This window comes from Notolepis coatsorum (genome assembly GCF_963971535.1).
Source record: "Notolepis coatsorum genome assembly, chromosome: 11".
In the NCBI taxonomy this organism is placed as follows: Eukaryota; Metazoa; Chordata; class Actinopteri; order Aulopiformes; family Paralepididae; genus Notolepis; species Notolepis coatsorum.
This window is the reverse complement of record NC_140175.1, coordinates 21278138-21535220: the sequence shown is the minus strand read 5'-3', so window position 1 is coordinate 21535220 and position 257083 is coordinate 21278138. Positions and strand designations below refer to the sequence as shown.

The 257083-nt window shown below is 42.5% G+C and overlaps 15 protein-coding genes and 1 pseudogene across 22 annotated transcripts; 10 read left to right on the top strand and 6 right to left on the bottom strand.

Annotated features, from left to right (window-relative positions):
• Window positions 1-1302: 1302 nt before the first annotated feature.
• On the bottom strand, window positions 1303-5486 carry ptges (prostaglandin E synthase). The gene is made up of 3 exons (XM_084324752.1): window positions 5371-5486; window positions 5151-5233; window positions 1303-1683 (listed from the first exon to the last, which is right to left on the bottom strand). Exons 1-3 carry the CDS (start codon window positions 5476-5478, stop codon window positions 1434-1436), a joined length of 441 nt encoding a protein of 146 aa, XP_084180878.1. The 5' UTR covers window positions 5479-5486; the 3' UTR covers window positions 1303-1433.
• A 9610-nt stretch (window positions 5487-15096) lies between these two features.
• Window positions 15097-71287, bottom strand: usp20 (ubiquitin specific peptidase 20). Its single transcript, XM_084324297.1, has 26 exons — window positions 71175-71287; window positions 70782-70888; window positions 70068-70121; window positions 69186-69248; window positions 68850-69020; window positions 67373-67475; window positions 66155-66224; window positions 65461-65574; window positions 65198-65276; window positions 59405-59966; window positions 58504-58653; window positions 55734-55846; window positions 55108-55197; window positions 52764-52936; window positions 48151-48245; window positions 47995-48028; window positions 45091-45136; window positions 44771-44951; window positions 41633-41759; window positions 40979-41148; window positions 38762-38843; window positions 37575-37683; window positions 34094-34196; window positions 33922-33990; window positions 23385-23556; window positions 15097-18088 (listed from the first exon to the last, which is right to left on the bottom strand). The coding sequence occupies exons 2-25, from the start codon at window positions 70857-70859 to the stop codon at window positions 23399-23401; spliced, it is 2994 nt and encodes a 997-aa protein (XP_084180423.1). The 5' UTR covers window positions 70860-70888; window positions 71175-71287; the 3' UTR covers window positions 15097-18088; window positions 23385-23398.
• A 3428-nt stretch (window positions 71288-74715) lies between these two features.
• On the top strand, window positions 74716-84057 carry cUnh9orf78 (chromosome Un C9orf78 homolog). The gene is made up of 9 exons (XM_084324627.1): window positions 74716-74887; window positions 75014-75073; window positions 75176-75227; window positions 75430-75500; window positions 75639-75719; window positions 77164-77361; window positions 80652-80788; window positions 80985-81095; window positions 82213-84057. The coding sequence occupies exons 1-9, from the start codon at window positions 74805-74807 to the stop codon at window positions 82308-82310; spliced, it is 891 nt and encodes a 296-aa protein (XP_084180753.1). The 5' UTR covers window positions 74716-74804; the 3' UTR covers window positions 82311-84057.
• A 116-nt stretch (window positions 84058-84173) lies between these two features.
• On the bottom strand, window positions 84174-91329 carry med22 (mediator complex subunit 22). 3 transcript variants are annotated; one of them, XM_084324640.1, is made up of 5 exons: window positions 91252-91329; window positions 90866-91018; window positions 90692-90772; window positions 89116-89324; window positions 84174-85644 (listed from the first exon to the last, which is right to left on the bottom strand). In XM_084324640.1, exons 2-5 carry the CDS (start codon window positions 90986-90988, stop codon window positions 85437-85439), a joined length of 621 nt encoding a protein of 206 aa, XP_084180766.1. In that variant the 5' UTR covers window positions 90989-91018; window positions 91252-91329; the 3' UTR covers window positions 84174-85436. The 3 variants fall into 3 exon arrangements, with proteins under 3 accessions (XP_084180766.1, XP_084180767.1, XP_084180768.1); XM_084324641.1 differs by having other exon boundaries at window positions 90866-90992; window positions 91252-91327; XM_084324642.1 differs by lacking the exon at window positions 84174-85644 and having other exon boundaries at window positions 88848-89324.
• A 181-nt stretch (window positions 91330-91510) lies between these two features.
• Window positions 91511-97066, top strand: LOC311236530 (large ribosomal subunit protein eL8). The gene is made up of 8 exons (XM_084324209.1): window positions 91511-91534; window positions 92354-92474; window positions 92667-92816; window positions 93273-93413; window positions 94977-95056; window positions 95401-95531; window positions 96446-96515; window positions 96930-97066. Exons 1-8 carry the CDS (start codon window positions 91532-91534, stop codon window positions 97032-97034), a joined length of 801 nt encoding a protein of 266 aa, XP_084180335.1. The 5' UTR covers window positions 91511-91531; the 3' UTR covers window positions 97035-97066.
• Window positions 97067-100218: 3152 nt separating this feature from the next.
• LOC311237007 (large ribosomal subunit protein eL8-like) lies at window positions 100219-102495 on the top strand (annotated as a pseudogene). Its single transcript, XR_014621082.1, has 5 exons — window positions 100219-100231; window positions 100752-100871; window positions 101061-101210; window positions 101704-101833; window positions 102476-102495. The product of XR_014621082.1 is annotated as a large ribosomal subunit protein eL8-like (transcript).
• Window positions 102496-102701: 206 nt separating this feature from the next.
• LOC311237005 (uncharacterized protein) lies at window positions 102702-108796 on the top strand (the record flags this gene model as incomplete). Its single annotated transcript, XM_084324813.1, has 12 exons — window positions 102702-102714; window positions 102778-103070; window positions 103708-103828; window positions 104020-104104; window positions 104142-104169; window positions 104586-104713; window positions 105134-105257; window positions 105672-105747; window positions 105934-106083; window positions 107162-107300; window positions 108278-108346; window positions 108757-108796. The coding sequence occupies 11 exons, from the start codon at window positions 102702-102704 to the stop codon at window positions 108339-108341; spliced, it is 1221 nt and encodes a 406-aa protein (XP_084180939.1). The 3' UTR covers window positions 108342-108346; window positions 108757-108796.
• A 3333-nt stretch (window positions 108797-112129) lies between these two features.
• Window positions 112130-119676, bottom strand: surf1 (SURF1 cytochrome c oxidase assembly factor). Its single transcript, XM_084325166.1, has 9 exons — window positions 119545-119676; window positions 117792-117858; window positions 117572-117699; window positions 117351-117433; window positions 116525-116716; window positions 115909-115981; window positions 115269-115431; window positions 112621-112702; window positions 112130-112420 (listed from the first exon to the last, which is right to left on the bottom strand). Exons 1-9 carry the CDS (start codon window positions 119605-119607, stop codon window positions 112354-112356), a joined length of 918 nt encoding a protein of 305 aa, XP_084181292.1. The 5' UTR covers window positions 119608-119676; the 3' UTR covers window positions 112130-112353.
• Window positions 119677-119756: 80 nt separating this feature from the next.
• Window positions 119757-128702, top strand: surf6 (surfeit 6). Of its 3 annotated transcripts, none has more exons than XM_084324678.1 (4): window positions 119757-120048; window positions 120711-120950; window positions 125856-125938; window positions 127163-128702. In XM_084324678.1, exons 1-4 carry the CDS (start codon window positions 119955-119957, stop codon window positions 127862-127864), a joined length of 1119 nt encoding a protein of 372 aa, XP_084180804.1. In that variant the 5' UTR covers window positions 119757-119954; the 3' UTR covers window positions 127865-128702. The 3 variants fall into 3 exon arrangements, with proteins under 3 accessions (XP_084180804.1, XP_084180803.1, XP_084180802.1); XM_084324677.1 differs by lacking the exons at window positions 119757-120048; window positions 120711-120950 and adding exons at window positions 124479-124733; window positions 125403-125654 and having other exon boundaries at window positions 127166-128702; XM_084324676.1 differs by lacking the exons at window positions 119757-120048; window positions 120711-120950 and adding exons at window positions 124479-124733; window positions 125403-125654.
• A 705-nt stretch (window positions 128703-129407) lies between these two features.
• Window positions 129408-140292, top strand: kyat1 (kynurenine aminotransferase 1). Of its 2 annotated transcripts, XM_084324419.1 has the most exons (14): window positions 129408-129424; window positions 129634-129738; window positions 129837-129895; window positions 130291-130438; window positions 130536-130685; window positions 132124-132210; window positions 133029-133154; window positions 133971-134091; window positions 135952-136028; window positions 136128-136217; window positions 137679-137865; window positions 138513-138589; window positions 138769-138855; window positions 139115-140292. In XM_084324419.1, exons 3-14 carry the CDS (start codon window positions 129843-129845, stop codon window positions 139172-139174), a joined length of 1263 nt encoding a protein of 420 aa, XP_084180545.1. In that variant the 5' UTR covers window positions 129408-129424; window positions 129634-129738; window positions 129837-129842; the 3' UTR covers window positions 139175-140292. The 2 variants fall into 2 exon arrangements, with proteins under 2 accessions (XP_084180545.1, XP_084180544.1); XM_084324418.1 differs by lacking the exon at window positions 129408-129424 and having other exon boundaries at window positions 129491-129738.
• A 1650-nt stretch (window positions 140293-141942) lies between these two features.
• spout1 (SPOUT domain containing methyltransferase 1) lies at window positions 141943-152666 on the top strand. The gene is made up of 12 exons (XM_084324420.1): window positions 141943-142001; window positions 142100-142139; window positions 144190-144327; window positions 144432-144591; window positions 144789-144878; window positions 144965-145014; window positions 145581-145711; window positions 147009-147081; window positions 147999-148097; window positions 148528-148630; window positions 150201-150348; window positions 151769-152666. The coding sequence occupies exons 1-12, from the start codon at window positions 141963-141965 to the stop codon at window positions 151844-151846; spliced, it is 1149 nt and encodes a 382-aa protein (XP_084180546.1). The 5' UTR covers window positions 141943-141962; the 3' UTR covers window positions 151847-152666.
• Window positions 152667-153786: 1120 nt separating this feature from the next.
• st6galnac6 (ST6 (alpha-N-acetyl-neuraminyl-2,3-beta-galactosyl-1,3)-N-acetylgalactosaminide alpha-2,6-sialyltransferase 6) lies at window positions 153787-167899 on the bottom strand. Of its 2 annotated transcripts, none has more exons than XM_084324277.1 (5): window positions 167834-167899; window positions 163184-163381; window positions 160240-160658; window positions 158274-158381; window positions 153787-155510 (listed from the first exon to the last, which is right to left on the bottom strand). In XM_084324277.1, exons 1-5 carry the CDS (start codon window positions 167834-167836, stop codon window positions 155327-155329), a joined length of 912 nt encoding a protein of 303 aa, XP_084180403.1. In that variant the 5' UTR covers window positions 167837-167899; the 3' UTR covers window positions 153787-155326. The 2 variants fall into 2 exon arrangements, with proteins under 2 accessions (XP_084180403.1, XP_084180404.1); XM_084324278.1 differs by having other exon boundaries at window positions 155302-155506.
• Window positions 167900-174126: 6227 nt separating this feature from the next.
• On the top strand, window positions 174127-175815 carry LOC311237004 (tripartite motif-containing protein 16-like; the record flags this gene model as incomplete). The annotated part of the gene is made up of 1 exon (XM_084324812.1): window positions 174127-175815. The coding sequence occupies one exon, from the start codon at window positions 174127-174129 to the stop codon at window positions 175813-175815; it is 1689 nt and encodes a 562-aa protein (XP_084180938.1).
• An 8477-nt stretch (window positions 175816-184292) lies between these two features.
• Window positions 184293-203797, bottom strand: st6galnac4 (ST6 (alpha-N-acetyl-neuraminyl-2,3-beta-galactosyl-1,3)-N-acetylgalactosaminide alpha-2,6-sialyltransferase 4). The gene is made up of 5 exons (XM_084324701.1): window positions 203586-203797; window positions 203299-203448; window positions 196539-196948; window positions 190533-190640; window positions 184293-185860 (listed from the first exon to the last, which is right to left on the bottom strand). The coding sequence occupies exons 1-5, from the start codon at window positions 203595-203597 to the stop codon at window positions 185665-185667; spliced, it is 876 nt and encodes a 291-aa protein (XP_084180827.1). The 5' UTR covers window positions 203598-203797; the 3' UTR covers window positions 184293-185664.
• Window positions 203798-204331: 534 nt separating this feature from the next.
• Window positions 204332-226137, top strand: miga2 (mitoguardin 2). Its single transcript, XM_084324545.1, has 16 exons — window positions 204332-204394; window positions 206450-206847; window positions 207241-207451; window positions 208685-208788; window positions 209247-209367; window positions 212761-212891; window positions 213101-213218; window positions 215072-215187; window positions 216096-216208; window positions 217967-218039; window positions 219359-219445; window positions 220136-220234; window positions 221328-221462; window positions 221604-221657; window positions 222810-222926; window positions 223284-226137. Exons 2-16 carry the CDS (start codon window positions 206752-206754, stop codon window positions 223482-223484), a joined length of 1776 nt encoding a protein of 591 aa, XP_084180671.1. The 5' UTR covers window positions 204332-204394; window positions 206450-206751; the 3' UTR covers window positions 223485-226137.
• Window positions 226138-234103: 7966 nt separating this feature from the next.
• On the top strand, window positions 234104-243806 carry dolpp1 (dolichyldiphosphatase 1). Its single transcript, XM_084324689.1, has 8 exons — window positions 234104-234196; window positions 234954-235054; window positions 235295-235379; window positions 236841-236940; window positions 239036-239134; window positions 239613-239741; window positions 240384-240473; window positions 242366-243806. The coding sequence occupies exons 1-8, from the start codon at window positions 234118-234120 to the stop codon at window positions 242400-242402; spliced, it is 720 nt and encodes a 239-aa protein (XP_084180815.1). The 5' UTR covers window positions 234104-234117; the 3' UTR covers window positions 242403-243806.
• The last annotated feature ends 13277 nt before the right edge of the window (window positions 243807-257083 follow it).

Genomic DNA, 257083 nt, shown 5'->3' with positions numbered 1-257083 from the left:
CGAATAAGGTCCGTCTGGAGCGCCATGGTCGGCTGAGTCACGTCAAGCTCCTTTGTAAAGAACACTTCTCAGCGCATCAACAAGTGTGCAGGCGGTCATCCATTATGCCTTTGTTGAATGTAGCCGACACAGATGTTAACACTGCATTAGAACTGTACACATGGTGTAGGGGGCAGCTAACACTTCCAAGAACGGAATATCTGGTCAATGTGGTCACAAACAACGTGGCGGAGACATCCAGTGTCGGGGAAAACTACTTTAAAAACTGTAGTTTACCAAACTACTAGCTACTTCACAATGAAAAGTAGGTAAACAACATCTTAACTACTTTAAGCTAGCTTGTCAAGCTAAAGCTACTTTCAAGAGGTAGTTCAACTACATCCAAAGTACATCACTGGGGAATGATCACAATCTTGAGTCTGGAATCTCATATTGTTACACGGAGGTATAAGGCTTCAAGCGAACCGCGTAGGGTAAAGTGTGGGTGCGTTTGATTTAGGGACTAGGTCGGGAGGATGTAAGGAGAGGATAGGGAGCCATTGTTGAGGTGGAATCAGGAAAATGCTAAATTTCTAGGGAAATATATAGTTTGTATACTATTTTGTGTACAATACATTGAGATTTGAATGTAGTTAAACTACCACCCAGCTACTGCAAATTGTAGTTAAACTAGTAGTAATTGTAATACATAGTTTAACTACTGCCCAACACTGGAGACCTCTATGAAATTCACTTGGTAGCCTATGCTTTGTAAACATGGAGGGGAGGTCCCCACCATAAAGCACTGGAAAAACATGGCTCGTTCCTCTGGTCATCCTCCCAGTCCAGGCAGAACCGGTTCAAACCGGTAACTAACTTCATCTCTCGTTTCAGTTTTGGATGCTGTCGGGTCATTTGATTTCATTGAGACCAATTAAGATAAAAAGACAAACGGCAACCTTCATTTTGCGTATAAATATACAGTACGGGTTAACTTTTACAATCTTCAAAGAACTTCCCCCAGGCAGAGAGGAAATAAATGCTCACATTCTAACAGTAGGTATAAAATAACAAAATACTGACAACATTTTCACAAAACCCATAATTGGCGTCAGTGCACGGCACGCCACTGACCACATTCACACGGTGGCCATTTTGCTCTTACGTCACGCTCAGGTTGGGTTCCTTCCTTTCCACCCAGTTCCTACCTTGGAAACCCGTCCTGAGCGTGACATACGAGCAAAAAACGGCCGCCACGCGAATAATGATCAATGTACTACGACTCTGATGATGGTAGTGTCCTTTGGATTCTGCCTCGTAACTGAGACACGTGTGTCTCCTAAGAATCCACATCCTCCATCTACTGGGGTAGGTCACAGATCCTAACTGCCGCCTTTAAACGAGCCATGAGGACGTCCTCTCCGTCCGGTCCTTACTTCAGGGGGGGGGGGGTGTCAGGCGTACGACACCACCGCCATGAGGACCTGTATGGCCATGGAGACGCACGGCACCTGCCCGACGACGTAGGCCAGAGAGCGCGTCGGCGGCCGCAGGGCCATCAGGTAGGCCAGACTGTGCAGGACGCGAGCCAGGAAGAAGACCAGGAAGTGAAGACGGGCCACGGCCAGCGAGGCGCCCGTGAAGGAGTAGACGGCACCCAGGAACAGGAAGGGGAGGATGTTCTCCATGTCGTTCAGGTGGGCCCTGCGGGGGAGACGAAATACAATTCACTCACGATCAATACATTTACCTTTTAGTCATTTGGCTAAACGCTTTTACCCAAAGCGACTGTAGGTTCTGTACAACAAGTCAGCAGGAAGGGTCAGTAACATTGTTCGTCAAACAGTGTCAAACTTGAGTGCTACAGTCTTAGAGTGCATAGTAGTATAGACATATTAGCATAGTAGGTAATAATATAGGCACGGTAGATTCCTTAGTAGCAGAGTGCATTCTAGTAAAAGACAGTACGAAAACGAAACAGTTTTATCTTCATTTCAGATATTGATTGAAGAAGTTTGTTTTTAGTCGATGGTGGAATATTGGGCAGGTTTCAGCTGTCTGACAGCCAATACCACTGTTATCTATGGAATGATGACCAGAGGCAGCTTAAAGGGGAAGTACGGCATTCTTCCTACTGTATGGTCGGCTTGTAACGGGTGTTAGCACCAAGAGTCTCAATGTGAGACGATCAAGTGAAATGTCCTGATAACTTAAAGGATAACTCCACTATTTTGGGAAATTAGCTTATTTAACATCTTCCCTGGAGTTAGACAAGAAGATGCATACCTTTTTTGTCTCTGTGCGTGCATTTTAGCTTTGGGAATAGATGCTCCGTTAGCATAGCTTAGCTTCATCACTGGAAGTGAGGCAGGACAGTAGCCTTACAGTGCCTTACAGTGTATTGCAAGGTCTGACATTGACCAAACTTGATATGCATGACCTTGGTGGGCTCTAGGTCAACTCCTGAAAAGGGGGTCAATGTCAGACCTTGCAATCAAAAGTTAGGGGCACACTGAAATTATGGCAAGGGTTATTAGCCCCCTAACTTTTGATTGCAAAGTCTGACATTGACGCTGCCCCCGACACTTCCTGATTCTACTGCGCAGGTGCACCAACCGACCTGTAGGAGTCGCTGTCCACAACGCCCGATCCCCACCCATCAGTTTCCCACCCCCTAATACGGCCAATGTGTATTAGTACGGATGACCAGCTAAACTGAAAGCAAATGTGGAGCGCTGGGCTCGAACAGGCGAGCCCAGCGTCTCCAGATTTTGTGGCGAGCGCCTTGCCCACTACGCCACGTAGCCGCCCCTAATTAACCCTAACCTTAACCCTCCTCCTTTGTGAGTGTGAAATTGTCATTTTCAAGAATTCACATACACAAGGTACACACACACACACACACACACACCTACACACACACACCTACACACACACACACACACACACACACACACACACACACACACATCTGTTTTCCATTAGGTCTCTGGACTGGTGCTCTCAGTTTCCTGAATCTGTGCAACACATGGAACAGAATTTCCTGGAACTCACTCCTGCTAACTGCAGCTGAAGTCATCTTTCAATTAACTAAGTCCCTGAAGATTTCCTAAGTATTTTAAGAATAATTTTGAATCAACTAAATGTTATCTAGTGTGTCACTTCCTGTAACCTCTCCTGTAATGAGCAGTGAGAACCCACTATTACCTAAAGCTAATTCAGTCAATAAGTAGGTGATTCATTAAATTGTATCTGAATTCCTGTAGATCATCTGCAGTTGTAGAGTAACATGAGCAGAACGCAGACCTCTGCTGTTTGATTGATTGATTGAAAACTTTATTAACAGATTGCAGAATGGGTACAATAATACAGTACGGCTCAATACAAACAACTGCTAAGAGGATGCAGACCAGAAAAAGACTTTCGTCTTGTTTACATAAGGGTCCTCCATTTTCAATTCATCAAGACATTTATGACATACAATACAGTACTACTGTAACCGTGTTTGTTTTGGCAGACCTGAATGCATTGTGACTAGATCCAGAGTCTGTGAAATTAACAAAACATCCTAACTGCCCCCCCAGGACCCTGCTTCCTCTCCCACCTCAAAGCAAATAGTATTCTTGCACATGAACCTGATAAGAATTAAACTTATCTAGCACAAAAGCTGCACAAAAAGATGGTTCAAAATGGCATGTAGTTACAAACACTACCAACCCCCAATACTTGGAAGCCCATAACGCTGTATTATATAATTAACAAATTGCACGTAGTCATTAGGGGGTACGGTTGGGGGAATGGTCTATCCTTTAAGTAATAAATCTATCTTTAAGACCTAATCGTTGCATGTGTTTCCTGTCATAAATGCCTGCATGTTTCTTTCCAGGGGGCTTTGGAGGGCAGGAAAATAAAATGTTCACAGTAAAAAAAAGAAAAGAAAAACAGCTGCTTTGCTTGGCTTCCAAGATATAGTTTCCCAACAGGTTAAAACAAAACAGCCGACCATAACCAGAGGCTGCCAACACTAGGTGAACTTTCACGGAAGAAAAACAAATGATCCAAATCAGCAGCAATATCCAACAGATTGCTGAACCCTTACGCAACATCATCATCATATCACATATCATGATGTACACTGAAGTACACTCAGATTTAGACTGTACCATCGGGTTTAAATTGGATTATACAATGGTATAGTCTGTTATTTAAGAACAAACGTGGTACAATATAGCATGGTAAATGATGTATACCGTGGGCAGTAGTAAAGTGCCATGTACCATGGTAGAACAATTGGCCTATATAGTGGAAGTAATAAGCAAGGCAGTGGGGAATGTTGGAACCTTCAACAAAATACTTAAACAAAAACACCAATCGCACCACATTTGCTTTAAAACCCATATGTACCTCAAATATAAATTACATAATCTGGTTTGTGGTTGTATGGTGTAAGATGCACCTCTTACAACTACAGTAAATTTCGCAGAGTAAAGTACATTTTACTCAGTTTGAGTAAAATGTAATCAGTTTGAGTAAAATTTACTCTGCGAAATTTACTGTAAAAGCAGTTACTCTGCTTGGCAGCATGCAGGCTAATGACAGACTATCCAAAACAAAAGACAGCTCAGTCATTTAAACCTATTATTCAATCTCAAATATTTCGTACAAAATTGTTATGTGATCCTCAAGAATAGTAGAATATCTGATCCCATGCATGATTTAATAATGCTATGTAGTACCTAAATTGTACCTCATCCCATTTCTGCTTTGCACTAGATAGTACTGTACATTAGTACACTGCACAGTATTGTATATTATATGGTAACTCAGAACATTGTACATATGTCTATACCGAACACTGTGACCTCATTTTCTTCTTCTAAATTACATGCTATACTATGTTATTTGATACTATCTTGTCTAGCACAGTCTCTGGAGCGTAACAGTAAGAAGCATTTTGTATGAAAGTATTCTGTACTTCTGTATGACAACTATTAAAGAAACTTGAAACTTGAACTAGTTATATCAAGTTTCCTTTAAACCTTTTCAATAACAGCTTAGGCTATATTGTTTTTTTGTATAGGTATACATAACGGGTGAATAAAAGCCATTCTAGGGTTTTTAATATTATTATTTAGTAGTAGTAGTAGTAGTATTATTATAATGGGTCTTACCTCCGACATCGTTCCACGTCTGGGTCCTCTCTGAAGAACTCCACGCCCCCGTGTCTCAGTGCGTCCTCAGGGTTGGCAAAAGCCTTCAGGTAAGAATGAAAATAATCACAAATCTTTCTAAATGTACACTACCTGGCTACTTGCGGTGCTTTGCGTTTATTTTTTCTTATCAGAAATAATTATGCGCGGTTGGTTTAACTAATAATGGATAGAAACTCACCTTTTTCCGGAGCCTCACTTGTCCCGTGATCACCGCTATAGTGTACATCTTCAACACGAGAAGTGTGCCATAGAAAACAAAACAGGAGAACACCTCGTTCCTTATCATAGTCGATTTGTTTTATACAAAAATAAATAAATAAATAAAAACTCTTGATATAGTGTCTAGCAGGTCAGACTCGTCCGTGGGTCAGACTTGATGTAGTGCGCTCTGCGGCGGCGCCGGAGAAAGTGAAGAATGCGACTTCAGCCAAGCCTCCAAACACTTTCACCGTTCACGGTTTTTTTCATACAGTGACGCGCTGTGTGTGTGTGTGTGTGTGTGTGTGTGTGTGTGTGTGTGTGTGTGTGTGTGTGTGTGTGTGTGTGTGTGTGTGTGTGTGTGTGTGTGTGTGCGTGTGTGTGTGTGTGTGTGTGCGTGTGTGTGACTGTGTGTAGGTGTGTGTGCGTGTGTGTGACTGTGTGTGTGTGTGTGTGACTGTGTGTGTGTGTGACTGTGTGTGTGTGTGTGTGTGTAGGTGTGTGTGTGTGTGTGTGTGTGTGTGTGACTGTGTGTAGGTGTGTGTGCGTGTGTGTGTGTGACTGTGTGTGTGTGTGTGTGTGTGTGCGTGTGTGTGTGTGTGTGTGTGTGTGTGTGTGCGTGTGTGTGTGTGTGTGTGTGAAAGTATCCCCCCCCCCCCCCCCCCCCTGTCTCTTTTTTTGACAGGTCGATGCATTTTTTCATTCCATTAATATGTCAACACACATGCCTGCACGGCACGCTCGGGTGTGTCTCTGATGTGCCAATAATTAAGTGTGTGTCCTCCGGTCACGGAATTTACAAAGCGGCAGGTCATAGCCTGAGCCCTGAGGTGTTGGTCTCATGTAGGTTTGTATAGGAGCTGGAGGACGGGTTGGGTGGAGTGTGTGTCATATTGGGTCTACTACACATGGCATACGAATGTGTTAGAACCACGACCTGCGATGATGATGATGTTTCATGTGAAATTTCACATGAAAATGTGTCTACATCTTAAATGTAAGCACATGTGAGGGGAGCGGCTCCCACCTACCTCCAGTCAATGGTCTCCAACTACACACCCTCAGTCAAGACCCCTGAGCTCTGCATCTTCTGGCCCCCTCAGACCCACTCCTATCTGAGCTCCTGGGTTGGTCATCAAAGAGAAGCATGCTATTCTCTGTCCTCGCTCCACACACATTGATTGATTGAAAACGTTATTAACAGATTGCAGAATGGGTACAATACACAGTATACGGCTCAATACACACAATTGTTATGGGGATGCAGACCAGAGAAAGACTTTCGTCTTGTTCACATCAGGGTCCCCCATTTTCAATTCATCGATGACATTTATGACATACAGAGATATACAGTACTGTTACATCCAGACATTTATGACATACAAGATATACAAATATATACAGTACTGTTTAAGAGACAGAGATCCTAAAAGAAAATATATACATTCGAGGGGGAAGAAACTGCACATCGGAGGGTGGGGCGGGTTGGACATTTACCAGGGCCAGTTACAAATTGCAGCCATCGACTAAAAACACACCTCTTCAAACGATAACCTTTTTGACTGTCTTTTACTATTATGTACATTACTACTATGCGATGTGATTCCTTGGAGAATACTAACCTTTGTACTGTATTTTACTATTTTGGGGGGCGACAGTGGCTCAGGAGGTAGAGCAGTCGTCTGGGAATCCAGAGGTTCCCGGTTCGATTCCCGCTCCCCCTTCCTGCTCTGCTGACATGTTCACAATTTGTAAGCCACTTTGGATGAAAGTGTCAGCTAAATGTAAAAAAATAAATAACGCACATCCTCCGTTTGTTGGTGCTGAGCCAAACTGTAAAAACAGTAATACATAAGAACAAAGCGGGGCTCGCAACTCACTTGTAGTTCCAAGGTGTTTTAATAGACAAAAAAAGGCAGTAGATGCGACGTTTCGAGGAAGACCGGTAGTCGAAACGTCGCATCTACTGCCTTTTTTTGTCTATTAAAACACCTTGGAACTATACAAGTGAGTTGCGAGCCCCGCTTTGCTCTTAGCTAAATGTAACTGTACATGGAACCGCGTAAAACACACTGGAAACCTGTGATTATGCAAAGAATAAATAGGTAACAATGTAATTATTATGAATAAATGTAATTTTTCACACAAAATCCACCTGACTTTTCTGCAAAGGTTGCCACAAAGGTATAGTTTTTGCACCAGCGTTACTGATCATAACTATTTATTAACTTTTTATCCTTTGATCAAAAGCGTGGTCGTCGTGTGTTCAAATGGACGTCATTCTGTCAAGATCATTCCTACAGAGCGAAGGGATGTGGTTGTGTGGTGCACGACGTCGATGACTCTGCAGAGAGGGGCCGCTCAGTAGATTTCCGCTAAGCGCCCACACCCCGATTTCAAGTTCTGGGGATCTTAACACAATCATGTTATCATAGTACAGCCGTGTGATGGAGCACTTTGTCGGATGACAGGATGTCAGAGCAGTGAATCAGTAAGCTGAATAAATATACAGCCAGTCCCCCCACACACACACATTTAAACAAGTTGTACTTAAACAGAAGAAAAAAACAGTGAATAATATAACTTCCTCCTCCCCCGCAACAGAGTTTATTCATATTCACCACTTACACTTGTGTAGTGTTGCCAGCACAGATGTGTGTATCTAATGTGTATTTATAATGCATCACACAGTTGTATCACAACCGAATTTAGACATCTTTCAGCTGTTCGGTTTCGGGGCGGAGTCGGTCGCTCGGTCGCTCGGTCAGTCGTCGCTCCCCTGCGCGCCTCCCTGCCAGTCTGTGGTGTGCGAGTGCGAGCTCCCGGTGGTGCTCATGCTGTCGTCACAGCAGTCCTCCGCGTCCGAGAAGGACGACATCATGTAGTGGAGTCCCGTCACCCGGTGGTAGCCTCCCTGCTGCAGCGCCTCCGGGTAGGCGGTGGTGAGCTCCATGGCCCTGTGGGCGGAGCGGCTGACCGACACGGTCCACATGTCCACCAGCTGCAAACACATGGCGCAGCCCATGGCGGCGGTGGTTTTTTTGGGGTGGGTTTTTTAGACACAGGTTAGGAGGAGACAGACGCATCAATCATACGCGTGCACGGAAGAATAAGCTCTCCGATGCACACGTGAGGACACACGGTGAAGTCATACACTCTATATACTAGCGATAGGTGTTACTCAGAGAGAAAGACGGACAGACATGACGGCCACTAGTGTAGGTGACACAGAGAGGACAGACATGATCAGCGCGCTGACTCTCACTGACTCTCGCCCGCCGAACAATGTCGCTCCTCTGACTCAGGCCTTCGCTGAGTTTAGCATAATGTCTCTGAGCACATGTACTGTAATTGTGTGTGCGTGAGTTATAGTCTTTCCCCAGAATGTGTTTATGCGAGTTTCCCTCCTGTCAGAGCCCTCTGCCCGCGGCGAAGCGAGAGAGAGAGGGAGAGTGAGAGAGAGAGAGAGTGAAAAGCCAGAGTTGGCGAGCGAGACGGGGGCGGAGAAGAAAGAGTGTGACTTCTTGGTTGTGTTTCCTCCTGTCTCCTCCAGAGACCGCAGACCACAGCGGCCTGACATTCAACCCTGCCCGCGGAGCTTCACAAGGGGCCACCGCGAGTTGAAAGGTCACGCAGAGTCATAACTGGGCTGCCGAGACACACACACACACACCCTGTCTTTCCTTCCCGCCACCCTCGCCGCCTCTTTTTCCTCACGCGTTGGTGTGTCCCCCTCTTCTGGACTTCCACTCCTTTCTCTCCCTCTCTCCCCCTCCCTCTCTCTCTCTCTCTCTCTGTGTGTGTGTGTGTGTGTTTCTCGGAGCAAACAGACGCACACTATAAATATTTACCGCGCCGAGCTTAGCCTTTGAAAATGCACGGGTTCACAGAGAGACGAAGGGGTTGGTTCTGTTTGCCTTCGGTGCCGGAGAGGAGTCGCCTGGAGGGAGAGAGTCGTTCCTCGCGGCAGCAGACCGTCACCCACAACGCACAGCGTCTTCCGTGGGGGTCAAAGCTTCACTTTGACAAACAACACAAGGCCTTTCTGAGTCACATGCTGCAGGCCTCTGTCCAGCCGAGGAGGTCTTCCGATCACCGCCGTCGTGTTTGCGTCGTGACGTCGTCTTCCGCTGACGGGTTACCTGCCAAGACACGCGCTGTCACTCAGGATGACGGACTGAAGTGGAGCCTGGGGGTGGAAGCGGGAGAAGAAGAAGCCAATTAAAGGTTGGCCTCTGTGAAGATGACAATCGAGATAGGTGAGCTGCCTCTCTCTCGGTGAGCTACCTCTCAGTTACCACCAGTACCCACAGGAAACGTCTAATCTTGGTGCCGCAGGGTGGTCATACCACTCAGAAAAGGATGACAGACGCACACATCCCCATACCCGAATAGGATTTAAAAATATACTTATGTAACCGGTGTCGTATTGCTCTGCGTTGTGTTTCTATTCGACCCCTGTTAAGGGATCGCCCTGAGTGGGAGTTGAACCCCGGTCTCCCACGCCGCGGGCGGCATCACAGACCACTAGACCAAGAGGTGAATTCACTTCTTGGTAATGTGTCTGGACGCATCTGGGGAGTGAGTTTACTTGCAGTACCGCTTAACGTCCACAGCCACTTCACAACACTGTCCATCGTGACTGTGGATAGAAACGCGGTACCTCCGTTACACCTAGATCCAATCTTTAATGGTCATACCGCACACCTTTTCACAGCGTATACTGGCATGGGGGCGTAGCTTTGGTTTCAACTTTGCGGGGGACACTTTAAGTGGGGGGCCTGGCTGGGGGTCCTCCCCCTGGACATTTTGAGCATCAAACACTTAACTTCCTGCATTCTGCTGTACTTTTCTGCACCAATTTGTGCCTTTTCTGCATCAATTTAAGGTGGAAATGTCTTTATTTATGTGAAAGACAACATGCAGGTACTCGCTGACACAAAATATAATGGAATATAATGCAGTAAGGCTCTCAGCATCCATCAAATCATGGCGGTCTCCTTTGGTAGTTCTCCAAGAGACAGTTTACGAGTGACCGTCGCAGGTTTTTCATCACTGCACTGGTAAACATCTCTCTTTTTCAGCCCTGCGGAGGGAGACACCATACAGGTGACCCACTGATCCCAGAAGGGAGGGGTGACCAGCGGACACTCCCCGGATACAACTGGGGAAATCACTCTCAAGTGTCGGTCATCTGGAACATGACACATTCATGACTAAAGCCGGCGGAATCCAATCTGCTTGTTTGTGGATCGCTTCTACTACGGGCTGAGACACGTCACACAGGTGTCCCGTCGGCCGCTGACATGACATTAGGGCTGACCCCTATTAGTCGAGTAATCGGTCGAAAGGAGCCGTAGTCGACTGCCAACCTCTTAGTCGAATATATATAAAAAAATATATATATATTTATAATATTTTTTTTATTTATATTTTTTTTATCATTCTTTCCAAAAGAAAAGAGGCCTAGAAGCGTGGCTAACGCTAATGGCACGCATACCAGAGGCTAACTGCCTACGAAAACAGGCACAGAGGCACTGAAAGAGGATTTCACCCATCTAATGAACACACTAGACTAGACAAATATCAAGATGTGTCCATCAGTGGACCAATTCCATGCTTTTGCAGAGGACAAGAAGCCTTCAGTCGACTCCTTCAGACATTAAGCACCCCCCACAGCCCAAATGGAATGATAAAACATTTAAAAAATTTAAAAAATCTTTTTTTTTTAAATATTATACTTTTTTTTAGTCGACCAATAGTCGACTAACGGCAAATTTTGGCCAATCATAGTCGACCATCCAAATCCTTAGTCGGGGACAGCCCTACAGGACACACACATGTTCCAGTGCACCCACGGGACTGAATCTATGAATCCTAACGTGCCACTGGATCGAGCCAGACACCTTGTTTTTCGTTGCAGGAGGTTGTCTACGATGGAATTTCCCTACCAGCACCGACGCAGACATTTCCATGTATAATTGGTCATTATCCCGGCTCATTAGAACAGATTAGAACATGTCCTCCTCCCCGAGGTAGACTGTCTGACCTTCCTTCCGTGTGGATGATGGTGATGATGACATCACACGAAGCTGCCTTTAGTTTGAATACAGAGTGTGTGATCACTACACTACGAGCGCCGGTAATGTTAATTAATCACAGGGGCGGGAACGATGATGGGTCTGTTTTGCTATCTGCCACACCCATCCTATCACACTGGAGAGGACACAGCAAGGGGGGGGGGGGGGCGGGCATCTCGGTCAAAGCCAGACTCCAGATTCATTATTATGATAAATGTGCCTCCCTGGCTCCTATGTGGAGCACACTGTAATAATCAGAGTCCTCGAATTATTCTATAGAAAAAAAAGAAGATTTATTCACTAATACCCACATATTTACAGTTCATTTCAGGTACCGAACAGCAGAGTATGGTGCTCTAATGATGACAGTTCACTTACATCTTTCCAATAAGTATTTCAGTTCTATTTATACCTGTGCCGGTGAATATAATAAAGCAGCCCATGATCATGCAGTGGTTACAGGGTACACTTGTGCACACGGACACACACACACACACACATGTAGTAGAACACATGCTAGTGTTTTGATATGGTGGACCGATGCAGAAGCTGCAGCTGTGTGTGTGTGTGTGTTTGTGCGTGTGAGAGAGAGAAATGTACCCATAAGCTGATCCCTCTTTAAACAGAGCAAGATAGAAGTATGACCCTCTCTCTTACCTGCCTCATATACAGTGTGCCACTGCTGCTGTCTTACAGAGGATGATCAATGAATATCCTCTCGCCGGCAGGGTCGTGTTCTTCTCCCTCCTGCTGTTTCTCTCCTCCTCCTCCTCTCCCTGTCTGCCTCCTCTCTCTGTCTGGGTGGCTGGATACAGCATTGGCAGGGGGCTTCAGATGACATCATAGCTGCCCACTTGCTCTCGCACTCGGTCCCTTTTCTGTGTATATTGAAGTAACGGATAAACATCTCTCTCTCTCTCTCTCTCTCTCTGTGTAACACAACCCCACCCTACACACTCTCCACACTCTCCACACTCTGCACACACACACACACATACACATGGGTCCAATTAGATCATTTTTGCCCAGCATGCAATGCAATAGGTGCCGGTACCCCGAATCAATGAGTAGCGTCTGGTCTGGTCCACAGAATTTACTCGTATTACTCCCAATAGAGATGAGGCTGCTGCTGCTGAGATATTGTGATGTTCTGAATAATATCGACCTCGTTTATCATAAACACCCGAGGCGAACTAATTACATTTAGTATTTTTCCCTCCCACTGCGTTTTGAAAACAGATCCACTGCCAACAGTGGGTGAGAGAGTCTGTATCTCTGACCTACTTCAGTAACAGAAGTATGTATATATTTTCTGTTAGGATCTATGGGTAACAGTACTGTATATTTGCATATCGTATATGTCACAAATGTAACAGTACTATATACCTGTATGTCATGCATGTCCCTATGCCATAAATGTCATGTCATGTATGATGTGTATGTCATAAATGTCACTATGAATTGAAAATGGGGGACCCTGATGTAAACAAGACAAACGTCTTTCGCTTTCTTTTTTGGATCTACTTTTTCTCCCCATTTTCTATTTTTTCTCCCATCCCAATTTCGTATTGTCCAATTCTACCCTCCCCAATCTCGAACGTTGCTAGACTATGCCTCCCACTGGTCGGCTGCAGTGAGGACGAAGCCTTGCATCACGTGTCCCCTCCGGTACACGAGGAGGCAGCCGTCGCATCTTTTCACCTGCACAGCGCGATCTCTCAGTGGCGAGGAGTAACGCGTGGGAGGCTCACGCTGCCCCCGTTGCTTCCTGATTCTGCTGTACAGGCGCACCAACCGACCTGTAGGAGTCGCCGTCCACAACGTCCGATCCCCACCCACCGGCTTTCCCACCCCCTAATACTGCCAATTGTATTAGTATGAACGACCAGCCAAGCCGGAAGCAACACAGAGAGCTGGGCTCGAACCCAGCATCTCCTGCGTTAGTGGCGAGCGCCTTGCCCACTGCGCCACTTAGCCGCCCTGATAAACGTCTTTCTCTGGTCTGCATCCCCTTAACAATTGTGTGTATATTGAGCCGTACTGTATTGTACCCATTCTGCAATCTGTTAAATAAAGTTTTCATTGATTCATTCACTGTGTTACACTATTCGTTCTAGACTCTCTCACAGCACAGTCAGTTTATGGACTTTTTCTTCCAACTTATACCCCAAAATCAGTAACCTCTCGCACAGCTGCTCGGTTACAACATACCTCACATACTACGCTGCGATATCCGGCAGTATGAGAGAGAGAGAGAGAGAGAGAGAGAGGCCACCACGATGTGAGAACGACACCAATGAGGTCAGCTAAGATCGTGTTGTCTGATTGATCTCGTGCATAGATCTCACACACACATCCGAATTTGCACCACATGCATTTAGTTTGACAGTTATCGAGGAGTAGGGCGGCTAGGTGGTGTAGTGGTCTAAGGCACTCGCCACCAGTGTGGAGACGCTAGGATTCGCGTGTTCGAATCCAGCTCTCCACATTGTTTTTCAGTTTGGCTGGTCGTCCGCAGTAATACACATTGGCCGTATTACGGGGAGGGAAAACTGAAGGGTGGGGATCGAACGTTGTGAACAAGCGACTCCTACAAGTCGGTTGGTGCGCCTGCGCAGTAGAATCAGGAAGTGTCGGGGGCAGCGTGAGCCTCCCACGCGTTACTCCTCGACACTGAGAGATCGAGCTGCGCAGGTGAAAAGATGCGACTGCTGTTACCTCAAGTACCGGAGGGGACTTGTGCTATGTATGACTTAGTCCACATTGCAGCCGGCTTGTGGGAGGCAAGAAACAGCGTTCGTGACAGGGGAGGGTTGAATTGGATGATACGAAATTGGGATGGGAGAAAATATAGAAAAATGGGAGAAAAAGTGGATCAAAAAAAAAAAAGACAGTTATCGAGGAGTGAATGATGTGGCCACCAGTGATGTCATCGGGGACGGGACGTTGAACCCTTGTGACAATTACAGCTCTGTGAAAAGATGCAGATGAGAAAATAGCAACGCCTCGTCTTATAGGGACTGCTACCTTATCGTTTCATGGAGCTGTAATTAACACGACACAAGGCTTCGGTGTCCTCGATGACATCACTGGTGGCCATATTCAAACTCATGTAGGCCTACTTCCGTCTAAACTGAGTGAATGTGTGCAAAACCGCTTAGTCTTTGGATGTGTGAGATGATGTGCAAAATCAATCCGTATTGTTTTTTGTTTTTTTATGAAGTGCCCCTTTAAGAGGATGACCTAGTGCCTCATCCGTAGCTTAACACTGTATTGCACTATCGCAGGACCTCAACATGTCTTTTACCATGCTTTTTTTTTTAAACGTATGTACATTATACCTGTTATGTCTTATTCTATTTTGTATTATTGCACAATCGCTGCGGGCATGACCCCCCGCATTTCACTGTATGCCTTGTATGCCGTGACAAATAAAAACTCTTGACTTGACTCTTGACCACATGGCGCCGTAGGCTAATGTGTTTTAGAGGCAGATTGACACACAGTTGTTGTTTCCGTTTCCTTGCCACGCTCTCTCATCCAATTAAATCATTTGGAAAAATGAAAAACCCACCAAACGGAACATGCAAATGAAAGAGCCGGCTTTTCTTTTTTTAATCATGTAACCAGTCACAAGTAAGTACACCAGTTTTACAGACATTAGACATCCCTCTGAGTTTTAGGAGATCGACCACTGGAGTCTCGAGTCGACACCATCATTATCACGACCACAACAGCCACACACACTGTTGGGGGGGGGGGGGGGGGGGGGACAGCATAAATTCAGAGATGGGGACAGTTGAGACGTACTTATTACTGAGCATTTCTACACATTGCAATATAATATAATATACTGCACAGCTGCACCAGTCTCTGCTAGGAGCCGTGCAAACTCCTCCTCGTGACAGCTGCCTGATAATAAGTATGGTGGTGCTGAGATTGCACAGCCAAACACGGTTCCATTGCACATATACCCAAGAAGAACAAAACAAACAAAAACAAAACTTAAAAACACTCCATCCAAAAACGTTTAACGGATTTGTCGTCCTTTTGGTTTGATGGTTACACAGTTACAGTTAAAGTCACGTATTCCAAAGAAACTATAAAAGGAAGGAAGGGTCGTCACGTCGAAAGATACCAGCTATCTGAGGAGATATTACATCGACCAATATATCAAACGTTAGCTAGTTAACAATGCAACAAATTGCTGATGATTCTGACACCCGAGGTAATAACCTGTTTAAATGACATATAAACGAGTAGATGGCTGATCCCATTCAACTCGATGTCGGCCGCACTGAAAGTTCCCACACACACCAATGTGCGTTCACGTGCTACACAGTGACTTAATGACCCTTCCTTCTTTTATAGTTTCCTTGACATATTCCAGGAAGTATTAAATACATCTAAGTGAAATAATAAAAATGGAAAAAAAAAGAAAAAGAGACCTTAGCAAGTGATTAACAGATGCTGTAAGGGATATGCTGATATTCTCTTTCATCTTCATGATTTCACTGAGCTGTAATATTATCGACACTTCCTAGCATATGTGACATCAAAATGACATCACACATCTCTCAAGCCAATTGCGTTTGTACAAGATAGCTTACGTATGGTTTTGGGGGATATGTGTGGGGATGGAGAGCATAGTATCAGCGTTATTTTTTTGGGTGGAGTGTTCCTTTAACACAAACATCCTCACAGAGGTTTGACTTCTGGATACAGACTGAAAAGAACAACAACAAATAGTACAAAAGCAGCATTTCTTTTCTATTTTCTTAACAAAATGGAGAAATCAATATGTTCTCATATTAAAACAGGAATTCATCTTTGGACATGATTGACAAACAAACACCTGGATTAAAAAGTATTTCAGGTACTTTTTGGGTGTGGTTTGATGCTTGATGCTGTGTGTGTGGGAGGGTTGCCTAATACTACCAAACCATATACCCTATTGTCCTGTGCACTTGTGAATGTCTGTGCAGATTTGACAAGATTTAAGCAGTATCGTTAAAAACCTAGTCTCAGGCTGGAATAATAATCCAAGCGGATTTTCCACTATTTTGTCTTATCCTATAAATAACCCTCTTGGATATTCACAAGCACAAACGTAGATTTTGTGCTAGTGAATTGGCGCAACTGGGTTTCACAATCACACGGGTTGCACTGCACCGAGTATAAAATCCAAACCCAACCCGTGACAAGAGGATCGGCGCTGGCGGATTTCACTCGGAACGATACATCTTTCGTTTGAGTTCACAGAGCGAGAGATAGCATTGTCTCGAGCCATGACAGAACAATTACATCCCTCATTTCAGTTCACAAAGCAAGAGATAACATCGTCTCGAGCCATGACAGAAAATCAACTCTAGTCGAATTCCATCGGAACAACACAACCTCTCGTTTGAGATAACGTATCGAGGGGCGATTAGCGAGAATTCACCATCTTCCTCTGCGAGTGGAGCTCTGTGGTATTTGAACAGGATCTAACACGTGTCTTCTCACACCCTTTTATAATAACATCCTTGCAGAATAGTCCTCTGAGCTCAAAGGTAGTAGTGCGTTATCAGATCACCCACTTCCGCTCGCGGAAATCATATACCACAGATCTACAACAGAAAAATTAATACAAGCTCTCTAACGCGTGTGTCCTTACAGTCCTTACATGCTCAATGCTCTACTCTGCAGAACCGCATGTATCTGAACCAGTCCTTACATGCTCAATGCTCTACTCTGCAGAACCCCCATGTATCTGAACCAGTCCTTACATGCTCAATGCTTTACTGCAGAACCCCATGTATCTGAACCTCGGAGGGATAGGGAACACCATGCAGGGATGCAAACAAATCAAATCGAATTAATTGTGCACACTTTTGGGGGGAGTTTTCTTGTAGTTGCATGCTTTATATGGGTAAATGAGATTAACAGGGCCTTGTTGGAATGTGTGTGCATGCATGCTTCATATTATTAAGGAATAGGAATTTTCAAACATTTTACTGGTTCAAACGACCTCTGTTCCCAGAGAGGTTCAGATCGGCGAGTTTCTACTATAAAAAAGGTGCACGTCTCTCTCGCTGTACCGATGCCTACGCTGAGTAGCATGAGTGTTGAGCGTTGATGTGTGGATACAAATGTATTGCAAATAATGGCAACCGTTCTGTCCCCAATGTCCGTCGGTTGGTTGGAGCCTCCTGACGAAGACGAATGAACTGAAGTAAAGTCAGCGAGCAAAGTCGAACACTTCTCTCCTTCCTCGCCGGCATAATAGTCTGTCACAGCGCACCTCCTCTTCTCGCCGCCTGTTAATATCATGACACCTAGCTACTATAGCAGCCACAGGAACGCCACAGGAACGCCACAGCTACCGCCGCCGACGCGGCTCCAGAAATGGGGGCGCGTGACGTGTTATTTTCCACTGTGACACCCAAACAGATCAGAATTGTTCAATAAATAAATACCTTTTTCCTACTACGATATATGATAGTTTAGGACCGCTATGTCTTCTGGCGACAGAATGACGCGTTGCTACGGTTACAAAGTGCTTCTTCACCGAGGTGCAAATTCTTCTGTTTCCTGTGAGGGCGGCGGGAGCGACAGAGCCAGGGAATGTCGGGCAACCTGAGGAAGAAGACAGGCCGAGATGAGAAACAAGCAGAGGACAAATCTATCCTTTTTCTTAATTTTTCAAACACAATATTTGATTGAATTTTCAAGAACATAATGTAAAAGAAAACTCACACATGGACAGAAATTATAAGCAAATCACATACCCCGAGGAAAAGAAACATGCATGGTATGTAGACATACACTTTGCATGGAAAAACAACTAATTTACTGCCTCAACATGAATCCTCAGCTCCCAGTCTGCCGGAGCCAACATTATTTTTTTTTTAATCCACTTTTTCCCCCATTTTTTATTTTTCTCCCATCCTAATTTTCATATCATCCAATTCAACCCTCCCCTGTCTTTGAACGCTGTTTCTTGCCTCCCACAAGCCGGCTGCAATGTGGACTAAGTCATACATAGCACAAGTCCCCTCCGATACTCGAGATAACAGCAGTCGCATCTTTCCACCTGCGCAGCTCGATCTTTCAGCGTCAGGGGTCTGGGCTTTGGAGGGGCGCCGCCCCCATCGCTTCCTGATTCTACTGCGCAGGCGCACCAACCGACCTGTAGGAGTCGCTGTCCACAACGCCCGATCCCCACCCATCAGTTTCCCTCCCCCTAATACTGTCAATGTGTATTAGTGCGGACGACCAGCTAAACTGAAAGCAATGTGGAGCGCTGGACTCGAACAGGGAGGCGAACCTGTTCGAGCCCAGTCTCCAGTATTCGTGGTGAGCGCCTTGCCCACTGCACCACGTAGCCGCCCCCGGAGCCAACATTCTAAATGAGTTGGCTTTGAAAAACCTTGTCACTTTTACAATAAATCCTATATTTCTAAGGTTTTAAGACTCATAATTGACCAAATAAATTATTGAAGCTTATTTCCAACATTTAGATCATTCCTTTTATATAGTATTTTCTAGGGGTCAATTTGACAAACTATCGGTATCGGCCGTTTATGTTACAGATTTATTTACTTTATTAGCCGTCTTTTAAAAAGGCCTCTAGTTTAGTGGCTCATTTTCTAAGCTAGCGCACAACTATTGATCTTGAGGAATCCAAAAGGTACCAGCCATGTCATGCTAGCTTACTGGCAAATGGGGTAAATCTTGCCCCAAAGTTAAAGCTATTTTAACCCTTTCGCTACCACACTACAGACGGTTAACCTTTCACTACCACACTACAGAAGGTTAACCTTTCACTACCGTCTGTAGTGTGGTAGTGAAAGGGTTAACCTTCTGTAGTGTGGCAGTGAAAGGGCTAAGCTAGTTTAAATCTGATGGGGGGGAATTCCCATGGGTACGGCCATTTTCAAAGGGGCCCCTTGACGTCTCAAATCAAGAATTCTGAATAAAGATGAATAGAACCACAGAAGACTCGGGTAATCTATGCTAATTTCTTTATTTTTTTTTATTGTTATTTGGATTTACAAACATACATTGTGGAATAAAATAAGTTAATCTGGGGGCGGCTAGGTGGTGTAGTGGGCAAGGCACTCGCCACCAATGTGGAGACGCTGGGTTCGCGTGTTCGAATCCAGCTCTCCACATTGTTTTCAGTTTAGCTGGTCGTCCGTACTAATACACATTGGCCGTATTACGGGGAGGGAAACTGAAGGGTGGGGATTGGGCGTTGTGGACAGCGACTCCTACAGGTCGGTTGGTGCGCCTGCGCAGTAGAATCAGGAAGTGTCGGGGGCAGCGTGAGCCTCCCACGCGTTACTCCTCGCCACTGAGAGATCGAGCTGCGCAGGTGAAAAGATGCGACTGCTGTTACCTCAAGTACCGGAGGGGACTTGTGCTATGTATGACTTAGTCCACATTGCAGCCGGCTTGTGGGAGGCAAGAAACAGCGTTCATGACAGGGGAGGGTTGAATTGGATGATACGAAATTGGGATGGGAGAAAAACATAGAAAAATGGGAGAAAAAGTGGATCAAAAAAAAAAAATTAATCTATGCTAAATCTATCTAATCTATGCTAATCTATGTCCCATGCAGAATTAGGCCCAAACCAGGTAGTGTTGAAATTTGTTTTGGATTGGTTTCTATTGGTCAACAACAACAAAAAACAACATGGCAACTTGTATCTGGTTATAACAACTTAAATTCATAAAATGCTGTTTAGGTGACAGATAAATCCCAGGGCAGGCTGGTGTACGTAGAACTCATCAACTCATCAACTATCACCTCAAGGAGGTTAGAGGTTCAGAATCCTGGTGACGGTCGGAGCCAGGGGCAGTTAATGAGTTAAACAGAGATGGCCGAGCCTGGATACACTATACGCATCAGGGAGCACACTTCTAATGCAGAGCAGTCAAGTACCCAGGAGAGAGAGAGACATTCCTGGGGGCACTGGAAGGATGCCAGGTCACTGTGCTGCTCTCCCCTGTGTACTGGGTTGTGGAAAGTTATTATAGTTTTGTATTTTTTATTCATATTTACTTTGTTTAAAAGTTGTTTTAAAAAGTTAGTTTCAGTATTAGTTTTCGTTTTTTTGCGTTATGTCCGCGGCATGAATTCGGTAGCATCGGTGTGTGTGTGTGTGTGTGTGTGTGTGTGTGTGTGTGTGTGTGTGTGTGTGTGTGTGTGTGAGATATATAGAGAGAGAGGGGGGGGCTTTGGTAGACTATTGCATTGGTCCATTCATTGAAGATGAACGCAATGTGACATCCTTTACTAGGCTCACCCACCAACAGTGCAGGTGCTGAACTGCTGATCCGAATGTATAGGTAAAAACCATATTATGCGTTATCATCAATAAAAAAATGGCACAAAAAAATTCCGCTTACGCGCGCTAGCATTCACTGGGGGCCTACAAATACATTCTTTCAGGGGGCCCAGAATCTGGAGCTACACCCCTGTGTGTACATGCCATATGTCCTTCATTCATTGAGGGGACATGTTTATTACCAGCTACAGCATGCCACGGACATAATGTGCTCCGACAAGCACCCATTCTTCTTTTTTTTTTTTTATTGGTCTTTTTCCCCCTCCATTTTTCCTCCGATTTTCTCCCATCCCAATGTTAGTCGTATGCTAATTCCCAGTCCCTTCCTGGTCGCTGCGCACTTACCCCCCACAGTCAGATCATCTGGGAGAGTGGAGGCTACCACGTGCTTCCTCCGACACACGTCCAGCCAATCACCGCTTCTTTTCACCTGGCAGCGCGGATTCTCATCGAGAGGGCGTAGCGTGTGGGAGGACCACACTATCCTACTCAGGTCCTATCCGCGCTTAGCAGGCGCCCCGACCGAACTGTAGGAGTCGCTGTTTACAACGACCCGGACCCACCCCGCCAGCTTCTCCCACCCTCTAATACAGCCAATTGTATTAGTGCAGACGGCCAGCCAAGATGGTGACAACCCCGGAGCTGTGAGCTGGATTCGAACAGGCGAATCCAGCTCACAGCTCCGGGGTTGGTGACGAACGCAATCTCCGCTCGGCCACCTAACCGCCCTGACAAGCACCCATTCTAGTTTATTATAACATGGGGGGTATTTGTCAGGGGCAAGATTTGAGAAGTTCAAAATAGGTATTGTGTAAAACAAGCACATGCAGGCATTTGACTCACAGTCGTGCAGATATCCCGTTCTCAATGAACATATGCACCAGTGACTGCTCATGCTTGCTGTGTTGACAAATTTGACCAAATTGGCAAAGACTAAAACTACAGTCATTTTCTGTAGATTTTGTGCAGTAAGCAAATGTGGCTTGGCAAGATGTGGGAAGGGATACCAGAACATTTATTTTCCGCTTACTGCAGAGTGGAGGGACTGGGAGACCCATGTTACTGACCAAACACTCTATATCAGTGATGGCTGTCGGAATGTAGAACTATTTAACACACATTTTAACAAAAAGAATACCACTTACAGCACCTTTTAAGACGCTTTTCAGAAACACCCCATTCCGACATAATATGCCATCTAATGCATCCTGACGGGTGTAATTCGCACAATACTGTGTGCATTTTGACTAATCAATACAATCTGTGTTTCACAATGTTTACTTTAAATATCAGATTTCTAAGCTTATGTATTAACTTCATATGGTCATATTCATCTCGCCCTGGCCTCCTTCCCACTCCGCCGCGCTAGAGGAATGTGAGATGAGATCATAAGACTGACGTCAGCAGCGTGGCGGGAAATTACGTGTGTTTTGAGATTAAACCATTGTGGGGGCCCGGGGTTCCAGGAGACGTGCCGGGAAGAATGACAAGCGCTCATTATTACCCAGAAGTCCAGCGTTAAGTGATTGCATGCAAGCTACCATAACGAAAAGTGCTTCTATGTCAATCTCGTGTTCGTTCGCACGAGTTAATTCAGTCCTCGCACGAGTTCATACTACGAGAACTAACAGCAGCAGAACTCCAGAACTAACAGCAGCAGAACTCCAGAACTAACGGCAGCAGAACTCCAGAACTAACAGCAGCAGAACTCCAGAACTAACAGCAGCAGAACTCCAGAACTAACAGCAACAGAACTCCAGAACTAACAGCAGCAGAACTCCAGAACTAACAGCAACAGAACTCCAGAACTAACAGCAGCAGAACTCCAGAACTAACAGCAGCAGAACTCCAGAACTAAGTGTGTCTGACTCTTAACCACCAAAACCTGCACGGACTACAACATATGACGTATATAATGCCAGTTAGGGTACCTTGAGTATACAGCACCTTGTGTATACCGTTTACTTTTACTCATAGTTTATATATTCAGATCCTAATTCTTTATTGCCTATATTTATTGTAACGTATAATATAACCAATACGCATACAGACTCACATCCGCACCTTTGATTACACCGTTTACTTTATATTCAGAGTTAATTATATTGTTTACACTGTTTTTTCCCCCTCATCTTTTTTATATTCAGATCCAATTATATTGCCTATATATTTATGTCTTTCTACTATTACCCTGCCCATACCTGTACCTCCGCTCCCCCCTCCTCCATGCTTACTGTATGTTATGGCACCCGAATTTCCCCAAGGGGATCAATAAACGATTATCTTATCTTATCTTGTACTCGGTCCTCCTTAACCCTTTCACTGCCACACGACAGAAGGTTAACCCTTTACTATCACACAACCGACGGCGATGCTCCATCGTTAGCATCATTAGCTCCGCGACGGATCATCGCCGTCGGTTGTGTGATAGTAAAGGGCTAACCTGTATTGTCACAGTGAAAGGGTTAACCGGCGGTCGTGTGGCAGTGAAAGGGTTAAATGTGTGCGTGTGCTTTTGATTATGGATGTACACACGTGCATTAGTTGTGTTTCGTCAACAAGGGAGCTAAGATTCCCACCTCTCGCTCTCTCCTCAGAGTGCTCTGGTCTCTGCCTCGATCTTCCTCTCTCCGTGCAGACTGTCCGTGTCGGCCGGGGCCACGGTCTGCCGCACTGCGATCTCAGGCCCTCCGCTGTAGATACCCAGCAGATACTGCCACGTCCCCTCCGAGATCTGACCGTAGTCCGCCCCTAATGACAGACATGTGCACACACACACACACACACAAACACAAACACACAAGCACATGCAGACACTATTGAATCTATTATAAAACAGGTAGCACACAATATGCCCATATATGGACCATCGCTCTCAACAAAAAGGCCCGGAAGAGGATGTTCTTCCTACGTCAGCTGAGGAAGTTTAGGCTGCCGAGGACTATGATGGTCCAGTTCTACACTGCCATCATCCAGTCCATCCTCACCCTCTCCATCATCACCTGGTTCCCTGCAGCCACGGTCAGGGACAAGGCCAAGCTGCAGCGGGTGATATGATCAGCAGAGAGGATGATCGGCTGCCCCCTTCCCTCCCTCGAGTCCCTACATTCCACCAGGGCCTTGAGGAGGGCGAGGTAGATCATGGCAGACCCCGCCCACCCGGGTCACGGCCTCTTCATCATGCTCCCCCACGGCAGGCGACTACGGCTGCCCAAGACATTAAAGTCCCGCCATAGACTCAGTTTCTTCCCCTCAGCAGCTCGCCTGGTAAACGAGTCAGGTGTCCCCCCCCTCCCCCCCTCTATGGCGAGCTGCTAGGGCTGGACCTCTGGACTTGAACTGTGCTGCACTGTATCCATGTCCCCTACCACTGCACTTTACTGTCTTATTGTTGTCTCACTGTTCTGTCCTGTTTTGCACTTATTTATTTATTATTATGTTTATTCGTTTATATGTGAAAAAAAATCATGCACTGTAATGTCGAATCACGTTCCATTTGTATATACAATATGGTGAATAAAGTAATCTGAATCTGAGGCTCAAAATGGAATAAAGCAATGATTTTATCCAGATTATTGAATTATTGTCACTTCCAGGGGGCGGAGCTGAGCGATCATGGAGTAGACGTGTTTCACATGAGCTCCCTTCTACCGTGCTGAATATACGTTTCTCCCCATTAGTCTTTATTTTATTTTTATTTGTTTTTTATCTGTTTGCTAGGTCGTCGTGTTTAGTATACATTCATCGACTTTTTTCGACTTTCTACGATGACGACGGGGGTGGAAACCAGAGCCATGAAACCATGCGCCACAACCAGCAAGCTATCACCGCCGGGCCTGCCCGCGCCGTCGCCCGTTGTCGGGGAATTAAGCGAAGCTGTGCTCTTGGTCATGACCAAGCTACACGCAGACTCTGAGACACGCATCGCTGAAGCACAGAAGAAAGTGTTGACGGATTTTTGTGTCAGCCTCCGTCGTGAGATATCAGAAGAAATACGGCTGGCGGTAGCACCGCTGACAGACAAGATGGAGACGATGCACGCTGTCTCCTCTGCTAATGCTAACGAACTAGCCATGCTAACGACGGAGGTATCATCACAGTGCGAGAAGATGGCGGGTCTCGAATCAGCCCTGCTGGCTAGGCAGGCTGAAGTCAACAAACTACAGTCGGCAATGGAGGAGATGCAGTCCCGGGATAGACGCCACAACGTCAGGATTGTTGGAGTACCGGAGACCAGCGGTGAAGGCCGTCTCTCTGAGACCGTGTCCGAACTGCTGCAGAAAATACTAGGGACGGACGTCCTCCCTTCTCCCCCTGTCTGTGAATCGGCCTACAGAGCGGGCAGGTTTTCTCCCGGCGTGAACAAAGAGCCGAGGCCTATCATAGTCAAGCTGAACAGACTCCAGCAGAGAGAACTCATCATGCGGTCGGCTCGTGCCAGAAGGGGTAGTCTGAGGCTTGGCGATCACAGAGTGGCCATTTTCGAGGACTTTACACCGGAGGTTCAAGCACAGAGAGGCGAATACAAGGTGGTCCTGACTAAGCTATGGAAACTAGGCCTGAGGCCCACGTTATTCGCTCCCGCGAGGTTGTCTGTGTTGGAGAAGGTCGGTGGTCAGCGTTTGTTTTGGTCGTTGGCTAAAGCGAAGGAATATCTCGCGGAGTTACCCGAGTCTGTTGCTTGATATATATGGCGGGTGAGTGACTTGGCGGTTTGGGCCTATATACATTGATTAGGCCGACTATTCACAAATACTTGCTGTCATGCCCAGACATGCTAACTGCCAATGCCCATCCAACTAGCGGGGCTTCCCAATGACTTCTGTTACTTGCTAAAGCTGACCTCATGGTCGTACTTGTGTATCGCCTCTTTGGAAGCTAACGAGCTAGCTGAACAATGTACATAATAGGCGTAACGTGCTATCCGGATTCATCACTAGCTTACGCGCTAGCCTCGGGCTGTCCAGCGGGCTTCGTCTATAGTCTGCGCTGAGACATTCGAGACCCGTTAATGGTTACGTATTTTGGTTGCTGTTGCTGTTCAAAGGGACATTGGTTTGCACAATTCAAGAGTGATCGAATCCCTAACTAACTTCTGGTATGCTTTTATTTTTATATCCAGGTTGTTTTGAACTTTGGGATCCATAGTAGAAGCCAAGGTCGGTTGAATATGCATATACAATATATGATAACAGGTTGGGTCGGGTATGGCTTGCACTTCATGGCTATAAGGTTATATGGCTTGCACTATAGCCATTACCCTCTTTTCCTTTCCTTTTTTCTTTCTTACTGTCGCTGTTTTTATGTCATCCGTATGCGCGATTTAAATGTGATCCGATTCTACCTTGGACTAACTGCTAATCTGCCTTAAATGTGTTTTGTATTTTCCGTGATCCACTTATGCTATAACGTTGCGACATTAATATGCAGACTCCAAGGTAGATGGTTACAGGGTTGATGCTGAGTAATTATATAATAATTATTGTCGCTGTTTTAATGGCATTTGAATGAGCAATTTAACTGTGATTCGATCCTACCTTGGACTAACTGCTCCAACCGATATCTTTATTGAAACAATGTATGATAACAGGTGGTGTCAGGTGTTGCCTATTACCATCCCCGGATTGATTAATTAATGAATGTGTTTAATTCTATTCTTACATAGGTTATGTCATTTCAGCCGTTGTGCCTGATCAGAGGGACAGCTAAAGGGGTGCACTTTGACCATAACCCTTTTTTTTAGGGCTGGGCGATATGGCCTAAATATGATATCACGATATTTTCTGACCTTTCGGCAATACACGATACGCATCACGATGTTTTTCTTTTTTTCCCCCAAACAATTCATTATGAGGCTTACCAAGACAGTATTTGAGTTTGCAAGCTAACATTAAAGACAAAATAAAATACCCATGCATTTAGCATTTTTATATTATATATTAGATTTAGATTATTGGATTATTAGATTATATATTGCATATATTTAGCAATGAGATATTATATGATTTAGATACGAAATATGATGAATTGAAAATGGGGGACCCTGATGTAAACAAGACGAAAGTCTTTCTCTGGTCTGCATCCTCCAGTCCACTGTTGACTGTTGTTGTATTGAGCTGTACTGTATTGTACCTATGCTGCAATCTGTTAATAACGTTTATATTCATTCAGTCGGCAAACAGAATCAGTTTGATTGACAGTCGCGTCTGCCAATTACGTCACATCGCTTGCACCCGCCCTGCTGTTCTTAGCACCAATCGGCAAGCGCGTATTAATTTTTTACTTCCGCTATTGGAGAGCTCAATGAAAACAACAATGGCAGCGGTAGCTCGCCGCGGCCGACTTTTACCTTTTAGCTCTGCAGAATGACTAAACGACTGGAGGCATAATGATTTTACTGTAACGGATGTTATAATAAAAGCATTTCCATACATCTGTCTGATTGAAAACGTTATTAACAGACCGCAGAATGGGCACAACGGAGTCAGCACGGGCTGAGATATGAACGGCTAATGCTTGCTATATCTAGGTCGACCTCGGTCGTTGCTATGTAAATACGCTGATGTTATTGAAAGTGTAACTATATAACGTCAATGCCACAAAACGAATGCCTTTGTTATCATAAGTAGTAACTTTTGATGCAGTAGTGTGTGTGGGGCGGCGCTGTTCAAAAGTGTCAACGTGTGGACCAGATTGACGCAACACAAGCCTCTTGGGCAAAACATCACGATATCCACGATACGTTTAAAAAGTGTATCGTTAATGAACTGTACCCGATATTTATATAATATCGTCATATCGCCCAGCCCTACTTTTTTTCCCTTCCTCCTTTTTTTGTCATTGTTTAATTGACATTGTTCACACAATTTTGCACAATTAACCTGTGACCCGACCCTGCCTTAGACTATCGGCTGGGATGCTTTAATTTAATTTTGTTTTGAATTTTCCTATACCCTTTTGGGCTATAACAATGCGACGTTGAAGCGCAGATTCGGAAATAGATGGTTGCAGGTTGATGTGGAGTTATTATTTAATAATGGCTATTTTTACCATTATGGTTGTCTCATGTTGGGGCCAGGGCTCAGGTGGGTTTCGACCGATATCTTTATTGAATTTTATTTTTATTATTATTTGTGTTTATTGGACTAGTGGGGGTTTACTCAGGGGTTTATCTAGAGGGGGGTTGGAGTGGGGAGCGTCTTATTGATCCATGTCTCTAGTGGGAAGTGATAGGAAGATGACCATCCTCAGTGGATGGGGCATAGGGTGGGGATTGGAGAGTGGGTATAGGGGGCCTTATAGTAGGACGGGTGGGTTAGGGTTTAGAGTAGAAGGAGGGGGGGTTGTAGCTGGGGTGGTATTTTTATGTGTTCTATGTACTGTTGTCTTATATGTGTGTAAGTGTTCCTCCTCTGAACTCCTGGGATTGACCGTCCGGGCCCGCCGGGATCAGCACCTCTGTACTCAGCCTGGCTGCACTGGTATGTTCTCTACGCATTTATACAAGCTCGACCATGGCTAAATTGAATATTTTTATTTGGAACGCAGGAGGGCTTAACGTCCCCACACAAGCGTGCCAGTGTCCTTTGGCTATTGAAGAGGAGAAATATTGACCTTGCTCTCCTTAGTGAGACGCATTTAATGGTAGGTGACGTGTCAAGACTGGCAAATCGGCAATATCACGTTATCTCCTCATCCTCAGCCGATGATAAGACGAAAGGAGTAGTCATAGTTACAAGACGTAACCTTGATATCAAAATCTTGGATGTATGGTCGGACACGGAGGGAAGGATTACTATAGCAAAAGTTGAATTCTTGCATAGGAAGATGGCTATAATAGCATTGTATGCTCCTAACACATTTGATTCAGCGTTCTATAATACAATCACGAAGAATATGTTGGAACTTAATGGATACGCTCTCATTGTGGGTGGCGATTTTAATGCGTGCTGGGATGCGGAGATGGATAGGTCTGGGCCCTCTGAAACGAGCGATCAAAAACGGGCCTCTAAGGCCCTCAGGATGTGGGCCAAAGACACGGGGCTCACAGACCTCTGGCGCTTATGCAACCCCACCCTCAAAGATTACTCTCACCTGTCAGCCAGACACAAAAGCTTCTCTCGAATTGACTATGCATTCGCGTCCCCTAATATGTTTGATAGTTTCGATGTCTCATTGGTTCCCTTGGCTCTCTCAGACCACAAGGGGATTTTCCTTACGGCAACCTTTGGCAGGCTCTCCGCAAGAGCTCCCAGATGGCGTTTTAATTCGACCTTGCTAAAGAACGATGACTTCTGTTCTGAGTTCAGGAGTAAACTAGCTGAATTTTTGCAGATCAACGTTGGCACAGTAGAAGACCCTAGGGTCCTGTGGAACGCATTGAAAGGATTTGTCAGGGGTCATGTCACACTATTTGCCTCCAATTTGCGAAAATCCCGGTCAAAAAAGCTAGAAGGACTGGAATCATTATATGCGGACCTATACGCATCCTTGCAAACTAACTATAATGAACGACTAAACACACAACGTAAGATAGTCAAAAAAGAAATAAACTCCATACTTAAACAACAGTCTGAGTTCTTGATACATAGGACAAGACAAAATTACTACTTTCACGGCTCCAGACCTAGCCATCTATTGGCAATGAAAATACGCTCAAATGATCATTTCTCGGATATCCCCTCGATTAGGACGAGCCAGGGTGCAGTCACTACTGATTCGAAAAAGATCAATGACACTTTTAAAGAGTTTTACTCACAGTTATATAGCTCAGAGGGTAATCTTGATGACTCTAAATTTGAATCGTTCATTGGCGGGCTCAAGATACCCCACATTTCTGAGGAAGAGGCCAAGGAACTGGGTAGACCGATTACTCTCGTAGAATTGAGGGAGACGATTGTTGAAATGCAGAGGGGTAAGGCACCAGGCTGGGATGGTATTCCACCCGAAGTGTATTTAGCTTTCTGGGACCAACTGGGTCCATTGATGCTCGATATGATCAATTATGCTATCGAACAAGGGGAGTTCTCAAGAGATGTCAATATGGCGTTGATTTCTTTACTTCTCAAGAAGGACAAAGATCCCAATGATTGTGGTAGCTATAGACCCTTGAGTCTTCTCGGGGCCGATTTAAAGGTGTTTGCCAAGGTGCTGGCCCGTCACCTGCAGAAATGTATGTCTGTATTGGTACACTGCGATCAAACTGGTTTTATCCCGGGGCGTCTGGCTGCAGATAATCTTAGGAGGCTGTTGCATGTAATCGATAACAGTAAAGACAATACAACTCCATCCACAGTTCTGTCTTTGGATGCCATGAAGGCGTTTGACAGACTTGAGTGGTCATACCTGTGGAAGGTACTTGAGGTCATGGGTCTTGGAAAGAGTTTTATTCATATGATTAAAGTCCTGTATGCCTCGCCGTCTGCGATGATACTGACAGGCAAAAACTGTTCCACACTCTTTCCAGTCTCCAGATCTTCTAGACAGGGTTGCCCTCTGAGCCCGGGACTGTTCGCGCTTTCCCTCGAACCTTTGGCCCAATTTATTAGGCAATCGGAGGACATCGTCCCCATAATGGTCAACAATACTCCACACAAAATTGCTCTCTATGCGGATGACCTGCTGATTTTCATGGACGACCCCTCCCGGTCGGCCACAAAATTATTGAGGATAATCGACGACTTTGGTAAATTGTCAGGTTTTAAGATTAACTGGAACAAGTCAGCCTGCCTACCTCTTAATGAACTGGCCAAGGCGGTACGACTACCAGCTGATATCCCCATAGTAGAACATTTTAAATACTTGGGCATAGAGATATTCCCCACGCTGAACCAAACTACTAAGTACAACTTCACGGGTACTTATGATAAAATACGCCAGGATCTAGACAGGTGGTCGTCCCTTCCTAACTCCTTACAAGCCCGGGCTTCCATAATCAAAATGAACATCCTGCCTAGGATAAATTTTATTAGCTCAATGCTCCCCCTGCCCCCTCCAATAGACCACTGGCGCAAGGTACAATCGATGGTATCTAAGTTTGTCTGGAATAACAAACGCCCGAAAATCAAAAGGGCTACTACTCAACGTAGAAAACAAGATGGGGGCCTCGCAATCCCTGATTTTAAACTTTATTTCTGGTCCTTTTCACTGAGACCTCTGATGTGCTGGCTAGACCCTGTAGAGGCTGTATCGTGGCGCTCCTTAGAAGCGGCGGCGGTATCTCCGCTAAGATTGCAGGATGTAGTGTACTCTGTGTCTCTATTTCGAAATGCCGGCTGAGGTATGGACCGATCATAACTCACGTGATCCAAACATGGCGTAATGTACAGAGGTCGTGTGGGGTTAAATGCCCTTGGCACCTGGACTCTCCAATTTTTAATAACCAGCAATTACTTGTTGGACACAAGCCGGTTAATATTCCTCAATGGCAAAGGAGGGGAGTGCATACTCTGGAGGATATTTAGAAGAACGGCCTCCGTGCGTTTCAGGACTTAAGAGAATTTTATGATCTTCCCGGCGAGTCCTTCTTTCTTTACCTTCAACTAAGGTCAGCACTGAGGGCGCATGGCGTACCGTGGGCTCAAGCCTTGCACCCACACCCCTTCCTCAGGCTCATAGTGGACAGGACGACATCCAGAGGGTTTGTCTCCGACTTTTATACGCTCTTAATTCAATCCACGTATAAAAATGTATCATTGGATACAATCTGGCGTGTGGATATCCCGGAGTTGGACCCCGAGTTTGACTGGGATGAGGTTTGGGCAAATGTGGCATTATCTTCCCGCAACCCCAATCACCAGCAAATTAATTTTAATTATATTCATAGGACCTATCTTACACCTAGGAAGCTATATGCTATGGGACTGATAACCGACTCTCGGTGCACTTTGTGCTCTCAAAAGGCCACTGGCACTTATATGCATATGTATTGGGATTGCCCACCAGTGGCCCGCTTCTGGAGGTCAATAACGGACAAACTTTCAGATCTGTGTGGCTTAACTATCCCATTCACAGCTGTTACGCTACTCCTGAACGATATAACGACACTACCCGCGTCCGTACAACTGAAAAGGGTTGTCCTAGCGGGCGTCACAGCAGCGAAGAAGCTAATAGCAATGAGATGGAAGGAGCCTGAGAAGCTTACAATGATTAACTGGTCCCTAACTCTATTGGATGTGATTTATCTTGAGATATCCACAGCCCGGGTGATTGGGGTGGGGCAGGCTGGAATTGACCTGTGGTTCGCAGCAGCTGAGAAGGTAAAGACCGCAATGTGCGGCTGAGCGGGGTTGAGGTGCGTGTTCGGGTGAGTCCGGCGGTCTCTTGGGAGGGGGAGGAGGAAGTGTTTTTGTCTGTCTTGTTTTTTGTCTTGTCATCTTGAGTTTAGCTGGGGATATTATGGGGGGGCAGCTATTTAACTATTTCTTCACTGTCTGGCCACTTTTACACGGTCTCTGTGAGTCTATGGAACACCTCTACAGGTTTTTGTTTTTTCATGAAAGTTCATTGCTCTGTTTTCGGGTCGTGTTCGCAAAAAAATTTCCTTGTGGTGGATTGGAGTTGTACGTTTTATTAATATATGGCCACACGGCCGGGAATCGGGGCTGAACACTGGGAAAGGCCATTTATTAGATAGTAACCCTTGGAATTAAATTTAGAAGGTTGAACTCTGTTTTCTTTTCTCTTGTCTGTATAATTGTTAGTCTGTATTATTATTATTGTTTTTGTTATTTTCTTGTGAAGTTCTATGTATTGTGATTGTGGTTAATGTGTTGTCTTGTTTCATGTGAATAATAATAAAAAATTTGATCAAAAAAAAAGAATTATTGTCACTTCCACTAAATGTATTAATCTAGCTACTAACTGGGGAGACTGATACATAAAGCAGGATGATCGGTTATGAATGATAGTGAACCTCACGTTGAACAGGGATTTCCCAGTTAAGCTGGGTATGCGTCAACCCCAGTCCTGTCGCAGCCGCTCAATCTCCGAAAACTTCCAAACAGCCGTTCTATATTTGGACTGACCACATATTGGGCATCTAAATGGCTCTGCTTCGTATCGGACCGAACTCTGCCCCTTAGCTGTGATATAATAACCACATACCACAGCCTGTCGTGAACTATGCCCCTTAGCTGTGATATAATAACTAGGGATGTCCGATATTATTGGCCTACCGATATTATCGGCCGATATTGGCATTAAAATGCGATATAGGAAAATATCGGTATTCAAACGATTTTTTTTTTTTTTTGGTCTTTTTCCCCCTCCATTTTTCCTCCGATTTTCTCCCATCCCAATGTTAGTCGTAAGCCAATTCCCAGTCCCTTCCTGGTCGCTGCGCACTTACCCCCCACAGTCAGATCATCTGGGAGAGTGGAGGCTACCACGTGCTTCCTCCGACACACGTCCAGCCAATCACCGCTTCTTTTCACCTGGCAGCGCGGATTCTCATCGAGAGGGCGTAGCGTGTGGGAGGACCACACTATCCCCCTCGAGTCCTATCCGCGCTTAGCAGGCGCCCCGACCGAACTGTAGGAGTCGCTGTTTACAACGACCCGGACCCACCCCGCCAGCTTCTCCCACCCTCTAATACAGCCAATTGTATTAGTGCAGACGGCCAGCCAAGCTGGTGACAACCCCGGAGCTGTGAGCCGGATTCGAACAGGCGAATCCAGCTCACAGCTCCGGGGCTGGTGACGAACGCAATCTCCGCTCGGCCACCTAACCGCGCGATTTTTTTTTTTTACATTTCTATAACCTTTATTTACCCAGGAAAAGCAAGTAAGAACAAATTCTGATTTTATTTATTGTCAAAAGTATGCATAATGTTGTGTTAATTCCACAACAAGATATATGTAATGTTAATTACCTGAAATTATTTCGTTTTTTGGGGGGGGGAAACCCTGCATATATCGTATCGGTTGATATCGGTTGAAATCGGTATCGGGAATTAAGAGTTGGACAATATCGGTATATCGGTATCTGTAAAAAAGCCAATATGGAGCATCCCTAATAATAACCATATACCACGGCCTGCCCGTGAGCTATTGCTCAATTGGCTGCATTTTCTCCTGTACAATCTTCACAACACCATAACACTACAGACGCTCTCACCTTGCTTCAGTTGTATGTGTCCTCCTTTCATAACGGCAATCTTACTGTTGTCAATGGGGCAAGGAGGCTCTGGGGGGGGGAAAACAACACAACGTGGTGATGAATACAGAGGATCTACGTCTGATCATCTAATACAACACGACGACGTCCGCATGGCTACAGGGTAACATACCGTTGTCTTTGCCCTTGACAAAGCTCTCCCACTCCCTGAACCACTGCATGCTGATACACAGGATGACCGTAGGCGCCTCCTCGGCCTGGAACTCCTTGTTCAGCTACAGGGGAGACAAATGGGGAAGTCAAAGGCTCAATTCCCGCACAGGCCCCAGTGTGCAGAAGCAGCGGTTTGGTCATGATTGATTGATTGATTGATTTTTATTGTGGAGTAAAAGACAGCATCCAAGGGATAAAAACATGAGAAAGTGCAAGCACTTATTTCCATCATGGTCCCTGATTTTGGACATGGACAGACATCATAAAACATAGAGCATCATAATAAAACATAATAAAACATGATGTCCATCAGTGTTAATGCTACAATCTGCTCTAGTATGACATATATCATGCCAGTTCAGGGTACCTTGTCTATACTGCTTACTTTTACTCTTACTCATTGTATATATATTCAGATTCAAATGATTTTTTGCTTATATTTATTGTAATGTATAATATAACCGATAGGGCGTACAGACCCTCATCTGCATCTTTGTTTACTTTTCAGAGTTAATTATATTGTTTACAGTGTTTATCCTTTTCTCATATTTTAATTACAGATACAATTTTATTGCCTATACTTGTGTCTTTCTACTATTACCCTGCCCATACCTGTACCTCCCCTCCCCCCTACTCCATTAGATTAGCTTAGATTCAAATGTATTGTCATTTTACAGCACAAGTACAGTACAATGTAAATAAGTTTGACATGCTGCTATGACACCCGAATTTCCCCAAGGGGATCAATAAAGGAACGTCTTATCTTATCTTAGAACCAAAACTAAGACAGATACAGGGATAGACGTGGAACCAACACCTACCACCACCACAGCTCCAAAACATATCTGGAGGAAACGGCAGATAATAGATAGTGGGCTGACCCCTATTAGTCGATTAGTCGACTAATCGGTCGAAAGGAGCCGTAGTCGACTGCCAACATCTTAGTCGAATACAAAAAAATAAAAAATATATTATAATTTTTTATTTTTTTTTATCATTCTTTCCAAAAGAAAAGAGGCCTCTAACGCTAATGGCACGCATACCAGAGGCTAACTGCCTACGAAAAACAGGCACAGAGGCACTGAAAGAGGATTTCACCCATCTAATGAACACACTAGACTAGACAAATATCAAGATGTATCCATCAGTGGACCAATTGCATGCTTTTGCAGAGGACAAGAAGCCTTCAGTCGACTCCTTCAGGAGTCTAACCTAAAGAGCTCCTCCTCCTGAGAATTTCCCCCTTTTTTTTTGTTACATAATGTAAAATTACAGATTCATACCTTCAAAATAAGCCATCAATTGTCAAATTTGAGACGATAGTTTTCAATCAATGTCCTATCAAACATTCTGGTACAGTCATTACCAATTTGCAGCAGGAGCCTCTGAAGAGAATTCAGTGAATTCAGCTAATGATAAGGGAACTACACTCCTTCCCAGAATGCAATGTGATGTCAATGTTAATTTCAATGACTAATTCACACCATGAAACAAAGGCCCAGCAGGGAACAATTACAGCTGAATGGGGGTATAGTGTGACTGATCAATACAGGCAACACACACTTTGATTTGATGCCATGCATATACACACACTAGATAGACAGAGGTTTAGATATTTAGATAGATATATAATAGTAATATAATAGAAAGAGAGAGAGAGAAAGAAAGAAAGAAAGAAAGAAAGAAAGATACAGAGAGAGAGACATTTATAATAATAATAATTATTATTATTATTAAATAGAATCATTTTCTATAGGCTTGCCGTGGTAGTCAGTGATACTGGTGTATACACACACTAGATAGACAGAGGTTTAGACATTTAGATATATATATATAGATTTATAATAGTATAGTAATAGAGAGAGAGAGAGAGAGAGAGAGAGAGAGAGAGAGAGAGAGAGAGAGAGAGAGAGAGAGAGAGAGAGAGAGAGAGAGAGAGAGAAAGAAAGAAAGAAAGAGATACAGAGATATATACAGAGAGAGACATTTATAATAATAATATTATTAATTAGTTTTTTACACACACACACACACACACACACACACACACACACACACACACACACACACACACACACACACACACACACACACACACACACATAACATGATCATAACCAAACCAATTTCAAATGTATCATCAAGTACAAAATAGATTTGATCGTAATATTTATGAGAATGCATGTTTTTTCACACTACAGGAGGAGTATGTCACAGTATGATTTCATAATCGAACATTCTAGAACATTTGTGTTCTATATATGCAACAATTCTCTGAGCATTTCCTGGCATTTTTTCAGACTACAACATCAATCCAGACTGGTTTGACCCTGACAGCACGTGTGGCCGAAATTCCTTCTGTAATGTACTGATTTCTTTTGATTTCTCTGTTTGAGAGAGAGAGAGAGAGAGTGTGTGTGTGTGTGTGTGTGTGTGTGTGTGTGTGTGCAGGGGAGTAGCTGGGGGGGGGGGGGTTAGGATGATTCCAAGGGCCCAGCAAATGCCCCAAATTTTTTTATAGATTGGGGACCCCACATTTTTTTAATAGATTGGGGGCCCACAAATTGATTTTTTCATGGGGCCCAGAATCTCCAGCTACGCCCCTGTGAGCGCACCTCTCTACTCTAGACTAGAGAGCTGTCATCACCGTGATGCGCGCTTGAATGAACTGCGAGATAACTCATAACTCGTACACACACGCACTCTGTCTCTGCCATACAGTAGTTATGTTGTTTTAGCGCGACGTGGGTATATACACGGGCGAGGATGAAAAGCTTAAGCATGTTAGACTACTTTTAATTCATAAATTAACGTTCGGTCGGGTCCGCGTGTATTCTCGAGAATGATAATAATAATGCAGGACCTATTCAGATTATATTATCAACGACAGACAGTGAGAAACACAACCCCCCCCCCCCTCTCGCGCTGAAGAATATGCATATTAGATCACTCAGTGATTAACACCTATGCGCTGTTTGTGTGTGCGCGCGTGCATGTACGTGACGCGTTGTAGTTTCGGGGAATACAGGGATATTTAGAACTATACAATTTAGCAAGAATTAAACATATTTACAAGTCGTATTATGTTTAGCAAGTAAGGATACATATAGATTACACTATATGCACTCGAAATTGTCTTTGTTCTATTTTTACAGATTTTTGAAAAACGGGACTTCCTGAGCATTTGTGAGAGATTCTAATTATTTTGTTCTCCGCCCACGGGAGCAATAAGCCCCGTTGACTCCTAAGGGTTATTAAGCACCCCCACAGCCCAAATGGAATGATAAAAAAATAATAAATATTATAAATTTTTTTTTCGACTAATAGTCGACTAACGGCAAATTTTGGCCAATCATAGTCGACTATCCAAATCCTTAGTCGGGGACAGCCCTAATAGATACACTTGTGTACAATTCCTTGCCTGACGCAGGGTCCCTTACCTTGATAAACGTGTCTATTTCTATTTTACGGCGTTTAGCCAGAGCTTCGATCTCCACCTGGCAGATGGCACACATGTATAGGTGGTTTACTGCTGGGCCGCCTCCAAAGCTGGGGACACAAACACAGACAGATTGAAAGTATTTTAATGGTCAGAATGTTCACTTGATGATGACTAATCTAAAGTCACAGACAGATTGAAATATTAAGTATTTTAATGGTCCGAATGTTCACTGATGACTAATCTAAAGTCACGTGACTGAAAAAAAAGTCAATGTCAAGGTCAGATTTATTCATATAGCACATTTAAAAACAACCCAGGTTGAGTGCTGCAAAATACAAAGTACAAAAGTACTGTAAATACAATACTAATAAAAAATACAAGACAAGGTGCACAATTTACACAAACAGAAATATTGGACTGAATATCTGTCGGGTGAGTTGCAGCCAAGTGCAGAAAACACAAATCACTTATTTGAGGTCCAACTGACAAATACTTGGGTTGGAACCGAACGTTATTAGATTTGATTAGATTCAAATGTATTGTCATTATACAGTACAAGGAAAATAAGTTTGGCATCCAAGCAGAGTGCAAATACAGCAGTAAAGTGCAACAGCAATATACAATGTGCTGGTGATTAAACTGAGTAATAAGTCACAAAATATACAAATTAGTACTACGGAGTAACGGAGTGTAGCGCTAATCAGATGTATGTACAGAGTTGTATTATATAAATAGAGACAGTATGACTACTACTGGCCAGCAGCGTAACTAGTAAGAGTAAGATACAGATTTAGATAGTAATGGACTATGTGCAGGTAAGTACAGACAGGTGAGGATAGGTATATATTCGGTGGTAATAAATATATATATATGGTATATACAGCAATATAGTAATTGCTATCATACAGAGTTAAGTGTGCAGGTGTGTACAAGCAAGTATATATAGGGGTTATATGCAGGTATATTCAGACAAATATGGGTATGTATATATGCAGTAATATAAAGATATAGATGTAAATATGCAGTATATACAGCACTGTTGTACATGTACAGAGCATGGGCATACAGAGTATGGTAGACAGTGAAGCAGTATGTAGGTATAAATTGAGAATCAAACGTTATTATGCCAGATGATAGAAAAACAAGGGTTGAAAATAAAGCGGAACAATCCTTTAATCTGCTCACCTGTTGTACAGGTACTCCCATACGTTCTGGGGTAGGATCACAACCAGGTCATCTATGTACTGGTACTTATTGGGAGGGATCCCTGGAGGGAGATATGAGATTACAGGTCCATTAATACATGTTATTACATGGCGTTTTCACATTCGCCGAAATGCTTGCTTGTGATTGGTCAATAGCGCTCGTCAGAGGTCCGTTATTACTCTATAACGGACCTCTGCCGAACAATAATGACCGCTGTGCGCAGCTGTTCGCAATTAAGCCCACTGACACACTGCATCAGTGCAGCCAATCAGACACACCTGCCGGATCTGCCGGTTGCTGCCGGCGATGACAGCGGGAGCGACAGAACAGAACTGTGTCTGCATTTGATCTCGTCTTGTCGATGTAAAATGAATTAGGTATATTGTTAGTAAGTTAGCCATGTAATAAGCGGGATAATGTATAGCTATACTCGATCATTGTCGCAAAATAATTGACCTTCACTGACGTTTAAAACACCTCGGCGAGGCGCCTCGGTATTTTAAACTCTGTCGGTCAATTATTTTGCAACAATGACCTCGTAGCTATACATTATCCCTTACTTGTACCAACCTGATTGTTGAGCTTACATTATGGAACATATAGAATATCGGACTGCATTTACAATGTGTATGGCCCCCTTGCCTGTTACTAATGTATGTGGAGATTGTGGACATAAAGAAATCATTCATCACTAATTCAATCTTTATTTTATCTTGAAGGATCATTGAGAGCCAGCTCTCATTTACAATGACGTTGAGAAATACATGATGCAAGGCTTCTATCCTCCCTACGACCGACCTGTGGGGGGCATATGCGAGCAACGTTCAAGACAGGGGAGGGGAGAATTGGAAACAGCGAAATTGGGATGGGAGAAAAATAGAAAATAAGGAGAAAAAGTGGATAAAAAAAAGAAATACAAAACATAATAAATACAAAAAAATAACAATATAGAAACAATTAAACTAGGGCTGGGACTTTATCGTGGTCATTTCAATGAATTAACTACAGAAATTATTTTACGTAAGAATTACGCATTTTATCGCACGCCTGTCGGCTACGGGCTGCGATTTTGGCTATCAACCAATAAATTGTTAGAAAGTTGAATTTGCCGCTTTTTGCCGATCGTCACCCCACTCAACCTATTGCATGCTTCGGGTTTGGAGTTAGAAGACGAAACATCTGGCAAGTGTCATTTGACATCCTGAACTGAACAGTGACCAGTGACCAGTCACCTCTGATGGCGAAAATTATTGAGCACCATTGTAGCCAAGGAGCGTCTGCTCCGAAAGCGATCCCAGATGAGCGCTCAGAGAGGGGGAAGGTGACACAAGAAGACGAAGAAGTCCTTTGTTTTGACTCGAGAGGCGAAATAAAGGCAGTGGACGACCATTTTGGATAATCACGCTGAATTATTGCGGTACACACATTACAAAAACCTTTGTGAAATACAAATATTCCGTGGGATTTTTTTTTTTTTTTAACTTCATTTTTTAGCGTTTATCGCTTTTTCTGGTCAAGCATGACCGACAGAAACAGGTTGAATGGGATATAGATCGGGGGAAAGACACTCTGAGAAAATACGGCGAGTCCGGGAGTCGAACTCGTGTACCCCAGATCCGTGACGAGCACGGTTGTCCCCGACGCCGAAATAGCGCCGAGATACGCGGTGAGCTACGGGAGCTCCCCTCCGTGGGATTTTTATAAACTTTGACTATATGACTATAATGCTTCAGCCTATGGAACAGTTATGTTTTCCAACTCCTACCTCTCAAGTTCAAGTTGTTTTATTTGTCACATATAAGTGATATATACATATAGTGAAATGCTTGGTTCTGTATGACCCTCCTGAGTGTGCTTCATATAGTAAAAAAAGTTAAAGAGTAAAGACCAAACACTATACAAAACTAAAATGTAGTTTTACAGACTAAATGCAAAAATTAGGTAGAAGAGTTTGTTATGATTTGACTTTGTGCTTATTTCTGTATGTACACTGGACGTGACTGTAAATGAGGGAAAACCTCAGCTGCCTTTCGAGTTTAAATAAAAGGTTTGAAAGGAAATGTGTGCACATGTGTTTTTTTTCCCAGTGACCGGCACGGTGGACATACTGGCCTCCCAGGCAGCGAGACATGGGAGAGTGACCTTTATGTTTGCTTTATCGTCTTGAAAAGGAGGAGCGCGGCGCGCCACACTGACCTCCGTGTCGACAGAGGAACGTGTGGTTGCTGATGGCGCCCGGCTCGGTGAAGGTGTTGAACTTGTTCAGCCACTCCCTGGAGATGTAGAAGTGCAGCAGGCTGGGCTCCCTCATGCTGGCCAGGGCAACCACCTTCTGACGCTCCCTCACCGACTCCTCGCTGCTCTTCCTGCACACACACACACACACACACACAGGCACACGCACACACACACACACACAGGCACACACACACACACCACACACACCACACACACACACAGGCGCGCACACACACACACACACACACAGGCACAGGCACACACACACACACAAACACACACAGGAATGAATACGTGCGCACACACACACACACACACACACACCTCTACCCTTATCTTAAATGTCAAGTGTTACAAAAGTAACCTTAATTAAACGCTAAACTTTTTTCCCCCCAAAATGACATTTCAAATGTAAATTGTTATTTTCCAAAAGTAAAAATATTTATATGTTAGCGTAATATTTCAGGATGGCCCATAACTCACCCGTAGAACTTTTAAATGTCAAACGTTGTTTAGAAAAGTAACCTTGATCTAAATAAAAATAAAATGACATTTCAAATATTATAAAAAATTTAATTATAATAATTATAACCAGTATTATATATAACTCACCTGTAGAAGAGCACGTAGGCCTCAGCGCTCTGCACCACCGTCTCATGGACCTCCGTTACGTACTGGTCATCAAACTCATACCACTGTCCGTTAATCACGTTCTGGCAGTAAGCTATGTAGTGTCCGCCTGGAACCAACGCCAAGGGTGGAGCAAGAGACGGGAGGAAGAGGACGTGCTTTATGAGGTGCGGGTAATGAAACGGTGCCAGAGATAAAAAAAAGCATTTGAGTTATGGAATGATCTCAATATGAGGAAAGAGGATTGGGCCAGGAAAGGAAGTATGCTCACTCCCATTTTCAGTATGCGAAACACAGGAATAGGACACTGGTTCGTTAAGCAAGTGCTCCCTTAAACCTGGTTCACGCTTCATGCGGTCAGCGCGGTCGGCGCAGCGATATTGCGCAACGGCAGAGTTCCATAAAGTTGCCGTGACGTCGGGCAGATCATGCGGGGAGTTCCCACAATGCAATGCAGCCGTGTGGATGCCTTCTAGCCATTACTATCCTGTCATTGGCAACGCTAACGGCAGTACCACACCGTCAGTCCAGATAGCTAACTTTAGCCGGCTAGCTAGTAACATCCTGGTGATGTGGCAGTCCGTGGGAGCGTGCCTATGTTCCCACAGCCCTATGTTCCCACATTTCCTTTTTTCATAAATTTGCACCAGATTTTATCCCCATTTCTCTTAATTTGGTAGCCAATTACACCCAACCTATTATCCAATTGTCCTCTGGTAGTAGAGGGTTCGTCCAGGAACATAGGCCTGTGGGAACATAGGGCTGACCCCCAGTCGTTACATCAGCATTTTCTGCGATGCGCGATTTATGTTTCCCCCCTCGAAGTGCTGGAATATGGCCACGTTCACACTGCAGAGGGCACAAATCAGATTTCTTTGCTCAAATGTGACTCTGATCTGATTATTTCATGACAGTGTGAACAACGCAAATCACATGGAATCTGATCTTTTCAATTCTGATTTGGGCCACTTTCATATGTGGTCCTAAATCAGATACAGGTCAGATCTTTTTGCAATGTGACCTCAGTCTGAACAGTCATGTGACTTTCATGCGACTTTCACGTCACTCTAGATCGACATCGGTCACAATTTGTTACGTCCAACATATCGTTATTATTAATTTGCGCATGCGAAAAGCCAAACAAAATAAATTGGAATTGAGCATTACTAAGGCTTGCAGTGTGAACATAGCCTATGTGTGGTACATTCTCAAACTATTGAGACACTAGGACAATGGTATGGTGTTACCAAGACTGGAGGGTAATGTGGCTAGAAGGTGTTTACATTGCATTGCATTGTGGACTCACCTGACAGCTTTGTGAAACCCTACCATTGCTGTCTGTGTGTGTGTGTGTGTGTGTGTGTGTGTGTGTGTGTGTGTGTGTGTGTGTGTGTGTGTGTGTGTGTGAGTATAAGTATAACACAGTAGGCATGCAGGCACGTAGACAGTATGTGCCTTTATGTGTCTGAAGATCAGACTTTTGTGGGTGGGGTCTGAGTGGGTCTTTTGTTAACACTGTGGATGGAGGCCGCGTTGCAATGATCGCTGTCGCTATGGTGACCGTCTGACCGCCATAACTATGAAAAGACTTGACGTTCACAGAAACCGTGCCAACCACATGTTTTATATAGACAAAGTGATGTAAAGTTTTATATGAGCAAAGTGATGTAAAGATGTATGAGCAAAGTGATGTAAGGTTTTGTATAGACAAAGTGATGTAAAGTTTTGTATAGACAAAGTGGTGTAAGGTTTTGTATAGACAAAGTGATGTAAGGTTTTGTATAGACAAAGTGATGTAAAGTTTTGTATAGACAAAATGATGTAAAGTTTTGTATAGACAAAGTGATGTAAAGTTTTGTATAGACAAAGTGATGTAACGTTTTGTATAGACAAAGTGATGTAATGTTTTGTATAGACAGTGATGTAAAGTTTTGTATAGACAAAGTGATGTAAAGTTTTGTATAGACAAAGTGATGTAACGTTTTGTATAGACAAAATGATGTAAAGTTTTGTATAGACAAAGTGATGTAAAGTTTTGTATAGACAAAGTGATGTAAAGTTTTGTATAGACAAAGTGATGTAAAGTTTTGTATAGACAAAGTGATGTAAAGTTTTGTATAGACAAAGTGATGTAAAGTTTTGTATAGACAAAGTGATGTATCGTTTTGTATAGACAAAGTGATGTAAAGTTTTGTATAGACAAAATTATGTAAGGTTTTGTATAGACAAAGTGATGTAAGGTTTTGTATAGACAAAGTGATGTAAAGTTTTGTATAGACAAAGTGATGTAAAGTTTTGTATAGACAAAGTGATGTAACGTTTTGTATAGACAAAGTGATGTAAAGTTTTGTATAGACAAAGTGATGTAAAGTTTTGTATAGACAAAATGATGTAAGGTTTTGTATAGACAAAATGATGTAAAGTTTTATATAGACAAAGTGATGTAAAGTTTTGTATAGACAAAGTGATGTAAAGTTTTGTATAGACAAAGTGATGTAAAGTTTTGTATAGACAAAGTGATGTAAAGTTTTGTATAGACAAAGTGATGTAAAGTTTTGTATAGACAAAGTGATGTATAGTTTTGTATAGACAAAGTGATCTAAAGTTTTGTATAGACAAAATGATGTAAGGTTTTGTATAGACAAAATGATGTAAAGTTTTATATAGACAAAGTGATGTAAAGTTTTGTATAGACAAAGTGATGTAAAGTTTTGTATAGACAAAGTGATGTAACGTTTTGTATAGACAAAGTGATGTAAAGTTTTGTATAGACAAAGTGATGTAAAGTTTTGTATAGACAAAGTGATGTGAAGTTTTGTATAGACAAAGTGATGTAAAGTTTTATATAGACAAAGTGATGTAAAGTTTTGTATAGACAAAGTGATGTAAAGTTTTGTATAGACAAAGCGATGTAAAGTTTTGTATAGACAAAGCGGTGTAAGGTTTTGTATAGACAAAGTGATGTAAGGTTTTGTATAGACAAAGTGATGTAAAGTTTTGTATAGACAAAGTGATGTAAGGTTTTGTATAGACAAAGTGATGTAGCGTTTTGTATAGACAAAGTGATGTAAAGTTTTGTATAGACAAAGTGGTGTAAAGTTTTATATAAATGTTCCATACTTCCTGCGGTGCCGTGGTGACAGATGACCGACAGCAGGTCATATGTGGTGATTTGAGAGGGGCTCTCTTTAGCTAGGAAAGGTCGCAGGTCAAGACCCTCCAATGGGAAGGACACATGGCTGTTGATCTTGAACGAATACATGACCTCGTGCCGAAAGCGCTTCAGGTGAATACACAGGATCTGTATAGTCAGGGCACAAACGCAGCCAGAGATGCTTACCTTATTTCAATAATATGCCTCTTAAAATCTGATACGCTCGTAAGAAATCTGACAACCAGACAAGGAAGCCTGATTTTTTTTTAAAGAGATGAAAAGATACCTCAGGTAGTCGAAGTACTTTGCAATATTTAATACCATTTCTCAACCTGTAAAAGAAAAAAGAAAAGCAGAAACAGTGTGTAAATCTACGCTCTGACTATTGTAAACTGGTACACAATATCAAACGGGAAAGTGCATCATCATGTCTATTGTATTTTACTCTCTATAGTATGTGTATCAGTGATAATCAAACCGTAAACAAAGAAGCCTATTAGTATTAAGATGTTAGATCCCAATATGAAAAACTATGTGATTTAATGTTCTATGCCTTATTTTGACTTTATCTATTTTGCTGCCATCTATTTTATGCTCATTTTATGCTTATTTTATGTCTGCACTTTATGCATTGCTCTTGATCTGCCAATGTTGTGCTCATTTTATGCACAGTCTTTTTCTTACTGATGTGAAGCACTTTGAGCTGCAATTCTTGTATGAGAGGTGCTATACAAATAAAGTTCACATTCCTTCATATCCTTCTCACTAACTCTCATGCTTAACCCCAAACCATCCACTCCAACTCAAACCGTCTCAGTCAGACGCAACCTGCACTCCCTATCCCCCTCCACCCTCTCCTCTGACATACTATCCGCTCTACCTCTTGAGTGACACCTTCTCTGCTCTCCCCCCAGAGACGGCAACCTCCACCCTCCTCTCAGCCCTCTCAACCTCCTTCGACAAGCTCTGTCCGCTTGCTGAGAAACCTGCCCGCCGTTCCCCACCCAGTCCATGGCTGACGGATGCAGTGAGAGAAGAAAGACAGGTCCTGAGAGCGGCCGAAAGGAATTATAGAAAGTCACGCCTCACTGCTGACATCGCCACATATCACAACCTCTTGTTAGCCTTCTCCAAAACCATTACTACTGTCAAAGCTTCTTTCTTTCACCATAGGATCGAGGCCTCTGCCAAGAACCTTCGCAAACTGCATGCTACCATATGCTCCCTCCTCACCCCCCCACCCCTCCCCCTCATTTCTCTCTGCCAAAGACTTTGCGATCTTCTTTGAAGAAAAAGTAGAGAACATCCGCACCTCCTTCTCCCAACCCCCACCCATTCCAAATACTGAATCGAGAACCTCATCCTTCACTCTGTCATCTTTCTCTCCCATTACAGACGCCGAGACCCTCACACTGGTAACATCGAACCGTCCCACTACATGCCAGCTGTACCAGTTACCCTCCCCACTCCTCCAGACCATAGCACCAGACATTCTCCCATTCCTAACTGCAACCATCAACTCCTCCCTCAACTCGGGGGTGGTCCCCACCCCCCTAAAACAAGCCAGAGTCACACCGCTCATAAAAAAACAACCATGAACCCCACCGTCATAGACAACTATCGTCCTGTCTCTCTTCTCTCCTTCCTGTCTAAAACACTTGAACGTGCTGTATCCAACCAACTTACTGATTATCTCTTACAGAATTACCTCCTAGACCCTAATCAGTCAGGCTTCAGGACTAGTCACGCCACAAGAGACGGCCCTCATTGCGGTCACAGAGGCACTTCAATTAGCAAAAGCGAAAGGCCTCTCCTCTGTCCTGATTCTCCTAGACCTGTCTGCAGCCTTCGACACAGTCAACCATCAGATCCTCCCTCACAGGAATGGGAGTGGCTGGCTCTGCGCTGACATCATACCTCAAGGACCGCTCCTACCAAGTGTCATGGAGAGGGACCCTGTCTGCCCCCCACCCCCTGCAGATGGGTGTCCCCCAGGGCTCTGTCCTTGGACCCCTTCTCTTCTCCCTCTACACTAAATCTCTGGGTAACATTATCACGTCTCATGCCTTCTTCTATCATTGCTATGCCGATGATACTCAACTCTTCCTCTCTCAGATATCCACGTCTCTGAGCAGATCTCGGCCTGTCTGTCCAACATCTCCGCCTGGATGACGACCAACCACCTCAAACTGAACCTAAGCAAAACAGAATTGCCTCACCTGCCGGCCAAATCCTCCCCCTTGACTGACCTTTCCATCACAGTCGAGAATGCAGCTGTGACCGTGTCCCCGACCGCCAAGAACCTTGGCGTTATCCTCAAGACCAGTTGAACTTCTCCGCTCACATCGCAGCGACAACCAGATCCTGCAGATTCCTCCTGAGCAACGTCAGAAGGATCCGCCCCTTCCTGACAAAAGAAGCCACCCAACTTCTCGTCCAATCAACAGTCATCTCCCGTCTCGACTACTGCAACGCACTGCTCGCTGGCCTCCCGGCCACTGCCACCAAGCCTCTTCAACTCATTCAGAACGCAGCGGCCCGCCTTATATCAAACCTACCGAAGTGAGCCCATGTCACCCCACTTCTTAGGGACCTGCACTGGCTCCCCATTGCCACACAAATCCGCTTCAAGGACCTGGCATATCGTGCGGCGAAGGGAACGGCTCCCGCCTACCTCCGGTTAATGGTCTCTAACTACACACCCTCAAGACCCCTACGCTCTGCATCTTCTGGCCGCCTCAGACCTACTCCTATCCGAGCTCCGAGAGGGTCATCAAAGAGAAGCTGCCTATTCTCAGTCCTTGCCCCACAATGGTGGAACGAACTTCCCACCACAGTTAGGACAGCCAAAAAAGAAAAAAAAGAAAAAACCTAACTAACCTTACTGTCATGCACTACACATCCTAATATACTAACCTACACTGTAGCACCCAACACTTTGATGAACATTGTTACTCAGCTGATAAGAGTTGTGCTGCACATTTGTGAGTTGTGAGTTTGTCTCTGTTTTTACCTCATCTAATGTCGGATGTCTCTGTCTGTGTTTTGTATGTTTGTTTTTGTTTTGCTGCCATTTTGGCCAGGTCTTGCTCGAAAAAGAGATCATTGATCTCAAGTGACTACCTGGTAAAATAAAGGTTAAATGAAAATGTAAAGTGTATTATTATTATTATTATCCCAGTGTACTCACTTTTTACATCGTTCACAGCTGTACATGTTATCCCCTGCAAAACACAACACATAAAAGGCATCATTTCTGCAACATGGTTCCTTGTACACAGCACACATATGACATTGTTGTTGTTGTTGTTTACTACAAGCCGGCTCTCCTGCTTTGCTCATTCACCTTTCAGTTCGTCAGCAGCAAAGAAGGCAGCAAGACAGTCCTCTAGGGTCACCATGGGCCCCCAGAACCAGCTGGGGATACAGGAAACCACAAACCTGCACATCATACAGAGATAGTGTTCTTAGTAAACATCGTCAAACACTGATTGTATTGATTAGTCAAACCTGCACACTGGCACATCATACAGAGATAGTGATCTTAGTAAACATAGTCAAACACAGATTGTATTGATTAGTCAAACCTGCACATCATACAGAGATAGTGTTCTTAGTAAACATAGTCAAACACAGATTGTATTGATTAGTCAAACCTGCACACTGGCACATCATACAGAGATAGTGATCTTAGTAAACATAGTCAAACACAGATTGTATTGATTAGTCAAACCTGCACATCATACAGAGATAGTGTTCTTAGTAAACATAGTCAAACACAGATTGTATTGATTAGTCAAAATTACACGGCAAACGCTCTGCAAAGACTCGACTTGTGCGAATTACACCCGTCAGGCGCATTAGATGGCATATCATGTCAGAATGGGGTGTTGAAAAGCATCTTAAATGTGCTATTTTCTGGTTAAAATATGTGTTAAATAGCTCTACATTCTGACAGCCATCACTGATACAGAGTGTCTGGTCAGTAACATGGGTCTCCCAGTCCCTCTGCTCTGCAGTAAACAGAAAATACATGTTCTGGTATCCCTTTCCAATGTTTCCAATCAGGAGAGAGAACCCTAGATATTTTGTACTTATTTCAAGAAGCCTTGCCAAGCCAAATTAGCTTACTTTAATTAGATTATTTTAATTGTTTCAAGGACACATTTGCTTAAAAATAGTTTTTATTTCTTATTTTTGTCAGACCATTTGTGTGTGGGTTGTTCTCTCTCCTGATTGGATAAAGTGGGAACAGGATACCAGACGTAAAATGTATTTTCTGTTTACTGCAGAGTGGAGGGGACTGGGAGACCCGTGTTACTGACCAGACACTCTATATCAGTGATGGCTGTGGCAGTGATAGGTATGGTACTCATACAGACCCCCAGACCTGGCCTAAGGCTGCAGTGATACGTATGGTACTCACCACTGCATCCTGGATGATAAAGTGAGTTTATCTTCTCTGCCAGAGAGGCGAAATAAACATTGGTACCCGTTTATCTTCAAGGCCATTGCCGGGAAATGACCACCTTATGTCACAATGTTGCTAGATTAGAACTATGACTGGCTTGTGCTTAAAGTCACCAGAGTGCAGAGGCTGAGCTTTGAGAGTCAAGTCTTTTGTTTTAACCCTTTCACTACCACACTACAGAAGGTTAACCGTCTGTAGTGTGGTAGTGAAAGGGTTAACCTTCTGTAGTGTGGTAGTGAAAGGGTTAACCATTTGTCGTGTGTGTGGCAGTGAAAGGGCTAACCTTCTGTATTGTCGCCGTGAAAGGGTTAACCATTTGGTAGTGTGGTAGTGAAAGGTTAACAGTCTGTAGTGTGGTAGTGAAAGGGTTAACCCTTTGTTGTGTGTGGTAGTGAAAGGGTTAACCTTCTGTAGTGTGGTTGTGAAAGAGTTAACCCTTTGTCGTGTGGCAGTGAAAGGGTTAACCCTTTGGTAGTGAAAGGTTGACCATCTGTAGTGTGGTAGTGAAAGGGTTAACCTTCTGTAGTGTGGTAGTGAAAGGGTTAATGTTCCGGCTTCTTGGAATGATCTTTAACATTTGCTAAAGAATCAATACCCCACTATCGTAAAAACACAATTACAAATCTCACTGTGCATCTGTGTTGTTGTCTAATTTATTCAATGTCTGATGAATGGCTGATTTCCTTTCCTTCTATTCATTTTGTGTTTTCATCTGATATGGCTGTAAATAAACTCAAACAAACAACTCACTGCAGCACCCACTCTCCACACTTTAGATCACACAAACACACTTACACTTTATATTTATTGATAAAGGATTTGCACTACAACTCGTACACCTACTGTGAATTGTACCTAAACTGCACCTCGTCCATTTATGCCTTGCACTATATAGTATTGTATATTAGTACACTGCACAGTATTGTATATTGTATGGTAACTACGTCTACGAACATTGTACATATGTCTAAACTGAACACTGTGACCTCTTTTTTTACTTCTAATTTTTACTATGTTTTATTTCATACTTATCTTGTCATGCACAGTCTCTGGAGCGCAACAGTAAGAAGCATTTTGTACAAAAGTATTCTGTACTTCTGTATGACAACTATTAAAGAAACTTGAAACTTGAAACTTGAAATATCGACTGCATTTAAATGAGGGAAACCTCAACTGCCTTCTTCGAGGATAAATAAAATCTTGAATTAAATGTAATACTTTATATTTCTCCATTGATTCCATAGTGAAACTAGACATATGTGGTCAATGGCAGTGACAGTGGGTATATCCACAAATATACAATTTATATAATAAACTATTATAATATGTGTAAATCGTCCCGAATCCTCAAGGACCCTTTTTTGTGAACAATTCTTTTTTCATCAAGGTATATCACAGTGCATATTGTATATGTATTTTCACCATCCCCTTTCACCCTCCCCTCCTAATTACATTAGATTCAAATGTATTATATATATATTATTATACAGTACAAGTACAGTACAACAAAAATAAGTTTGGCATCTAACCAGAGTGCAATAGTAATATACAATATACAGGTGATTAAACTGGGTGTAAAATATATAAATTAGTACTACTGAGTATCATGCTAATCAGATGTATGTACAGAGTTGTAGTATTAATATGTACAGTGATGCAGGTATAAAGACAAGTCATACTGGCCAGGAGCGTAACTAGTAAGAGTAGGTAAAGGATATGTATAGATATAGATACAGTAGTATCTACAGATATGTAAAAAAGATTATATGCAGGTATATACAGATAGATGTGGATAGATATATATATATACGGTATGAATATATATATATATATATATATATATATATATATATATATGCAGGTGTATAAGTAGGTATATAGAAGGATTATATGCAGGTATATTGAGACGGATATGGATATTTATTGCCTATATTTATTGTAATGTATAATATAACCAATAAGAAAGACCATTGTGTTTGGGGGTGACGTCATGTGGTCTCTTTAGTCGGTCCAATGCACACGTGTTTGGAGGAGAGAAGAAAGAAAAAGAAAGAAAGACAGACGTTGATGTGTTCCAGCTGAGTGGCATTCATCAGGGCGGAGAGAGATTGCTGTGAAGAAATAGGGGGAAAATCTCCCGCTTGTGTAAAATATGTATTGCTGACGTACAAAGTTCGCCAACTGATACTTATTTGGAATAAATGCAGTGGTTTTAAAAAATTCAAATTACAAACGTTTTTTTAAATCGATTTGTTGTCTCTCTCTCTCTGGAGGAGTCTCTAGAGACAATTACGCCCTCTGCTTTTAGGAGGCTCTCAGTGCTAGAGGGAGATTCACTGGAGTGTCTAGCCACGGGGTCGTCTCTAGTGTTCGTTTTAACCCTTTCACTGCCGCTCTACCAAACGGAATTATAAACGCCCCCTCGCCCATCCGGTCAACATCAGATGACGTGTAGTAACTTCCAGAAGTCCGTCCAGTTGGATTTTTTTATATCGCGCCGATTGCTATCAAACTGTATTTGATCATCAATATAATGCATTTGGGGCTATAAATCACGTTCTGGAGAAAGCGGCAGAAAGAGATGAAAACATACTTATACTTTAGATCATATTTTAGTATGAATATGTGAATGAAAAAGTTTAACGTTCATACACCCTGAACAATACATATAGGACATTGAATGGGCCCTAATAATGGCAATTTAGCAATAGAATTTAAAAAGTTATAGCCCTGCAAAGAAGGGGAACTTCTCCATAGACAAATAGAGCTGGCAACCTATGGTATATCATGAATTTAGCCTTAGGCAATCAAAGTGTTAACGTTTATGTACAAATCACTACAACGTTAACGTAAGCTAACAAGCTAATCCTGATCAGACGAGGCAGAGCCATAGTGAACAGCAGACAGTGTGGACTGAGGAAAGGGAAATGGGGGGGGGGGGGCGCACTCTCCCCTTCCCTGTGTGTGTGCGTGCGTTAGGAAAGACGACGAAGTCACTAGTCAGGACTCAGGACAGGAGTATATTATAGTAAACTGAGGATTACTGAGGATGGACAGATAATGTTGATATTCAAATATAAAAAAGTTTCGAGAGGAGTGGAAATTTGAAGACAGACTACAATATGATGCGGGGGTGGTGAGTTGAAACACAGTGTGTGTGTGTGTCCTGACCCCACTTCTATGTTTCAATAAATTATTTGCATTTAAAACTATTAACGCTGACTCATTCCTTCAGTCCACTCAAAATTATGCTAATATTCCTTATGTTGTTTATGATATTAATTGAAAATAGCATATGAGAGTATTATATAGTAATAATAACACATGGCGATATACTAAAAAGCTATTTATAATTTTTGGCTGGTAAAAAATCTGCCCGGCTGGTAGTTTTTAAAATCTACCAGCCAAATGGCTGGTAAGTCAAAAAGTTACGTTTGTTCCCTGGACCCAGCCCTCCTAACCCGCTCCCTTCCCCCTGGCTCTCTGACCTGCGTATGGAGTCCATGATGAAGGTGACCCAGCCCTGGGAGCCGTAGGTGTCGGGACACACGCCTGTCTTGGCCGGCAGGTTCTGGTGGATGGAGGCGTGCAGCTTGGCCAGGTCCTCTTTGCCGGGGATGGGCAGGGACAGGTCCTGGAACGTCTCCACGGTGGTGGAAATCTACCGGAGAACCAGGTATGGGGGGGGTTTTAAATGACAGGTGCACTTATTCTCTTAAGGTCTTTCAAATGTTTGGAATGAGGATCGTGTCGTAGATTAGATTCAAATGTATTGTTTGTCATTATACAGCACAAGTACAGTACAACAAAAAGGAGTTTGGCATCCAACCAGAGTGCAAATGTAACAGTAAAGTGCAATAGTAATATACAGGTGATTAAATTGGGTATATAAAGTATATAAATTAGTACTACTGAGTAATAGTGCTAATCAGGTGTATGCACATAGTTGTAGTATTATTATGTACAGTGATCTAGGTAAAGTCACTATGGTAGTAAGTCATACTGGCCAGCAGCGTAACTAGTAAGAGTAGGATATGTACAGATATAGATATAGTATCTACAGATATGTAAAAAGGATTATATGCAGGTATGTACAGACAGATGTGGATATATATATATATATATATATATATATATATATATATATATATATATATATATAGTATGAATAAATATTTATACGCCACGGTATATATAGCATTATTGTACATGCTATCATACAGAGTTACGTGGGTATATAGAAGGCTCAATAGTAGACTCAACCAAATAGCCGACGACTACGTTAAATAAGCACATCGTTTAATGGTTGAGACTATAAGGTCCTTGTTTGACGGCCAGACAGAGTGAGGAGGACCGTGTGGACTAAATTGACCCGTCTCAAGCCCCCGCTCCTCTTCTCTTGATCCTCCCATCACAACAGTTGTGATTGGGGGGATTGGGAAAAGAGGGCGGGGTTTACTTTGAGATGGGCCAATGGCGATGCAAGTCCACGCGACCCTCGTTCCAAACCTTCAAATTTGGACAGAGTGCATCTTTCACTCAAGCTCACTAGGGGGCGCACGCAGCCAGGGGGCAACAAACAGCTTTGGTTTTAAGTCACAACTAAGTAAGGGATAATGTATAGCTACGAGGTCATTGTCGCAAAATAATTGACCGACACAGAGTTTAGAATACAGAGGCACCTCGCCGAGGTGTTCTAAACGTAGTGAAGGTCAATTATTTTGCGACAATGACCGAGTATAGGCTATACATTATCCCGCTTATTACATGGCTAACTTACTAACAATACACCTAATAAATTTTACACCATCGACAAGATGAGATCAAATGCAGACGCAGTTGTTCTGTGGCTCTGTCAGCCCAAATAAAGTTATTATTATCGCCGGCAGCCGGCAGGTGTGTCTGATTGCACTGATGCAGTGTGTGTCAGTGGGCTTGATTGCTCCAGCTGCGAACAGCGGTCATTATTGCTCGGTTGCACGGATGCAGTGTGTGTCAGTGGGCTTGATTGCTCCAGCTGCGAACAGCGGTCATTATTGCTCGGTTGACCCTGGCAGCGGTCCGTTATCGAGTAATAACGGACCGCTGCTGAGCGCTATTGACCAATCACAATCAAGCATTTCGGCGAATGTTAAAACGCCATGTAATAACGCAGGTTTTAACATTCGCCGAAATGCTTGATTGTGATTGGTCAATATCGCTCGGTTGCCCCTAGCAGCGGTCCGTTATTACTCGAAAACGGACCGCTGCCGAGCAATAATGACCGCTGTTCGCAGCTGGAGCAATCAAGCTCACTGACACACACTGCAATCAGACACCTGCACCGGCGATAATAATAATAACTTTATTTGGGCTGACAGAGCCACAGAACAACTGCGTCTGCATTTGATCTCGTCTTGTCGATCGTGTAAAATTAATTAGGTATATTGTTAGTAAGTTAGCCATGTAATAAGCGGGATAATGTATAGCTATACTCAGTCATTGTCGCAAAATAATTGACCTTCACTGACGTTTAGAACACCTCGGCGAGGCGCCTCGGTATTCTAAACTCCGTGTCGGTCAATTATTTTGCGACAATGACCTCGTAGCTATACATTATCCCTTACATAAAGCAATCTAGTGTAAGGAATATCTTGTTAGTACATGAATAACGTTGGAATATCGGGCACATTACTAAGGAAAGCATTGCAGTGAGTTCACTTAGTGGCAGCTCAACTGGCTCCGATTCTGCCAGCTCCGTTCATAATAATTCGCTCTCAACTCACATTGATTAGGATGAGCAGTTACCAGATCCATCCTCTGTTCCAGACCACACAAAGCAAATCTTTTTACCTGTTTGTTTAAAGTCCACCTAAACTCTCTGCCCCCTGGTTGTGCGCACATCTCCGCCATGACGTTGCAGAGAAACCCATCTATGACTCTCTGGATTTGAGCGCAAATTAGAACAAAAAACAAACAAAAAGGTTACATAATTAGAAAGATATTGAACGATCTATGACGTTTACATGTGAGTCACGTTTTTTTAATGTCAGTATTCGAATAGTCACTATGAGATAGTGGTGTTGTTGGTGCGGGATCATCCCTATGTTCCCCGGGTCCTATGTTCCCCGGGTCCTATGTTCCCCGCTTGATTGATTAATAGATTGAACATTTTATAAATTTTTATTATTTTATTAATTATTAATGTCCGCCTTGTTTCGAACTGGTTAAGCTTAGGCCCTCTTTCGAAGTTGGTTAAGGTTAGAGTTTGGAATCAGGGCTGGTGGTCTAAAATGTTCAATCAATCAATCAATCAAGCGGGGAACATAGGACCCGGGGAACATAGGACCCGGGGAACATAGGACCCGGGGAACATAGACATGCTCCCGTTGGTGCGTATGCAAAAACAAACAGTAGTTACTTAATTTGAAGGAGAAAGTGGCTCCCCCTGGTGGTTAGATATAGGAAGCGGCGCTCACCCTGTCACAAGTCAGACACTGGACCAGGCTGAGGATGGAGCCGTCGAAGATGTCGGAGATCACGCTGCGGTAGCGAGACTGCTTCTTCTTCCTGGAGCTCAGCAGCAGCTGGGCTGTGGAGGGACACGCAGCCAGGGGAGGGGGGTTATTATGGGAAACAAACTCAACATGGACCCTTTTCACAGCAACGGGTAGCCTACGCATTGTCCAACTAACACCTCTCACGAAGGCTACCCGTACATGTCCGCTTCCATTCATTGTGCTAAGCTAGGCTAACATGTAGCCAGATAGCCTTCTACTAACTGAACAGCGTCAGTGAACGCACAGAGAGTAAACTGGTATCTATCTTCTTGTCTCTCTCTCTGGAGAAGACGATAAGCTAATTTCCCAAAATGTTGGCGTGTTCCTTTAAGGTGTGCCTCTCCAGTAACTGGAGCAGACCCAGTATCAAGGTTATTAGTTACAGCTGTGTTGTTTACCCATCTGTGACACATCAAAATGTCTGCTGTAAAAAGGGTCTGTTGTCTGACTTAGATGAATATAATAATAGAAATCCACTACTTTATTGTTCAACCAAAGCTGAAATCTTTGGCCTCACGCCAGGCACAACGAGAAAGACACAATGTTTATAAACAACAATACAAGACAATCACAGATGATAGTTAATATTGAATAGTACCTTTTAACTCCACTTGCACAACCTGAAAGTAGGCACTTCCGGCTGACTTCCGGTTGTGAATGGTACTTCCTGTCCCATCCAAATACATTGTTTTTAAGCTACTTTTCTTCCGTTATTTAAACAACTTTGTCGTCACAGAGAGGCAATTAAACGTTTGTATTATTATAGTATAGCATGTATTTAATAAGCAAACGTTTGTCAGCAGGGTTTTTGGGCTGTATTTCATGTAAAAACGTTTACTGTTAGTTTACTTGCTCACGCTAATTAAGGCTAATGCTGGCTAACAAAAGCTAGCGCAAGAAACGACACCGCAAAGTATTGTTTATAGTGCATTTCTTGCCACCTTATAGCATTTGTACATTTGTATGACAGTCTATAATGCTCCCGTGAGGTTCTTCCGGACGTTTTGGTAATGATTTTCACTATAAAATCATATTTCTAAATGACAGGAAGTTGATAAACTGGCCGGAATAGCTTTGAGCTAACGATCTTTGCCGATGCATTCCATTCTAAACGTAACGTTAGTTGTTCAAAACATTACCGGTCTATATAATTTGTTCCTCAACGTTATATAGACAGGTAATGTTTTGTAAACTAACTGCAGCCTGCTACAGTTAGAAGCTAACGTTAGCCAGCAAGCTGCAGCTTGCTACAATTAGAAGCTAACGTTAGCCAGCAAGCTGCAGCCTGCTACAGTTAGAAGCTAACGTTAGCCAGCAAGCTGCAGCCTGCTACAGTTCGAAGCTAATGTTGAGGAACAAATTATATAGACAGGTAATGTTTTGAACAACTAACGTTACGTTTAGAATGGAATGCATCGGCAAAGATCGTTAGCTCAAAGCTATTCCGGCCAGTTTTCATCAACTTCCTGTCATTTAGAAATATGATTTTATAGTGAAAATCATTACCAAAACGTCCGGAAAAACCTCACAGGAGCATTATAGACTGTCATACAAATGTACAAATGCTATAAGGTGGCAAGAAATGCACTATAAACAATACTTTGCGGCGTCGTTTCTTGCGCTAGCTTCTGTTAGCCAGCATTAGCCTTAATTAGCGTGAGCAAGTAAACTAACAGTAAACGTTTTTACATGAAATACAGCCCAAAAACCCTGCTGACAAACGTTTGCTTATTAAATACATGCTATACTATAATAATACAAACGTTTCATTGCCTCTCTGTGACGACAAAGTTGTTTAAATAATGGGAGAAAAGTAGCTAAAAACAATGTATTTGGATGGGACAGGAAGTACCATTCGCAACCGGAAGTCAGCCGAAGTGCCTACTTTCAGGTTGTGCAAGTGGAGAATACTGCCCTGCAGAAGCTAACCGTAGTAACTACACGTTTCAAGATTGAGTTATAAGTCAAATTGAGCTTCTCGATATCTGGTTCATCTTGTGACAAGGTTTCAGTGTTCAATCTTGCCCTGTTTTAGAGAAAAGGGGTATAAAGAATCACTGGATAGTCAAAGAACTTCAAAGCCATTTTTCTCAGTTTCACCGTTGCTGCGGTTAGCTTCTGCAGGGCAGTATGAATCTAAAAGTTCTTTGTTCAGAGAATAGACCAAGACTGCAATTCGAAACTGGCCCCTGTAAATGTCCTAACACAACCCCCTCCAATGTACAGTAAATGACCAAGTATGGTCTTGTCAATATTCCAATGTACAGTTTTGCTTGTACAGTTGTACAGTGTCCCCCACCCACCCCTCCTACCCAACCTCCCCCCCCCCACCCACCCAACCACCTCCAATGTACAGTCCCCCCCACCCCTCCCCCACCTACCCAACCTCCTCCAATGTACAGTTTCTACGTCAAATGTATATACTCTCTTTTCTGGACTCTTTTCGTATCACGTACTGTATTTACAAATCTGGTATGTCATAAATGTATAGATGTAGCAGTACTGTCTATCTGTATGTCATGTATGTCTGTTATGATGAATTGAAAATAGCGGACCCTGATGTAAACAAGACGAAAGTCTTTCTCTGGTCTGCATCCCCTTAACAATTGTATGTATTGAGCTGTACTGTACTGTACCCATTCTGCAATCTGTTAATAAAGTTTTCAATCAATCAATCAACTCTCCATACCTTTCTTGAAGGCGTAGGCGGAGCCTACAGAGCGGAGAGGGCTGGAGCGCGGGGGGCTGGAGGACAGCTTGGGGTGAAGCTCCCGGAAGGTGCGTACGGGGCTACAGGGACGGGAGTGCGGCTGGGCCATCGATGCCTCGTTGTCTGGCTCTAAAAAGAAATATGGTAGGGGATTGGTTTTCACTGGACATATAGTTCAACGTTAGTATGGATACTACCACATGTAAGATAGAGGAAATGTTCCCATATACTGGTAGGCATGCAGTGTAGTATGATGCATAGTAACATAGTAACTCCTGACAAGAAGCCACTTTTCCAATCTCGGACACAGGGAACTGAACTGGTCTCGTACCTGAGGTATTGCTGCTCTGTCCTTGGCCTTGCCCAGGGGTCTGGTTAAGGCCTTTCCTAGGGGCCTGGGTCTGGTTAAGGCCTTTCCCAGGGGCCTGGGTCTGGTTAAGGCCTTGCCCAGGGGCCTGTGTCTGGTTAAGACCTTTCCCAGGGGCCTGGGTCTGGTTAAGGCCTTTCCCAGGGGTCTGGGTCTGGTTAAGGCCTTTCCTAGGGGCCTGGGTCTGGTTAAGGCCTTTCCCAGGGGCCTGGGTCTGGTTAAGGCCTTGCTCAGGGGCCTGGGTCTGGTTAAGGCCTTGCTCAGGGGCCTGGGTCTGGTTAAGGCCTTGCTCAGGGGCCTGGGTCTGGTTAAGGCCTTGCTCAGGGGCCTGGGTCTGGTTAAGGCCTTTCCCAGGAGTCTGGGTCTGGTTAAGGCCTTGCTCAGGGGTCTGGGTCTGGTTAAGGCCTTGCTCAGGGGTCTGGGTCTGGGTCTGGTTATGTCCTTGCTCAGGGGGCTCGGTCTGGGTCTGGTTATGTCCTTGCTCAGGGGTCTGGGTCTGGTTTTGCTCAGGGGTCTGGGTCTGGTTTTGTCCTTGCTCAGGGGTCTGCGTCTGGTTTGGTCCTTGCTCAGGGGTCTGCGTCTGGTTTGGTCCTTGGCCCGGTGGGTTAGAGGCAGACGTCACATCCTCCTCCCCCCCCCCGGTGTCAGGCGGCCCCTCCTCGGCCGCCGTATCCACATCCGCGTCCTCGTCCATCTCCTGGGAGCCTCCTCCGCGCAGCGGCGAGCCGGACACCCTCCTCGCCTTCAGCCTCTCCTTCAGCCTCTCCTTCTCCGAGATCAGCCCTCGGGGCCCCAGGCCCAGTGTCCCGCCCCCCGCCGGCGCCCTTGCCCTCGCCCCGCCGCGCTGCTCATCCTGGAGGAGCAGCTCCGTCTCCCCCGGGCCGCCCCCCTCCCCACGGTCGCTGCTGGAGCCGGAGTCGCAGGAGAGGAACTCGTCCTCGGACGGGGAGCGGTCGCCGTCCCTCCTCTCGTCCCCGTCGCCGCCCCAGTCCCAGGCCGCGCCGCACTCCGCCAGGGGCTCCTTCAGCTCCTCGTGAAGCTGGTCCATCAGGCAGCGCAGGAACTCCTGGGTGTCCTGTCACAACACACACACACACACACACAGAGAGAGGGGTGATAGTTTAGTTCATATTTGATGTCAATATTTTATGTATCTGAGCACCCATTGTCTCCCCACGATGCAGGCTGTAGGACCGTGGCTCTGTGTGTCTCCCTCCACACATGCACACGCACACATCTCCCCCACTCAGCTGTCGGGGCCCGTGATTTGTTGGGGTGTTGTTCGGCCAGCGGAGACCCTTGTAGGGGTCTCTCCCTGCCTACATCTGGAACCCATTAGCCTCTAGCACACACACATACTTACACACACACACACATACACACACACCACACACACACACATACATACACACACACAGATAAACACACACACCCCTCCCCTCTTCTCTCTTTGTGCAAGAGGGTATAAATATGTCATGTCATGTGTCTTCATTCGGTGCGTGGGGCTGAGCCCGTGGGCTGCAGGAGAGTTCTCTGTGTGATCAACAATAAAGACTCTGTGAATACAACTTTGTCGCTTTGAATCTGTCAGCTGGTCCATACTAATATCAATTAAAGAACTTGGGTGGGAAGAATTCCCTAACAAGATGGAGGCGCTGCTGAGATTGGTTTTTGGGCCAGCTGACAACCCAAGAAGGACGGAACGAGTACTCCTGACATCAGAGGAGGAAAGGAGACATGGAGAAGAAGACGGTGCAGAAGATCCAGACACTCACACCAGCTGTCTGCAGCGTGTCTGAATCAGGGGAGGGATGCCAGCAGCAGCCCGAGACGAGACCACCAGACGACCCTCGACCAGGAGACAGGCAGGAGGAGACGAAGGACAGGCCGGAGATGAAGGAGGAGGCAGCTCCAGACCGCTGCCCCATATCCCCTCCGCCCACACACACAGAGAGGGGGGAGGTGTCTTCCTGGACCGTTCAGTACACAGTGCCCAGAGATGGTGTAGCGGTTAAGACCCCCCCACCTCTGGAGTCACATGTAGCCCTGCTGGCCTATAGGATTGAGTCCCGCCAGAGGCTTCTCTACGGTGTCTCTCCTACACTGTGTCCCACTATGCCTTCCTGTTGTCTAAATAAAGACAAAACACTAGGGCTGACCCCTATTAGTCGATTAGTCGACTAATCGGTCGAAAGGAGCCGTAGTCGACTGGCCAACCTCTTAGTCGAATATAAAAAATAAAAAAATGTATTAAAAAAAAATGTAATCATTCTTTCCAAAAGAAAAGAGGCCTAGAAGCGTGGCTAACGCTAATGGCACACATACCAGAGGCTAACTGCCTACGAAAACAGGCACAGAGGCACTGAAAGAGGATTTCACCCATCTAATGAACACACTAGACTAGACAAATATCAAGATGTATCCATCAGTGGACCAATTGCATGCTTTTGCAGAGGACAAGAAGCCTTCAGTCGACTCCTTCAGACATTAACACTTTAACCGCCGAAAACGCCGGAACTCGTCATTCCCCGCCATGCTCATTCCGCAGAGGACGCCTTAACTCGTCTTTGATGTCAATATTTCAAAAATCTGTCATCGAAATCATATTTCCTTTCCGGGGCCCTGAGACACAAGTGTGATCTCCTCTCAACTCTCTAGCGGTTCAAGAGCGCCATCTGGTGGCCGATCGGCAGATCGCCAACCGGATATTAACCTTTGAACCAGTAGTACTCATGCAAATGTGGTCCGGCCACTCTCTATAGCTCCCGCGACTCCATCTTGAAACACTGGATAATAGATCGCTCGCCCTAACTCAATAAACAACGTTATTTGGACGTATATACTATTATACAACCTGGAAATGGATCGGGCATTTCTACATCCCATAATCGAAAACGGTCTACTCCACGCTGATCGTCCAACGGCGCGAGGAACATACGGTAAGATTCAGCGTTATATTCTAACGTGTTCAATATAAACTGCTATGATGAACATATGACCCACTCTGGATGAATCATCTAACGTTGCCCACGGAATTATAAACGATCCCCCGCCCATCCGGTCATCATCAGATCATATGTAGATCATTCTAGAAGTACGTCCAGTTGAAATTTTTCATCTTGCGCCGATCGCTACCAAACTGTATTTCATCATCAATATAATGCATTTAGGGCTATAAATCACGTTCTGAAGAAAGCTGCAGAAAACGATAAAAACATACTTATACTTTAGACCATATTTTAGTATGAATATGTGAATGAAAAAGTTTAACGTTGCTACACCCTGAACAATACATATAGGACCTTGAATGGGCCATAATAATGGCAATGTAGCAATAGAATTTAAAAAGTTATAGCCCTGCAAAGAAGGGGAACTTCTCCATAGACAAATAGAGCTGGCGAGGGATGGTAAATTATGAATTTAACCCATGGCGATCAAAGTGTTAAGCACCCCCCACAGCCCAAATGGAATGATCTTTTTTTTTTTTTTTTTAATAAAAAGAATTTAATAAAATATTATACTTTTTTATTTTATTTGTCGACCAATAGTCGACTAACGGCAAATTTTGGCCAATCATAGTCAACCATCCAAATCCTTAGTCTGGGACAGCCCTACAAAACACTAAGGGGAGGGGACAGCTACACCAAGTGGCCAAGAGGAGGAAGAGAACTGATCGAATATAATAAAAACAATGGTCATACGTAAAACTTACCAAGGAATTCCTTCGTAACTCGATTTACGTACTTATTCTGCATTCTCGAACGGCTTCGTATTGTAAATTCTCTGTAGGATTTACGTACTCGAAAAGGCAGTCATCAATTGGACAGACCAGTGTGCGCCCCCGTGGTTTCAACAGCTTTCTCATTGGGGATTGCCGATACTAAATAATTACAATAATCATTACGTTTTGCATTTATAGCCCCTCAAAAACGTAATTGTCGTATTTATTATCATTATAATTATTTAATTCCGATGATGTCTGTAGAATCGACTTGAACGCAATCACCAACTATTTATCCCAAATGAAGCCTTTTAGCAGTTCCATCACCTGTGCATTGTATGTTACTATTGATTCAAGATTGTTTAACTGTGCACATGACAATAAACAGACAGTTTGCCGTACAATGAAAATCTTACTTTGCTAGTCCGCCCTTCACACAAAATCACACAATACTTAACTAAAAAAAGAACAATTTAAGTGCAATTTAATTGAACTTTACTATTACATTTGCACTCTGGTTGGATGCTGTATTGTACTTGTGCTGTATGATTTGAATCGAATCGAATTGTGATCAGTCGCAAATCGGTTCAGCTCTACCTGTTGAATACAAGGATCAACACAGCAGAGATGCAACGGCAGACCCTCTGACCTCGACATTTTTACCAAGATATTTACCAAGAATGAGGACCAATGTATGATACATATTGAACTGAAAAACATCTATTACCAATTGGCATGAACAGAGAACGAATGAGGAATATTTCTGTTTCCTTTTTGGGTTTCAGGAATGTTCTGCCGGATATGTAGGCAACGTGGACAGGAGATTGTGAGAGGAAGCCAGTCCTTGGCCAATCAACCCCTCCCCCCTCCCCCACAAGCAATCAACCTGGAGGAAACACTGGACATGTAAGCATCACTAGAGATATACTATGATCAAGTGACGATTCTGAGAGAGGGTATAAAAGACAGAATGCCACACAAACACTGGCAGACACACACACAAGTAATTTACACTGGCAGGTGCACACACACACGCACATACACACACACACAAGTAATTTACAATGGCAGGCGCACACACACACACACACAGACTGCTCAACCAAGAGAGGAACAGTGCAGTGATCATACACTGCACCCCCCCGAACACAAGCCAATACACTAAATCTGACCAACACACAACTGATTAAATACGTTTTCTTTTTTTTCATTTCATATTTGCGATGTGAGCACTAACTAACCACACAGAACACTTTAGATTGCGATCTATTCCACACCGAGTCCACGTGAGGTTATGTTTCAAATGAGGGATGGCAACATTTTACACACCTTGTAACAAACTTTTGGATGATAATGACAACTGCCAAGGTCAATCAAAAAAGCAAAGCCGGTCATTTTGCATGGAGAGAGGAGGTCAAGGGTCATGTATTAAAGTGGTAATTAGCTAAATCCTAATTTGTTTGTTTTGGCGACATCTATTGGTGGTAAACAATTATTTGCACTGTAGTTAGTATTCTATTCAACAACAACAACAACAACAACAACAACAACAACAACAACAACAACAACAAACAAACCACTCTTGTTGGTGATGTAAAACATAATTTCCTGTGTGCCAGATGATTTTACAGAGGATGTCAAGTTATACGTTTTATTAACCCTTTCACTGCCACACTACCAAAGGGTTAACCCTTTCACTGCGACAATACAGAAGGTTAACCCTTTCACTGCCACACGACAAAGGGTTAACCTTCTGTAGTGTGGTAGTGAAAGGGTTAAACCCCTTGGGTAAATTCATCCTCTGCATTTGACCCATCCTAACTATTTTAGGAGCAGTGGGGCGGCCACACATAGTGCGATGTCCCCGGGGACCAACTCCAGTTGTAATGACAGCACCTTGCTCAAGGGCAATGGCAGGATGCACCTAGCAGCACACATGTCTTTCTATGGCGTGGGGGAAGCCGGAGTACCTGGAGGAAACCCACGCAAACACGGGGAGAACATGCAAACTCCACACAGAAAGGCCATTTAATTTCATCATAAATCCTCAACTTATTAAGTTAGTCCTGTGTAACAGTGTTACTTACCTACATGGCTGGTTCTTTTGTTCTTTTTCTTCATTATATATTTTTCAAATGTTATTCTCCCCTCCTTTGCCTTCTTGTACTTTTTTTCTTGTTATTGGCTCTTGTTGCTGTGTTTTGAACATGATACAGTATCTATCCGTGCCTATCTTCCATTTTTTTCCGTTATAGTGTTTGCCTTATGTCTCTGATCTTGTTTTGAGTTTCTTTTCTTGACTATGTTTACGTGTATTTCGTTCATATTCCTGAATTTCCCCAAGGGGATCAATAAAGGAATATCTTATCTTACATTTGATTATGGACATTGATGGGACGGGAGTGGAACTTTGTACAAGCCCTTTGGGCTTCGTTCCCTCCTAGCACTGTTTTTAAATAATGTGCTAAATAAATTAACTAAACTAAACTAAACTCCACACAGAAAGGCCCCCTGCTGGGACCTTCTTGCTGTGAGGCAACAATGCCGACCACTGTGCCACCGTGACGCCCTCATTGAGATCCTACCTGCTGGGCGTAGCCACGGAACATGGGGTTGACCAGTTTGATGCTGTGCGACAGGCCTGTAGGGACCACATAGCTGGGCCTGGGAGGGGGGTTAGAGTAAGGCAGGCCGGTGTGAATGATGGTTGTAACATAATGCATTCATCGACATCAGGTCATTATCACTGACAAGACATATTTCATTAGGAAAACTGTACAATACACAAGGTGGTTCAGGAGCATGCCGAATACGACATCGGCTGGATAAGCTTCTTTTTTTTTTTTACCGTTTTTTATGCCAAAGTTCAGAGATGAGTTTCTGGTAGCTCTTACAGAGAGCAGGCTTCTTGTCTGTCCGGACCAGTCCACTGCAGTCCAGGAAGAACTGAGTGAGAGGAGGACTGGAGAAGATAGGAGAAGATAGGAGAGGAGAGGAGAGGAGAAATATACAGTATATTAGAACTCTTTGAAAGCGAGTCATTTTAAGTTCTATTGGAAAACACACACACACCAGGGCATTCCCCAGGATTTTCAAACAAGATGGTGCTGAGTCTCAACTAGAGGGTGGTCCAGAGGGGGGCTGTGCACCCCGTCCGGGAGGCAAAAACATTTGCAATAAAGAAAGCATTTTATTTTTTTAAATGTTAACATAATTTCAATAAAATAGCAAACACATGGGTAAGTTCTAAATAAGTTATTTATTCAAGTACAGTGTATGAGGTTGCACAATAGTTTAACATTGAACACACGCACACAAGAAAACACACACAGTGGAACAGAGGACAGAGCAATCACGTATTAGACAATGAGGCATTTGTTTCTAAGATGGCCCCAAGCTTTTTTCTTTTTTAAACACGGGGTGGCGCTGTGCCCATATACCATTGTTTAGGGAAAGCCCTGCACACACACACACACACGGGCCAAGTCAACCATCATAGAGAAGCTGGATTTAATGAAGCAATAAGAGCACGGTGACCTCACCAGTTGGACAAGGCCTGGAGAGCAGCGTTCATGTAGCAGGAGTTACCAATATTCTTCATTCCCGTCAGGCCTACGAATGGAAGAGGCCAGAACAAAATTACTTTTTTTGCACTCGGGTCCTCCTGATGTGCTCCAACGGTGCAGAACTGGTTTAGTATAATATTATATTATCATCGCATCACATTTGCAGAGCGAGTCACGTGAGAGGGGACCATTATCTGTGTCTGTCTCAATTAAAATAAATTGGGCTGCTGGTGCCTATTCTTAGACCTCGAAACGTAATTAGCATTCCCGAAACGCTGCGACTACAGTCAGGTGATATGAGTTATTGAAAAGACCTTGCAATAATCAGGTTTACATTTTATTAAAAGAGCAAGGGATATTTGACCAAATGTAGAAACTATTGAAATGTATGAGTTTTTTTTTTTTTACGTTTTTCAAACGTGATTGTAAAAGGGAGTTACAATTATGAGGTCAAATCATCTGTACTGGGACTTATGCATTGTATTACATTATTATATATCAACATCAATTTAGTTAGCTGTTAAACTAGCCATATATAAACATAATGTGTGGACATATAGTTGTGTACAGTTAAGTATTCTTAGCTATTTCACATAGATTGATTATTGGATATTGGACCTTGTCTTGTGTGTGTGTGTGTGTGTGTGTGTGTGTGTGTGTGTGTGTGTGTGTGTGTGTGTGTGTGTGTGTGTGTGTGTGTGTGTGTATGTGTGTGTGTGTGTGTACTAGTCCTTTGTCCCGTTTACTTGTAATGTCATTTTATGATGTAAGTATTATGTCTGTGTGTGTGTGTGTGTGTGTGTACTAGTCCTTTGTCCTGTTTACTTGTAATGTCATTTTATGATGTAAGTATTATGTCTGTGTGTGTGTGTACTAGTCCTTTGTTATGTTTACTTGTAATGGTATATGTTGATGTAAGTATTATGTTACACGGTCACAATGTACGTTTTTTGTGGACCCCAGGAAGAATAGCTACTGCAATTTGAGAAGTTTGCTGTGCATGTGACGTTGGGGGAAAGAGGAGGAGGGGTTCTGGGGTCTTGTTCAACTACTACATGTACATAAAATAAATCGTGTGAGAAAATGAAACAGCCTAACGCCGGGAATGACACACAGACCTTGTATATATATACGATCACGGCTGCTTTAACTACTGCTGTGCGACAACAGGAATAATGAGAGGAGTTAACGTACCCCTTGGTTTCAGCTCATCCTCGTCTGACTCGGACCCATCGTCTTCTGCCACAGCGATGGGGACGGATTTGAACGGGGGAGATGGAGGTTTAGGCGCTGCCTCCTGGGGAAAGGAGTCATCAAAGACAACAGAAAAACATTCACATTTACATTTAGTCCTTTAGCGGACGCTTTTATCCAAAGCGACTTACAAATTCAGTCAGCGGGAAGGGTACATCTCTGGCAGCTAAGGGTCAGTGATACTGTTCCATCAAACAGTGTCGAACTTGAGTGTTACACTCTTTGAGTGCATAGTAGTATATAGACGTATTAGCAAGATAGGTATAAGTATAGTAGCATAGTAGTAATATAGATGGTAGTAAAAAGACAGTAAAGGCGAATCTTTTCTTTTTTTATATTGTTTGAAGAGGTGTGTTTTTAGTCAACATTGGCCAGGTTTCAGCAGTCCTGACTGCTTCAAGGAGATTATAAAAGAAGGAAGGGTCATTACGTCACTGTGTAGTGCGTGAACGCACATTGGTGCCAAATTTCAGTTCGGCCAACATTGAATTAAAGGGGATCATCCATCCTTGTTTATGACCCGTCATTTAAACAGGTTATTGCCTCGGATGTCAGAATCATCAGCAATTTTTTGCATTGTTAACTAGCTAACGTTTGATATATTGGTTGATGTATATTTCCTCAGATGGCTTGTATATTTTTATATTTCAATACAGGCTTCAATAGCCCCAACGTCTGGCACCAAGCAGAGCATAGAACGCGGGTGTTCTGGCGTAGTGACCCTTCCTTCTCCTTTTTTTTTATTGATCTTTTTTCCCCCTCCTTTTTTCCTCCGATTTTCTCCCATCCCAATGTTAGTCGTTATGCCAATTCCCAATCCCCTTCCTGGTCGCTGCGCACTTACCCCCCACAGTCGGTCTGGGAGAGTGGAGGCTATCACGTGCTTCCTCCGACACACGTCTAGCCAATCAACCGCTTCTTTTCACCTGGCAGCGCGGACTCTCACTGAGAGGGTGTAACGTGTGGAAGGATCACACTACCGCCCTTAGATCCTATCCGCGCTTAGCAGACGCCCCGACCGAACTGTAGGAGTCGCTGTTTACAACGACCCGGACCCACCCCGCCAGCTTCTCCCACCCTCTAATACTGCCAATTGTATTAGTGTGAACGGCCAGCCAAGCTGGTGACAACCCCGGAGCTGTGAGCTGGATTCGAACAGGCGAATCCAGCGTCTCCGGGGTTGGTGACGAACGCAATATCCGCTACGCCACCTGACCGCCCCGACCCTTCCTTCTCTTATAGTTTCCTTGCTTCAAACATGGCAGTATGAAGCAGGCTGTGAGAAAGACAACGATACTTGCGAAAGACAAACATTTTAGCTTTACTTCCAAGGACATCAGGGAAAGCCAAGAAACAGTCTAACAAAAACGCGAGTAGAGTCGCGTGAGCCAAGCGGAGGACTCGAGCGAAGCCGCACCTGCTGCATGGCTTTACAGCGGTGGTGGTGGGGTGAGGTGGGTGAGGTGGGTGAGGTAGCCATGGGCGACAGGGCAGGCCTCTGGCTCTGCTCCAGAAACACCTCCCTCTCACACAGGTAACACCACACCCTGAACGTGGTCAGGTTCACCGTCAGGTTATGCTTCTTAGCCTTGAGGAATCATCAAACGCAAGCACGCGGACAGACACACACACACACACACACACACAAATCAATACTTTAGAGAGAAATCTACTCATATATCCTCTCTCCATCAATGAGATTATGATATCAGCTGTAGGCTGGCACGGATATTCAGGTGGGGAAAGGTTTTACCTGTGCATGTAGGGTGCTGTGATCAGAGTAGGATTCTCCACAACCCACATATGAGCAGTCGTTCTGATTGAGGGAAAGAAGTATTAGGCTATTGAGTTATATTTTCATGCATAACATGAACAAGTAAGTGTTCAATGACCATTCATATAATAATAATAATAATAATAATAATAATAATAATAATAATAATAATAATAATAATAATAATAATAATAATAATTACAATAATAATTACAATAATAATAATAATAATAATAATAATAATAATAATAATAATAATAATAATAATAATAATAATAATAATAATAATTACAATAATAATAATAATAATAATAATAATAATAATAATAATAATAATAATAATAATAATAATAATAATAATAATAATAATAATAATAATAATAAACGTTATTTGTATAGCACCTTTCATACAAGAATTGCAGCTCAAAGTGCTTCACAGTAGTAAAAAAAGGACAGGCATATAAAATGAGCACAAAATTGGCAGATCAAGAGCAATGCATAAAGTGCAGACATAAAATAAGTATAAAACGAGCATCATAATAGAACATTGAATCACATAGTTCTTCACATCAGGATCTAACATCCCAATAGGCCTCTTTGTTTAAAATAGACAGTTAAAAAAAAGAGCAAAATAGAGTAGACAGAGTAAAATAGTGCAATGCAATAAAATAGTTAGACAACAAATCAATAAAATAAAACAATATATTATTATTATCGTTGTTGTTATTGTTACTCATCAGAGTATGAGCCTGCACCATGTTATGTTTGCCCAATTATACCTCTGAAAGGATAAAAAATTATACAGGTTGCAATCAATCTTAGATTAAAACAGACATGGATGTGGTGTGTGTCCCTCCTCACCTGCAGGCAGGCCCAGAGGTTCGGTCCCCCGGCTGTACATGACTGACAGGTTCCCTGCAGAGGACAAGATTACACCGGTGGTGACTGACAGTGGGCTACTTCGTTAAGCCTTTTCCAAAGTGACACACATTTTCCACAACGGTCTGACACCGCAAGGAAGAACTAATGAACCGGGCATCCGAGACATGTCACTTGTATACTAATGTACAGTCTCCTCCCCACCGCATGTATTCTCTCCCCGCCGTATGTATATTTCTCCCCCACCCACCCACCGACCCCCTCCAAATGTACAGTCTCCTCCCCACCGTATGTATATTTCTCTCCCACCCGCCCACCCCCTCCTAATGTACAGTCCCCTCCCCATCATATGTATATACTCTCTGTCAGGATCTAGGGGTAACAGTACTGTATATTTGAATATCATATATGTCACAAATGTAACAGTACTATATACCTGTATGTCATGTATGTCCCTATGCCATAAATGTCATGATGTCATGTATGTTGTGTATGTCATAAATGTCACTATGAATTGAAAATGGGGGACCCTGATGTAAACAAGACAAACGTCTTTCTTTCTCTGGTCTGCATCCCCTTAACAATTGTGTGTATATTGAGCCGTTTGTGTATTGTACCCATTCTGCAATCTGTTAAATAACGTTTTCATTAATTCATTCATACTGTAGTTTTGACTAGAAGACACAGAAAACACACCTTGGATTTCTGGAGGAGCTCCTCTTTGGTGACCTCTCCTATGGAATCCAGGTGGGGGCAAATGTCTTGTTCGCCCATTTTTACCTAATCCCCTCTCGTTTGGAGGTCTGGTATAACAACAACAAGAGTACAGAATACGTTAGTGTTATGGCAATCGTAGAGAACGTTACGATAGTTGACAGGCTGTTGTTGTTGTTGTAGCTAACCGCTATAGCTATATTTCCAAATGCAAGCTATAATAAAACATCAGCATCGTTGTTGCAGGTAGCTCGCTGGCTCTGACAGGCCGTCCACAACATCTGACAGCTCTGCAAACGAAGCGGCCTTGTTTTCGCACCGACACCGTTGTGTGTAAACTACAGATGATGACCGCAAATAATGATCCATATTTACCAACAAAGTGAGCCGTCGCGACGATATTCGGTGTCGTTCATTCTTCTGGTAAATAAACAGACGATCGCTGCTAGTGTGTCGATGCTAGATCAGCGAGGAGAACCCGAGAGGATGATGCCCAGAGAGAGACCCAGCCAGCAGCAGCACAGTCCTCCTCCTCCTCCCCGGCTCCGCAGCAGCGCATCTAACGTGAGAGAGGAGGAGGACTCGGCTGCAACGTCAGTCAGTGTGAATGAATGAATGAAAACTTTATTTAACAGATTGCAGAATGGGTTACAGTACATGTACTACAGTACAGCTCAATACACACAATTGTTAGAGAAAGACGTTTGTCTTGTTTACATCACGGTCCCCCATTTCAATTCATAGTGACATTTATGACATACACAACATATATGACACCCACCCACCCACGCCCACCCCTCCTAATGTACAGTCTCCTCCCCATCATATGTATATTCTCTATATGGGTAACAGTACTGTATATTTGCATATCATATATGTCACAAATGTAACAGTACTATATACCTGTATGGCATGTATGTCCCTATGCCATAAATGTCATGATGTCATGTATGTTGTGTATGTCATAAATGTCACTATGAATTGAAAATGGGGGACCCTGATGTAAACAAGACAAATGTTGTAGTAAATTCCCAAACATAGACTCATGATTAACTAATGTGTGGAAATATTTAGGCCTCAAAACAATAAGAAATATGAATGTGTGTATGTTTACTTAGACGTGATTGCCATTGTAGGCCACACGGGTCGATTCACACATGAAGTGAGTGGTCAAATTTCTAGCTACGACAGGCACCCAAGGGCCGTCTGCTATGGCCTGGGACAATGGGCTCTGTAAAGATCAAAACAAAAGACAAAAGGTCACATAGACATGTTATCTAGCTGGAGTATCCTGTCACACACACAGACACTCACATACTCACACACACACATACACTCACACACACATTTTCACATACACATCCACACACACACACACAGTGATCAAAGCGCCCATGAAGTGTTATCTGCTTACGGCCTGGGGACACAGACAGACACACACACACATACTCACACACACACATTTTCGAATACACATCCACACACACACACTCACACACACAGAGACACACACAGAGACACACACACACACACTCACACACATTCACACACACACACACACACACACCCAGAAGATCTCCAAACTAACTATTTCCTGGTATATTGTTAAAATAGTAATTTGAATAAGTAAGTTAAAATATAATTAGTGTTTGGTCATACTAAAATGTCTACAATTAGTTAATGTGTCTGTGCTATTTTCAATAAATGTTCAATATGAAAATGTATTCTATTAAGCTAACAGAATGATTAGATTTGTTAGATATATGTTCTGAAAGTCAAACAGACTTATGAAATGTATTCTATTAAGCTAACAGAATGATTAGATTTGTTAGATATATGTTCTGAAAGTCAAACAGACTTAGTAATAAAGCTGTGTTTAGGTAATCAATATATTTTGAGGTTCATCAAAGTATTAACAAGTCAAGTAATGTGTTTAAGTAAAATTATAGGTTAGATATTATAGGTTAGATATTCTCTGGGTAACTGTGAAGAGGGTTTGGCCTATAAGCCAAACCCCTATTTTCAAATACCAGCTTAGCCGGTTTGTGATTGGGGCAGGAATGTGATGATGTCATCAACTCGGAGACACTGGCCTGGGCTATAAGATGGGTGTGTGATGTGGGGAGAGGGAACTCAGGAAAACAACCAAAGAACACTCGGAACCACAACCAAACCCACACAGGACAAGACCTCTCTCACCATCAACCCCAAGGAGGCCAAGGCAGAACGAGAACAAAAGGACTTTTTGGAGGGAAAACCAACTGCTTTGTTTTGTCAGCCAAGACAACACAAAGACCAGCAACAACTTATCAATTATCATTCTTTATACTGTAATATTAGGCTGGTTGTATCATCTTACGGCATAGTGTTTGTGATCAACAACCATAGCATCTTCTTATTGTAATTTGTATACACTCTTTCTCTCTTATTAAACAACTGTTAAACTATCTTTCCTCCTTAATTCCTTCTGCCTTTCGGCCTGCTCAGTCAGTTTTGAAGAGAAGTGATCCCAGCTTTAAGGTATTTAATCACAACGCAGAGTACTAAGGCAACCCGGTTCTGAAGCAGAGCAGAACCGAAACAGCTTGGAAATCCACTTCAATGTCTTTCTCTGGTCTGCATCCCCTTAACAATTGTGTGTATTGAGCCGTACTGTATATTGTACCCATTCTGCAATCTGTTAAATAAAGTTTTCATTCATTCATTCATTCATTCATGACATTTATGGCATAGGGACATACATGACATACAGGTATATAGTACTGTTACATTTGTGACATATACGATATGCAAATATACAGTATTGTTACCCATAGATCCTAACAGAGTATATGTACATAATATGATGGGGAGGAGACTGTACATTAGGAGGGGGTGGGGGGGGGGTTGGACATTGTGACTCAGCCAACCTGTTAATAACTAACGTTATCTATTCTGAACATCACACAAACTGGCTCATTAATAACACTTTTGTTTTAAAATAAAAATCTTTATTAAATGGCACATGTTGCATCTTCTGACAACGTTTCAGGGATTTATTAACTGCCAATTAACTGTTAATTAGCAAGTTTACACAAAACATTTTGGTTGTTTAAAAAAATAATGATAATAAAAAAAGTATGCTGTATAAGCTATGAAACATATAAAACGTGACTAGTGGAATAATTTTGACAAGCAGACACATAATACTACAGCCAGCCAACCGAGTAGGGTATATCTGCAGAGCCGCAAGCCCAACGTCTGGGCGGGGTGTCGGGGCTTGTACTCTGTGTGACTGTGCGTGGGCGGGGCGTCAGGGCTTGTACTCTGTGTTGTTTCCTGTAAAACCCGGACATAGTCAGTTTGTGCTGTTTATTTTTAACCCTAACCTTAAAACTAACCCTAACCCTAACCACCCTAACCCTAACCCGCAACACGGAACACAGAAATTAAAATGCTGTCGAGCACAAACTGACTACTTCCGGGTTTTACAGGAAACAACACAGAGTACAAGCCCCGACGCCCCGCCCACGCACAGTCACACAGAGTACAAGCCCCGAAGCCCCGCCTCACACAGAGTACAAGCCCTGAAGCCCCGCCTCACACAGAGTACAAGTCCCGCCTCACACAGAGTACAAGCCCCGAAGCCCCGCCTCACACAGAGTACAAGCCCTGAAGCCCCGCCTCACACAGAGTACAAGCCCCGAAGCCCCGCCTCACACAGAGTACAACAAGCCCCGAAGCCCCGCCTCACACAGAGTGCAACAAGCCCTGAAGCCCCGCATCACACAGAGTACAACAAGCCCCGAAGCCCCGCCCAGACGTTGGGCTTGCGGCTCTGCAGATTTATGCTATTGAGCCCTTTGTTGGAACGAGCGGAAGTTGTCGGTTCATTGTTTGCGGAAGTGACGGGTTTATGTACGTCGGTATTATCTGTCCGCCACACACACACCATTATTGGCAAATGTGCAACTGTTTCACAGTCCAGATTGTTAAATTTCTTGTATCAATCAGCAAATAGGAGGAATGCCGTCCGGTAAGAGCTTCAGGAGGCGAAGGAAAAGTTCATCCAATGATGAAGAGGACGACGAGATAACCGCTGAAGTTAGGTAACGTTACTGTTATTAACGTGGATTGTGTGGCTAACGTCGTTAGCTGTCCCTCGGGTTGTTTTGTTTGCCCCTCGTTATAGAGTTTCTCTGATTTATATATCCGATTGCTTCCCTTTCATTTAGAGCTAAATTGGATGAAGCGAAAGAACTTCAGAGTTTGCGGAAAAGGCAGACTGGGGTCAGGTAGGAGAGGACTTTTCCCAATTCTTCTTAAATCAAAATGGTGTTTCAGTATCATGTCGTTTTGAATACAACGTGTGAGATTGTTTACATTTTTGTTTTTAGTGTGGCCGCTTTGTTGGTTGGAGATAAACTGGCACTGGATCCGAATAATGATGTAAGTGTTTAATTTATATTTCAACACGAACATTTGGGCAAATAGTCAGATGACTGAGCCACTGAGGTGCCCTTCATCAAGGCACATGCCCCCTACTGATACAGTGGAGTTGCTCAGTGTCCAACAGTGTAAGACGTGTGTATGTGTGTGGTAACAATAATACCTTGATTATCTAAATCACTATTACACCTTTCTGTGACAGGGTGACCCTTTCAAACTAAAGACTGGAGGGGTTGTGGACATGAAGAAGGTTAAGGAGAGGTGTAGAGACATGTAAGCAAAGTGCATGTTGTTACAATTCTGAAGGTTTTGATCTAGTGTTTCTTAACCGATTGTATCCATGATCTGTGCATCAATGTTATTATAATACACCACACACACTGACGAGAATGGTTTCTTTTCCACATCCAGGACAGAAGAAGAGACTTCAGACCTGAATTTGGGCACCTCTTTCTCAGCTGAAACAAACCGAAGAGATGAGGACGCAGATATGTATGTATGCTTTATTCCCTCTCTGTACTCACAAGCTCATTGTCGAGGGGCATTTATACTTGAGAAAATGAAAGCTCACATAAGGGATGGGAATTTTACCTGTTTATTATTATTGATCCCTGTCTGTATGGTTCACGTATCAGAAAAAGAAAAAAAAACATCCATTGAAAAAACAAAGCTCGGCCGTTTACTACTATTGGGAGGTTCCTTTGTGTCTGTTCATATTAATAATAATAGATTTATTTTATATAGCGCCTTACATAAAGTATCTCAAAGTGCTTTACATACATTACATTATGGTATATGGACAAACACAGTACATGGACTTTCACAATGACAACATGGTGGGGGTATTACAGCGAAAGGGAGACAGCTTAGAGACAAAACAGAGTGAACATTTAAATAAATATTAATACTAAAATATAAGTGTGTGTACAGAAGTGAAAATGTAAGTGATGCAGGGGTTGGAGGGTCAGGAGTGAGGGTGTGCAAGGTTGAACAGGTATTACGCTATGAGATATGGTGTAGGCAAGATATATTATATCTCGTGTCGTTAGTATGGGTGCTCCCAACAGACTAAAGTATAACGTTATAATGAACATTTTACATTTGCCTCAATTACATGTTATAATAGCTCCTGGTCTCTCAGGCAGCAGCGCATGACGGTTCTGGGGAAGCTGTGGTGGAGATAATTTACTGCTGTTTACTGCATCAAAGTTTAAACCCAGTTAAAGAGTGTTTATGCAATGGAAACTGATCAGCTGATCAGTTATGTGAGACTTTATCCTCTGCATTGTTATTTATTTGACATATGCTTTTCTATCACCTATTTTTAGCACATAAACTCTATCGACAATTCCAAAAACCACCTCAAGCTTAAAAACGTTTGCAGATGTTTTATCGAATGCTGCCTTTTCCATCCAGCTTTTCGAATGCGCTACTTCAAGGTGTGCATAAAGATACTTGGATGGAAACAAGGCTATTGACTGCAATCAACCGTCATGTTTAAATCCACCCTTACTCTCTCTCTCTAACTAACTACTTATTATTACCGTATATATATATATAATATATCCACATCTGTATAATCCTTTTTACATGTCTGTAGATTCTATATCTGTACATACGGCCTTACCTACTCTTACTAGTTACGCTGCTGGCCAGTATGACTTACTACCACAGTGTCTTTATACTTGTATCACTGTAAATATTGATACTACAACTTATCTGATTAGCACTATTACTCAGTAGTACTAATTTGTATATTTTGTACCCAGTTTAATCACCTGTACATTGTATATTATTATTGCACTTTACTGTTACATTTGCACTCTGGTTGGATGCCAAACTTCTTTCCGTTGTACTGTACTTGTGCTGTATAATGACAATACATTTTAATCTAATCTAACTAACTAACTCGCTCTGGATCACCTTCCTCCTGCAGGATGAAGTACATTGAGACAGAGCTGAAGAAGAAGAAGGGCTTGGTGGAAGCAGAGGAGCAGAAGGTGAAGGTGAAAAACGCAGAGGACCTCCTGTATGAGCTGCCGGAGAACATACGCGTCAACTCGGCCAAGAAGACGGAGGAGATGTTATCCAATCAGATGCTGAGTGGGATCCCCGAGGTGGACCTGGGAGTAGAGTATGTGGCCCAGAGGAGTATGAATGAATGATTTTTATTTCGGTCTTCTTTTACAAAGCATAGTAGTAGAGGGCGGTTAGGTGGCCGAGCGGAGATTGCGTTCGTCACCAACCCCGGAGCTGTGAGCTGGATTCGCCTGTTCGAGTCCAGCTCACAGCTCCGGGGTTGTCACCAGCTTGGCTGGCCGTCCACACTAATACAATTGGCTGTATTAGAGGGTGGGAGAAGCTGGCGGGGTGGGTCCGGGTCGTTGTAAACAGCGACTCCTACAGTTCGGTCGGGGCGCCTGCTAAGCGCGGATAGGACTTGAGGGGGATAGTGTGATCGTCCCACACGCTACGCCCTCTCAATGAGAATCCGCGCTGCCAGGTGAAAAGAAGCGGTGATTGGCTGGACGTGTGTCGGAGGAAGCACGTGGTAGCCTCCACTCTCCCAGATGATCTGACTGTGGGGGGTAAGTGCGCAGCGACCAGGAAGGGACTGGGAATTGGCATACGACTAACATTGGGATGGGAGAAAAATCGGAGGAAAATGGAGGGGGGAAAAGATAAAAGAAAAAAAAAAAGCATAGTAGTAGAACATTTTAAAAAAAGAAAAAAAATTACAGAAAAGGTGTAGGCTGAAGCCGAGGCTTATAATTGCCTACCCTTTTTACATTACATTATTTGTGACCAGGTATGGACTTCAGGGTCATGTTGAGGGATCTTCATTTTTTTTTTTTTTTTTTTTTACATATTGTGAAAGTACAGATTCATACCTTAAAAATAAGCCATCACTTGAACATTTTGGTGGGATATTTTTCAAGCTACATCCTATGAATCATGGAGATATCAGTAAACGCATTCAGAGATGAATGGTCTTCGAACTTGTGGAGAGGTTCACACCTGTGATTTAATCAACTACAACCCTACCCAGAATGCATTGTATTCCATGGCCCCCCTCTCTCTGGGAACATTAACACCTTGCATCAGGCTCTTTTGTTATGGCAATGACTGTCTTGTGGCAAGTTGTTGTGGCAGTTGAAGTATTTGCCTTGTAAGTCTAAAAGCTAAATTACTAAATGTAAATGTATTATAAGGAAAGGTTAACCTTCTGTAGTGTGGTAGTGAAAGGGTTAACCGTCTGTAGTGTGGTAGTGAAAGGTTTGTTGGAAGCCTCACATAAGCCATGTAATGTTGGGGGTCAAGGTATTGGCTGAAGGAAAGGCTACATCAATAAGCATTTAGATGTTTAGATTTAAAGGTTAACCTTCTGTAGTGTGGCAGTGAAAGGGTTAACCTTCTGTAGCTGTGAGATAATTGTTGAATAGATACACAAATGTTCTAGAATGTTTGATTATGACATCATACTGTGACATCACAAATGTTTTCGGGCATTCATAACATTATTTTCTATGATGAATTGAAAATGGGGGATCCTGATGTAAACAAGATGAAAGTCTTTCTCTGGTCTGCATCCCCTTAACAATTGTGTGTATTGAGCTGTACTGTATTGTACCCATTCTGCAATCTGTTAATAAAGTTTTCAATCAATCAATCAAGTTAACCTTCTGTAGTGTGGCAGTGAAAGGGTTCACCTTCTGTAGTGTGGTAGTGAAAGGTTTCTGCCACTCTTCACAAGCAAAGAGACTTTCCATTCCGTGAAAACCCGCCCTACTCTGCTCTGATTCGCAGACTGTGGGTGGGGGGGAGAAACGCTGAATGTGATTGGATCAGAGTAGCCAGACAGACAGGCAGAGCAGCCAGCCGGACAGTGGAGCACTGAGAGAGAGGAAACGGCGGAGGATTTAACGAGGCGCGTTAATACAATTTTGTTTATCTGGCTTATTGCTGCGGATTCAAGCCAAGTTCCAATAATACAGTACAGCTCAATACACACAATTGTTAAGGGGATGCAGACCCAGAAAGACGTTTGTCTTGTCATCAAATGAATTGCCAGCGCGCGTTCGTCTACAACAACAACCAACGCGTCCTATAATAATAATAACTTGTTTGTTATTTTCTTTGAGTTTCCCTATTGAATGAATTTACTTCTTATACCATTAGGTTGCAATAAATTCACTCGAATTAAATTCGTTCGCTCATCAAATTCGTGACATTCTAAATGTGTCTTAATGTTGTTTAATTTAATGACAATACACCCGCGCGGACTCGCGTTTTTTTTTAATCTTTTTTATATGGACAGGACACTGCGTTTGTTGCGTTGCTATAACTTATAACATTAAGATAAAGTGTATAAACATTGTTCTTCTCCCTGCTAAGAAAGGAGAGCGTTTGGCTGTGTGTGTTTCAACACCTCTTAAGTACCTGTTAAGCTGACAGACCCACACGTAAATCCCCTCACCTGTAGTTTTTCCACAGTATTGAGAGACAATACTGTCGAACTATATAACAATAATTACCTCATTTACAAGTTGTATTTAAGTTTGCAAATAAGAGCAAATAAGAGAACACATTATTGACATTTCAAAGATGTAAAAAAAAACAGATTTCGATTTTTTTCGATTTTCTGAAGAGCAAGACAATTGTTCCTTTTCTGGCACTTGTTTCTCACCGGATCAAATCGGGTTTGGTCACGTCGAGTCACATTTACACAAAAAAAAAAAACCTAATTCAGTGTATAATTTAGCAAAGGTTACAAACGTTTCATAGTTTTATGTACAAAACGTATACACATTTAGTTTTTTTTGTCACTATTTGAATACAGTTATGTTATAGATTAAATATAATTAGGATAATAATGAGGTTTTATATTTATGTATCACCTTATATTTGAGTAATTTCTAGTAGTAGTTTCTAGTAATTTTGAGTAGTAGTAGTAGTAGTCACATTTTGATCCTCAAAAATGGCTATACAAACCATTTATTTGAAAACCAAAAGCAAATGACTTGTTCTTGGATTCATATCAGCATTGTTCCACAAGTTAACCCCAACAATAGAAATACACCTCCTTTGAATCCCTTTCTTAGCTTTTTGAACAGTAAACGTACAAACATCTCAAATCATATGTGCTCTCCTGTATTGACAAAATACCATTGCACACAGTCCAGGAGTAACCTTGCTTTAGCTCTGTACATTATTTTATAATAAAAAGTCAAAAGCCCTTCTGAAGTTGCAGCTTAATCAATTTTTTTTAAATCTCAATCTAAGATGTTGTTTGTTTTAATCATATGACTTAAAATGTTGTTTTAACCTACCAGTTTTCTTGTGTGGGATAAATTAATACAATGCCTGATCTTACATTAGGACCGATCTGACGCTGACGACCTGCTTTTTAAAATTTGTTTTCAGTGCAAAGATAAAGAATATCATCTTCACAGAGGAAGCCAAAGCCAAGCTACTGGCCGAGCAGAGAAACAAGAAGAAGGACCAGGGCACGTCCTTCGTACCCACCAACATTGCTGTCAACTACGTGCAGCACAATCGCTGTGAGTTTTACAACGTGCTAAGATTCGAACTAATTGGCCTATCTCAAACCCTCTTTTCTTGATCCTCCGATCACAACTGTCACTTCCCCTCAGACGAACAAAAAGAGGGCGGGTTTGAGGTGGGTCAAGGTTAAACTTACGGGATGAAATTGAAAAGTCTTAAGAACGGGTTAACGGTGTGAATCTCTTCTCTCAGTCTATCGTGAGGACGTGAACGCTCCACAGAGGCACCACAACAGACACAACAAGGAGGAGCCCAAGGCGAGGCCGCTCCGCGTGGGAGACACGGAGAAACCGGGTCCAGAGAGTAAGAGAACGCACCGAGCCACACTGTCGCACTGTTGCATAATTGCATACATTCAAAATCACAGAGGATAAAAACACTGGAGCGAGCACCGCGCTCCAGGGCCCATTTCATTCCTGCATGAGGAAGGATAATAACGATAATCTAGCGTTGATTTCAGGATGATTAGATAATCAGGCGAAAAATGACAACGTGTTTAGTGGATTTCACTAAAACACTATTATCGCGTCTTTTCCTGGGATTACTAAGAATCACAAACTATACTCGTATTCAAAACGGTATAAAACGGAAATGTACGGATGAAAAAACAATCTGTTTTGTGCATGTTGACTGGAAGCAACTCATTGACAATCGACGGTGTTATTAGACCCATAGCTATGATATAAGATATATTTTAAGCACTCGCAAGTGAACAAAGCGCCCCATTGACTTACAGCACTGGCGTTCTATACAGAAGGTAAACAGCGACCCCTGGCCGTGAATGTGTTAATATAAATGTTTATTTATTTCCCCAGTCAACCGGTTAGGCTTAACAAAAAAAGTATATATTATATATAAAGTGCAGGGTCAAGATGTGTACATGGATGCACTGTAACCCTCATCAATTCATTTTGAGCCTTTTGTAGTTTGTTTGTGAGGTGTTGTGATAATCCAGTTGACCAGCAGATGGCAGCATAATCCAAATGACTCTGAACTAGAGCTCCAGCTGGTGTGTGAATAATAGAGCTGTAGTGTACCGAAGTAGCTTTTCTGGCTAGAAACAGAATTCTTTGATTTATCTTGGTGAGCGCTTTTAAAGCCACATTTTCACCAGATCAAAACCTTGTCCAAAACACAGCTCAATGAAATTATATGGTAGCAGTCCCTCCTATAAGACGAGGTATTGCAATTTTTTCATCCACACCGTTTCATGGAACACAAGGAGTCAATGTCCCCGATGACATCACTGGTGGCCACATTCAAACAAATTTCCTCTCAGTACCTCAAAATAAATTGTATATAATATGTGTGAAAATGATGATGTGCAAAATAAATCGGCATTGTTTTTTGTATGCAAATTAATGATGCTATATTCAGTATTTCTTCATCAATCTTACCTTTTTTTTTTTCTATTACACAGTAACAACACCAACTAACTTTCGCAAACGTCCTAACAATGAGAAGGCCACAGATGACTACCACTATGAGAAGTTCAAGAAGATGAACCGCCGGTACTGAGCACGTGGATGACATGATATTGGATATAAATCCACCTTGTTCCGAATGGACCCATCTCAAACCCCGCCCTCTTTTCTTGCTCCTCCAATCACAACAGTTCCACTGTCGCAGATCTCTGCCCAAACAGGAAGTAAACTAACAGGTGCTACCTCGTATTATTTCCCCTTAACATATTGAATAAATATGATTGTTCCCCCCTCTTTTATGAATATGAGCTGGAAAAAGTTAGATCATTTAATTTCACCGTGTCCCTTGGAAACGACGATGAACGCGGCCATATAAAAGTATGGTTTCCTTGCGCAGAAAAGACAGAACTATCGTCTGTTTACTCTGATAACTACATCACTGCATAACTCATAAAAGTTCAAACAAGCTTAATTTGTGGGTATTAGTGTAGCCCCTTTCGGGACTGTAAATCACGCCGATTTACAGTCCCGAAAGGGGCTACTATTAGTGATACTCTGTATATACACCCAATTCAACATTATAGCCGCATTTTCTTACAAACTATTTCGTTGCGATGTCCAGATTTGGTACACATTTCTGCTCTCTTGGACAGAGGTGTTTAGCAGGCTGTGGTGTACAGGCATAGAGACGGCTCTGTGTAGGAGACGGCTGTGATTGGAGGATCAAGAACATAGGGTGGGGTTTGAGGTAGATGCATTTCTCCCATGACTAAATTCAATGTGTCCACTTGTCCCTTGAATAAACTCTATGGATGGGTTTGGGGATAGCAGCGTGTTAATAAAGGCACACACTATTATTACAGGGGGGATCTGAAAGTGTTACGCTGCCCTTTTTGTAAATAAATAGCAGCACCTTTTTATTGTTTCCAAGACTTCTCTCTGAAATGGCTGATACTACCTTTTTATGTTTACTAGTAGAATGTGTTAAAGAGGAATATAATTTAAGTATCAACATGTCTCTGCTGTGGACACGTTCAGTCCGTTTCTGTGAGTGTGAACGTGACCAAATCTCCTGTATGGTAGACACCAAAGAATCAACACTCAATCAACTTGTGATGCCATCTAGATGTGAAATCTGGAACTGCTCCATAGACAATGAATAGGATACTTTTTGTAGATACATAATATACACTTATATATTTGCATTTAATAAACATCTTTACCAAAATCAACTTCATTCAATAGTAGCGTCATCATGTTTTACATATATAGTTTTTGTTTTAGTTTTGCATTATATATATATTTTTTTTTTATGTTTTAAAATAGTACACTCATTTGAGTAGTGGAAAAGCGGTAGGATTAAATAAGTGTATACTATTTCCTACTCCTTTTCGAACATGTAGATTGAGTTGTGTTTTGCTTTTGTTATTGTTTGTTTGTATTCATTGCATGTTCGAAATAAAGATTTCAAATCAAAATCAAATCAGTTTTGAACCAGGAAATCTCCTTAGACTTATCTCAAACCTGCCCTCTTTTCTTGATCCTCCAAGCGGCAGTTGTGATTGGAGAATCGAGGAAAGAGGGCATGGTATGAGATTGGTCAGTTACATGTATTATTATTCCAGATAGATTCTCTTTAGAGCAGCTCCAAATTTGACATCTTGATGACGTCCGTTTCAATTATCTTGTTTCTGGCTCACACACATTGATTGATTGATGTATTCATTATTAGGTCATTTTAATTGTTAAAAGTCGGGTTTCACCAGTCATGAAATCTGTCAGTTGTTGCATTATTAAACAATGTTTAAACAAGGACATTTGTTATGTGATTAAAGACTGAAAACCCATTGAAGTTATACTTGTACTTTATTAAGCTGACTAATGTGTGATGTAATTATAAAAACATACAAAATGAAAATCACATTACAAAAAAAACACTATAAATGAAATCCAAAATCATACACTCATGCAGTTCTGTGGTCAAGCATCGTACAATTATAAAGAGAAAAAAAGTTCTACAGGGATATTAAACCGTTGCTTTTTCTTAAGTTTGAATTCTCTGGCTTTTGAAAAACCTGAAAATTCTTATAGTTCAGTATTTGTTGTATAGAGCGGTATTTGCAAATTCTGCATTTGATTGGGTTTTATTTATAATAAAACACGAGATACTTGTGCCCTAATCATAAGAATAAGCGCTCAATGAAGAAACCCAATCCCTTAACAAACATCTAAGCTACTCATCATAGTAGTCAAATAAAAAATGTGTGGTGGTGGAGAGGGAGGGGGTAGGATACGAACCTGGTTTAGGGTAAGGAAGGGGTGTAGGGGTAGAGAATAGGATACAAACCCGGTTTAGGGTGAGGGGTAGGGAATAGGATACGAACCCTGATTTAGGGTAAGGGGTGTGGGTGCAGGAGGGAATGGTTAGAATGAGAGCTCCAGGTATTGACAATGACGCTACATACTAGGGCTGACCCCGAATAGTAGATCGAAAGGAGCCGTAGTCGACTGCCAACCTCTCAAATAATTTTTTTATAATCTTATAAAAAAAATTATTTTATTCTTTCCAAAAGCAAAGAGGCCTAGAAGCGTGGCTAACACTAATGGCACGCATACCAGCGAGGCTGCCTATAAGAAAACAGGCACAGTGGCACTGAAAGAGGATTTCACCCATCTATTAACACACTAGACTAGACAAATATCTAGATGTATCCATCAGTAGATCAATTGCATGCTTTCGCAGAGAGGACAAGGAGCCTTCAGTCTACTCCTTCAGACATTAAGCACCCCCCACAGCCCAAATGATTCAGGGGGGTAGTCGACTATCTGCAAATTTCGGCCAGTTTAGTCGACTATCCAAATCCTTAGTCTGGGACAGCCCTACTACATGACCCCCCCCTAATGGCCACCACAACCTAACGTGTAGATAGGCAGCAAGAGCCAGCATATCACTATGTAAAATTACTTGTGATGAATACATTTAAAAAATAATAATGTTACTATTCTGCCATTTTAGCTTATCGACGGTGTAGTGGTGATTCTTCCATGGTGATGTTTCCCCGTGGTACCCGTGTAGGCAGAGGAGGTCCCAAGTATAATACAACACAGCTGTTAACACTAACCTACACATACAGTACCGCTATATATATATATACACACACAAACTGTGAAGAGGTCTTTTTAGTATGCCAAAAACAGTATCTCGACTTTCTCCAGTGCTTCACGGCGCTTTCTCCGACGAGGTCGTCCCGTGTCCGTTCAGGTTGTGCGGGGGCGTGGTGGTGGTCTCCTGTGAAGGAGGGCCATCGGCGTCCTCCCTGCCGCCCCCCGGGGGGGCCGACCCGCAGCTGATGCCCGGGGAGGCCCAGCTGTCCCGCTGCCGGTAGGCCTCGCATAGGGGCAGGTCGGTACTGTCCCACTGACTGTAGCTTTCCAGAACAAAAACCAATAGGGGGCATAGAATCAGCGCAGCAGAGAGAGAGAGAAGAGAGGAGCAAGACAAACGCACCCAGTCACAATAAGCACATTCGCACGCATACGGGGGGGAAAGTACACAGATGCACAGATACGACAGACAAATGTGAAAGGTTTACGCATTAAAAGAGAGGGAAAGGGAAGGAGTGAAGGGAATAGTTACTGGTTTAAGAGAAGCCTGCAAGCTTGTTAGACGTCTTGTATTTGCTGCTTTATAGGCTAAGTCTTGTATGAATGGCAGGTTAATGTGATGTTTTCCTCAGCTTGAATATACCGTGCATCAAATAGTTTTGACACAACTGGATATATGAAATGGTACAACGCTGAAAAGCCCCCCGAGGACTGGTTGGCTACAGTGGGCACATGGCTAACCGAGTGGATTTTAACTTCACCAAACATAGGAGAGGGGTGCGTTAGTCCCTGATCTAGAAGTGCACAGGCAGAAGAGAGACCCACACCTGGAATGCTCAAAGCGGTATTAAAGCGAGGCAGCTCTCAGTCAAAAGTCGCACAGAAAAATGAATCGTCACCTTTCTCACAGGAAAACAAATTAGACAAACTACTGCAGTGTTTTGTCTCTACTTTATTGCTTTAATCGTTGTGGGCCTGTGCAGATAGCCGACACAGACTATAGGGTACAAACGAGCACAGTGAATGTGTGCAACAGTGCACGTGTGACGGGACACGGCGTGCACGTTTCACATCACCGAGGGCTAAGGACGGAATCTAGCAATATAAAAACACCTGGTCCTGGTTCCTTTTTACAGAAGGCAAAGTCTTTAGGAACCTAAATTCTATTTCACCAGTGGGAATAGTTTAAAAGAAAAATAAATCAATCTCAAATAAATAAACAGTCAGGTCCGATTACATAAACTACCCTGTACATGCTTCCGTAGTTCCTACTCAAAATTAAACAGATTATATAGGCTAGCTTTTTATACTAGTGATTCAAAAAAGAAATATATAACTTCACATAATTGTAAAATCTTTAAAAGTTGTATTTTCAATATAGTTTTAGTGTGAATGCATATTTCTTTTCCAGTAATGTTCCTTCTTCTTTCCTTCCCTACATAGTGTTTTACAGCAAGTGCCATAGATGTGTAACATGATCCATCCATAACACCAGGGATACATTACTACATTTAGTTTACAACACTTTTGAATGTGAAACCTGTCAAATCAAGTGTTTTCATTTCAAAAACACTTCATGCTCTCTGGTCAACACTTCAAGTCTATGGTACTTTTAAAAGAACGCCCCAAAATTTTGGGAAATTAGCTTATCGTCTTCTCCAGAGAGAGACAAAGATACCAGAAGATAAATACCAGTTTTCTCTCTGTGCGTTCAGTAGAAAGCTATCTGGCTGCATGTTAGCCTAGCACAATGAAGGAAGCGGACATGGCCGGTTAGCCTACGCATTGTCCAACTAACACCTCTCCCGAAGGCTAACCGGCCATGTCCGCTTTCATTCATTGTGCTAAGCTAGGCTAACATGCAGCCAGATAGCTTTCTACTGAACGCACAGAGAGGAAACTGGTATCTATCTTCTTGTCTCTCTCTGGAGAAGACGGTAAGCTAATTTCCCAAAATGTTGGCGTGTTCCTTTAAGAGAACTAAGGAAGAACACAACATGATGATCTCGACATTTAAAGAGGATTACCAATCGATTTAAGAATCCCTGTTATAGACCACATAAGTGACCGTGTGGTGCCGGATTCAAATGTCCCCTCCATGGGAAAATGAATGGGCTGCAATGTCCAAGATCTGTGGCTGTCGTAGTAGGGGTGTGCAAAAAAAATCTATTCTACCTCTACCGGTTTAAAATCAATTCACAAATTCCAAAGATTTATATAAAAGAAAAAAGTGTTCTTTTGTCTTGCTTTGTTAGTCCCGAAGACATGCCAGTAACGTGTTTCTGTTCAAATGATTGCATTTATGTTTCTTACTGACTGGACTAAACTGGAAAATAAATCGTACTCTAGGTTTACATTGATTTGATTTCAGTGTGGTTTTTTCTTTGAGACCTATTAAAGTGTCTATTTCAAATGGGAAAAGTAACTCAAAACTGCAATCTAGAATAAAATCTATGCATGCATTGAATCTAGAATCAAATCTATGCATGTATTGAATCGAGAATCAGTTTTGAATCGAATTAATATTAAAATAATTCATTTTCACCATAGAGAATTGTATTTTGAGATCCAGATGTTCAATATCAAGTCCAAAGTCACTTAGGTGGTCTATTCCTAGGATTACTATTCTAAGATAGTCCGGTCAACATTTGTACAAATTACTCTCCCAAGTCTGCTTCAAGCTAGAAACCCGACCAGAAATCTTTTTGGACCATATGAGATTCATGGCAGTGCTATACATGATTTGTCAATGTTATAGATTTTGCAGTAGAGAATACACACTTAACTGTGGGAATGACATCTTTAAAAATGCAGAAATCCAGTGGTATTCCCCTTTCATGATTAAGTCTAACACATGGCTTCCTGTCTGAAGAATAATATAGGAATACTCTATTCTATTCTAATATAAAAACAGCAATCATGACACATGAAGCATAAAAAAACCCAAGGCACTTACTCATCATCTACAATACAAACAATGTCATGGGTGGGCGTCTAGTCTAGTCTACTACTGAAATTAGATGGGTTTTCACCACGGCATGCAACACTGTACATCACACAACTGGACGTTGGCTGTGTGTGTATTCGTTGATGAACTGTAAATGGTACAGTTTTGAAAGACATCCAAAATGAAGGTGAGAGAGAGTAAAGCCACAACACTAAAGCTTTCAGGGGTGTTATTCAAACCTACATAAAGAGCCAGGGCAAGAAATTAAACTTGTTTTTGTCCGTCAGCCACCGCGGACGGACCACCTCCACTATTTTACCAGCCAAACTGATTTTTAAAATAGAAACAATCCTCTTAGTGGTTGTTTAACTATAGCAAAGTGGCTGGTAGAGTGGACAAACTAAGGTGCTGTAAGAGGTCTTTTTTTGTTTGTTAAAATAATAGCTCTACGCTCCAGCAGCCATCACTGATATAGATTGTCTGGTCAGTAACATGAGTCTCCCAGTCCCTCTGCTCTGCAGCAAACACAAAATGCATGTTCTGGTATACCAGGAAATGTATTTTATGTTTACTGCAGAGCGGAGGGACTGGGAGACCCATGTTGCTGACCAAACACTCTATATATCAGTGATGGCTGTTGGAATGTAGAGCTATTGAACACTTGTTTTAACAAACAAAAAATACCTGTAACCACCCACTGCCACCATGTACAATGGTTTGGCTTGTGGCTGGTGTTAAGTTTCCCAGCCCTGCCTATAAGGCACTGTGGTGAATGGGGGGGGTAGGATTCATATTCATGAAGGGCAGTGGGTTAGGGGGGGGGCTGGCTGCGTGAGCCTACTTGTACCTGGAGGAGTAATATTCTTCCTCTAGCTCGTACAGGTCAATGGCGATCTCGTCGCGGAGGTTGGTGAGTTTCTTGTCGCACTCCTCCTGCAGCGCGCGGAGCTGCTGGTTCTGGAGGCCGATGGCGTCGTTCACGGAGGGGAAGTCATTCAGGATCAGGAACTGCTTCAGGTCCGACACCAGCTTCATCAGGGACTCGCCGGCGCGCACCTGCCACGGCGAACACAGTTCACAGAGTGAAGTGTAGAAATTACAACCATGTTCGTGATGTTTCAGTGTACTATAAGATAAGATAAGATAGCGGCTAGGTGGTGTAGTGGGCAAGGCACTCGCCACCAATGTGGAGACGCTGGGTTCGCGTGTTCGAATCCAGCGCTCCACATTGTTTTCAGTTTAGCTGGTCGTTCGTACTAATACACATTGGCCGTATTAGGGGGTGGGAAACTGATGGGTGGGGATCGGGCGTTGTGGACAGCGACTCCTACAGGTCGGTTGGTGCGCCTGCGCAGTAGAATCAGGAAGTGTCGGGGGCAGCGTGAGCCTCCCACGCGTTACTCCTCGCCACTGAGAGATCGAGCTGCGCAGGTGAAAAGATGCGACTGCTGTTACCTCAAGTACCGGAGGGGACTTGTGCTATGTATGACTTAGTCCACATTGCAGCCGGCTTGTGGGAGGCAAGAAACAGCGTCCGTGACAGGGGAGGGTTGAATTGGATGATACGAAATTGGGATGGGAGAAAAAGTGGATCAAAAAAAAAGATAAGATAAGATATTCCTTTATTGATCCCCTTGGGGAAATCTGGGTGTCATAGCAGCATTGGGGTGGGGTGGGGGGGGGGGTACAGGTATGGGAAGGGTAATAGTAGAAAGACGTAAATATAGGGGCGGCTGATTGGCGCAGTGGGCAAGGCGCTCGCCACTAACGCAGGAGATGCTGGTATCGAGCCCAGCTCTCTGCGTTGCTACCGGCTGGCCGGTCGTTCATACTAACACAATTGGCAAGTGTTAAGAGGGTGGGAAAGCCGGTGGGTGGGGATTAAACGTTGTGGACAGCGACTCCTACAGGTCGGTTTGGTGACGCCGGTGCGACGGAAGCAGGAAGTAGCGGGGGCAGCGTGAGCCTCCCACGCGTTACTCCTCGCCACCGAGAGTTCGAGCTGCTGCGGTGAAAAGATGCGACAGGCTGCCTCATCGTGTACCGGAGGGGACATGTGATGCAAGGCTTCTGTCCTCACTACAACCGACCAGTGGGAGGCATAGTCTAGCAACGTTCAAGACAGGGGAGGGAAGAATTGGATATACGAAATTGGGATGGGAGAAAAATAGAAATTCGATCGGAATATAAAAAATATGAGAAAAGTAAACGGTGTAATCAATCAAAGGTGCGGATGAGGATCTGTGTGCCCTATCAGTTATATTATAACTTTTATATTATATATTTTTTGGCCCGGAAAGATCTCTGTCCAAAGAGATAGCATTGTGTCCATGAAATGTTTACGTGATCACTGTTGCATTCTACATAACAGTGCCTTCAGTTCTGGCTGACAGTGACGCTGATGAAGAATGACAAACACTTACAATGTTGGCTGCTCTGACGTGCATCTCATAATGGTCCTGCTCCCCCTGGGTTGCTCTGGAGACCTGCGTCTCCTCCTCCACCTAGAGAAAATGTAAATATAATATGAGGGCATGAACATAACCCAACCATATTATTTCTGTGTAAAAGGGGGAGGAGGGATGGGATGGGCATACCTTTGCTGTTTTGATGATTTCCGTGAAGTTGTCGAGAATCGATCTGATGTCATCCTTTAGTCTTTTGTTGTAGCTCTGGAGGAGCGTTTCTTTGCTTTGAGGGAGCACCCTTTGGTTGGCCATCGTGCTGCTCAGGAACAACAGGCAAAGCAGCTAAATGACAAACCCATTCAGACCATGAGTTTACTGCACAGAGTAACATGAACACGACAACACGAGAGACAAGACAACAGCAACATACATACATAAATCTCGTTGTGGACCTACTCACACGAGAAAACAATGAAGCAATCATGTATAAGTAGCTATGTTAGCTACATAACGTTATACATAACCTGTAAACTATTTTCCGTTTCGCTATGTTAATACAGTTACAACTTACTCACCTCCTAGAGCATAATTTACAAACAATACTTGTGTGGAAACGTTTGCGGTTCAAAAACACGGCCGCCGTCCATTGTAAATGACGTATCTTCGGCGGAGTTCCCTGTAGCCCACTGATCCTGGACCAGTTAGCTATTTTGCCATTAATATTATTGAATGGATTCCATCATGAGATCAACCCGACCTGAGACCAGCGCTTAGGACGTCTCGTCACCGCGCCGCAAGTATCGCGGTACTTATATTACCCACAATCCTCTGGTCTTTCTTTCTGTCTGAACCAACATGGTGAGTGTACAGATTTTCATCGGGGGAAATATTTTATGTGATTTCATCCATCTGCATCTCCCTCTTGAAACATTCTTTCACAATGGAAATCGCACCAATCCGTTCTATAAACTCACATACTCAATTGGAAGTTATTATGTCGTGATGATGTCAAGCGGATTTAGTCGAAATCTCTCCGGCTCTTATACCGCCGGTAGTTGACTGTTGAGCTACTCGTAAGCAGAACCCCCACACAGCGTGTTGTGTTTAGTGACATGTTCACAATTCCCTGCTCCGCATTTTCGTATAAGGACATACGTGGTGGTATGTTTTTTTTAGTGTCATAAACATTTAGTCTAAATAACTGTTGGAAGTTGGAACTATACAGCGTTAGCTGTTTGGATTGGCCAGCTAGTTTGTTCGCTAGCGTTGTAGGCCTAGATGTATAACTCATGTCTAGCTATGATTCCATGGAGTAACGCTTTGGCGTGATGCTCTTATTACCCGTGTGTCTGTCACCTTAAATGCACTACATGCTCTGGGATTTTGTATTTGGTGGGAGACTGCAGTGTTTTATTGATGGGAGTTATCATTGATTAAGTTTGCCTACGTTTGCTGACGTTATCAGCATGGAAGGGTATCCATGTAGCTTAGCTAAGACACTTGGGTCAACAACATCTTATGTTACTACTGGCTTTTGCAATGATGATTTGAATTTCTTCACCTGACATCTGATGATTCAAATACGAGCTTTTTAATTCTGAGCTAAAGCCAATTCTGAGCATATGTGGATATTATAGCCTCTGCTAGTATTGCCTTTAATTTGTTTTTCTTTCTTAGCCTAAGGGAAAGAAGGCTAAGGGGAAGAAGGTGGCACCTGCCCCTAACGTCGCCAAGAAACATGAGGCCAAGAAGGTAGTCAACCCCCTGTTCGAGAAGAGGCCAAAGAACTTTGGCATTGGTGAGTAGCTAGAGGCGACACACTGGTCCACATCTCCCTTCCAACAACATGGTGCAGATGATGTAAAGAATATTTGCTATCTTAACAATTATGCAGACACCCACCAAGATCGCTGATGCACCCAGGAAGTTGAAAAAGCTGTCTTTTTGTGTTATTTCGATGCAATGTGCTGAATACTTTTTGGTGTTCCAGGTCAGGACGTCCAGCCCAAGCGTGATCTGACTCGCTTTGTCAAATGGCCTCGTTACATCCGCCTGCAGAGGCAACGCTCCATCCTGTACAAGCGTCTGAAGGTTCCCCCTGCGATCAACCAGTTCACCCAGGCCCTGGACCGACAGACCGGTGAGCTACAGGGGATAGTTTGGAGGTGATGTGACATGAGGTCTTGATGAGCTTATACGTGAAATGTCATCTTTTATCACATGGATTAGTTGAATGGAGAGGATGAGCTTAAAGTGTCCCATGGTTTGTTGAGGATTTCTTTGGATTGGCCACTTTGCAGATGATGTGAAATAATATTTGCTATCTTAACAGCAATGCTGACATCCCACCAAGATCACTGATGCAATTTACATTTAGTAAAGCGACTTACAGATTGTGAACAAGCAGGAGGGGTACATCTCTGGAATCGAAGTCGGTGGCATTGTTCGTCAAATAGTGTGGAACTTGAGTGTAGTAGTATATCAGCATCAGACTGTCCTTAACTGTTCAGCTGGCTCTTTAGAACCAAGGTTTCCCACTGCAGTGATGTTGACTGGCTGTATTTCTACTAGTGACTTACTTGTTTCCCCTCTTCAGCCACACAGCTGTTCAAGCTGGCCCACAAGTACAGACCAGAGACCAAGCAGGAGAAGAAGCAGAGGCTGGTGGCTCGCGCTGAACAGAAGGCCGCTGGAAAGATCGACACCCCGACCAAGAGGCCACCCGTCATCCGGGCAGGTGAGGCATGCGGAGGAACTTAAAGACCAGGGTGCAGTTTCACAGAACCCTCGCCACTAAGATCAACAAATAAGGGTGCTTTTACACCTGCCTCATTTCCTGGAGTGTTTACCGCTCTGTTGTGCTTCATTTGGGTCGGCATGAGCGCCGGAATCGAACTAGACTGTAACGTGAATTGGCAAACCTATAGTAGCCTCTTTCATAGAATTTTCATAGAAAGCAGTCATTGATATTACAAGATAATTTTTTGTTGTTAGGATTCAAACTTATGTTCAAAGAAAGGCTGACCTGCATGATCACATGGCTTTGTTTGGCAGTGGCACCAAATTCAAAATTGTATTTATGATTGGGACCATTACAAATGAACCTGGGTGTGAAACTGCTAGTCATTCTGATTTATTTATTTTTAAATTGGTCGTCAACATGTTAAAATAATAGCTCAACATTCTGTCAGCCATCACTGATCGTGTCTGGTCAGTAACATGGGTCTCCCAGTCCCTCCACTCTGCAGTAAATGGTAAACTGATTTTATCCAATCAGGAGAGAACTCTTATGGTTAAGTTTAAGAAAATGTGTCCTTGAAATAATCTACCAGTGCACTAAGCTAATTTGGCTTGGCATGGTTTCTTGAAATAAGTAAATGATATCTAGGGTTCTCCTGAATGGATAAAATGGACCAGGATACCAGAAGATTAATTTGTTTACTGCAGAGTGGAGGCACTGAAAGACCCATGTTATTGACCAGACACTCTTTGGTGATGGCTGTTGGAATGTAGAGCTATTTAACTCCTATTTTAACAAAGAAATACCACTTGTAGCATCTTTAACACTTTGGTTGCCACTTGTTAACGTGGTAAACCCCTGTTGAATGCCACCACCCACTTCAATGATAGCTTTGTGAACGCATAATCTCTGTCTTCAATTATGGCTGTGTCTAATCTGCCCGTCGTTTATCAATGACTTGTTTGCAGTCAACATTGTCGAGACGGATTGTTTTTTAATCTGTTCATTTCCGTTTGATATCATTTTGAAAAGCCCTCGTTTTTCAGGAAAATATATAGATTCCGTGATAAACGCCCTTTACTGGAATATTCTGACATACACAAAACTGTCATTTTTCGGCCTATTTATGAATAATTTTCAAATAAACGCTAGATTAATATCGATAGTATGTGTACTTATGCACGCTATAGAAGCGATCTGAAAAATATATTCTCATTTCCTGATCAACACACGCACATGGCACACACTGATATATAGGTCAAAACAGATCCGATTACCCCAAGACTGGTCAAATAAATTGCTTACCTCAGGTCAGATGTTATCCAAAAAGATTATTCCAATTCCTGATCGCCATTCCAAATATTGATCACTTATTCATATTTAGTGAGCCTTATTATTATTTAGTTAAACTTGATGCAATGATGTTTTGAATTTCTTCACCTGAAACAACATGAAGTTTTGCTTTTTAACCCTGAGCATCAAGTCGGTCCACAAATTCCTCTTGGAACAGAATGGTCTCTAGCTGGCAAAGACTTAATGGATGACTATGTTCTCCCACAGGTGTGAACACAGTCGTCACTCTGGTGGAGAGCAAGAAGGCCCAGCTGGTGGTGATCGCTCACGATGTGGATCCCATTGAGGTAGGTTGGTCTGTATATCTGAAGAACTGCTAACTGTTTTGATGCAGTATTTGATGGAGTAATCGCGGTAGAGCTGTGGTAATTTGCAATGATGATTGAATTTCTTCACCTGAATCCTCCATGTCGATCAAACCTTGAGCTTTTTAACCCTGAGCAGAAACCACAGCCTTACGAAATATGATATGTAACAAACCGTTTGAATCCTGTGATATGTAGCCAAAGGTTAGAATCCTACGACATGTGATATTTAACCAACAGTTGGAATCCTACAACATGGGATATGTAACTGTTAGAATACCACGACATGTAATGATTTACATCTTGTGCTCTCTTGCTTTGTCTAGCTGGTCGTCTACCTGCCAGCCCTGTGCCGCAAGATGGGCGTCCCTTACTGCATCGTCAAGGGCAAGGCTAGGTTGGGCAGACTGGTGCACAGAAAGACGTGCACTTCAGTTGCCTTCACACAGACTAACCCGTAAGTCCAACCGTGATGAACTGAAACTCTCGTGAGATGTGCTGAAAGTTGAATGACAATTATTCCTTTGTTCCTGCACTCTAGGGATGGGACAGTATGAAATTCTATATTTACTACAGAAATGTGACTTATGTCTATTGGGGCAGGGGGAAAGTATAGCAATGTCTGCTTGTTGGTCACAAATTTGGATGACTAACTTTTAGAAGCTCGCCGTCGCCCTCTGCTGTACAATTACCTTATTTTATGCAATACTGTCTAGTGACTTTAACTGGCAGCAGGTGGTAGTTTCAATTTAAGTCCCACAGTTTGCACACCTTCATTTTCTCCAGGTTCTCAAAGAGTAGGAAATGAATGTTGCATTTGGAAGGAATACTGGAGCACACTGGTATTCTTGCTACGTCACTTAATGTATTTTAACCCACTTGCAGCATCTTTAATGGGCTAAGATGTTCTTGGTTGTAAGATACGTTTGGGAAACTCGGCTCTCGTCTGAAGTGCTGTCAGTCTAGTGTGATTTATCACTTATTCATATTTAGTGAGCCTTATTATTATTATTTTAGTTAAACTTGATGCAATGATGTTTTGAATTTCTTCAACTGAAACAACATGATGTTTTTATTGAGCTTTTTAACCCTGAGCATCAAGTTGGTCCACAAATTCCTCTTGGAACAGAATGGTGTCTAGCTGAAGTCCTATAGATGATCCTATAGTTCAAAATCCATTCCCACATACAAGTATCACTATACAAATATCACGTCTTATTGTGTATCATAACCATATGGTCTCATCTCTGCTGCACACCTCAGTGTAGTTTATTGTGTATGAATTTATTCCACTTAATGAACATTTTAACTTTGAAGTGAAGATTTTGAAGACCATGTCTGTCATACTGATTGACTATTGTCCTTTCCTAGTGAGGACAAAGGTGCACTTGCCAAGCTTGTGGAAGCCGTCAAGACCAACTACAATGACAGATACGAGGAGGTGAGTGTCAATATTCAAGAAATAATTAATCTCAAGTTGTCAGTTTGTGAAATGAGCGATATCTACTTGATTTATATTGTATGCTTACCGTTACCGGTAACATTTTCTCCGTTGCTCTCGTCACCCAGTAAATGCATTTCGCTCCTGTATCAAAATCTGGCTTTTGCAATGATGATTTGAATTTCTTCACCTGAAACTATTGTGTTGATTCATAATACGAGCTTTTTAATTCTGAGCTAAAGCCGATTTATAGCATGCATGGCTATTATAGCCTTTCTGCTGGTATTACCTTTAGTAATAAAAGTAAATTTCTTCTTTGGCCTAAAGAATCGCCCCCCCCCCCCCCCAATTCATTGAGAAAATGTTGTTCTGTTACTCATGTTAAAACACCTTGCCACTTTGCGTGTCTTCCAGATCCGTCGTCACTGGGGAGGTGGTATCATGGGCCCCAAATCGACAGCCCGCATCACCAAACTGGAGAAGGCTAAGGCCAAGGAGCTGGCCACCAAGCTTGGTTAAACTGTTTCATATTAAAATAAGTGTTGACTCAACATACTGGTTGTTTTTGTTTTTTATGCATCAGAATATTTACGTCGACTGTAAATGGAAGAGTATGTTTAAAGAATAGTATGAATCTTACTGTTCAAAATATGTTGCATTATTGTGCGCATCCATTTAATGTATACATGCTTAATCATGGGATTTAGTGTGGAAGTGGTATATGGAAGGAGTCATGTGATGACATTGACGTGAAAAAGGAATGTATAATATGTAGTCCTAGCCTTTAAAACTGGCTTTTTTGCCTGAGGAAATGTTTTCTTATCAAAAAGGTCTTATGGATTTAAAATGTAACTTAAGTTGTGCAGCTACCCTGGTTCAAATTCAAGTAATTCTGTGGCTAACCTTGTGGAAATAATTTAATTAAGTACATTTTCCCAAGGGGATCAATAAAGGAATATCTTAAGTAGACGTGACTCGACTGGTTTTGTCTCTTGGTGACCAGTGTGCACCATAGGAAATAATCAGTCTATGGGAAGAGACCTTATGGATGGAACCAGTGGCACCTTTGGCACAAGGTCTAATTTATTGGACATCTATATATATATAGAGCTAAATAGGTTAACGGTGTTGCTCATAAAATACCAACATGTTGCATTAGTTACCATCAACATGTAATACAATGTACCCTCGAATGGCTTGATGATTTTCTGGGGTAACTTGCTAATGGTCTCAATAGTAGTTGTACCAAGTTCGTTCTATGAGCATGCACCAATGCATTGATTGAAAACAACAGATTGCAGAATGGGTACAGTACAGCTCGATACACAATTGTTTAAGGAGTTGCAGACCAGAGAGACTTTTGTCTTGTTTACATCAGGGTCTCCCATTTTCAATTCATAATTACATTTATGACATGCACAACATACAGATATAATAATCTAATGATATACAGTAGTTACATTTGTGACATACAAGATATGCAAATATACAGTACTACTAAACATTCTAACAGAAAATATATATATGTGGGAGGGGGTTTGGACATCTACGGTGGCCAGTTTCGAATTGCAGCCTCCCGTAGGTGCTCTTTGAGCGTTTTTGAAGGTGGGTAGTGATTCACGTTTTTTTTTACGGCTGTGGGTAGGGCATTCCACATTGATGTGGCATAATTGCGGAACGTGTTTAGTCCCTTGTTTGAGCCGAATATGGGTTGGGCATGATTTGTGGAACTCTCTGTGTTGTGGTCGTGGTATTCACTGACCTTTGGGGAGTATTTTGACATGTACCTTAGTGGTGTAGTGTATCTTGTAGACCAGGCCCATTGCAAGTTGCTGTACTGTAGTCTACTCTAAGCCATCCTAGGTTGTCAAAATGGGCAGGGGTGAGGTGGGTTCTAGGAGTAAGAGCAGTAGTCTGACCAGTTTGTTTTGTGATGTTTGTAATCTTGTTTTTAGTGCCTTTGTCAGCATGGTCCTTGGCTGACATTTTGAAAGACATGATTTTAGAGTTTGTCTTTGTAAAATATCAAGATGGAGTTATGAAATTGTGGTTCTGAGAAAAGATGTAGCTGTCAAAATTCACCTGTTCCTTTTTTACTTTTTAAAGATGTCGGTCCAAACAGCCTCTTGATGTTGACTTGAGCAAAATGTGGCTCTGGAACATTGACATTTCTGGAGGTCAGCGTTGATAGAAATTCGCCATGATGGCCTTTCTGACAAACTCACTCAACCATTTCCTCTTATTCAAGCAAAGTTTATTAGCGCTCGGCTCTAAACCAAAGTAAGAGTGTCCTATCTGTAGCCTATACCGGTAATTGCACAGACATATTAAATCAACAAAAACAGGTGCTAATTCTTAATTTATTATGATAATCAACAAACGCATGAATCAAGAATATACAAGTCTACTCTAAATACTATTTACATGATGGTCAATGGATGCATGTGTTGTAAGCAGTTGCTTATTCCATAATTTTCCAGCCATAAACACTATTTACCTAACGTCTTACACATTAACCATTTCACCAATTTTACAATTATGTTGCATCTCATTTAATCTTTTTGATGAACTTTGCATACCACGTGTAAGAAGTTGTTGCACAAAGTACATGTGAAAGGAAAAACACATTCAGTCACTTTGAAAACATCAAATTCAGAACAATAATGGATTCACTGAGTTTTGAGTTTGAATTATCAATATGTTTGAATTATCAATATGTCAAGTGTCATTTTGTGCCATAGGTGGATTGTAATAAGCAACTAGAACCTATATTGGGGCCCAGGTAAAGGACAGTAGTAGTAGTAGTTTGTGAATCACTACCCACCTTCAAAACCTCTCTAAACGAGAACCTACGGGGGACTGAAATCCGAAATTGGCCCCTGTAAATGTCCAAACCCAACCCCCGCCAATGTACAGTTCCCCCACCCCGCCTACCCAACCCCCTCCCCCAACCTCCAATGTACAGTTTCTTCCCCCTCAAATGTATATACTCTCTTTTTAGACTCTTTCTACTCGATAAACAGTACTGTATATTTGTAGATCTTGTATGTCATAAATGTCTGGATGTAACAGTACTGTCTATCTGTATGTGTCATGTATGTCATATTATGTTATGATGAATTGAAAATGGGGGACCCTGATGTAAACAAGACGAAAGTCTTTCTCTGGTCTGCATTCCCTTAACAATTGTGTGTATTGAGCTGTACTGTATTGTACCCATTCTGCAATCTGTTAATAAAAAAAAATTCAATCAATCAATCAATGTCATAATGTCTTGATTAATTGAAAATGGATGACCCATATGTAAACAAGACGAAAGTCTTTATTCTGGTCTTCATCCTCTCTTAGTTTCTTTATTAGTTGTCGTACAAAAATACAGAATACTTTTTTTTCTTAGCAGTTGTTTGTATTGAGCTGTACTGTATTGTTCCCACATTCTACAATCTGTTAATAAAGTTTTCAATCAATCAATCAATGGGTGGAAAAAGTGTTGAAAACGATTGTGGGTCATGCGCATGCGTGCGCAAGCGCAGGGCCGCTCGGTAGGTAGCATAAATGGGGCAGAACAGCGACCTCTCTCGGCAGATCTCTGGGTCGACACGCGAGCGAGGCAGGCAGGACGTAGAGCTCCTGGTCGCAGCGTCCGCGCACTCTGACTCTTCTGTATTCCAGACCGCAAGACAGAGGACTGCGTTCATGAGACATGCACGGTGACGGTGAGCATTGTATACACAGAATGAGTATCTTTTTTTGTGTGCCTTTGTCACATTTCCTCCCATCCCCCAAATCGGTGATGATGGGAGAACATGTAGTAATAATAACATATCAAGAAGATGTTGACCCACGTGTCTCTCTTAGCTAAGCTACATGGATACGGGCCGTGTGTCTTGTCACCTTCTTAAATGCACTACAGGCTTTATGATTTTGTATTTGGTGCGAGTGTTTTATTCATGCAGGTTCTCATTGATTAAGTTTGCCTACTGACGTTCTCACGACTCGAGGAATGTATCCATGTAGCTTAGCTAAGCCTAAAAGACACGTGGCTCAACACTTCTTGATATTATGTTCCTACTCCTGGCTTTTGCAATGATGATTTGAATTTCTTCACCTGACACCTGATGATTCAAATACGAGCTTTTTAATTCTGAGCTAAAGCCAATTCTGAGCATCATGTGTGGATGTTATAGCCTCTGCTAGTATTGCCTTTAATTTGTTTTTCTTCTTTCTTAGCCTAAGCCAAGGGGAAGAAGGCTAAGGGGAAGAAGGTGGCACCTGCCCCTTCAGTCGCCAAGAAACATGAGGCCAAGAAGGTAGTCAACCCCCTGTTCGAGAAGAGGCCAAAGAACTTTGGCATTGGTGAGTAGCTAGAGTCGACACACTGGTCCACATCTCCCTTCCAACAACATGGTGCAGATGATGTAAAGAATATTTGCTATCTTAACAATTATGCAGACACCCACCAAGATCGCTGATGCGCACAGGAAGTTGAAAGAGCTGTCTTTTGTGTTATTTCGATGCAATGTGCTGAATACTTTGGTGTTCCAGGTCAGGACGTCCAGCCCAAGCGTGACCTGACTTGCTTTGTGAAATGGCCTCGTTACATCCGCCTGCAGAGGCAGCGCTCCATCCTGTACAAGCGTCTGAAGGTTCCCCCTGCGATCAACCAGTTCACCCAGGCCCTGGACCGACAGACCGGTGAGCTACAGGGGATAGTTTGGAGGTGATGTGACATGAGGTCTTGATGAGCTTATAAGTGAAATGTCATCTTCTATCATATGGATTAGTTGAACGGAGAGGATGAGCTTAAAGAGTATTACAAGGTTTGCTGAGGATTTCTTTGCATACATTGGCCGCTTTGCAGATGATGTGAAATATGTACCCTCCACATTCTTAACAGCAATGCTGACATCCCAAGATCACTGATGCAATTTACATTTAGTAATTTAGCTGATGCCTTTATCCAAAGCGACTTACAGATTGTGAACAAGTCAGCAGGAGTACATCTCAGGCAGCTAAGAGTCAATGGCATTGTTTGTCAAATAGTGTGCAACTTGAGTGTAGTAGTATATCATATTAGCATCAGACTGTCCTTAACTGTTCCGCTGGCTCATTAGAACCAAGGTTTCCCACTGCAGTGATGTTGACTGGCTGTATTTCTACTAGTGACTTACTTGTTTCCCCTCTTCAGCCACACAGCTGTTCAAGCTGGCCCACAAGTACAGACCGGAGACCAAGCAGGAGGCTGGTGGCTCGCGCTGAGCAGAAGGCTGCTGGAAAGATCGACACCCCGACCAAGAGGCCACCCGTCGTCCGGGCAGGTGAGGCATGCAGAGGAACTTAGAGACCAGGGTGCAGTTTCACAGAACCCCCTCTGCACTAAGATCAACAAATGGGGTGCTCTTACACCTGCCTCGTTGAGTAAAATTCCTGGAGTGTTTACCGCTTCATTTGGGTCGGCGTGAACGCCTGAATCTAACTCTGCTCCGCATCAAACAACTGCATCCTTCGTCCACCACATAATTCAGGTGGCAGTACCCTAGACGGTAACGTTGGATGTAACCAACAGTTGGGAATCCTACGACATGTGATATTTAACCAAGAGTTAGAATCGGTATGCAATTCTATATTTAATACAGAAATGGGACTACAGTATGCCTATTGGGGCAGGGGGCAAAAATATAGCAATGTCTGCTTGGTGGTGATCACAAATTGGGATAACTTTTACAAGCTCGACGTCATTGCCCTCTGCTGTACATGTAGCTTAGCTAAGACACTTGGGTCAACATCTTCTTGATATGTTACTACTGGCTTTTGCAATGATGATTTGAATTTCTTCACCTGACATCTGATGATTCAAATACGAGCTTTTTAATTCTGAGCTAAAGCCAATTCAGAGCATCATGTGTGGATGTTATAGCCTCTGCTAGTATTGCCTTTAATTTGTTTTTCTTCTTTCTTAGCCTAAGCCAAGGGGAAGAAGGTGGCACCTGCCCCTTCAGTGGTCAAGAAACATGAGGCCAAGAAGGTAGTCAACCCCCTGTTTGAGAAGAGGCCAAAGAACTTTGGCATTGGTGAGTAGCTAGAGGCGACACACTGGTCCACATCTCCCTTCCAACAACATGGTGCAGATGATGTAAAGAATATTTGCTATCTTAACAATTATGCAGACACCCACCAAGATCGCTGATGCGCACAGGAAGTTGAAAGAGCGGTCTTTTGTGTTATTTCAATGCAATGTGCTGAATACTTTCTGGTGTTCCAGGTCAGGACGTCCAGCCCAAGCGTGACCTGACGCGCTTTGTGAAATGGCCTCGTTACATCCGCCTGCAGAGGCAGCGCTCCATCCTGTACAAGCGTCTGAAGGTTCCCCATCCTGTACAAGCGTCTGAAGGTTCCCCCTGCGATCAACCAGTTCACCCTGGACACAAGGCCCACAAGTACAGACCGGAGACCAAGCAGGAGAAGAAGCAGAGGCTGGTGGCTCGCGCTGAGCAGAAGGCCGCTGGAAAGATCGACACCCCGACCAAGAGGCCACCAGTCATCCGGGCAGGTGAGGCATGCGGAGGAACTTAAAGACCAGGGTGCAGTTTCACAGAACGCTCTCGCCACTAAGATCAACAAATAGGGTGCTTTTACACCTGCCTCGTTGAGTAAAATTCCTGGCAGTGTTTACCGCTCCAGGTGCTTCATTTGGGTCGGCGTGAGCGCCTGAATCGAACTCTGCTCCGCATCAAACAACTGCATCCTTCATCCACCACATAATTCAGGTGGCAGTACCCTAGACGGTAATGTTGGATGTAACCAACAGTTGGGAATCCTACGACATGTGATATTTAACCAAGAGTTAGAATCGGTATGCAATTCTCATATTTAATACATAAATGTGACTACAGTATGCCTATTGGGGCAGGGGGCAAAAGTATAGCAATGTCTGCTTGGTGGTGATCACAAATTGGGAACTTTTACAAGCTCGTCGTTGCCCTCTGCTGTAAATGTAGCTTAGCTAAGACACGTGGCTCAACATCTTCTTGATATGTTACTACTGGCTTTTGCAATGATGATTTGAATTTCTTCACCTGACATCTGATGATTCAAATACGAGCTTTTTAATTCTGAGCTAAAGCCAATTCTGAGCATATGTGGATATTATAGCCTCTGCTAGTATTGCCTTTAATTTGTTTTTCTTTCTTAGCCTAAGGGAAAGAAGGCTAAGCGGAAGAAGGTGGCACCTGCCCCTTCAGTCGCCAAGAAACACGAGGCCAAGAAGGTAGTCAACCCCCTGTTCGAGAAGAGGCCAAAGAACTTTGGCATTGGTGAGTAGCTAGAGGCGACACACTGGTCCAGATCTCCCTTCCAACAACATGGTGCAGATGATGTAAAGAATATTTGCTATCTTAACAATTATGCAGACACCCACCAAGATCGCTGATGCACCCAGGAAGTTGAAAGAGCTGTCTTTTGTGTTATTTCGATGCAATGTGCTGAATACTTTCTGGTGTTCCAGGTCAGGACGTCCAGCCCAAGCGTGACCTGACGCGCTTTGTGAAATGGCCTCGTTACATCCGCCTGCAGAGGCAGCGCTCCATCCTGTACAAGTGTCTGAAGGTTCCCCCTGCGATCAACCAGTTCACCCAGGCCCTGGACCGACAGACCGGTGAGCTACAGGGGATAGTTTGGAGGTGATGTGACATGAGGTCTTGATGAGCTTATAAGTGAATTTCATCTTTTATCACATGGATTAGTTGAATGGAGAGAATGAGCTTAAAGTGTCCCATGGTTTGCTGAGGATTTCTTGGCATACATTGGCCGCTTTGCAGATGATGTGAAATAATATTTGCTATCTTAACAGCAATGCTGACATTCCACCAAGAGCTGATGCAATTTGATTCAGTGGCATTTCTCGTCAAATAGTGTAACTTGAGTGTGTAGTAGTATTAGCATCATAATGGGTAGGTATGACTGTCCTTAACTGTTCAGCTGGCTCTTTAGAACCAAGGTTTCCCACTGCAGTGAAGTCGACGACTGGCTGTATTTCTTTTTACTAGTGACTTGTTTGTTTCCCCTCTTCAGCCACACAGCTGTTCAAGCTGGCCCACAAGTACAGACCGGAGACCAAGCGGAGGCTGGTGGCTCGCGGAGCAGAAGGCCGCTGGAAAGATCGACACCCCGACCCAAGAAGCCACCCGTTGTCCGGGCAGGTGAGGCATGCAGAGGAACTTCAAGACCAGGGTTCAGTTTCACAGAACCCCCCCCCCTCTGCACTAAGATCAACAAATGGGGTGCTTTTACACCTGCCTCGTTGAGTAAAATTCCTGGAGGTTTTACCGCTCTGTGGTTCATTTGGGTCGGCATGAGCGCCGGAATCGAACTCTGCTCCGCATCAAACAACTGCATCCTTCATCCACCACATAATTCAGGTGGCAGTACCCTAGAATGTAACGTTTGATGTAACCAACATTTAGAATCTTACGACATGTGATATTTAACCAAGAGTTAGAATCCTACGACATGTGATATTTAACCAAGAGTTAGAATCCTACGACATGTGATATTTAACCAACATTTAGAATCCTACGACATGTGATTATTTACATCTTGTGCTCTCTTGCTCTGTCCAGCTGGTCGTCGTCCTGCCAGCCCTGTGCCGCAAGATGGGCGTCCCTTACTGCATCGTCAAGGTCTAGGCTGGGCAGACTGGTGCACAGAGACTTTCACTTCAGTTGCCTTCACACAGACAAACCTGTAAGTCTAACCGTGATGAACCGAAACACGTGTGAGATATGCTGAAAGTTGAATTATTCCTGCACTCTAGGGATGGGACTGTATGCAATTCTATATTTAATACAGAAATGTGACTACAGTATGCCTATTGGGGCAAAAGTATAGCAATGGCTGCTTGGTGGTGGTCACAAATTCTGATACGTTTTACAAGCTCGTCGTTGCCCTCTGCTGTACATGTAGCTTAGCAAAGACACTTGGGTCAACATCTTCTAGATATGAACTTACTACTGGCTTTTGCAATGATGATTTGAATTTCTTCACCTGACATCTGATGATTCAAATACGAGCTTTTTAATTCTGAGCTAAAGCCAATTCAGAGCATGCATGGATATTATAGCCTCTGCTAGTATTGCCTTTAATTCGTTTTTCTCTTAGCCTAAGGAAAAGAAACATGAGGCCAAGAAGGTAGTCAACCCCCTGTTCAAGAAGAGGCCAACGAACTTTGGCATTGGTGAGTAGCTAGAGGCGACACACTGGTCCACATCTCTTCCAACATGGTGCAGATGATGTAAAGAATATTTGCTATCTTAACAATTATGCAGACACCCACCAAGATCGCTGATGCACCCAGGAAGTTGAAAGGGCGGTCTTTTGTGTTATTTCGATGCAATGTGCTGAATACTTTTTGGTGTTCCAGGTCAGGACGTCCAGCCCAAGCGTGACCTGACTCGCTTTGTGAAATGGCCTCGTTACATCCGCCTGCAGAGGCAGCGCTCCATCCTGTACAAGCGTCTGAAGGTTCCCCCTGCGATCAACCAGTTCACCCAGGCCCTGGACCGACAGACCGGTGAGCTACAGGGGATAGTTTGGAGGTGATGTGAGTGACATTGAACGGAGAGGATGAGCTTAACCTCTTAACGTGCACCGGGTCGTATACGACTGTGCGCGGAACGCACAAACTCATGGCACTTTGCGAGCGGCTTGGAGCTGCATTTTCTTTTTGGCGCACTGTTTACCCGGATCTCTCTCAAAGACTAACTTATTTTTATTAAATTTGGACCTGTACTACATAAGACTTCAGGCTATGGATCCGCAGTGTTTTCCAGCTTACCTATTTTATTTTGGGGGGGGGGGGGTGTGTATTGCAACCACTACAGAAAGTTCAAACTGTTACTCTATTTCATTGGCACTAAAAGTGATTTTCCTTTTTTGCATTAGGAAATCTTTCGAAAGAGACCAGGCTCATGCATGTGCTATAAGTATAAAGCTAAGCTTTGCAAAAAAAGTATGCAGTCCTCAAGTTCAAGTAAAAAATTGCCAGTGTCCCAAGGTTTGCTGAAGATTTCTTGGCATACATTAGCCGCTTTGCAGATGATGTGAAATAATATTTGCTATCTTAACGGCAATGCTGACATTCCACCAAGAGCTGATGCAATTTACATTTAGTAATTTAGCTTATGCTTTTATCCAAAGCGACTTAGATTGTGAACAAGTCGGCAGGAGGAGTACATCTCTGGCAGCTAAGATTCAGTGGCATTTCTCGTCAAATAGTTGTAACTTGAGTGTGTAGTAGTATTATCATATTATTGAAAACCTTTATTTATCCTAGAGGGGAGATTCAGATGTCTTTTACAGCATAACGGCACTTTAAAAAAACAGTTAATACATACAGGAGGAGGAGGAGAGTCTGTGGCTAAACGTGGACTGCATTGCGGTCAGCTCATCATAGAGGGGGTGGCAGGGGTTCTCGAGGATAGCATACAGCTTCCTCCTCGTCCTCCCCTCTGCCACCACCTCCAGACTGTCCAGGTCCGCTCCCACCACCGAGCTTGCTTTTTTGATCAGTTTGTTTGTTTTGTCTGTGTTGGACGTTGGTGTTGCCCCCTCACTTTTTTAATAGTGACTTCTTTGTTTCCCCTCTCCAGCCACACAGCTGTTCAATCTGGCCCACAAGTACAGACCGGAGACCAAGCAGGAGAAGAAGCGGAGGCTGGTGGCTCGCACTGAGCAGAAGGCCGCTGGAAAGAGACACCCGACCCAAGAGGCCACCCATCGCCCGTGCAGGTGAGGCATGCTGAGAAACTTGGAGACCAGGGTGCAGTTTCATGGCACCAAGATCAACAAATGGGGTGTTTTTACACCTGCCTCGTTGAGTACATTTCCATGAGTGTTCACCGCTCTGTTGTGCTTCATGTCAGTCGGTGTGAACACCGGAATCAAACTCTGCGCCGCATCAAACAACTGCATCCTTCATCCACCGCATAATTGGCAGTAGTACCCTAGACGTTAGCGTTGGCTGTATAATTACTCGGACGGATGGTGAATTTCATAGCATTTTTACAAGCAGTCGTTGATATTACAAGATAACTTATGTGACATGCACGATCGCATGGCTTTGTTTGGCATTGGGACAATTTCAAACAACTTGGGTGTGAAGTGCTAGTCATTTTGATTTAATACATTTTTTTAATTGGTCGTCAACACGTTAAAATAATAGCTCAACATTCCGACAGCCATCACTGATGTAGAGTGTCTGGTCAGTAACATGGGTTACAAAAATACAGCTTGCAGCATCTTTAATGGGCTATGATGTTCTTGGTGGCAAGATACGTTTGGGAATTTCTGGTCTAAAGTGCTGTCTAGTGTGATTGATCACTTATTCATATTTAGTGAGCCTTATTATTTAGTTAAACTTGATGATGCAATGATGTTTTGAATTTCTTCAACTGAAACAACATGAAGTTTTTATTGAGCTTTTTAACCCTGAGCATCAATGTCGGTCCACAAATTCCTCTTGGAACAGAATGGTGTCTAGCTGGCAAAGGCCTAATGGATGATCCTATAGTTCAAAACCCATTCCCACATAAAAAAAAGTATCACTATACAAATATCATCTTATTGTGTATAACCATATGGTCTCATCTCTGCTGCACACCTCAGTGTAGTTTATTGTGTATGAATTTATTCCACTTAGTTAACTAACGCTCGGGTGAAGATTTTGAAGACCATGTCTGTCATACTGATTGACTGTTCTTTCCTAGTGAGGACAAAGGTGCACTTGCCAAGCTTGTGGAAGCCGTCAAGACCAACTACAATGACATATGAGTGAGGTGAGTGTCCCCATTGCATGTCAATATTCAAGAAATTATAAGTCGTCAGTTTGTGAAATAATAAATCTAATATCTACTTTATTTATATTTTATGCTTACCAGTCATATATTCTCCGTTGCTCTCGTCACCCAGTAAATTCATGTCACTCCTGTATCAAAATCTGGCTTTTGCAATGATTGGAATTTCTCGACCTGAAACTATTGTGTTGATCTTTTTAATTCTGAGCTAAAGCCGATTTATAGCATGTATGGCTATTATAGCCTTTCTGCTGGTATTACCTTTAGTAATAAAAGTAAATTTAGTTATTCTTTCTTGGCCTAAAGGTAATCGCCCAGCCCCCCTAATTCATTGAACAACTGTTGTGCTGTTACTCATGTTGAAACACCTTGCCACTTTGCGTGTCTTCCAGATCTGTCCAGAAGCCGTCAAGACCAACTACAATGACATATGAGTGAGGTGAGTGTCTCCATTGCATGTCAATATTCAAGAAATTATTTAAGTCGTCAGTTTGTGAAATAATAAATCTAATATCTACTTTATTTATATTTTATGCTTACCAGTCATATATTCTCCGTTGCTCTCGTCACCCAGTAAATGCATGTCACTCCTGTATCAAAATCTGGCTTTTGCAATGATGATTGGAATTTCTCGACCTGAACTATTGTGTTGATCTTTTTAATTCTGAGCTAAAGCCGATTTATAGCATGCATGGCTATTATAGCCTTTCTGCTGGTATTACCTTTAGTAATAAAAGTAAATTTAGTTATTCTTTCTTGGCCTAAAGGTAAGAATCGCCCAGCCCCCCTAATTCATTGAAAAACTGTTGTGCTGTTACTCATGTTGAAACACCTTGCCTCTTTGCGTGTCTTCCAGATCTGTCCAGAAGCCGTCAAGACCAACTACAATGACATATGAGTGAGGTGAGTGTCCCCATTGCATGTCAATATTCAAGAAATTATAAGTCGTCAGTTTGTGAAATAATAAATCTAATATCTACTTTATTTATATTTTATGCTTACCGGTCATATATTCTCCGTTGCTCTCGTCACCCAGTAAATGCATGTCACTCCTGTATCAAAATCTGGCTTTTGCAATGATGATTGGAATTTCTCGACCTGAAACTATTGTGTTGATCTTTTTAATTCTGAGCTAAAGCCGATTTATAGCATGCATGGCTATTATAGCCTTTCTGCTGGTATTACCTTTAGTAATAAAAGTAAATTTAGTTATTCTTTCTTGGCCTAAAGGTAAGAATCGCCCAGCCCCCCTAATTCATTGAAAAACTGTTGTGCTGTTACTCATGTTGAAACACCTTGCCACTTTGCGTGTCTTCCAGATCTGTCCAGAAGCCGTCAAGACCAACTACAATGACATGTGAGTGTCCCCATTGCATGTCAATATTCAAGAAATTATAAGTCGTCAGTTTGTGAAATAATAAATCTAATATCTACTTTATTTATATTTTATGCTTACCGGTCATATATTCTCCGTTGCTCTCGTCACCCAGTAAATGCATGTCACTCCTGTATCAAAATCTGGCTTTTGCAATGATTGGAATTTCTCGACCTGAAACTATTGTGTTGATCTTTTTAATTCTGAGCTAAAGCCGATTTATAGCATGCATGGCTATTATAGCCTTTCTGCTGGTATTACCTTTAGTAATAAAAGTACATTTAGTTATTCTTTCTTGGCCTAATCGCCCAGCCCCCCTAATTCATTGAAAAACTGTTGTGCTGTTACTCATGTTAAAACACCTTGCCACTTTGCGTGTCTTCCAGATCTGGGGAGGTGGTATCATGGGCCCCAAATCCACAGCCCGCATCACCAAACTGGAGAAGGCCAAGGAGTTGGCCACCTGGGATGGGAGTGGCGGAGGAAATGTCTTTTGTGGTGGTTTTTTTTTTTATCAAAAAAAACCTCTTCTGTATTTTGCTCTCATGCCAATTTAGTTGTTATGCCAATTCCCTTCCTATGCCAATTCCCTTCCTGGTTGTTGCGCGCATTGTCCCACTGTCAGCCTAGGGAGGGTGTAGAACTACCACATGCCGCCTCTGATGCATGTTGGAGTCAGCCAGCCTCTTTTCACCTGACAGCGAGGACTCTCACTGGGGGAATGTAACGTGTGCAGAGGTTCAAGCTATTTCCCCCCGATCCCTTCCCTGCTGAATAGGCGCCCCGACTGACCGGTAGGAACCGCAGTTTACAACGAGCAGGACACATGCATACCCCGCTGGCTTCCTGCCCTCCAACACTGCCAATTGTGTTAGTAGGGACGACTGACTAAGCCGGAGGTACCGCTGATGAGCTGGATTCAATCCCAGAGTCTCTGCGGTGGTAGGCGAGTGCATTCTCTACTGCGCTACCCAGCCGCGTGAATACTTTCCCTAAGCGGTTGCGCGACCTGATTGGCCACTGACGTTTCTGGTCATGTGACATGTGCGCCAATCGTGTGACGCCTAGTTCTGCCACCGTCAAGCTTAAGCACTCTTTTCGAAGTTGGTTAAGGTTAGAGTTTGTCTAGAGAGCAGGGCGATAGAACACCAGCCCTGATTCCAAACTCTAACCTTAACCAACTTCGAAGGTAGTTTGCAGGCTGTTAGACCCGGAAATAGGCGCAGAACTAGGCGTCACACGATTGGCGCACATGTCACATGACCAGAAACTTCAGTGGCCAAAGATCGCGCAAACGGAACACGGAAGTACAACCCGCTTAGGGAAAGTATTCACGCTACCCAGCCGCCCTTAGTTTTTATTCTTACTGTATTCTGTATTTATTTCTAATTGTCTTGTCATTATTATGATTTAAGTACTGTCTTGTGTATTGTTACTGTATGTGTTCTGTTTAATTGGAAATAAAAAAATCTAAATTGTATGAATCTTGTGTTCAAAATATGTTTCATTATTGCACAGCCATTTAATGTATACATGCTTAATCATGGGATTTAGTGTGGAAGTGGTATATGGAAGGAGTCATGTAATGACATTGACATGAGAAACTAATGTAGTCCTAGCCTTTGAAATGGCTATTTTTTTTCTTTTTGGCTTGAGGATATCAAAGGTCTTAAAGTATTCAAATGTAACTTAAGTTGTGCAGCTACCCTGGTTCAAAAGCAATCCTGTGGCTAAACTTCTGGAAATTAATTCATTAAGTAAATTTCCCCAAGGGGATCAATAAAGGAATCTTATAAGTACTTAACTGGTTGTCTCTTGGTGACCAGTGTGCACCTTAGGAAATCTGTCTATGGGAAGAGACCTGATGGAACCTTTGGCACAAGGTCTAATTAGACATCTATATATATTTAGAGTTAACTTAAAGGTGTTGCTCATAAAACCTCAACATGTGTTGCCTTAGTTGTAATTACTATCCACATGTGATACAACTTGCTAATGGTCAAGTTGTACCAAGTAAATTCTATAAGCATGCAATGCATGGTCCTTGGCTGACATTTTTAAAGCCAAGCTTTGAGTTTCTCTAAAATATCAAGATTGAGTTATGAAATGTGTGGTTCTGAGAAGATGTAGCGGTCAAAATTCATGTTCCAACTTCCTTTTTTACTTGAGCAGGTTTAGATAAAGATGTGGCTCTGGAACACTGGATTTACTGTTGACATTTCTGGAGGTCAGCGTTGATGGAAATTCAATCGCAAGGTGACACCATGATAGCCTTTGACAAACTCACTCAACCATTTCCTCTTAAAGCTAAATTTCTTGGCACTCAGCTTTAAAGTAAGAGTATCCTATCTAGCCTACCAGTAATTGCACAGGCATTAAAAAACAATGGGTGCTAATTCTTAATTTATTATGATGATCAACAAACATGAATCAAGAATATATACAATAGTCCAAATACTATTTACATAATGGTCAATGGATGTATGCTGTGTTGAAGGCCAAAAACTTAATGAGCAGCACAGTTGCTTATTCCATAATTGTCCAGCCATAAACACTATTTACCTAACATCTTACACACATATGCATTTTGCCAATTTTACAATTATGTTGCATTTCATAATTTAATCATTTTGATGAACTTTGCATACCACATGTAAGAGGTTGTTGCACAAAGACCAAACCTGTGAAAGGAAAAACACATTCAGTCACTTTGAAAACATCAAATTCAGAACAATAATTGCTTCACTGAGTGAATTATCAATGTGTCAAGTGTCATTTTGTGCCGTAGGTGGTGCATTGTAATAAGCAACTAGAACCCACATTGGGGCCCATTTTCGTGGTGAGGGACAGTAGTTTGTGATCATTGAAAACTCACACCTACCATGTCATTATATACTGCATGTGTTCATTCCTCAGTGTGACTCTGGTCTGTCCACCAACTGGCCCACCAGGAATGGTGCTGGCTGCAAGGAAGGGCACATATTCTATTTGATATGCTAGAGCTAGAGGCTAGAATGCTACTTGTCTTCTAAATATATATAAGCTGTGACAATCGTTTACTGAACACTAGAGGGCAGCAAAGAGGAGACAAACAAAGTGCGTGCTTTTTTCCTGTAGCCTCTGTGAGCGAAGACGCTCTTTGATTGCAGCAAAGAAGAAAAAGACACTCTCCGATTGGCTAACCCTAACTAAGCATAACCACTTCGAAAGAGGGCCTAAGCATAACCACTTCGAAAGAGGGCCTAAGCATAACCACTTCGAAAGAATGCCTAAGCATAACCACTTCGAAAGAATGCCTAAGCATAACCACTTCGAAAGAATGCCGAGAATATATGTCCAAGGCGGAAGAGACCCTTTGGAGCTAAACCAGTCAGAGAGGGGCTTTTCTTCTTCGCTGTACGCGGCCTAGCCAATCAGAGAGCGTCTTTGCAAATGGAGGCTACGGGGGGAAAAAAAAATCACACCCCCCTGCTCCCTCTCCCAAAATGAAAGACTTCCTGTAACATCAGGTATAAAATAAACATAACATAACACTGCCTTGTTAGCACAATCTTGTTGTAATTAAGAGATTCTCTGAAAATAATATTTGTCATGCTCAGATTACTAGATTTATCAACTTCAATATGTCTCTTGTGGCATTTCCTGGTTATTAAACAAGAGGACAATGGCCAAAATGGCTAACGGCAAACATTAAAGGGGAACTATGTCCAATTTCAGAATTCATACATGTCATACCTCTGGTCAAAGTAAGACGGTACAAAAATATTAGTAAAAATGCGCAACTCTCCCCCAAATCCTAAAACTAGAGTGCTAAAACTCAAACTTGTGATGTCATCAAGTATAAAGTCTGAAGCTGCCCCATAGACGATGAATGATGTACTAGATGACGCTGGGATCACCCAGAATGTTCTGAAGTACATTTTCTGTTTTAGAACTGAACACTAGTATAGAATAAAGCTCATTTGGATATAAAAGAAAATATATATACATTCTGTGGGTCCACAAAGTCTCTCATTCATTATCAGCGGAGCAGCTCCAGATGTTTTTTTTTTTTATCCACTTTTTCTCCCATTTTCTATATTTTCTCCCATCCCAATTTCGTATAATCCAATTCAACCCTCCCCTGTCACGAACGCTGCTTCTTGCCTCCCACAAGCCGGCTGCAATGTGGACTAAGTCATACATAGCACAAGTCTCCTCCGGTACTTGAGGTAACAGCAGTCGCATCTTTTCACCTGCGCAGCTCGATCTCTCAGTGGCGAGGAGTAACGCGTGGGAGGCTCACGCTGCCCTCGACACTTCCTGATTCTACTGCGCAGGCGCACCAACCGACCTGTAGGAGTCGCTGTCCACAACGCCCGATCCCCACCCATCAGTTTCCCACCCCCTAATACGGCCAATGTGTATTAGTATGAACGACCAGCTAAACTGAAAGCAATGTGGAGCGCTGGGCTCGAACAGGCAAGCCCAGCGTCTCCGTCATTCGTGGCGAGCGCCTTGCCCAATACGCCACGTAGCCGCCCGAGCAGCTCCAGATGTTATACTTGATCTTGATGACATCAAGAGTTCGATTCTTACTTCTCTGGTTTCTGGCTTTGGTAGAGAGAGAGTAGCTCACGTTCACAAATATTGATTGAATGCACATTTTGTCATGAATATCCTGCAATTGTCCCGCAATAAACACAGAAAACGGAAATTGCATTCAAAAGCAAAAGAAAGAGGGGTCAAAGGCACTCCAAAAACAGTTTAACCCTTTCACTACCACACTATAGAAGGTTAACCCTTTCACTGCCAGACGGTTAACAGTCTGTAGTGTGTGGATAATAGTTAAGATTAGATTAGAATTACGTTAGATTCAAATGTATTGTCATTATACAGTACAATATAACAAAAATAAGTTTGGCATCCAACCAGAGTGCAAATGTAGCAGTAAAGTGCAACAGCAATGTACAGGCGGTTAAACTGGGTACAAAATATACACATTTGTACTACAGAGTGTAGTGCTAATCAGTTGAATGTACAGAGTTGTAGTATTAATATATTATATATATTAATATTAATACAGTGATACAGGTATAACAACAGTATGGTAGTATGTCATACTGGCCAGCAGCGTAACTAGTAAGAGTAGGATATATACAGTACAGATATAGATATAGTAAAGGACTATGTGCAGGTAAGTACAGACAGATGTGGATAGATATATACGCAGTGAGAATACATATATATCGCTGCTGGCGGGACAAAACCTCCTAACTCCAAAAACCCAACTTTTCAGCAGATGAAAAAAACGAACACAGATTTGAGGGCGAATAGAGTTACGAGGTTTAGACAGATGAGATGATTGGTTTAATGCTTTCCCATTGTGTAGACTTTGTAAAACCACACACACATGGAGGATGATCTACTGAGTTGATATATATATATATGGAGTTAGGAGGTTTTGTCCCGCCAGCAGCGATATATAAATGGTATATACAGCGTTAATGTGCCGCTTTTCAAGACGTTTCATTTGTCTGAAGGCCTTACCAAAGTCAGCGTCGATGAAGATGGGCTCAGTTCCGGCGAGACCGGCCATGGCCTCCAGGTCACGGTGGTGCCAGCGGTTCCTCTGCACGTCATTGTGAGGCACGAAGGGCTTCCGCAGCTCCGTCAGCCTCACTACGCCCACCACCTCCACCTCCTCCTCCACCTGGAGAACAGCAGCGACAACACCGTGTAAACTAGGGATGTCCGATATTATCGGCCGATATCGGCATTAAAATGTGATATCGGAAAATATCGGTATCGGTTTTCAAAAAAAAATATATATATATATATATATTTTTTTTTTACATTTCTAGAACCTTTATTTACCCAGGCAAGCAAGTAAGAACAAATTCTGATTTTATTTATTGTCAAAAGTATGCATAATGTTGTGTTAATTCCACAACAAGAGATATGTAATGTTAATTACCTGAAATTATTCCGTTTTTTGGGGGGGGAAACCCTGCATATATCGGTATCGGTTGATATCGGTATCGGAAATTAAGAGTTGGACAATATCGGTGTATCGGTAAAAAAGACAATATCGAGCATCCCTAGTGTAAACTAATGTGTTCTTAATGCATCATAACGTAGTATTAATTCATGCCTCTCCCAGTGATCTTTATCTAGATGGGCCGCTCACCTGTCCCTTTGTCCTGGTGTCTGGTCTTATCCTCTGTATGGGGACATAGCCTCTGTTCACTAGGATCTTGATTCTGCAGTATTTTGAATTGTTACAATAAGTGATGGAACTTCAAGCATGTTAGTGCAAATACTTTAATAGCTTAAGATGTTCTGCCCTCCACATTTGAGTCTTCATTCACTTAAAAGGACATTATAATTACAATTATATGGTATCTGGTATCAGGTTTCAACAAGATACATCCAAGACTTTTTAAGACCTTTTTAATAACACTTGGAGCTAGATTTAATACCAATTTGTACCAACTGTGCACCAATTTAAATTCTTGCGTGTTCCATAGAAGCTCTCACCAGACGCACCAAGCTCCCAGTAGCACCACAAAAAACAACGACTTGAATACAAAAACATTTCATATATTTAATATTATTTCATCTCCCGACAGCCAGGCTGCCCTCCCAAAAAATGTATTACCTGTGCAAATCAAATGTAAGACTTTTTTAATACCTTTTAAGGCCTTAAATTGAGAATTATGAATTTAAGATTTTTTAATACCCCGCCGATACCCTGAATGAGCCATTTCCTAGTCAGAGTAGCTGGATGCCGAGCGGGGCCTTACCCCAGCTCAGTGCAGTGGAACGGGGTGACGATATTGGCTCCAGTCTCCCCACTTGATGACAGCCTGCCGGCCTCTCTGGCCTCTTTCTCGGGGTCGACACGCGAGCGAGGCAGGATGTAGAGCTCCTGGGAGTGGTCGTAGCGTCCGCGCACTCTGACCCTTCTGTATTCCAGGCCCTTCAGCTCAAGAGGACTGGGTTCATGAGAAATGCACGGTCGGTGAGCATTGTATACACAGAATGATTATCCTCCTTTTTTTCCACATTTTCTCCCATCCCTGATTTTGTCATTATGCCAATTCCATCCTGGTCATTGGGCTGCCCTACTGTCGGTCTAGGGAGGGTGTACTGTGTGTAGACTAACACATGCCTCCTCCAATAGATGTGGAGTCGCCAGCCGCTTCTTTTCATCTGACAGCTTGGAGTTTCACTGGGAGAGCTAATCAAAGTGCACAGAGGTTCATGCTATCCCCCCCCCCCAGATTCCCTCCCTGCTGAACAGACAGTCACTGTTGCAATGACCAGGACTCATACGCCACCGGCTTCCCACCCGTGAACACTGCCAATTGTGTTCATAAGGAGGACGACTGACCAAGCTGGAGGTACCGCTGCCGGACATTTAGTGTTGACCTCTACACTACCCAGCCGCCCATGAGTATCTTCCTTTGACAAGTGTGTGTGTGTGTGTGTGTGTGTGTGTGTGTGTGTGTGTGTGTGTGTGTGTGTGTGTGTGTGTGTGTGTGTGTGTGTGTGTGTGTGTGTGTGTGTGTGTGTGTGTGTGTGTGTGTGTGTGTGTGTGTGTGTGTGTGTGTGTGTGTGTACACTTACTCAACTGGAAGGGGAATGGGCTCAGCCGTAGTAAGACTTTGCAGATCTGCTATCAGCTGCAATTTCCACTGACGTCTTCTCATCTTAATGGAGAGGGGGCAGGAGAGATGCTAAGTAATTTGACTCTATTCGGATGACGTTTCTGTTCAAAGTGGATCCTAATAGTGTTAACACTCCATAGAAGGTGTACTGTTGGTAGAACTGTATAAATTAAATCATACCTGCCATGTCCCCAGGCCAAATGTGGTGACAGGAATCAGAAGCAGGAGCCATTTCAGGAAGGCGTCCTCTCCTTTCGCCACAGCGGTAACCGTGGAACTTGACCGCCGCCAAAAGGGGTTGAACTTGCCTAGAGACATTCAGGAAAGCAGGTGTGAATCTGAAGAAAGGACAGCTGAATGCAGTAATGCCATCATTATGTTGAACATCATCTAGTTATACCATCTGCACGTCTGGGGAGAGGCACTCTGGGGAGAAGGAGAGTCCTCTTGATGTAAATCACATGTGTCTGAAAAAACAACAGATCGTTTAATACAGACAATGTTTTGTGGCAAGATAGATAACTAAGTTGCTATATTCAGTAGTTAGTTAACGTTAGTAGTTCGACTAAAACAGCTCCAAAAAACGTACCTCTATGTACGTCCATTTACAAGTAAGCTAGTGACCACTGTTCCTCATTGTCCGCTGTCAACACCACCATTCCTCCCAGGTGTCAGGCTCCACATTCACTTCCATTCATTTTGGGGACCTAGTCTAAACATCATATTTTTTTTTTTTTTTTTTTATCTTTTTCCCCCTCCATTTTTCTTCCGATTTTCTCCCATCCCAATGTTAGTCGTTATGCCAATTCCCAATCCCCTTCCTGGTCGCTGCGCACTTACCCCCCACAGTCAGATCATCTGGGAGAGTGGAGGCTATCACGTGCTTCCTCCGACACACGTCCAGCCAATCAACCGCTTCTTTTCACCTGGCAGCGCGGATATTCTCCGAGAGGGCGTAGCGTGTGGAAGGATCACACTATCCCACTCAGGTCCCATCCGCGCTTAGCAGGCGCCCCGACCGAACTGTAGGAGTCACTGTTTACAACAACCCGGACCCACCCCGCCAGCTTCTCCCACCCTCTAATACTGCCAATTGTATTAGTGTGAACGGCCAGCCAAGCTGGTGACAACCCCGGAGCTGTGAGCTGGATTCGAACAGGCGAACAGCTCCGGGGTTGGTGACGAACGCAATCTCCGCTACGCCACCTGACGCTACTGCTGTGCATATTTCAATAAAACTGATAATTCTGAGTCAAAGGCACATGTTTATTTTGGTATTTGGTGTGTCTTTACAGATTTACTACCTTTGAAAAATAAAAGCAGATCCGGGCAAGCTTTGAAGCTTTGAATGTACCGTGTATCTTTTCCCTGCATGGGATGTGGATGGGAGTGGTTACCCATGGTTATGTGATGCCTTGCTGAAAGAAAGATTCTAAACATTCTGTAAAAGGGAGGGCAGGTCAACAGTTGGTCAAACTAAACCTCAAGTGAGAAATAGTTCCTTTACTGATATTTTGAAAATGGCAACATTAGCTAAAAAGAACATTTGACTGAGAAAAAGATATTGTATAATATTGCTGTATAGTTTGTTTAAACTTCAGAAGTATATGCTATTTAGACATGGTCCTCGAAATTAATGGAAGTGAATGAGGAGCTTGACACTGGGATGAATGAATGAAAACTTTATTTAACAGATTGCAAAATGGGTACAATACAGTACGGCTCAATACACACAATTGTTAAGGGGATGCAGACCAGAGAAAGACGTTTGTCTGGTTTACATCAGGGTCCCCCATTTTCAATTCGGAATTGATTGATTGATTGAAAACTTTATTAACAGATTGCAGAATGGGTACAATACAGTACAGCTCAATATACAAAACAAACTGCTAAGAGGATGCAGACCAGAAAAAGACTTTCGTCTTGTTTACATCGGGGTCCCCCATTTTCAATTCATCATGACATTTATGACATACACGACAAACAGATATACAGAACTGTGTAGTAAAAAGAGATCATAAAAAATATATACATCCGAAGGGGAAGAAACTGTACATACTGAAGTGAAATATCCCTTTAAACCTGTCCTCTCGAAGTCTGTCATTCACAACAACCTATGTATGTATTGTAAAATGTGATCAATAAAAACTTACGTTATTTCTTATTATGTAGAGGGCCTTGGTGGAGCATGACAACATGAACTTCAGAGTGGTCATAATAAATGAAAATTTGAGTGGAGCAATTTGACGGACAGGGCAGCGACTCACATTATTTTAATAAAAGGGGGAATATTTAGGGTGCTACTACTTCCGGTTCAAACCTTCACGTCTAAGCCCCGCCCCGTCGTCTCTACACACGTGGTGCATGTTGGGATTACCTATATTATTTTGTACCGATTCATTGTCATTCTGCGTGTTATTATGTTTTAGTTTTTTTTTTTCTTATTTGGTATATTTGCTTTGTGTAGAAGTCTTATTCACCAGCTAGCTGGTTTGAAACAGCGTGACCTCGCGTTAGCTGTCCGACCTGGTAGTTGGAGTTGGAGCTCCGTTTCTTCCTCGAGATGGAAAGTCTCGCTGCCAAGGATTCATATTTTCAAAAGCTAGGCAGTAAGGTCTGTGCTAAACAAAATCAAGAACCGTGGAAGAAATCATTTGGTAAGTGGATGTAGTGTCTAATGTGTGTGCATGTAGTCAAATGCTGGACAGTATGACTTACTACCATTAGTAGTGTCTTTATACCTGTATCACTGTATACTACAATTGATTGATTGATTGAACATTTTATTAACAGATTGCAGAATGGGTACAGTACAGCTCAATACACACAATTGTTAGGGGGATGCAGACCAGAGAAAGACTTTCGTCTTGTTTACATCAGGGTCCCCCATTTTCAATTCATCATAACATTTATGACACACACGACATACAGATAGACAGTACTGCTACATCTATACATTTATGACATACCAGATTTACAAATACAGTACTGTTTGTGATACAAGAAGAGTCTAAAAAAGAGTATATACATTTGACGAAGAAACTGTACATTGGAGGAGGTTGGTAGGTAGGAGGGGTGGAGGGGGGAACTACATTGCAGGTGGGGGGGGGGGGGGGGTACAACTCTGCACATCTGATTACCACTATTAGCACTTTACTGTTATATTTGCACTCTGGTTGGATGCCAAACCTCTTTTCGGTGTACTGTACCTGTGCTGTATGATAATACATTTAACATTTTAAAATATAATCTAATGTAAGTTCTGTAAGAGACTCTAAAAGTTACATGTTTTTTTTCTATCTGTCATCATCATGTGAAGTTCCTTTTAGGAGTGGATGTATTGATACTGGTCTTTCAAAGAAGAGCAAACGCAAACTGAAACAGGCCGCAGGAAAGGGCCTCAATAAGAACAAACCGGCTCCCAAACACCCGCAGAAGCACCAGAAACCGTCACCCAGTCCTGCAGCATCGAAAGGACCTGGTACAGCAGAGCAGAATGCTGCCCCCAAAGCAAAGATTACCAACGGAACAACAGTAGCTAAAACACAGAACTCTAAAGGTACATTTACTAATCTCTCACCGTTAGCCCAGATCAATAATCTATTTGTTTTGATCAAATCAAATCAAATTTATTTATAAGGCCCGACAACACACGTTAATTTCCCCATGGGCCGTACAGGTCTTCTTTAAACAAGTCAAGAAGAAAACATAACAATAAGTCAAGAACAGAACAAGAACACCATAAGGTCCAAAACATTTAAGATGAATGCAAATAAATGAAAGAATGCAAGCACTCCCAGACATACCCCACGCGAAGGTAAGGAAAAACTCACTAAAACCTAACAATAGGGGGAAAAGCTCCACAGGCAGTGTGGAGGAGAGAAACCTTAGAAGGGCCATTCAAGGGGGGATCTCCCTTCTTAGATGTCGGTGATAGTAGTGTTGCAGACTAGCAGTTGATAAGCATGCACTCAAGTGTGTAGTGAAACACAGATGAGTGCATGCAATAGCAACTGAACATTTTGAAAGATTAAAGATAGAGCTAATAGCGATAGCAACTGAACATTTGGAAGATTGAAGATAGAGCTGATAGCGGATCTATTTGAGGCACAGGGGCGGCGCAAAGAGGGTCATGCACTGTAATGGGTCATGGCTGTCTCGTTTTTACTCAATTGATAACGCATTTGTTTTAAACCATCGTATCGTACACATCTCGTACTGTTTTTAAAAATACACTGTTACTCTATCCTAATGTATAATTTGTATGTTTTGTGTCGAAGGGGGAAAGGCTGAAACGACCTTCTCCGCAGTAGATGTTCTACGCCAGAGACTTCATGAGAAGATCGAAGAGTCGAGAGGGAAGGTATGGATGTTTGCCAATGGTTTCAAAGCTTATGGAAGGGTAGGCAGTGTATAGACTGCAGTGGCTCTGTACAGACTGCAATAGCTCTGTAAAAACTGTAGAACTGTAGACTATCTGTACAGACTGCAGTAGACTTTTTATAATAATATAATTGATAAATAAATGTGTCAAAGCCCCTGAATAAAAAGCAATGGGTGAGTAATTTGAAGAAGGACCTGTGGCTGTTACTGTCTTCAACAAAAGATGAGACGATTCAATTACATTTATAGTTGGGTGGTGTTATAGTAGGTAGACTATTTACAATGTGGTGTTGCTGGGGTACAGGTAGGATGGGTAGTAATAATAATAATAGAACTGCATACTGTAGAACAAAGCGCAAAGTAATAATGATAATAGTGATGACAGTAGTAGTAGTGAGTGGCAGGATTCAGCCAGACAGTAGTAATAGTGATGATGGTATACATGGTCCAAAACCGTAGTAACACACTGCACCAGAGTCAGTGCAGTGTTTATTATTAAGAATCAGATAGTCAAACAGTGTTTATTAGTAAGAGTCAGATAGTTTTATTATTAAGAGTCATAGTCCTCACAGTGTTTATTATCAAGAGTCAGATAGTCTTAACAGTGTTTATTATTAGATGGTAAGTCCTCACAGTGTTTATTAAGAGTCAGATAGTCCTAACAATGTTTACTATTAAGATTCAGATCAGAACAGTTCACCAGTTGCAAGTCTATGAGGTGCGTCTCGTCTAAAAACGGCACCACCTCTGTCTGTAAAGGCCAGGAGACCAGTTGCCTTGATCCATGTTACACATTTATCCTTATAACCACCATAATGACACATGTAACTCAGTATACAATGTTCCGTTTCCAGCAGGGAACCCCAAAGAACCCATTATCGGAAGAGGTTCAGGCGAAGCGAGCGAAGCGCAAGGTGGAAAGGGAGCGTAAGAAGAGGAAGAGAAAAGAATTCCGCTTGAAGAAGCTGGCGGAGGACGAAGCTGCCAAAGAAGAGCAGGAGGTCAAACAGGAAGAAGAGGAAGCGCCGGCCCCTGTCCCCCTCAAGAAGAGAGACGAGACGGCCATCATCTTCAACACGGTGGAGACGGTGGAGGACGGGTACGTGAACAAGATCCAGAAGAAACTGGAGAAGAAGAAGAGGGTGAAGGGCAAACTGACGCCGCTCACGGCATCATGACATTTATGACATTTATGACGTACAAAGAGATCATAAAAAATATATACATCCGAAGGGGAAGAAACTGTACATACTGAAGTGAAATATCCCTTTAAACCTGTCCTCTCGAAGTCTGTCAAACGTCTTTCTCTGGTCTGCATCCCCTTAACAATTGTGTGTATTGAGCCGTACTGTATTGTACCCATTCTGCAATCTGTTAAGGCGAGACACTGCAGGTGAATAGGCAAATATACTTTTTTTGTTGATTTTGAGATTTTGTTATATTTTGCTTCCTAAACATGTCTTCTATGAAACTAGTGACAATAAAACGTCAATAACACACATTTAATTGTTTATTTTACTTCATTTTGCCTTATTGCATCCATAAATGTGCACATATTTAATGGGGAAGTGCCTCATTTGCATATATAAACATAAATTTCAGAAAACTTGCAATATATTTTTTCTTAGTTTATATGTACATAACAAACTGGGAAAGTTTCATAGTGATATCTATTTAAATATTTTTTGCCTATTAGGGGGTACTACACTGTGTGTAGCCTGTGTGTAGTTCTGTTCAGTTCAATAACATCATTATTATTATTATTCAGTTATCAGGCATGTGTTTAGGTTGTCTATTACTAATGGTTTGATTAGATATTGTGTTTGTAAATATCTGTTTAAAAAAAAAGTATAGCATTTTACAATACAGAACTTTGAAGGCGTTTTCCCAAAAATGAGTTTTAAGAGTTTTTCCTCATACTCTGAGCCAGAAATCTCCACTTCAGTAGCACTCACATACACCAAACCTTCCAGTTCTATTCATATCTATGTTCTGAAGGTATTTACAGAAGGGTTTGTTGATATCGCATTCATACCCTGATTTATATCACATTTCATTCCTAAAAACATGGCAAAATATGGAATTTTACCATAAAAATGGACTGAATGGAGTATTTTCTGATTTATGGAGTGATAAAAAGAGATATCCAAAATCCCCTCTGTAATAACCTTTGGCTCTAATATGTCAACAAAATTAAACTATAATTTTGAAAATGGCTTTATCCAATGTTCAGATTTCTGTCCTGGAATTATATGCAAATTAGTGCATATTTAAGTACATAATGCCTCATTTGCATATTTAAACTTACAATTTCAGAAAACTTGTAATACAAAAAAGTCTTGTCTTAATATAAGTAATCAACTGGGGAAGTTTCATTGTGATATCTATTAGTTAACTTTTTTACCCTATTCACCTGTAGTGTCTCCCCTTAAATAAAGTTTTCATTCATTCATTCATGTCATTCACAACAACCTGTATTGTAAAATGTGATCAATAAAAACTTACGTTATTTCTTATTATGTAGAGGGCCTTGGTGGAGCATGACAACATGAACTTCAGAGTGGTCATAATAAATGAAAATTTGAGTGGAGCAGTTTGACGGACAGGGCAGCGACTCACATTATTTTAATAAAAGGGGGAATATTTAGGGTGCTACTACTTCCGGTTCAAACCTTCACGTCTAAGCCCCGCCCCGTTGTCTACACACGTGGTGCATGTTGGGATTACTTATTCTGCGTGTTATGTTTTAGCCTTGTTCTTATTTGATATATTTTCTTTGTGTAGAAGTCTTATTTACCAGCTAGCTGGTTGGAAACAGCTTGACCTCACGTTAGCTGGTAGTTGGAGCTCCATTTCTTCCTCGAGATGGAAAGTCTCGCTGCCAAGGATTCATATTTTCAGAAACTAGGCACTAAGGTCTGTGCTAAACAAAACCAAGAACCGTGGAAGAAATCATTTGGTAAGTGGATGATGTAGTGTCTAATGTGTGTGCATGTAGTCAAATGCTGGACAGTATGACTTACTACCATTAGTAGTGTCTTTATACCTGTATCACTGTATACTACAACTGATTGATTGATTGAACATTTTATTAACAGATTGCAGAATGAGTACAGTTGTACCAGTACAGCTCAATACACACAATTGTTAGGGGGATGCAGACCAGAGAAAGACTTTCGTCTTGTTTACATCAGGGTCCCCCATTTTCAATTCATCATAACATATATATGATTTACACACACGACATACAGATAGACAGTACTGCTACATTTATGACATACCAGATTTACAAATACAGTACTGTTTGTGATACAAGAAGAGTCTAAAAAAAGAGTATATACATTTGACGAAGAAACTGTACATTGGAGGAGGTTGGTAGGTAGGAGGGGTGGAGGGGGGAACTACATTGGAGGGGGGGGGGGTACAACTCTGCACATACATCTGATTACCACTATTAGCACTTTACTGTTACATTTGCACTCTGGTTGGATGCCAAACCTCTTTTCGGTGTACTGTACCTGTGCTGTATGATAATACATTTAACATTTTAAAATATAATCTAATGTAAGTTCTGTAAGAGACTCTAAAAGTTACATGTTTTTTTTCTATCTGTCATCATTATGTGAAGTTCCTTTTAGGAGTGGATGTATTGATACTGGTCTTTCAAAGAAGAGCAAACGCAAACTGAAACAGGCCGCAGGAAAGGGCCTCAATAAGAACAAACCGGCTCCCAAACACCCGCAGAAGCACCAGAAACCGTCACCCAGTCCTGCAGCATCGAAAGGACCTGGTACAGCAGAGCAGAATGCTGCCCCCAAAGCAAAGATTACCAACGGAACAACAGTAGCTAAAACACAGAACAAAACACAGAACTCTAAAGGTACATTTACTAATCTCTCACAGTTAGCCCAGATCAATAACATATTTGTTTTGATGCACTGTAATGGGTCATGGCTGTCTCGTTTTTACTCAATTGATAACGCATTTGTTTTAAACCATCGTATCGTACACATCTCGTACTGTTTTTAAAAATACACTGTTACTCTATCCTAATGTATGATTTGTATGTTTTGTGTCGAAGGGGGAAAGGCTGAAACAACCTTCTCCGCAGTAGATGTTCTACGCCAGAGACTTCATGAGAAGATCGAAGAGTCGAGAGGGAAGGTATGGATGTTTGCCAATGGTTTCAAAGCTTATGGAAGGGTAGGCAGTGTATAGACTGCAGTGGCTCTGTACAGACTGCAGTAGCTCTGTAAAAACTGTAGACTCTGTACAGACTGCAGTAGACTTTTTATAATAATATAATTGATAAATGAATGTGTCAAAGCCCCTGAATAAAAAGCAATGGGTGAGTAATTTGAAGAAGGACCTGTGGCTGTTACTGTCTTCAACAAAAGATGAGACAATTCAATTACATTTATAGTTGGGTGGTGTTATAGTAGGTAGGCTATTTACAATGTGTTGTTGCTGGGGTACAGGTAGGATAGGTAGTAATAATAATAATAGAACATACTGTAGAACAAAGCGCAAAGTAATAATGATAATAGTGATGACCGTAGTAGTAGTGAACAGTAGTGAGTGGCAGGATTCAGCCAGACAGTTGTAATAGTGATAATGGTATACATGGTCCAAAACCGTAGTAACACACTGTACCAGAGTCCGTGCAGTGTTTATTATTAAGAGTCAGATAGTCCTAACAGTGGTTATTAGTAAGAGTCAGATAGTTTATTATTAAGAGTCGTAGTCCTCACAGTGTTTATTATCAAGAGTCAGATAGTCTTAACAGTGGTTATTAGTAAGAGTCAGATAGTTTATTATTAAGAGTCGTAGTCCTCACAGTGTTTATTATCAAGAGTCAGATAGTCTTAACAGTGTTTATTATTAAATAGTAAGTCCTCTAGGGGAGCTCCAGTAGCTCACCACGTACCGCGAGTGCTATTTCAGCGCCGTGGACAACCGTGCTCGTCACGGATCTGGGGCTGAGCGCGTTCGAATCCCGGACGGCAGCCGTGCCTTTCCCAGAGTGTCTTCCCCCCCCATCTGAACCCTTTCAGCCTGCTTCTGTCGGTCGAACTTGACCAAGTATAAATGCGATGAAAAAGCGATAAACGCTAAAAGAACCAGCTGACTGGTCAAAGTTTAAAAAAAAAAAATAGCAAGTCCTCACAGTGTTTATTAAGAGTCAGATAGTCCTAACAATGTTTACTATTAAGATTCAGATCAGAACCGTTCACCAGTTGCAAGTCTATGAGGTGTGTCTCATCTAAAAACAGCACCACCTCTGTCTGTAAAGGCCAGGAGACCAGTTGCCTTGATCCATGTTACACATTTATCCTTATAACCACCATAATGACACATGTAACTCAGTATACGATGTTCCTTTTTCAGCAGGGAACCCCAAAGAACCCATTATCGGAAGAGGTTCAGGCGAAGCGAGCGAAGCGCAAGGTGGAAAGGGAGCGTAAGAAGAGGAAGAGAAAGGAATTCCGCTTGAAGAAGCTGGCGGAGGACGAAGCTGCCAAAGAAGAGCAGGAGGTCAAACAGGAAGAAGAGGAAGCGCCGGCCCCTGTCCCCCTCAAGAAGAGAGACGAGACGGCCATCATCTTCAACACGGTGGAGACGGTGGAAGACGGCTACGTGAACAAGATCCAGAAGAAACTGGAGAAGAAGAAGAGGGTGAAGGGCAAACTGACGCCGCTCACGGGCAAGAACTACAAGCAGCTGCTGACCCGCGTGGAGGCGCGCAACGCCAAGCTGGAGAAGCTGCGCGAGACGGACGAGGGCAAGGCCAAGGAGATGGAGGACAAGATGAAGTGGACCAACGTGCTCTACAAGGCCGAGGGCATCAAGATCAAAGACGACGAGGTGATGCTGCGCGCCTCGCTGAAGAGGAAGGAGAAGATGCGCACCCAGAGGAAGAAGCAGTGGGACGAGCGCTCCGAGACCGTGGCGGATAAGATGCACCGCCGGCAGGAGAAGCGGCGCCGGAACATCAAGAAGTCCAAGGACAACAAGACGGAGAAGAGGAAGGACAGGGCGAGGAAGAGGGGCCGAGTGCTGCCGGAGGACCTGAAGAAGGTCACGCTGTGAGCCGGGAAGGAGGAGGAGGAGCGGGCCGAGCCGGAGCCGCGTCCCGTCAGTCTTCCTCACCGCTGCTCCTCTCCGTCCCCCGGAAGGAAACGGGAAGGGAGGACGGAGAAAAGAGAGGGAGGATGAGACGCCGATTGATGATGATGGCCAATAAATGTCATTTTATGTCCGGAGCTTTTTAGTCGACGTGTACAAAGATGAGTTTATGATCTTTTAAGATCAAATGCCAGAAGGTTTATCATTTTCATAATATAAAAGTTGTGTTGTGTCTGAGAAACATGGCATTTGATTGGCCTAGCATGCCATTGACTTCCTGGAGAGGATACACACGGGAGACTTCAGCTTCTCTCATCTATTGGGACAGCAGGTAACATGGTGGCGTGAACATCGGTTTCCGCGTTGCAGAGGAAAGGAGGATGCTTTTATCTTTTATGGTACAGGAGTACCTTAGTTTGGCTATATAAATGATGGACAAAACACCCTTGTGCTGATATATTGTATGTATTCTGTCCTCAGACCTGTCTTTGAGTGATGCCATTGCCACTATTTTGTACACCATGGTCAATAAAATAGGAGGCTTAATTCCGAACCCTTTTGATCAGAAAGGTTTGAAGAATTTTCTGGTTCTAGTACTTTGTCAAACTTTTAATTCTGATGTCACACGTATTGTGTATTTATTCATCAAATATTACATTTATCGTCCAATTTGTCCCATACTAATGATTTTGGTGTTTATAATTGCAATGTTTATACTGACTATTGCCTTCATCAGGAATTCACCAACCGTTTCATGTCACCGGAACAGGTACATTAGGTCATGGACCCCCATTTGATTAGATTTTCCTCAAGGAGCCCACATTTTTTTTAATATTTTTGTTGGATTTTTAATGGAACATTCATTCACATTCATAAATCATATACTTATTTCTCCTGCAGAGACTGGTGCCCTTTATCACTAGCCCCGCCTACACAGGAAGTTGAAATGAAAACACAAGGAGGTTGCCATAAGGTTGCCTCTTTTATTTGGTTCAAGGGAGACTTGCTGAAACTAGTATAAAGATTTCCTGTGGAGAAGTGTTTCCCTTCAAAATAAAAGTGAAAATGTAAACGTTAAGATTTTGATCAAGTGTCTTGGCAGCACGGCACAAAACAATCATCAAAATACTGTTATAGGCTACATGTATAAGCCTCATTATATATATATATAGGGGAAAAAGACTGATAGAATACATAAACCAAATGATACAGGAAGCTCTCCATGGATATTATGGTTTTTACTGCTATGTAAAGCCAGTCAGAAGCAAAGAGGGTCCAGGGCAAACGCTGCAGTCAAATTTTACTCTGGGTAGGCCTACTCCGTTTACTCAAGAGGAGAGCTTCCACTATAATTTCTTAAAACCTTTCACTGTTTTTAATTTGTTAATACATTTGACACAGAAATATGGTGACCTTTATTTTGACATTATAGTAAATTTCAGACCGGAAATAGAATTATTTATTTCAACTGTCTTGCAGTTGATTGCATAGCGGGGGGGGAGTGATCCTGACGGCGTCTTCGGGGTAAAGTGCCATACTTACTACTACAGTAAAAAAAACTAATATTTGGGGCAAAGTGTTTCATTATAGTTTCTGTTCAGATCATAGTATGTGTCGCCTACTTCAGGCAAATGTCACAGTGCAGTCTGCTCGTAGTGACACTTCTCTGAAATGTATTGTGACAGTATGCATGCATGCACTGTGAAGTCTGAACTGTTCTCACCATCTGTAAGGTCTGAACACCGGAGCCTTATCAAGAAGATCCGAGTTGTATATTAAGAAGAATATCTGCAGCAGTAATAATTTGTCAGAGCAGAGAAATAACCCTAAGACACAAGGTGAGTGTGTGTGTCGTAGCCTACCGCAGTACTTTCATGGTGAATGATTAACACCGTGCATATGGACTGTCAGCTGACACATCTTCACAAACTTTCAGATAATCATGTCACGCCAACTTCATGCACGCAGATTAGATGGTGTCGACAAAAATATATGGTAAGTCAGGTGGTATTGAAAACAAGTTTTGATTGATTGATTGAAAATTGTATTAACAGATTGTAGAATGGGTACAATAATACAATACAATACACACAATTGTTAAGGGGATGCAGACCAGAGAAAGACTTTCGTCTTGTTTACATCAGGGTGGTCCCCCATTTTCAATTCATCATTCATAACATATGACATACATGACATACAGATACAGTACTGCTACATCTATACATTTATGACATACCAGATTTACAAATACAGTACTGTTTGATACAAAAAGAGTAAAAAGAAAAATAGTATACATTAATGAATAAACTACATTGGAGGAGGTGGGGGGGGGGGGGGGGGTGGAGTTGCTGCTTGGAACTGCTTGATCATGGATTATTATCAATCAACAGGGTTGAGTTCACACAACTGGCGGCCGACTACAAAGCAGTAAATCTCGGACAGGGTTTTCCTGATTTCTCCCCTCCAAGTTACCTCCAAGAGGCTTTCTGCAAAGCCGTGAGCGGGGGGTGTGAAATGCACCAGTATACCCGTGCTTTTGTAAGAAAAATACATTTGATCACTACATACAATGAGAAGCACAGTTTGCTTTGTATGAGGGAGAGCCTCGTCTCACCATTTAACTGTTCCTCTCCAGGGCCACCCCCCTCTTGTGAAGATTCTGGCAAAATTCTTTAGTAGGATTGTGGGACGAGAGATTGATCCTCTGGAGGACATTCTTGTTACAGTTGGAGCTTACCAGGCTCTCTTCTGTACCTTCCAAGCTCTGGTTGATGAGGGAGATGAGGTAAGTATCTCCACTGTTTCAATATCAATTGCAAGACCACCCCAGTCAAGTATTAAAATGCTCATGATTCTTGCAGGGGTCTGTACCAAACAAAAACATTTCCTTAAAAAGTGTAATGATTTGTAGACCTGTTTCTCTGCAACACCACAATACATAATTTAGAATGCTATTTTGACACATATTTGACCTGTATCAAATATCGCAGCCTCCTTTTAGAAATTGCACAAGGCCATATTGCGATTTTGATAAAACTTTGATTAATTGTGCATCCCTACCTAACATATTAATTATATTCACTTGTGATCCTTAGAACTATTCAGAACAATAAGAAATATGCTGTTTGATTGATTGATTGAAAATTGTATTAACAGATTGTAGAATGGGTACAATACAGTACAGCTCAATACACACAATTGTTAACGGGATGCAGACCAGAGAAAGACTTTCGTCTTGTTTACATCAGGGTCCACCATTTTCAATTCATCATAAATGCTCACAATGGTTTGAGATCCAATCCCTTAAATTAGAGTTCAGTCCGAGGGCGGCTACGTGGCGTAGTGGGCAAGGCGCTCGCCACAAATGCGGAGACGCTGGGATCGCCTGTTCGATCCCAGCGCTCCACATTGCTTTCAGTTTAGCTGGTCATCCGTACTAATACACATTGGCCGTATTAGGGGGTGGGAAACTGATGGGTGGGGATCGGGCGTTGTGGACAGCGACTCCTACAGGTCGGTTGGTGCGCCTGCGCAGTAGAATCAGGAAGTGTCGGGGGCAGCGTGAGCCTCCCACGCGTTACTCCTCGCCACTGAGAGATCGAGCTGCGCAGGTGAAAAGATGCGACTGCTGTTACCTCAAGTACCGGGTTGAATTGGACGATACGAAATTGGGATGGGAGAAAATATAGAAAATGGGAGAAAAAGTGGATAAAAAAAAAATTAGAGTTCAGTCCATATAGCCAGCATAGAAATATCTAGGCATTTGGATTAAAGACTAGATGACATTCACATTTCACATTGAGAAGCTAAATTCAAACTAGGATCCATCTACAAGAATAAGGACACAGTCTTAACTGTGAAATATTTTACTTGTGAAGGCTTCCGTCTGTGAAGGTAATTACCTACAGTTTGAGCATTCAAGCAAGTTGTGAAGACTTTATCCCTTTTATTTTACAATAAGTAACACATTGAAAGTGAAATTAATTTGACTTTGAGAAAATTGCCTATATAGTGACCAGACTACAGGCCAAGAATGGTTGGTTATGAACTCAACCCAATAATAAATAAATACATAATACATAACTGTTTTTGCGTGTCTTTTTCTCATGTGTATAAAAATGTTTTGTAAATTTCTTTTTTTTAAACGTAAACAAAGGCTTTGTGTATATAAATAAATATATATATAATAATAAAATTAAATCTAACAGCAGTTTGTTTTTCAGGTCATAATTGTTGAACCCTTCTTTGACTGCTACCAGCCAATGGTGAAAATGGCCGGGGGGAAGGCTGTCTATGTGCCTCTCAGGCCAGTGAGTGTTCACCCCCCTTCTCTTTCCTTCCGAGTTATCAAAGTGTATCCTCCTTGAATAGAGCAACAGAGGTGTAGTCACCAACCTACACCTACATCACCAGCATCACTGCATGGTTTAACCCTTTCACTGCCACACTACAGAAGGTTAACCCTTTACCATCACACTAACCTGCTGCTGTGTGGCAGTGAAAGGTTTAACATTCTGTGTATTGTCGCAGTGAAAGGGTTAACCGTTTGGTAGTGCGGCAGTGAAAGGGTTCAAATGACAAAATGGAATTCCCAGCATGCTATATAGTCTCCTGGTTGCTGGACTTTGGTGGCGTTGTCAATAAAGCTTGATCATTTTGACTCTGTTTCTGGGATTGATTCTCCTAACCCTTTCACTACCACACTACAGAAGGTTAACCTTTTACTATCACACTACAACCGTCTGTAGTGTGATAGTAAAAGGGTTAACCTTCTGTAGTGTGGTATAGTGAAAGGGTTCTAACCCTTTGTCATGTGCCATTGAAAGGGTTAACCTTCCGTATTGTCGCAGTGAAAGGGTTAAAGAACTGGTGCAGAAAAAAACGTATCAGTGAGAAAAGTTAATAATACCAGTTATAATTTGTTGTTGATGTATTTATCTTTTGGCTATAAATGCATTGCTGCAGATAAATATGTGTTTGTTTACATAGCTGTTGTCTCTTCTACGATACTGACTGATAAAGTGTGAATCGTACGGTCTCAGTCATATAAATAGAATAATGTATTGTTCATTCTATGGTCTTAGTTCATACATGTGGCTGATTGTATCCCCTGTTGGGCTGCTTCCAGAAGGTGGGGGGCAGCGGGGCGCTCTCCAGCGGGGACTGGGTGCTTTGCCCCGAGGAGCTGGCCAGTAAATTCACCCCACGCACAAAAGTCATCGTCATCAACACTCCCAACAACCCATTAGGAAAGGTCAGACGTCTGCCAGTGTGTTTTAGACTATAGTGGTCCTCAACCAGTTGCCATGGAGTGAGTGCCGTCATGTGCCTTGAGATCGTTTCAAAAGTCAGCAGTGAAAACATAACCTCTTCACCGTATAGCCTTTTAATACACTCTGCTACTTAGATTCATTATATCCACACTATGATTATTGTACTGTAAATTAGAGCTATTTTATTGCACTGTTGCACTATTTTATTCTATCTATTTTATGCTCATTTTATGTCTATTGTTATGATTATTGCACTGCTTTTATTCGGTCTACACTTCATGCATTGCTTTTATTTTGTAAATTCTCTACTCAGTTTATGCCTGCCTATAATTATGGCAATTATATGCTCATTTTATGCCTATGTCTATTGTGTGTCTACATCACTGCTGTGAAGCACTTTGGGATGCAATGAAAGGTGCTATACAAATAAAGTGTATTATTATTATTATTATTATTATTATTATTATTATTATTATTATTATTATTATTATTATTATTATTATTATTATTATTATTATTATCAAACTAAATTATTACTTTTATACTTTTGTAAATTCTATACAAAGGTTTCTTGTTGTGTTTGCTAGCCTTCTTTGGTGTTCAGTGAAGGCTTTGCATTTCACATCGTCAGCTAATAATAATTTGATTAAGCTTTTGGTTTGTTTCACCAGAGTTTGTCTGTATAATATAAATGTAGATCAAGAACTACTGTTTTAGACTTTCTTTCGTCCAAGTCCCAACACGTCAGTGTGTGTCTCTGTGAACCAGTTTTACACGTCCGTCCGTGTCTTGCACAGGTGTACAAGACTGAAGAGCTGCAGATGATTGCTGACCTGTGTATCAAGCATGACGTGGTCTGCTTCAGTGATGAGGTATATGAGTGGCTGACATACGATGGAGCCAAGCATGTGAAGATAGGTGAGGACCGAGAACAGATTCAATTACATTGAAAAATGCACACAGATGCAGAATGACATTATTAGTAGTAGTAGTAGTAGTATTAGTAGTAGTAGTAGTAGTAGTAGTAGTAGTAGTAGTAGTAGTAGTAGTAGTAGTAGTAGTAGTAGTAGTAGTAGTAGTAGTAGTAGTAGTAGTAATAGGGGTAGTAGTACTTGAAACCGTTCATCAATCATCACCCACCTGTTGGAGGGAAACCACAAGGTCAAGGTTCAATCTTTTATTTTATTTTTTTAAACAATTTTTTTTATTAACATACACAGACACACAACACCCAGACAACACTTACAACGACATCAATAACACAACAATACACCAACATGGGCTCCTTGAATACGGCTGCGTTCAGCCTCCCAGACCCCCATAAGAGGGACCCCTCCCACCATCCACCCGACACGGGTCCCTTGAATTTAATTGGGCCAGGCTCAGTAGAGGAGCGAGGGGGTGGTACTCCCCCCCCCCCCCCCCACCCCCCACCGAGCCAAGCCCGCTACCTCCCATGTCACCAAGCACACCACCCCACGCACAACGACCCCACAACATACAAGACCCCACTCTCCCGGGCCAAACCGCGGAAACGATGCCCCCCCCCCCCCCCTGAGCTAAGCCCGTAGAACTCCCCCATATCCCAGGCCGATATGCGCGGAGCCGGGCCCCCAGCGACACGGGTCCCTTGAATTAATTGGGCCAGGCCCAGTAGAGGGGAGGGAAGGAGACTCCCCCCCCACTGAGCCAAGCCTGCTACCTCCCATGTCACCGAGAGCCCCACCCCACGCACAACGACCCCGCAACACACAAGGTTCAATCTTGCATCATAACATAACATAAGTAAACGTAACAAAGGATTAGTACACACATACACAGATGTAATACTTGCATCATAACATGGCGTTACAAGTAAACATGACACAGTAGTACACTACACACACAAGACAAGCTCCAATATCCAATAATCCAATATCCAATAATCAAACTATGTGAAATAGCTAAGAATACTGTACACAACTATATGCCCACACATTTGTACATACACGCCTAATTGAACAGCTAACTAAATTGATATTGATCAAATAATAATGTTCCTGCAATGCATAAGTCCTAGTACAGAGTATTTGACCACATAATTGTGACTCACTTTTACAATCACATTTGAAGAACATTTATCAAATGTAAAAAAAGAAGAAAAAAAAAGGTTTCTACATTAAAACAGTTAAAACGGAGGGCGGCTACGTGGCGTAGTGGGCAAGGCGCTCGCCACGAATGCTGAGAGACGCTGGGATCGCCTGTTCGATCCCAGCGCTCCACATTGCTTTCAGTTTAGCTGGTCGTCCGTACTAATACACATTGGCCGTATTAGGGGGTGGGAAACTGATGGGTGGGGATCGGGCGTTGTGGACAGCGACTCCTACAGGTCGGTTGGTGCGCCTGCGCAGTAGAATCAGGAAGTGTCGGGGGCAGCGTGAGCCTCCCACGCGTTACTCCTCGCCACTGAGAGATCGAGCTGCGCAGGTGTAAAGATGCGACTGCTGTTACCTCAAGTACCGGAGGGGACTTGTGCTATGTATGACTTAGTCCACATTGCAGCTGGTTTGTGGGAGGCAAGAAGCAGCGTTCGTGACAGGGGAGGGTTGAATTGGATGATACGAAATTGGGATGGGAGAAAATATAGAAAATGGGAGAAAGTGGATCAAAAAAAAAAAACAGTTAAAACGGATGAAATGAAACTTCCGCAAAAGGGAGTCGTCATCTCAGTAGACGCGTTAAAAAGGAACGTACCTCAGCTTACCTCTTGGCTCTTGTTTGATTGTGTTTCCCATGTAGCCAGCCTTCCTGGCATGTGGGAACGGACCATCACTATCGGTAGCGCTGGGAAGACCTTTAGTGCCACGGGGTGGAAGGTAATTGTTTTATTCATGTTTTTAGCAGCACTCAATGTTTTACATTAGCCTTCTGCTCTAGAGAGTCATGTGGTTGACCGCTTACATCTTGTTTGCTAGGTCGGCTGGGCTATCGGATCTGGGCACATCCTGAAACACCTGAAAACCGTCCATCAGAACTCTGTGTACCACTGTGCAACAGCTGCTCAGGTTAACGAACAATATAAATATAATTAGTCATTTTACTCAATCTAATCTAATATGTAGAGTTATAAAAGCTCCTCAAGACAACACACATATTATTCTGGTTCAGTGGAAACGTCATACATACTTTATGCATACTGCACCTTATGTGTATACTGTTGAGAGAAAACGGTGCTTTTTCAATGTATGTGATGTATAGATTGGGGAGAGATGACCACAGCTAAAATGGTAGATCGAAATGTGCATGGAAGCAGGAGACGGTGATAGAACGGTGGTGGAACCAGTGGTTTCACAGGCACAGGCCGCGTCAGCAAGGGTTTTGTTATGAATTCCTTAGAAGAACATCTGAGATTAGAGTGTACTGTCTCCCAGGACAGGAGGGAGAGAGGTTCATCTTAATGAAACGTGAGTTTATTAGTGTTAAAGGTTATGCAGTTGTCATGACAACACATCGCATGACAACCAGAAGGCGGGGCCGTCGTTGCGACGACGAACCTCTATAAGTCGAACGGTGTTTCCGGGTGTAAGGCAGACCAGAATCTGACCAAGAGCGAGTAGGACTGAGATCACACAGAGGAGAGACTCTTCCTCCTCCACCACGGAGGGGGGGGGGAGGGAGAATGCCACATCATCATTACAGTAGCTTCGGCTAACACGAGGAGGGTTCGGCTAACGAACAGGCCTGAACACTATTGGACTGAACAGCAAAAGGACGATAATCTGAACACACCGAAAGATCATTAGAATAGACTCTTCAAGGACAATAACATCTGTTAACATCTGAGCTGAGGTTTCTGTTTAGAGAAATAAAACCACGCTTTTCCTTGTAAGGTATTTCACGTTGTCGAAGTGTCGAATTCTTACGGAGGTGGGGAAGTATTATGGTTTATGGATTGCACTAACGGGGGAAGATAAGGATCTTATCTACCAGTATCGGAGACGTCAGGACCATTAAAAGTACACAACGCAGAGGAATTGGATGGAGGGCCAAACAGACGAAGACGTGATACTGGCCAGTTTGATCAGAATCTTACACTGTATACATACTTCATCAGAGCATATATTTAGCATTTTTAGCATTTAGCATTTTTAGATTATATATATTATAGATTAGATATTAGTTATTAGATTGTATGTACCGTATATATTGTAACTATATTTATTATAGGGCAAATATAACTGAGGGCATACATACCCTCATCTTGCACCTTGACCTTTTTACACTGCCTACTTGCCCTTATGCACATGTCCAGAGTTCATTATATTGTTTACACTGCCTATTTAGATTTTTACTTCTCCACTGTACTATAATTCTATGACCTGTACCATGTCCTCTACTACCTGTACCCCCCCCCCCATGCTGCATTTCCCCAAGGGGATCAATAAAGGAATATCTTATCTTATCTTATCTAAACCACTGAAATTAAAATCTTCTGCCTTTTCATCCAATCCTCCTGCATCCCACAGGAGGCAGTGGCCCGTGGTTTCGAGAGGGAATACGAGCACTTTGGGACTCCAGAGAGCTACTTCCAGCAGCTGCCAGAGAGGCTGCTCCACAACAGGAAGAAGCTGGCCCTGTGTCTGGAGAGTGTGGGTTTACAGCCCATCTTGCCAGAGGGAGGCTACTTCATGATCGCTGACATCTCCTCCGTCAGTGAGTATCACTAGACTGGTTATCTTTCCGTTGGAAATGTAGGTTGTCACATGCTACTGAAGAAGAATACAAATTGACACGTGACATCCATGATTGAAAAGTCAGTAGTTTATTAATAATAATAATAATAAATATCAACAAGCTGCATTTGTATAGCACCGCCACCTTCCATAGCCCAAAGTGCTTCACAGCAGTAATGTAGACTTCTTAGTCTTAGAAGTCTTAGGCAATCAAATAAACATTAAATGAGCATAGAATTGGCATAAATATAGACAGGCATAAAATGAGCATAGAATTGACTAAATAAAAGCAATGCATTAAGTGTATACATAAAATGAGTATAGAATAGACAGAATAAGAGCAATGCAATAATAATGCATAATGCATAATGCAAACATGTCAACCTTTTCTGCTGGTGGTGCATGTTCAATCATATTGCTGCAGCAACTGCCCTGCCTTGGAGTTACGTTCAGGAGGTGACATGACCCTGAACTTCCTGTGTAGCTGTATGCGAGCACTTGAGGCTTTAGTATAAGTGTTCTAGTTCCACTTTGACTGTGAATGTGCCCCCCTTCTTTGAGTGCTTTCTGTTTTGTGACTGTCCTTTAGGTTTAATTGTAACATCCTTGGCTTTGAATTTTTAACAGAGATTGACCTGAGTGACTCAAGCACTCAGGGTGAAGCCTTCGACCATAGATTTGTGAAGTGGCTTATTAAAGAGAAGGTACGTATTCAGGATTAATTCGTTCTACACAACACAAGCATAGTGTTTTCGTTACTCTTGAAACACCATAATCTAACTGGTGTGATGTAGTTAGTGCTTCATTTTGGAAGCTTTCTGTATTTTTCAAACGATGAACTGAACTGATCTATTTCTTTACGTTGTCATTATTTTACCTGCAGGGTTTGGCAACAATCCCCGTCTCAGCGTTCTACAGCCCAGAGCACGGCAAAGAGTTTGAAAACTATATACGGTTCTGTTTTGTCAAGGTAAATTGTCATAGATGAGAAGATGGTGTCATTCATCTTCACAAATTAGAATTCCATAGAGTTTCAAAACTCTGTTGATTTCTGTGACCCTCATAACCAGCTTCATTCACTTCATAACCAGCTGTACATAACTACCTGCAGCCCTTCATTCACCTCATAACCAGCTGTACAGAACTACCTGTAGACCTTCATTCACCTCATAACCAGCTGTACATAACTACCTGTAGACCTTCATTCACCTGTACTCTGCTCCCCACAGGAGGACGCTACACTGAATGCTGCAGTGGACATCTTGAAAAAGTGGAGCAGTGAGAAGTGAAGACCCAACAATGTGACGCTCACACAGTTCTGCTATATATATATATATATATATATATATATATCGGTCCATCCCTCCATCCAGCTAGCCATCTATCCATCATCTATCCAGCTAGGCATCCAGCCAGCCAGCCATCCATCCATCCATCTAGCTAGCCATGATATGATATCCATCCATTCATCGAACTAGCCATCCATCCATCCAGCTAGCCATCCATCCATTCATCCAGCTAGCCATCTATCCAGCTAGCCATCCATCCATCCAGCTAGCCATCCACCCATTCATCCAGCTAGCCATCTATCCATCCATTCATCCAGCTAGCCATCCACCCATTCATCCAGCTAGCCATCTATCCATCCATCCATCCAGCTAGCCATCCACCCATTCATCCAGCTAGCCATCTATCCACTCATTCATCCAGCTAGCCATCCACCCATTCATCCAGCTAGCCATCTATCCACCCATTCATCCAGCTAGCCATCTATCCATCCATCCATCCAGCTAGCCATCCACACATTCATCCAGCTAGCCATCTATCCATCCATTCATCCAGCTAGCCATCCATCCATCCAGCTAGCCATCCACCCATTCATCCAGCTAGCCATCCATCCATCCAGCTAGCCATCCATTCATCCATCCATCCAGCTAGACATCCATCCATCTATTGATCCGTCCAACCTTTATCAAACCAGTCAAACTGGTCTATGTTGTCTCTTCATCAGTTGAACTAAGCCATATTCAGCATTTCATTCTTTTGTCATAATAATACTAGATTAATAATTGTGTTCATGATTATGTGAGGGGTGTATGAGAACTGCACGGTAAAATGCAATCTCAGGGAGCACAGCTGCTAATTCTGTGTTGTTGAGGACAGCTCGTTGTCCTCACACACTCATGACTGAAAATGTTTGCCTGTGAAATTTCTTTTCATTTACATATTTTTCTATAGATCAATAGTTTTTATGTATAATACAGTAAGTTGCACAATTTTAATTCCAGTGGGTAGGAAGAGCTACACTCTGTCAGGTTAAAAACTATGAATTAATACTAATATAATGACTTTGGGTCTGTCAACCTTCATCAGGCAGACAATCTTTTATTCTGAAATTCACAATTACAATGACACACCTGTACTGATTTACTTGGGAAATAAAAGTAAATGAATAATGCATTGGAATGAATGACTTTGTGCAAATAAGGGCATAATGCATTGGAATGAATGACTTTGTGCAAATAAGGGCATTGTGTTAAGTTCATAAATGTATTGGGTGTTAATTAATTGGAAAGAAATGATACACCTTTTCACTCCATTACATGTATCTAACAAATATTTTCACTTGTATTTATTTCATATTTACTTTTTTTTTTTATACACTTTTTCTCCCATTTTTCCATATTTTCTCCCATCCCAATTTCGTATCATCCAATTCAACCCTCCCCTGTCACGAACGCTGTTTCTTGCCTTCCACAAGCCGGCTGCAATGTGGACTAAGTCATACATAGCACGAGTCCCCTCCGGTACTTGAGGTAACAGCAGTCGCATCTTTTCACCTGCGCAGCTCGATCTCTCAGTGTCGAGGAGTAACACGTGGGAGGCTCACGCTGCCCCCGACACTTCCTGATTCTACTGCGCAGGCGCACCAACCGACTTGTAGGAGTCGCTTGTTCACAACGTTCGATCCCCACCCTTCAGTTTTCCCTCCCCGTAATACGGCCAATGTGTATTACTGCGGACGACCAGCCAAACTGAAAAACAATGTGGAGAGCTGGATTCGAACACGCGAATCCTAGCGTCTCCACACTGGTGGCGAGTGCCTTGCCCACTACACCACCTAGCCACCCTTATTTCATATTTACTAGGATGTAAAACTTTGACTTTGGCTTTAGGGCAACGAGGCTGTGGATTTGGCAGCCAAAGAGGCCCTGAGGAGGGAGGAGGTGGATGTAGGCATAGCCTTGGGGGTATCAGAATACCGCAGTGAAATAAAGGCGGAGATTACCAGAAGGTGGCAGAAGGAATGGGAGGGAGAAAAGAGAGGAAGGTTTTATTACAGCTTGCAGAATAGTGTTAGGGGAGGGAACGTCACTCTGGGGAACAACAGAAGGTAACAGGTGATAATGACAAGGCTGAGGTTTGGACACTGTGGACTAGCGGGGGACTGGCCCGCATTGGGAAGTATGAAAATGGACTGTGTGAATGTGGGGCAGAGGAAACTGTGCAACATGTGTTTATGGAATGTGCGAAATATGCATCAGAGAGGAGGGTGCTGTTCACTGCAGTACTGGATGCAGGGCTGCCTTGCATCTCACTGAGGAGTATATTAGGACCTGAGGAACAGCAAAGGGCAGTGGTGAAAGCTGTCATGGAATTTCTTGTGGACACAGGCCTACATCCTAAGGTGTAAGGCCACAGAATTGTTGGGGGGTAGGACAGGAGTGAGTTAATTTCTTTGTTGTGGTTAGGTTTAAGTTTATTAGGTAGGATAGGGAGGTGAGGTTAGGGCTGGGTAGTGTTTGTTATCCTGGGTTTATGTTTTTGTTTTGTTTTGTTATTATTTTCTTTTATTTGCCGGAATCTTGCCTTATTGGCCCAGCGGCAGGAGGTGGCGGTATGCGCCTTTCTGTCGTTGCGACCCGACATTAAAGAAGAAGAAGAAGATCGACTGCCGGAAATCACAAGAAGAAGAAGTAGAAGAAGACTGGCTTTTTCCAAACATTGTAGAGAAAAACCTTTACTTTGAAATACTGAACCCGGAAGTAATTCGAACGCATTCACGTGCTTGGAAACATGTCTGAAGCGAAGAGCCCCAAATCTGCCTTTTCTCAGGTATTAACGTTATAGTATTATTATTCTGTTGTTGTAGTTTGGTATTGTATTATTATTATTATTATCACACTGTACATTCAATGACACCGTTTTTACAGGGCGATGATAAGGTGAATTGGAAGAAACGTAAAGCGGAATGTGAGTAACATGTGAAAACAACAACATAACTTACTTTACCAAAAGTTTGATGGTTCAAGTAGGTTTTTCAAATTTGACAATTATTATTTCAACGTCCTTCATGCGTCCATTCAATGTTATTTTGGTCATTCTCAATTTGTCAACAGAGAGATAGTCGCAGCACACACTGGATACTCTTAGTTTGGGTGCACCTTTGCCTCTACATCTGTTTAAGCCAGCAAAAAGAAAATATATACAACAATAGGCTTCTTTGCACAAGCTCTTCTAAATGTTGAGTTATGTTTATGTAATAAAGGAACATCTTATCTTAGTTTGTTTAGTGTGGAGATTGAGAAACAGTGCCCCTCAAATGGGAAACGTGGAGGCATTATGCCTCTAGAAGTTCTAGCTATATTATAGGCTATAGTTAAAGGTGCAGTTCACCCAAAATCCCCCCTTAGCCAGAGTGCTACTAATCCATCTTGTTGTTGGTGTGATTCACTTACTTTTGGAGATAACCTATCTGCAGTCACTCCAATACAATGGAGCGGAATGGCTTCTATATTCATTATTGTGGGGCTGTAGTTCTGTAGAAAATGGTTCTACGTGAGGGTGAGACTACTCACAACCAGGTCTGTGGATTATCTTGAGTAACCGGGTCATGATTTCTCGAAATAAGGGACATTGCTTTGAAAAGATTTCTTGCTCGTGCTTTGAGAACTACAATCCGAGTTCCGACCATCTGGATGGATAGATATTACTCCGGCCGGGTAAGGGGGAAAATATGTAGGTGTTTTAGAACTGTCACCCAAATTCACACGCATTTCTGAAGTAAACAAATTGCCTCCTTTTAAATTACAAAGAGCCCAAACAATATTCATGATGATATTAGCCTACATAATCATACACACATCACCATGCATCTAGCGAATGTGCAATAATGCTAATTTATCTTAATTTATTGATCTTTTAACTTAAGTTCTGACTTTATTGTTTGTTCACCTCATTGCTTTTTAACTAAGTTCTGACTTTATTGTTTGTTCACCTCATTGCTTTGCTCCTTCTTTAACATTTGAACTAATTTGACTCTTAAGAGCGGCGAGTTGGATGTTGTTTCACTGAAGGAAGACGTGCAGCCGATATAAAGAACAGTAAGAACGTGGCGGCTACGTGGCGTAGTGGGCAAGGCGCTCGCCACAAAATCTGGAGACGCTGGGCTTGCCTGTTCAAGCCCAGCGCTCCACATTTGCTTTCAGTTTAGCTGGTCGTCCGTACTAATACACATTGGCCGTATTAGGGGGTGGGAAACTGATGGGTGGGGATCGGGCGTTGTGGACAGCGACTCCTACAGGTCGGTTGGTGCGCCTGCGCAGTAGAATCAGGAAGTGTCGGGGGCAGCGTGAGCCTCCCACGCGTTACTCCTCGCCACTGAGAGATCGAGCTGCGCAGGTGAAAAGATGTGACTGCTGTTACCTCAAGTACCGGAGGGGACTTGTGCTATGTATGACTTAGTCCACATTGCAGCCGGCTTGTGGGAGGCAAGAAACAGCGTTCGTGACAGGGGAGGGTTGAATTGGATGATACGAAATTGGGATGGGAGAAAATATAGAAAATGGGAGAAAAAGTGGATAAAAAAAAAAGAACAGTAAGAACGTGAACCGTATTTAGATAAGGTTGAAAACAGCATAAACTTTAAAACACTACTCCTCACCTTCAAAGCCCTCCACAGCCTGGCCCCCCCCTACCTGACTGATCTCCTTCTTCCCTACCGCCCCACTCGTTCCCTCCGGTCCTCCTCCACTGCCTCCCTCACTGTCCCGACATCCAAGCTTAAAAACTTTGGAGATAGAGATTTGTTGTTTCTTTGTTTTTGTTTCTTTCCTTTTTGTTTCTTTGTTTTTACTTTTGCTCCCGACTATTGTCAGCGACTTCGGGTTATTGAGAAGCGCTATATAAATTAAATGAATTATTATTATTATTATTATTATTATACATAAGGTACCCCAAAGGGGATGAATAAAGTATCTTATCTATCTAACTAAATTAACCAGTGTTTCTTCCCGATGGACAGCGAAAGAGGCTAAGAAGCAAATTAAAGAGGCCAAGTTTATAAAACAGCTGGACAAGGAGAAGCAGCTAGAGGAGGAGGCCAAGGAGGAGGCCAAGGAGAAAGCCAAGGAGAAAGCGCCGCAACCAAGCCAGAACAAAGGTAACCTCACTGCCACCACTACACGCCTTCCCCACGCGCCTCCTTGGATCACTTCCAGCGGTGTGTGGTGTAGAAATAGAGTAACGGGTCAATGTGTTTCCCAGGTCGGCCGTACACGGTGAGCGTGGCCCTGCCCGGCTCCGTCCTGGACAACGCCCAGTCCACAGAACTCCGGACGTACCTGGCGGGGCAGATAGCCAGGGCGTGTGCCGTGTTCTGCGTCGACGAGATCGTCATATTTGACGAAGAGGAAGATGATGTCATGTAAGGGCACACTTGGTTCACCAACGCACCCTCGAGACATCAAGCTAAATATGATTTTGAGTGCACAAGTGACTCAAGAAAAGTATCATTTTAAGGGGCGTGCCGATACACACGAATGCTTCAAGTGATATAAATAATTATCGGCTCAAAACCAACTTATTAAAACGGCAACTACATTTATTATGTCTTATGTCTAGGACCGTGGAGGGAGAGTTCAATGGTGTTGGGAAGAAAGGTCAAGCCTGTATTCAGCTCGCCAGGATCCTGCAGTACCTAGAATGTCCACAGTGAGTACTGACCTTTGACCCCAATATCAAATCGATGCATCTTCTTTTATGATATAGTTCTGATGATAATCTTTCCCTTCTACCAGGTATTTACGCAAGTGGTTTTTCCCAAAACATAAGGATTTACAATATGCTGGTAAATATGAACTACTCTTCTGACACTTCTTCTTTCTCTCTTTTAAAGTGATAGCATTGTATATTGTGCTTTTTAATTATTCCTCCTCACTAAAGTAAGCTAAAATCTTACCTCTTCACCTTAGCCTTTTAATACACTCTGCTACTTAGACTCATTACATCATCCACACTATGATTATTGTACTGTAAATTAAAGCTATTCTATTGCACTGCACTATTGCACTATTTTATTCTGTCTATTTTATGCTCATTTTATGTATATTCTTATGCATTGCTTTTTATTTGGTTAGAAACCTGCTAATAGTCTTTTTATAGATTTCAATGTCATAAATCTATTACAATTTCTTTCAGGAGGTTTTAATATCAATTCTCTGCTAATTTCTCTGTCTATAATTATGCCAATTCTATTGCCATTTTATGCCTATGTCTATTTTATGTCTACATTACTCCCGTGAAGCACTTTGGGCTTGTATGAAAGGTGCTATACAAATAAAGTGTATTATTATTATTATTATTATTATTATTATTATTATTATTATTATTATACTCTGGTGCTTGTTTCACCAGGTCTGCTCAATCCTCTGGACAGTCCTCATCACATGAGGATAGATGAGGAGTCTGAGTATCGGGAGGGAATAGTTCTGGACAGGCCCACCAAGCCAGGGAAAGGTTCCTTAGTCAACTGTGGAATGAGGAAGGTAAGCATCGGATGTCCGGCAGCGTGGCTACATCAGTAGAGCTCTGGACTCATGATCGGAAGATCACCGGTTCGAGCCCCGGTCAAGGCCGTTGTCGGAAAGTGGTGTTGTTGTCCAGCAGGGGGCACTCTGTCCTCTGGACTAGTCAGTAACAATGCCCCTGTTCCGGTGATGGGGACACTTTATAGCTGCGCGTGCCGTCCTTCGGATGAGACGCTAAACCGAGGTCCTGACTGAATCTCAGTCGTTAAAGAACCCAGGACGCCTATCGCAAAGAGTAGGGGGTTCCCCGACGTTCCTGGCCAAATTCCCAATCAGGTCTCTGACATCAAGGCCACCTAATCATCCCTTCCCCTTAATTGGCTGATATCAATCCCTGTCTCCTGAGCCGTTCAGCCATTGTGTAGTGTGATGTGTGCCGGGTGCCATTGTATGGCAGGCGGCAGCCATTGAGCCTGCATAGCCCAAGGTTGGGTGCTACCAGTGGTGGTGAAGGAGGCAATTTCCACCCTACATTGTGGGGAGCGCTTTGAGTGTCTAGAAAAGCAATATATAAATGTAATGAATGAATGAATATCACATCACTGTTACAGGGGGACTACACCTTATTTAAGAATTCACACATGTTATTTCTCTGGTATAATAATAATAACATTAGTGAAAACTAGCAACTCTTTGCCAAACCCAAAAACTAGAGTGCTAAAAGTCAAACTTGTATAAAGTGTGAAACTGCTCCATAGATGATGAATTGGGAAATATTTGACAGATGACACTGAGAGACACCCAAGAGAATGTTCCGAGTTCATAGGTACATTTTCAGTTTCAGAACTGAGATCACTACTGTAGAATACAGCCCATTTGGACATACAAAAAAATCAAACAAATGTTCTGTGGCTCCACAAAATCAGTCTCCCATTAATTGTCAATGGAGCCGCTGCAGACTTTATGACATCACATGTTTTGATTCGTAAGTTTTCTGGCTTTAAGAGAGAGTAGCTCATGTTCACAAATATTGATCGATTCACTTTCCTATAGGCCATGGAAATAACATAGTGGGTATTGGGTTACACCTCCCAACCTACACAATCACAGAATCCTTTACGTCGTTGGGAAGGACAGAATAACCACCAGCATTTCCAAATTCTCCCACAGTCGGAACCGTTGGGCTTTTTTGTCATGAAAAGAGCAGTTGTTGCTAATGTTGCATGTGCTACCCAGTGTGCGATAGTTGTATAACTGATAGTATTGGTGTTGCTGTATGAATAAAGGTTCTAACCACATCCGTCTGCTCCTCCAGGAGGTCCAGATTGACAAGCAGCTGCAGGCTGGGTTACGAGTCACTGTACGCCTCGATCATACACAGTATTCAGGTATTTCTCCACCTATCGGAATACAACCATTTCAGTTTCTTCTTAAATTTTTTTTGGTAATGTGTGTAATTTGTAAGGCGTCTGTTTTGACTAGGTATTTTTGAGCAGATTGACATTCTAAGATTCGATTAGATTCACGTTTATTGTCATTTGAATTGTCACAAGTACAGTACAACAAAGATACGTTTTGGCATTCAACCAGAGTGCAAATGTAATATACAATGTACAGGTGATTAAACTGGGTATAAAATATATACATTTGTACTACTGAGTAATAGTACTAATCATATGTATGTACAGAGTTGTAGTATTAATGTACAGTGAATGATGCAGGTATGGTAGTAGTCATACTGGCCAGCAGCGTAACTAGACATAACATTCTAAATGTCATAGCAGTTAAAGAGGCATTTTGGTGATTTTTAACATGGATCCTATTGTTCAGTCGTGAGGATGACGTAATAATTGAGACATAAAATTGACCTCCGTGTATCGAGAGCTCTCAAGACACAGAACAGGTTGGTAGGTTTTATATTTAGAGTTTTAAGATTATCACATGACCTCGAAACAGAACATTAGGATTCAGGTTAAACATCTACAGGGTATCTACGGGGTATTAAAAAGTGGGGGGAGGGGAGCCTGGCTGTCGGCAGATGAAATAATATTAAATATATGACATGTTTTTGTATTGAAGTTAATTTTTTTTTATGTGGGGTTACTGAGAGTGAGGTGCATCTGGCGAGAGCTTGTATGGAACAAATGTTTTTTTTGCTAGTATGGTCGTGAGATTGGTATTTAATTTAGCTCTAAGTGCTATTAAAAAGTGTTAAATTGAACTTGTTGAAACCTGCAGATCCCCTGATCTACAAAATGCCCCTAAGTGTGTACGGATCTTTAACAAAAGTGTCTTATCTCCACAGAGATCAGACCACATAAAGGGGTGGTGGTGGCTCCTCACCTGCCCAGGACAGAGGGAGGTCTCTACTGGGGCTACAGCGTCCGCCTGGCCTCCAGTCTCAGTAGGTCCACCATGTAGTGACGCCACGAACCTGTGACCCGTTCCTGTCAGGGATGCACCCATACCATACTTTTAATTATCGTCCGATATCGATTACTGATCTGATCCAATAACTTTACTGAATAGTATAAGCCGTACTGTATTGTCTTTAATAAAGTTTTCAATCAATCAATCAATCAATCAATAGACGTCAACCATTAGTTTGGGGTCATTGGAGAAAAATCATTGAGATATGATACATTTTCTACCATCTTTCTCTCATTTCCATGCCTTCATTCTTCTCTTGGTGTTGAGTTTCAGTATTGAGGGAAATTGTCCCGATACCAATACTTTATTTTAGCCTGTTATCGGCTTGATAACCGTAACCGATACCGGTATCGGCCCTCCTCGAATTAACCTGACCCTCTTTGCTGTCCTTGTGTGGATTGCAGGTACTGTGTTCACAGAAGGTCCTTATAAAGAAGGCTACGATCTGACAATCGGCACATCAGAAAAAGGAAGCTGCATTGACCAAAGTACACTCTCGTCATTCAGGTGAGTTCAGGGCCTTTAACCTTTTAAAAAAAAATATATATATATATATATATATATTATTATTATATCGTAAACTACTGTTGCCAACATTATGGGAAATGCGCTTACCATCTTCTCCAGAGTCGGATAAGAAGATGGATACCAATTTCCTCTCTGTACGTTCAGTAGAAAGCTAACACCTAGGTTAGCCGCTACGCATCCACTTCCGTTCATTTGTGCTAAGCTAAGCTAGCTTGCAGCCGGATAGCTTTTTACTGAATGCACAGAGGAAATCTTGTCTCTGGAGAAGACTGTAAGACTAAGCGCATTTCCCATAACGTTCCTTTAAGACCATTTCATTGTCCAGATGTAGCATTATACATGGACTGGAGTCCACTAGGGTCCATGTCGATTAAAAAAGATGCAGTAACATCAGACCACATAGAGTGGTGCATGGACAGCCTATGTGGAACTCTATGTTTCTGTCCTCATGTACCTAGCATACACACAGTGGTGGAAGAAGTACACATTTCCTTTACCTAAGTAAAAGTAGAAATACCCAGACCCAGATAAAATAGTACTCTAGTAAAAGTAAAGGTCCTCCATTCAAAATCATACTTAAGTACAAAGAGAGAAGTATTTGATATTGAATGTACTTAAGTATCGAAAGTAAAAGAATGTGTTCTACATGATGTTTGTGTATTCCAGTGGGTTCCATCCTCGAACCGTTGACCTCTAAAGGTTAAAGTGGTATGTAGTCCAGTTATACTGCTCTGATTACATTCAACAACTCTTGAAGTTGGCAGGCTTCAAATTTGAAAGTACTTAATCAATTCTTGCCATGTTTTCTATGCAAAATCTTTCTCTTCAAAGTAACTAGTAGCTGATGGGGTTAGAGATGCATGTAGTGGAGTAAAAAATACAATGTAAAAGTACACATTTCCCTAAAATTAAGATACTCCCGTAAAGTACAAGTACTTAAAAATGATACTCAAGTACCTCGAATCCGGCTGTCAGCGTTGCCGCCTGCTTGGGCTGGCCATCATACTGACTCAATTGGCAGAGTCAGCGGGATGGGAGTCGATGGGTGGTAGTCTGGTTGTTGTAAACAGCGACTCCTACAGGTCGGTCAGGGCGCCTGCACAGCAAAGACAGCCTCCCACACGTTACACCTCGCCAATGAGAGTCCGCGCTGTCAGGTGAAAAGAAGTGACTGGCTGCCTCCATGTATCGGAGGGGACATGTGATGCAAGGCTTCTATCCTCCCTACAACCGGCCAGTGGGGGGGCACATGCGAGCAACGATCAGGACAGGGGAGGGAGAATTGGCACGAGAGGAAAATTGGGATGGGAGAAAAAAGCACAGAAAAAGGAGGAGAATAAGTAGGTCAAAAAAAATATTATACTCAAGTACAGTACTTGAGTTAAAAAAAAAATACGTACGGTAGTTACTTTCCACCACTGCATACATGTACTGAAATGATGGCTCAGCGCGCACGCTGATCATAGCGCTGGTACGCCAGGACTATGAAAGATGTACGTGGCCTGCACGTCGAGACTATGTACACACGTCTTTATTCTTCACTTTTCAGGCACCTCCTAGTGGTCTTTGGAGGTCTACAGGGACTGGAGGCCAGCGTAGATACCGACCCGAACTTGGACGTGACTGATCCCAGCGCTCTGTTTGATCTGTACCTCAACACCTGCCCCTCTCAGGGCAGCAGGACCATACGTACAGAGGTGAGGGGAGAGTCCGTTGAGTCACGTTCAGTATTTTGGGGGGAAACTACTCTAAAAGACTTCGACAGGGTATTCAAACGTATGGAATTCATAATTAGCTTAAAAGGCCTTACATTTGCAGTTAATTCATATGCTCCTAGTTACACACAGTCCTCATATCCCTCCTAGTTACACATACACAGTCCTCATATCCCTCCTAGTTACACATACACACAGTCCTCATATCCCTCCTAGTTACACATACACACAGTCCTCATATCCCTCCTAGTTACACACACACAGTCCTCATATCCCTCCCAGTTACACACACAGTCCTCATAACCCTCCTAGTTACACATACACAGTCCTCATATCCCTCCTAGTTACACATACACAGTCCTCATATCACTCCTAGTTACACACACAGTCCTCATATCACTCCTAGTTACACACACAGTCCTCATATCACTCCTAGTTACACACACAGTCCTCATATCACTTCTAGTTACACATACACAGTCCTCATATCCCTCCTAGTTACACATACACACAGTCCTCATATCCCTCCTAGTTACACACACACATAGTCCTCATATCCCTCCTAGTTACACATACACAGTCCTCATATCACTCCTAGTTACACACACAGTCCTCATATCCCTCCTAGTTACACATACACAGTCCTCATATCACTCCTAGTTACACATACAGTCCTCATATCACTCCTAGTTACACATACACACAGTCCTCATCCCTCCTAGTTACACATACACACAGTCCTCATATCCCTCCTAGTTACACATACACACAGTCCTCATATCACTCCTAGTTACACATACACACAGTCCTCATCCCTCCTAGTTACACATACACACAGTCCTCATATCACTCCTAGTTACACATACACACAGTCATATCCCTCCTAGTTACACATACACACAGTCCTCATCCCTCCTAGTTACACATACACAGTCCTCATCCCTCATAGTTACACATACACAGTCCTCATCCCTCATAGTTACATACACACAGTCCTCATATCACTCCTAGTTACACATGCACACAGTCCTCATATCACTCCTAGTTACACACGCAGTCCTCATAACCCTCCTAGTTACACATACACAGTCCTCATATCCCTCCTAGTTACACACACACACAGTCCTCATATCCCTCCTAGTTACACACACACAGTCCTCATATCCCTCCTAGTTACACATACAGTCCTCATATCCCTCCTAGTTACACATACACAGTCCTCATATCCCTCCTAGTTACAGTTGTTGGTGTGAATTTTGAAAGGTTGCCTAGCAACCGGATGAGGCATAAGTGTAACCAAACAACGTGCATGTTCCACAACTGGCTGTGCAGAACGTTAGTTTGTGCCGTGGGTCTGGACTGTTTTCATGCTTGTTCTCATTCAAGTGTTTGTCGTCCACAGGAGGCCATCTTGATTTCCATGGCGGGACTGAGAGAGAAGATCACAGCTGCTTTCTCACATGTCTCCAACGCTTCATGACAGAAACTGTGACGGACAGAACATGAACACGAGAGACTGTAGTAAGACCGAGTTCTGAGGTCTACTCCTCCAGTCTGGGTTTACCATATGAACTGGTTATCAGAGAACAGTATGACATACTGTCATTGTTTTCCCTAATGGATCATCATCTGTTATTAATGTCTTTTGTGAAGCCAACTGTTTTCCCAGTATGACTTATTACTACAGTATTAGGGATGGGCATCGAATATTCTAATCGTGGTTCATTTATGAAGAAAATCGAATAGTTTGAATATTGTTTTGTCTCAAAAAATATATTTCCCTTGTTTTTTTACCAGCACCTACACTGTTTAGTGTATTGAGAGGGGACCCTATTAACTGTTACACCGCTGAACGACATGCTAGGTACAGCTATGTACAGCTATGTATTGAGCTGTACTGTACCCATTCTGCAATCTGTTAATAAAGTTTTCAATCAATCAATCAAGCTTGCTAGCTAGCCATGTGGCATAGCTGGTCTGGTAACAGCTGGGAGAACAGTATGTTAGCCATGTTGTTTCACTAAGTTTGATTTTTTTCGATTAGTATTCAAATAGTTCCCGGTGACTTATCGAATAGCAAGTTTGTGAGTTTTGCCCATCCCTACACAGTAACATATTATGAGCACCTTCTATTGTAGTGTAACATTGCGTCTCTAGATAATTGACCGATCTCAAACCCTGCCCTCTTTTCTTGATCCTCCAATCACAACTGTTGCTTAGGGAAACAACAGTTGTGCGATAGGAGAATCAAGAAAAGAGGGCAGGGTTTGAGATTGCCTATAATACAATACTTTTTTTGTACACGGTCAATTGGCATTCCTGGTAATGTACATTTTGAGATTTTTTTTTTTTATGTAAAAAAAAATAAAATAAAACATTTAAATAATTGTCTACACTTAATACTACAACTGCCATAAATACAGAACATAAATAAAGAAACAAGTACCAGCTTTCAAATGCATGTAATTTCTTTTAGACAAGACATTACAGAACATTCATGAAGAATTAAACGGGTATAGCAACACAATATCGTATAACGGTAGCATAATACATTATTCTGTATGACTTGATCTCTATAGCTGCATGCCTCGGGGGTGTCACGGAGGTAAGAGAGGTTCAGAATCACGAGGCGGCAGAACTGTGTGATGTCCAGAAGAAAACACATGAACCAGAACTGAGCACATCTAGTACAGCACAGCACAGTACAGTGGTGCGAGTGAGGGCTTTACTCCAGCCGTACCGTCTAAAGAGAGAACCCATCGTCTCCACGTCCCACATTCAACAGGTGACGCGTGCTTCCACAGAGGCAAGGCCTCCTAGCTTCGTGTGGCTCACGTAATACTTTACGATTAAGAAGTCTCCATAACCATAATAATTTTTTTCTATTTTGGATCTCCGCTCTTCTCTAAGTCCAATACTGCATCATCCATGAGGTTAAAGTACAGGCAGCCTCAACTTGAGGGTATTTCCTTTTTTTGTATCCACTTTTTCTCCCATTATCTATATTTTTTTCTCTCATCCCAATTTCGTATCATCCAATTCAACCCTCCCCTGTCACGAACGCTGTTTCTTGCCTCCCACAAGCCGGCTGCAATGTGGACTAAGTCATACATAGCACAAGTCCCCTCCGGTACTTGAGGTAACAGCAGTCGCATCTTTTCACCTGCGCAGCTCGATCTCTCAGTGGCGAGGAGTAACGCGTGGGAGGCTCACGCTGCCCCCGACACTTCCTGATTCTACTGCGCAGGCGCACCAACCGACCTGTAGGAGTCGCTGTCCACAACGCCCGATCCCCACCCATCAGTTTCCCACCCCCTAATACGGCCAATGTGTATTAGTACGGACGACCAGCTAAACTGAAAGCAAATGTGGAGAGCTGGGCTCGAACAGGCAAGCCCAGCGTCTCCGTCATTCGTGGCGAGCGCCTTGCCCACTATGCCACGTAGCCGCCTAACTTGAGGGTATTTCCATACACATTTGATGACGCAGGGGGGGAAATAAGAAGGTAGTACTTCAAATAACGGTACATAGATTACAGGGTAATTATTACTATTGTGTAATAATAATATAGATCTGATCTACGGAGAGTCATTGACCGGTGTAGCAGTGCAGAGATATTATATTGGAGCGACAGTGGCTCAGGAGGTAAGAGCGGTCGTCTGGTAATCGGAAGGTTCTCTGTTCGATTCCGGCTCCTCCCGGCAGCGCTTGAGCGAGACACTGAACCTTGGATGGTCGCCTCCGCTGTCGGTGTGTGAGTGAATGGGTGAACGTGAGGCATAAGTTGTAAAGTGCTTTGGATAAAAGCGCTATATAAATGCAGTCCATTTACCATTTCATTTATATTACATTCTAAGGTTGCACAGCGAGTCTCTCCCTTCTAACCAATCGGAGAAGCCGAAAGGGAATCGATAAGAACTTAATTAGTCAACTTAACGGTTGAGTCAACGCGGTCCTCATTCCAAACGATCAAAAATCGTACATATAACGGCTTTAAGTTATGTTATTATATGGTAATTATTACCCTGTAATTTATGTAATATGACATGAAGTGCTAGCAAAAAGGGAAATCGGTATATATTTTTTCGAGTGTTACACAAAGACATCACCAGACTCTTAATTTTCAGATACCCTTTCAGTCAATTATTTTTTGCATTTTATCGTGTTCCTGTAACAATACTATTAAATTCTACGGGGGCATTTTCAAGAGTAGCAGCAGCAGCAGAGGTGATCAAATCGAAATGTCATAAACATCCATATGCCGTTCAGTGATTAAACTTTAGTGCATTACACTAGACATGATAGAGATCACTGTAACCAGTGCTCTCAGATCTTATACAATGTAGACAGAAAACTGTTCAAGGACGATTCAATGGGGAATATTTCATAGGCCACCTAAATTCAGTACTGCGTCAATTTAAATGTCTTGGCAAATACAATCCCCCCCACCCCTTCAATGTGGGCAATGGGACACTTATATATGTAATTGCATTCTTTTTTTTAACAAAGTAAAACATTATAAACATGTAAAAATACATCTTTAAATTCATTTTGATTCTATTTACAAAAAACACTTGTTAGTTGGCTGCCATAATAACAATGCTGAGCATTAAAGGAATACAAAAATAATAATAATAGATTCCAAATTCTTTCAATCGCTTTTGCCAAAGAAAAACATTCTTCAAAAGAGATCTCCTTGATCACTTGTTCCAAAACCAAATCTTTGCCAAAACCTCCAAATCATCCCGGTGGCGGCTCCTGTTGAAATTGGCTACCGTTAAAAGAAGGTGCATAAACAGAAAGATCATTTGACAACCACTATGTATGTGTGTGCACACTGCACACAGTATATGAAAAGGATCGTTTGTGTCACATGATTATGGTCCACAGGGTCGATACAGTCCACAGCTGTGAGGTTGGTTGGCGTTTCCTCTCGTCAGGTTCTGTCCAGGGCTCTTCTTCACCAGGTAGGGTGGGTGAAGCTGATGTTATACTGCTTCGCCCAGCGTGAGAACACCTGTTTCTCTGTGATGAAGCGGTGGTGGTTCCCCCGGCGACCTCTCTCGTTCTGTATGTACGTCACACATTCATCAGGGCCCCTGGGCTTGTAGTAGTGGTAGGGCATCTTTTTAGGCTGTTTCTTTCTAAAAAAAATTAAAAGGAATAGAATCAAGCACTTTTTTTTTTTTTTCTTTTTTACATATACCCAAAATTCGCCACAATGTAGTCGGCCCATATTGATTTTCTTTGTACTTTATTTAACCAGGTTAGTCTAATTGAAATTAGAAACCTCTTTTACAAGAGAGACCTGGCCAAGAAGACAGCAATTAAGATAATTACAAATCACAATTTCATAAAATTCACAGTATAACATTAAAAGAAATAAAAAGGGGGACCACATCAGAGTTGTACATTGAAGGCAGGCAAGATTAATTTAGTGTGACCTGTTACGTAACATAGCATTTACAGACTAGTTCATCTTCCTCCATGATTTTTATCCTAGCTTTAAAACATGCTAGTGAGATGAGCTCCTCCAGACCCATGTTTTTTTTAAGCTCATTCCAGGCCTTAGGGGCAGAAAACTGGAAGGCTTTTTCTCCGTGCAGAGTCCTAGAGGAGGGTTCGGTCAGCAGTACCTTGTCTTGTGAGCGTAACTGGTAAATGCTGTTTTCCTGCAGAGTGATGAAAGAACACAGGTAAGATGGGAGTCTCAGTATGGACTTATATATGAAAAGGTACCAGTGACTCAACCTGCGAATACTTAAGAGAGGGCCAGCCTACTCAGCCTATTTATTTGTGACATTTACACAATTTTGATAATTTTGGCTCTGTACACCACCACAATGGACTTGAAACGAAACTATCCCTTAAAAAGGGAGGAGGCATAAGGGGCGGCTACGTGGCGTAGTGGGCAAGGCGCTCGCCACGAAATCTGGAGACGCTGGGCTTGCCTGTTCGAGCCCAGCGCTCCACATTTGCTTTCAGTTTAGCTGGTCGTCCGTACTAATACACATTGGCCGTATTAGGGGGTGGGAAACTGATGGGTGGGGATCGGGCGGTGTGGACAGTGACTCCTACAGGTCGGTTGGTGCGCCTGCGCAGTAGAATCAGGAAGTGTCGGGGGCAGCGTGAGCCTCCCACGCGTTACTCCTCGCCACTGAGAGATCGAGCTGCGCAGGTGAAAAGATGCGACTGCTGTTACCTCAAGTACCGGAGGGGACTTGTGCTATGTATGACTTAGTCCACATTGCAGCCGGCTTGTGGGAGGCAAGAAACAGCGTTCGTGACAGGGGAGGGTTGAATTGGATGATACGAAATTGGGATGGGAGAAAATATAGAAAATGGGAGAAAAAGTGGATAAAAAAAAAAAAAAGGGAGGAGGCACATATACAAATTGTTGTAATTCCTACACCGTTCACCCGATTTGGATGTAAATACCCTCAAATTAAAGCTGGAAGTCTGCACTTAAAGCACATCTTGATTGTTTCATTTCAAATCCATTGTGGTGGTGTACATGCATGTCTTTATGGGAGGAAACCCACGCAAACACGGGGAGAACATGCATCCATAACAATAGGATGGTTTTAACATGACTATGTTGATAACATACCAGGAAATGGTGTATAGGAAGCAACCGTCTTTTGTGGGGCTTAATTATTTGTAGAATAAGGGATAGACTTGCTATAGATTTCATTTTTTTTTTTTTTTCAATTCTGTGTGAAAAACAATAGTGACAATCGAGAGAGAAACCAATAGTTGTTATGGAACATTTCACACAAAAACAAAGTCTCTGACCTACTCTCAGTGGAGCCAGGGCCCCTTGCACTGAGCCTTACCTGTGTCAAGGTGATCCGAGCTGGGAGGCTACAGCAGATCTGAACGTTTATGTCCATATTATTATTATTATTATTATTATTATTATTATTATTATTATTATTATTATATTGTCTGCATGCTTTTGTATTACCTGATACATCTGTACTATTTTCTATACTGTTTCTTCAGTTACCTCACTCATTTACAATTATTTTCATGTACTTACATGCTAATGTACTAATGGCCGTGACCAGGTTAGGTATATAGGTATAATTACCTGATACATCTGTATTATTTTCTTTATTTAATTTAGATATCTATACCAAAAGAGTTGGGTTCAGATGTCTTTCAATAAACGGATTCTGTGACAGGAAGCCAATGGAACCAGCCTAATGGTTCCCCCCAGCCACGTCACTGACATTAAACCTTACCATGATGTAATAGTCAGTGTTGGCTCAGTCTGTTAGTCTATCTGTATATTATTAGACCACACCCTTTGTCAGCAGAGCAGCAGCCAAGATGATTCTCTGGTTTCCTCATTTTGGTCTCCAATAAATATTCTCTTCTGCTAAAAAAAAGTATCCCTGTGTCTGAACAATATATTTTTTACATGATCCTTGAGGGAAAACTATGATTAACTGGTCCCTTTTATGAAATGTCTCTCTGCACTTTTCCCATCCCGTCGCCCGGGGACCAATCCAAGTGCTCCTGTCCATCTTCGTCAGGGACGCGACAGCATTCTGCATGTTTTTCCATTGGGTTTATCTTATCGGGAGGGGAAACCCTTGCGAGCACGGGGAGAACATGCAAACTCCACACAGAAACGCCCAGGAGATACCCCACCTGGATACCTGGCAACGCGGCAACCTGGTCCCCAAGCGGGAATCGAACCTTCTAGCTGTGAGGCGACAGTGTTAACCACTACATCACCGTGCCGCTTGACAAAGAATTGATGTTGTGTAATCAATATTGCAAAGATGTCACATTGAAAGATACTGTATATTATGATTCCTTTTGTATCTTATTGCCAACAGGAGTGATTGTCGGTAGGTGTTTATGCGTGCCGTTATATTCACTGAGGCATAACTCACCCACAGTGGCTGGGGGGAACCATGCCGTAGACTCTGATGTTATCACACGCCTCGATGGCCATCACCATGGTGAACCAGCCTGTGCTCAGCCACGACTGAGACTTGGCCCTGAGAGAGAATTTGAAAGGAAAGCAAACAAAGCAGGGGAAGGAAGACGGTGAGAAGTAGGGTAACCAGAAGTAGGGTAACCAGAACCAAAATTGACCAGGAGGGTGGAAAGGAATCCCAAAGCTAAGCGTGACACGAGACCTTTATTCACACTAGTTGTATTAATAAATATGTAATTTCTGGTTTAAACTTGACCTTGGTTGTTTGTGTCCATTTATGTTGCTTGTACATATCCCTTACCTACTCTTACTAGTTACCCTGCTTAGTCTTACTACCTTTATACCTGTATCACTGTACACTGTTAATACTACAACTCTGTACACCTGATTAGCACTATACTCCGTAGTACTAATTTATATATTTTATACCCAGTGTAATCACCTGTACATTGTATATCACTATTGCACTCTACTGTTACATGTGCACTCTGGTTGGATGCCAAACTTCTCGTTGTACTGTACTTGTTGTGCTGCATGATGACAATACATTTGAATCTAATCTAATCTAAAAAAGAAAAGAGGGCAGAGCTCGAGAGGTCAAGTTGATAAGATAACCGTGCCTACGGATTCTGTAACGAGCAGTACAGTTGATTAACTAATCGTTCATTGACTCATTTGTAATTACAAATACATGGCATGTGAAACGGATTGTCAGTAGGTGTTTAATGCGTGCCATTATATTCACAATTGCACTTTACTGTCACATTTGCACTCTGGTTGGATGCCAAACTTATTTTCGTTGTACTGTACTTGTGCTGCATAATGACAATACATTTGAATCTAATCAAATATTATACTTAGTATTTCCTGTAATTACTACGGCACGGTGGCACAGTGGTTAGCACTGCTGCTCGTGACGGCACGGGCTCACTGCTGACGAATGAACACGGACGGACGGACGGGCGGCTGCCTCTTCACTTCCGCTCCCATGTTAACGGACGATAGTAGGCACACTGGCCGCGAGCGGGAGCGCGCCTCGCGAGCGGCTCCCGAGCGGCAAGCTATCTTTTCGCTTCCATCCTATTTGAGGCGGCGCGGGAGGCGTGCGCCACGCGCATTGTCACAGAAATACAATTGAATATCTACATTCTTACCACAGATATAGATGTTGTTCAACCAGCTGTGTCTGTATCTGCAAATAAACGCCTCGAATGTTTGTCTGTATGTTTGTTTATACCTATAACTATTACAATGTTGCATAATAATAATAATAAGCTCTTGCTGCTGCTGGGGCTACACGCTGCTCTTTCAGGAGTACAGTCACACTGATCATCATTCTAAAATGACTGACTTCGCATATAGACTAGGCATTTACAGCTGTCCCAATGTAAATGTGCCTTCCTCTGTGCGTTTCCGCGCGCTCAAGTCGTAGGTCCAGTGTGCCTGACCAGGCGCGCGATCTCACGAGGGAGCCGCGCGTGAAATTCATTCGTTAGCAGTGTGCCCGTGCCTTCACAGCAAGAAGGTCCTGGGTTCGAACCCCAGCAAGGGGCCTTTCTGTGTGGAGTTTGCATGTTCTCCCTGTGTTCGCGTGGGTTTCCTCCAGGTACTCTGGTTTCCTCCCACACCATAAAGACATGCAATAAAGACACCATCAGGGCAGCTCTGGCTGCAATTGTAGCTTACCACCAGCGGTATGACTGTGTATGAACGAATAATGGACTCTGTGAAGCGCTCTGGGTGTCATGAAGAGCGCTATATAAATCCAAGACATTATTATGCATGGTAGGCAGGGACTACAGATGAAAACTAGCTCATTAGCTAATTCTGGCACATGTGGAAACTGAAGATGTTGATTAATTAATGTGCACTGTCCCTGGGTAAAAGAAATAAATAAAAAAACATAAACTTAAACCCACCTGTCTCGCCCCGTCTCCTTCTGAAACAGAGTGTCGAACTTGCGCATCTTGCCGGGCGTGAGGGTGAAGCAGGACAGGTTGCTGTAGGTCATGCTGACCCGTTTGATCAGTCTGTACAGGGTCCCCTTGGCGTCCCTCCCGATCTTGGTGGGAGGCCCCCAGTAGATGACCACCGGGGGCGAGCCGCTCCCCGTGTGGTTCAGGAACTCGCCCGGCCGCCGGGTCACCCGGAAGATGCTGGAGTGGGCCACCACCCGCAAGGAGGTCCGGCTCCCCACGTCGGCCTCGTACCCGGTGGTGGGGGCGTCGTTCATCCGTATCACGCAGTCCGCCCGGTCGATCTCCTCCCCCGCCCGGGAGCCCAGGAGGTGGCTGGAGCTCGTCACCAGGGCACAGTAGCCGCAATGCAGGGTCATACTCTGGAGATTAAAATACATGAGGGCGGTTAGGTGGCGTAGCGGAGATTGCGTTCGTCACCAACCCCGGAGCTGTGGGCTGGATTCGCCTGTTCGAATCCAGCTCACAGCTCCGGGGTTGTCACCAGCTTGGCTGGCCGTTCACACTAATACAATTGGCTGTATTAGAGGGTGGGAGAAGCTGGCGGGGTGGGTCCGGGTCGTTGTAAACAGCGACTCCTACAGTTCGGTCGGGGCGCCTGCTAAGCGCGGATAGGACCTGAGTGGGATAGTGTGATCCTTCCACACGCTACGCCCTCTCAGGGAGGATCCACGCTGCCAGGTGAAAAGAAGCGGTTGATTGGCTAGACGTGTGTCGGAGGAAGCACGTGATAGCCTCCACTCTCCCAGATGATCTGACTGTGGGGGGTAAGTGCGCAGCGACCAGGAAGGGGATTGGGAATTGGCATAACGACTAACATTGGGATGGGAGAAAAATCTGAGGAAAAATGGAGGGGGAAAAAGATATATAAAAAAAAAAAAACACATGCAAAACCTCAAAGTACAATGTTTACACACGTCCGATAACCTGGAGGCGAGCGGTCGGGAGGTAGAGCGGTCATCTAGTAATCCGGAGGTTCCCGGTTCGATTCCCCCTCCTCCCGGGCAGCGTGTCAAAGTGTCCTTGAGCAAGACACTTAACCCCTAACTGCTCCTGATGAGCAGGTTGGCACCTTGCATGGTTGCCTCTGCCGTCGGTGTGTGAATAAATGCACCATTGTTACCATTTACCATTTTAACCTATAGACATTGCAGCAGACCCATAACCACCACCGTGGGAATGAGGTTCAAGGTGTATGCAAACGAGGGCTTTAAAGGAGCTGTAAGTGGTATTATTTTGTATAAATAAGTGTTAAATAGCTCTACATTCTGACAGCCATCACTGATATAGAGTGTCTGGTCCCACTTTATCCAATCAGGAGAGAGAACCATAGACATTTTTACTTATTTCAAGAAAGCTCGCCAAGCCAAATGTGCTTACTGCACTGGCAGATAATTGTACTTAAGCACATATTTGCTTAAATCAATTTTGTATTTTTTTTATTTTTGTAAGATAATTTGTGAAATGTGGAGTTTTGGGAACGGGATAACAGGACATTTATTTTCTGTTCACTGCGGAGCAGAGCGCCTGGGAGACCCATGTTACTGACCAAACACTATATCAGTGATGGCTTTTGGAATGTAGAGTTATTATTTTAACATGTTGACCACTAATTTTTACAAAAAAATACCACTTGTCTGATGTCGGCTCCTTTTACTCAACTATTGCCCGGCCTACTCTACCGATACTGAAGACACATAAGAGTATGTCACACCACACAAAGCACACATGCATGCAGGCTATTTCTATACCAGTGTTATGACCTGAGAGTTGGACAACAGAGATCAAGTGACTGTACTGACATTTGACTGTGTCAACTTCTTACATAGGAAAATGGCCAAGCTTCGCTGGGATTTCCCAGCTGTGTTGAACTCTTTGTATGAACAGCGTAGTAATAATATAATAATAAGAAACTTTATTTGTATAGCATCTTTCATACTGCAAGAATTGCAGCCCAAAGTGCTTCACAGCAGTGATGTAGACACAAAATAGACATACAATTAGCATAAAATCTGCATAATTATAGACAGGCATAAAATGAGCAGAGAATTGATATTAAAACCTCCCGGAAACTGATTGCTAACAATTAAAATCTCTATAAAGAAAAGATTGTAATAGATTTCTTCTTGATTATGATAGATTTCTGACATTAAAATCGAACCTAACGCCACAAGAACAGCTTCTACCCCTCTGCAGTGGGCCTCATCAACAAGGCTCTGGACCCCCACTGACACCCCCCACACACCCTTACCTTACTGGACTATATATTTGTATATACACTCAAAACTCTTCATACTTGTTCATACTTCACTTTTCATACTTTTTGCACAATACTTCTCCCTATTAAATATTCCATCCCACTGTATTTAAATGTTTATTCTAATTAGTGTATATATTCAACTACGTTGTGCACAATTGTACAGCCCTGTCCTACATTATATTCTATTGTACTTTTATTTTTATTTAGTTTGGTTGTCGCACCAAACGACCAAAACACAATTTCTTGTATGTGCAAACTTACTTGGCAATAAAGACCTTTCTGATTCTGATTCTGAAAAGACTATTAGCAGGTTTCTGACCAAAAAAAAAGCAATGCATAAAGTATAAAATAGACAGAATAAGAGTCATTAATAATTATTAACCCTTTCACTACCACGCTACAGAAGGTTGACCTTTCAACCACCACACTACAGACTGTTAACCGTCTGTAGTGTGGTAGTGAAAGGGTTAACCTTCTGTAGTGTGGTAGTGAAAGGGTTAACCTTCTGTAGTGTGGTAGTGAAAAAGGGTTAACCCTTTGTCATGTGACAGTGAAAGGGTTAACCTGCTGTACTGTCGCAGTGAAAGGGTTAACCCGTTGGTAGTGTGGCGGTGAAAGGGTGAATACCTTGTTGCCGTAGACGGACACATAGCCTTCTTTACCCGCCCATTTCTTCAGGTCGGTGAGCCGGTTGCTACGGTGGCTCTTGCCGACACGGAAGGGCCCGTAGATATAGTCGTTCCCCGTGTTGGACCCGTACAGGATGAGGAGCGTGGTCAGGAGGAAGACGGCCCCGAAGATCACCATCCTCTGGCTATGCTGCCCCTGCTGGTAGAAATACAGAATAACACCACACACACGCGTTAATACCGATACTAGTATCGCATAGCACAAAATTGGGGGGAACAGTATCCCTTAATATATCCATTGGTCAGTTTAGATCTATAATGGCAGAAAAATGGGGAGAAAAAGTTGATCAAAAAATAAAATAAAAAGATCTATAATGGCCAACCATTTCACCTCAGTCTGTAATCGTTTAGATTGGCTTTTTTATTGTTTAATTGATTGACCTTTCCGTTTTTTATATTGTTTTTGTATTACGTATTGCTCCTCTCAACGTCATTGTAAACGAGAGCCTGCTCTCAATGATTTTTTTCCCGAGGTAATCAGAAGGTTCTCGGTTCGATTCCGGCTCCTCCCGGCGGGCAACGTGTCGAAGTGTCCTTGAGCAACACACTTATAATCCCTATATCCGCTCTCCCGGTGAGCAGGTCGGCACCTTGCAGCACTGTCGCCTCCGCTGTCGGTGTGTGAATGTGTGACTGAACGGGTGGATGTGAGGCATAAGGTGTAAAGCCCTTTGGATAGATGCTGCTGCCTCCGATGCAAAGGTTATAGGGCCCTCTTTTCTAGGGTAGAGGTGAGGCTGCTAGGCAACCAGCCAGGCCTGCTGACATCTCAACATTGATAAGGGCCTTAGGCAAGATTTAGAGGGAACGGATGGCTGCATCTCAGGGATTGGGCCGCATGACGAATGACAGAAAAGCTCTCTGTTTCATTCAAACTTTGCCAGTTCGATGAGATAATGGAGAGAGAGGGCACAGAGAGAGAGAAGAGACACAATGGGTCTCATTCACCAAGGTCTTACGACAGAAAGGGCTTTCTCTTAGGGCCATTTGAGACCTTTTCGGGCCGATTTTGGGATTCACCAACCGTCCCAATAAAACATATATAATTAATATTATATTATAATATATTGTCTATATAGGGTATTCATGTCTTGCCCGAAAAGGTCTCAAATGGCCCTATAAGAGAAAGCCCTTTTTGTCGTAAGTCCGTTGGAGAATGAGACCCAATTTATGCTTTGCTAAATCTTTCGTTTCATTTAGCTAATCTGAAGACATTCTATTTGCATTTCATTCTGTTTAGAATCCTCTGTAGTTAAATAAACGTCCTTCTATTATACATTTAACTGGACCGTGCACACGTTCATTTTTGCACCCGGAAAATAGTGAGGGATCCAGACTTAGGGTAGAATGACAGGAATTCCACTTGGTACGAAAGGCCTTTTGAAAGAAACACACAACGCAGAGACAGAGACTTTCGAGGCAATGAGGAGCTGGGACCCCGATATCTAACACTAAAAAAGATATGTCAGAAATCGAACCAAAGTGTCATGATTTTCAACGTTTTCTTCTTGTTATTGGCTCTTGTGTTTTGAACATGATATCTATCCTTGTCTATCTTTTTTTCGTTATAGTGTTTGCCTTATGTCTCTGATCTTGTTTTGTGTTATTTTCTTGACCATGTTTACATGTATTACGTTCATATTTGATTATGGACATTGATGGGACGGGGGTGGAACTTTATACAAGCCCTTTGGGCTTCGTTCCCTCCTAGCACTGTTTTTTAAATAATGTGCTAAATAAATAAACTAAAATGACTAAAATGATAGAAAACTAGTTGTTGATGCTTCACTGACTTTTGAAAATGTAGATAATATCCAATCATCACAGAGCAGTCACCTCATTATCTGTGATAAAGATAAGATAAAGATCCTTTTCCAGGATCCGTGTTCCACTGGTCTATATGTTGACATTTATAGAATAGAAATACTTTTATTATCCAGAGGGAAATTTGACACTGCAAATCACTCACATTAAACATATAGACAGAACAAGTCACGAATAAGAATAACAAATTGCCTAAGAATAAGAATAGAATAAAATATACAGTAAATAAATACAGTAAAAATATACTGAAGTCTACAGTATAGGTGTAATATTGCACAGTGTTGTTTCAAAAGTAAGAGTCCAGGAAGATGGTAACTGTCACTCTGTGCTCAGTGATGCAGTGAGGCACAGTGATGCATTGTAGTCTGATGACTGTCGGATGGCTGTCTGAATGAAGGACTTCCTGTGCTGCATTTAGACAGTGAGCCTAGCACTGAACATGCTCCTCCTGTCAGCCAAGTCAGCAAATATATGTCAGCAAATATTTATCACTAAATATTTTCAAAGGTAAGCTAAAAACTTACCTCTTCACCTTAGCCTTTTAATACACTCTTGCTACTTAAGACTCATTACATCCACACACTATGATTACTGTACTGTAAATGAGAGCTATTCTATTGCACTGCACTATTGCACTATTTTTATTCAGTCTATTTTATGCAAATTGTATGGCTGCACTTTTTATTTAGTAGATTTTCTGCAGATTTTATGCCTGTCTATTTATGCCAATTCTATGCTCTTTTTACGCCTATTTACGTCTATTTTATGTCTACTGCTGTGAAGCACTTTTGGGCTGCAATTCTTGTATGCGAGGTGATCTATAAATAAAGTGTATTATTAGGGCGGCTACGTGGCGTAGTGGGCAAGGCGCTCGCCACGAAATCTGGAGACGCTGGGCTTGCCTGTTCGAGCCCAGCGCTCCACATTTGCTTTCAGTTTAGCTGGTCGTCCGTACTAATACACATTGGCCGTATTAGGGGGTGGGAAACTGATGGGTGGGGATCGGGCGTTGTGGACAGCGACTCCTACAGGTCGGTTGGTGCGCCTGCGCAGTAGAATCAGGAAGTGTCGGGGGCAGCGTGAGCCTCCCACGCGTTACTCCTCGCCACTGAGAGATCGAGCTGCGCAGGTGAAAAGATGCGACTGCTGTTACCTCAAGTACCGGAGGGGACTTGTGCTATGTATGACTTAGTCCACATTGCAGCCGGCTTGTGGGAGGCAAGAAACAGCGTTCGTGACAGGGGAGGGTTGAATTGGATGATACGAAATTGGGATGGGAGAAAAATATAGAAAAAATGGGAGAAAAAGTGGATACAAAAAAATAAAGTGTATTATTATATATTTTTTTATATCCACTTTTTTCTCCTCTTTTTCTATTTTTTCTCCCATCCCAATTCCATTGTGCCAATTCTCCCCTCCCGTCTTGAACGTTGCTCGCATATGCCCCCCACTGGCCGGTTGTAGGGAGGATAGAAGCCTTGCATCACGTGTCCCCTCCGATACACGAGGAGGCAGCCTGTCACATCTTTTCACCTGCCAGCGTGGACTCTCATTGGCGAGGTGTAACGTGTGGGAGGCTCACACTACCCCCGCCATTTCCTGTCTCTGCTGTACAGGCGTCCCCCAACCGACCTGTAGGAGTCGCTGTCCACACAACGTCCAGATTACCACCCATCGACTTCCACCCGCTAACTCTGCCAATTGAGTTAGTATGACGGCCGGCCCAAGCCGGAGGCAACGCCGACAGACCGGAGTCGAACCCGGTGTCTCTTGCGTTGGTGACGAGCGCAATGTCCGCTGCGCCACCCAGCCGCCTATTATTATTATTATTATTATTATTATTATTATAATTTATGTTAGGTCTCTGTAATGTAGAAATATATATTTATTATGGCAACATTTTTGTCCAATGATGCCAAACTATAATGGCTTATGTTTATACTTTTGAGTGAAAGCGATGTATTGGATCATCAGTACTCTCTGTATCAGAGGAGGCTCAGCAGTAGAGCAGTGGTACTGTACTGTATATGGGTGCCTCCCTGTTATCTGACTCATGCATGGCTGTCACTGTGGAGCATTGACAGCAGGCCTTGGAAGCGTTTTCTACTCAATTTTAGTTGCCGAGTCTGCCTTACCTTGTCAGTCAGCCTGAGTCCCATGCTTGCTGGTCAAGCTGTGCTGCCACACAGTTTATCTGACTGTTTGTCATCGTCATACCTGAGTGTAGAGACATATTCAAAACGACTTCTGATAATAATGAGATTGCACCTCTTGTCATATCAGGCGAGGCCTATGATGCCAACAGCAGGACCAACTTTACATAACCTACTAAAATAGAAGTATAGCTCATGGATATATCGGCTATATATATATAACTCTGATATAAACAAATGCTACTAGACAATGATGAAGTCAATGCTTCATTGTCCAGTTATTCAAAACCTTACTGGATTGTAAATGAAGAGGAATCGTGTATTGTATTTTGTATTTCATCTTCCATTATGTTATTGCACGTATTTACTAACCCTATTAGTGTATAAACATAGCCTACATCGCATTAGTAGGCGAACAATTCTGTATTATAAAGAAACAGTACTATTGTATATTATGTTCTGTCGCAGGAAGCCCTTCGTGTAGTCGCCAGCTGTTCGCGTATGTTTTGGTGATCATTTAAATACACGTGCAATACCTTATGGTTAGGAGAATGACTTACATACAATACAATTACGATAATAATTAATTGCTATAAAACTGTCTGTCTTACCATTTCAACGTAATTGCTGTGCGTGGTTTGTGCATCCTCCTCGGTGTGTGATCGGTGTCCCCCATCTTCCTGCACCAGCGGAGGAGGGGTCCTGCTTGCGTACGTCATCAAAATTCCCAGGGGGGGGAGGGGGGGTAATGCTGAGGTAATATAATAATAATAATACATTTATTTGTATAGCACCTTTCATACAAGAATTGTAGATCGAAATGCTTCACAGCAGTAAAAAAAAAAAAAAAAAAAAAAAAAAAAAGGAAGCCAGGAATAAAATTAGCACAAAATAAAGTGCATATATATAAAACGAACATAAAATAGATAGCAGCAAAATAGACAACGTCAAGGTAAGGTATAGAGCATTAAATCACGTTGTTTTTCACATTAGGATCTAACATCCCAATAGGCCTCTTTGTTTATGGTTTGATTCTATGGCTGTTTTAAAATAAGACAGTAATAAAAAGAGTAAAATAGAATAGTCAGAGGAAAAAAGTGGAGTGCAATAAAATAGTTAGTAAAATAGAATAGACAGAGTAAAATGATGCAATAGTGCAGTGCAATAAAACAGTTCTCATCATCATTTCATCAATATGAATGGCGGCAAAGAAAACCATGTACAGTACAGTGATACAGGTATAAAGACACTGGTAGTAATACTGTTAGTCATGCCTTATTTTTCTACTTTATGTATTGTGTAACAGTCTGTTTTAACTGTGCATATGACAAATAAATATCTTGAACCTAGTCACCTAATCATATTGACAGCATTTTTGAAAGATAACATTCTGAAGTTTCTTGAATGGGAAAAGCACTGCGCTCACTTTGTTGCGTTGTACGCAAGTTGACTAGTTCCATTATAAATGCTTATGTCATGAAGGACAGTTATTAGCACTTTGAGTGCCAATGACGAGAATTCTCGTTAGTTCATGCCAAACGTTGAGTGCCAACGACGAGAGATCTCGTTTTTAATCGTTTTTTTTTATTAGCGATTTCCATTCATAATTCATCAATCTAGCCTCACGTTTGGTCTGGAGCTCTCTCTGAGCTCCATTGGGAAAATTCCGCCCCCTATCGTCTCTCCGCGTGGTATTGCAACCTTTGGAATGGAGTCAATGAAAACGGATGTAAAAAAAAAATCCGGCTTCCACGTTTTACGTCTCAGGCATGTAACTCGAGCCGATCGGATTCATTGTGGACCATCAGAACAGCGGAGAATAATGTGTTTCGAGTACCCAGCGTTGGATCAATAAAAGCGATCGATATTTGTAATGGCGATCAGGAATTGGAATAATCTTTTTGGAGAACATCTGATCTGAGGAATCTATTTTACCAGTCTTGGGATAATCAGAGCTATTTTCACCTATATATCAGCGTGTGCCATATGTGTGTGTGTGTGTGTGTGCTGATCAGGAAATGAGATAATAGATTTTTCAGCCCGCTTCTATAGCGTGCATAAGTACACATATACTATCGATAATCTAGCGTTTATTTGAAAACGATTCGTAAATAGGCTGAAAAATGACAACGTGTTTGTGTATTACATACCGTAAAACGTGATTCCTGCAGAATCTTTAATTTTTTCTGAAAGTTTAAAAAAACGAGGGTTTTTCAAAATGGTATAAAACGGAAATTAACAGATTAAAAAACAATCCGTTTCAACAATGTTGACTGCAAACAAGTCATTGACAAGTGACGGTCGCATTAGACACAGCCATAATTTAAGACATCATTGAAGTGGGTGGTGGCACGCAACAGGGTTCCGGGGCACCGGAGCCGTGGCACTCAAAGTGTTAATGTGATACTGCATTTGCACACATTTGTTACACCTGATTTTGTAAGAAAGAGGTCTGGACATGGTTGCAGCCATTTGTTTTATTATTCATTTCAATTTGGAACGTCACACAACTCAAGCAAAGTAAAAAATAAAAAAAACATTCTCTCTGTTTTCCTCTTCCTCAGGACGCTGCACATAACACCCTAAATGCACCATGTCTTGTGACAAAGAATGTTCATCAGATCTTAATACAAAAAAAGAAAAAAAGGCATAGTAGCATAGTAGTATATAGTAGATAATAGTATAGACATACTGTAGTAGCATAGTAGGTAATAGTATTAAGCATAGTACATAGTAGATAGTAGTATAGACATAGCAGCATAGTAGGTAGTAGATAGTAATACATACGGTACTGTATGTATAGGTATATACAAATTCTGTTGTACTGTATTGTGCAATGACATAAAGCTTTCTAACGTAAGGTGGTGAAGTACAACACCAACCAGAGAGACACTGCTTCCTCTATGTGGAGGCAAGGCCCCGCTGTTACGAGGGCCATAAACTTCTGCTAGGCAGAAATAAAACTTTACCAAAAGAATAATATATATTCTAATGATATTATCTGTCTGTCAGTCACTCCAGGTACTGCGTGAGCACTCTCCTCACTCTCTTTCCCTCGCCCTCATTACAGTCAGTAAGATACCCATTGCACTGTGTAGGAGGCTGGGAGTCCTGTTCACCATGTGTTGGTCCCAACACAGAGTGATCATCCGTAGCCTAGTTTGTACGAGGAAGTCAGAGGTAAGCGACAGCTGTGATTGGAGGATCAAGAAAAGGGGCAGGGTTTGAGACAAAGCAGGCGTAAATTACACAGGGCAGGTCAGCCATGTTTATGTCCATAGGCCTTCGAAGTGCAGAAAATCTGGCCTTGAGGCGTCCAAAAGCACACTCAATGGCCACACGTGCTCTACACAAACATACGTGCTCTACACAAACATAGCCCGTAGTACTGCTCCTCACGTGGGGAGCCACCGTTGGAATATTCCTTCGTCAGGTCTGGCCGCAGTGGGTAGGCAGGGTCACCAAGCAGAAACATTGGTACGGCCTCCTCGTCATCCACAATCTGTTTTCTGAGAGCAGGGATCTTGCCAGACTTTAAGTAGGAGTTTAGATTTGAATTAGCAAAGACCTGATTGATTGATTGATTGATTGAAAACATTATTAACAGATTGCAGTATGGGTACAATACAGTACGGCTCAATACACACAATTGTTAAGGGGATGCAGACCAGAGAAAGACTTTCGTCTGGTTTACATCAGGGTCCCCCATTTTCAATTCATCATAACATATATGACACACGACATACAGATAGACAGTACTGCTACATCCAGACATTTATGACATACCAGATTTGCAAATACAGTACTGTTTGTGATACAAAAAGAGTCCAGAAAAGAGAGTATATACATTTGACGTAGAAACTGTACATTGGAGGTGGTTGGGTGGGTGGGGTGGGGGAGGGGGGTTGGGTAGGGGGTGGGTGGGGGACACACTGTACACTGTACATTGGAATATTGACAAAGCCATACTTGGTCATTTACTGTACATTGGAGGGGGTTGGGTTAGGACATTTGCAGGGGCCAGTGCAGCATGCACACTCCCAGGCCACTTTACCACAACATCCAATAATCTGTACTTGTAATCACAGACTGCCTGTACATTAAGGGAATATTTGCCTTTCCTGTTGATGTATTGTAGACCATAGAGTTGCTAGTTGGCTGCTTGACCTCTATGTGGGTGCCGTCGACTGCTCCAAAACATTGTGGCATGCCATGAGCACGATGGAAGCCCACAACTAGATCCTCAGCCTCGGGCTCCGTGAAAGGCAGCTTTATGTACTTTGGACCCAGGTGTGTGGTGATCGCTGTGCATGTCTGCCGAACAATGACGGACACAGACTGTCGCGACACGCCAAAGGCGTTAGCAGTCTTCCGTAGCCTTCCCTGGTCGCTCAGGTAATAGAGTGTTAGTGCAACCCTTTTAAGTGGACCAACTGCTGCCCTCATGTTGGTTGTCTGCTGTTCAATATATGAAAGATAGATAGAAACTTTATTGCCATTTCAACACTGTTGATTGGGATTTGTCTTGGTGCCACGTACAGTACAGACAATGTTAAAAACATACAATATAAAAACACAAGAATACAATATAAAAACACAAGAGTACAATATAAAAACACAAGAATACAATATAAAAACACAAGAGTACAATCCCCACAATAAAGAGTTTTACACAAACAATTAAAAAGAAAAAATGCTACAGTACCTAAAATAAATTGCTCAGTGTTCCAGTTTTAAAGTGCATATTGCCTTAAAGTGCATGTTGGCTGGTGCTAGCCCTTGTTGTGCAAAGTGCCTGTACATTTGTACTCGAGTTCAGGTGACGGACAGCCTCGGGATATGTACTGTTTTTAAAACGGGATGTCCTGCACCTGAGACTTTGGAGTCTTCTGCCAGAGGGAAGGGGGTTAAAGAGGTCGTAAGCAGGGTGAGACCTTTTCCCCTTTCCGCCGGATTTGTGTGGCATAAATGGAGGCCACAGAGGGGAGCTCACAGCCGATGATTTTTGACGCTGTGCGTACAGTTCGTTCTAAATGTCCCCTATCATGGACGGTGGTGTTTCCGTACCACACAGTCATTGAGAAGGTAAGGACACTCTCTACAGTGGCTCTATAAAAACTGAGCATCGCCTCCCTGGACACACCAAACTTTTTAAGCTGGCGCAGGGAGTGGAGCCTCTGGTGGGCTTTGCTAATTATGAGGCTGGTGTTAACTTCCCATTTTAAATTATCACATTATGGTGATGCAGAGGAATTTAAAACTGTCTACCCTTTCCACCTGCTGGCCGTTTATGTACAGAGGAGGGTGGACTGCCTCCCCTCGCCGGAAGTCAACTATAATTTCCTTTGTCTTAGAGATGTTCAAAAGCAGGTCGTTCTCCTTGCACCATACAGCAACAGTGGCGAATCCTTATGGAAGCCAACGGAAGCCATGCCTCCCTAATATTAAAATATGAATTAATATCAAATATGAAATATGAAAAAAAAAAAAAAAAATCTTTTTTAATATAGTTTACATTCTTTTTATCTGTGCATCTGTGTTATAATTTTTTATTTTTTTTTAAATGTCTCCCTCTTCTCCTTCTCACTCCCTCTAACACACTGTCAGACTCACTGTGCTCACTGCAGCTAGTATAGGAGAGAGGCAGGGGGTAGGTCTCTTTCTCCAGGCTTCCAGCATTATAGAGTCCAAATCCGATCCTAGCCAATCAGATTCGAGCTGACTGCCACACCCTAAAAGTTTAAAACGGGGCCGAGAGGAAGACACTCAGCATATTTTCCCCTCTGCACTCTGAACATTGTATTAACCCGTAACTGTTCCCACGGGCCGAATATTGCCCCGATCCTCGCGAGATTAAATCCACGGGGACCTCTCGGCGTGCCGAAGCTTTTCCTAAATCACTTCCATCATCGGAAACGAGGGGAAAAGGTCGGCTCGCGACCCTGAAAATGTCGCGTGATTTTAAAAACGCTGTATTAAGTGAGCCTATTATGGGATCCACGCGAGCTTTCTATCGTGGAAACATCTGGGCGTCCCGCAACTTTTACTCATTCACATGTAGCCCCGAAAATGCTTAGAAAAGGAAAACAGAAAGCGTGGAATAAACTCGCCGAAACGGAAAAGTGTCCCACGGCTTCCATAAGGATTCGCCACTGTTGCTGTATGGTGCAAGGAGAACGACCTGCTTTTGAACATCTCTAAGACAAAGGAAATTATAGTTGACTTCCGGCGAGGGGAGGCAGTCCACCCTCCTTCTCGGTTCAGGAGAAGACGTGTATCGCTTGTAAAGATGGTGACGCAATGGGGGGTGTCTTCAGAATTGCACACTCTGGGAGCTGGTATCAGAAAGTAGCGTTTTCAGGCTGCCAGAACGCAGTTCCGTGTGGCAGAAAGGTGCAAACGATCAAATACTTTGCCTAAAACGACCAAAATCGTTTTAGTCTGGACATGGCCTAAATGAGAGAGAGAGAAAGTATGTGTGTGTGTGTGTGTGTGAGAGAGAGAGAGAGAGAGAGAGAGAGAGAGAGAGAGAGAGAGAGAGAGAGAGAGAGAGAGAGAGAGAGAGAGAGAGAGAGAGAGATTTATTGAGTATGTATACCATTTTCTCTATGTCTCTCTTTGTGCTTATGAGTTTTAGTGGGTTTTCCTTGTCAAAGTAAACTAATTAGAGGTAGTTGATGACGATAGAAAGTCCTGAACAACCAGTGACGTCAGACTACACCTCCCTATACGGGTGGAACAACCAGTGACGTCAGACTCCTCCTCCCTATAGACACTGCCTCTTTAAAGCGACTCCTCCCATGGACAGCTATATAACCAGGAAGCACCTCTCACCAAACACAATCAGAGTTCACTCTTCCTGAGAAAACTAAACTAAGAGTGTCGTTTGTCTTTGTAGAATAAAATGGCGCAGCAAGGAGTTGATCTGTACCGGGACCAGTTCTGCTGTGCTATCTGTCAGGATCTACTGAAGGATCCGGTAACTATTCCCTGTGGACACAGCTACTGTATGGGCTGTATTACAGACTGCTGGGATCACGATGATCAGAGGGGGATCTACACATGTCCCCAGTGCAGGGAGACTTTTACTCCGAGGCCTGTTCTGAAGAAAAACAATATAATGGCTGAAATGATGGAACAACTAATGAAGACAGGACTCCAAGCTGCTCCTCCTGATCACTGGTATGCTGGACCTGCAGATGTGGTCTGTGATTTCTGCACTGGGAGAAAGCGGAAAGCCCTCGAGTCCTGCCTGGTATGTCTGACCTCTTTCTGTGAAACTCACCTCCAGCCTCATCATACTGTACCTCCGTTAAAGAAACACAAGCTGATCAAAGCCTCCACACGGCTTCAGGAGAACACCTGCTCTCGTCATGACAGGATTCTGGATGTTTTCTGTCGTACTGATCAGCAGTGCATCTGTTATTTGTGTTCCATGGATGAACATAAAGGCCATGATACAGTCTCAGCTGCAGCAGAAAGGACGGAGAGACAGAAAGAGCTTGGCATGAGTCAGCAGAAAGTCCACCAGAGAGTCCAGGAGAGAGAGAAGCGACTCAAAGAGGCCCAACAGGTTGTTGATTCTCTCAATCGCTCTGCTGATAAAGCAGTGGAGGACGGTGAGAGAATCTTTACTGAGCTGATACGCTCCTTGGAGACGAGGCGCTCTGAGCTGAAGAAGGTCATCAGAGCCCGACAGAGGACCACAGTGACTCAGGCTGAAGAACTGCAGAAGAGACTGGAGCAGGAGATAGCGGACCTGAGGAGGAGAGACACTGAGCTGGAGCAGCTCTCACACACAGATGACCACATCCACTTTCTACAGAGTTACCCCCCCCTCTCCACCAGTCCCAGTGAGTCTACAGACTTACCCAGCATCAGTGTCCTTCCTCGACCGTACTTTGCAGACGTGACTGAGGTTGTGTCTGAGCTGAGAGACAAACTACAGGACGTTCTGGAAGAGCAGTGGCCCAGAATCTCAACACCAGTGAATGCAGTTGATGTTTTACTGCCACCACCAGAGCCCAAGACCAGAGCTGACTTCTTACAATATTCCTCTCAGATCACACTGGACCAGAACACAGCAAACAGATATCTGTCTTTGTCTGAGGGGAACAGAAAAGCAACAATGGTGCAGCAAGAGCAGTCATATCCTAATCACCCAGAAAGATTTATTGAATGGCCTCAGGTTCTGGGTACAGAAGGTCTGACTGGACGCTGTTACTGGGAGGTGGAGTGGAGTGGAGGGGTTTCTGTAGCAGCCTCCTACAAAGACATTAGTAGAACAGGCACCGGGGATGACAGTGGGTTTGGATTCAATTCCAAATCCTGGGCTTTATTGTGCACACAAAGAGATTACAGCTTATGCCACAATAACGAGGACATAAGAGTACCGGGCCCCCGGTCCTCCAGAATAGGAGTGTACCTGGATCACAGGGCAGGTACTCTGTGCTTCTACAGCGTCTCTGACACCATGACCCTCCTGCACAGAGTCAACACCACATTCACTCAGCCTCTCTATCCTCGACTTGGGCTTCAATATGGAATCCTTGGACACAACCCTGGGAAGGCTGAGTTCTGTGAGCTGAAGTAGCGATCAGTGACATTCACAGCTCCTCTAACCAGGGTTTGGGATTTAAATTGATCTTGAATATTCTGAGTTGTGAAAGATGAGGTAATTAGGAGTTACATTCATTCATGCAGTCACTCTATTGTTGTTCTGAAGGACACACACACAAACACACTATGTTGTTCTGAGGGACGCACACACACACACACTATGTTTAACTTTTTTCTAGTTTCTGTCCCTTTGCATGCAGGGGAGTCAAAATCTTTATTTTCATACTCAGGATAGGCTGGACAACAATATGCAACCATTGTATCTGTATTTGATCACCTTTGGTCATTTTGAATTACTGTGTGATTTGGGTCCGTCTCTCCTCTCTCTGTTCCAAGTTGGTATCAATGTGGGGGCCGGACCTCCATGGAGTTGATTTGTCAGATGTGTGGGGCATGGGTCAGTCGTAAATGCAACTATTTAGTTTCAGAACAGACCCATCTGCGTTATCAGAAGAGCTCAAGGAGAGAGAGAGAGAGAGTTGTTCTTCTGGTGGCCGACTTTGAGGGAGACAGACCTAGATAGAAGCTGGTTTAGGAAGAATGACCATTCATTGAATATTGTGCATTTTGTCTTTTGTTCTTGTATTCTCACTAAATAAACGTGGACATCTAAACCCAGAAGGACCTGTGTGGATATTTGCTTGAAACTTGCCGTTTCACCGACTGAACCTCAATATAGAACTTTGAACACAACGCAGAGGAATTGACTTGAACTCACTATTTCCATGTGCTACATGAGATATGCTGTCGAAATCTAACATTACCATTGAAATCCAATAGTGTTCAAATTAAACGAGTTAGAGTTCATAGAAACATAAGTATACTCTACAGTATCAATAATACAAATATGTGTGTATGTACAGCCCACCCTGTTATAAATATACAAATAACTGCTAAGTTACCCCCGGTACAACTAACTATGTTATGTCTACTCCCGGTACAATATATATACTGTAACTATAATTATAAATATAAGTCTATCCTGTGCAATATATACAGTACTCCATACTAACTCTACCTTGATGGAAAATAAGATATCTGGAACTTTCTGAACCTATTGTAAATCGTAATATCTACACAGAGTAAATCTGCATGTTGATATGATGCCCCTCTAGCTCATGGAATGAACTCCAACGGTCCTTAAAGCTTCTTCTCCCCTCTGTTGCAGAGTTTAAAACCTTCATCTCCAACCTTTGTCAATGAAGTTCTACGTGTTTCAATCGATTTGTTATCCTTACTTTTTGCCTCGTGTTGTTGTCTTATTGTTATGATTTTAAATGCTGTGTGATTCTATGTTTTTTTTGGCTCATTGTACCGAGGACTGCTTTAGCTGAGGTGACCCAGCCAGTTCATTCCCTGCATCTGATAAAGATGATTAAGCCAAACCCCGCCCTTCAATAACAAACTCTCACAATAGGTGTGTCTGTATTGGATACAAAATTATTAAAAAGACATCAATATGGTATGTGATAGTCACTAATAATCTTAAAAAAAAGGTTTTCAGGCATTAATTCAGGCATTTCAAAAAGGCATTAAATAATAATAATAATAATAATAAACGTTATTTATATAGCACCTTTCATACAGAAACTGCAGCTCAAAGTGCTTCACAACAGAAAAAAGACATAAATGCATAAAATGAGCACATAAAGTGCAGACATATAAAATCACAGTTTTTCACATTAGGATCTAACATCCCAACAGGCCACCTTGTTCATGGTTTGATTCAGTTTTAAATAGACAATAATAAAAAGAGTAAGATAAAATAGACGGAGTAAAATAGTAGTGCAGTGCAATAAAATAGTAGAATAGAATAGATCAAATCATTTTTTTTACACAATAGTTCTGGATTACTGTTCAACAGTTCAAAGTCGTCTTTACCTTCTCTGTTTGGTATCCACAGTTTAAAACCTGACAGTCTTCCCTCCTGTTTGATACCCACTTTGACCCTTCAAACCTCCCACCCAGGGCAAACCTCCCTAAATGTATGAATAGTAGTAATTGTATCTTTCTTGACAGGATCTAGCAATATATTTAAAAGGCTGCATATCTAAAGGTCTAAAGCATGTTTAAATTCAAGTAAAATATTTCAAACCACTAATACATCAGAAGTAAGGTATAATGTTACATAAATGCCTTAAAAGCACACATTTTAAACTTTTTCTTTTACGCTTTATTTGGTAACGTGATGGTAATGACAATGTTCTCTGACATTCTAGGAAAAGTGTTAAATATATTAAATTCCATAAATTGATGTTTACAACAATGTTCATATTATGATTCCTGACTAAATGACTATAAAGCTTAATTGATCATTTAAGTAGCGGCATGGTGGTGTAGTGGTTAACACTGTCGCCTCACAGCAAGAAGGTCCAGGGTTCGATTCCCCCTTGGGGACCAGGTTTCCATGATGCCAGGTACTCAGGTGGGGTATCTCCTGGGCCTTTCTGTGTGGAGTTTGCATGTTCTCCCCGTGCTCGCCAGGGTTTCCGCCCCCGATAAGATAAACCCAATGGAAAAACATGCACAACAGATCGCTAACGTTGTGGCGTCCTTGACGAAGACGGACAGGAGCACTTGGATTGGTCCCCGGGGCGCGGCTCACGTTGACGCCCTATCTGCTCCCGGCTGCCCATGGGGGGAAGGACAACGGGATGGGAAAAGTGCAGAGAGACATTTCATCGGCGACTCAGTGCATGTGTGTGTGTGTTCCTGTGGGTCGCCCATGTCGCGTGTGTGTGTGTTAAAAACTGCATGACAAATAAAGACTTCTAGTCTAACAATTATTATTAGATTTATCTTTTTTTTTTTTTATTATTGGAAGAATTAGTACATATTTATACATTTCAGTTATCAAAATTATACAACTTCCATTTCCTTCCTCATTCCTATCCCCTAATCCCACCCATCCCACCCAGTGAGGGCGACGACAAACATACATGAAAAAGAAAAAAAGAGATATAAATAAAAAATAGACATTTAAATAATTAAACAAAAGTACAGATGTGGCAGACAAAGCTATGCAAAAGAAAAATGAAGTCAAATTAAAATAAAACAAAGATAAAACAGAGATATTTTTATATATACATACCGTAATAATAATATATAATATAAGTGTTACTCTCCATTTTAGTAGCGTAATTTCCAGATGGTAAAACAAATAAAATGGAGAGTAAATTTAACACCCTTAGCAGACCACCACAATGCCATCTCCCTAGCCATGCGTGGGCTAGCAGTGTCATGAAGGTAGATAGGGGGTGGAGGGGGGTCATGGGGTCCCAAGATTGGATGGAGTCATATGGGTTTTGAAATGGGATAGGAAGGGCTCTAACAATTATTATTATTAAGGTTTTATGATTTTTTTTTGATAAATAAATTTTCCCAAAAGTGCCCAAAATCAAATAAACGCCCATATACACACAAACACACACACACAGACATGTATACACACAAACACAAACGCATATATATATACACACACCAGAGTCATGTAATATATTACTCTCTCTCACACACACACACACGCACAAACGTTTTTTTTTTTTGGCGTAGTAAACTTGAAGACTGCATAGTGCATACTGTTTTTTGAATAGTGTAATTTTATACACATGCATAAGCCTGGTCTCTTTTTTAAAGATAACATTTTACTTTTTTTGTACTGCACTATCATGTGTTTGGTAATATTTTGCTGCTATGATGCCTGAAATCTCCCCAAGGGATCAATAAAGGAATATCATATTTTATCTCCTTATGACAATGTATTTTGTTCCTACTTTCAAGTCAGTGGCCATGCACACTCATCCATTTTCCATTTTCCAGTGTAACTTTATATACTTATAGCACATGCATAAGCCTGGTCTCTTTTTGATTCAACTTTGTTTGAATATTTTGGACAGCTGTAGTTGTGGTTGCTAAACTCAAATCCAAATCACAGTTACATGGTTACCAGATTATAAAGTACCCAACCTCTGACTCTATGAACCTCTTAAAAACAGACAGGCAGAAAAGTGGCCATTTTGTTTTTACTTGCCCAATGCAATATGTATATTGCCACACAATACTGTCTGGCTTTGCAGACACCTATTTACACCACAAAACAATGCATGCCCACACCCAGGTGCCCCCCCCCCCCCCCCCCCGGTGCAACAAGCACCCACATCCAATTTACATCTTACACAAATTATCATACTAAAAGGATACATGCATCCACTATGCACCAACATCCTGAATATTCAAATCTTGTGTCTGCCAGAATCACACTGCCTACTTGAAGAGTAGCCATTGAACTTGACTGCTATAGTTTACACCAGGTGTGGGGCAGACGACAAGCACAACACCAGCCTCTGCCACAGCGATGCATGTCTGCAAGCTCTCTCTCGTCTGTTGTGCATTAACGTGATTGATTGATTGAACTTTATTAACAGATTGCAGAATGGGTACAGTACAGTACAGCTCAATACATACAATTGTTAAGGGGATGCAGCCCAGAGAAAGACTTCCGTCTTGTTTACATCAGGGTCCCCCATTTTCAATTTATCATATACGTAATGTGTGTTTATAAGCAAGTATTACACCATATTCAAAACACGGTCCTCTCAAATCACCATGTCCTCCGTACTAGTGATAGTTGTCTTCTTTTCTTGGGATGGTCAAATATAATACAAAATTCACAGATTAAGATAAGAATAATGTGTAAATCAACTGATATCTGTTACTGAAATTAGCCTAAATAGATCTCCAGGTAATGATGCCCTTACTGGTGAGTTTTTTCAAAGTCACGTACGTTTTGGTGAAGCCATAATAGCTAGGAAATTTACCTGAATCTATATGGCACTGGTCTAGTCTATTAACTTCCAAAATCCAACAAAGATCCCATTTTGACTGAACCAATCATCAATAATGATGGTAAACTGTTTACTTATTTGCAGAGAGACTTAAAGGAAGGTCTTGATCAGATTATTGACCACTGTCAATCTGGCTTCATTGAAGGCAAACATATTTGTAATAACATCAGACTTAAAAACATTATACTGTCATTGTTTGTACATTGTACTTTTATGATGAGTATGTGATGAATACAGACTGACTTTGACTAACTGGAATATCTACATATTACTTCTCTCTGAAAGGAATATACTGGCAGAGATGATGTCCTCAATTTAAAATCCAGATGTTTTTTTTTACTCAAACAGCCAGGCTCTTTCTGTTGTGGAATTTTTTAATTCATATATTATTATTATTTTTATGGTTATTTCCAAATGTAAAAACAAAAAGCAGTACAAACTCTAAAGCTCTCTGATGAATATGAATATATTGCAATATTGATAGATCAAATGTATTGAGTAGATGGAATTGTTTCTGGGTTGTTGATAAATATTTAGCCAGGACTTAAATGTGATCAAATGTGATACTAAATAGAATAGATAGAATGCATAGATTTGGGGGGGGGGTTGCAGGGGACATGCCCCACTTAATATTGAGAAGAGGTAAATGTGTCCCCCTCAAAAGATATAGCTAATATGAAAGACAACCCCCTCCCCGAAAGAGGTAAAAAAAAATAAGGGGGGCAAAACATTTATATAACCTTCTTACCTGTAACTATATTAACCAACTATTTCAGACACCCCTACAGGACCATACCATCTCAACCTTGCAGATGCAACCCAAAACACATGTGATTTTGAATGTGCAGAAACAATACAGGAGAATAAATATGTTATTTGATATATTGTTTAGCCCTACAATACCTCTCTGGTAAATTGTTACCTTGGCTTAAACCATCATTTCCATGTCTTCCTTCTTCCATGCCAGTCATGTGTGGTCCCCTACCATTACTTTTTTTTTTATCCACTTTTTCTCCCATTTTTCTATATTTTCTCCCATCCCAATTTCGTATCATCCAATTCAACCCTCCCCTGTCACGAACGCTGTTTCTTGCCTCCCACAAGCCGGCTGCAATGTGGACTAAGTCATACATAGCACAAGTCCCCTCCGGTACTTGAGGTAACAGCAGTCGCATCTTTTCACCTGCGCAGCTCGATCTCTCAGTGTCGAGGAGTAACGCGTGGGAGGCTCACGCTGCCCCCGACACTTCCTGATTCTACTGCGCAGGCGCACCAACCGACTTGTAGGAGTCGCTTGTTCACAACGTTCGATCCCCACCCTTCAGTTTTCCCTCCCCGTAATACGGCCAATGTGTATTACTGCGGACGACCAGCTAAACTGAAAACAATGTGGAGAGCTGGATTCGAACACGCGAATCCTAGCGTCTCCACACTGGTGGCGAGTGCCTTGCCCACTACACCACCTAGCCGCCCTATGTCCCCTACCATTACTATGAGCGGAGCCGGATTGACGAGTGCAGGATGTACAAGGTCCATGAGTGAGCGCCTTAAAGCCTTACTGCATTATATTTGTGTCAGCGGGTACCTGAATGTTGTCTTTTCCTTTACATAAATAAAGCCATTTCCATCATAAATGTATGCAGAAAAGGCACAATTCGGTGCATAAAAGTTCACCAGAATGCAGGAAAGGGAAGTGTTTGATGCTAAAAATGTCCTGGGGGAGGACACCCAGACCCCACGCTTAACATGTCCCCCCCCAATGTTGAAACCAAACCTACGCCCTTGATAGAATGTGTTGTAGGACCATTAAATAGCTCAAACGTTTAAAAATCATGGCAACTTTATTATGTGCAATTTATTGGAGTATTTCCATTGAATTAAAACTGACTGATGATTCTTTCGTCAGGTAATAAAAAATAAAAAAAAGAGGGGAACAAATCGAATGCAAATTTCATATTTAAAATTCACAATACAGTAGAATATTTCACAATTATTACTTTGTTTTGTTTTTAAGAGCTCAGTGGTGTAAACATTATATACGTCTTTGGAATAAGTCACAAAATAATTATGCAAATTGAAAAGGCAGCAAATACGCATTTCATAGTAGGCTACCGGTATATAGAGTTAACCATATATACCCTAGCCTGGTTAACTGTCACGATTAACCATTTCTGAAACAGATATGAAATAAACAACATCCAGCGATTACATAAACAACATCCAGTGATTATTACATAAACAACATCCAGTGATTACATGAACAACATCCAGTGATTACATGAACAACATCCAGTGATTACATGAACCTCATTATTCACGTACAGTGCAGTGCAAATGATTGACGTTTCTCTGAAAATGCACTGTGGCATTACGACGTATACAAACTGGGAATGGGACGCAGAACTAGGATTTCAAGTTATCTGCAATCGTAACTTTGCTGCAGTCATAAGCAGCAAGACCATGTAACATGCACAGTTGTTTCTATAAAATAGCCTAAATGTCTCGGGGTCAATTCAATTAAAAGGTTCGAACAAAATGAAAAGACAAAATACATTGAGACATCACATCCTTTGACCTTTGATCTTTGACACCTTGCCGCCATCGGATGCTTGGAAGGCCACGTGTAACGTTTAGAAATCACAATGCGACAAATTATTTCTATTATATATATTCTGATAATAACGTTCTTTTCATACAAATATAGTCGTACATTTTCCTACATAAAAAAATTCAAAGTGTGTTACTACTACTTCAGCAGTCCATAGCATTCAGGGTACACCTCTTAAATTTGACTAACGTTCAAATGACACAAAAAAGATTGCAGTGCGAAATGTAACAGTGCCAAGATTAAGACTAAAGGAACATAAAAGGCACCGAGGAATAGCTAACACTGTCATCGAGGAAATAAAACGGTTCCTTCCCGATATGTAAGGGAGCGATTTGGCTTGAACAGTGGTCGGGTTTGTGTTTGTCACAGATACCAATACTTGAATGACAAAAGCATAGATGGTAAATGGTAAAGTAGTGCTTTAAAAAAAATGTGTTCCTCGCATTCACGTATAAAAAAAGAATCAGTGAAGCTGGGACCAGCACTCTCAGGTTCAAGTATTTAATGGCAGCCTGAAACAAACATGTTTCGGAATTCTTATTCCTTCGTCAGTGTTATAGCTAGCATTGTGTTATTGTGCTATAGCTATAACACTGACGAAGGAATAAGAATTCCGAAACATGTTTGTTTCAGGCTGCCATTAAATACTTGAACCTGAGAGTGCTGGTCCAGCTTCACTGCTTCTTTTTTTTATATATCACTTAATGGGATTTCAGCACCCAGTGTAGGATTTTGAGAGCGCGGTCTATCTTGACATTTTCCTCACATTCACCCGTTCACTCACACGCCGACGGTGGAGGCGACCATGCGAGGTGCCAACCTGCTCCACTTAATGCTCAAGCAAGTGTCTTGCTCAAGTACACTTCCAACACGCTGCCCGGGAGGAGTGGGGATCGAACCAGGAACCTTCCGATTACCAGACGACCGCTCTACCTCCTGAGCTGTAACTGTCGCCTCCATAGATCAGTAAATACTGATCATTCGAAATGCTCAATGATGCTAGTAAAACTATTTTTTCGTTTTTTTTATAAAACAATAAAAAAAATCTATTTTACATGATCGATGAATTTCCTCATTTTCAATGTCAATGTTAGTCTTATAAGGCAGCAACTACACTTCCTGTGTATACAGGACAGCCACAGCGTTTCCACGGTTACGTTGGCACGTGATCGCCGGCAGAATCTCTTTGCGCCGGCTGAGCCATTATTTTCCTATGGGAAGAGCGACTGGTGTGGCACACCTCTCCAAGCGCTGTGCTCAACTTTCAAATTATTTCAACTTAGGGCGGCTGAGTGGCGCAGTGGGCAAGGCGCTCGCCACTAACGCAGGAGATGCTGGTATCGAGCCCAGCTCTCGGCGTTGCTACCGGCTTGGCCGGCCGTCATACTAACACAATTGTTAGAGGGAAAGCCGGTGGGTGGGGATTGGACGTTGTGGACAGCGACTCCTACAGGTCGGTTGGGTGAGGCCTGTACAGCAGAAACAGGAAGTATCGGGGGGAACGTGAGCCTCCCACACGTTACTCCTCGCCACTGAGAGTTCGAGCTGTCTGGTGAAAAGATGCGACAGGCTGCCTCCTCGTGTACCGGAGGGGACAAGTGATGCAAGGCTTCTATCCTCACTACAACTGACCAGTGGGAGGCATAGTCTAGCAACGTTCAAGACAGGGGAGGGAAGAATTGGAAATACGAAATTGGGATGGGAGAAAAATAGAAAATAAGGAGAAAAAAAGTGGATAAAAAAAAGTTGCAGCTGACCTTGCAAATTGCTACCAATAAGAAGACAGCTTTATGTGATTGTATGGGAAATGGGAATGGTATTCTGTCCAGTGTAGAGGAGCGTATGCAGCCACGAGGTACAACGTGAGGTACTGTACACGCTCCTCTGCGTTGGAAATACATTGAATGCAGCAACAGCAGGACATGTGTTGCATGTCCTCCCCATCTCTCTCTCTCTCCCAATTTCCGAACTGTCGTGTCAATAAAATGCACCGGGTTCGCCTCCCGCTCCCGTCGATGATTTGTCGCATGTCCTCCCCACCTCTTCTCCCGTTCTTCCTCTCCTCTGTCAGTCTTGTATGGCCAATAAAATGAAGCTGTAAAAACACTAAAATAAAAGAAATAAAAAAATGCCCTACAAAAAGTTACAAAAATTAAAAAGAATTGACGGTGCACCAGTCAGTGGAGGAGGCTTATTAAGGAAGGTTGTAGAAGAAGATCATCTCACTCAAAAATGGCCGTTGGACCATGAGGAACAGGGTTTTTCAGAAGAGCACATTCAATACAGCTCTATGACTATTCAGTAACACTGCACGATAATAACCAGCATGAAGGTCAACAGAGGTGAAAGGTCAACAGCAATGCCTCCGGGGTTAACCTCTCCTTTCGCTCCAGGAGGGATGTTTAAACTCCATCCTGTGTCGCGTGGCCCACCTGGCGTAGATGGCCTTCTCTGTGATGAAGCGGTGGCCCCCGCGCCGCGCACGCTCGTGGACCTTGTACATCCTGCACTCGTCAATCCGGCTCCGCTCATAGTAATGGTAGGGGACCACACTGTGATTGGCATCACTGGCATGGGAGAAGGAAGACATGGAAATTATGGTTTAAGCCTTTAAGGTAACAATTTACCAGAGGGGTATTGTAGGGCTGAACAACATATCAAATAACAATTCATATTGATATCACAATATGCCTATCAATATTGGCAAGACTTTTATTTTGATATATCATTTTACAAAATACACATACCGTAATTCCTCTAATAGTAACCGGGTCTCAAATACAAGCCGGGTCTCTATTAATGGCCGGGTGCGCTCTTGAGCTAAGCAATTATAAGCCGGCCTCCTAATACAAGCCGGGTTACTAATATACTGAGCTGCATACTGAGCTAGTTACTTGATTTCACTTTGAAAACGTTGAAATGACCAGTGACCACCTGTAATTGCACTGTTTACTATTTCATACATTACTTGGTTTCAATAAATGAACCCAGTACATTTTACTGGGTTCAAACTGACAAAATGTTGATTTATTCATTATGATCCGTTTGAAAATTTGAAATATAGGCCTCCCTCTTATACAGGCCTCCTCCTAATACAAGCCTGGTACCCGCTACAGTTGAAACAAATACAAGCCGGGGTTACTATTAGAGGAATTACGGTAATAAGTGAGAGAAAGCAAGGTTGAAAAGAGTCAGGCGGATGTACTCAGAACGTCAACCCCCCCCCCCCCCCCCCCATCATTAAATTCCTTTACCATCAGTAGCACAACCAAGGGTACACACCTGGGAGTGCTACATTCATACATATTATCATACATGCATACTGTAACAAAGGTAGCAGACAGGGGTAGGTGGAAGGTGCAATATGGTTGTACAAATAATCAAACACACAGTCAAACAGCTTTAGCTCCCCGCTGGGCAATGGCCAGGGGCATTTATTTAAACAAAACAGAAAATTAAGAAACCAACAAAAATCATACTGGCTCCCAGTGAAGCACCTAACTGTCTTTGCTATAGTCCAGTCTTTAACTAGGCCGGGCCGCTGTCCGGCTTACCGGCTGTTTAACTCACAGTTTGGTTGTCTCCCAACAGCTCTCCCACTCTCCATTCCAAGACACCCTCTGATGTTCTTGGTCTGTCCTCTTTGAGAGGCATGCTGATTGCTAATTGAAAGACAGCTGTGTGTGGGTCTGCATGTGTGCAGCTGTCAGTCTTCTTCTCTCCATTGGGGGAGCCAACAGGCAGGAACATAGCATCTATTGATCACCATTCCCCTCAGCCCCTTACATACCCCCCCCTTCAGTCCCTGCTTGGGAGAGGCAAATAAGGTCCAGAGGGCATCTCTCCGGGACGCGTCTATTCTTTTACCAACGGATTTCCAGTTCCGCGTTCGCGTTCTGCGATCTGATTGGCCACTGACGTTTCTGGTGCGATCTGATTGGCCACTGACTTTTCTGGTCATGTGACATGTGCGCCCAATTGCGTGACGCGGCCATTTCCGCCTCGAACAGCATAAAACTACCTAACGCCTAGTTTATCACTGGTTAAGCTTAGGCGACTCTTTCGAAGTTGGTTAAGGTTAGAGTTTGGAATCAGGGCTGGTGTTCTATCGCCCTGCTCTAAGACAAACTCTAACCTTAACCAACTTCGAAAGAGTGCCTAAGCTTAACCGGTGGCAGAACTTGCAGTCACACGATTGCCGCGACCAGAAACGTCAGTGGCCAATCAGAACGCAGAACGCGGAACTGGAAATCCGTTGGTAAAACTATTCAGGCCTCCGGGACAGGGCGTCTGCGTTCCCGTGTTTGGCTCCCGACCTGTGGATCACAGAGAAATCAAACTCTTGCAAGGAAAGAAACCATCTACCGACTCGAGCATTAGTCTCCTTCTTTTTGGACATCCAGACTAGGGGTGCATGGTCAGTTATGAGAGAGAAATGTCGGCCCACCAGATAATATCTGAGACGCTCCAGTGCCCACTTGATAGCCAGTCCTACCTTCTCTACCGTGGCATATCCTTGCTCCCTTTGTTTCAGCTTCCTACTGATGTAGAGTACTGGATGTTCCTCACCTCGTATCTCTTGAGAGAGTACGGCTCCTACTCCCACCTCTGACGCATCTGTTTGCACGATCATCTCCTGCGTGAAATCCGGGGTGACCAGCACGGGCTCTCTGAGACCCTGGAACGCCTTCTCTGCCTCTTCCGTCCATTCCACCATGAGGGGCTTGGTGGCTTTGGTTAGGTCTGTGAGGGGAGCAGCTATAGAGGAGTAGTTAGGGATGAAACGAGAGTAATAGGAGGTAAGTCCCAGGAAGGTCTTTACCTGTCTCTTAGTTGCTGGTCGGGGCCACTCCTCAATAGACTGAACCTTACGCTCCTGTGGTTTCACATTTCCTCGTCCGATGGTGAAACCCAGGTATTCAGCCTCCTCCAAACCAAGCTTGCACTTCTTTGGATTGGCTGTTAAACCTGCTTTGCGGAGAGCCTCCAATACCGCGGCAAGCCTGTCCAAGTGGCTCTCCCAGTCCTCACTGTGGATTACCACATCATCCAGATATGCAGCTGCATACTCACGGTGAGGTCTCAACACTTTGTCCATTAGCCTTTGGAAGGTGGCTGGGGCTCCATGCAGGCCAAAGGGCAACACTGTGTATTGGTACAGCCCTGTGGGGGTAGCAAACGCAGTCTTCTCTTTGGAGTCAGAGGCACCTCCTTGGAGTTGCTAGAGGCACCTGCCAATACCCCATGGTTAGATCCAGGGTGCTGATGTACCGGACCTCCCCCAGCCGGTCAATCAGCTCATCAACCCTAGGCATGGGATAGGCATCAAATTTAGATATTTCATTAAGCTTCCGAAAATCATTACAGAACCTTTTTGTGTTGTCTGGCTTAGGGACCAGGACGATCAGGCTAGCCCATTCACTATAGGACTCCTCTATGACGCCCAGTGTCAGCATCTTCTTTTTTTTTGGTCCACTTTTTCTCCCATTTTTCTATTTTTCTCCCATCCCGGCTGCAATGTGGACTAAGTCATACATAGCACGAGTCCCCTCCGATACTCGAGGTAACAGCAGTAGCATCTTTTCACCTGCGCGGCGCGATCTTTCAGCGTCAGGGGTCTGCGCTTTGGAGGGGCGCCGCCCCCATCGCTTCCTGATTCTACTGCGCAGGCGCACCAACCGACCTGTAGGAGTCGCTGTCCACAACGCCCGATCCCCACCCATCAGTTTCCCACCCCCTAATACTGCCAATGTGTATTAGTACGGACAACCAGCTAAACTGAAAGCAATGTGGAGCGCTGGGCTCGAACAGGCGAACCCAGCGTCTCCAGTATTCGTGGTGAGCGCCTTGCCCACTGCACCAGGTAGCCGCCCGTGTCAGCATCTTCTTGACCTCTTCTTCAATGATGACCCTCGTGGCTTCTGGGGTTCTGTAAGGCCGCATTTTCACCTTCCGACCCGGCTCTGTCTGGATGTGGTGTTCCACCAGGGTGGTCTGGCCTGGTACACTGGAGAACACACCTGAGGCTCTCTGCACCAATTCCTTCATCTGCTGCAGCTGTATTTTTGAGAGCCCTGGCCCATACGTCACCTCGACACCTTCATCCCTTGGTGAGGAGTAAGGGAAGACACAAGGAGAAACACAAGATACCAGCACATCTCTGGCATGCCACATCGTAAGCAGGTTGACATGATAGATTTGAATAGGCTTTCGGCGTCCTATCCTCTTCGTCCCGGTTGGGGCATAAGGCTGCAATCATACACTGCCACTGAATCCGCCACTGAATCCTGTCTCGTGCTTTGGCCTGCGCTTCGTCCCAGGAAAGACCCATCTCCTTCAGCTCCATCATCACTGTCCTTCGCGAGGTGTTCTTTGGTCTACCCCCTCTTTCTCTTCCCAACTGGGGTCCATCTCAAGGCAACTTTGGGTAACCTTTCATTGGGCATCCTCAATACATGGCAGAGCCATCTTAACCTCTGTCTCCTTATCTCAAGGGACATATGCAAGCTGCCTGTCTTCTTATAAAGTTCCTCGTTCGAGATTCTATTTGGCCAAAAGATGTTGCAGATCCTACGTAAGCAGCTATTATGGAAGACGTCAACCTGTCTCATATCCTGTTTTGTTACTCTCCAGCACTCAGAGCCATATAGCAGGACAGACTTACTTAACATTGCTGTTGTAGAGCCTGAGTTTGGTTTTAAGGCTATATTGTTTAGACTTCCAGATGTTGCGAAGTTGGCTGAAAGCACCTCTTGCTTTGTTGAGACGCATCTTGATGTCTTTTTGCGTTCCACTTTCACTGCTTATGAGGCTTCCGAGGTATGTAACGTCTTCTACACATTCCAACGCCTCTCCATCGATGGTGATTGGAGGTGCTGTTGGGGCATTGATGCACATCACCTGGGTCTTTTTCTGGTTGATGTAGAGACCAGTTTGCTTTGCATAATTGCTTAGCCGGTCAGACTTCTCCTGGAGGTGGCTACAAGTGGATGACATGACTGCCAGATTGTCTGCAAAGTCAAGGTCTTCCATAAAGGAGAACAGGGTCCATTGGATTCCACGGGGACGGTCTGATGTAGTTTGACACATAACCCAGTCGATGGTAATCAGGAACAGAATAGGGGAGAGGATGCAGCCTTGTCTTACTCCAGATTTAATGGGAAATTACTCTGTCAAGGTGTTATCAAGGATGCAAAGAGTACAGGTCGTAAAGTCGGGTAGTAGTTGAAAATACCTCACCTGCAGTAATTATCATTAATCATTCCATAGATCTGGATACTGTCACACATGTCCATGGCCAGAATCATGGTGAAGAAACCAGTACTGAGAAATGCCCCAGACTTCATTCTGAAAGACACAACCAACATTCAGGCTTAAGGGATCACGTCAACATTATGGGAAATACACTTACCGTCTTCTCCAGAGTTAGACAAAATGATGGACACTAATTTACTCTCTGTGCAATCAGTAGAAAGCTATCTAGACTAGGCAGAATTTCAGAAAATGTGCTTGTATAAAGTGCTGAAGGCATTTCGTGTTTATTTTTGGTACACAACATTTCTAGGGGTATTAAGGGGTGCTGAATCCAAATCTGCTGTATACCAAGCTCAAAAATGTCAAATAAGGCCTCAAAATTGAGAAATCCAACATGGCCGCCAGCACCAGGCCCTCTCTCCACAAAAACAGGTGCTAAACCCACAGTTTTTATTCTACTGACATGAAACTTTGCACAGAACATCTGCACCTATGGAGGAAGAGAGTAGGAATATAGCTGGGGTGCAACCATGAGTAACAGGGTGTTTTTGACTGTCGAACTGTAATCTTTGTATAGGCGAGGATAAAAAAATGACATTTCTTCAGTGTTTGCAGGAATACTACAGCAATTTGGTAATAACTGTACAGTGTTGGACACCAACATTAGAATCCCCCAAGTCTTAGCTTTATTCAGGTACCAAGTTTATGCAAGTAGCTCTTATAAATCTGGATATATAAGCCTTTTAATGTAAGCATGCTGTTTTAGGCGAATTTTCAAAAAATAAATGGTGGGGCTTAATGAGTTAAGTGTGACTACACAAGGTACAAACCTGAATTAAATGTGCTTTTGTAAGTTTTCTTACATACATCAACAAGGACGTAGTCACACCGGAGATTCAAGAATCCCTACTTGGCGCAGAACACCTTGGACAGGCACAACTGAACATGTTTGTGGACAAACGTTTGTGTGAACCTCCAGATAGTGACCAGCACCTGAACCTGAAATCACCCATTCGAATGAACAAAGCCAAGACATTTGCCTCTTTGTATGAAGTTGTGCAACTTTCCAAGAACAAGCAAAACACCATCAAAGTGGACAGGCAGATTCTACAAAGGCTCATCACAGCTTACAGAGCAGGTCGTAAGGTAGACCTTGACAATATCCTCCAGCATGAGCTCATGCCCATCCCGCCATCTCTGGCCACAACTAACGGGAGTCTACATTCCACCAACAAGTCTGTGTTAGCAAATATACTGACGAAACAAGTTAAAACCCCTGCAGATCTTACCCTTCAGGGACCCAGCTGCCTGGTCATTGATGGCCAAGCTCTGGTAATGGCACTCGGAAAGCCACCGGACACTACAACATTTGGTGACTATGCCAACAAGTTCACTGACACCGTGTTGAAGATGGGAGCAAAATACCAGAGGGTAGATGTCGTCTTTGACAGATACCATGACCAATACATCAAAACAGGCACAATCTGAGAAAAGTGCTGCCAAACTTCTACCAGCATGTGACTTGTTCTACCAGAGGCGGGAATATTTTAGACCATTGCTACTCGCAATTTAAGAGCGGGTACAAATCACATGCTGCCAGTCCTTTCGGCAAGTCAGATCACGACGCCATCTTTCTTGTACCGCAGTATAAACAAAGTCTCAAGCGCATTCCTGTAGTATCGCGAGAGGTGAAGCGCTGGACGGTGGCGTCGGAGGAGACGCTCCAAGCTGCACTAGAATGTACAGACTGGGGGGTGTTCCGCGATAACACAGATAATATTAATGACTACACGGAAACAGTGCTGGACTTTGTTTGTACTTTGGTAGAAGAAACAATCCCCTCTACCACAATTAGAGTTTACCCAAACCAAAAGCCCTGGGTAGACAAATCCATCCGCGAAGCTCTGAAGGCGCGCACCTCAGCATACAATGCCAGGCTTGTGACAGGCAACATGAATGACCACAAGGTGGCGAGATACAATGTTAGGAGGACAGTAATAGAAGCAAAAAGGCGCTACAGGGATAAAATTGAACTTCAATATGAACAGGCTGACTCTAGAGCTATGTGGCAGGGCCTCAGAACGATGACAGATTACAAAGGCACCTCCCTCAAACTGAACAGTGACATCCAACTGGCAAATTATCTCAATACCTTCTATGCGAGGTTTGAGGCTGGGAATAACAGCACCAGCCTACAAACCACCGCAATGGAGGGGGGGGGGCACTGCTGATGGAGACTCAGTGTTCAGAATAAAAGAACATGAGGTGAAGAACTTCTACTCATGCACAATAGAGAGCATCCTGACTGGCAATATCACCTTCTGGTTTGGGAATAGCACTGCACAAGACCGCAGCAGACTACAGAGAGTGGCCCGTTCAGCCGAACGCACAATTGAAGGTGGGCTTCCCACTCTCCAATACATTTACAACAAGCGGTGCATGGGCAAGGCTAAGAGAATAATCAAAGACTCCAGCCACTTAAACAACTGCCTCTTTGAACTGCTGCGGTCAGGCAAGCGATACCGGAGTCTCATGGCAAGCACAGAGAGACTCAGAAGGAGCTTCTATCCCCAGGCCATCAGGATGCTCAATGAATGAACAATGAACAATAAGCAAACCATCAACACACCCACAGCGCACATACACTCACTTAAATAAACACACTGTAGTACCCACTTTACCACTTTAGACACACTTTACACTTTATATTTATATTTATATTATTGGTAAGGAAATTGCACATCATTCTCATTCCTTATTGCACCTCACCACTACAAGGTGGCACCACAAGCTAAGCTATACCTCACCATTTTTGTACCAGCTGTACATACTGTATATATAGATACACTGAACAATTTTGTTGTTTACACTTGTTTACATATTTGACTTCTTGATGTTCTATTTTATACTTATTATACTTATTTTTTACTATCTTGTTATTATCTAGCACACTCTCAGGAGCAACACAGAAAGAAACATTTCATGCAAAGTATTCTGTATGCTGTATGACAACTAATAAAGAAACTTGAACATTCACTTATTTATATGGTAAAATAATCTTTTTATTTTATTATATTATAATCTATTCTATTCTATTCAGGAAAAGTGGCATTGGATGAATCATGCAACTGCAAGACACCTGCGACACCTGCCTGAATACGATTGATGACTGACAATAAATTACTGTACCTAAGATACTGTACGCATATTAAGGACTATCTAATTTGCATAAATGGCATGTTGATAAAAAATTCAAGAGAAAATAGTTTGAATAAATCCATCCTGCTTTTCTTTCTTATTTGGTTGATGAGTTATGCATCAATAACGACCACAGTTTCTGCTATAAATATGAGTTTCAAGCAACATTTTCACAACTGATCTAAAATCAGGATATGATTTTAAATTCTTCATGTATGCAAACATATAAAACACATTTCATTCATGTTTCTACCTTGTTTAGTCAGAAAGATATGCACTTAAATAGATTTCAGGCTGGCGCTGGCGGCCATGTTGGATTTCTCAATTTTGAGGCCTTATTTGACATTTTTGAACTTGGTATACAGCAGATTTGGATTCAGCACCCCTTAATACCCATAGAAATGTTGTGTACCAAAAATAAACACGAAATGCCTTCAGGGTTTTGATTTTCTGAAAATTGACCCTGTCTAATCTGGCTGCAAGCTAGCCTCGTTGATTGTTATCAGCCTTCCTTCAAGTATCTGCGTTGTGTTTATTTATTATTGTTGAGGCCCTCGTTCTGTGGAACACTGTCTTTCCCCCGTTAATGCATCCGGAAGAAAATACTGGAGTCATCGACTCATCGTCTCATATCAGAAGAAGGATGTTTATTTGCATAAACCAAGGTTCTCGTACAGAATGGAACGCATTGAAAGTCTTTAGAGGTATAAGAAGGCTAAAGTTCCATCTCTCTCTGTCTAGGTGCTATCGCTCCTAGCTTCCCACTAGCGGCCTATCTCCTCGTGGTCCTTTCTAGCTCCCCCAGCCCTCGTTCTCTGCTTGGTGTCGGTCTCGCTCGCTTTCCAAACTATTCTGCCTGCTCGCTTTCTACCACTGTCTACTGATAGATTCGTTATCTCTCTTTCATTACCTAGGTAACGTCTCTCTCTCACACGTTACTAGCACTCTGCAGCCCTGCCCCCATCACTCCCAACTGTCATGGGCATTGGGCAGACTGTAACACTATAACACTGAAGAAGGAATACATAATTCCGATTGAAACATGTTTGTTTCAGGCTGCCATTAAATTTTGAACCTGAGAGTGCTGGTCTGGCTTCACAGCTTCTTTTACATTGGGCAGACTGTGCCATCTCCTAGAATGCTGACCTTGAGCAACTCTCTCGGACTCTGTCTCGTTATCTGCGTTGCCATGGCAACCACTTTGTTATGACTCCCCTTCCCTCACAGGCTCATACAAAAATGGAGTGAAATGTCTCTTAGATCTTAACACACACAGGCCACAGCCACCTTGCCTTAATTAAAAGGTGTTATGGCACTATATTTATATGCAATATAACCTAAATTGTCCTGATCAATGAAAAACAGGGGTGCTCCAGTAGCACACCATGTTACCGCGCTGCGTCGCGGGACTCCGTGCTGCGTCACGGATCTGGTTGACTCCGAGTTCGATTCCCGGACTCGCCGTCATTTGCCGAATGTCTCCCCCTGCTCTCTCTCCCGTTTCACCCTACAACTGTCGGTCATGCTTGACCAGAAAAGCGATAAACGCTAAAAAATAAAGTTTTAAAAAAAGAAAAACACCCAAATCCTTCACTACGGATCATTTAGCCTAGCTTAAAACTCCGGGAGAGGGCGGTCAGGTGGCGTAGCGGAGATTGCGCTCGTCACCAACGCAGGAGATGCTGGGTTCGAGTCCAGCTCTCGGCATTGCCACCAGCTTGGCTGGCCGTTCACACTAATACAATTGGCAGTATTAGGGGGTGGGGAAGCTGGCGGGTGGGAATCTGGCATTGTGGACAGCGACGCCTACAGGTCAGGTCTCGGCGCTTGCTAAGCGGGGCAGGACTTGGTGGAGATAGCGTGCCCTCCCACGCGTTACACTTCACCAATGAGAGTCCTCGCTGCCAAGTGAAAAGACGTCACTGGCTGTCGGCGCACGTCTCGGAGGAAGCGTGCGATCGACTCGGGACGCCCTTGTACCGACTCGTAGGAGAACATGCATACAGCAGCCAGGTAGGGGAGGGAATTGGCACAACGACTAATTGGGACGGGGAGAAAATCAGAGAAAATCAGAAACAGAAAAGAATAATTAAAATTAAAAATACTCCGGGAGCGGTGTTTTTGGCCAACTGTTAGCTGATCCGTATCCGCCTCCCTTCATTTGTGCTAAGCTAGGTTAGCTTGCCGCACAGAGTGGAAATTGATATCTTCTTGTCTGACTATGGAGAAGACGGTAATCTATTACCAGTCGGCAGTCACAGATTAGTTATTCAGTCCTTTTTTTCTTTTTGTTTTTTTATTATCTTTTTTCCCCTCCTTTTTCCGATTTTTCTCCCATCCCACTGTTAGTCGTTATGCCAATTCCCAACCCCCCTTCCTGGTTGTTGCGCACCCCCCCTACTGTTGGTCCGGGAGGCCGGAGACTGTCACATGCTTTCCTCCAACGCATGTGCAGCCAGCCGGCAGCCAGCCTGGCCGCTCAGATTCTCACTGGGAGAGTGTAACGTGTGGAAGGTCGCACTACCTCTCTCCAGATCCTACCCTCGCTGAGCAGGCGCCCCGACCGAACTGTAGGGGTCGCTGTCCACAACGCCTAGGACCCACCCGCCAGCTTTCTCCACCCCCTAATACTGCCAATTGTATTAGAGTGAACGGCCAGCCAAGCTGGTGACAACGCCGGGAGCTGGGCTCGAACCCAGCATCTCCGGCGTTGGTGACGAACGCAATCTCTGCTACGCCACCTGACCGCCCTATTCAGTCCTTTGTTAATATTCCAATCTCATACCACTGTACCTGTTCTTTCCAGTTTCGTTCTGGAAAACACCATCGCAGTACTGGATCTTCTCTCTGGTCACAGCGTAGATCTGGACCTTGGGGTACTTCTTGGCCATCTTCAGGAGGACATTGAAGACGCGTCCCGTCCCGTCCCGCCTCATGTTCCTCTCGGGTCCCCAGAACACGTAGACGGTGTCCGCAGAGCGCTGGAAGTAGTAGCTCTCGTTTTTCAGAAGCAAGGGGACACTGGTGTGAGACACGACGCGAAGGCTCGTCTGACTGCCCACGTCGCTCTCGTAACCCTGCGTGGGAGCGTTGTTCATGCGGATCACACACCCGACCCTGTCGATCTCCTCCCCTATGCCGGCTCCCAGCATCTGGCCTGAGCTGGATATCAAGGCACACTGGCTGCAGTGCATATCTAGAAACTGACGACACAAAAAAAAGTATTGATTAAGCAAGGATTAAGTCATTGATTTTTTTTAGTGATGCACGATATATCGGCCGCCGATATAATATCGGCCGATATGGCCGTTTTTTTACACATCGGTATCGGTCCGATATCAAGATAGGACCGATATTTAAAAAAATATATATATTTAATCTTTTTTTTTTTTTTTTATAATCTTTTTTTTCTTCTTTTTACATGTTTTGGCCTTAAATAGTTTCAAAATATCAGTCATTTCTGAAAATAAGTTACAAAAGTAAAACAATTATGCGTTTTAGAAAATAGCTCTTTATTTGATTATCATAAAAAAGTGTTTTCTATACAGAGATATCGACATCGGTAAATATCGGTATCGGCCAGAACAGCAATATTAATATCGGTTATCGGTATCGGCCACAATTTTCACATCAGTGCATCACTAATTTTTTTTATTGAGCAGAAATAAAAGGACATACAGAAGCAGCATACACTGCCAATAGGACGGGTACACAAAAAAGCTTGAGAGCTTGTTTCCATTGTGGTCCCATAGAGTGCGTGCGTGTGCAGAGGTCAGTGCATGAAAATGTGTGTGAATGTATGCTTGTGTGAAAAATAAAACATGGAACATAAAAAAAACTTTACATAAACCTTCACACATGAATACAGTAAAATAACACTAAAATCACCAGCCTAGGTATCACAATACCGGTTCTAAAACGATACCACAATCATTTATCTCACACGCATCTATTTTAGTCACTAATGGAGTAAGAGACACACACACAGGGCGGAAGATAACCCAATCAGACTATGTAGAAAATACCTTGGCGTGTGTTCAACTGCCACTAAAATGCAGGGGTGTAAAGTACTTGAGTAATTGTACTTTGTTACAATACTTAAGTACTGTTTTTGGGGATTTGTACTTTACTCGAGTATTATTAGGTTTGTATACTTGTAGTTTTACTCAATTACATTTCAGAGAAAAAAAACATACTTTTTACTCCTTACATTTTAAATGCAGACCTACAAAGTACAAAGTACAAATCTCGCAGGTCCAACTATTTGAATTAGTATATTTGTTTCTCTGGCCGAATTAACCCACCCAGCTGATTGGTCCTTGTGCAAGACTAGATCTTTGATTAAACACCTGCTAATATCAGAAGAATAATTTCATATCAAATGAAAACTTGGCCCACGATGGAATGAGTTTGAGACCCCTGGTCTATCCCTTGCAATAAAAAAAATGTTTTTACTTTTACTTTTTAGTACTTAAGTACATTTAAAAGTAGATTTATTTAATTTTTTTTTACTTTGACCAGTCAGCTGGTTCTTTTTGCGTTTATCGCTTTTTCTCTGGTCAAGTATGACCGACAGAAACAGGTTGAATGGGGGTACAGATGGGGGGAAAGACACTCTGAGAAAGTACGGCTTGTCCGGGAGTCGAACTCGCTACCCCAGATCCGTGACGAGCACGGTTGTCCCCGAAGCCGAAATAGCGTTCGAGGTACTGTACGTGGTGAGCTACTGGAGCTCCCCAAGTAGAAACTTTTTTACTTTTACTCAAGTGTGTTTTTAGCCAGATACTCGGACTTTTACTTGAGTACGATTTTGAGACGGTACCCATACTTTCACTTAAGTATCATTTCTGGGTACTTTTTACACCCCTGAGTAAAATGGCATCAGGCTGTTATTCTAAAAGTATCAATACTAACACGGTTGTATTGGACCGTTTTTTAATGGCCGAGTATTGCGATACTTCTCTAATATCGGTGTATCGTGCAACCCTACTTCCTTCTCTTGCTGCATTTAAAAGCATAGCTGTCAACATTTGGATTTGAAAAAACTGGATATTTTGCCCCGCCCCCTTCCCCCCAGCCCCGCCTTCTCCCAATGTAGTCTCCTCCCCCTCGTATGTATATTATTATTATATTGTCTGCACTGCGCAGCCGTGGAATCGCGAGGCCATAGATTTAGAATAGATAGAAAGGGCACATTGTGGTGTATCATAATTAATTTGTTGAATACAATAGGATTTTTATAACGTTGACACAAATGAAAGAATATTTACACTAAGTTCTCTTTTACCTCTTATTTAATTCATTCATTAATTTAATTGTAGGCACTGTTTATATTGTACGTAGTCCTGTGTGTTGTATATTGTGTCCTATGTTACTTTTGTGTTTATTGTCTCTTTCTATATACACCGTGGGAAGGGGGGCACGTAATCGAATTTTTCTGTATGTCTTGCACAAATTGGAAAATGACAAAGTTGACTTTGACTTTTAACATGTGTCTATAGTGTCAGACACTAATTGTAATGTTAAAAACGGATACTGCTGTAATATAAAGGAAAATTCGACCATGCCTCAATGTATCAACTTTAAACATACACTAAATGTTAATGTTAGACATGTTAATTTCCATTATTTCCACCATGTGCAACATTTCCTAAGAACAGCAATGTCCATTCTATCAACTCCAAATCTGTGCTATGAGCTCAATTCTCCCGGTGCATGCAGAAGTACAATTGCTGTCTTGTTTTGGATGAATGAGTAGAAATGAAAAACGGAAATCTTCTTTTATTAAAGTAGTTTTGACATGTGATATAGATAAAGATATTGTTTCATTGTGTATTGATTAACTTTACATTTGCTCTTCATTCATATTACAAAAGTTATACTGGCACGTCTAATACAGCAATGGATTATGGGTAAATGCAACGTTAAAGCAGTGCCAATGTAAGACTGACTTTACATTAAACGAATGACAATAATATAGTATAAAGTAGGGTATTATTTGGACAAAAGAATGGTGTTGTCTCACCCTACTCGCATGTTGAGGGAGAGCACCATACATTATACACTGAGAAACCACGGCCGAGAGTGAGCTCTCCGGGAAGCCTAAATATATGCGCAAGAAGTGGCTGTGAGAGATCGGGAACAGCGAAGGCCTTGCGATTGGTGGCCCCGGCCTGTGGGAGGCTATCCAGGGTATTGGGAGGATAGTGATGGAAGTAAATGGAGTGAGAAGGGCGAGGTAGATAGCGATAGGGGTAAGAATGGCAAAGGGAAGGAGTCGGGTGGTGACAGAATGGAGTATAGTGGGGAGGAGAGTGAGAAAGAAGAGATTGAGAAGGAGGTGTGGGAAACGGCGGGGAAGAAGAGGAAGAAGAAGACGGAGAGGAACGACAGCGATGGGGATAGCCAGGGCAAGGGTAAGGGGTCGGGTGAGGGTAGGGGGGAGGAGAGGGGGGGAGAAGGGTGGAATTTTGAGACGGTACCCATACTTTCACTTAAGTATCATTTCTGGGTACTTTTTACACCCCTGAGTAAAATGGCATCAGGCTGTTATTCTAAAAGTATCTATACTAATACGGTTGTATTGGACCGTTTTTAATGGCCGAGTATTGCGATACTTCTCTAATATCGGTGTATCGTGCAACCCTACTTCCTCAACTTGCTGCATTTAAAAGCATAGCTGTCAACATTTGGATTTGAAAAAAAACTGGATATTTCGCCCCGCCCCCTTCCCCCCAGCCCCGCCTTCTCCCAATGTAGTCTCCTCCCCCTCGTATGTATATTATTATATTGTCTGCACTGCGCAGTCGTGGAATCGTGAGGCCATAGATTTAGAATAGATAGAAAGGGCACATTGTGGTGTATCATAATTAATTTGTTGAATACAATAGGATTTTTATAACGTTGACACAAATTAAAGAATATTTACACTAAGTTCTCTTTTACCTCTTATTTAATTCATTCGTTAATTTAATTGTAGGCACTGTTTATATTGTACATAGTCCTGTGTGTTGTATATTGTGTCCTATGTTACTTTTGTGTTTATTGTCTCTTTCTATATACACCGTGGGAAGGGGGGCATGTAATTGAATTTTTCTGTATGTCTTGCACAAATTGGAAAATGACAAAGTTGACTTTGACTTTTAACATGTGTCTATAGTGTCAGACACTAATTGTAATGTTAAAAACGGATACTGCTGTAATATAAAGGACAATTCTACCATGCCTCAATGTATCAACTTTAAACATACACTAAATGTTCATGTTAGAAATGTTAATTTCCATTATTTCCACCATGTGCAACATTTCCTAAGAACAGCAATGTCCATTCTATCAACTCCAAATCTGTGCTATGAGCTCAATTCTCCCGGTGCATGCAGAAGTAGAATAGACCTGTCTCAAACCCTGCCCCTTTTCTTGATCCTCCAATCACAGCTGTCGCTTACCTCTGACTTCCTCGTACAAACTTTGTTTGTACGAGGAAGTCAGAGGTAAGCGACAGCTGTGATTGGAGGATCAAGAAAAGAGGGCAGGGTTTTGAGACAGGAGAAATGAAAAACGGAAATCTTCTTTTATTAAAGTAGTTTTGACATGTGATATAGATAAAGATATTGTTTCATTGTGTATTGATTAACTTTACATTTGCTCTTCATTCATATTACAAAAGTAACACTGGCACGTCTAATACAGCAATGGATTATGGGTAAATGCAACGTTAAAGCAGTGGCAATGTAAGACTGACTTTACATTAAACGAATGACAATAATATAGTATAAAGTAGGGTATTATTTGGACTAAAGAATGGTGTTGTCTCACCCTACTCGCATGTTGAGGGAGAGCACCATACATTATACACTGAGAAACCACGGCCGAGAGTGAGCTCTCCGGGAACAACCCCACATTGCCGGTGGTCTGCCAAATTCTGCTGCACACCAGAATTCTTCTGCCAGCGCTCCTGCTCTTGCGCACGCATGCGCATGACCCACAATCGTAAATATTTGCTAAACATATGTTTTTCATTGCACCTTTTGAACTGTATAAGCATGTAAATATTTGCATGTACTCATGGCTTTGCAGCAGAATGTATAAAGTAAATGTCCTATAGGGTGACGATTTTCGCGGGACAGTCCCGTTATTTTGAACTGTACTATAAGCATGTAAATATTTGCACGTACTCATGGCATCACTGTAAATGTAAATTAATGTATTAGTTATTGCCATTATGTCATTGTCACGTGGCAATTAGTACATTTTAGAGTGCTTTCCTATAGTCTTTCTCTTTCTTTCTGCGCTACGGCAGCAGTTTTCTAGGAAGCAGTAGAATTCGGCAGAACACCGGTATCGCTTCTCTGCCTTTTGTAGGTAGTTGTAGAATGTAATACATTTCACGCTAAACCCCTCCTTTATCCGGTCGTGCTTCTTCTTCTTCTTCGGGTCGCAACCGTCTTCCGGTCTGACTTCCTGTGCTAACGTTCTAATCTACACTGCTGCCACCTGTCGTCACGGAGGGAATTGCAGCCATTTTGTAAAGATTTAAAAAAAAAAAAAAAAAAAATGGAAAAAAAAAAATGGAAAAATACGGGAACGGGATGACAGCGGGAAGGAAGGTTCAAATACGTGACAATCCCGGGAAAAACGGGATGGTTGACAGCTATGTTTAAAAGTATGATCTCCGACCACTGTGTATCGACTTAGTTGTAACTGTTTTATTGTGTATTCATATTTGTTGTGCCTTCATGTATGAACCTGCTGTGCTGATAACTTTTTGTTTTGTAAGCTCATTGTCACTGTGAAAGAGGATGACTTAAGTGTCTCACAAGTTGAAATAAAGTCTTAGTTTAAATGAAATCGAATATTTGTTTTGCTGCCAGACAGTGGAGGATACATGCAATAATGTGTGTCTTGATTGATTGATTTAAATTTGTATTAACAGATTGCAGAATGGGTACAATACAGTACAGCTCAATACACACAATTGTTAAGGGGATGCAGACCAGAGAAAGACTTTCGTCTTGTTTACATCAGGGTCCCCCATTTTCAATTCACCAGGACATATATGACATACATGACATACAGATAGACAGTACTGCTACATCTATACATTTATGACATACCAGATTTGCAAATACAGTACTGTTTGTGATACAAAAAGAGTCCAGAAAAGGGAGTATATACATTTGACGTAAAAACTGTACATTGGAGGAGGTTGTGTGGGTGGGGTTGGGGGGGGAAACACTGTACAACTGTAAGCAAAACTGTACATTGGAATATTGACAACCATACTAGGTAATTTACTGTATATTGGAGGGGGTTGGGGGGGGAACACTGTACAAACAAGCAAAACTGTACATTGGAATATTGACAAAACCATACTAGGTAATTTACTGTACATTGGAGGGGGTTGGGCGGGGGACACTGTACAAACAAGCAAAACTGTACATTGGAATATTGACAAAACCATACTAGGTAATTTACTGTACATTGGAGGGGGTTGGGTTAGGACATTTACAGGGGCCAGATCTGTAAAACTGATGGAAACATGTCGACATCTCACCTGATTCATCATGCCAGAAGTGATCCTGATGTAGCCTCTGAGACCAGCATTGTGAACAGGGGAGGATCCATCTGATCTGGTGGTCACACGGCCATTATACCAAAACAGCACAGACAGGCTTATGACAGCCAGACACACCCAGCGGATCCTCTGTAGGAAATAGAGGCGTATAACCAGATTCAGATCATTGCACGACATGGTAAGTTGATTTGAACAAATATATATAATAATACATTTATTATGAAACACCAAATATTTCTCACAGTCTATAATGTATCTGTTTTTACCAGAGACTTCATATCACAGCCGGAGAGACAGGGAGATCCCCCGTCCAGAGCCTGCTGGTGATGCAACTCATAATAACGGACTTGGTAAATTATTCCAGCTGTTTAGAGAAGAGATGGGAAAGTGACAACACCTGCTCACCAGTTGTTGGATGGAATTATCGCAAAACTGTAAAAAAAAATTATGTTGTAAATCTAGTGCGTTAACATGAATATAATCGTTTGCTGGTGGATTGTAATAACGGTACCATTTTCTCATGTAATTGGAGTGATGGTGCTGTGCAAATATGCACCGTCTGGAAACATAAAACAAGGAACAGTGTGGTTCCCACTGTCATGGAGGTAAATAATAATGTACCGGAGAAGTATCATCAGATATATTCAATAAAGAACGCTCCTCGTAGACCTCCACTAAAACTGAAATAAAATGTTGAAGGGGGAAAAAAAACTTTTTTAAAACGAGCAGATTCGCACATTCCCTTTCCACGATTTTTGGGGCACGCAGTGATGACGCTCTATGATCTCTGATCCGATTGGAGTTCTTTGATAGACCCGCCCCTTCGATTTTTGGGCACGCAGTGATGACGCTTTATGAATCTCTGATCCGATTGGAGTTCTTTGATAGACCCGCCCCTTCTATCATATACAATTGGTCGACACATGATCTACTCAATGCTCATTGGTTAATACCGCTATCATGCTTCCAATCATTCCGAAGCACCTCCCCCAAAAAACGAAAATCATTTTAGTGTGAAATGCGGCTTCGGATGTGATAGAAGAATGCCCTTCTCAACACACTGTGGATGCCCAAGGTATGTAGGTGATGATTATAGATTCCTATGCCACTTACAAACTACCCGCTGCGTTTATGAAAGAAGAAAAGAGAAACATGACTAAACCCCTGCTGCTGTCGATAATAGAGAAAGAGATATACAACTATTATTGTCCCATGGTGTTGAGTAGAAAGATGTTGACAGGTCAGGCTAAGCTATCTCAGCTAACTTGCTAACTAGCGAGCCTGGTAAGAGACCAGTGCTGTCTGTCTGCTTTTGGTTTGCCAGCACAGTATGTAAAGACATTTTCAGAGCTAAACGTCAGATTTGCTCGACTTAAGTTAACTGAGAGCCGAGAAAGTGATAGCAAGACTGTTGCCTCTCTCCTGTCAGAGCACACAACGCTAACGTTCTCTAGCTAACGTACTGGTCTGGTCCCATCAGGTTGTAACAGCATTCATTTAGCAATAGTTGGGGTGGTAGTTTAACCAGAGACAGGGCAATATAATGAGAGATACTTTGGTTTAACTACATTCAAATCTGAACCCTTTCACAACCACATTACAGAAGGTTAACCCTTTCACTAACCACAGTAGTGTGTTAGTGAAAGGTTAACCTGTAGTGTGGTAGTGAAAGGTTAACCTTCTGTAGTGTGGTAGTGAAAGGTTAACCTGTAGTGTGGTAGTGAAAGGTTAACCTTCTGTAGTGGTAGTGAAAGGTTAACCTGTAGTGTGGTAGTGAAAGGGTTAACCTGCTGTAGTGAAAGGGTTTAAAACACACCATCAGACATGCCTAAGTAAAGAGAGGGTTGGCCTGCCCTGGTCACTTAATCAAATACACCCACACTTTACTTCAAGTCCGTTCGGTTGTCGGTCAATGTGTACCTACAGAATAGGACATCCCAGTCTCAAATGGTGATGCAATGATTTCCCACAGTGTACTTTGGGTGTTGTAAATTGATCGACTTATTCAAAGTGGTGCCAGTAGTTAAGATTCAGTTCAAAGTATTCCATTGTGAAGTAGCAGGTAGTTTGACAAACTACATTTTTAGAGTTGTTTCCCCAAAACTGGATATGTTGCTCACAGCCAGGCAGGCAGTCGGCTTAGCAAGTTTAAAACGCACATACTTCATGTCATGTGGCAACGGCTGGTCGTCTGACGGCCAACCAGACTTGTTAAGTAGGTAAGTAGTGGGCTAAACTGTCAGGTTACTCTGTACTTCAGTTCACCCACTGAGTGAATGAACTTTATATACTGTATCCCAACATAAGTTCTTCTAACCCAGGGGTCAGGAACCTTTTTGACTGGGAGAGCCATAAAAGCCAAATATTTCAAAATATATTTCATTGAGAGCCATATAGTATTTTTAACATAATAAATTAAATATGTCTTACTTTTAATGCGACTTCTGGTGCTGCATGGTTTTGCTGATGGCCTTGTAATCTGGTTCATACGTGGTGAGGTTGAGCTTCATGCAGGCGTTGAGGCTTCCATCAGTTAAACGTGAGCGTAGGTTGGTCTTAATGTTCCTCATATGCGAGAATGACTGCCCACATGCATATGTAGAGCCAAACATGGTCAATACGGCAATACTCATGCTGCATTGTGTGGTATGTCACAGGAAGCTCGTTCCAAGTTTTAAGAATTAGCTGGTCTTCAGGTTGAAGATTTTTAATTTCTGTCCACTTGTGTTCCCTCGCCAGCTCTGCTCGTTATATCTTCAGCTACAGATACTATTAGCTGTATCTTCAAAACTAATTTCTGTTTAAAATAAAATACAAAAAAAACTAATTTCTGTTTACTTTAAAATGACACAGTATTATTAATAAATATCACAAGTGTTTAAAAAAAAAAAAAAAAAAATGTTTTACTCAAAAATTTCTGGGAGCCATATGCTGTCACCAGAAGAGCCATATATGGCTCGCGAGCCATAGGTTCCCGACCCCTGTTCTAACCTGTTGCACGTTAGTTCATTTTCTGATCCGAGAAGGCCATTGTGGAGCCAACCCTGTTGTGGTTGTTGTGATAAAGTTACACTAGCTGATCATATGTCATGTACCCCGTCATGTTTATTAATGTAATGCCCCCTACTAGGTTGAACAACACAATGCTGCTGCGCCACTAAGAGCAGGAGATCCACACACCTGGAAAAGGTTTACCGGCTCCAGATCAGGTGCAGAGACGAGACGGGACGGTTGTTGTCGAGCTCTGAAACCCAGTTGTATTCAGAAGGTTGGACCGGTGTTCCAGGCTCAGAGGTGGACGGACCACAGGGCGCCCAACAGCAGGCCCTGTGCTGGCTGGTCACAGAGCAGAGAGGAGGTGGTCCTCTCTCAGGTGAATGTGAAGGGGACCTGGGACAGCTGTGGCCTCTGGGTCTTGTCCTCCTCACCGAGATGTCTCTCAGACACGCAGAGGGGATGTCCCTCGCCCAGGCGTTGGCCATGACTGTGGCTGAGATACCGGTGTTTCTCTACTCGACGTTTGGCCAGGTAAAACATGTTGTGTGCAGCAGCTCTCGCACAATTCCGTCTTCTGTGTCAGTTACGGCTTTTGAGCATTATGCACCACTCACTTATTTATTTATTCATTCATCTATTCATTTATTCATTAATTAATACATTTTACAAATTAAATGTGAAAAAAAAATATATATAATATATTATATATATATTTTTTTTTCACATTTAATTTGTAAAATGTATTAATTAATGAATGAATGAATAGATTAACGAATAAATAAATAATATATATATAATATTATTATATATATATTATGCTTCACCAAGTGCATTACTAATATTATAATTGATTGCAGAAGGCTTGTTCTACCAGCAGCAGTCCTTTCAGGTGGTCGTGACCTCACCACCTCTTTCCTCTTTCAGTCTATATTCTCTCAGCTGAAGCTCACACCGAGCCTGAAGAAGGTGCTGTTTGCCACGGCGCTGGGCAGTGTAGCGTTGGCTCTCACCGCCCACCAGCTGAAGAGGCGCGGGAGGAAGAGGAAGCAGCTTCCGCAAGCGACGGAAGGTCAAAAGAACATGGGAATACCAGAGGCTCTGCTCAGGCCGGGCAGGCCCTCGTCACAGAGGAGAGGTGAGGCTTTCGCTCAGTCGGATGAGGCCACTGTGTCATTTTTATTTTCTTATTGTCTAAATACCTCACGAGAAAGACTCAAAATCTACAATGCATTTCTCCTACTTATAAGTATGGTCCATCTTAGCCCAAGTACTTTTTCCTGTTATGTGCAATGTGTATGCTCGCGGACTACGCTGATCTGTTTACCACTTGGCCTTTTGAAGTGAATTTGGTAATAACTACATTGATCCTGTTGTTCACGATAATTCATTATGATGAACTTTGTCTTGTTTTGTAAGCTTGTCGTCGCTGTAAATAACCTCAGTGTCTTACCAGTTTAAATAAAGGTTTGAGTTTGAGCTGTATTTGATCGTTTTAGCATGACTTACTTGACTTAATCCTCTTTACCCCGTTGGGGGCATAGGGCGTCCACCAGAGCTCTCCATCTCACTCTCTTCTGGGCCAGAATACAATACTCTTCTGGTTTTAGCATACAACAGGGAAATATGGTAGGAGAGAGTAAGAGTATTGGAGAGTAGAAGTTATGCATTGTAGGTTTTGGTATTTTTATACTAATAGCAGGCTAAGTTGACGATAAGAAAAAAAACCTACACTGTCCTTGACCCTTTAATGAATATATGGAAAAGATATACTAGAGGGCGGCTGAGTGGCGCATTGGGCAAGGCGCTCGCCACTAACGCAGGATATGCTGGTATCGAGCCCAGCTCTCGCCGTTGCTACCGGCTTGGCCGGTCGTTCATACTAACACAATTGGCAGTGTTAGAGGGTGGGAAAGCCGGTGGGTGGGGATTGGACGTTGTGGACAGCGACTCCTACAGGTCGGTTGGTGCGCCTGTACAGCAGAATCAGGAAGTATTGGGGGCAGCGTGAGCCTCCCACGCGTTACTCCTCGCCACAGAGATCGCGCTGTTCAGGTGAAAAGATGCGACGGCTGCCTCCTTGTGTACCGGAAGGGACACGTGATGCAAGGCTTGGTCCTCACTGCAGACGACTAGTGGGAGGCATAGTCTAGCAACGTTCGAGACAGGGGAGGGGAGAATTGAAGGGAGAATTGGCGAGGTGAAATTGGGATGGGAGAAAAATAGAAAATAAGGAGAAAAAGTGGATAAAAAAAGAAAAGATATACTCGAGTGTCAAAATAATTTCTGTGCTACTTGATTATTAAGACGGCTGTATCTAATCTATTGATACACGTGTGGACAACAAGAGAACGTCTTATCTCTGTTCCAGGTCGACAGATGATGAGCCCGAGTACTAGAAGTAATGACACCATGAGTGGAGTCTCTTCTCTGGCCCCCAGTAAACACTCAAGCTCCTCCCACAGCCTGGCCTCTGTAAGTTACCCAGGTTTATCACACTGTTACACTGACGCGTCTCTCTCCCTGTCTCCCCTATCTTACTTTTCCTAATGACACAGGGTATCTGCGAGGTATTAAAAAATCTTTAAAAAGATTAAATTCTCAAGTTAAGGCCATAAAAGGTATTAAAAAGTCTACATTTAATTTGCACAGTGGTTGGGGGGGGGGGGGGGGGGCAGTCCAGCTCAGCTCAGCTCTCGGCAGATTCAATCATATTATGAAATGTTTTTGTATTCAAGTCGTCGTTTTTTGCGGGGCTACCGGGAGCTTGTATGGAGAATTTAAATTGGCACGCAGCCGCCAGGTCAGTGTCGCTGTGTGTTTTGCTGGTATCGTCGTGAAAGCCTGCAGATACGGCCGTTGCAAAACGAATGGGTCCTTGAATTCTGTGTGCCATTAACCCCAAGGTGTGCGTGTCCGTCTGCCCGTCACAGATGCGGGTTCCCCTCTCCCCGAACCAGCCAGTCAATCCATCCGCTGCCTGGGAGGCGGAGCCTGTGGCGGAAGAACCAGGTGCATTTGAAGATGCAAATGCTGAGAATCTCTACATCCTGGGTAAGTGTTTCCCACGACTCAGTGTTTTAGATTAGAGTGTCATCATTCAGCACAAGTACAGTACAACAAAAAGAAGTTTGGCATCCAACAAGAGTGCAAATGTAACAGTAAAGTGCAATAGTAATATACAATGTACTCGTGATTTAACTGAGTCTAAAATATATGAATTAGTATTACTGAGTGTAGTGCTAATCACTGATGTATGTACAGAGTTGTAGTATTCATTTGTACAGTTTTTATACAGACAGCATTGCAGATTTGTGCATTCCTAAATGGGGTCATTTTGGTCTTTGGTTATTGGTGTTCAGCGGTGTGACATCTCAGGATTGTTTTGGATTGATATGCCCGTCTCGTGTGTCTCTTTTCATTTAGACGTTTTCTACCAAACTGAGTTAGCCTAACTGGACATTTACTATGCAAAGAAAAGAATAGCAAAGAGTTGCTATGAGTTGCAATAGCCAATGGCTAATTTCCTTAAAGATTTAAACTCGAGGGCGGCTGGGTAGCGCAGTGGACTAAGCGCTCGCCTACCACCGCAGAGACTGGTGTTAGCGGGTGGGAAGCCGGTGGGGTATGTGTCCTGGTTGTTGTAAACTGCGACTCCTACTGGTCGGTCGGGGCGCCTGTTCAGCAGGGAGGGGATCTGGGGGAAATAGCGTGAACCTCCACACGCGTTACGGTCCCCCAGTGAAATTCCTCGCTGTTGGGTGAAAAGAAACGGCTGGCGAGTGGCGACTCCACAATGTATCGGTGGAGGCATGTGGTAGTTCTACACCCTCCCCAGGCCGACAGTAGTCTGTGTGCAACGACTCAATTGGGATGGGTGAAAAATACAGAACAGCCCCAAAATAAATAGTATAAAAAATGTAGAGGGACCCTCATTTTCAATGGTGCTACAGGGCACACACAATCAATTAAAAACAATAGATCAATCATAAATACATAGTCAGGAAAATAATAATAATACAGTTCATAAGCGAGCGCAATTAGCAGAGGCCTAGGCTAAGCTAGGCCTACATGTTGATGGTGGACAATTATTGATAGAAAAAAATCTAAGCTACTCAAGAGTAGGGATGGGTACCTTTCACATTTGAACCGGTACCGGTACCGGTACCTGTGAATCGATACCGGTACCCAACGGTACCTTTTTTCGGTACTTTAAAAAAAAAAAAAAAATTTACTTTTTTCTTTTCATGTCAACGTTCACACGCACAATATATGCTTACCTAGGATTTTACTTGATTCAACAACAAAGCAGTCGGAGCAATGACAAGCCGAAAACTGTCGAAATTTAATTTACCTACCTCAGTCGTAAAAAAAAATCCAAACTTCAAATAACTACAATTTCGACAGTTTTCGGCTTGTCATTGCTCCGACTGCTTTGTTGTTGAATCAAGTCAAATCCTAGGTAAGCATATATTGTGCGTGTGAACGTTGACATGAAAAGAAAAAAGTAAAAAAAAAAAATTAATAAAAAATATTTTTTTTTAATTTTTTTTTCGGTTTCTCACTTGATTCGATACTCGGTAGTACCGACGTGTTTCGGTTCGGTACCTCAAAAGTACCGAATTCGGTACCCATCCCTACTCAAGAGTGCTTAGTTCTAGGTCACGTTGTAATAGACTCTCATGATTTCGCTGCATTAATACAGAGAAAAGAAAAAAGCAGTCTAATCAAAGGGTTCTTTTTATAAAAAAATTAATTACATAAATCTGCTGAGGAACAGTACCAATATCTGCTCAAGTCAATGTATACTGTTTCTGTGGGAAGCCTACTGAACAGCTGGATCTCAAAAACCCCTGTTATAACCTGTGGTGGTAGGGCTGCTGGGCTCATTAACCTTGCTGATGTGAATGTGTGCTTTTCAACCTATCATCATGGCTAGATATAGAATACAAATAGCTTGTATCTGTGGGTCAGTTGTCATTTATCTTTGCTTCATAACCAAATACTTTCCTTCCCCCACAGTCTCATACTGCAAGCATATTTTGACAGTATGTATATTTTGACCCCTAGCTCCCTACACAAGAACTACAGCTGCACTTGTGACTCAGGAATAGTCGACTTGGTGCTTTCTGTACTAGTATTACTTAGGGCTGTACTAGTATTACTTAGGGCTGTACTAGTATTACTTAGGGCTGTACTAGTATTACTTAGGGCTGTACTAGTATTACTTGATTGTTGCTCAGGTGTTTCCCGTCACCAGCAGCAACAGCAGTTTGTTTAGAATGAATAGAAGACTAACTTAGTAGTTAACATGAATGAATAGAAGACTAACTTAGTAGTTAACATGAATGAATAGAAGACTAACTTAGTTAGTAGTTAACATGAATGAATAGAAGACTAAGACCGTAGTTAACATCAATGAATGGAAGACTACAAGTCAGTAGTTAACATGAATTAATAGAAGACTAAATCAGTCTGTTTCAGCTGTCCTGACTGTGATGGTTTCAGCTGTCCTCCTGACTGTGATGGTTTCAGCTGTCCTGACTGTGATGGTTTCAGCTGTCCTGACTGTGGTGGTTTCAGCTGTCCTGACTGTGATGGTTTCAGCTGTCCTGACTTGTGGTTTCAGCTGTCCTGACTGTGATGGTTTCAGCTGTCCTGACTGTGATGGTTTCAGCTGTCCTGACTGTGATGGTTTCAGCTGTCCTGACTGTGATGGTTTCAGCTGTCCTGACTCTGATGGTTTCAGCTGTCCTGACTGTGGTGGTTTCAGCTGTCCTGACTGTGGTGGTTTCAGCTGTCCTGACTCTGATGGTTTCAGCTGTCCTGACTGTGATGGTTTCAGCTGTCCTGACTGTGATGGTTTCAGCTGTCCTGACTGGTGGTTTCAGCTGTCCTGACTGTGATGGTTTCAGCTGTCCTGACTGTGGTGGTTTCAGCTGTCCTGACTGTGGTGGTTTCAGCTGTCCTGACTGTGATGGTTTCAGCTGTCCTGACTGTGATGGTTTCATCTGTCCTGACTGTGATGGTTTCAGCTGTCCTGACTGTGATGGTTTCATCTGTCCTGACTGTGATGGTTTCATCTGTCCTGACTGATGGTTTCAGCTGTCCTGACTGTGATGGTTTCAGGCTTTCAGCTGTCCTGACTGTGGTGGTTTCAGCTGTCCTGACTGTGATGGTTTCAGCTGTCCTGACTGTGATGGTTTCATCTGTCCTGACTGTGATGGTTTCAGCTGTCCTGACTGTGATGGTTTCAGCTGTCCTGACTGTGATGGTTTTATCTGTCCTGACTGTGGTGGGGAGTTCGTTCCACCATCGTGGAGCGATGCCGATGACCCGAGGATAGCCAGCTTAATTTTGATGAACCTTTACCAGAGTACAGTTCTATCCAGGTGTTTCTACACTCCTCTAGTGATGTCTAACCCCCGCTGCTCTCCTTCCCTCCAGGGATGGAGCTGTTTGAGGAAGCGCTGCAGAAGTGGGAGCAGGCCCTGAACATTCGCCACCGCTCCCACTCTGGCTCCAGCAGTAATAACAGCCTCGTCCTGCAGGGGGCATCGTGCGCAGACATTCCTATGGTAAATCCTTCAGATCTATAGATGGTGAAAGTACAGTATTTAATGTAACACACAGTCCAAGTAATGTATGAATGGACACATGCATACTGTAGATCAGTATGAGATGGCTGTGTGAAGAGTTTTAGCTGGTTCCCATGAAATATAAAACACTTATTCTGTGTTTATTTGTTTTGTTTATGTATTGTAATTGTACTGTTTGTATTTTGTAGTCTGAAGGCCGTAACAAAGTGTTTGCTGAGAAGTTGGAGACCTTACTACACCGGGCCTACCACCTCCAGGAGGACTTTGGCAGCACCATCCCACCAGACAGTCTGCTGGCAGACTTTGGTAATATAGATGTTGCTGCTCGTATAGAAAAACATACAGTTGTGTTGTAGACAGTAATCCAACAGTTATTATGAGTTGCATTGTAATTAGTATGTTGCAGGAAGACCTCTATTGTTTGCTGGAGTTCATGCCTTGTTGCTCAGTTGTTGCTATAGTTCATGCTTTGTTGCTCAGTTGTTGCTCTACTTCATGCTTTGTTGCTATAGTTCAGGGGTCAGCAACCTTTTTGACATGGAGTGCCTGTTTGAAATATAGTTGTAACTAGTGTGCCTCAACAATATTCCATGCATCGTAAATATTTTTTCTCATAATCAGGTATTTTTAATGATAATTTTTACATTATTACATCGTTATTGTTATTATTAACAATATTATTATGATGGTTGTATCAACCCTAAATCTGAGTTGGGGGGGGGGGGGGGGGGAATGCAATGCAGACAAACAGCTGCATACAGTGCGACCATTTCACTCACATTTGCCCATTCATTTTTGGACACATCACACACCATCGGTGTGTGTACTGTACGTGTGCTGTCATAGCTCCACCTACAGGCCTAATGGAGAACACCAGGAGAACACCAGGATGTGAATGGAGGGTGAATGTGAGGTATATTGTGTAAATAAGTTTTGATTGATCGCAAGACTACACTGTAAAAAATATATAATAATAAGTTACCAGAACTTAAAAATATTGAGTTCAGTTACTGTGCATTAAGGTTTTCAGTTTTCAATCCATAATAATCCAGAAAAATAAGTACACAACCACATTATTTCAACCTAATAAAACTATGTTTATTGTCATTGTTTTAAGAACACAAGTTGACTTGGTAATACTCACATTTTGAGTAAAAAATATGGCTTTTAACATGTGCAATGTTCAATGAAATAGAAAAATAAATAATAAAATTAGTTGATTAATCCCACTGGTCACAATGGTGACCATAATAATGTTTTTGTTATAAGGCTCTGCAAATGTTACTGAATGATGTAGCAATGTATTTCCAGCTAAATTGAAATAATAAACAAATAAAGGGTCTCAATTAAATATGTGGTAGTAAAAAGAACCTGTGGGAGGATTTCAACAAGATAATGCGACAACAGTGCAAAATATTTCACTATAATATTTCAAAGCAAAAAAAAAAAAATAGTATATTTTTTTTTTTTTTTTTTTATGCTGCCCCCTGTGCCTATGCAAATGCCCCCGCGTGCCTATGCAGGCACGCGTGCCTAAGGTTGCCTACCCCTGCTATAGTTCATGCTTTGTTGCTCAGTTGTTGCTATAGTTCATGCTTTGTTGCTCAGTTTTTGCTCTAGTTCATGCTTTGTTGCTCTTAGTTCATGCTTTGTTGCTCTTAGTTCATGCTTTGTTGCTCAGTTGTTGCTCTACTTCATGCTTTGTTGCTATAGTTCATGCTTTGTTGCTCAGTTGTTGCTATAGTTCATGCTTTGTTGCTCAGTTGTTGCTATAGTTCATGCTTTGTTGCTCAGTTGTTGCTCTACTTCATGCTTTGTTGCTCAGTTGTTGCTATAGTTCATCCTTTGTTGCTCTTAGTTCATGCTTTGTTGCTCAGTTGTTGCTCTAGTTCATGATTTGTTGCTCAGTTGTTGCTCTAGTTCATGATTTGTTGCTCTTAGTTCATGCTTTGTTGCTCAGTTGTTGCTATAGTTCATGCTTTGTTGCTCAGTTGTTGCTATAGTTCATGCTTTGTTGCTCAGTTGTTGCTCCAGTTCATGCTTTGTTGCTCCAGTTCATGCTTTGTTGCTCAGTTGTTGCTCCAGTTCATGCTTTGTTGCTCAGTTGTTGCTCCAGTTCATGATTGTTGCTCAGTTCCTCTCTGTTGTCCCTCTGTCAGAGAGTGAAGGAACTCTGATCCTGCCGCTGGTGGAGAGCAGCTCACGCAGACGGAGAGATGACGACGGCGACGCCACTACTATTACCTCTGATGAATCCTTCTTCTCAGCCGCAGAGGTCCGTGCCTCATCTCTCCTCTCCTCTGACAGATATACTATACAGTACATGACTAACTGACAGATATACAGTACATGACTAACTGACAGATATACAGTACATAACTAACTGACAGATATACAGTACATGACTAACTGACAGATATACAGTACATGACTAACTGACGGATATACAGTACAGTACATGACTAACTGACAGATATACAGTACATGACTAACTGACAGATATACAGTACATGACTAACTGACAGATATACAGTACATGACTAACTGACAGATATACAGTACATGACTAACTGACAGATATACAGTACATGACTAACTGACAGATATACAGTACATGACTAACTGACAGATATACAGTACATGACTAACTGACAGATATACAGTACATGAATTTGTGTTTAGTGTTACACATAGCTGACACACACCTGTGTCAAAACAGACTGACTTATTCACGACTACCCCCCCCCCCCCCCCCCCCCCCCGGCTCACTAACATCATACAACATCTAGACGTAATTACCTGCTCCTATGCAAACCCTGCAACAAACATAACCTCTGTTGCATGTTTATGTGTGTATACTTAGGCTGAAAATCACTTCCCTGCTGCTGACCTACAGTTTAGTGCCCTGATCTTAAACCTCCCTGCTACACCGTGTAACTGTTTTAACAGATTTCTATCTTTAAATTTTTTTTTCTGTGTTTTTCTTGTATTTCCTTGTTTTTATTATGATTTTATTGATGTGTAACTGTTGTAGTGATCTTTCTTTCTTACCTTTTTATTCATCCGTGTTTTATTTATTCATAATTTTATTTTAACTGGCATAGTGGCCTGTAACTCCACTATGGAGTTGAAACGAAGGTGTCCTGAGGAACGTGTGTCTCTCCCTCCTCCGTCTCTGTGCAGCTGTTCGACGCCATGTCTCTAGAAGAAGCCTACCAGCCTCTGAGTCCAGCCGCTCTCTACGAAGAGGCCGTGGATCTGGTCCGGGACGGCAAAGTGGTGTATCGGTCTCTCCGGTAAACCTGAGAATTAATCCTCCGCTTCTGCACCCAACATGTTTAGCCCCTTTGAGGTGCAACTTTCTCTTTATTTTTTATTTTTATCAAATCTTAAAAAAAGAAAGAAAAATACATAACATATAACAAGACATACCAGAACACAATAATACACAATATAAAGAATAAATGAAGGAGTAAATAAAATAAAATATATAATAATTATAATAATAATAATAATTAACACTATGATCGGCGTGGACGAGTTTACACGTCATTCCTAGCCATGCTCATTCTGCCGAAGACGCCGTAACTCGTCTTTGATGTCAATATTTCAAAAATCTGTCATCGAAATCATATTTCCTTTCCGGGGCCCTGAGATGTACTGGTGAGCTCCACTCAACTGTCTAACGGTTCGAGAGCGCCATCTATCGGCTTTAGACCATATTTTAGTATGAATATGTGAATGAAAAAGTTTAACGTTGCTACACCCTGAACAATACATATAGAACATTGAATGGGCCATAATAATGGCAATGTAGCAATAGAATTTAAAAAGTTATAGCCCTGCAAAGAAGGGGAACTTCTCCATAGACAAATAGAGCTGGCGAGGGATGGTAAATTATGAATTTAACCCATGGCGATTAAAGTGTTAACAAATCAACAGACGACAACAATAACATTTTGTGGTCACAAGACAAGTGAACAGGAAAAATAAATAATTTATATATATATATATAATTAGAAAAATACAAAAAACATAATATGAAAATATATGTAAAAAATTGGAAAAATACTAAAAGGCACAATTCCCCCCAAACCCACCCCAGCACCTGTCGGGACCAACCATCCCGATCTCGCTCTGTTGTTAGCTCATTGAGAGGTGCGACTGTCTTTTCAAAGGTTTCCCTCTGAATTTACTTCAGAGTTCTAGAACTCTGGGTTTCAAAGGACGTCTCGCGGGGGACGTGTTGTCGGCTGCTCCTGGAGAATGAATGGACTATTAATAGATCACTCCTCGCTTCGTCTTGTGTTCATGCAGGCTGTGGTCCCGTGAACAAGGCCTTCTAATATACATCTCTCTCTCTGAGGCAGGAGATTTAGAATTTTGCATGTTAAAATCACTAGCCAAAACAACCGTAGCATTGCAGAACAGGTCACCAGCGACATCCGACCTAGTGTTAGCAATTTGGCTTTAATTATTAATATTTTTTTAATGTTAACAAAACATAACATGCTTTGATAAAACGCAATTTCCGCATTAACCCCACATGCAGTATTGACCAGACAACATTTCTGGTAAACCGGAAAGGAAAACACAGCTAATTTTCACCATCTGCAGAGGAAAAAAAGGCACTGGGGCTTGATGTCAAAATGACAAACGCGCGAGAGGTTATTAATATACCGTACTGATTATATGCCCCAAGACATTAGAGACTCTGAGTCTCTCTCCACGTTCTGATGCCACCTCACGATCCATCGCTTCTCCATTTATTTTAATACACTCTGCCACTTAGACTCATTACATCCACACTGTGATAATTGTACTGTATATTGCACTATTTTATTCTGACATTTATTTTATGTCTATTTTTATGATTATTGCACTGTAAATTAGAGCTATTTTATTACACTGCTTTTATTCTGTCTATTTTATATAGCCGTGCTCATTTGTATCCAGAATATTAATGTCCATGTAAAGAACGCACACATTGGCAGTTGAGAAATTATCTCCCATCTGCTTCTGTTCCTTATTCCTATTTCCTCTCTCTCACCCAGGACCGAATTACTCGAGTGTTACAGCGACCAAGACTTTCTCGCCAAGCTGCATTGTGTGAGACAAGCGTTCCAGGTCTGTTATGGCTAATATCAACCGTCCTGTCATTGCTGTATGCATTAGATAATCCTACTGCTGTTAACAGTTTGAGTGCCAGCCATTAACATTGGAAACCCTGTTGAATGCCAGCACCCACTTCAATGATAGCGTTGTGAACGCATAATCTCTCTCTTAAATTATGGCTATGTGTCTAATCTGCCTGTCGCTTATCAATGACTTGTTTGCAGTCAACATTGTCGAAACGGATTGTTTTTTAATCGGTTCATTTTTGTTTTATAGCATTTTGAAAAGCCCTCGTTTTCAAGGAAAATATATAGATTCCGTGATAAACGGCATTTACTGGAATATTCTAGCATACACAAATGTTGTAATTTTTTGGCCTATTTATGAATCGTTTTCAAATAAACGCTAGATTATCGATAGTATATGTGTACTTATGCACGCTATAGAGGCGGGCTGAAAATCGATTCTCATTTCCTCATCGGCGATCACCGCGCACACACACGCATAGGGCAAAAGCTTATATCTCTGTGAAAACGGCTCTGATTATCCTAAGACTGGTAAAATAAATTCCTTATGGGGGAGCTCCCGTAGCTCACCGCATATCTCGGCGCTATTTCTGCGTCGGGGAAAACCGTGCTCGTCACGGATCTGGGGGACACGAGTTCGATTCCCGGACCCGCCGTCATTTCTCAGAATGTCTTCCCCTGCTCTACATCCCATTTCAACCTGTTTCTGTTGGTCATGCTTGACCAGAAAAGCGATAAACGCTAAAAAAAAAAGTAAAAAAAAAAGAAAAAAAAAATCCTTACCTGAGATCAGATGTTATCCAAAAAGATTATTCCAATTCCTGATCGCCATTCCAAATATCGATCACGCTTATTGATTACAGTGTTGGTACTGTAAATACATAATCCACGCTGTTCTGATGGCCGGCGATCACTTGGTCTCTTCAGTTGGCTTGACGGAAAAGTAAAATGAGCAAACTGACCACTCCCCCTGCATCAGTCTAAGTAATGGGGTGCAGTTACACAGGGAGAGACGATAGGGGGCGGTATCTTCCCAATTGAGCTCAGAGAGACTCTGCAGCACTAACCCAAGGCTCGATTGATGAAATATGAATTCAAATCGCCAATAATATTAAAAAAAAAGAAAAAAAACGCTATATAGCGTCGGGGGCACTCAAAGGTCGGCATGAACTAACGACAAAAAGCGTCCATGGCACTCAATGTGTTAATGGAGGTTGTTGGCTGATGAGAAGACGTAATGTCGCTGTGTGGGTCGTTGTGATGTTGGTTTAGTGACAGACTTCTTATCATTTCTTTCTCCTCAAGGTTCTGCTACTGGATGAAACCCACCGGACGTTCTTCATGGAGACGGGGAAGCAGATGATCACGGGGTTAATGGTGAAAGCCAATAAGGTAAAAACACTGTTTTGATATATCAAGTACAGTAATATATCGCATCCTCTTTCATCCTTTCACTACCACACTACAAAGGGTTAACCCTTTCACTGCCACACTACAAATGGTTAACCCTTTCACTACCACACTACATAAGAGTAACCCTTTCACTACAAAGGGTTAACCCTTTCACTACCACACTACAGAAGGTTAACCCTTTCACTGCCACACTACAGATGGTTACCCCTTTCACTACCACACTACATAATGTTAACCCTTTCACTACCACACTACAGATGGTTAACCCTTTCACTACCACACTACATATGGTTAAACCTTTCACTACCACGCTACAAAGGGTTAACCCTTTCACTACCACGCTACAGATGGTTAACCCTTTCACTACCACACTACAGATGGTTAAACCTTCCACTACCACACTACAGAAGGTTAACCCTTCCACTACCACACTGCAGACGGTTAACCCTTCAACTACCACACTACAGAAGGTTAACCCTTCCACTACCACACTACACACGGTTAACCCTTTCACTACCACACTACAAAGGGTTACACGTGTTTGTGGAGATGTTTTCAATGTTATGTATTGTGGTGTAAAATACTTTATTATATATATAATATTTATTTATATATATATTATATTTATTTTATATATATATATATTTTTTTCCATCTCCCTATTTGAAGAGTCCCAAAGCCTTCCTGGAGAGTTACCAAGACATGCTGCTTTACACCCAGAGAGAGGAGACATGGCCCATTACCAAGATGGAGCTGGAGGGACGAGGGGTAATGGAATACCAGCAGTTATCTATGTCATGTCAGATCTTTCTTTACCTTTTCCCCCATCCCCCAATTTAGTCGTTATGCCAATTCCCTTCCTGGTCATTGCGCTGTCGCATGCCTCCTCCGATACATATGGAGTCGCCAGCCGCTTCTTTTCACCTGACAGCGAGGAGTTTCACTGGGAGAGTGTAATGGCGCTTATGTACTCTAAACTGACACGTACGCGGCTGCAGACACGGCTGTGCACGCGGCTCTGTTTATAGTAAATGTTTGGTGTCTGTAAGCGTACATGATCCACACATCCGCACTAGGATCACACTCCAGGCCAGTGACGGAATAGTCGGCGCGCATATCCATGGGGGTATCCGGGGTCACAAAATCTGGGAGGCACGAGGACCCCCGTGCAGACGTCCTCGCTGACGAGAGCAGTGATGAAATTTACGCCATGCGCACCCGCGGAAAGTATAATTTGGCCTTAATGCTCGCGGAGGTTCATGCTATCTCTCCCAGATCCCCTCCCAGCTGAACGGGCACCCAGACCGGCCAGTAGGAGTCACTGTAGCAACAACAGGACTCATACCCCCATCGGCTTCCCACTCGCGAACACTGCCTATTGTGTTCGTAGGGACGACTGACCAAGCCGGAGGTACCAGAGGTGCTTAGACCTCTACACTACCCAGACACCCCAGTGCTTAGACCTCTACACTACCCAGACACCCCAGTGCTTAGACCTCTACACTACCCAGACACCCCAGTGCTTAGACCTCTACACTACCCAGACACCCCAGGGCTTAGACCTCTCCACTACCCAGACACCCCAGTGCTTAGACCTCTACACTACCCAGACACCCCAGTGCTTAGACCTCTACACTACCCAGCCACGCCCCTTTTTCTTTTCTTACCTCTGACTCATAGGCATGTATACAGGTTGTTACTGGAGATACTGTACATACTCCCATGTCCATCAGAGACTCCTCTCGTCTTTATCCAGAATTGTTGGTGTGGACGAAGCTCCTGAGCTCAGTCGGAGGCGTTATGGCGGGACGCGGCAGGGGAAAGTGTTGTGGTCCTCAACGTCTCCTTGCTCCCCCTGCAGGTGGTCTCTATGAACTTCTTCGATATTGTCCTGGACTTCATCTTGATGGACGCGTTCGAGGATCTAGACAGCCCTCCTTCGTCTGTGGTCGCCGTGTTGAGAAACCGCTGGCTGTCGGACAGTTTCAAAGAGACGGTTAATATGAGCACACGCATACATTCTTCAATAATGCCACCAGTGAACTGTGAGATAGCAGTGGATATTTAAGATATTGTAATAACATAATAGAAAATATTATTATAAATAATAATAAATGTTTCTTGTGTGTTTCTTCAGGCCCTTGCCACAGCTTGCTGGTCTGTTCTGAAAGCAAAGAGACGTCTTCTCATGGTGAGTTTTAACAGATCTGATAACCTGGGCCTGGCTGGTATGTGTTCACCTATCTCAAACCCCGCCCCCTCTTTTCTCGATCCTCGATCCTCCAATCACAACCGTTGCCTACCTTGGACAAGTGGACAGTTGTGATTGAAGGATCAAGAAAAGAGGGCGTGTTTGAGATTAATTCGGTTGTTAAGTCTTGATGCCACTTGTGACATATATTCATGTCCGGGGGCCAAGCGCTCCGCTTCAGACAGTGGGACATGAGATGAGATAAGATATTCCTTTATTGATCCCCTCTGGGAAATGCAGACGTTACAGCAGCATGGGGGAGGGGAGTTACAGGTATGGGCAGTGTAATAGTAGAAGACATAAATATAGGCAATACAATTATAGTAAAGATAAAATAAGCTGTGTAAACAATATAATTAACTCTGAATATGAGAATATAAGCAAGTAAACGGTGTAATCAAAGGTGCAGATGAGGGCCTGTATACCCTCAGTTATTCGTTGATTGTATCAGTTCACAATTAGAACTTTTTTTGTATAGATTTTTTAACAAAACATAAATTCCCACCCTAAAGACGATACAAATATATAAACAAATGAAATTAAATAATAATAATGAACAAATATATATATTATTATTATTCATGGTGTATGTAATGGACTTAGACGTCTGTGATTTACAGTGTCGTCGAGATGTTACATTCACAAGTGTCGCAGTGCGTTCATAAATATAAAGACATCAGACAATCAGAATAATTAAGAGCGCATTTTAAAATACATTTGAAAAAATATTAAAATTTTAAATGGCAAAAATACAATGGTGAGTACCATAACTATCACCGGTGATAAATCTAATGACTTGAAGTTCATCTTTCCCTCTTAAATGGATGCATTTATATAGCGCTTTTATCCAAAGCACTTTACAATTTGTTCCTCACATTTGACCCATTCACTCACCGATGGTGGAGGCGACCATGCAAGGTGCCAACCTGCACATCGTGAGCAATTAGGGGTTAAGTGTCTTGCTCAAGGACACTTCAGCACGCTCCCCGGGAGGAGCGGGAATCAAACCGGGAACCTCCAGATTAGCAGATGACTGCTCTACCTCCTGAGCCACTGTCGCCCCTCTCTTCTCACTCTTCTACCGCTCCACAGGTTCCTGACGGGTTCATCTCTCACTTCTACGCCATATCGGAGCACGTCAGCCCGGTTCTAGCCTTCGGGTTCCTGGGACCCAGGCAGCACCTGTGTGAAGTGTGCACTATGTTCAAGGTGAGAGCGTTATGGGTTCTGTTCAAAGGAACACGCCAACATTTTGGGAAATTAGCTTACCGCCTTCTCCAGAGTCAAACAAGAAGATAGATACCAGTTTTCTCTCTGTGCGTTCAGTAGAAGGCTATCTGGCTGCTGCATGTTAGCCTAGCTTAGCACAATGAATGGAAGCGGACATGGCCGGTTAGCCTTTGGGAGAGGTGTTAGTTGGACAATGCCTAGGCCTAGAAGTGGAGCAATCTTCCATTTACTTGAGTATGTACTGTACTTTTAGGCAAATATTTCTGAAAATATGGCTTGGGCTTAACAGGTTAACTAGAGATGCAACACCATCCCCTTCTTCCCTCTCTTTCTCAGCAACAAATAGTGCAGTACCTGAAGGACATGTTCGACCACGACAAGGTCCGCTTCACCTCTGCCCCGTGCCTGGCCGAGGACGTCCTGAACCTCTCCCACCGACGCAGTGAGATCCTGCTGGGCTACCTGGGCATCGACGGCCTGCTGGAGCTCAACGGAGCTCTGCCCAGAGACGCAGGGGGCCTCGCGGGGCTCAACTGAGACGGGACGGGGGGGCCTCTGTGGGCTCAGCTGGGGCTGGCACAGGCCAGAGCAAATATAAGATTGGGCTGGCCTGGCCTGGATGGGAAGTTCGTGGACTCAGAATTTAAACTTCTGTTCTACAGCTTTTGTAAAGGAAGGGATTGAATCAAGCCTATGTGGTGAACCCAAGAAGACCAGCATCATCACCTGATCCATCTGTGCTCGTCAGACGCGACGGCTGTAAGAAGATACATTTTCCTCAGACCCGACGGTCAGTGGGACCCCGGTTTGCGGAGGAGAGGGATGACTGAATGGACCATATAGTTCCGTTCCTCCCTCCCTGACGGATGCTCATCACTTCTGGAGTTGGGTTTGCGATCAATCAGAGTCTTTAGTAGCTAATCCTTTTGGTCTGTGGTGCGCGAGGCAGTGGTATGCACGAGGAGGTGATGTGTATTTGTTTATTTGATATTTGAAGGGTTAGGGGTGTTTTGTCTAAAACCAGGGTAATTTCTAACACCCTAAGCCAAATGAAGACTTGCACATAAATAATGTCTGCTGAAGGACCTAATAGCGCCAGTCTCCTCACTGATGGTAATTAATGCTTCTTTAATCTTGACTACTTATTTCAACGGTAATATGGAGTCTTGACAGAAAACGCGGTCTCTTTATCGAAGATGACGTGCAACGCAGTAAAAAGACACAAAGTCTGAAATTCTTTCAAATACTTTTTTTTATTGAGCTCGTCGGCCCACAATGGAGGCAGATGAATTGCCCCCAGAGTTGGGCCTCATTACACCCTACCGACCGGGGACTCCAGGCAGGTTCGGTTAAAGCACCTCAAGTACTGAGTGTTTTAATGATTATTATTTAACCCAGGTCTGTACTGAAGGTCAGGGAATTGTACAGTTAGGCTATAACCTATACATGAAGTGCACTGATAACCCCAGAGTCGTCCTCGTGCTCATCGTCAATATTGTGGTATTGTTGGAGCACAGAGACACTACAGGGACGCTATGATGCCAAGCTAACGGGGGTTTCCCCCCGGTTAACCCCCGAAGGTGGATACCTCAGCTACTGTTCAAAATGACCTGTATTACGCAGGCTTTATTTTGTTTTGTTTGGGAAACTTTCAAAAACCGTGAATCACCGTTTTTAAGAAAGCAGAGGGGAGGATCATTGATTGCAGACTGGAGCGGAAGCATGCTTGCACACCTGCATGTTTGCGTGAACGAGGGAGGGAGAGAATGTTTTAATAGTATGTCATCACTTTCTGATTCTGTCCCAGGTATATAGGCATTTTGAAATCGGTACCTCATCTTGAATTGGGAGGAGTCATATGTTTAATGTTTAATACTCAAAAGCGTTATACGTGTTTGGTGGAAATTATATTCCAGTTGACTTATCTCAAACCCTGCCCTCTTGATCCTCCAACCACAACAGTGATTTGGAGGATCGAGAGAAGAGGGCATGGCTTGAGATTGGTCAGTTGCTACATGCCTCCTTGTCACTGCATTAGTAATAATCCTTTTTTCCCCGATCAAACTTGAAGCTTAATAAACGTAAAATTCCTATTTATCACCAGTGGGATTAGATATGTTTTTGTTTTTTGGATTTTTTTTGTCACATGAAAGATTTGCCTTTATTTCCTTTTATTTTACTTACTTTTTGCACTTTATATATATATATATTTATATATATATATAAATAAAAAAGATGTGTAAATGTTCCTCAATCTTATTTTTAATTACATTTATTACATCGTATGGTGTGGATATTATTGATCATGTAAAGAGTAAAAATGCTATAGAATTTTAGAAATATGAATGCATATTTCCCTGAAAATAGCTTTATTGAAAAGGCTTAATGAAATGTACTGTATATGAATAGCAACATAATAATTCTGAGTTGTTTTTTGCCTCTTGTTTTCACCTTTGCAACTAAGCTGCAAACCATTAGTTCTGTTTTAGGATGTTTTAGTCTTGCTTCCTCCAAATATTCTACTCTATTGGTCCGATCCCTAATGCTTGCTTATGTTATGCCTATTTCTGAGTCCTGCTACTTAAAATATCAACTCTAGTCCATCACTGTGTGTAACACAGTGTTTGGCCTTGTAGAATGCCACGATTGGTTAAAATTTCCCTTGTAGAATGCCATAAGAATAGATCATTGAAGAGTTGTTCCCTCAGAAGCCACTGCATGGGAGTATTTTAGACTTCCTTGTATTGCTTCATCATCATATCCGTATAGAGCTGGAATGCTTAAACTGAGATACACTCTGCACATCATGTACTGAATATATGCTGGGTGCCAGTAGTGTTAAAAATCTTTAAAAAAATATCTTAAATATATATATTTGTAAATAAAATGGTAGATTTGGCTTTACCTACTGAGCAAGTATGACTGCTCATTTAAATCTCAGACTTAAGTCACAGGTTCTCCAGAAAAGCATAGTACACTTGATTGACAATGATTTCAGATGGCCAGAATGTGGAATGAATTATTTAGATTTTGTGAATGGAAGCTGTACTCTACAAATGTCCTGTTCATGCCTTTTTTGTTTTTTGTTTTTCTATTGTGAAATTACAATGTCAGCACAAACTGTAAATTTATTTTGATTCATCTATTAAACGTGTTTTTGTTTCTTATTAAAGTGTGTTCATTATGCCTTTCCCAACCAATGATGTCTCTTTGCTTTCCTGAATTCCAAAATAAATTGGATTAGATTCAAATGTATTGTCATCATACAGTACAACAAAAAGAAGTTTGTCATCCAACCAGAGTGCAAATATAACAGTAAAGTGCAATGGTAATATACAATATACAGGTGATTAAACTGGGTATAGAATATATATGTTTGTACTACTGAGTGTAGTGCTAACCAGATCTATGTACAGAGTTGTAATATAATATGTACAGTGATACCAATATAAAGACACTATGGTAGTAGTCATACTGGCCAGCAGTGTAACTAGTAAGAGTAGAATATGTACAGATATAGTATCTACAGATATGCACAACCAAATCACAACAACTCTTCGCTTACACAGATTCAGGTGACTATTATTACAGAGCATGGAACAGAAGAATAGTCTTATACCTTTTTTTGGGTAATTTGTTAAGTTTCCCACTTTCAGAAAGTTTTGGTTGTGCAAAAGTAGCAGTAAAGTAAAAATGTGAGAAACCAATTCACAGTATTTGATTGCAGACCTGTGGCATTGTGCCATATTGTAAGACAACACGTCAGGAGAATACTACCATACAAAGGGACATTATCTGCAGTTTGTTTTCATACTGTTTTTAGTTATGTTCTCATACGGTTCTTGAATTGCAGTGGCCCATCTAGCAATTGATAGCATTGAATCAATTGGCTATGAACCTTCAAATGTGGTGAGCATTTAGCAGATGTATCAACATGGACTGTCTTAGTCTTATTGTTCAAGTTTTGTTTTATTTGTCACATGTCTTAGTCTTATTGTTCAAGTTTTGTTTTATTTGTCAGATATAGGCCTAAGGTGTATATTACAGTGAAATGCAGGGGGACCCTGATGTAAACAAGACAAACGTCTTTCTCTGGTCTGCATCCCCTTAACAATTGTATATTGATTGATTGATTGATTGAAACGTTTATTAACAGATTGCAGAATGGGTACAGTACAGTACAGCTCAATACATACAATTGTTAACGGGATGCAGACCAGAGAAAGACTTTCGTCTTGTTTACATCAGGGTCCCCCATTTTCAATTCATCATAACATATATGACACACACGACATACAGATAGACAGTACTGCTACATCTATACATTTATGACATACCAGATTTGCAAATACAGTACTGTTTGTGATACAAAAAGTGTCCAGAAAAAGAGTGTATATACATTTGACGTAGAAACTGTACATTGGAGGAGGTTGGGTAGGTGGGCTGTACATTGGGGGGGGGGGGGGGGGGGGGCACTGTACACTGTACATTGGAATACTGACAACGCCATACTTGGTCATTTACTGTACAACTGGGTTAGGACATTTGTAGGGGCCAGTTTCGAATTGCAGTCTCCCGTAGGTGTTCTTTGAGTGTTTTTGAAAGTGGGTAGTGATTCACATTCCTTTACAGCTTTGGGTAGGGCGTTCCACATTGATGTGCATAATTGCGAAACGTGTTTAGTCCCTTGTTTGAGCCGAATCTGGGTTTAACATGATTTGTGGAACTCCCTCTGGTGTTGTGGTCGTGGTATTCACTGACCTTTGGGAAGTATTTTGACATGTACATGGGTACCTTAGTTGTGTAGTGTATCTTTTTTGTATTTTATTTTTTTATTATTTTTTTAAACAAACACATAAACAAACATGACAACACACGATAAGATATACAAGCATTAGTTGACAGTGCACATCCAATGAAATCACATTTTAGTTAATTGTCTTATATAGGATATACCCTTAATACCTGTTATCTAAAAACCTACTCACATATGCTCTAGCTCGTACCCCCCCCCCCCCCCTCCCGGACCCCCCATTGGATAATCCATCCATTTTCCCTCGCTCCTAACCAGACATTACCATTATATGCTAGCTTTTATTTTCTCCACCACTTCTAACCACAATGTCATTTTGGATTCATTGAGACCCAAAATTCTTGCTGTAGATATTTCTTGATAGATCACATCGAGATATGTAATAATCCAGACCTTTCGGCAAATTTTTTCCGGTTGGAACCATCGTGATGCTATCAGCTTTTTAGCCACTGTGATACCCGATAAAACCAATCTCTTTAGCTGTGGATGTACTGCACACTCAAAAACATCATTCAGCAGTAATACAGAGGGGTGTACAGGTATATTCCAAGTTAAGAGATTTGATAATTGCTGCTGGGTCACCTCTTTCCAGAATATCTTAACTGGTGGGCAGTCCCAGTACATGTGCATAAATGTCCCCTTGTCCCCATTTGTACATAAGGAGCATTTGGAGTCTTGTATAAGACCCATTTTTTTCAGTCTTATAGGAGTCAAGTATGTCCTGTGAATATAGTTAAGATTGATTTGTTGATGGTCCGGGTTCCTTGATGTGAGTCGAACATTTGCCCAGGCTTCTTGCCAATCAAAATCACTTTCCAGGTCTGGTATATCCCTCCTCCAGACGGAGTCTAGGTGGAGGGTTTCATATGAGGACGTTAGTAATTGATGATAAAAATCTGAAACAAAACCTCTTGATGTCTCTCTTTCATAGAAGAATTTGTGGTATCTGTGGTGTTCAATTGGTTTCTTTAATGGAACACCTTGAGTCTTCAAACATAACAATAACTGTATGTAAAAAAGATGTGTGGACTTGGTGAGATTACATTTTTTCCGTATTTCTTCATAACTACAAAAACCCTGTTTGTTAAAAACATCCTCTAATGAGTGTATGCCTTGCTTTTCCCATATAGGGAATCTTATAGGTCGTTTTCCAATCAAGAGTGCATTGTTATTGAATAAGGGAGTATGATTGTGCCATTTATGTGGGTTAGGATATTTTTTTTGTGTTTCACGCCATATCCGGATTGCATGAGTAATTATGGGGCCAAATTTACGTTTGCAATGCTTAATAGTTTAGTGTATGCATGCTATGTCCTTCAGTCTATGTGGGGCTACAGTACTATGTTTTCTTCTAATTTTCTTAATGTGTACGCCTTAAAATAGTGGAAAAAATCTGGAAATGCCATGCCACCGTCTGCTTTATTTCTCTGTGCGGTGGATCTTTTTATACGTGGTGGTTTGTTATTCCAAATAAATTTGTATGTGGAGGAGTGTAATTTTTTCCAGTAACCCTCTGGAGGGGGTAACGGTAGCATTGAGCTGAAGAAGTTGATTCTAGGTAGTACGTCCATCTTAACTATTGATATCCGTGCCTGTACTGAGTTTTTAAGTTTTGCCCACCTATCAAGGTCGTCTTTGATTTTGTTTTGGATTTTTGTGTAATTGTGCTTCACCGTTTGTCTTATGGTGGGGAATATTTCCACTCCCAAACATCTAAAATGTTTTACCATAGGTATCTCTCCTGGGAGGGTTATATCTTTTTTTGCAGGGGCGTTAAGTGGAAGGAAAGCCGACTTCGGCCAATTTATCTTGAATCCCGATAAATCTCCAAAGTTCTCAATCAACTTGAGCAGATGAGGCAGTGTGGTGTTTGGGTTTTGCATGAACAGTATTACGTCATCCGCATATAAACTAATTTTATGTTGTGTGCCCTTGATTACGATTGGTTCTATGGATTGGGATTGTCTTATATATTGTGCTAAAGGTTCTAATGATAGATCGAATAGTCCGGGACTAAGAGGGCAACCCTGTCTAGCTGAGCGTGATACCGGAAAGATTCCGGAGGTGATTATACCTGTTGTAATCATGGCCGATGGTACCGTCTTTGTATACTACTTTAATCATATCAATGAAACCTTTATCTAACCCCATCTTCTCTAATACTGCCCATAGATACGACCATTCCAGCCTGTCAAAAGCTTTCATTGCATCCAGGGACAGCATCGCCTTAGGTATGGTGTCGTCCTTGTCGGCATCTAGTACGTGCAGTAATCGTCTTATGTTATCAGTGATCAGGCGGCCTCTTATGAAGCCAGTTTGGTCCGGATGAACTAAAGACGTCATATGCTTTTGTAATCTGATGGCTAATACCTTAGAGTACAGTTTGATATCGGTTCCGAGGAGGCTTAAGGGTCTGTAACTACCGCACTCGGTGGGGTCTTTGTCTTTTTTGAGAAGGACTGTTATGAGTGCAATATTGTCGTTCTTATGGAAGTTCCCCTCCTTGACTGAGTATAAGATCATATTTAGTAATAAGGGTCCAATTATGTCCCAACAAGAGAGGTACATTTCTGGTGGGATACCGTCTCTTCCAGGAGCCTTACCACTTTGCATTTCGGATATGGCCTTCTTGAGTTCCTCTAGTGTGATCGGTGTTTCTAACTGTTTAGCGTCATCCTCTGAAAGTTTAGGGAGAATAATTTGATTAAGATATGTGTCCATTTTGTTTTGATCGAAGGTCGTTTCTGATTTATATAAGTTGGAGTAGAATTCTTTGAATGTCACGTTTATTTTTTCAGGGTCTGTTTCAAGTACTTGTTGTGCTCTAATGGTAGTTATATCTGCAAATTTTGCATCTTAATCGCATGGCTAATAGGTGACTAGGTTTAGAACCTTGGGAGTACTGCTGTTGTCTTGTGCTACGTATTTGTATTTCCGATTGTTGTCTGTATATGGCATTGATCTCTTTTTTTAGTACCTTAACTTGATTTTCTAGTCCAGTTGAGTTGTTGTATTGTAAAGAATTAAATAACGTTGAGTAAAGCGTTTCCAGTTCAGCCAGTTTTGTGCATCGATTCTTGCGCATTTTGGAGGAAAAGCTATCAGTGAAATCCTTGATCGTTCCCTTTACCGACATCCATATTATTCTGGGGTCTTGCACCGAGTTTGCATTCTCCCGTAGGAATACTGTAAGAGCTTCTTTGAGTTGTGTAATGAATTCCTTGTTATTAAGCAGCATCGAGTTAAATCGCCATCTTGGGGCTCGGGAAGATAGTATACCAAATGTTCCTTTTAGGAGTAAATAACAGTGATCTGATAATGCATTGGGTATCATTTCCACTTCATAGTTATCAAATAGTCTCGGGGATGCAAAGACATAATCTATTCTGGATAATGTGTTATGTCTCGCAGATCGACAAGAGTACTTTCGGGTTGTGGGGTTAAGTGATCGCCATAAGTCATTTACACCTGTAATCTTCGACCAATCCTTTAATGCATTAGATTCATTCTTTTGTTCGCTGGAAAAGGCGAGGTAAGATTTGTCCATCCTTGGATTCCAAATGGCATTAAAATCCGCACCTATTATAAATGAGTAATCGGGAAGGTCTAACATTGCTTTGGTTAGTGTAGTGAAGAAACCCACTTACAAATTTGGGGCGTATACCGCTACCAACGCTATTTTCCTGTTCTTGTGTACAATCTTAGCTATAGTTATCCGACCATCTACATCAGACCATACTCCCTTTAATTCAATATTCAACTTCCGTCTAACGACTATGGCTACACCCAGAGTTCTCGTACCAAAAGAAGAGTGACTAATATTATGATATGTGTTGTCCGCTAACGTATCTATGTCTTTCTCTAGAATGTGCGTTTCGCTTAGCAGAGCAACGTCCACCTGTTCTTTTTTCATCAGTGTGAGCACGCTTTTGCGTTTGTGTTGGTTATTTATTCCCCCAGTGTTCCAGATCATTATATTCAAACTAGCCATAATCTATACATGTTGTTGTGTAGTTGTTGGTAATGCTTCTGGAGTGCGAGGCAACAATAGATATACATCCAACTAGTGAGGTCCTGTTGAGAGCCGAGCTTAAAAACATACATATATACAAATAAAAATCCCCTTTCCCCCCCTCCCACCGAGAGTCGTACAGGATTGTGTCCCATAGACACATCCTACGCGTATGACTCCCTCCCTTAGGCCACCGGATTACCCAAATTGAGCTTTGTAATCCTACTTTTCCTATGCTAAATTGCCATAGGATCTAAAACTTTCATTCTAATTCAATAGAATGTCGCTTTTGGTCTTGCGCCTTCCCATTAATGTACTAACAATAGTGTGAAAAATGAAATATATACCTTCATTGATATATTCATTTGAACCTTCTACTAACTTATGTAGGAAACATCAGAAAAAAGGAAAAGAGTGGAGATAAATAAAATAAACTAAAATAAAACTCATCAGAGAAAAATAGATCAAATAAAATTGAGTAAAGAGAAAAAAGAGAAAAACAGAGACTTTTAGAGCTACATTGTGCAAATCTCTAAATCAGTGGAGTAATTATTTAAAATATTAGAATAACCTTGTCGTGCTTATACATTTAGATGTGGCTAATGTCTTTTTTTATTTTTTTTAAAGCCTTATTAAAGCCTAATTAAACTTCAGTCCTTGGATCCTATGCTTATTCACACCGGATGTTAATGTTAAATTTACAGGCCTTCGTTGAAGGGGTGCATTATATTCTAGAAGGTTGTAGAATACTAGTAAATATGTAAACACTGCTGTTATGTTCCAGAATGATCTTCCTACCCAGGGGTCATGACCTACTAGTATTTTCCGGGATATTCCTTTGTGTCCCTGAGCAGTCGAGAGAGGAGCCCAGAATGTTCCAGAATGTTCATAATTACAACGTTGGATTATTGTCTCCACAGAGACCAGAAGACTGTAAATATAATGCCTTACAAGCCATATTAAACATCTTGTGCCTTATTGTTGTCAGCGTGCATATCATCTGATACTTTTGTTGAGCCGTGGTAAAGTCATTCTAATAAAATTACTAAAATACAAAGAGAAAGAGAGAGAGAAGAATAGGCTTATCTGTTCTGAGCCAGTGTTGCGTCCTGCCCGGCGGGACAAGATCCATGTTGCTTCATGTAATCTTCGGCGGCTTTAGGCGTGCGTATTCTCTGCCTAATACCGTCTTTTCCCAAGATCGATAATAGTGCCGGGTAGTTATAGGATTGGCCTGAGACCACTCTTAAACATTCTCTGCATCACATCCTTGTAGGGGAAACGCTGAGCGATGGCCTCCTTACATAGATCTTCGTAGATAGATATTGAATTTTCACCATATTTCAGTTTCCCCCTTTGATTGCGCGCTCCTCTAATGATGGCGTCTCTTATTACCGTCTTGCGCAGGGTAACAATGATAACTCTCGGACCGTTAACTCTTTGGCCTCGTGTACCGACTCTGTAACATTGGTCCACTGTCGGCGCTGTGGGAAGGGTGTTATTACCTAAAATATCTACTAACACTGTTGGAAAGCTGTCGTCTGTGCAATTTACTGATTCATCCAGTCCCACAATGCGGATATTATTTCGCCTGTAGTAACGTTGGGTCATGTACATGGGTACCTTAGTGGTGTAGTGTATCTTGTAGACCAGGCCCATTGCAAGTTGCTGTACTCTGTCGTCTACTCTAAGCCATCCTAGGTTGTCAAAGTGGGCAGGGGTGAGGTGGGTTCTAGGAGTAAGGTCAAGCAGTAGTCTGACTAGTTTGTTTTGAGATGTTTGTAATTTGTTTTTTAGTGCCTTTGAGGTGCTTTGGTACCATGAGGTCCAAGCATAGTCGTAGTACCCTTGAATGAGTGCTCCTGCCAGAGTCTTCAGGGTATTCTTGTTTACCAGAGAGGAGATCCGGGACAAGAATCGAGTTTGTTGGTTGACTTTTTTTATTACATTGTATTGAGCCGTACTGTATTGTACCCATTCTGCAATCTGTTAAATAAAGTTTTCATTCATTCATTCTGTATGAGTATGAGGCTCTATGAGCCCCCTGAGATTGTGCTTCATACAGTAAAAAGTTCAAAAGGCCAAACACTACAAAATATACAATATACAAACTAAAGTACAAAATGCAAACAATAAAGTTTTTTTTAAATTAAATGCAAAAATGAGGTAGGGATTTTTATTGCAAAATTTCTCCTTCGGACTTCATTCTGATTTTGAAAAAAATATTCATTCAATAATTTCCTCACTAACTAGGATTGGCTGACACGGGAGAACCCCGCTCACTATTGGTGGATACGCGTCTTGGGGGCGTTTCATTGCGACCGCCCGGCCGTGTCCGGGTAAAGATGGCGTCGGAAGAGGAGCAGTGCTCGGCACCACCTCGATGGCGGTCAATATCTCTAACACACGTCGAGTTCCCTGAGGGTATGTGAAGTAAAACGTCTTCATCTATAGCTCCATTAGTTCTGTTTACGGCCGTGGGTTTAATAATAATATCGTGGATATGTGCGTGTGTGTGTTCTCGCTACAGTTAGGCTAAGTCCACACAATGATGGCTAGCCAGCCTGCTAGCTCAATTCCTGTTAACGAAATGAGTGGTTTATCAATGTATAGAAAGAAAGTAAAACATTAAAGATTGAATGCATTCAGTGCGTTTTAAAATATCTTAGTTGATGCACGTGGAGATGGATAATATTAATGGATCAAAAAAATTAACATAGCTAGCTATATTTCCTGGCTACTATCCATGTTTTGTTAGCACATTAGCTCAGGACATAGATGAGCTAGTAGCAGCTTAATGCTCATCATTGTCGCTCTGGACCAAATGTTATGCTTATTGTTATTACGAGGCGGTTCAGATTGAATGCTCGATTCGATAACTTTTTGGTCTGACAAGATGGTATGCAGCTTAACCATTATCATCATCAGTGTACTTCGGATGTTATGAATCCTATTATGGGCAGGCCTATATGGCTCTTTCCCTACAACAGTTTGCTACTGTACAGGATTTGATAAAAACACAGAATTAAGGATCACTAGATCTGCATGCATTAAGCTTGCATCTGTAACTCCCCCCAGGAAATGCTTGTGTTTGGTTGAGGTGAAACTCGTTTGTAAGGGTGTGTGTAACGTGATCTGATGTGTCCTAACATTAAGTTGTCTTCTTGGGGTTTGTTTGTAGATGATCTGACAGGAGAAGCGCTTGCCTACATTAGTCTCCTGCCCATAGCCATTCTTGTGGGGTTTGTTACCCTCATAGTGTTCAAACGGGAACTGCACACGGTACGTTATGTAAATCAAATGCTCAGTTAGCATGATAGACAAATAATGTATAACCTAACCAGGCAGTCATCCTCCAGTTTTATTCTTTCTTTGCATGATGCTTTTCTCAATCATATTATTCTGGTTTGGAGATTGATCTCATCATCTCATGACTTCGGAGCGATCAAGCAGGCTGATTTGTGTTGTTTACCGTGTTCTGAAAATAAACGTGGGTTAATCGTGACCTCTTCCTCCTCAAAGATCTCCTTCTTTGGTGGGCTCATCCTCAATGAAGGGGTGAATTGGCTGCTGAAGCACATTCTTAGGGAGCCACGCCCATGTGCAGGTGAGGAAAGTTACAAGCACTGCTTTGTGTGCGTGCATGTGTGAGTGCTCACTCAGGCACATGCTAGTTTTGGTTTATAACCCATGCCACATGGGACCCCATGGCCTAGATTGACACCCGGCTGGGCTTGAGATCTACTAGAGTCAGCGACTTGGCATCAAGACAGAATTCCCTTTTTTGAAAACCCTCAAATAGATTTTACAATAACTTTATTGCAATTGTATCTCTCTCGCTCTCTCTCTCTACGTTCAATGATTTAAATAGCCAAGCGTTACACTATAAATACTAACTGGATAGTTGATGATATAAACATTTAATTTAATTTACTACATGCAGTGGAAAACTAACAAAAGCGAGTAGAGTAGGTACCAAGCAGTGGAAAAGCGGCATAAGAGAATACTTCATAATCTTTCATGCAATTAAAAAAAAAGTAAATATATATATTTAGTACACATGATGCACACACCTTTACAGTGTTATGTCCTTTACAGTAGGATGTTATAACATTGCTGATAATAGTAGTGTCAGTGTGTGTGTATGTACAGTGTACAATATGTGTGTATTTATGGCTAAAGTGGATAGAAAACGCAGTACTGTGCAAAAGTCTTAGGCGCCCAAGAGTTTTTATATAAATGGTCTTGGATGTTAATAAATTGTTTTCTGTATTAGTGTGTCAGTAGACTACTCTTAGATTTTTATAAACGTTCATTTAATTATTTTTGAAAGCATCGATGGTTTAATGCAGACATGTTGCAGGGACTATTAGAATCATCATATTGGTGTGACTGTATGCATCAAAGTGTTAAATCAAGCATTTTTTTAAAGTGCTTTAGACTGAGGAAATGTCAAAATATTGCGATATACATTGTGTATCGTGATCTAATTTAGAGGCCGTATCGCCCAGCCCTAGTTTCAAGCTCTGTTAACGGTTTTTCTATACTAATCTTTATGCATGAAATAGGCTACCTACCAATATACCGGGGACCTGTAACTATAATTAATGTATAGCAGGGCATTCCCCAGGATGATGCGAGTGGGACATAGGGGGTGGTTCGGGAGGCAACAAAGATTTGCTTTATAGAAAGCCATTTGCTGTCATTTCCTGCCACTTAAAAACAGAATTTCAATAAAATAGCAAACACAAGGGCAACATCCAAATAAGTTATTTATTTAAGTACAGTGTATAAGGTTGCACAATAGTTTAAACGTTGAACATGAAAACACATGCACACACACAATAGGACAGAGCAACAATCATTTAGACAATTAAACAATATAGTGCGTCTGTTTCTAAGCTGGCCCCAAGCTTTCACTGCCAAAAAATGTATAATATATCTTTACACACATGGTGGTGCTGACGTGTTGTTATAGTGGCGCGGCGCCCCTATACCATTGTTTAGGGAAAGCCCTGTATAGCATAATGTATAACATGTTTGTTTAACCGCTGTCTTTCTTTTGCAGGGGCTCATTCCTCCCTGACCTCAGATTATGGGATGCCCTCCAGTCACTCCCAGCTCATCTGGTTCTTTGTTGTTTACTTCTTCCTTTTCCTTTATTTAAGGTGAGTTTAATTCCTCTTACAGTGTGGGGGGGGGGGGGTGGCTCCCATTCACATTTGAACCGATACCTGTACCAATTCCTGGAATTCGGTATCGGTACCCAACGGTGCCTTTTTTCTGTTTTTAACTCTGTAATAACTTTTATAACGGCCGTGGATGAGGAAATGGATTTTGGAGACCTTTTCTTTTTGGCGCACGGTATACCTGGACCCATTTCTGAACAGATTTTTTAAATAAAAGTTGATATAATTATAAGGATTGAGACCCAAGTCAGATTTCAGAATATAACAAAGGATAATTTATTCTAGTCACACGGGTAAAGGATTCCACCGCAAGTGGAATGCAGTGCAGATGGAATGATGAGCAGTGATTGACAGAACATTTTATATACGTAAAACTCCTCCCATGATGAAGTAGTTTCACTTTTGATACGTACTGCTAGGTGACTGGTCAATAAAGTGATGAGGTGATGGTTGTTCACGCCAAAAAGGCAGTAGCGTTTTTGTTTGTCATGTGTTGCGTTACTTGAGTTCAACCTCACCCAGTCGAAACGTCCCTGAGATCCAGTCTGTTCTGGTTGGAGAAGATACGCTTTAAGAATGTTCTCATGCCTTGAGGCACTATAATGCACCTGCAGTCCTATCGCAACAGATAAGGTGTTTCTCGGTACATTTCCCATGGGCGAGATTCATCCATAGACGCTTTAAGGAACAATGAATCTTTATAAGGCCGAATTAGATTAATTTAATTAGTGTCGAATACCTTCAGTCGTTAGACTCGTTACCCTTAAAAGTACCGTGTTCGGTACCCATGATGTGATTGGGGTGGAAGGGGCATCCCAGGCCTTATTACCCCAGATAATTTCTCAAGCCAGGCAGCAAAAGAAAGTCTTTGAACTTGAAAACACCTATGAGGGAGGCTTGACACGGTGGCAGACTTATGGTACCAGGGGCTGGGGTGCAGGTTACAGGAGCTGGGGTGCAGGTTACAGGGGCTGGGGTGCAGGTTACAGGGGCTGGGGTGCAGGTTACAGGGGCTGGGGTGCAGGTTACAGGGGCTGGGGTGCAGGTTACAGGGCTGGGGTGCAGGTTACAGGGGCTGGGGTGCAGGTTACAGGGCTGGGGTGCAGGTTACAGGGGCTGGGGTGCAGGTTACAGGGCTGGGGTGCAGGTTACAGGGGCTGGGGTGCACAGCCTCTTTCCTCCCCCCAGCCAGGATGCCAATCCTCCCTCCAGTGAACCACACCCCGCCCACTGATCTCTGCCAGCCGCCGAAAGAAATCCTCCTCCTTCTCCCATAATGCTAAGCCAACATAACCGGCAAAAAACACAAATACTGATGAAAGTAATCAGACATAAAAAAAAAAAAATAGTCTCGTATACGGACCACCAATCATCTACAGTGGCAAAAGAAAGGCTTGAAATTCATTCATTCTTTCAATCAATCTTTATTTAAACTCGAAGGATCATTTACAATGACGTTGAGAAATACAATCCATAATAAATACAAAAAAACAATATAGAAACATAAAGTTGATCAATTAAACACTTAACCCCTTAAGCCGGACGATTTTTTTTTCAAATGTAGCCAAGAGTAAAGACACTAATCCTATCAAAACTGTTTCAGTACACGGCAGAGCTGTGCCTCAGTGCTGTCCGCGGTCCTGAACTGGACAGCGGACAGGCAACTAAAAAGTCAAATTTCTCCCTTCAACATTCACTCAAAACTGAAAGACTGAAACCGATGTATATCTTCGAAGAGTATTTATGGATAAGCTAGTCCGACACTCCGACTTCAGGGATGCATTATGCACGTCTATTGAATAAATAATATAAATCTACATCCCTTGATGTCATTCTTTATATAGCTTATAAATCTTTTTTGTAGCTCAATAAACGCAGATAATAATAGTTGACCAGAATTTCCTTTGTCCTGCACCGAGGTTATGACAATGAATGTTAGAACATTGTGTGCTTGGTTCAAAATCATTTTCCTACACTGAATTATGATCCAGAGATCGTCGGACGTTGTTATTGCCTCCAGAATTGCATAAATGATGTGTCATAATGTGAATTCACTTTGTCTCCTGTGTCTTAGAATGCATCAAACTAACAATGCACGATGTGTGGACCTGCTGTGGAGACACATACTGTCCATCGTCTTATTGGGCACGGCCTTATCAATCTCGTACAGCAGGTAAGGAATGGATGGATGGGGGAGGGAGGGAGGATAACTGTGACCAGGCACTAGGAGAATCAAGCCTGATTTTAAGAATTGCACAGCCCTGCTAAATATTCCATCCCACTGTATTGTTATTTTTATTCCGATTAGTGTATATACTTGACCACATTGTGCACAATTGTACAGCCCTGGCCTATTTTTATTTTGTATTATATTTGGCCTATTATATTCTATTGTGCTTCTATTTTTTATTTTATTCTACCATAATTGTCTGTCCGTTAATGTTGCACCAAAAACAAACTACCAAATCAAATTCCTTGTATGTGTAAACTACTTGGCAATAAAGACCTTTCTGACTCTGAAGAAAAGAGGGTTGGGATTGGGATTGAGATTGAGATGGGTCAATTAAGAGTAATAGCTCTGTTGGCAATGTTTAGAATATTGATATAGCAGGGATGTGTGAGCTTTACATTTTGTTTTGTGCCATCCTCAGGGTCTACCTGTTGTATCACAGCTGGAGTCAGGTTTTCTACGGGGGAGTGGCTGGTTGTACCATCGGCATAGTCTGGTTCTTTTTCACACAAGAAGTGCTTACACCACTATTCCCCAAGATGGCAGCATGGTAAGGAACCAGGACACCTCTCAGGGAAGACACTGCTACCAGGGACTTATTAATGATCTGGGCCTCATACTTCTTTTGGCAGATTTTCAGGTGTTCTCTGTAAGGCTGAGACGATATGCCATTTGGAAGAATCGATAAATTGGGACAATTATCGATAAATATAGATTATTTTTATTATTATGTTGCATGTGTAATTTTATTTTATTTTTTTTAATACTTTTTTGTTAAAGAAAAAATAACTATTTAACGTTAGTTTGTGTGTCACGTGCACTCACTAGTTTTTGCGATGCTGTAGTTGGCCCACGACACACACACGAACTAACGTTAAATACTTATTTTTTTTGTTGTATTAAACTTTTATTATATATTTTTTTACACATGCAAAAAAATCAATAAGTGACGCCACTTATCGATTTCGCGCAGTTATCGATGCATCGATAAAGGGGCCTTAGTTCTCTGTCCCATTTTCTCAGTGGTAAAAACTAAATATAAGCCTACAGTGAGATCATAGAAACCCGGTCTTTCTTGAAGAAACATGCAGCTATACTACACATTTTACCCCCATTTGCAACGTTCTGTCTTTAATCACTTCAATGTTCACTATCGACTGTCTTTAATCACTTTAATGTTCACTATCGACAGGCCAATATCTGAGTATTTTCTGGTGCGAGATACAAGTCTGATCCCCAACATCTTGTGGTTTGAGTACACAGTGACCCGATCAGAGGCAAGGTAAGATATTTATTGCTGTAATACCACAAGTCATAATTCATATTTTGAATGGGGGGGCTGTATTAAAGCTGCATTGTGTAGTTTTGAGAAGAAGAAAATACCTCTATAATTGCTTACAACTGGTTGAATATTGTTTATAATCTCGAGACGAATCCAAAATAATGGGAGAAAAATAGAAAATGGGGAGAAAAAGTGGATAAAAAAAAAGAAAAGTAAGCTAGCGACCATCACTGTCTTCGTCTTCCACTGTCTACACCACCATTCCTCCCAGGTGTCAGGCCCCTCATTCACTTCCATTCATTTTGGGGACCTAGTCTAAATATCATACTTCTGAAGTATAAACAAACTGTCCCTGGGTAAAAAGAAAAACGTAAAAGTACCTATTTTATCTGGGTATTTCTTTTACTTAGTAAAGGAACTGTGTACTTCTTAAACCACTGCTTCTTTGTGCGGTAAAGGTGGTTGGAGGGTAGGAGCACCACGGCCAATCAGATCATTTATATAGTAAAGGGGGCAGGGCTGTACACTGCAACGAGATGATCGCGAATTGCCCCTTTAATTGGCCGTTGCGATTGGTAAATATTATCTGGGGGCGGGCTTGCGAGTAGTGCTTTCAAGCCTTGCATTCGCATTTCACTCCTAAATGATCCAAGGCGTGTGATGATGACGCGATGACGTCACTCACGCGAGCTGAGCAGTGAGCACTCGGCAGGTATGATCAGCGGGAACAATCGACTGAGCACTCACTCTGATAGACTGGCTGACTGTCTGATTTAGCTATGAAGAAAAGTAAAGTTAGTATTGCTTCATATTTTCGACGCGTTCGACCTATAGTGAGCCGAACTTAACTGAACTCGGACACACGGAGAGAGCTGCGGCGTCTGCTGCTCTTCCTCCCTCCCGCACCCGTGGCTGTTGTAAACACTAGTCTCTAGTGGGACACTGGGACCTCGGTGAGCCTGCCAGCCGGCTAGCTACTGATAGCTCCTGATATCAACAAATGTTCCAGCAAGTCTAGTAGTGCATGATAGCTCGCGTTAGCTTACTGTTAAAAACGAAACGTCCCATTAAACTAAATAGTTCAGATAGCTCCTGATATCAATGTCTTATAACACTGAGTCGACGCGTATTCGAGCTGAGGGCACGCTGAATATAGTCAATAGGGTCCAGCTGCAGCGCCGGAGAATCCTGGCCGCAGCTGGAGGCTACAGTATAGGGTCCAGCTGCAGCTCCGGAGAATCCTGGCCGTAGCTGGAGGCTACTCGAGTACACACAGACAGTGGAGCTGGTTGCATATAGCGAGCATTTTGACTTGTTGCGTGGTGGCGATGTCTCGCAGATAATACAACTACAAGTATGATTATATAATATATATATTTTATTTAAAAAAAAATTATATAATTTATATATATATTTATATAATAAATGTTATATAATTTTTTTTTTCTTTTTTTTTTTAAATAAAAAACAATCGATATAAATAATGGTAAAATTGTTATTTAAAAATGTGCCCCTAAAAAATATTTTTTGCCCCTTGCCCCTAGTGAAAAAGCTTAGCGTACAGCCCTGCAAGGGGGTGGGAGGGTAGGAGCACCACGGCCAATCAGATCATTTATATAGTAAAGGTGGTGGGAGGGTAGGAGCACCACGGCCAATCAGATCATTTATATAGTAAAGGTGGTGGGAGGGTAGGAGCACCACGGCCATACGGATCATTTCTAGTTCCAAAGAGTATGCTAGACACTTTGCATTGTGGGATAGATAGAAATTGTATTGGCTTCAAACATGGGGGCAGTCATACTTGATACAATCCCACATTGTTGTACCTTGTTTATTTCAATAAGCAGAAACTAATTTCTTTTTTTTCCTTCTTCTTCTTCTTCTTCTTCTAGAAACAGACAACGAAAGCTTGGAACAAAACTTCAGTGATCTCTTTTTTTCTTTTTTTTCTCCCTTTTTTTTGGGTGAAACTAAGTTCAGAACCACACACACACATATACTCACTCGTATGCACACACAAGCAAGCAAGCAAGTGCTCACTCAGAAAACACACTGGAGAACCATCTTTTGGACTGACCTGGTTGCAAGGAAAAAAGGGCCCAAATGTTTACAGGTGGACGTAAAGAGAGTTCCTTGGACCTGGCCCAGAGCCTAAATCCTGCGCAAGTCCGCCCACACGCCTCTCCTTCTTGTACAGCTTGCCCAAATGCTCTCCAATGCATGCAAGACCGTGCAAGAGGCATATTATTTAATGATAGATTAATATATATTTTAACTGTAAATGCACGCTCACAGTAACGGTGTACTGTAAGAGATTCAAGGAGCCAAAAAGGGGCTTTTTATCAAGTAACAAACAAAAACCGGCTGGTGTAATTGCAGCATGAAATTAGTGATTTCTTTTTTATTACTCTATTATGGATAGCTGATGGGAGGGATGTGCAGGGTGGTGTGTTGACACCAGTAGGATTTGGGGGGCGGTTCGTTCTGGGTAGAATGGGGGGGAGGAGGAAATGGAAATAACAATTTTTTTTCATTCTTGTATAGAAAATGAGAACAATTTCTAAAACTGGTTAGAATGTAATATACATAAAAAATGTGCACTTTGTGAAACTGAAAAGAAGAAGAAAACAAAACCAACAGTAGTTAAATGTGTTAAGAACCCTCCACACACCCTTTCCCCCCCGATCCTCCCTCTGTGTCTATATCACATCTGTGTCAGTCCTAACGTATCTGGTTCCAAAGCCGATTTGCAAGCATACAGTGTAAACTTAATGTACCTTCTGTACTATTTAAGCATCGAGGAATTGTTCATATCCATATTTGAGGATCGTCACTGGGCAAGGATCCGCAAACTCAAAGTCTGTTTTTAGTTATTCTTCTTTGCTATCCTACACATGATGGACCGAGTTGGTGTTCATCACACTTACAGTAGCAGCCTCGGAACAGAATTCTGTGAATCTGTCTTTGTCGATTCCATTTCTGACTGATAACATTCCATATAATTTAGTGAGAGGACATACATTGACTTCTGAGGGGGGAGGGTGTATTTTCTTTGAGGCGACAAAAAAGAATCCTCAGGTCGGTCTCGGATGTGATTATGCTTTTTTTTATTATTATTATTTTGTTTTTATTACTCACAGGCAAGCAGGACAGCTAATGTGGGAAGTTGTCTAGTGGGGATTTAAAGTTGATTTGGAACAGTTCAGCTCCAACCCCTTCAGTTCAGATAAAGTAGCTGTCATATCATTAGCTCCACAAAGGGAAGTAGTTCTCTTAAGAGTATCATTTTTCCATGTGTAACCAATATCAGGCTGAATAAAGAAATGTAATCATGTGCAATAAGAATTTCTGTGTCTTTAATATTTAGCTGAACAGGTGAGAGAATTGACACCGGCATGAATATGAATATCTTGTTTAAACTCTGGTTGAGTGCCAGACTATTTAAGTAGCATCAGGTGTTGGCATACAGGGGATGGAGGTTGAAATTATCCATCCGACTTAAATCTTTCACCAATCTGACTGAATCAAATGGTTGCAATGTCATGCAGTCTCAGCTGGAAATATACATTTCAAAGGTCTTTACTGAATATAGTTGTCAAGTAGCCTAGTATAAGGCATAGGTGAAGTGGACTCTTTCAGATCTATACATTTTCACAGTAAATGTGAAATGCCACTAACAGCCTGGGCCAGTCCTTCATACCAGCGGCCATCAGGGACCACTGCCAGCAGCCAGAGAACTACTAGGGATGTCTGATCACGAAGTGTCTGACTCTTGCCACCTAAACTGCATCGACTACTACGTATGACTTATATCATGCCAGTTAGGGTACCTGTGTATACTGTATACTTTACTTACTCAGTATATATTCAGATTCCATCAATAAAGGAATATCATCCTATTTTCAATCAAACAAGGAAAGCCAAGGAGCCATCACTGCACTTAAATGCATCAAAGGAATGCTGTCATTGTGTATAGTGTAGTAGAAAGTAGTTCTGTGTTATCTTAGTGTCGTACCGTGTCAGTTTAATGGACAAAAGTGCATTACATCTAATTTTGCAAAGCACTCATAATGTTCAAACCGTGTCAGCTTAAAAGCAGTACTGGATAAACCGGAGGGAGCCTTTAGAGAACCAAGGATAATTGGAGACATGTGGTCATGAAAACAGTCCTTTTAAAGGTAGGTGAAAGGCAATGGCCAAATCAGGCTATATTCAGTATTACCAGACACCACACGTACGCCACCCTCCCCCTCCTAATGTACAGTCTCCTCCCCATATGTATATACTCTGTCAGGATCTATGGGTAACAGTACTGTATATTTGCATATCGTATATGTCACAAATGTAACAGTACTATATACCTGTATGTCATGTATGTCCCTATGCCATAAATGTCATGATGTCATATATGTCACTATGAATTGAAAATGGGGGACCCTGATGTAAACCAGACAAACGTCTTTCTCTGGTCTGCATCCCCTTAACAATTGTGTGTATTGAGCCGTACTGTATTGTACCCATTCTGCAATCTGTTAAATAAAGTTTTCATTCATTCATTCACGCAGATGACAATATCAAAGAGGTATGAGAGTCTGGCAAAACAGGGTCATCAATTTTAAAAAGCACACACACACAAATACACATATATGATTCGGCCCTAGGTCACAGACCGGTCACTGAAGGCTCTCGATCAGGAGCACAGCTCCTGTCCTGATCCTCTATCATGCTTGCATGATATCATATGCATGGCACAAGGCATGGTGTCATGCGCATCTCTCTGTCTCTCTCTGTATCGTTCTCCCTATACCACTCTGTCTCTCTCTTTTTCTCTGTCTGTCTCTTGGTCTCCCCATCTATCTCTGTCCCTCACCCGCTGCCCCCCCCCCCCCCCCCCATCTCTTTCTCTCTGTCTGTATCTCCTGTAACGGAAATATCTATGATAACAAGAGAGCTGTTGAAATAAAGATGAAAACTGCAAAACAAATACGTTCGTTCGTCTTTATTACGGCCGGACACAATGTAACAATACAAACAGGTTGCAATGTCAGAAAGTGTGACCATACTCTGGTCTCTCAACCTTATATATCCTTGGGGTCTTCCGTCTCCGTCTCCTCCTCTTCCTGTGTCAAGGCGCGCGTGTGTGTGTGCGTGCACATGCATGTGTGTGCGTGTCTATGTGTGTGTGTTGCAGACGTGTGTGTGTGTTTTCAGGAAGTGAAGGTGGCCCAGTCTGCAGTTGGTGTATTTGAGGAGAAGGGGGGTGAGCTGTGAACTTGACAGTTGAAGAGTCGTAAAACATTTGTAGTCAGTGAGTTTCATAGAGGATGTCCCTGCTTGTCAGAGATCACAAAAGGGTTGAGCGTCTCCTTTGTGTCGCAAGGTGGGTCGTGTCATCCTGTTTAGGACTGCAGACTCAGATTTGAGTAGTATATCAAAGGTAGACAAAGACTATCCTATTTGGGGTGTCATAAGAATTGTAAACGGATTAAGGTCCCAAATATAGTACATAAGCAAAGGATATAACGAAGTCAGACTCTGCGGTCGTGTCCGAGGTCAGATAAACACAGGATGTCAAGATGTCACGAAGGCAGACACAGTATTATTAGTGTCAAGGCCAATGTATTCTTAGGCGTGTAATGCAAGCATGTTAATTGATATTTCTATTACAGTAATCATGTGCAATAAGAATTTCTGTGTCTTTAATATTTAGCTGAACAGGTGAGAGAATTGACACCGGCATGCATATGAATATCTTGTTTGAACTCTGGTTGAGTGCCAGACAATTTCAGTAGCATCAGGTGTTGGCATACAGGGGATGGAGGTTGAAATTATCCATCCGACTTAAATCTTTCACCAATCTGATTGAATCAAAGGGTTGCAATGTCATGCAGTCTCAGCTGGAAATATACATTTCAAAGGTCTTTACTGAATATAGTTGTCAAGTAGCCTAGTATAAGGCATAGGTGAAGTGGACTCTTTCAGATCTATACATTTTCACAGTAAATGTGAAATGCCACTAACCGCCTGGGCCAGTCCTTCGTACCAGCGGCCATCAGGCTCCACAACAGTGGGCAGGGACCACTGCCAGCAGCCAGAGAACTACTAGGGATGTCTGATCACGAAGTGTCTGACTCTTGCCACCTAAACTGCATCGACTACTACGTATGACTTATATCATGCCAGTTAGGGTACCTGTGTATACTGTATACTTTACTTACTCAGTATATATTCAGATTCCATCAATAAAGGAATATCTTATCCTATTTTCAATCAAACAAGGAAAGCCAAGGAGCCATCACTGCACTTAAATACATCAAAGTCATTGTGTACAGTGTAGTAGAAAGTAGTTCTGTGTTATCTTATTGTCGTACCTCCTAGTGATCCCCAGGACCAGGCTAAAAACAAGGGGTGATCGAGCCTTCGAGGTGACAGCACCAAGGCTCTGGAACGCTCTCCCCCTGGACCTGCGAACTGCCCCCTCTGAGAACTCTTTTAAAAAACAACTAAAAACACATTTGTTCAGGCAGGCTTTTAATCACACATAGGCGCCTTTTACTGTTCTATAGTGTTGTTTTAATTAGTGACTCATGATTTTATCCAAATTCTTTTATTCTACTTTTTCTATCTGGTTTCACTGTTTTTAACTGCTGTTTGTCTGTTGTCATTTATTTCTGATTTAGTTTTTATTGTGTTTTTATATTAAGCTGTAGTGTAAAGCACCCTGTGCATTCGTGCTGTGAAGGGTGCTCTATAAATAAAGGTCATTCATTCATTCATACCATGTCAGTTTAATGGACAAAAGTGCATTACATCTCATTTTGCAAAGCACTCATAATGTTCAAACCGTGTGTCAGCTTAAAAGCAGTACTGGATAAACCGGAGGGAGCCTTTAGAGAACTGTTGAAGTGCCACAAAACTACAGTCACCCTTTTTTATTTCGACATCCTGTTCTCTCTCTGTCACTTGTATGATACACTTGTATGATGTAATATATTAAGCATTAACATATATATATATATAGAGGATTAAATATAAGTATGTATTATAAGCTTGATAACAGGACGAGTAGGCCTCTGATCTATAAGCGCCAAATGTGCACTGAAAGTCAGTGATTTATGACGGGACTTTTTGTATTCTTCCTCCTACTTGTGTAAACTTGTATAACCATAACTATAAACTATATATAGACGTTGCTAGTAAAGGAGACAATGGCCTTATAAACGGTGTGTTTAAGAAAAATACTTATGGTACTATATCTTATGGAAATATACACTAAAGTATGGATAGAAAAACCATTTGATAATGCGGGGGGGCTGTTGGAATGTGTGATTTCAAGTGAGTTCTCACTCCCTCTGTATATGACCCTGAACGTCTGGGAGAAGAAGGGAACCGCTCCTGGTTGCGTGAATATTAAAGGCAACCAACTTGTGTTCGGCTTTTCTCTGATTGGCCGCGCCCCCCCCCCGCCCCCACGCGCAGGCAAGCGCAGTCGTCCCACGTCCCAAATGAAATCCAAGCTGAACACAAGTTGGTTGCCTTTAATATTCACGCCTCCTGCGTAACCCTTTCCTATCACAATACAGAGGGAGAGCCATTATACATTTTAAACTACATGTATGTATTATACAACTACATGTATGATGTATAAACATATAAACCAATGTTTAAGTATATGAGTAATGTATTGTACATATATATAAGATAAGATAAGATATTCCTTTATTGATCCCCTTGGGGAAATTCAGGCATCATAGCAGCATGGGGGAAGGGGGGGGGGGGTGGTGGTACAGGTAGTAAAAACAACACAGGCAGTGTAAACAATTAGGTCAATTTGGTCAATATAATTTACTATCTAACTAGCTGAAAAAAAAATATTCACATTATTCAGTGTGTCACATAAGGTGCAGTATGCATACGGTAGTGTTATAATTTACTATGCATACGGTAGTGTTATAATTTACTATCTACTGAGTATACATTATTCACAGTATCACAGTATCCACTGAAATATACATTATTCACAGTATCACAGTATCACAGTATCCACATAAGGTGCAGTATGCCTAAGGTAGTGTAGGTTGTCCTCCTTGGGTTCCTATAAGTCCCAGGTCAATGTCTGGTAGCAGTCGCTGCCCCCTCTTTGTGGGGCCTGGATGCTGCTAGTCGCTGCCCACTGTTGTGGAGCCTGATGGCCGCTGGTATGAAGGACTGTCTTTTGTACTGTAAAACTTAGATCAGTGCAAAACGCACCGTCATGACATTGATGTATGTATTAGGGGCTTTCCACAGTCACAGAGAAATCTGTTACTTTCCTAGTTACAGACAGTAACAACTGGAAGAGGGAGGGGTGGTTAATTACTGATCGTGTGTTGGTTGGTTGATAAGATAAGATAAGATATTCCTTTATTGATCCCCTTGGGGAAATTCAGGCATCATAGCAGCATGGGGGGGAGGGGGGGGGGGTACAGGTAGTAAAACAACACAGTATACAGGTAGTAAAAAACAACACAGGCAGTGTAAACAATTTGATCAATATGGTCAATATAATTTACTATCTGACTAGCTGAGGAATATTCACATTATTCACAGTGTCACATAAGGTGCAGTATGCATGAGGTAGTGCATGAGGTAGTGTTATAGAATGACATCTATGTTTTCGGACCAATAGTAAGAAGTTTTGATATGATGCAGACTTGGGTATAAAATGTGAAACGTCCATGCTTACAGGAGCGCGGCTTCTCTCCTCTCCTCCTCCACCCACTGGGCTGATGATTTTGACCAGAGAGTTTTCATTGCCTTTTGAGAAAGAATACTTTTATCCAATTCGTGGTCTGCGTTCCTTTATCGCCCTGTCACGATATTTCAAGACGCTGGCCGCGCCCTGCGTTCATCTGAGGTAAACGGTATAATTATATTCTGGAAGCCATACAGATTAAATCAATTGCTGGTTACTGCTTTTAGCTAAAGTTATATAAATGACTATTCAGTAATTCTGTTTTCGACCTGATCTTATGGAAATGAATATCACTATTTTGCTTGCGAGCACCAGTATCTCTGTATCCGACAGGCCTATCAGATTTATGGGGACTCTGGAGTTTCAGCATGCAGGACGCTGTGGTGCTTAAACGGCCAAGTCACTGGTTTATGGGTCTGTCAAACTGGTCGGAGGGTCTGGGGCTTACAAATGATTATTAATATTATTACGCTAATATTACACTATTATTAGTAGTACTACTTATTAAATAGTATTACTGTGAATATGACAATTCGATGGAAGGAGTTTTCCCAAACAGACATTCAGTTTATTACAAACGACGAAGAGGTTAACAACTCTTCTACGCTTATATTTCATATGAACTGGATAAAACTAACCAGTGACTATGAAATAAGCGTGATTAGGATTAGTAATTGACTCGAGAACTTGGCGAGTTTAGCACCTCGCTGGGGGATATCGAGCGGCCACAGGGTTCTATCTCGAATAGGAGTTGAGATAGTTGGAGACACCTGTAGCTCTTAACTAGAACCAAGGATAATTGGAGACACGTGGTCATGAAAACAGTCCTTTTAAAGGCAGGTGAAAGGCAATGGCCAAATTAGGCTATATTCAGTATTACCAGACACCACACGTACGCCACCCTCCCCCTCCTAATGTACAGTCTCCTCACCATCATATGTATATACTCTGTCAGGATCTATGGGTAACAGTACTGTATATTTGCATATCGTATATGTCACAATTGTAACAGTACTACTGTATGTCATGTATGTCCCTATGCCATAAATGTCATGATGTCATATATGTCACTATGAATTGAAAATGGGGGACCCTGATGTAAACCAGACAAACGTCTTTCTCTGGTCTGCATCCCCTTAACAATTGTGTGTATTGAGCCGTACTGTATTGTACCCATTCTGCAATCTGTTAAATAAAGTTTTCATTCATTCATTCATTCATTCACGCAGATGACAATATCAAAGAGGTATGAGTCTCGCAAAACAGGGTCATCAATTTAAAAAAGCACACACACACAAATACACATATGATTCGGCCCTAGGTCACAGACCGGTCACTGAAGGCTCTCTCGATCAGGAGCACAGCTCCTGTCCTGATCCTCTATCATGCTTGCATGATATCATATGCATGGCACAAGGCATGGTGTCATGCACATCTCTCTGTATCGTTCTCCCTATACCACTCTGTCTCTCTCTTTTTCTCTGTCTGTCTCTTGGTCTCCCCATCTATCTCTGTCCCTCTCCCGCTGCCCCCCCCCCCCATCTCTTTCTCTCTGTCTGTCTCTCCCTACCACCCTCTCTGTCTCTCTTTCTCTCTGTCTGTCCCTCTCTCGGTCACTCTGTCTCTCTCTTTCTCTCTGTCTGTCTCTCTCGGTCACCCCATCTCTCCCTCTCTCTCTCCCTGTCCCCTTGGAGCCAGCCAGACACACTGTAATCGAACATATATCACATGGAGTCAGCGGAATATCGCTTTATCATGCGTGCATGATGTCATGTGCATGGCACAAGGCAATGATGTCAGCTCACAAGTGAAGTAAACACAAAGGAGACATATAGCTTGCATATTTCATACATAGACTCATGACCATATTTTAGACACCGCCTATCTGCCATCAGTCATCAACCAATAAGCAAAATGGGATTCCCAAACGTATATAACTTTGTCTGTTTCTGTTGATCAGGACCTTAATCCGCGGCGGTGCACTCTTGCGTGAGTCTCCACTCGAGGCTCTGGTCCAGGCCTGTATTGTACCATACTTGTGCTTCAGACTTCAGAAGTAAACCATTGTTGGCTATTACCAACTTGAATTCCACCTTTGACTCCTGTCTCAACATCTCTGTTCAGCTGTCGCGCGCAGTCAACAAAATGATCCTGACATCTAACATGGGCTACTAATCACAATCACTAGTCACATTAACATTAGTGATAACATATAGTTATTATACATTTTATTTACCCAGGGTAGGTTCTCGTATGAGGACCTGAACCCGTGTATGACCCCTTGCCTGTTGGACTGACTTGCCCCTGCCAAACCCCAAAGCCATAATACTCTTAATATGTGCAATGTATTTTCATATACAGTCATGTATTAGCCCCTTTACCCTTGGCATACCGTTATATTATGTACAGTATTTCAGTCTTGCAATAAGAAAAGAAAAGCGTTTGTTGTTGACCTCGGGGTGTACCAGGCAGAGACATGGAGGAACTAGTATTCCAGCCTCTGCAGGAAACCTCTACTCCCTTCAGAGGCTCTGCAGGAAACCCTACTTATAAACAGACTACAGAAGGTAAATATTTCACTCTGGTTAGATAAGATAAGAGCCAGAGGGATCATCCAACTGGTAAGTATTTCACTGTGGTTAGTTAAGTAAGAGCCAGACATCCAACTGGTAAGTATTTCACTGTAGTTAGTTAATGGGGAACTATTTTACTATTTCTTTCACTATTTGGGCACTTTTACACAATTCCTGTGAGTTTATGGAACACCTCTGTAATTTTAACGCGGAAGTGAAACTCCGTTGGGGAAAATATACACGCCTGGCCCTTGAGGTAGTTTTAAGAACATCCGCCAGACTGTCGCCCCCCTAGTGTCTTTGAGCTCTGCTAGTTGACCTATATTAAACTAGTCGAATATGTATGATAGAATATGTATTTCAACACAGATCTATAATGACATGATAATATTCCATGACAGTAGTAAGATCCAATAAAGTCAAATATAAAATGAGATAAAAGATAAAATAGTACATTTTTACAGAAAGTGTCTTGTGTAAAAGTGTGTGTGCAAATTAAGGTGCAGTGCATGGTGCGTGTGTCTTGTGTGTTCAAGAGTTTTCAGGTGTAGTTTCTTCGTCAAATGTATATACTCTCTTTTTTTAAACTCTTTGTATCACAAACAGTACTGTATTTGTAAATCTGATATGTCATAAATGTATAGATGTAGCAGTACTGTCTATCTGTATGTCTGTTATGATTAATTGAAAATGGGGGACCCTGAATATAGAATAGAATAGAAATACTTGTATTATCCCGTGGGAAATTTGACACTGCAAATCGCTCAACATTTAAACATGTAGACAGAACAGGCCACGAATTAGAATAATACAACGAATAAAAATGGAATAAAATATACAGTAAATAAATACAGTAAAAATATACTGAGGTATACTGATGTAAACAAGACGAAAGTCTTTCTCCTGTCTGCATCCCCTTAACAATTAATTGTGTGTATTGAGCTGTACTGTATTGTAATTGTACCCATTCTGCAATCTGTTAATAAAATGTTCAATCAATCAATCAATCAATCAATCAATCAATCAATCAGGTGTGTGCCCCGCCTATCCAGCCTCAAGGCCCGCAAGCCCCGCCTATCCAGCCTCAAGACCCTCAAGCCCCGCCCAGACATTGGTTCACCGTTTCTGCAGGAATCCCCTGTTGCTCCTGCAGCTCTGCTGAGAACTAACGGCGAAAAACGAATGGAAAGTTTTGCCGCAGCAGCTGTTAAGTATCCCAGCCTCTACAAGAAACCCCTACTCACGTCCAGAGGTTCTGCGTGAAACGAAACCTATACTTAATATAATAACCAAGTTGTTACCCAGTCTGAACTGCTGAGAAATGCATTTGGAATTACCGTTACATTTTACAAGGTGACATCATTCATAACTGTCTATAAGGTGAGTTTGGTGGCAACATTAATATCAAACGATGATAGCCGCTAAGCCGTGCCGTGCGCTAACACCAATTTAGTGTGCTGGAATTGCCTTTTGTCAATTTAGTTCCAATTGCATTTGTTGGTAACGTTAACGTTAGTACTCCCAAGAAGCGTTGATTGATTGATTGATTGAAAAGTTTATTAACAGATTGCAGAATGGGTACAGTACAGTACAGCTCAATACATACAATTGTTAAGGGGATGCAGACCAGAGAAAGACTTTCGTCTTGTTTACATCAGGGTCCCCCATTTTCAATTCATCATATGACACACACGACATACAGACAGTAGTGCTACATCTATACATTTATGACATACCAGATTTGCAAATACAGTACTGTTTGTGATACAAAAAGTGTCCAGAAAAAGAGTGTATATATACATTTGACATAGAAACTGTACATTGGAGGAGGTTGGGTAGGTGGGGTGGGGTTGGGTGGGTGGGGCTGTACATTGGAGGTGGGAGGGGGGGGGGGGGTTGGGTAGGGGGACCATAGATATATATATCTATGAGGGGGACGACGACGACACTGTACATTGGAATACTGACAAAGCCATACTTGGTCTTTACTGTACAACTGGGTTAGGACATTTGTAGGGGCCAGTTTCGAATTGCAGTCTCCCGTAGGTGTTCTTTGAGAGTGTTTTTGAAAGTGGGTAGTGATTCACATTCCTTTACAGCTGTGGGTAGGGTGTTCCACATTGATGTGGCATAATTGCGAAACGTGTTTAGTCCCTTGTTTGAGCCGAATCTGGGTTTCACATGATTTGTGGAGCTCCCTCTGGTGTTGTGATCGTGGTATTCACTGACCTTTGGGAAGTATTTTGACATGTACATCATGCGTTAGATTGATTGATTGATTGATTGATTGATTGAACATTTTATTAACAGATTGCAGAATGGGTACAGCTCAACACAATTGTTAAGGGGATGCAGACCAGAGAAAGACTTTCGTCTTGTTTACATCGTCTATATGAATTGAAAATGGGGGACCCTGATGGAAACAAGACAAACGTCTTTCTCAGGTCTGCATCCCCTTAACAATTGTATGTATTGAGCCGTACTGTATTGTACCCATTCTGCAATCTGTTAAATAAAGTTTTCATTCATTCATTCATTCATCAGGGTCCCCCATTTTCAATTCATCATGTCATGGTCCCAGCCAGGGATGATGCTTGAACAACAGTAGTTTTCTGCCGCCCTCTGGTGGCCAAACGCAGCAGCTCCAGATATTTGACCTTATCATCAGGCCTGTAGTCCTAGGTCTTCTGGATATTATTAATGCTACTGTGTTTTCTCTGTTCATGTTGTGTGGTGCGTTTTAGCTTGTGTTTTTAATAGGTTTATCTTTTCATATGTTTCCTTTAAAGGTTCATCTCTTTTGCATATGTTTTTATAAGTGTTAATACTTTACTTGTGTTTCCTCTAAGGCTCATTCCCTTTATACATGTTTTTAAGTGTTTAACATCTTTACATATGTATGTTCCTTTAACACTTTGATCGCCAGGGTTAAATTAATAATTTACCATCCCTCGCCAGCCCTATTTAACATGGAGAAGTTCCCCTTCTTTGCAGGGCTATAACTTTTTAAATTGTATTGCTAAATTGACATTACCATGGCCCATTCAAAGTCCTATATCTATTGTTCAGGGTGTAGCAACGTTATACTTTTTCATTCACATATTCATACTAAAATACGGTCTAAAGTATAAGTATGTTTTTATCGTTTTCTGCAGCTTTCTCCAGAACGTGATTTATAGCCCTAAATGCATTATATTGATGATTGTATACAGTTTGATAGCAATCGGCGCGAGATAAAAAATGTCAACTGCACGTACTTCTAGAAGTTACTACGTATGATCTGATGTTGACCGGATGGGCGGGGGGTCGTTTATAATTCCGTGGGCAACGTTATATCATTCATCTAGTGTGGGTGATATGATCATTAGAGCAGTTAGTATAGAATAGAAGACATTAAAAAATAACGCTGAAACTCACCGTAGCTTCCTCTCGCCGTTGGGAGATGAGCGTGGAACAGAATTGTTTCTATTATGGGATGTAGAAATACCCGATCCATTTCCAGGTTGTATAATAGTATATACGTCCAAATCATGTTGTTTATCGAGTTATTGGTAACGGATCACTATCCGTTGTGATCAGCTGGAGTCCTGGGACTATTACCGAGTGATCGGACCCAATTGAAATGAGCACCAGCTTCCACTTCCTGTTTCTCCCCTGGGCGATCGGCCGATCGGCCACCAGATGGCGCTCTTGAACCGTTGTAGAGTTGAGAGGGACTCAACAGTACATCTCATGTCTCCGGGGGAGAAATATGATTTCGATCACAGATTTTTGAAATATTCATATCAAAGACGCTGTACAGCGTCATCGGCAGAATGAGCATGGCGGGGAATGACGTGTTTCAGCGTCAACGGCGATTAAAGTGTTAAGGGTGGTTTGTTTACATATTTTGTTTGTTTCCTTTTAGATATTCCTGTACACATGCTTTTAACAATGTTGTGAGTTTTCTTTTACTAATTCTGTGTTCACCTGCTTGGCCTTACACCAGCTGGCACTTGTTAGTAATCACAGGGCAGTGTATATAGAGCTGCCAGTTTCTCACATTCCTTGTCGCACCATTGCCTTGTTTCATTGTATTTTCATTCATAGTCGGTTCGGTCGTACTCACTTTGTCACCAGTCTTCCCTGTGAGTCCGTTCCCTCCTTAGTCCATTTTTGCCAGCTCTGCTGTGTATCGTTTGTTTTCGGGTTACAGTTTGCTTTTGTTTTGCTACCGTTTGTAACGTGTATCTTTGTCGCAACTGTTCAGTAAAAGCCTGTTCACCTTGATCCGTCGTCTCAGCTTCTTCTCTCTCTGCTCGTGTTACCTGCAAGTGGGGTCTCCTCTCCTATCCCTGACCGAAACCGTCACACATATGACACACACGACATACAGATAGACAGTACTGCTACATCTATACATTTATGACATACCAGATTTGCAAATACAGTACTGTTTGTGATACAAAAAGTGTCCAGAAAAAGAGTGTATATACATTTGACATAGAAACTGTACATTGGAGGAGGTTGGGTAGGTGGGGTGGGGTTGGGTGGGTGGGGCTGTACATTGGAGGTGGGGGGGACGACGATGACGACACTGTACACTGTCAAAGCCATACTTGGTCTTTACTGTACAACTGGGTTAGGACATTTGTAGGGGCCAGTTTCGAATTGCAGTCTCCCGTAGGTGTTCTTTGAGAGTGTTTTTGAAAGTGGGTAGTGATTCACATTCCTTTACAGCTTTGGGTAGGGTGTTCCACATTGATGTGGCATAATTGCGAAACGTGTTTAGTCCCTTGTTTGAGCCGAATCTGGGTTTCACATGATTTGTGGAGCTCCCTCTGGTGTTGTGATCGTGGTATTCACTGACCTTTGGGAAGTATTTTGACATGTACATCATGCGTCACAAACGCATGATGCCACATAGCGTTAGATTGATTCATTGATTCATTGAACATTTTATTAACAGATTGCAGAATGGGTACAATACAGTACAGCTCAACACAATTGTTAAGGGGATGCAGACCAGAGAGAGACTTTCATCTTGTTTACATCAGGGTCCCCCATTTTCAATTCATCAGGACATATGACATACATGACATACAGATAGACAGTACTGCTACATCTATACATTTATGACATACCAGATTTGCAAATACAGTACTGTTTGTGATACAAAAAGAGTCCAGAAAAGAGTATATACATTTGACGTAAAAACTGTACATTGGAGGGGGTGGCGTTGGGTGGGTGGGGACACACACACTGTACAACTGTACAAGCAAAACTGTACATTGGAATATTGACACAACCATACTAGGTAATTT

Bases quoted from the DNA above. Each gene is read 5' to 3' on its own strand.
- ptges (XM_084324752.1), bottom strand. From the start codon at position 5,478: ATGATAAGGAACGAGGTGTTCTCCTGTTTTGTTTTCTATGGCACACTT. The intron at 5,234-5,370 runs GTGAGTTTCTAT...TCTTACCTGAAG, and splicing joins AAGTGAGGCTCCGGAAAAAG to GCTTTTGCCAACCCTGAGGA. The intron at 1,684-5,150 runs GTAAGACCCATT...TCTCCCCCGCAG, and splicing joins GACGTGGAACGATGTCGGAG to GGCCCACCTGAACGACATGG.
- usp20 (XM_084324297.1), bottom strand. From the start codon at position 70,859: ATGGGCGAACAAGACATTTGCCCCCACCTGGATTCCATAGGAGAGGTC. The intron at 69,249-70,067 runs GTGAGGAGGGAC...TCCCTCAATCAG, and splicing joins ACCTCTGGGCCTGCCTGCAG to AACGACTGCTCATATGTGGG. The intron at 59,967-65,197 runs GTAGGATCTCAA...GTGTTGTGACAG, and splicing joins TCCGTGGCTACGCCCAGCAG to GACACCCAGGAGTTCCTGCG.
- cUnh9orf78 (XM_084324627.1), top strand. From the start codon at position 74,805: ATGCCGTCCGGTAAGAGCTTCAGGAGGCGAAGGAAAAGTTCATCCAAT. The intron at 74,888-75,013 runs GTAACGTTACTG...CCTTTCATTTAG, and splicing joins GAGATAACCGCTGAAGTTAG to AGCTAAATTGGATGAAGCGA. The intron at 75,074-75,175 runs GTAGGAGAGGAC...TTTTGTTTTTAG, and splicing joins AAAAGGCAGACTGGGGTCAG to TGTGGCCGCTTTGTTGGTTG.
- med22 (XM_084324640.1), bottom strand. From the start codon at position 90,988: ATGGCCAACCAAAGGGTGCTCCCTCAAAGCAAAGAAACGCTCCTCCAG. The intron at 90,773-90,865 runs GTATGCCCATCC...CATTTTCTCTAG, and splicing joins AAATCATCAAAACAGCAAAG to GTGGAGGAGGAGACGCAGGT. The intron at 89,325-90,691 runs GTAAGTGTTTGT...TCGCCGTGGCAG, and splicing joins ACGTCAGAGCAGCCAACATT to GTGCGCGCCGGCGAGTCCCT.
- LOC311236530 (XM_084324209.1), top strand. The intron at 92,817-93,272 runs GTGAGCTACAGG...TCCCCTCTTCAG, and splicing joins GGCCCTGGACCGACAGACCG to CCACACAGCTGTTCAAGCTG. The intron at 96,516-96,929 runs GTGAGTGTCAAT...CGTGTCTTCCAG, and splicing joins ACAATGACAGATACGAGGAG to ATCCGTCGTCACTGGGGAGG.
- surf1 (XM_084325166.1), bottom strand. From the start codon at position 119,607: ATGACCACTCTGAAGTTCATGTTGTCATGCTCCACCAAGGCCCTCTAC. The intron at 115,982-116,524 runs GTAAGGCCCCGC...AAAATACTGCAG, and splicing joins TTCCACTGCACTGAGCTGGG to AATCAAGATCCTAGTGAACA. The intron at 112,421-112,620 runs GTAGGTGTGAGT...TTCCTTTCACAG, and splicing joins ATGCAGTATATAATGACATG to GTTTGGTCTTTGTGCAACAA.
- surf6 (XM_084324676.1), top strand. From the start codon at position 124,640: ATGGAAAGTCTCGCTGCCAAGGATTCATATTTTCAGAAACTAGGCACT. The intron at 124,734-125,402 runs GTAAGTGGATGA...CATTATGTGAAG, and splicing joins ACCGTGGAAGAAATCATTTG to TTCCTTTTAGGAGTGGATGT. The intron at 125,939-127,162 runs GTATGGATGTTT...TTCCTTTTTCAG, and splicing joins TCGAAGAGTCGAGAGGGAAG to CAGGGAACCCCAAAGAACCC.
- kyat1 (XM_084324419.1), top strand. From the start codon at position 129,843: ATGTCACGCCAACTTCATGCACGCAGATTAGATGGTGTCGACAAAAAT. The intron at 130,439-130,535 runs GTAAGAAAAATA...GTTCCTCTCCAG, and splicing joins ACCAGTATACCCGTGCTTTT to GGCCACCCCCCTCTTGTGAA. The intron at 136,029-136,127 runs GTAATTGTTTTA...CTTGTTTGCTAG, and splicing joins TTAGTGCCACGGGGTGGAAG to GTCGGCTGGGCTATCGGATC.
- spout1 (XM_084324420.1), top strand. From the start codon at position 141,963: ATGTCTGAAGCGAAGAGCCCCAAATCTGCCTTTTCTCAG. The intron at 144,328-144,431 runs GTAACCTCACTG...TGTGTTTCCCAG, and splicing joins GCAACCAAGCCAGAACAAAG to GTCGGCCGTACACGGTGAGC. The intron at 148,098-148,527 runs GTAGGTCCACCA...TGTGGATTGCAG, and splicing joins CCGCCTGGCCTCCAGTCTCA to GTACTGTGTTCACAGAAGGT.
- st6galnac6 (XM_084324277.1), bottom strand. The intron at 160,659-163,183 runs GTATTCACCCTT...TTTAATCTCCAG, and splicing joins TGTCCGTCTACGGCAACAAG to AGTATGACCCTGCATTGCGG. The intron at 158,382-160,239 runs GTGGGTTTAAGT...ATTCTCTCTCAG, and splicing joins AAGGAGACGGGGCGAGACAG to GGCCAAGTCTCAGTCGTGGC.
- st6galnac4 (XM_084324701.1), bottom strand. The intron at 196,949-203,298 runs GTGAGATGTCGA...TTGTGTCGTCAG, and splicing joins CTTCTGGCATGATGAATCAG to TTTCTAGATATGCACTGCAG. The intron at 190,641-196,538 runs GTACAGTGGTAT...TGTGTCTTTCAG, and splicing joins AACGAAACTGGAAAGAACAG to AATGAAGTCTGGGGCATTTC.
- miga2 (XM_084324545.1), top strand. From the start codon at position 206,752: ATGTCTCTCAGACACGCAGAGGGGATGTCCCTCGCCCAGGCGTTGGCC. The intron at 209,368-212,760 runs GTAAGTGTTTCC...CCTTCCCTCCAG, and splicing joins TGAGAATCTCTACATCCTGG to GGATGGAGCTGTTTGAGGAA. The intron at 221,658-222,809 runs GTGAGTTTTAAC...ACCGCTCCACAG, and splicing joins CAAAGAGACGTCTTCTCATG to GTTCCTGACGGGTTCATCTC.
- dolpp1 (XM_084324689.1), top strand. From the start codon at position 234,118: ATGGCGTCGGAAGAGGAGCAGTGCTCGGCACCACCTCGATGGCGGTCA. The intron at 234,197-234,953 runs GTATGTGAAGTA...GTTTGTTTGTAG, and splicing joins ACACGTCGAGTTCCCTGAGG to ATGATCTGACAGGAGAAGCG. The intron at 239,135-239,612 runs GTAAGGAATGGA...TGCCATCCTCAG, and splicing joins TTATCAATCTCGTACAGCAG to GGTCTACCTGTTGTATCACA.